General features: G+C 39.0%; 3 protein-coding genes and 1 pseudogene across 3 annotated transcripts; 3 read left to right on the top strand and 1 right to left on the bottom strand.

The window, feature by feature from the left end:
* Positions 1 to 30,101: 30,101 nt before the first annotated feature.
* On the bottom strand, positions 30,102 to 30,491 carry LOC150015195 (large ribosomal subunit protein eL30 pseudogene; annotated as a pseudogene).
* Positions 30,492 to 56,114: 25,623 nt separating this feature from the next.
* DDAH1 (dimethylarginine dimethylaminohydrolase 1) lies at positions 56,115 to 203,482 on the top strand. Its single transcript, XM_090269683.1, has 6 exons — positions 56,115 to 56,541; positions 152,359 to 152,458; positions 160,520 to 160,593; positions 161,355 to 161,474; positions 197,955 to 198,098; positions 200,198 to 203,482. Exons 1-6 carry the CDS (start codon positions 56,239 to 56,241, stop codon positions 200,312 to 200,314), a joined length of 858 nt encoding a protein of 285 aa, XP_090125809.1. The 5' UTR covers positions 56,115 to 56,238; the 3' UTR covers positions 200,315 to 203,482.
* A 36,889-nt stretch (positions 203,483 to 240,371) lies between these two features.
* BCL10 (BCL10 immune signaling adaptor) lies at positions 240,372 to 250,057 on the top strand. The gene is made up of 3 exons (XM_090271703.1): positions 240,372 to 240,706; positions 247,457 to 247,745; positions 249,506 to 250,057. Exons 1-3 carry the CDS (start codon positions 240,650 to 240,652, stop codon positions 249,856 to 249,858), a joined length of 699 nt encoding a protein of 232 aa, XP_090127829.1. The 5' UTR covers positions 240,372 to 240,649; the 3' UTR covers positions 249,859 to 250,057.
* Positions 250,058 to 262,258: 12,201 nt separating this feature from the next.
* On the top strand, positions 262,259 to 268,870 carry CUNH1orf52 (chromosome unknown C1orf52 homolog). The gene is made up of 3 exons (XM_090271702.1): positions 262,259 to 262,589; positions 263,206 to 263,404; positions 268,200 to 268,870. The coding sequence occupies exons 1-3, from the start codon at positions 262,314 to 262,316 to the stop codon at positions 268,271 to 268,273; spliced, it is 549 nt and encodes a 182-aa protein (XP_090127828.1). The 5' UTR covers positions 262,259 to 262,313; the 3' UTR covers positions 268,274 to 268,870.
* The last annotated feature ends 9,819 nt before the right edge of the window (positions 268,871 to 278,689 follow it).

Below are 278,689 nucleotides of genomic sequence, written 5' to 3'. Positions count from 1 at the left end.
CTGGAATGCCTTAGAACCCACTTTGGAACAACTGACCCAGGGCAACTGTGCATCCTCTGTCCATTTCAGTCCTTAGTTCTCCCGAAAGGCTGTTAGTGGACTGCTACCACCACTCCAGCTTTCTTCTAATCAGCAGGATTCAGCATTGGCTTGCTTCTATCAATGAGGTGGCACGTTTAAACTTTTAATAAGTTGAACTATATGGCATTGCTGATATTTGACCAGTATTGACCTACTAAAATGACAGCATCCTATGGTTCAGTCTAATAGGACAGTGACTGCAGATGCTACTTGTATCCACATGGTTCAGGTACTGCTTCCTAACAACACCTGAAGGAGGGCAATTTATGGGTAGCAACTGGATTTTCCTCTTTTGTGCCTTCATTTACCAAATACTTATGGCAAGTTTTTTGTATACCTTGGACATCACTGCCTTTAGCAGTTAATCTGTAAAACATTGCCTTCCTTTCTCTCATTTTAGCAATGAAATACTTGCAGCAAAAAGTTTTGAGGAAAATAAGGCAAAAAAAAAAAAGACATCTGAACTGTTCCCTCAGACCCTGGGTGCCACCACCTCTAATGCTTCTGGATTTTTCAATGCCCAAGTCAGCAGTTTCTACCCACACTGAGACTCCCAGGGCTGCTTCCGTGGAGCTGAAGCTGGAATCACATGCCACTGGAGGCCCCATGGAAGTGAACTCCCTGCTGGCTTTTTGGGGGATGGGTTGTGGGCCACTTGCTTGAACAGTGTCTGGCACTTGTTTCATCCTGGGCGAAGGCATGTGGAGATTGCTGACTCTCCAAGGGCATTACAAGTTAAAGTGGGTAATTAATTTAAAATTCATTCACTCATCTATTCTTTCCCTTAGCACATCACTATGGAGTGCCCCCTAAATGTGCCCAGTTCACTGTGCTAGTTTGGGAATGCAGTAGTCGACAAGCTAGACACCCTGCCTTCCTGCCCTCTGCAATTTAGAGTCTAGAGAGGAAGGCACAAGTCAGTGGGCACTGAGGTTGGGTGCGGTGAACACCATGGTGGGTGAGTCAGGGGAGTCTGTGTGAAGAAAGCCAGGTGGGGGCAGGGAACAGAAGGACATGCTGAGAGTTGTGTAGTCAAGTTTCCTGCTCTGTGTGGAAAGAAGAGTGTGCAGTGTTTCCACCCCACCTGCCAAAGGAGGGGTCCAGTCCCATAAGACAATTTTCGAAGGGTCACTCTTATCAGAAGAGTCTGTCTTGCCATCCAGAGAATCCACATTGTGGTATTTAGCATTTTAAAAGACCTCTCTCAGTGCCAATTTGTCAGCTCTGTGGGCAGCATCAAGAAAAAGTCCAAGTAGGGCCCATTTTAATTTACTAACATGCAAAAATCTAAATTTACAAACCAGATATGTTAAGATGGAAAACACAGTCTGTTTCTTTTCTTTTTTTTATTTACTCTTTATTTTATTTTTTTCCCATTACTATTTAGTCCCCTTATACACAGTCTATTTCAAATTTAGTCTTTTCAATGTGTTCAAATTTATCAAGTAGAAGACCTCTGTGTTAAGGGATCATTATTCACACTACAGAATGATTCTCCATTTTCACAGTTGGAGTCGCCATGAAGTTTCTTTAATAATTACCTTTTTTGGTAATTGGTGTCTGATCTTGTCTTCAAAAGCTAAATTCATCTGTCAGTTCTAAGGAATGGAGTGTCCAGAGCCTGACTCTGTACTTATCCTCATGCTGCACACGGTCCTTTTCATAATTCCAAGGGAGCTAGAAGAGTCTGTTCTGGAAAAACCCAGACTTTTCCTCTTAATTTTGTATTGTAATAAGCATTATTATCTTTTGAAAAAATTGGGGATGGAGAATGGGAAGCCTAAAGAAAGGAGGCAGGTTAATTTTTAAGTTTGCAAGATTGTGCAAAATGTTATTTAAAAAGATGAAAGGGGTGTTATGTACTATGTATTCTCATTTTAAAAATATTAATATTCTCCAGACTAAGATAACACAATTATGATCATAATTTATCTTAGGAAAACATACAGTGCCCTTTTATTAGCATTCATTTATTTTTTGGAATAATTTCAAATGAGTACCCATATTATTGCATTCTAATATTTTATTTTTTTTAAATAGGATTATGAAGTTACTTAAAGGGCCAGGTAGAATAGTGTTTCTCAAACTCCATCTCAAAACCCATTAGTGAGTAGGGAAGTTATCATGATTGATATTTTATACAAATGAAAAAACCAGAATAGAAAAGCCAGAGTGTATCACTTTGTAAGGGTAGATTTTGTTTTATGAAATTTTGTGTCATATATATGTATATGCATACACACACTTGTTTCATATACATCCACACATACTTATATATGTATATAAATAACATATAAACATATACATGTAAGCATACTGAATAAACATTTAAACGTATTTTTACTGTAAAATACAGGCAAAGAGTTTGAGAAATCCTAAGATGGAGAATATTCAAAATAAAAGATAAAAAGTAAACTGACCATGTCACCCTACTCGCTAACAATGATTTTAAATACTAAATATATTTATTGAAGCACTGGCTTCAGCCTCAGCAAATTTACAGTTATAATAAACAAAAGAGGCATTCAGGCAAAATGGATTCATATACGTGTATATATATGGGCATACAGACACCTACCTATAAATAGAATTTTAGAAACCTTTAAATATATTTAAAGCCTTTAAAATATAATTAGAAATAGAATTTCCTGATTCCATGAATAACCGTTGTTAATAATGTAAAATCAAAGGGGCAATTATGCTGATATTTTAAAGGTGTTCACTCATTCATATACTAAGCTAAAGAGAAAAATTGCAGGTAGTTGCTACTTGCTTAGTTTGAAGCCTATTTAGCACCTACCCTCTCATTAGCCTGGGGTGATAGTCAATGGTCTGTGAGATGCAGTTGGAATCCCAAAGAAATTCTGAACTGCATTTAATGGTTGAGAAGAGACAATCTTCTCCCTCATCTTAATGATTTGGTCCCCTGAGCTCTCTCTGATCTGAATTGGTCTTGCTGAACTTTGTAATACTGCTTTGCCCATTCTTCATCATGGGCCATTAAGGATCCCCCGGGAACTCTCAGGACTAAAAACATTCCAGACATTCCTTAACACAATGTTCCTCAAAAGGTTGGTTTCTTAGGATCCTGCAGGAGTGCTGCTGCGTGGTTCACAGAGACCATTGCACAGGCCTTTCATTAGCAGATGGGCCAGACAGCGGCAGCTGCCTCCTGCTCTGAAAGACCTGCTTTACTCAATCGGGAGTCCATCAGACTTGCTTTTAGAGGGCTAAATGAGGACACTGGGATTTTTGGTAAAGAAGAATCAACCCATGGGGCCGAGTTTCCAGCAGCACAGCAAAGCCACACGGAGATTGTATATCTTGGTGTGATGTGTATTTTCTTTGGAAAGAGGCATTTAAATGGAGTTCTCTATAGCAAAGTTTTGTGTCCCCCCCCCCACCAAATCTAAGAGTCTCAAAGTTAACTTTTAACAAATTCAAAAGAAATAGAAATTCTGCACTAGAACTCTTATTTGCTGCCCTTTTGTATAAAAATAATTACAGGACAATCAATTTCCCTCTTGTTTCCTATTACTAGTTCCACTTCTGTTTCTTGCCTCCCTCCTTCTCTCTCCCCTTTGTTTCTCATGTACTTAAGTTCTCTTCTCTCCTTAGACCAAGAAATATTGATATCAAACATTCTGGGGTTGTAGGTTTTCAAGAAGACAAAAATGAAACATACTTTTGCCCTGGCCAGGTGGCTCAGTTCACTGGGGCATCATCCCATACACCAAAAGTTTGCAGGTTTGATTCCTGGTCAGGGCACATACCTAGGTTGGGGGTTCCATCCCTAGTTGGAGTGTATAGGAGAGGCAACCAATCAATGTCTCTCTCACATCATTGTTTCTCTCCTCTATCCCCTTTCCCCTCTCTCTAAAATCAATAAACATAATGTTGCATGAGGATTAAAAAAAAAAACAACTTTTTTTCACGTATGACTGCATCCCTTCACATTCTTTCCGGCTGATGGGTGATTCATTGACAACCTCAGTGAATTCTCCTGATCCCCTGTTCCTTACTCAGCCCATCCTCTTGGTTTCCACATTCCTTGAGAAATACAACCAAACCCAACATCTTTCTCAGAAACACAAAACCCTGGTGCAAGGTTTGATACACAATTCTCACTCCATGAAATATGAGTTCTTGACCAAGTGGTATCGGCTGTGGTAACACACCTGAATCTGGGCAATCTGACCAGTGGGGTCAGGCCCTATTTTTTCTTGGTGACCCATGAAATACTGAACAAATTAGAGGTGCTCTATATTCAGCATGTGATTGCCAATGAAATGTGACTCAGAGCTCAGGGATGCCTCACAGAATGAGGAGATGATTAAGAAACTGAGGGGTCATCTCACACCCCAAATGTACTGTATGTAGCTGGGGGGGAATGCTATCAGCTTCAGGGATAAGCATTGTTCTCTCCTCATCTCTCCCTCCATGCGGCTGTGGGCTATGTATGGCTCACTGCAAATGTTGCCAAAATGCGAGTAAGGAGCACCTACAACAGTGCATGATCCACGAATATTTGCCGAGTATACAGAGTAATCAGTACCAATCCCTTTAGAACTTACAAGAAAATCCCCTTGGACTGGCTCTTTGGGGACACTGTTTTAGAGTATCTGAAGTCACAGCTGTAATCCAGGGGCACCAGCAACAGCACCCAGACTCCAAGATTTCAAGGTGAAGACACGTCACTCAACAGTGGATAGCATCTCCTGAGATACTGAACGCTTCTCAACTGCGCTTCCCATCCCTGCTCATCTCATCAATACCTGCCAGTGAACTATGTGGGTGGACAAAAATTATTTTGATGTGAAGTGTTTATTAGATAATAGCCTCTGTTTTCCACAAACAGCCCAGAAGAGAAGGAAACAGTGAACTGGAGGAGTTACTTTTACTCTAAAAAAATGAGAGTAAGGTGGGCAGCACTTTTTCCTACAGCATGGATAGGACACTTACATGTCCACGACCCTTATTGCCATATTTGTCAGTCACTTTCCTTGTTCATTTAACCAGAAAGCCTTCTGACTTTGGCATCTGTGGTAGAATTTTCAAATGCCAGTTCTGAAACAGAGAAACTCACCTCATCCAGTCCTATAAGACGTCATCACCTAAAAATACTCCTAGTGGATTATTGGGAGCAGGAAATGAAGCTGAGATAGCAAGTTCACGCTGAGTTTTCAAAGAGTCACTATGGAGCATTTACAAGGATCCCACAGATGACTAAAATTAGTTTATTCTGTGCAGCATTATCCAATGCTGACTCAAGATGGTGAGATAAGCAGTGTTCAGCTGTGAGCTCACCAGGAGGCTCATTCCCTAAAGTCATTCTCTGGCAGGGGAAGACCCCTAGTTCACATCAGCAGATGGAAGATCCGGTATAAATAGCAACTCATTATGCCATTACTCAGAAGCTGTGTTCCGCTTGTTTCTAGTTCTCTGTTTCTTGCAGATACAAGGGCCTCCTAATCAGTCTATTATTTCTCAGTGCTCAAGAGTATGGAGTGTGTGTGTGTGTGTGTGTGTGTGTGTGTGTGTGTGATTTTGTTGTGCAGGTATCATAATTAGAAAACATAGAAGCTAAGTGATCTAATAAGGATCACTGAGCAACTTGCTGACACTCAAAATTGAGTTTGTGGTCGCATAATTTTCAAACATACTGAGCCTTTGCTCTTTCTCCCACGAGGCGACCTAAGTGTAGGGGTCAACTAATTAGAAACATGTGCACATAGGTGTAGGCAGAGAAGCATGTGTAGACACATGTGTTGTTGAGGTAGTTTCTCTGTTATAAAAAAAAAAAAAGGTTTTCTGTATATATAAAGGCAAGTTTATCAGAATAAAGCCAAATCTAAACTCTACTAAAAGTTGTTGTTTGGGTTGGTTTACTCAAGTGTTAAATTCAATAAATAAAAAAGTCATACAAATCAACTATTTAACTAAATTGGCTAATTAATAAAAGAAGGGGGGCTGATGGGGGGTTCCAGCATTTCTGTATTAGCCCATAACCTCTTGTTATCTCTTCATGGCTGATTTTATATTCCTTTTCATACAGATTTTTGTAACATACATTTCAGAACACAAATCGATATTCATGTATGCTAGAGTCATTTTTATTTGAAATAATTTGATTTCTCTGTAGGTGCCCATTCTCTGCCACTGATAACTTTGCCCCATCTGCTTAATCCATTTTCTGGTTTATTAAGTCCTGGGATTAGTTCTTCAGTGACAAAGCCTTTAAACTATGCACCACTGATTTTCTATTTTTGAAGCCCCTGAATTTTCCTTATTAGGACACCGACTATTGCATTTCTAATTAGACTTTCCTTCTTACTCATATTTGGCTTTGCTTTATCAATAAATTACACAACCAATAATTGGGAACAGGATTGCAGAGTGTGCTGCAAACATGTTCCCAGTGACACGTGGGGAAAAAAAGGAGTATTGAGAGCGAAATGGAATTCGAACTGCGATGCAGACAAGATGACAATCAGCCTTGTTAATGTAATGGGAAGTTGTTAATATTTTCTAAATTTTTTAAAACCTCACCTGAGGATAATATCTTTATTGATTATTTTGGAGGAGGGGGAGAGAGCGAGAGCAAGAGACAGACACACACACACACACACACACACATACACAGAGAGAGAGAGAGAGAGAGAGAGAAAGAAATCTCAGTGTGAGAGAGAAACATCAGTCGGTTGCCTCCCATACACACCCCAACTGGAAATCAAACCCAGAACCTATGTATGTGCCCTGGTCAGTAGTAGTTCTATTTTGCCATCACATGAAAGTTTTTAGCAGAAACTATCCCATTTTATAGGGCATTTTGTTTAAAAAACCTTTGTACCAAGAAGCATCTTTAGAAAAAGCCATTGGACCCATTAGGTTATAAAACCAGGGTTGAGTATAATGCTCCAGAAATCAGGTATTTTCTAAGATATGGTTTTAATGGCCCCACCTCCATGAAGCTTTCTCGATCACCCCGGCTGGAACCATGTCTCCATCCTCTCAATTCTCACTGCACTTGGAGATAATCCAGGTAAGCCACTGAGTACAGCATTCAGCAAGTATTCCATGTTATTGTCCCTGCCTCTTTGCAGCTTATACCACCTTCTGCTGGAAGGTCTAGTGCATCATTTTTTCCTCAGCATTTACTTGCACTTTCTCAGCACTCGCTAAGCTTGTATTGAATAAATAATAGATTTTCAGTCCTATTCAGGTATCTTTGTAGCCTCAGGCCTGACATTCAGTAGACACTCAATAAATGTGGGGATAATGAGCATTTGATGAAAGGATGTAAACAAAAAATTCCATTGTAACTCTTTTGAAAGGCTATCAGATTGTAGCCTTTGTATTCACAGGGTTAACTTTCTTAATCTCCTGTTAGTGTCAAAGACATTAAACAACAGCACTTTTCTCCTGAGCCCAGTTCCTATAAATGATGTGCTGTTAATTTAAATAACTGGCCAGCTAGCTTCATTGATCTTTCTATGTGTGGAGTAAAATAACAATGGTTAATATTTATGGAGCATTTGCTTTGTGCCAGTCTCTGTTCTGAGCACTTGATATGCCATCACTTATTTAATTCTCTCTGCAATCTGTTCTAAAGATGAGGCTCTGTGGCACAATGAGGTTCAGTCCCTGGCCCCAGGTCAGCCTCCTGCCAGATACTGAAATACATGCAGCCAGAGCTGGGCTGGAGTTGCAGGCGAGTTATAGTTTGATGGTGCATTCTTTCTGCTTCATGCAAAATGCAAAAAGGAGAGCAAATGCCAGAATCAGTCCAGCTAAGATGCTGCTGCACAGAGGCTTAATGAGTCTCTTAAATATACTTGAACTCTCAGCTTTTCTCTTTACTGTAGTTGTCCCTGGTAGAGAGGGGAAGGAGAGCTGGAGAAGCTGTTGCTGGGCTTCTGAGCACAGAAAAGTCTTACTTAGAGACTTAGATTCCATATCTTTGTAAATATCTTCTCTGCTCCATCAATAAGCATCGCCCTGCCTCATCTGCTCCCATTTCCCTCTCATACTCTGATCTCTCCAAGCTCTTTCCTCATCTCTGAATTTTTCACTTTCCTACCCTTCTTCGGGACCCTATACATCATTAAAGATGTAGCTTAGTGCTTCTTCCTGGAAGCCTTCCTTGACTACCCCAGACAGGTGTCAGATCCCTACAATTCCCTATGTATCCTTCTGTCATTGTAATTGTTGGTTTAACGGTCTCTGCTACTAGACTGTGAACCCGTGAAGGGAGGGTACACTGTCTTGTTCACTGGTATCCTGAGATATACCAGCACAATTCTGGGCACATAAATGTCACTTGAATGAACAAATGAATGAATAAATGAATTTGTTCCCTCACAGTCCATCACTCTAAAAGTACTACATAAATCACCATGAGGGACCATGAATCTCCACATTTAGATGCTCAAGATGAGCTGAAAGGACATATATTAATATATAACAGGTTTAAGGATGTTATTTCTTTGTCCCTACATATGAGAGAAAAAATATCCCACTGCTATCCATCCCAAGACCATAGGAGCAAATAATTTTCAATGAGGAAAAAAAAAAGTAAACCCAAAGAATTTGTGGCTGGAAAAAGTTTCAAACAGCATTTTATTTTTCCCCCCTCTGTGGGCTTGTTATATAAATTATGTGTGAGATGAATATGTGATAGAGAGATTCAGTGTAATTACTTGCTCTCAAATGTTTGGTTAACCATGCCTCTTAATCCCACACACAGTAGCTTAGCACAGAGTTAAGTTCTGCCCTTTAGGCAGGATTAGCATTTAGAGTTTCTTGTTTCTGTAGTTTAAATATTTTTATCCCAATATTTGTACTTTTCCATTTAGAATAAATGCACTGAGTGTGTGTGGGGAAATATAAATAGCATGGAATTTTTATGATTCAACTCATCGTCCTTATTGGTTTGTGGTCAATTTTTATGGATACTAATTTTCTTTAATTACTCATCTGTAATTAGTTACAGGAACACAGAAAAATGGCTGGACCACTCTCTCCTCTAGTGAATCTAGTATCCTCTCTGTGCCAATAATCAAGGTCTTTTCATTTTATAAAGGAAAATAATTTCCATCAGCCTCTACTCTCAAAATGCAGAGACTTCATGGGGCTGCATTAGGTGGCATAATTAGAGGGAAAGGTTTTTCTCTTCTGCCACATATAACAGGAATTGGGGGGGGGGGGATAATTGATCTAATTAACTGAACAATCTCTTTACCCTAAGTGGTAGCACTAATTTATTCATTCAACATCCATTAACGTTCACTGTGTACCTAGAATGTACCAGAAGCTGCTATTTACTGGCAATATAAAAAGAATTAAGACATGGCCTCTGTCCTTGAGGAACTTACAATAGAGTGGGAGACAGTTCTATAAACAATTGCAAACAAACAAGACAAGTCCTGTTTGGAAATCTATACAAAGTGCAACAAGTCTGTAGGAGAATAATTTGCGCTGGCTGAGGAAGTCAGGACTGTGGGTTCACAGAGGAGAGAGCATCTGAGCGGAGACATGCAGGAGCCAGAGTTTGCCAGTGACTGACATATGGGGGGACTGCTCTGGCAGTTGGTACGGCGGGGCAACCATGGGGGGGGGGCTCTGCCTCAGTGTTCAGGCAAAGGGACATGAGGCCAGATCTGGAGCAACAGAGATGGGAGTCAGGATGTGAGCAGTGATGAGGAGGCAGAGGCAGCAGGACATGGTGACTGATCAGGCTGCCCTGTGCTGTAAACCACAAATCTGGGCTGACTCAGATTTCCAATTGGTGCTCATGGCTGCCTTATGTCCCCTCGAAAAAAATTAGATTGAGCCTTTTGCTCAAATTAATTTGAAAGCAAAAAGGTGAATTTAGCCAAATGTTAGAATATTTTGATGACATTAAGTGGGATATTTTCAAAATAGATTGTCCTTTCAGGGAAGGATACTTATTTGTGTTAATCTATTAAATTATACTCTAACCCTAGAGAGGTAATTCTAACACTTCCAACAGAAAATGAACTGAGACTCACTCGTGGTCCTTCATCAGTATGCCCCTTTATTCTGTCAAAACATTTCATTAATCCCTAAGGGGACTGTCAAACTCAATGTAAATCTGTGATGTCAGATTTATTTTCCTGGTAGAGCTAATTTTTCTATTTAATTGTATATCATCATTTTTCTGTGCTTATGTTCCTGTAAATACCTATGTCTGTTTTCATAGCTTTTTAGAATTTCAAGAAGGAAATGTGCTCTAACCACTTTAATCTACTATTTCCCCTGCTTTCTGCTTATGAAGTCTCTTCTTGGTGCCTCAGCACAGACCTTTTTCTATCTGAATTGTTCTCTCTTAGAAACCCATGAGCTTCTTCTCCTTCTGAATGTAGCTCAAAATTAAATTTCTCTGAGAAATTAAACCACTATTCCAACTTCTCCTTTGTTTCTTGACAACATTTAAAGAATTTACCAAATTTGCATACATGTTTCTGTTCAAGTCTTCTTAAACATTTTCATGTACATATTTTGGGCATTTTCAAACAGTATCATCCTTGACCTAGTTTGAGTGTTCAATAGATGGGTAACCTTAACTGATGAACAGAAAGTGGAAATACATTTTTGTCTGCCCTAATTTCATGTTTACCTTTAAGATTTTAGAATTTTTTCTAGAATCCCAAATACATGTACCATCAGGACATCACCCCTATTTCTAACTTCTCAGTACAGTTCTTTAAAAAAAAATTTAAAGATATTTTATATACACAGAAAAGTAGAAAATGTAACAAACCAGGGTTTTAAAGGGCAAATATCCTGCCATATATGTTTTAGATACTTTATTTTTGTTAGAAAGAAGGAAAATACTACAGAGATAGTTGATATCCCTTTTGTAACCCTCTCTCACACTGTTTTTCTTCTTCTCTTCCTAGAAGCAACCACAATCCTTAAAGTGGTACTTTACTTCCCATCTCTGTTCCAATACTTTTACTAAATGCGTATCTGTTTATAATCAATATATTTATGAATATCTGTGCTTTAAATTTTACCTGAATAGTATCTTTACAATCTAGATTTTATTTTCTCCAATTTGAAAATCTCTGTATTTTAATAAACAGATATAATCTATTTATATTTATTGTGATTATTGACATGTTTGGGATTATTTCTAGCATCTTACTTAGAATTTTTTATTTACCAACATTTTTCAATGCTTTTTTTCTTCTTTGTAGTCATTTTGTGAGTAATCATATTTTTATTTCCATTTGTTTACACAGTGATTTGGACAATAAACACTAGTTATCTTCCTAATGCTATTACCATTTTAGATTTTAAAATACACACTATTAAAAAAAATTCCATGTCTGTACTCACATTTCCAATTTCAATCCCTTTGTATCCATCCAAATATTTTTTTCCCTATGGAAATACAAATACCTGTTTTTCCCCATTTCCTTCTTTTACAACAAAAAATTGTTGTACTATACACACTCTTCTATAGCTTACTTTTCTCAAATATGTTTTTTAAACATCTCTCTATGTCAGTAATGGTGCTCTGTCTCAATTTTTAATGCATACACAGCAATGATGATATCTCACATTTGCAGTGATTACTGCGTGCCAAGAGCTTATCTCATCTATAGTTTATGGGAACCACATGAGGAATAAAACCCCATTTTGGAGATGAGGAACCTGAGGCATAAAGAGGTGTTCTAGGTGAAATTATGACCCCCAAAGATGTCCATGTCCAAATCCCTGGAACTGGTGAATGTGTTACCTTACATGACAAAAGAGACTTTGGAGATGGGATTAAATTAAGACCTTGAGATGGGGAGGTTATCCTGGACTATCTAATCCCTTGATTCCTTAAAAGTGAAACATTTTCCTGCTGGACTAGAGAGAGAGTGATGGTGAAAGCAGGGTAAGAGAGATGGCAGGGTGAGAAGGATTCAGTGCCCCCTTGCTGGTCTTGAAATACAGCATTCTATGTACAAGAACTAGGAGCTAAGGGCAGCCCTCAGCTAACAGCCAGCAAGGAAAGAGAAACCTCAGTTCTACAACCACACAGAACTGGGTTCTGCCAACACCTGAATGACCAAGGAAAGAGAGTCTACCCTAAACTCTGTAAGAAGGACCGCAAGCCTGTGAACACATTGATGTTAGCCCAGTGAGCCTCACTTTGGACCTCCAACCTACTGAACTGTAAGATAATAAATTTGTGTTGTTTTATAGCTCTAAACTTGTGGTAATTTGTATGGCAGTAATGAAAAGCAATAAATGCATCTATATAAATACGGTTCTGTTTCTATAGTATTAAGGTATTTTCAAATGTAACAACAAGCCAGAATTTTTCAATGATACAAAATCTTCCCTTATTACAAATAAAGTTCAATCTCTATTAAAGCTTAATATCTTTAGAGCTAGGGTATTCTTTGAAAGATACCCTACCTACTACCATAGTTTTTAAAAAATTGTATGTGTATGTATCTGTGTCAGAGAAGGAAAACTCTGACTCCAAAAAACCTCCGCTGCCTTGCGGCATACCTCTTCAGGGGAAAGGCTAAGGGAGTAAACCCCGACAGAAAATCCGGAGCCGGAGTCCCTAAGGCGGTTTGACGTTGTAGTCAACACCGGCAACTCCTGCGGCGCACCTGAAGCCAAGCTGTATTGACTCCGTCTTTCCCTTGGACCCTTCAGCTGCGAAGAGAGGGGGGGTCTGCTGCATGGGCAACAGCAGACCCTCCATATCACCCTGCCCAGGCTCTGTAGCTTCAGCTTCACTGGAGAGGACACTCCAGCGTCATCGCAAGATGTCGATTCAACACGGGAGGAGACAGATACCGTGTCACTCCCGAGTCGGACTGCACAGCCATTCTCGGCGGTGCAGATAGACTCTTAAGAAGCTACACCATCGTCTCTCGAGACGGACGGCTGCCGACGACGACGACGACGAATGAAAAGCAACTATAAGCGTCCACAATTAGTAAGTTGCAGTGAAATGGGAAAACATTAGGTGGACTGACTCCAGGCTGGGTGTATGGCTAAATCATGATTTATTTAACCAGTTCATTTTGATGAACGTGTAGATTGTTTTCAATTTACAGTATTTCAGACCATGGGATTTTTCTTCCATCTATATCTTCAAACACTTTGATAGAATGTCTATAAGAAAATTTCCTAAAGGTATAATTATTGGGTCAAGGAATAATCACATTAGCCATGGTCTCTGTGGCGCAGTTGCTTGAAGTGTTCTCCTATAACTGAAGGGTTGCAGGTTCAATTTCCGGTTTGGGCACATGCCTGAGTTGCAGGTTCAGTCCCTCGTCTGGTTGCATACATCTCCCAATCTGGGCATGTATGATCCCCAGTACGGGTGTGTACAGAAGGCAACCAACTGATGCTTCTCTCTTGCATCAGTGTTTCTCTTTCTCCTTTCTTCTCTCTCTAAAAAACAATAAAAAGTGTTCTTGGGTGAGGGTAAAAAAGAAAAATTTTTTTTAAGTATAATCACATTAAACATTTTTGGTTTTGGTCTACAAGACCTATCTATTGACGTTAATGAGGTGATATAATCTCCTACTATAACTGTATGACTCTCAATATCTCCCTTTATGTTCATCAAGATTTGCTTTACATATTTAGGTGCTCCTATGTTGGGAGCATAAATGTTTACCAGAGTTATATCTTCTTGTTGGATTGCTCCCTTTATCATTATGTAGTGTCCATCTTTGTCTCTTAGTGTATAGCCTTTGTTTTAAAGTCCATTTTGTCAGATACAGGTATTGCTACTCCAGCTTTTTTTTCCGTTTCCATTTGCATGAAATATCTTTTTCTATACCTTTACGTTTTGTCTGTGTTTATCCTTTGTTCTGAGGTGAGTCTCTTGTAAACAGCATATATATATGAGTCTTGCTTTATAAATACTTCCTAAATGCAGCATATATATGGGTCTTGCTTTATAAATACTGCCAGAGTGCCTTGCAAAATGCTCCCAATGCAGCTCTTAGACAAGAATTCAGATCAACAGGAAAAGCATAAGCAAAAAGTATGGCTGGATCTGGTTCATTGGTGACCATTTTAGCAAAGTAAAGAAGTGAATCTTTCTCCTTCATTTCAACTGGAAAAACTGCAGACCTGTGTTCCGAAGAGTTGCTCTCATTCTATTTTCTCTATACCCTTTGTGGGTGAGTTCAGTTTGTGCTTTTACTTTTGGGTCTTGCTTTTTGGCCTTTGAGGCAATAAAGATTGACAAAAAATAGCCTTTTTAGTAAGTATCCCTTACTACACATGCATTCTAAAATGCTCTATTACTTCAACTGAAGCTAAAGTTTCCCATGTGCACAATGAGATACTTTAAAATGCTAATAACATTTCATTAATTTTGAATGATAAGCTTAACAGCAGGGCCCTGGAACCCACCTCTTGGAAGAAATGACTGATTTTAAAAAGTTAGCATAGCAACCATCTCAAGTGTATGGGCTCTGTGACTACCTGGCGTTTTATGGCAGTCAGCAAAGCAGGCCCCTTCAGGATTTAATGACCAGTTCCTTGTATGGCTCTATATCAGAACAAACCTCTTCACATTAAGGGATCCCAGGCTCTGAAAGACAAGGAGTCTTTCTTGCTGGAAGTAATTTTCTTTTCTTTAGGTATCTTAAGTCCATTCTTTTACTTGGGAAGTAGTCTCTTTCACTGCTGGCGCACACCAATGCTTTCGTTGAGCTTGCAGATCTGATAGTATATTTTCTTTTTTCCCAGGCTCATTCTTTTGTTTCAAACTTCTTTTCCACTTACTCTGTCTACAGCCTCAGAGATTTTGGTTTTCTCCTGAGACTGCGTTTTTCTATCTTTAGAGTTGCGAAACCTTTTATTTTCTTTTCAGTTTTTGTACTTGTTTTTTTGCCCCGGTGCTCCACTGCTAGGTCTGAACATTGTTACAAACATTCTTTTATCTGTGAAATGGAGAGATGTCTCACTAATGAGGTTTGTTTGTTTACTTATTTACTTTTACTTCATTTTACCTAGGAATTCAGAAAGGAAAATTTGCATTCTGATAAACTTTGGGGTATTATACTTGAATATTAACATGAATATTTACTTTTTTCATTTTTAACTTAAAGTTCTCAGGGCCATTCTGTGAGGTAGGTGCCATTATTATCCCCATTCCACTGTTGAGGAAATCAAGGCCTTAAGACATTAGACAACCTGTTCAAGACTATGTAGTAGTAAGTGATAGAACAGGTTCAAATACAGGCTTGTTTGATCAGCCTGTACTCTTAACCACTATACCAGAATGTTCTTTGTTACGCAACCATTCATAAGCAATACTTCCAAGAATGTTTTAAATAGAAAAAATTAAACCCAGAGCTACTTAGTCGTGGTGAAGTAGAAAGAACACTGGATAAGAATCAAAAGAGGGAGCCCTTGCTGTGCTCCTAACTAGCTGAACAAGTCCCCAAGTCCCCCACAAGTCAGTTCACCAACCCCACCCTTGGCCTTTGTTCTTCCCATCTGTAAAAGTGCCAAGCTTCTAGCATCCTTAAAAAAAAACTTGATTTCCTCTTCTTTAATTTTTTCTATACTAAGATAGATGAAACCTGCCACTCCCATATCATTTGTGACAGTTAAGGCTGGTATCAGATGAGTCAGTTGGCACAGGGCTACTTGTCCTGAAAGAAAAAGGAAAAAGCAATGATTAAAATGCCAACCCCCTGGCAGAAAGCAAGCTAAGCATAATGATTCAAGTTCAAAGCCTAGAAAATCTTGGCAGAAACAGAGTGGATATATTTTTCTGTCTCTAATTTTCTCTGTGTATACTCATCATTGACCATGGAAATGTGGATAAATGTGTGGCTGATCATTTAATCATCTCTAACTTCCTCAAGTCATTATGGACCAATAATGCTACTGAACTGTCTTTGTCCAGTCATAAATGCGACCCAGCCATTGAGAAGAGTCGTTAACTTTCTCAAGCACGTATCTCCATTCTATCACATAGCTTTTTAAAAATCCTGTGTGTTATGTGCTGAATTGTGTCCTCCTCAAATTTATATGTTGAAGTCCTAAACTCTAGTACCTCAGAATGCGACTATATTTGGAGATAAGGCCTTTAAAAAGGTAATTAAGATAAAATGAGGTCACATTGATGGGCCCTAATACAGTCTGACTGGTGTCCTTATAAGAAGAGATTAGAACACAGAAGCATAGATGGAGGGATGACCATGTGGAGACACAAGGAGAAGGCAGCCATCAGCAAGCCAAGGAGAGAGGCCTCAGAAGAAAACAAACTTTTTAACACCTTAACCTTAGACTGCTAGCCTCCAGAGTTGTGAGAAAATACATTTCTGTTTTTTAAGGCACCCAATCTGTGGTAGTTTGTTGTGACAGTGAACTGCTGTACCATGTTCTAAATCCCAGATTGTTGTAAGGTTTCTCCTTTATTTCCCAAAAGATCTTCACCTTCATTTTTTCTTTTCTCCTTTGCTTGAGCTACATATCCTTTCCCTAATAAGTCATACTTAAGTATCAAGCTTCATCCACTTATTGGGGTAAAGCGATTTCATTATTAGTGTCTATAGGGTACCCAAATGTTAGATGAATCTTAATGGATACTTGAATATAGCTTGCATTTCTACACCTATTTAAAATCTTTGTCTTGTCACTGACTCATCTTTCAGTTATTAAGTAGGTCATTTAATTTTATAAGTAATAAAACTATGAACTATATATATAATTGACTTCTCACTCCTGACCCCCAACCCAATATTTTTTCTCCTATTTCTTCCTTCCTATCTTGACAAAATGGCAGCAATAGAAGCAGCCATTCAGGATCAGGTTCTCAGATGGGAACTTAGGGAGTCATCCTTGATTTTTCTTTTCCTTGCCAACATCCTACTCATTACTCACTTTTGTTCATTCTTCCTTTAAAATATCTAATGATAAAAGACTTCTAATATTAAACTATAATATTAAATTTGAATTGGAAATATTGACATGGATTCATGAATAAAAATAGATACAAGTATGTCTATCTTTATTTATCTATCTATTCATCTATTCTAGCCCTGTCCACTGAAAGAACAAAAAAGCTATGATACCCTCTAACGATAAACATATCTTGAAGCCAGATTTTGGTTTCTACTCACCATTACTAAAAAGAACAATGATCTTTAGAAAAATAGCTGATTCTAGTTATTGAGCAGGAAAACTACAAGGTGAGTTTAGGATATCTTTTTGTGCCAGAAACCAAGGAAGTGTTTGATGATTTAGGGGAGCATGTTAAAAAGACCCAGGAACTAGTTTAAAAAGACTACCATTAGACAAATTTGGGCAATTTGAAGATGACTATAATTGACTGTACAACACTGAATACCCCAAAGAATGAAGATAAAAAGAAAAACTCATTTGTATCAATAGAGGTGACAGTTCAAGAAATCTTTACTTTGAAATTGGTAGTAAAAGAAAAATAACTAAACACTTACCTAGCTTTTCTAGGAGGAACTGTATATTATCTCAGTTGATGAGAGAAAAATTCATCTTTAGAAAAGAATGCCAAAGAAGGAGTAATAGTATTTGAAAGTCACTATTTTCTAACCCCCAATGAAATAATTGATTCAGGCAAGGGTTATCCATGGTAAAGGTTATTGCAGAATTGGATATTGACATGGTGACAAAGCATCACACCATGGGTTACTTACTAACTGCAAAGGGCACAAAGGAGAAATCTGGCAGTCACCACTTTGACCAAGTAATTGATCTTAGCATTAATAATATGAGGTTCTTGCATTATGTTCCTTCTGATGTGATGCAGATAAAATTTACAGAATCATTTAAGAACTATTCTTGCCAGCAAATTTAACCTGAATCTAATTAGGCCTTTAGACCTAAAACATAGGAATTACAGGAAATCAAAGAATAATCAAATTATAAGAAAACCTACAGAGGAACCCCAAATGTGAAATATTCTGTAAGATAACTTTTTTGGATTTTTCCAAAGGTCATTATCAGTGAGAAAAAGAGTAGGGGTAACTTTTCTAGATAAAAAGAGACTGAAGACTAGAACAACCAAATAAAATATATGAACTTTGACTGGGCCTCAGCTTGATAAAAATAGTTAAAAAAAAAAAAAAACCCAACATTTTGGAGACAACTGAAGAGAATTTGAATATGAGCTTGTATATTAAGTGCTATAATATTACATGATATTAAGAAACTAATATTAGTTTTCTTAAGTGTGATAATAACATTGTGGTGATATAGAAAAGATTCTCATTTTAGGAGATGGGTATTGGGGCATGAATATTTAGGTGTGAATAGTCATGATTTCTATAACTTTCAAAACACACACATACACCTTTTAATAAGGTAGTCACAGAACATCATTCCCATTTGAAATCTCTCAATGCTTTCCACTATATTTAGAAACAAATCCAAACTCCTTGCCATAGCTTTGTAAGCTGATGGTCTGGGGTGGTCTCTTTGACACCATCTTAGGTCATTCACTTTCTGAATTATTACATTCTTATAACTTTGCTGTCCCCCTAGGTATTCATGTTATTCAACCCAGATATCACCTTGTCAGAGATTTTTTCTTCACCTCCCATCCAATACTTTTCCCCAATTAGATTCTATTCCACTTTGAATTCTTCTGATCACTTAGCACTGTCGATATTTCATTTATCAGTAATTGATATTAGCTTTTCTGTTTATTGAAAACTCCATGAGAGCGGACATCTTGTCTACTTTGTATTCCAAGTATATAGAACAGAACCTTGTACATTTCATTTGCTCAGTATATATTTGTCAAATTGATGAATGAACTTTATAGATAGACTAAAGAACACCTACAGACTCCAGTAGATTTCAACTTTTTAAAAACAGATGACTCTTTTATCAAAAATAATATTTAGTTTTAAATTATTAGTTTGCATATTTGTTTGCTTCTTTTTCCTTATTTCTTGACAATTAATAGGATTCTATATACATAAAAATTCTTAGCAAATACTGAGCTATTTAATCAGTCTTTGTTCAACATGAGCTACCACCAGGGGGAAATCTATCCTTTGACCATTGGCTGTGGACAGTGAGAAAATCTGGCTGGAGGAGAAGTGGACCTAACCACAAGGGACAATGGCAGATGAGAGGTGCTGAGTGTTCTGGCAGCACAGCTCCTCTGGGGCTTCCCTGCAAGTCTGCAGAGAAAGATAGTAGGAAGCAGAAGAGGCAGGACCATTATCTGGAGCACCCAGAGTAGAAGCAGAAGAAGAAGGCTCTTTAATACCAGTTTAGGCTACAGCAAGAATCTGCCTGGCCTGTAGTAGCCCTGGGCCAGTGGCTACAGCACTACAGAAAGGATGGCAGTGGTGGTGGTGGTAGCAATGGTGTTGCCATAAGAACACCTCAGGGAGGTACTGACATGTGAAACGGCCTCCTTACCATGTTCAAGCCATAGGGACTTAGGAAGGAGGCAGTAATTGCAGTGGTAAGCAAGTGGTAGAGAGGAAGGTATTTAACCCCTCACACTGTCCAGGCGACATGAAGTGACTCAGGGACCTGGAATTTCAGCAGTTGAGTGTGTGTGATCTCAACCCGAGTTATCAATTTTGTTGTTATTTGGGTTTTATTTATCTTTCAGTATCATTTTCAAGAATTAAATATACCTAGAAATGACAGAGATGTTAGAATTAGCAAGCAAGAACTTTGTAACAGCTCTTACAATTGTGTTTAAAGATTTTTTTTTCCAGGATGGCTCAAATATAGACTTCATTTAATTTTTTTAAAAGACAATTGACTAAAGCAATAATAGTAACAACTTATTGTGAGGCTTTTAACATTTGTAGAAATATGTTGTATAAAAACAATAGTGCAAAGGGCAAGTTGGGGAACAGAAAGTGTACTTTTTAATACTACACATGCAGTGGTACAATATGAAATCACAGTAGACTGCTAGATTAAGGATGTATGTTGCAGTCCTTAAGTCAGCCATTAAAAAATAAAACAAAAAGGTATAAATTTTTAGCTAATGGAGGACACAGAATAGAATTCTTAAAAATTCTCAACAAATCCAAAAGAAGGAAGGAAAGAAGAAACAAAGTAACAAAAAATACAGATGGAATAAAACAAATAGCAAGATGTTACGTAGACTAAACATTAAAAATTGTATTAAATGTAATTAAAATGCAGATTATAAAACTGAACAAAAAACAAGAACCAATTCTGTACAATTTATAAGAGAGATTCTTTAATTATCAAGTATAAGCATAAAGACACAATAGATGAAAAGCAAAAGGGGATAGAAAGATATATTTCTATTTTATTCCATTGTTCTAGTTGTCTATCCTTTTACCAATACCACAAGGACTTTATCATTATAGTTGAATTTAACAAGATCCTCACATGATTCATATGCACATTAAATTTGAGAAACAGTGAGTATATAGTCCTTTTGAGTTGTTTAGCAGTGATAAAAGGAAACACTTATTAAATATGTACCAGTGAGGGAGGTTATGAAGCATTAATATCTACCAAAAACTCAGCTCTATAATTAAGAGGAAAAAAGTAACTTCTCTTTACCCACATATTTACCATTTCTAGTACTCTTCATTTTTCAAGACCACTGTCCTTTGGTCTGTGTTTCCATATGATATCATTTCCTTCAGCTTACAGAACTTCCTAAAACATTTCTTATACTACTGGTTTATTGTTGACACATTCTCTGGACTTTTGCCTATTTGGCAATGTTTCTCCTCTCTCTCTTTCTCTCTCTCCTTCATTTTTGAAGGATCTGTTCACTAGGTTTCTAATTCTAGATTAATAGGTTTTGGTTTTTTTCCATCACTTTAAAGATGCTATTTTATTGTCTTCTGGCTTGTCGAGAAGTCAGTATTATTACTCCCCTATTTTGGGGGCAGAATGCATCTTTTTTTCTGTGGAGGCTATTGAGATTTTTCTCTTTGATTCTTGGTTTTCAGAAATTTGACTATGATGTGCTTGCTATGTTTTTGTTTGTTTGTTTTAATGTAGTATATGGAGTCCTTTACAGCCTCTACCTGCTGGGTTGGGTGAAGCAGTTCTTCAGTGAAGTAACAACTGCTGTTCCAATGGCTATTCCTCAGTATCACTTCAAACTTCACACTAGAAAAAGAAGAGAATAGGATGCTCAGAGAGGACAAAAACTAGCAAGGGGATAAGGAAAATGAAATGCTTTTAAGTCTGTGTTTTAAAATCTCATTACACTTCACTTTTTATGAAACATAATTTGAAAAAGTTTTATTTACTTATAGGAACAAGTCATAAGGCACTTATGGGTTAGTTCACTTTTGGGGGTGCTGATAATTATACTTGAATTGCCAGTAATTGTAATTCTAGCTCCAGAAAGCAAAATGCAAGTACTAAAGAATGAGTCTTTACTTGAAATCTCTGGGCAAAGAAAGACCTTTGCTGTTTCCTGGGCCATCTGGTGTGGAAATACAGGTGTTTGAAGAAAGGAGATCATTGATGATTTTTTAAAAAATATATTTGATATGAGAGATTATGTTTTTGTAATCTTAAGGGTTTTTTTGTTTGCTTGTTTTTACATAGAAAACTGAGCTTGCCTTGAATCTACAAGTGATATATTTGGATTAAAATTGCATTCAACAACATAACATACACTTCCTAATCATCTAAATGTTTGCTATCACCATGTATCTCCATTAAAATATATGTTTATATTATACTTCAATGTGTATTTTGGGAAGACATTCCCATCTTTTATAAGAATAGAAAGCTTCTCTCAGGCTTCTCACTAATGGGAATGGAAACCTTGCAAACATCCGAATCATGTTCATCGTTAAAAATAAAATTGGGGTCATTTCAACACTCAGTACTGTTTCTTAGCATAGAATGATAGAGTACTGATGTGAAAAGGATTGCTTTTTAAAAAATACTCAGTGTTACTAAATACCATAGTCCTTCATCTTTGGAAATATTGTGGCTTTTGGGGTCACTGGCTATGTGTCATATGCCAGCAGAGAGCGCAATTCATCAGCTGTGGACAGTCTTTGAATTCTTAGTGTTATTCACGGCTATTCTTTTACCTCATGGGCTGCATGACACCTTTCATTTCACAAAGCCCTTGTGTTTGTGATTCCTGTGCATTGTTGCTGGGTCTGTTGGTGGCCTTTCAGCTGTCCACCAGCCTGAGCTCATGGGAGAGTGGCCACAGTTGTCAGTGTCATGGTGCTGTTTTATTAGGTTAAATTAAAAAAAAAAAAAACTGGTGATATCCAAGAAACTTCTGGTATAAAAATTATTTTTGTCTGTTTTGAATTAACAAAGCAGAAACACAAGCTATGAATAATGTTTATAAATAGCCTTGGATCTTCTATGAGGACTGTCCTCAATGTTAGCACCTGAAAGAAGATACCATGTGTCATATTAGTTTTATAATAGTAATGTTTATCTCGAATGATGGCAGGAAGACAAATTGGATTTTGTTTCTTGTTGATTATTATTGATTGATGATAATCCTGTGAGAGCTTATGATAAACCATTTGAAATTGCTATTTTTGTAGGCAATTTTATATGGCTCTAGGAGATAAGATATGTTTTAATTAGTTCTCTCTACATCATTGTGAGCTTGCCACAAATATTTTCAGGTAATACATGTACTTCAAAAATTGGAACTTGAAGACAAGGTTTTTTTGTTCTCATTCTTGCTCTGTTTTTACTCTTTGTTATTGCTCCTTTACTCCCAAGGAAATGAAGACTCTATAATCAAGACATCTCACATTTGCCATTCTGTAGTTTCTTTGAGGTAAACAAGTAAAAACACAAATATTACGTACTCCCTTGTGTGTTAAAGTCATCTTTAGGTCAGTCTAACAATAATTTAAACTTGCAGCTGTTCCTTTATGAATTTTTATGAATTCTTTTGTCTATAGTGAAGACAATCCCATCATAGGACTATATTAGAAGTATTGAAATGCTTTTCCCCTCCCCCTTTGTCATATTTCTCCAGTTGTAATTTCATCTGTACAGAAAAGGAGCTCTGGTAGCTTCTGCTAAGACTTTTCAGTAGGAAGTGCCTTTAAAAGAGCAATAGCTATTCTGAAGACCAACTTTCTAAAATTTTAATTAGGTAGGTTAAATTTTAGATGTCATCCCTTACAGCTAAAAGTAAACATTTGATATAATCATGTTGATCAAAATGTATTTGCATTCAAGTGTTCTTACATATCAGCACTTCTGGATAGATTTAAATTATATTGACAGAAAACATCCATTTCCTCACATTATCAAATACCAAGTGGATTTTAGAACCTAGTCTACAGCATGGTTATTTCTTTGAATGTAATTCAGCCAAGGCTGATTTTGTTTTTCCTTTATTCTTTAAGCCAGAAGCAATTACTTTTCATTTCAGGATTAAGTGGCTACACCATTGCCATTCGTTGCTGAGGCTCCTGGTTTCAGCACGTCTCCTTGGTTCCCAGCCAGGCCTGGGTGTGCAGGTAGCAGCTGTGCCTGGGAGTGCCTCTCCAGTCCGCATTCCTTGGCTATGAATTTTGCAGCCCTGTTTATCTGATGAAGACTTCCCCATAGTGAGTTTCTCATGACATTGTCACACAGACCCTAATGAATGACATGGAAAGATACTGAGTACTTTTCCTCCTGGAATGCCAACCAATCCTGACGTACCAGTCCCTTCACTTGGGCTGATTACCACAAAGGACTGGTACTGAGACCCAAGGAGACCTGTTCTACATAAACCAAACTCTGTCAGGAAGCCCATGATTTCTTTCCATGAGGCTGTCACCCAAGTCTGTTCAGAAATTGTCAGCAATTACATTTGCTCAAACATTGACTCTCATTTCTCTGCACTAATTATTTATTTTAATGTATACTTTTTTATTGTTAATAATATTGTATACTTTTAATTTATATGTGCTATCACCAATTTCAGCACACAGAGACCTCTTTTCTGTCTCTTGAAACCCATGACCTTCCTTGGGGGTGGCTTGGGATGATGGCTTTTGAACATACATTTTCCACTATTTCATGTGTCTTCATTTTGCTTTCCCAAACCAAACTCTAAATTCCTTGAGAAAAGAGACCCTGAAAACTGATATCACCTTATATAGACACATAGACAGAAATAAAATTTGGACAGAGAGAACTTTGTTGCTCTTAGTAACCCAGAAAATTTGCCTTGACATGTTCAGAAGACTCTAGATCATCTGCTGAAATGTATAACCCCTCTCCTTTCCCCTGCCTGCCCTCTGCTGGAACTGCTAATGAGCAAAAAGATGGTCAAAGCAGAGCATCGTAGGGGGAAAGTGGGAAAACAAGAGGCTTGTCTTACTGAAAAGTTAGGTGAATAACTGTGTTTTCTGAGTCCACAATATGGATGTTTGAAGCTCCTCATTATGTGCCTTGGATAACTAGCAGCCTCAACACAAGACCCCTTATTGTTTCAACTGTGCATGGGGATGTGATTCTGCCTACCGACATGCAATTGGCTAAATGACCTTGTGCATCCTCCTCTTCCTCTAGGCTTATTTCATCTCCAGAACTGTCCAATAGATGGCAGCTAGCTGAGCCAGGCAGGTAGTACCTCCTCCCACATACAAATGCCTTCCCTGTTCACCAGCCTCCCAAACCTTTACCACCTTCATATATAACAGGCATTTATAAGGATCTGTCAAGACAGCAAGTTTGGTAATGCAATGCAGGAGGAAAGTTTGAAACCTTAGACCGGTTTCCTGTTTCGAAGGGCAGCAGGATGTGACAGCTGCTGAGGCAGCCCAATTGCCCTTGGAGAGAAGCAAGAGTGTGATCACTAGATGACCTCTCCCTCTTGCTAGCTCAGGGGTGCTATGGGCAGTCCTCCTCCTACTCTTGGTGAGGGGTCTGGCTGTTATGAAAAAGAGGGCAAAAGAGGGAGAAGACATGTTTTGTTTTGTTTTGCCTTTTTTATTATTAAAAGAGGGCACTCTCTGGGGAGGCAGAATCCATTAGCTGAATCCATTTCAGTATCTATAGTTAATTAATTTAGGCAGCTTTAACAAGATTTTATTTGTAGTCTTTAAGAGATGTTCTGGTAACTCTTCATCCCATAAATGCTAGAACTACTTTATATGTAGAATATCCTTTTTGGAAGGGTGAATCTGAATTATTAACCAGATATTAAATCACACACAACTCTGTCCACACAATGCAAAAATGCTTCCTCATAGTTTGGACACTGCTCAATACATTTTGAACTGGGAAAAAAACTGCTTAAATATGACACACTGCATTTTAACTCAGTAGATAAATCAGTCTGGTTGCCTCTAAAGCATAATTTTGAAAATAAGTTTTACCATACTATGGATGGAATAATGGATATCCTCATTTCATTCTATAAGTTAAACACTAGATTTTGAATTACTAGAAGAAATAACACAGTTAGCCAACAAAACCTTTCATATAAAATGATGGCATTTTAATTTATTATATGCTTTACCATTTACTTATGCCTTAGATTTCATCAATCAATTTCCATTTAAAAAAGATGTTTTGGGGGGAAAAAAAAACAGTGGAGAAATGTTGAGTTCCAAAAGCAATGTTGTGAAAGGCAGCAGGTCTAGCATATGGGCACATGTTTAACTAAATTATGGTCAATAACTATGTGGCTCCAGGTATAAACCCACATTTTTTTTTACACATCTATCTTATGAATTGACTCTCTTGGAATGTCAGAGTTTTAAAGAGAAAATATTTAAATTTCACTATTTAAGAGGTGTGCTGTATTTGTTCAAAATTACAGCAACCACTGAAATTATTTCAAAATATATATTTTGCCACTTTGACAGGCTTAGGTTTTAATTTTGTTTATAGTGGTACATTTCAATAGTTGGCTGCAGATTAAGTGAGTATTAATACTTTGTGATGATTTTATTAATTAGTTGCTTTTGAAAAGTATGTTAAAATAAAAGTTACTTCAAATTTAAAGCTCTAAGAATCACTACTACCAGATAAATGTTAATTTTAAGTCATCTATTTAATTCATTCAACAAAATTGTATTTAACACATATTAGGACTGACTTATCCATAGGCAAGATAATGTAGCACCTGGAGCCCACAATACAGTTAGGGCCTGTGCAAATATTTTAATGTTTTTTAATCAGAAAAAAATATGAGATTTTAGGTCAAAGAAAATGCTAAATATATAATATATCCACAAAATTACAATTTATAATATTTTTATGGAGGAAGAGATCTATGAAGACTAAAGTTTCCAAGACCCATGAAAATTGCATGCAACTTATGTGAAATTTCACTATACTAGATTTTACAGATAAAATAATGATAAGACACAATTTCTAGGTCCAAAGCACTCAGTCTAATGAAGAAAATAGACATAAAACAGTTCCTAATGTGGTTTCCTTAAAGTTGTTTGAAATAGTGATTATAGCTTGAAGAAATGTAGTGAAGGTTTTATCCTTTCAGTTAAACTTATACAAAAACAGGGGTTGCATGTATTTTAATGATATATAGCATGACTATATATCTGTTCATTTCAAATACTGCTGATATTGCCATCCAAATCTGTGAGTCAAATGTTTATCTTTTAGAAACACATCTCCCCAACACAGCCACAAAGGATATGGCAGGCCCTAGGGACTGATGGTCCAATGAGGAAACTGAGAACTGAGGTTTCATTTTCCCTACCTTAGCAAAGCTTACTTATGTCCCTGAGTTTTACTGAGGTTTCAAAAATGAAACAGAATCTTGGCTGCTCTTTCTGTCTTCATAAAATTTCTCATTTATGTGAGATTCAGCATTTATATATTTATATATTGCTGTTTCTAATGCCACAATTGGTGTAGTCAGAATATTCTTCATAACCTAAACCTTCCTTGTTAATGTTTGGGTCCACTTCCATATTTTTTGGTTGTCAGTATAAGAATTATTTTTGATCATCTTTATTTTTTGTGCAACTTTACCTGCCATCATCTTATTATACACACAGAAGCTTTTTGAATAAGACAGTGGGCTCAGAGGCTCAGACAAACCTGGGTATAAATCCAAATTCTGTCACTCAAGCGGTGTGACCTTGGTCAATTCATTTAGCCTCATTTCATCTCAGCTTCCTCATCTATAAAATGAGGGTTATTATGCATGTGTTACAAAGTTGCTGTAGAAAATGGAATAATGTGTGTTATTCTCCTGGAATATAGTAGATGCTATTATTATTTTTGATATTTTACAAATTAGTAAACTGAAACACAAATATATTAAATGACCTTGGCCAGTAACAAGGTGCTATGGCACTTAATTATTACTGAAAAATTACAGCCTAACTTCTGATCAAGCCTTATTGAGAATGAGGTTGTAGGACACGAAGTATAGAAGCAAAAGGTACAGAAAAAGCACTGACATAAAAGCAACCTCATAATCAATATATATGTAATGAACACCTTGTAAATATAAGGTATTGTGTGCACAGTTGGGCCACTTTGGGTTACAAGTGACAGAATCTCAACTTGCCCATATGAAAAGGAAAATTCGTTGGGTGCTATAACCCAAACACAGGATGCAGGGAACTGGTCCTGGGGATGTCTGTGTTCAGTTGCAGAAACACATTTAGGGCTCACATTCTCTGTGTCTGAGCAGTGTTTCTGGTTCTTATTGCAGATGGCTTTCTCCATGCCATGGAGAACATGGCTCCTAGCAATCTTGTTCTTTCATCTCACCCTAGCAGCAATTCTACCAGCAATGAAAGAGGATTTCTTCCTCTTTGGCTCCAGCTGGAAAACAGTCCAGAGTTACCTGCATTGGATCATCTTAGGTCACTACTTCTCCCCAAACCAATGACCAAGCCAGGAAGATGAGATAATATGATAGGTCTAATCAAGACGCCATGTCCACCCTTGTCCTTAGAATATTGGTTTGTTTTTTTGTTTGTTTGTTTGTTTTATGGAGAGAGGTGAATTGAGAAAACAAAGATAGTAACTTTTACCTTCTATGAGATGTAATAAAGAAATCAATATTTTCGTGGTGGGATTGATTGAAAGATTTAATCAAAAGGCTAGAATCTCCAGGTCTGGTTAAGGTACTACCAGGTCCCAGAGGACATGTCCTGTAGATTTTTCGGCCAAGAAGGGAAGCCTATCATAATTTTGTCTCCTCATAGAATACAAATGTAAATTTATTTTTTAATATGTATATGTTTCAATGGAAAAAATTAGAAACACTTGGGTACTATCCCAGAAAAAGCAGAGTTTTCTACAGAAGGTGATTGGAGGCTGGACCACAGACTGACATCCCTGTTGTTTGAAAAACTGCAGGATGTTTTGTCCTATGGGAATGCATTATTTTAACAGCTTGCTTAATGATTTTCCTTCCTGTGGAGTGGGCTCAGGGTGGGAGCTCTCAGCAGCCTTATAAATTGATTTATATAATAAATGAACTCTTTTTTTAAAAATTTTATTTATTTGTTTGTTTATTTATTTTTAGAGAGAGGGGAAAGGAGAAAGAGAGGGAGAGAAACATCACTGTGTGGTTGCCTCTCACTGGCGCCCCCAACTTGGGACCTGACGTGCAACCTAGTTATGTGCCCTGACTAAGAATCAAACCAGCGACACTTGGCTCGCAGGCCGATGCTCAATCCGCTGAGCCACAACAGCCAGGGCCATAAATGAACTTCTCTTAAAGTCCTTGCTGGGGTTGTTTAAGACATTGAACTGTTCGCTTTTGGCTCCAGTACTTTTGTGTCTACTCACCATTACATTAATGAGAGAACTATTGTATTAGAGATCCGGAGAACGGGTGACAGGGTGAAGAGTCAGTGTTTTAACTTTTTTGCCAACATAATCATTTCTCCACTCGTTTCACATTTCTACTGCCAGCTGGGCCCTCAACTCAAGGTTACGTTGATTATGTTCAGGTCATAATCTTTTTAAACTATTACTTACCTCAAAATGTTCATGTCTTTCCAAAGTGTTCGCCTCTGACCCCAATATTTCCAGTTCCCACCTGGCACCATACATAGTTATTTCAATATTATTGACTAGATTTCCTGTGCTGTACTTTGCATCTCTGTGACTGTTTTGTAAAGTATATGATTGTCTAACCACTGTGTTGTACACCTGCAACTAATATAATTAATATTGAACATAAACTATATTTGAAAAATAAAATTTTGAAAAAAAAATTTTAAGTTTGTGTTTTCACCAACTCAATTTTTCTTCTTTCTGTCTGAAAACTAGAGGTATCCCTCCTCTTTCCCAACACTAAATTCTTCCCTTTTTCACTTAGGAAAATAATTCCACCTATTACTTTACCTACCTGCGTCTTCAATTATCCCTCTCCCCTGCATCTTTCTGCACTTACCTACCTATAACTCTATACTCTTGTGGTATTATCAAAAGAGATAACATAGATGGAAGTACTCTGTTCCTCAAAAGTGGAATATAACTATGGAACAGCATTGTTATCCTGTCTTCTTAACCCCACAATCATCTCAGAAAATTGTGACTATGAAATATATATATATATATATATATATATGCAATATACAGATCATGCATCAGAAATATACACTTGAAACCTATGTGATCCTATTAACCAATGTAGATTCAAGGAAAGGGCAGTAGACAATAAGAACTGTCTACATTGTATGGGGATTATTGAAGAACTGACTGAGAAAGCAATTTAATATACTGCTCATACTCCTTCATCTTCTTCAAATTGTGCCTGCACAAATTTCAACTTATGCTGTAATTATTCTGTTACTCAGCAGTCTTCTTTGAATATAACCAATTTTTTCAATATAATCCTGTTTTCCAAATAAATTTTTTTTTTTTTAATTTGTCCTTGGTTGGGTAGCTCAGTTGGTTAGAGCATCATCCCAACACACCAAAGTTCAATCCCTAGTTAGGGCACATGCAGGAGTCAATCAAGGGATACATAAAGAAGTGGAACAATAAATTAATGTTTCTCTCCCTCTCTCTCTAAAATCAACAAATAAACATTTTTAAGTTTTTATTTATTTAATTTTTTTTTTAAACCAAGCTCTGGACAGTTTTATTAAAGAAAAATTTTGCATGATTTACTTTTCACCAGTCTGTTCTGGCATGCTTCTAATATCAGAATCACCTGGACCAATGATAACCAGTGTGCATACTCTGCAGTATTTTCCACACACTGTGCCCAATTCAATATTATTGCCACAGTAGTGATGGACACCAGTCTTGGCCAACATGGCATAGTACTCAATTTCAGATTTCCCCAAGGCTGGACAGTTGTTGGTGAGGATGACCAGTTTGGCTTTGCCTTGCCTGATCATCTTCTGAGTCTGCTTGTACCCCAGTAGGTACTTCCCACTTTTCATAACAAGTTGGAGCCTAGAATTGATCGACTCCAGCGACTTTTTTGTCTGCTTTGCGGCCGCCATTTTCCTACTCTAGATGCGGGACGGACACCTACCAAGCGCAGCTGCCAAGATGGCCAGGGAGTCAGAAAGGCTATTTATTTAATTTCTTGAAGTGGTAGCACATTCACATAGTTCAAGCACCAAAAAGTGTAAGAAGATATACGGCAATACCTTCTTTCCACTTCTGTCTTCAATCTGCCAAATTCCTATCCCCCCAAAACAGGTAGCCAACATTATCAGTTTTTCATTTACTTCCCTTTTTCACTCTCTAATATCAATAAATATATCCTCAGGTGAGGATTAAAAAATAATAAAGTCCTCAGGTAGTATGATATATAATATTCCTAAAACAAGTGGATATTTAATTGAACAAAGTAAATTGTTTAAAAAGTTATTTTTGCCCACAGAAGAGGCGCTGACCTCTTTCAAGTGAATGACTACGTCTTTTTCTTAGCAGTTGCTGTCCTTGAATATAGGGCCACCAACTGAGGAAAGTTGAAGGAGAAGGCATTACTCTCAGAGACCATATTGATATTACTGAGAGAGCACTTGTGAACCTGTGGCCTTTACCTTTCATTCAAATGCATGTCATGTGGTGTGCTTCAGCTCTGAAAGTTAAGAGTCATTGAACTAAGAAAGTAAAGAATAAATATGAATGATATTTTAAAAAATAATTTTTAATAAAAAATAAATAATAAAGTATTTCTTGATTTTTACTTTCTCACTACTCAACTCATTATACAATGTATTAAAATCTGTCTTCTAACATACTGTTTTGGGGTCTATATTTTTGTTTATCTTTTATATGCTTGTTCTTTCCCATCAGATTCAAGAAGTTCAGGGGCCAGAGCATATTTATTTTGCATCCCCAAGGCTGGCATCTTGTAGGCACTTGATGGTTGAATGAGTGAATAAATATACAGTCTGGTTGGTATGTTAAAGACCAAAATATCATAGTGCCCTGAAAGAAAAATCCTAACCAATGCTTACAGAAAATGCTTCACAGGAGGTGTCTAACTCTCTGAGTTGCAAGTGTGTTATTCAGCTTCTGACTGACTTGAAAGAGCTGAATTCTGTCAGAGCAATTCTCCCTGAGCCTTTTGATTCTTTGGAAAGGTTTCCATTTTGTATATTTTTTGTGTGAGTGGTTTGAAAACTCTGCTGGACATTCCCATACGAAGGCATCTCTTTGATGATCTTTACTGTTTAAGTGCATTTTATTTCTTACATAGATGACGGCTCTCAATCCAGTGAATTTTAATCCTTATTTACAGAAAACCACATTTCTTATGCTTTGTGGTAAAGTTACATATCTACAGAAATCACCCTGTGGAAGTGAACCTTCAGCTAGAACCTCAGTTCCACCTTTGCTTGCCCTCTTGAGAGCAAGAGTGACATCAGGGTAATCTCTACCACTTTATAGTTAGATGTCTTCCTCATGTGTCTATCTGAAACACATTCTTTTAAAATGTGAAATTAGCAGAAAACAAATCATTAATATTTTCTAGCTGAAAGAATTCACTTTCCAAATGAAAGGGGCTAATTTTTGAGGGTTTGAGCTGTGTCAATAAGGCACTAGTGAGACAGATTTTTAAATTAGGACCATTATCTTTTGTCATTTTATTTTACCCTGAACAAAATAGATAAAATAAATGCTTTAACTCCAGCTATTCAGACATGCTTATATAAATATGGCCTCATCATAATTTGTTTTCATTGTTCATTGGCTTTGATTGTCCAACTGATGCTGTTGAACTGTTACCCGTCCTACTGATGCTGTTGAAATCTGTCTGTTGATATGTTAGTATTCTTTTACTATAGTATCTTGAGATCTAATGTACAGTAGGATGAATGTACTTAAAAATACTCTATTGCATACTAGAAATTTGCTAAGAGAGATTTCAGGTGTTCTTGCCACAAAAATAAAACAGCGACTGTGTCAGGAGATGCATATGTTAATTAACTTGATTGTGGGAATAATTTCACTATGTATATGGATATCAAAACATGTTTTACTCCTTAAATATACACAATTGTGATTTAAAAAACAAGATTTGCAATAGAATTAAGGCAGAAGGAGATGTGAGAATCTAGCTGTCCTTTACTTTGCAAAAATATAAAACAATACCACTAGGTACAGGGGTGTTTGGTTTTTGGTTTTGGGGGGGCGGGGGGTTATGGTTATTTTTTCATTAAAAATGTGTTATTTGTGTTCACCTTAATGAGTATTGTCACAAGCCTGAGTTCAGTGCACAGCCCTGACACTTTTCTCAATATAAATTTCACATTTGCTCTTTGTGACATGTGGCTGAAGGCAAAACTTAAACCCAACAGAATTTGCTGGACCTCAGTTCTGATGCCATTTCTTGCAAGGTTTAGAGATAAAAATAATAGAAGTCCTGAAATATTTCTCCCACCCCAGAACTTTAGTTATTTTGCAGTCGCCAAATCTGTAAAATTTCTGATATTCCCTCCTGCAGAAAAGTGTCTTAGTTAAATAATTAATTAAGCCCTTTTAAAAACCAGCTGTGCCCTGTGGGTTGCTTCTATAATGATCTCTTCACTCATCAACTAAAGATCTACCTAAGTTAACTGTCTTATTTCTCAATGTAATTTTTTACTTATTTAATTCATGCAATTGTTTTCTGTATAGCTTATGTGTCTCTGTTCTGTGTTACCATCTGTTCAAAATTGTAAGTACCGGAAGACAAGACCTGAGTATCCTTAATTTATTTTCTATGGAGCCTACACAGCATTATATAATACTAAATAGGTAATTATTTTTAATGTGACGATGGTAAAGACAGTAATCTATAGTAGGCTGGTTGGATGTGAACTTACCATGAAAAAAGAACTTATTGAAGCTCTGATTGTCGTATTAGTTGCTGAATTTAGTATTATGTGAAAGCAGTGATAAAAAGTATTCAAAATAGCCAACTCCCAATGATTCATAAGGTACACATATGTGTCCTTAAAGGTGCTCACCTGCTTTAGGACCACGTTTCTGCTTCAGAGAGGCTGAAAAGGCACACAGGAGGTCAAATCAAAACATTTTCTAAATACTTACAGTTCTGATAATAAGGTAACTCAAAGAAAAGCTGGCAATGATTATTAAATCATTATTTTGAGAGCTTATTGTGGAATTTAAATCTTGATGGTCAATTTGCATTAACAAATCAACATTCATTGAATGCATGGTTTGTAGAACCATGGAGAAATTTCTTTTTCTGTCAAAAGCTCAGTATAGTATGCCTGACTGCATCCACAGGAAATAATTAAATAGTTCATCTCAATGGACTGGCAAAACTTGGAGGAAACAGCCTTAAAGACAAAGCAGTTTCCTATAACTGAAGAATTTAACTTTTCTTCTAGTCCTCCCTTCTCTTAGCCTTGTCATCAGGAAAACTGTCAAGGTTAATTTCAAATGAACCACCATGGGCATTTTTCCCCCTAAAATCACTTATCCATCGCTTTATGAAAATTGCTACTGCTCCTCAGTGGTATGCAATATTAGCTCAGACATTGAACACCACAGAAATTGAAAAATACCACATTTTATACACACACACACACACATGCATATAAATATATGCTAAACAAATAAAATTTCTCCTAAACTGACTGTGTATCAATAAACTCAGCAGTTTTATAGTTAAGATATGAAACCACAGCCTTTGGTCACTTAGCTGCTAGTGTTCTTCCAAGAGAGATTAGGAAATGTTTGGCGTAGAGACAACCTTTAAAAAGTATGGAGAAATACGTTTTGCCAAGTCTATTAATATTACTCCTACTTATAAGACCCACATATTTCTTGATGTTTTTAAAATATTTGTAAAGTGTGTTTATGATAACATTTCTTTCCCTTAAGTACTCGTGTCTTCAAGATAGAATTAGAGCATTTCTACTCCTGGAGTGAATATCTATGATCAAATGGGATCACACACTCTAATGTGAATCAAAGTCAGTTTTATGGCTCCTACAATCAGAGCCAAGTGTTAGGCTTAATGACCAGGAGCTGAGCAATAGATAAGAAATGACACCTTGTGCAGGCTCTGGTACTGAGTCCCCACATTTCTTATCCAAGTGTACAATTCTTTATCTGTAATTCAGAAATCCGAAGGGCTCTGGAAAGCAGAGCTTTTAGTAACAAATTTGGTGGCCTAAACTGAGAAAAGTTTGTAATTCTTATTCTACTAGTCCCATCTCACTAAATGGGAATATTAATATATTGGATTATGAGTTGTTGCCCCAGACCCTCTGCGGGGTTGTTGTGTAAACACATATACTCACCATATTACCTTTCTAAAATCCAGAAAGTCTAACTTTCAAAACACATATGGCACCAAAGAGTTTAGATAGGAAATTGTGAACTGTACCTTCCCTTATAATACTGAAGACTTTTACAAAATTATTGGAAGCAGTAGCATATTAAATCTTACATCACCTAGATGGGGCAATTAGGTGTTCTCATAACACATTGGTCAAACTATATTATAATCCTTACCATAAAATACTGATAGTTTGTTTTCAAACTAGCATCTTCTGGACTAGATTGACAACTCTTCCAGGGAAAAATTGTCTTTAGAAATAATGTTTATGCTCCCTGAAAAAAATAGGAAAGTATAAAAAAGTTAAAAGAAAACAAAAATTATATCTAATCCCACTACTTAAAAATAACCAAAGTTACTATAATATTTTATTGTCTCTTTTTCTATGCACAATTTTAAAATACAACTAGTATCATAAATATTAAAGCTTTATTGTCTTTTTCCTCTGGTTTCATTGGTATAATTGACATACTATACTATATTAAGTTTAAGGTGTACAGCATAATAACTTGACATATATTATATATATACTGTGAAATGATTACTGCAATAAGTTTAGTTAATATCTATTAAGGCTGGAAGCATTATTTTCAAAAGCATTCTTTTTAGTGGCTTCAGAGTGTCCCATAGGTATAGATGTACCATGATTTATTTAACTATTTTCTTATTGTAAGGCTTCCTAATTGTTTCCAATTTATTAAATAGAGAAACTGTTTCTTAAGCAGATTGTTAACCACAGTGCCAAGCATACTTAGTCACTTAATAAAAAAAAGAATTTAATTAAAATTATTTTCATCAACTAAGACTCTAGCACAAATTGGTTTATTATGTTTTCAGTCTATTTTACTGATTATGCTGTTACATTTGTACCACTTTTCCCTCTTTTCCCCCCTCCACCTGGAACCCCCCCCTTTCCCTCCAGCAGTCCCTCCTTAGTTCATACCTATCAGTCCTGGGTGTAAGTTCTTTGGCGTCTCCCTTTCCTATACTATTCTTAACATCCCCGTCTATTTTGTTCCTGCCAATTATGCTTCTTAATCCCTGCACCATTTCCCCAATTCCCCCCTTCCCCCTCCCAGAAGATAATCCTCTAAATGATCTCCATACCTATTATTCTATTCTTATTCTGGTTGTTTGCTTAGTTTGTTTTTGTTTTTTAGATTCTGTTGATGATCATTGTGAGTTTGTTGTCATTTTAATGTTCATAGTATTGATCTTTTTCTTAAGTAAGTCCCTTTGACATTTCATATAATAATGGCTTGGTAATGATAAACTCCTTTAGCTTTACCTTGTCTGGGAAGCACTTTATCTGCCCTTCTATTCAAATGATAGCTTTGCTGGATAGAGTGATCTTGGTTGTAGGACCTTGCTTTTCATCACTTTGAATCCTCGCGAGTCCCTTCTTGCCTGCAAAGTTCCTTTTGAGACATCAGCTGATAGTCTAATGGGAACTCCTTTGTAGGTAACTCTGTTCTTTTCTCTTGCTGCTTTTAAGATTGTCTCTTTATCTTGAACCTTTGGCATATTAATGATGATGTGTCTTGGTGTGGTCCTCTTTGGGTCTAGCTTTTGGGGACTCTGTGCTTCCTGGACTCGTATGTCTATTTTTTGCCATATTAGGGAAGTTTTATTCTATTATTTTTTCAAATAAGTTTCCAATTTCTTGCTCTTCTTCTCTTTCAGGCACCCTTGATTTGGATGTTAGTATGTTTAAAGTTTTCCCAGAGGTACCTAAGCCTCTCCTCAATTTTTTTTTCTTTTTTGGGGTGTGTGTGTGTGTGTTTTTTTGTTTTGTTTTTTGTTTTTTTGCATTCTTGTTTCTTCTTTCTCTTATGGCTGAATATTTATTTCTTGCTTTTGTTCCATACAGTTGATTTTAATTCTGGATCCCGTCCCTTCACTGTTGGTTTCCAATATATATATATTTTTTTTATTTTACTTTGTGAAACTTTCATTTCTTCCTTTATTTTTTCTTTATTATTATTATTATTATTTTTTTCTGTACTTTATGGGTTCTCTGAGCATTTTTATCACCAGTGTTTTGAACTCTGCATATGATAGGTTGGCTATCTCCATTTTGTTTAGTTCTTTTTCTGAGGTTTTGTTCTGCTTTTTTTATTTGGGCCATTTTTCTTTGCCTCTTCAGTTTGGCAGCCTCGCTGTGTTTGTTTTTGTGTATTAGGTAGTACTGCTTTTACTCCCTGTCTTAGTAGTGTGGCCTATGTAGCAAAGGCACTTGCAAATTGTGTGGGGAGAAGCCTTAGGTAATTGCTAGGTCAGGGTAACCTGCTTCACTGCTTTGTGGCTCTGTTTGCGGGGGGGGGGGCGGAGGGGGCTCGGAGAGGGGACAGTGACACTGCCTGGCTTCTGGTGATTTGCCCAGCACTTGTCCCATTTTCAGTCACTTCACTCACTTCCTTTATGTGATTGGCACTCTTCCATTTGCTGCCCTGGGATTTGTGTACGTGCTAAAACTATGTGGGCCCTTTAAGCAGTGAAAATCTGGCAGTTTCTTCCTCTACCCCAACCCCCACTGGTTTTTACAGATAAAGGTAATGGCAATTTATCTTCCTGGTGCTGGCCTGGGGCTGGGATCACTCGGTCCCAGGTTATCCCTCCTGATTTTTATCCACCACATGTGAATGTGGCACCGTTGTTCTGTTGCTGCTGCCACTGCCACCACCACTTGTCTGAGCCACACTGTCTCTCTGCCCCATCTCTGTGACTCCATCCCTCCTTCCTGTCTGGACGAATGTAACTTCTTTAAATCCTGGTTTGTTGAACTTCCATATAGCTCAATTTTCTGATGGTTCTGGTTATTTGTTTTTGAGATCTGGTCATAATTCTTTTTTATGGTTGTGCAAGGAGGTGAAATGTATCTACCTACACCTCCATCTTGACCAGAAGTTGGTTTATTATGTTTAATTAGACACTTAGAAGGGATCTTAAAGAATGAATTCCAGAATAGTACATCTTGATTATGGAAGGGAGCAGTTTATTGCTGAAAGGGGCAATTCAGGAATAGGAGTTGCTAACCAGTATGTGGGTTAGGAGGGGAGCATTGAAGAACTAAGATGAATTTTGACTATGCCACAGTTTGGCGTACTTAAGAAATTTTGAACTGTTTACAATGGTTTCATGCTCCCACTCTTAGGAAGAAGTAGCTATTTTGTCACATGTTCTGTTTTCTCTTTTAATCGTTCACAGTTGTTCCTATGAGAGCAGACATGTGCTCTTTGAATTTAATTGAATGTATGCTTTAGAACAATGTGACAAAGAAACACTATCTTCTTAGATTCCAGTATGTCTTAAGAAGAGTATACTCATTTCTGGAAATTCCCAAATCAGATCTATATGAATTCTTCCAGGAAATGTGATTAGGCCAACACGACAACTCTCCTCAAGCAGATGGAAGCTGGAAGCACATTTTCACCCTAAAGGTATTAAGACATGGCTCAGCAAACTGAACGAGCAATATTTAATTGTCTGGCATTTTGCGGATGCTCACATGGGCTCTACCTCCAGAATGTCTGTTTTGATTTGTGGCCAGCACTACTCTACTTTTAAACTGTGTGAACATTGTCATGACTCTCAAAAAAACAATTAGTGGAGCAAACACTGGTCATGATAATATTAGTATTCAGCTAAGTTAATTTAATCAAGCATTTAATTTCCTTCTGGTGCTTTTTTAATAAAAGAGGAACAAGAGGGAGGGAAATTAATCTCAGGCTTTTAATTAACTGCCTTAAATTTTTTAATTACTACCTCTTGGGCTATAGCAAACCATGGATTTTTTAAAAGCAAAATGCGAATTAAAGTAAAACAGAAATTATGTTTAAACTTTCAAAAAACAAAGAAAATATAACTCCTTTTAGAGGGTATATTAGTTTCACCATATCACGTAGAATTAATATTACAAAATAATATAAAATTATATAGAATAAAATATTATATAGTAATATAAGGTCCTGAGGACTATTCCCCAAAATGTTAACAGCCCATTCTTTATCAATAGACATTGATCAGTCTTTCCTGAAAATGCCAAGCTTCTTCCCCTGATGTCTACCTTCCCAGACAATGACAATTTCTGATGAGAATCAGAATAATATTACAATAAAGCAGATATTACAATACTGTAAAGCTCAAGAAATATTAACTATAAGTCACAAAAGTAAGGCTACAACTGAAAGGGTAATCCCTAATTTTAGTTAGGCTGTCAGAAAAAGTCCTTGGCAAAAAGCAAATTAAAGTTGAAACCTCTTTCCTTTCTTCTTAAAAATGCATTGTACAGACTTCCGATCAAGATGGAGGCCTAGATAGACATGCTGCATCTTCCTCCACAACTAAGAAGGAATACAACTATCTCAAAACTAGAGACTACCAGAAGTTCCAGAAAATCGAGCTGCATGGAAGTCCAACAAACAAAGATGTAAAGAAGAAATACTCATCTAGACAGGCAGGAGGGGTAGAGCTGGAGCAGAGAGGAAGCAGTGCGGCAGCAGCAGGCCAGTGGAAAGTACAGTCACACATTTTAAGAAGTAGAGAGGGACACCTGGGGAGCTCTGCCAGCACCAGACCAGACACCTAAGCTCATGCTCCAGTGCCAGGGAAAATAAAGCCTCATTGCTTCTGCTGTGAAAACCAGTGGGGGTTGGGGCAGAGGAATAAACTGCCAGTCTCTCAGCAGAATTTTCTTGTTTTGAGGTCCCCATGGTCCTAGAACATTGCAAACCCACCCACACTGGGAACAACAGCCAGGGCAACAGCTATAGAGGCTCCAGTCCCATACAGGAAGTGGGAGAAGTGACTGGAACAGGGGTGAGTGCTGAGAAAGTGGCAATGTTCCCTCTCATACTCCTCCCCCACATACAGCACCACAATGTGGTGAAACAGGTCGCCCTGTACTGACAAATACTTAAGGCTCTGCCACTCACAACATAACAGGTGTGACAGCTCTGCCTAAGACACAGAGGCAAACAAACACAGGAGCCTGTCAAGATGAGAAGACAGAGAAATATGGCCCAAAAGAGGGAACGGATCAAGGTTCCAGTGGGAGAACTAAGCCAAAAGGAGACAGCCAACCTAACAGATGTAGAGTTCAAAACACTGGTGATAAAGATGCTCACAGACTTGACAGATATGCTTAAGTACGGCAAATGCATAAGGGAAGAAGTGAAGGCTATACTAAATGAAACAAAGGAAAGTCCACACAAAACCAGTGGTGAAGGGAAGGACACTGGGGTTCAAATCAATGATTTGGAACATAAGGAAGAAATAAACAGTCAACCAGTGCAGAATGAGGAAACAAGAATTCAAAAAAATGAAAGGCTTAGGAACCTCTGGGATAACTTTAAACATACCAACATCCAAATCATAGGGATACCAGAAGGAGAAGAGGAAGAGCAAGAAATTGAAAACTTAAGTGAAAAAATAATGAAGAAAAGCTTCCCAAATTTGGTGAAGGAAATAGATATATACAAGTCCAGGAAGCACAGAGAGTCCCAAACAAGCTAAACCCAAAGAAGAGCACACCAAGACACACCATCATTAAAATGCCAAAGGTTCAAGATAAAGAGAGAATCTTAAAAGCATCAAGAGAAAAGCAGAGAGCTGCCTACAAAAAGGGGTGCCTATAAGACTGATTTCTCAAAAGAAACTTTTCAGGCAAGAAGGGATTGGCAAGACGTATTCAATATGATGAAAAGCAAGGACCTACAACCAAGATCATGCTATCCAGCAAAGCTATCATTTGAACAGAAGGGCAGATAAAGTGCTTTCAATACAAGGTAAAGCTAAAGGAGTTCATAATTACCAAGCCATTATTATAGAAATGTCAAAGGGACTTACTTAAGAAAAAGGAGATAAAAATTATGAACATTAAAATGACAACAGACTCACAATGATCAACAACTGAATCTAAATTAAAAAAAAAAAAAAAAAATCCAACCAAGCAAACCGGAATAGGAACAGAATCATAGGTATGGGAATCATGTGGAAGGTTATCTTCAGGGAGGGGGAAGTGGGAAAAATGGGGAAATGGTGTAGGGATTAAGAAGCATAACTGGTTGGTACAAAATAGACAGGGGGGAGTTAAGAATAATATAGGAAAGGGTGAAGCCAAAGAATTTATATGCATGACCCATGGACATGAACTAATGGGGGTGGGATTGCTGGAGGGGAGGGGGGTACTGGACAGAGGGGAGCAAATATAAAAGAAATTGGGACAACTGTAGCAACATAATCAATAAAATATACTTTAAAAAAAATACATTGTATGGCCTTTTGGGAAGCTCATGGGTTTTCCATAAAAGTGAAATTCTGATTTTTCTATATAGTAGCCCCTCTTTACATGTGGGGATACATTCTAAATCCCCCAGTGGATGCATGAAATTGTTGATAATACTGAACCCTATATATACTCTTTTTTCCTATACATAACATACTTATGAAAATGTTTAATTTACAAATTAGGCACAGTAAGAGATTAACAACAATAATAAAACAATAATGAAATTATTACAGCAATATACTGTAATTAGAGTTATATGAATGTGCTCTCTCTCTCTCTCTCTCTCTCTCTCCCTCCTTGATAACTGATCTAATAATCAAGATGGCTGCTAAGTGACTAAGGGGAGGGCAGCTGTTATACAGTGTGATTACGCTGGGCAAAGGGGTGATTCACATCCTGGGCAGGACATAGCTGGATGGTATAAAATTTCACCACACTGTTCAGAATGGCTCACAATTTAAAACTTATGATTTTTTTCTTTATTTCTGGAACTTCCATTTAATTTTTTGGATGGTCGTTGACTTCTGGTAACTAAAACTGCAGAATGTGAAACTGCATATATGGGTGGGGGACCAGTTTATAATATTCATGTCATCTTTCCCCCTACAGTGATGTACCTTTCACAGCATTCCCACAATAAGAACATTTATTTTCCAAGACAATCATCTTGCTTTTTGTCTTTCTATATATTTTTTTAATTAATTATTTGTTTATTTATTTTTAGAGAGAGGGGAAAGGAGAAAGAGAGGGAGAGAAACATCACTGTGTTGTTGCCTCTCACTTGAGCCCCCAGCTGGGGACCTGACGTGCAACCTAGTCATGTGCCCTGACTAAGTAAGAATCTAACCAGCGACACTTGGCTTGCAGGCCGATGCTCAATCCGCTGAGCCACAGCAGCCAGGGCTTTGTCTTTCTATATATTTTTAAAAGTCTTTCTTTAAAGGCCTTTAATTTTTTTCCACTTTTGAGTTGACAGATGGCATAGCTAATCAACTTTTTCAATTATACTAAATACATTAAAAATAACTTAAGAACTGAACAGAAAACTGAAGTCCATATATGACTAGAGTATAAATGCATAAAATATCCTATACCAATGAATCATAGATCATCTGTGCGGTATTTAACATTATTGCAGATACTAATTTGATGAAGTGTTTAAATAAATTCTGGAAAATTTAGTAAGTAGCTACATATGTGAGCTATATGAACACAAATTACCATTTTCCTCTAGCTGTCACATAAAAGTTGAAATATATATCATGCAGTTAGTAGTGTGAATCATATATCATTTTTAAAGAGTTAGATAATCTTGGCATGAGTTGGTCTTGATTTACATTTAAATTTCACTTTCATCTGCAATATGTAGAATGTATTCTATATATTTTACGCAGATAATGTTTTCTTAGGGTGATTTCTCTGAGTCTTGATGACTCTCACATCATTAGGTTTGTAGCGGACACTCTTCTAGTTGTAAAAACCCACGGAAGAGGCCAGGGTACAGGTTGCTCATTAGCAAACTCCCCATCATTGGGGAAACATGCTTGGTGGAGTTTTTACCTTGTATCAGTCTCTCAGCTAGGCACTGACCCTCAGTTTCCTCACTTTTAAAATGAAGTTAATGACATCACTCACATTCCAGTTGTAACATATGGATTTTTCTTTTATTTCCTCATATACATTAAGCTCCCTCTCACCTTGTACCTTTGCTCATATGTTCCCTTAGTTTGGAATGTTCTCTCCAATTTTAGTTAATACCTACTTATACATCAAGTCTCAGCTCAAAAGTCACCTCCTCAGGGAAGCCTTCCTTGATCTCCCAAATAGATGGAATTTCTGTTATACATGCTCAGGGCACCCTATTCTTTTTCTTTATAGAACTTAGTTTATAGGTATTTCATTTTATGACTGTTTGTTTTATAGCTCTCTTCCCTACTAAACAGTGCTGGTGCCTAGCACTAGTCAGTAAATAGTGATAGTTGTGTAAATAAATCTGTATAAATGGACCCTGCTTTAACTCAGAAAAGGTTAGCAAAACCTCAGGAAATGGGAGGCAAGTTCTCTGAAAGAGTTCTATAACTACTATACTGGAATAATAACAGAACTTGGAGAGTAAGAATGTGGCTGATTAATGATGTACGTACACTCCTTTCATCAAGAGGTGTTGTCTGCAGTGTGGTCATTACCAGAGGGAAATGGGAGGAGAGTAAAGAGAGTTAGAGGAGGGTAAAGGGAGGATAACTAGTGACAGAAGGAGACTAGACTTGGGCTGGTGAACACACAATACAATATACAGGTGATGTACTATAGAATGCTATCCCTGAAACCGGTATAATTTTTTTCACCAATGTCACCCTAATAAATTCAAATTTAATAAAAGGAGTGTTGTCTGTTTCCTCTCTCTTTGAGGCTGGACAGGCCTGTGACTGCTTTTGCTGATACAGAATGGCAACAATGATGCCAGGCTAGTTCCATGCAGCCCTTAAATGGCCTGGCAGCATCCCCATCTCATTTCTAAGACACCAACCACCAATTATAAAGTGAGACTACTCTGAGACTACCGTGTTATGAAAAGTCCAAGCCACATGCAGAGGCCCTGGAGGAAGAGACTCATGTGGAGAGAGGGGGGGGGGGGCAAGGAACACTGAGGCACAAGAGATGTGAGTGACAAAGCCATTGTGGAAGTGAATCCTCCAGTTTCAGCAGCTCCACCAATTTCTTGTGGGTCAGAGATGAAGCCTCTAGACAAGCCCTCCCGAAATTCCTAATCCACAAATCATTGGCAAAATTAAATGATTGTTTTAAACCATCAAGTTTCAGGGCAGTTTATTATGCAGCAATAGATAACTGGAACAAAGAGTAAGAAGAGCAAATTCATAATGAGGAGGAGCTGAGGAAAGACAATTCAGTGGAGAAAATAAGTAAAATGGGGTAATGCGTAACAACCACTTCAGCCATGAGAATTCATAAAATGAGGAGAGTGAGGCTTTCTCCATAAAGCCACTAGAAACTTGTAAATTCCCTACTTATTCACGTTGCAGGCCCTAATTTATAAGACAGCTATGATTGGGTTGTCCAGAAAGTCATCTGTTTTTCTTCCATAAGAAGGCTCTAGTGGTGCTTAGTTTTCTTTAACCTCATTTGAAACAATTTTGTTAGATTGTATTGTGACAGCTGTCATGTCAGCAGGCATTTTAAGTATCAAAATTGGTAAGTTTTTGTGTAGCCATTTTAATGTTGAAGATGGAAGAAAATATGCAACACTTTCGGCATCTTATGTTTTATTATTTCAATAAAGGTAAAAACGCAACTGAAATGCAAACAAAGATTTGTGCGGTGTGTGGAGAAGGTGCTGTGACTGATCAAGTTAGTCAAAAGTGGCTTGCAAAACTTTGTGCTGAAGATCTCTCACTGGATGATGCTCCATGGTCAGATAGACCAGTTGACATTGATAGTGATCAAATCAAGACATTAATTGAGAACAACGAATATTATACCTCACCAGAGATAGCCAACATACTCAAATATCCAAATCAATAAAGTATTGATGAAAATGAAAAATGTGTCTTTTATTTTATGGATAAAACTAAATGGATATTTTGGCCAACCCAATATAATTTTGTAATGGTGCTGGCAAGAAAAAAAATGTGGGGAAATAATGTGACACTCTTTTTTATATGACCTGTATTTCTAAGAGTGTGCCTCCACTTTGTCAAGCATATGAAATATAAGTAACCTAATTTTTTTTAATGCAGTAAATTTTCACTAATATTCAGTACAAGAAAGTTCCCATTTATCAGAGGACATTGGGCAACAATTTTATTGCAATGGGATTTGACACTAAAATGGATAAATAAAGCTTTATACAACCATGAATGAAATGGGAAAGAGGAAAAAGAATATTGCCTGACTTAGCATATTTTCTTCCTCTTCTCCTTTTCTTTCTTGTTCTTGTCCATCATCAATAACAAAGAAGCCAGTAACATTTGCTGAGTGCTTATTCTATCTATATGCTGCAAACCTTTACATGGATCATCTGATTCATCTTTTTAAAACAACATAAGGTAGATGTCGTCTTATTTTACAAATGAAGAAAATCAAAGCTCTCTGTATAAAACATAAAACTGATTGACTAGGATTATACAGAAGTAAGTGGTGGAGCCAGAATTTGAGCAAAAGCCTGTCTGAACAGTGACTATCTTAACCAGTGGGAAGGATAGAGAAATAATGTTTCATATGTTGTTTAATTTTAGTTTTATTGTATCCTCTTCATATCCATCTAAGATTGGGATTACTGTTCCCATTTTACATACAAAGGTCCGAGGCTCAGAAAGGTTAAGCAAATTGTGCATGATCACACAGCTGTAATAGAGCCAGGATCCAAATCCACACTGAACTCTACTTCCCCAGCACAATTAACAGGCATTTGGAGCAATAGAATCATAGACTCCTGGGGCTGGAAGGAGACTGGGTATAATCCTCTTATTTTGTAAGAACTGAAACCCATTCTTAGGAAGGTGGGCTGATGAAAATAGGGAGAGGTGAATGCCATTCATTGCTTTAAGCCATTCTCTAAATACCTGAATTGAGGATTCAGCAATAAAAAGATGTGCTCCTCAGATTAGCAAATAATACAGTACTGTGAGATGGGAGCGTAATCAGGGACACAGGTGTGTTACATCCATGCTGTTAGGCCTGAGGAAGGCTTCTTGGAAGGAGTGATGCCTTGACTGTGTCTTAAAGAGGGATTAGGAGTTACCAAAGCAGGGATGGCTCAACCACATCTCAGGTTATAGAACAGCCTGTGCAGAGGCCCATGTGAGAGAAAGAATGGGAAAGTGACCAGACTGAGGATGGGGAAGGGTCTTGTGGGCCATGGTAACACGTTTGGACTTCATTATGAGGGTACTGAGAAACCACTGGAGGATTTAGCAAGAGAGTGACATGGTCCTATTTGCAGTTTAGGAAGACCACTCTGGATAGGAGAGTTGTTGCAATAATCCAGGAGACCAATAATTATATTCCAGACTAGGTGGTGGCAGAGTGGGTGAAGTCATGGAGGGATTTGAGTCATCTTAAAGAGAGTAATCTGTCAGAACGTGAAGATTGATTAAATGTGGATGCAAAGGAAAACTGAAGTTAAGGATAACACTCAGATTACTGGTTTGAGCAATTCTCTGTGTGAATAGAAGAGAGAATGGAAGGGGAGAAGGAGCAATTCTGGGCAGAACACCATGATTTCAGCTTTGCACATGTTGACTTTGAAGTTCCTGTGGGGCAGCCAAGCAGGGGTGTATTCTAGTCTATTCTGAAACTCAAAAAAAGCAAAGGACCAGACATGAAGATTTAGGTGCTGTTAGGGTGGATGCGGTATCTGAAGTCACAGGCCTAGATTAGTTCACCCACAGGAGGGAGCATGTACTTCTGGAGGAAGGGAGAGTGAGGAAGGCAGGAGAGAGGAGAGTCACTGATGCAAAAGAGGAAAGCAGGAGGCAGGATGCCTGGGACATGGGACATGTGTGTTCAATGCTATGTTAACACAGTTGTGGGTTGATGCCACAGGAGCAAACTTGGCAATTCCCTGGTATTTAAAAAGTGACATTTTATTGTTTTTTATAAGGAAAAGAAACAACTTTATTTCATAAGGAAATGATGAATGCTAATCAGAGCCCTGCAGGAATGCATGTATTGTGTGTGTGCACACACACATAGAACAATTTCAAATGTAAAGAATGTTTTTCTTTTCTTCATTTAGACTAGTTAAAATTTGAAAGGGTTTTCCCCTTAATCTGTTTCCTCCCCCTCAATCATACATTTGGGTAAGAAAAAAGTCATTAAAAGTACTTCTGGAAAGATAATGCTGCAAAAAGCTCTGAGAAATGAAAAAGAATTATAAAAGTTCAGGGCTACACTAACCTCTGGATATCATCATCATCCATCACAAACTTGTTGTTCAAATTCAATCCATTTACACAGTACTTCATACTTTCCAGTATACTTGGATAACCTCATTAGCCCCTAATGGGGTTGTAATGAAATAGATGGCTCTGGCATCAATGGGTTATTGCACTGCTAAGAGAAAGTAATAAACAGCATAAGACAGGAATACAGGAAGTGTTACAGAAATTCGGAAAAGATAAATATTGCTTACATGGGAGGGCATGGAAAAAAGAAAAGGCTGAGCTTTGAAGAGCTCAGTGCATTTATTGAGTGTTTTCAATGTGCCCGTTACTGAGGTAGGCACTTTATGTGTTATCTCATTTGAGGAACTTGGGTATAGTTTTGAGTGACAGAAGTGGACATTTTACACAGAGGGAGGTGGAAACTTTGGTATTCATCCTAGTGCCTGGCACTAAATGCACAATAGCTACTTACTGATGCCAGTGCAATGCAAAGACCTTTTGTACATGCTTCCATATTTCAGCCTCAGAACAACTCAGAGAGCAAGGTATTGTAACTCTTACACATAAATTCAAGTGGGTCACCCAAGTAAGGCCCCTGGTATAACACAAATGGCATTCTCACTAAAAATTTCAAAGAGAGTGTTTAATAAAGGATATGAGGGGGAACCCCCAGAAAAGCCAGAATTATCTTCTGGAGGGCAGGCCTCTTGTTGTATAGGCTTCCCCCACTAGGTGAGTGTTCTAGGAATCCACCTGTATCAGTGTACCAACTGGTGTTGTTGTGAGAGGCTGCGCTTAGCTTCAGTGCATTTTTTTAAAGAGACTCTTTCAACACATTTGCTCATTTCATGAAGGGGTGACTTATGAGCACACCTGCCCACACTGCTCTGAGTGTGCAGCAGTTTTGGACCCAAAATGGCATGAACCCCATGCCCTACTCTCCCTATTCACCCAATCTCACCCACAAGAGATTTTTTTCTTTGTTTCACCAGATGAAAAAAATCCACAAAGGGAAAAGTTTTGCCAATGTGGAAGAGGTAAAACAAAAAATGGCAGAAGCACTAAAAGGCAACAAAATCAAAAAGTTCAAAAACTGTTTTGAGCAGTGGAAAAAACATCTCAATAGGTGTATTGCATCAAATGGAGAGTACTGTAAAGATAACTAAAGTTCAAACATGTACGAATAAATACACAAGGAGACTTCCAGCCAAGATGGAGGCCTAGACTGACATGCTCCATCTCCCTCCACAATTAAGAAGGAATACAACTACCGCAAAACCAGAAATAACCAGAAGTTCCAGAAAATAAATGGAAGTCCAATATATGAAGTTATAAAGAAATGGTGTTGTCCAGACAGGTAGGAGAGGCGAAGCCGGGGAGGAGAATTCAAGCTGTGCTGTCTGCAGCAGCAGCAGCAGCGATGGAGGCAGGACAGCGGTGAGCACAGACACCCGTATTTAGTGGGAGGTGAGAAGTGCCTGGGGAGCACCCCCGGCTGCAGACCACACCCGTCAGCTTGCGATTTCAAAGCCGGGGAAGGCAGACCTCCGTTGCCTTGGACTGTGAGGCCCAGAGAGGGTGGCGATGGAGGAGGAGGCTCCTGGTCTCTGTGCAGAGAGTGAATGGCAGGAATCCATCTTGGACCCCCACCCCCGAAGAAAACACCACAGCGTGGTGAGACGGTTGTGATGAGTGCACAGGGCTCTGCCCCCTATAGCGTAGGAGGTATGAGAGCCCTGCCCAGGAAGCAAAAGTAAACACAAAACAGTCAGGATGGCACAGATCATGATAGAGATCCCAGTGACACAGCTGACCAGACAGCAAATATCTAATCAAATGGCTCAGAAGATAGGAAACCTTTCTGAGGCTCAGGTCAGAGCTTTGGTTATAAAAATGCTTAAAGACCTAACAGCAGATCTTAAACAAGGTGGGGAAGGAATGAAGGCTAGTCCTGCTGAAATGAACAAAAACACACACAAAACTAGTGGTGAGGGCAAGAAAACCAGGGATCAAATCAACAAATCGGAACATAGGGGAGGAACAAATAGTCAACCAGTGCAGAAAGAGGAAACAAGAAGTGAGGAAAGTGAGGAGAGGCTCAGAAACTTATCGGACAGCTATGAGCAGGCCAACATCTGAGTCATAGGGCTGTCAGAGGGTGAAGAAGAAGAGCTGGAGATTGAAAAATTATGTGAAGAGGTGATGAGGCAGAACTTCCCTAACTTGGGGAAGGAAATAGACTTATAGGTCCAGGAAGCACAGAGAATTTCAAGGCACATTATAATCAAAATGTCGAAAGTTAGGGATAGAGAGAGAATCTTGGAAGCAGCAGGAGAGAGGAGAGTTACATACAAAGGGGTCCCAACAGGACTGTTGGCTGATTTCTCAGAAGAGGCTCTGCAGGCAGGAGGGGACTGGCAAGAAATATTCAAAGTAATGAAAAGCAAAAACCCACAACCACAATGACTCTATCCAGCGAAGCTGTCATTCAGAATAGAAGGGCAGAGAACATGCTTCCAAGACAAAGTAAAAGTGAAGGAGTTCATCAGATCCAAACCACTGTTATATGAAATGTTAAAGGGACTTGTTTAGGAGAAGGAGAATCAAAACTGTGAACATTAAAATGAAAACTGTATCACAATAACGAACAGAAGCTAGGGAATTGAAACAAAGGCAGACTAAGCAGGCAACGAGAGTGGGAAAAGAATTATAGGTATGGGGGACATTTTGGGGGGAGGTCAGTGGGAAGGGGGGAAAGGGAGGGAGATGGTACAGGATTTAAGAAGCATAGTAGGAGAGAGTGGAGTAGACAGGAAGATGTTGAGAAGAACTATATTCACAACCAATGGGCGTGGACTAAGTGGGGGGACAACTGGAGGGAGGAGGTCAGTGGGTGGAGGGGAACAAAGGGAAAAGAGATTGGGACAACTGTAATAGCATAAACAATAAAGCATATTTAAAAAATAAAAAGAATAAATATCAATGTTTTGTAAATAAATTCTGGTTTTTTGGGGGGTCACCCCTCATTTTTAGAAGTATTGACAAGGTAAATAAAACCAATAAGGGATGTTGGGGCACTAAGGGACTAGAAAAAACAGGGGGCCATTACCACCCCTAGATGTAGATAATCCAAGGAACATCATCAAACAGTTCAATCTGAAGTGTAGCAAATTGGCACTTCTTTCTAGATCATAAAATTAGGGATTCTAACTTCACTGCTTTCATCGACATCTGTACATTAAACACGTACTGGATGGTTGTTATGTCAGATCTGTAGATCGCTTCTGCTGCTACTCTGGTCAACATCCGGAATGCCGGCATTTGCAATACCAGGAAACACCATGAAGAGCTGAAGGTAGTGGATGGCCCTAAACACGGCCTCCTTGTGCACTAAATATTGCCACACACTCTTTCTAAAAATGCTGGGTTTCCTTTTTTCACATATTTTTAGGAATATTCATAATACTGTGTGCTAAAAGTGGGCTTTGAAATATGTGCTACTGATTTCCATGTAGGTGATTGCACGGTGTTATTAGAACCCAGCTAGGAGCTGGAATCACCAGATAGGGGCCACCAGACAGAAGCTGTGATTATAGGAGGATGCAGCTGTTGCTAGAACCATGAAAAAGCAGGAATGGAGTGAGAGGTATTCACATGCTGACTTTTCTCTCCTCTTGCACTCTAATCTCCATTAAGTGTCTCCCATTGACCAAAGCCAACAATAATTCTTTAAATTAGAAATGTTCTCCAGAATGTGAGGAAGAAGGTTACTACCTGAGATTATTTTGTAGTTACAACCTGGTTTTTAAAGGGCTCAGAGCAAAACAGCAATGGTGGAGCATGGGTCTGGGGCACACCAAGTTTACAAAACCAGAATACAGGAAGACCAGGAGTCAGAGTCAGGTACATGATGCCTTAGTCACTGCTTTCACATATTCCTCAACCATACACATTGTACGTAATTGATAATTATTTGTTTAATGAATGAATTCCCAAATGGAAGTTGAAGAAACTGAGGTTAGGAGGCTACATATCTTGACTTTAGGAACAAGAGTCCTGGCTGCCATGAAACCAACCATCTCCTGGTCTGTAACTCAATGCTTGCCCATTCCACCAATCGATGTCAAAGGGACTCTGCCACAGTGGGTTTCTGTTACAGTAAAGGTTTATGTGTCAAAGTTAATGACTCTCATGTGGGAACACTTAGGACTTGGTGTCAGATTGCAGACTTATGGTGTTTACTTGATCCAGTACTTCTAGCACTTGGGGTGGTTGAGTACACCCTAGAGTCCTCATTCTCTTTCAGGATTCCCACCCCAAACACCCATCACCAGTAAAAGTAAATCTTGTATTTACTAGAACGGAATAAGAGCAATAAGACAAAAATGTCTCTTAAATCCTGAAATAATTATCTAATATTGACTTCAAATGCAGGTACCAACAATATTATCAATGAAAAAGAAAAATTGCTCATCAGTCAGTGTTGAGCCAGGAAAATAGAACAGCTCTCGGTATTTCAAATAGTGGAGATTTAAACAGGGAATTAATCACAAAGGTTTTTGAAATGTGTGGAAGAGCAAAAGGAGCAATTTGACCATAAGCCCCACATTATCATTCACAATTACATGCAGTGTCTAGCACAGTACATTGTATGTAGTCGTCGGCAGCCGTCCGTCTCGAGAGACGATGGTGTAGCTTCTTAAGAGTCTATCTGCACCGCCGAGAATGGCTGTGCAGTCCGACTCGGGAGTGACATCGTATCTGTCTCCTCCCGTGTTGAATCGACATCTTGCGATGACGCTGAAGCTACAGAGCCTGGGCAGGGTGATATGGAGGGTCTGCTGTTGCCCATGCAGCAGACCCCCCCTCTCTTCGCAGCTGAAGGGTCCAAGGGAAAGACGGAGTCAATACAGCTTGGCTTCAGGTGCGCCGCAGGAGTTGCCGGTGTTGACTACAACGTCAAACCGCCTTAGGGACTCCGGCTCCGGATTTTCTGTCGGGGTTTACTCCCTTAGCCTTTCCCCTGAAGAGGTATGCCGCAAGGCAGCGGAGGTTTTTTGGAGTCAGAGTTTTCCTTCTCTGATGTACCCTGACTGGAAGATCGAACCAGCGACACTTAGCTCGCAGGCCGACGCTCAATCCACTGAGCTAAACCAGCCAGGGCCAATTGTATGTAGTAAGGGTTCAATAAATATATATTGAATCTATTGGTCAACCTAGGGAGACCATGGATTCTGTTGAAAGCATCAGGATGCCTGCATGACTCTGATCATTCAATAGATGTGGATATGTGATTTGGCCTTTGGTAAGAAATTGTGTTCCAAGCCTTCTGTTTAAACCTGTCAAAGGATAATACTTATTGAATACATACTAGGTGCTAGGTACTATTATAAGCATTTTTCTAAGCACTTTGAATTATTAATTTAGCCTTTATAATAACCCTATGATAATGGATTCGTTGTTTCCCATTTTACAGATGAGGATGAGCAAAGAGCTTTTAAATAACATGTCTAAGATCATATAATAATAAAAATAGGAGAGCCAAGCTTCTATCCACAAAATCTGGCTCCAGAAGCTATGGTCATTCTCCATACCATATGCCTCTCCACTGCTCAAGTGATGAAAGCTTAAGCCCACCTATCTACCTTTACTTTCCACTTCCCCCGTTGTACTCTGGGGGAAGAAACCAGCTAGATATTTCCCCAGCCTGTTTCATCTTCCTCCTGGGCCCACAGAGGCTATATTTTCAAGACCTTCTCTGTGACTATTGTAGCTATGTCACTGAGTTCTAGCCAGAGGAATATGAGCAGGGGTGATGTGCATTAAATCTCTCACACAAAAAGCTGCCTGTTCTTTCCTGTTCTTTCAGATTGAGGAAAGTGAGCATAATGAACTTGATGCCAAATTTTGAAGAGTTACAGCCACAAAATGGAAGAAGGCTGGATCTCTGAATGCTGTGTGAAGAAGAGTCAGGAACCAATCAGGAACATGTGTGTTAGACTTTAAGTGAATAAGAGATACATTTCCATCAACATTGTGCCATTATATATGTGCTGGGATTGTTTTTGTTATAGCAGCTAGAGTTACTTTAACTGAAACACATATGAATTGAGCTGACCTATCTATTGTTCTTTGAGCATGTGTCTGGCTTTAGCACACACTTTTCATTAGAATTCTCAATTATTCACATCCTAAAAATTATTCAATGCCTAAATAGAGTCCAGTTGTCTTTAAGCAGTTTTCTTCCATTCCCATCACCCACAGTGATATCTTGTTCCCTCAACTCCTTATAGCATTTTGCTGCCTCTACCTCTTATGTGCCCTATCATATATCCAATTTTTGGATGTCTTGTTTTTCCAGTGAGGATGTGAGCTCTTCAAGGTCAAGGATCATGTTTTTATGCTTTTTGTATGACTCAGAAGTGCATATTATGCCTTGGGAATCTTCAATAAATATTTGTGGGGAAAATGAATTTATAAGTGTATTAGGCTCAATAAAATCCATTTTCCTAAAAACAATACTTCATCACTCAAGCAGGGAGGCATGTAACTTATTATGTACTGCAGTTGGTATTTTTATTATTCTCTTCACCAATATACACATTCTAACACTTTTTGACAACTGCTTGGAGGAGACAGAAGGCATGCTTATCAAATTTCAGATGACACGAAGCGAGAGGTAATAAATAATACACGAGATGGCAGAATCAAAACTAGACAAGTTGGAATGAGCCAGATAACATTTAATAGGGATAAGTATAAATTAAGACTTTAAACACCAGCAGCCCAATTTAATACGGTCAACATCAATGTTTAGGAAAAAAAACTTTCAGGTTTTAATTAGCTGCAAGGCTGACATGAGCCCAAGGTGGTATACAGGACTCTGTTCATAGTTAGGCTGAGGGCACTGAGTGTCATGATCTAACAAGGTATAGGCATGAATTAAGGTTGTTAGGTAAAGGCCAACTGGAGGTGGATGGAGACCCAGTTTTGGGTAAAGGGGTGAACAAAGTTCCATATTTTAACCTGGGCAAGCTCAGCACTTGGGTCAACTCTCACCAGTAGCATTGGTTAGAATGCACTGTCTGATGATACCTACCATTTAGTGATTTCAGACACTAAGCTGGTGCTATTGGGGCAGCTTGGGTCCCCTTAAGTTTTGCCTCAGAAGTAGAACCTAGTAAGAAGGTTTGTTATTGTCCTTTTGGTCCCATTCCCCAGTGTCAGAGTCAGAGCTGTCCTTCACTTAAGACCCCTAATTTTTGAATGTGAGAAATGCCACATCATCTGGGTAAATTTAAGTTTTACCTTTGGGAGTAGGGAGAGAAAGCAGACCACATCTTCTCTGGGCTCAACTGTTGGCACAACTGTTCCATTGTCTTTAGATAGATCTCCTCCCAGAAACCCCTATTTCCAAAAAAACTAGGATCAGAGTTCTGGCAAGAATGCTGTGATCTGATCCTTGACACCAGACAACCAGAATACAGTTCTGCTATCCTGCTATCCTGCAAATCAATATTTGTCAGTGTTATTAGAAGCCTAGCATCTGAAACAAAGATTCTGCTGTAGTCTGTGTGGCATTAGACCACACAGGAAAAATTGTTTCTTTTCAGAATACCATGATTTAAAAGGATTACTGGGTGTGTCAAAAGGAAGATGACCACAATGTTGAAGGGACTTAGAAACCAAGTCTCTAGTTACTTTCTGGTGGTTCAGGCTCAAGGCCTGGAAGGTGTCAGGATGGTGAGTGGGAGGAGAGTGTAAGGCAGGATAGCAGAACTGTCCAGACACATGAATGATGTTGGTGAAGGAACACTAGCATGTTAGGTAATGCCAGGAGGCAGAACCCGAGCCAGCGGGGTATAAACCCAAAATGAAGACGTTTTTAACTACATTGCTCTTCAAAAGTGGAATACACTTTCTAAGTAAGTGAGGTTTAAAATGTTCAAGTAAAGGTCCAATGACCGCCATAGATGTTTTTGCTGTAATTCAAGAACATTGAGTAGGAGGTTAGACGAGAGGGTTTCCAGGGTCCCATTCCAATCTAATATTCTATGACCGAATCGATCTTTAAAGTAGAAATGTTTTACAGAATGTGAGGAAAGAAGATTATTACCTAAGATTATTTTGTAGTTATAACCTGGTTTTTAAAATGGGTTACCCTCCTCCCCCAAAACGTACAGAACCCGTGGGTTATTTAATCTGCAACATATAAGAGGGGAAAAACAGAAGTTTAGTACCATTAAGAAGGGTAAGACCCTTCCTGAGAAGAGTGCTAAAAGGAACGTTCAACAGATGCCACGAGATTCCCACAGAGTTGTGCAGGTGTGAGAAGAAGGTCAGGGAGGAAATTAAAAACCCTCTCACTCAATGTCGAGGAATTGTGAATGTACACGTCCGACACCGTACAAGGTGAGCACATGTCTATTGTGAGGAAAGCACATTTGGTCTTTGCCTCCCTCCCGCTGTGGGCCCTGCAGACAAACATGCCAGAACCACATTGTTCGTGAGAGGTGATTGTCCTTGAAATACTGTTGAGTTTCTCCATCTCTTTTTCTCTTTGTTTGTGCTTCTTGGACTCTTCCTCTTTCTCAAAGACGGGAATACAATCTTTTTATAATCTTGCATCTCCTGTAGGGTAAGGGGCCATCTGCAAAGAAAGTCAAGGAAGTCCGGACTTGGGTGAGAAGAGCTGGGGATGGGAGGTACCACGTGCCGGGCAACCTGAGAACAGGAGAGTAGGCAGAGAGGTCAAAGTATTTACCCACGAAAGGATAATTCTATCGTTTGCCGCCTGATCACCAAGAAGCTCTCCAGCTGCCATCTCCAAGTTCGCCTAGGAGGGGATGTGAGGTGTGCACCTGCGCCGGAATACAGCCAGCGTCAGGTCGGGGTCGGTGACTGTTCTCCGAACTGGTCCCCCCACCTGCGCCCACCTCTCACACTTACTGCGTCCACAGTTGCCTCCTCCAGCCCCGCTCCTCGTGCGGTGCTCGTCGCTACCACTCCCCCTCGGCTGCAGCAAAACCCCGGAGTGTCGGGTGGGCGCGCGGGCTGCGCGCGGGACAGCGCCCGGGGCTCTGGGCATGCTCAGTCGCGCGGGCAGGGCTCCGGGCGCGAGCGGGCTCCTTTAGCACCACGATCGCCGGCTGCCAAGGGGAGCCGCCGGGCGCTCGCAGGCTAGGCGCGCACTGCTCGCGGAGGACCCGCAGCTGCCCCAAGCCGTCGCCTCGCCGCTGCCCGGAGCCATGGCCTCGCTTGGCCATCCCGCCGCCTTCGGCCGAGCCACCTACGCCGTGGTGCGGGCGCTGCCCGAGTCCCTCTGCCAGCACGCTCTGAGGAGCGCCAAGGGCGATGAGGTGGATTTCGCCCGCGCCGAGCGGCAGCACCAGCTCTACGTGGGCGTTTTGGGTAGTAAATTGGGGCTTCAGGTGGTGACGCTGCCGGCCGACGAGAGCCTCCCGGACTGCGTGTTCGTGGAGGACGTGGCCGTGGTGTGCGAGGAGACAGCCCTCATCACCCGACCCGGGGCGCCGAGCCGAAGGAAGGAGGTAATTGCCCGCCCGGCGACGCGAGGGGCGCGGCCGAGGACGCGCGCGGGGCCCTCCCCTGCCGCCCAAGCCGGAGTTGCTCGGGGAATCGCGGAATTGGCCCCCGGGCTAGTTCAAAACTTCCCATTTGGGGGCGAGGGTGTGTGTAAGCGAGTCAGACAGAAAGAGAAGCTCCTTGTTCACGCCTCCCTGCTGTTGGCGTAGCAGGGGTGCCTTGGCGAGGACCCGATTGCGTGTGGTTGTGCAAACTCGGGCAGGTGGGTGGGGTGGGGAATCCATCTTACCAGCATTTTTATTTGTAAAGATCACAAAGCAGCAAAGACTGTACAACTCAGAGTGTTTCCCAGGGAAGAGTGCTGCTCCAAGCGGGTGGGTGGAGGCTGGGGGAGGACTCCTGGGGGCAGTGCCAGCTGGTGAACCTGGTCCCCCCGAGTCCTGCCTGGAACTGGGAGTAGGGGGGGGGCGATGAATTAACGGGGTGTTGGTGCCCACAGACATAGGACGTCTTAAGTTACTTTTCTGGTGGAGAGTGAGTCCACAGAAAGGGATTGGCAAGTGAATGAATGCAAGGAGAGTGGTTCGCTGGTGAGCTGGGGTCAAATGTGAGCGTGAAATAAGCTAAGTTGAAAAGCTGTACTCGGCCTTCGGAGTGTCTATGTGAGTGTGTGTGTTTACTTAGAAATGGTGGTTTCACAAATTCCATAGTTTTTATTGTTAATGTTTTTGAATTCATAACAATTAGATCTTTTTGTGTTCTCAAGGGATAGAGACTACTTTAAAATATTGCAGCTGTGAACGCGGCTGCGATTGCTTTAAACACAAGGTGGGCTTGTGGGAAGAGACAAATAGAGTGAGATTGGATTTTAAAATGCCATATGGCCTGGGATTTCTTTCATTGCCCTCTGAGAGCCCAGGCTCAAGACTCTGTGTTGCCAGAGGCATGAAGTGGCATTGCAGAGGGCTGGTGGTTCCTTTCATATCTGGAGGGTTAGGTTTTGTTTTGTTTTGTTTTTCCTATTTTATCTTTATTCAATTCATATTGCAAATACTTCAAAGAGCATATTCTACACATGCTTCACTGCTTGATTGATAGAACCTTACATGAGAGAATAAGCATATTCCATTTATTTCTCAATGAGATAATTAGCTTTTTTTCCCACCCTACCTTAGCAGAAAACCAAAAGAGTAACAGGTTTGATTCTCTTGGCTCTTTTACCTCCTTTGCCACACCTCTCCATCTCTGAGTCCGTGAGATGAGCCACTCTATTTTAAAGTGATAAGCATGGAACTCCATTTGAATACTTCCTCCTGTGTCCTAGGTCATATAGCAGATCTGTGGTTTGTACTTAAAAGAGTAAAATAGATTTCAAAATGGTATTCATTTAATGAGCATAGTCATTCAATTTCCTGTTAGGAAACTGTCACCTATTTAATCATCCATTTCATTTTACTCCTATAATAAAACCTTCTAAATTTTAGCCTTCCTGATACTAAAGTGGGCAGTAATCTTTCTTCCCTGTCAAATTTTTTAAGCATAATTTTAAATTGAGTTTACTCTTATATCAGCCTGGTAGTCCACTGCCAGAGGTCACATAATGTAGTAGTTAAGAACATCAGATGGTGTCTAATTCTGTGACGTTGGGGAGTGACTTCTGCCTCAATTTTCTCACCAGTAAAGTGGACATATAGCTACTTCATAAAATTGTTGTAATGAATTTATTTATCCACCTGAAGTTTATAGGACAGGACATTTTATGAACATTGGTTATTGTTCACTTAACAATGGGTCATGGAAGATTTACTCTTTCTTGAGCAGTAAGAAGTCTAATGTACACTGATGTAATTAAGGTTACATTTTCCCTTCCTAGGGTTAATGCCTTAGGTTCCATCCTAATCTATGTAGCACTGTTCCCACATTGAGTTTCCTGCTGGTCTGTGGTCTCTCCCATTGCATATGGTCTAGATCACCAGAGTAACAGACCTTCCAGCCAAGTCATATGGGAATGCGGTGCTTCTGGAAAGCAGGCCAGGCAGAGTAACTGGCTCTCTTTGGACTCTTTCAGAGCACCCGTTCTCTGTCCTAGTTGGTGTTAATAAATGCTTGTTGGGTGAGTGCATACATGAATTAATGAAATGCTAATTAGTTAATACCAACAAGCTGATAATAATTACTTTAAGGCCCTTGTTGGACCTTAAATGTGACACCTGCCTCCCTACCTGTGAAATTCCACAACCAAGGCATTATTTTAAAATTATTATCACTGATCCCCTTGCCTACTATCTCCTCACTCTCCATTCCATTCTCCACACTTTGGCCAAGCTGGTTTTCCTAACACTCAAATCTGATCCTATCCCACCTATGATTAAAAGTTTTGAGGGGCCTTTAATGAACTTGACAAACCCATTGAGTTTAGCTCTGTTTGCCTTTCCAGCTTCAACTGCACCCTCTGATCCCACCCCTGGTGCCTCCAGTTCACCAATGTTGCTTTGCTGGGTATGCATTTCTCCTCTACCTGGGACACACTTCCTCCTTCTTTTCCTCCATTTTACCTCATTGTACTCATGCTTCAGTTCTTAGTTTACTATCCCCATTAATATTATTAGCAAAGCTTCATTGGGTGCTTGCCATTTGCCAGACATTCTGCCAGATTAATGACATGCATTTCAATGCATGCTCATATCAGCCCTTTAAACTCAATATAGCATTATTCCTATTTTAAAGTTGATGAAATGGAGGCTTCGAGAAATAAAGTAAATTGGCCAAGGTTATAGATTGAAACAGTGAAATCAGGATTTGAACTCAGGTTTGCAGGACTCTAAAGCTCTAGTCCAAATCAGTGTAATATTAGACATCACCTTCACAAACATAGGATTCATTCTCCTTTTATGAGCCCCTATAACCAGCCCTCTGGACTCCCTTTTATGGTACTTACCATACCACAAGGTAATTGCTTCTTTACCTTTCTGTATCTCCCACTATTATGAAAATTGTGAGGGCAGGGATCATGTCTGCATTGTTCAATATTTTATCCAAGGCGTTGCACATAGTAGCCAAGCAACAAATATATTTTTGAACAAATGTGTCAATGATTTTAGATCAACCTACTTTTCCTTCGTTATGATATATCTGGTGCTTTGTAAGCATTTCCAATCAGTAGAGTCCCAAAAGCTTTGTTACAAGTATAGGTTTTTCTCTTTCTCTCCCTTTTCTTGTTGTTTTGTTTGTTTTAATAAAATTACTGAGAATTTCCTTCTTAATTGAAACATCATGTTATATTTAATGACTTTTCTTCCTTGGAAGAAAGGACTGAGGATGGAACTTAAGAAAGTAATTTTTCTGTAAAAGCTCTGTGTTGACCACAGCGTGGCCTCCAAAAATTAACAAAACAAGGCCCTGTCTGCAGGAAGCTTAAGTCTTAGTGAAGAAACTGTCTATATAGAAAGTCAGAAAAGGTTAATTATCTAATAACTCTGTACCTCCAGGAGTATGAATATTTTAATATGTTTAATACTTTAGAAACAAATACATTAGCCTTGATAAGCCAATCATATCTTAATTGAATCCAACTTACTTTTTAAATGAAAATGGTCCGTTTCTGAATGTCAAAGTCTTATAACAAAATATCTAAATGCTGAAGTAAGATAAGTGACAGGGTGTAAAGATTGTTTTGTTTTTATTTCTTAAACTAAAAATTTGGGATAGATTATACATGCCTGAAGTACCAAATTCAAAAGGCACAAGAGGACATACATTGAAAGTATACCTCGCTCTCCACACCCCACTTTTGTACATGACTATTCAGTTCCCTTCCACAGAGGCAACTACCAAAAGGTTTTTAGCGCCTAATGCATGATTATCTGACAAAGTTTACTCAGGTAAAATTGTGAAATATATCCTGTGCCCTTTCACCCTTCTTTCACAGTTCTTTTATCCTTTCCCAGATACCAAGTACTAGTATGTCAGATAGTCCAACTAGGAGAAAGAACACACAAACTCATCCACACAAAGTGATAATGGCTTTAATTATCCTTGCCTGAGCACTAACATCGTTAGGGACCTCATTAGAAAGAAGGTTGTGCTTAGCACAAGGTAATAAATCCCCAAAGTAGAATTAGACATGGGATGAGGTATTGAGGCATAGGGGTATAAATGGAAGGGATGAGCAATACGTATTTGGATAGAAATCCCCCTTCCATTGGGCCACGTAACTATTCAGACCTACATATTTTGGTACTGGGTTTGTTCTTTGGTTAGGGAAAAGCATAATTATGCTGATCCCAGAGGCAAGGTGAGCATCAAGATGATGTCTAATGACTAGTTAACATGTGCCAAGTTATGTGTGTGTGTCTGTGCATCCCAAAAGGTGGTATTTATTATTATTAGCTATTTAAAAGACGAGGAAACTGAGACTCAGGTAACCAAGGTTAAGTAACTTATCCAAAGTCACACATAGCTAATAAGTGACAGAACTGAAGTTTTCATGAAAATATGGTCATTTTTGTTTGAAGTGCTTGTTCCCAGTTGTGGTTAATCATTACAGGACATTAAATCAATATATTAAAGTAGAATAACTAACATTTTACACATTAACAATATATGATCTAACTTGCATATTAACTAAGTGAGGTATTTTGCTTCTCTTCTCTCATAAATTATAGTAGGTTGTTTTCATTTTAGTTAAAAATAATAATTTAGTCATTTACATGAAACCCCAAAATTGCCCAGGCACAGTTGTACATAGTTGTGTCTTACCAGAAGACTGGATGACTGCTTTTTTAAATATGCACATTTCCTTAAACTTCTGTGTAACTTCAGGTGAGAAAACTACCATAAACCATAATTAGAAATTACTTTCTCACCAGGATGGAAAGTGAACCTGCTGGAGGCTCCTCACATGGCAGCAGATTAAAGTTTCTTGATAAATTGTCACCTCCAACTTGTTAGAACAACGGCTGCCTTTCAGTTTCTTTTTCAGCTCTTGTACATGGCCTTGGCAGTAAGCATTTGGAAATTGATGTGTTAGAAACTGGGATGCATCCAATAATGTAATCTATTCCCATGCAGTTGATCTTGAGAGCCTTGAAATAAAGAACATGATGAGTAGGGAGTAACTTCTATTAGATACTATTAGCGAAAATGAGCTTTCTGCAGAGATTCCTAGAATCATTAGAGAATCATTATAAGACTAAGAAGGCAGGGATGGATCTCTTATAATTCAGATATGATGGAAAATTGCTTTTGCATGTTTTTGATTTCTTAATGTGCTCAGATTTTTTCAAAATTAATTTTATTATAGGTAGACATCCATCAGTTAATATAAACCACAACACACAAAAATCCACTTAAGATTTTTGAACAAATAGATTTACTTTCCACTGCCTTTCATCATAACTAAATTATTCATGGCCTCTTATGAACCTCAGTATAAATTTGGAGATGCATATTTAAAAAGTGAGTGCTAGTTGTTATTTATTTTATGGTATTTGTTATTAAAATCTGTAGCCACTTCAGAAAGTCCAGTGTTCTGAATGGAGATCTGGACATATGTTAGAGTTTATTCCCCCAGTCAAGACTATCGTAATTAAAGATAAAAGAACTGAAATCTAATGAGAGAGAGAAATGTTTCATTTATATCTTAAACAGAAAATGTGTTGATTGTTCACCCCACGTAGTCAATAAACATTTATTTACCATAACTAAATCCCTGGTGTTTCATCAGAATGTTCCCCTGATCTTTGAGGATGGCTTTCATTGCTTTCCCTAAGCTAATACTAGGTATTAAGTCCATCAGAGTCCTTAAGCTCATTTAATAAACAGGCACTTTTCATTCAAATGGACCGGCAGGAGTGATCTCAAACAAATTCCATTTTTAAAAATGTGTGCATGTAATATCATCTTAGTTCACTTTATCATTGTCAAATAACTTAATATTTGAAAATATATATTGTCTTCCTGAAGCTGAGTGCTGAGGGAGCAGTAGCATCACATGGAAAGGAATAAATCACCACACTTCCTTCCTTCCTTTCTTTCTTTCTTTCTTTCTTTCTTTCTTTCTTTCTTTCTTTCTTTCTTTCTTTCTTTCTTTCTTTCTTTCAATTCATGTTTTTTTTTAACTCATATACAATTACTTGTCTTCTGGCTTGTTGAAGCAGTAGGTCAGACAACATTTGCCACAATAATGTCTGTTGAAGTGGCTGGTCATAAAAACTCCAGCACCACATTCATCTGAAGGGCCCTCCCAATGAGGGCAACTGATTTTGCCATTTTTATCCGTCGGCAGCCGTCCGTCTCGAGAGACGATGGTGTAGCTTCTTAAGTGTCTATCTGCACCGCCGAGAATGGTTGTGCAGTCCGACTCGGGAGTGACACGGTATCTGTCTCCTCCCGTGTTGAATCAACATCTTACGATGATGCTGGAGTGTCCTCTCCAGTGAAGCTGAAGCTACAGAGCCTCGAGAGATGCTGGTGTAGCTTCTTAAGAGTCTATCTGCACCACTGACAATGGCTGTGCAGTCCAACTCGGGAGTGACATGGTATCTGTCTCCTCCCGTGCTGAATCGACATCTTATGATGACGCTGGAGTGTCCTCTCCAGTGAAGCTGAAGCTACAGAGCCTGGGCAGGGTGACATGGAGGGTCTGCTGTTGCCCATGCAGCAGACCCCCCCTCTCTTCGCAGCTGAAGGGTCCAAGGGAAAGACGGAGTCAATACAGCTTGGCTTCAGGTGCGCCGCAGGAGTTGCCGGTGTTGACTACAACGTCAAACCGCCTTAGGGACTCCGGCTCCGGATTTTCTGTCGGGGTTTACTCCCTTAGCCTTTCCCCTAAAGAGGTATGCCGCAAGGCAGCGGAGGTTTTTTGGAGTCAGAGTTTTCCTTCTCTGATTTTTATCGACTTTGTAGTATTTCAGGACAGCCAGCTTCACCTTCTATCTCTTAGGCTTATTCTTCCTGGGAGTGGTGTAAGAGTTTTTCCTTTTCTTAGCATCACCACAAAGTTTCAACACAAAATGAAGAGTGGACTTCTTTTGAATGTTGTAGTCAGACAAAGTGTATCTATCTTGCAGTTGCTTGCCAGCAAAGATCAATCTTTACTGATTAGGAGGAATTCCTTCCTTATCCTGGATCTTGGCCTTTACATTTCCTATTTTATCTGAGGGTTCAACCTCGAGAGTGATAGTCTCCCCCATAAGGTTTTCATGAAAATCTACGTCTTGGTGGCGATTCCACTGAAGATGACAGATCAGAAAAGAAGATAAATTACCAGACTTTAGACTTCTGTTTCTAAATTTCTAGATCATCCAGGCAAATATGTCCAGAGAAATCAGCATAGCAGAGAATGAAGATAGAAGTACAAATTATTACAGGGTTGGTTTAATTTTGCCCAACAAATTAATGTGGGCAAATGTGACTTAGTTTAGATTAGTAAATTAAAGGGAGTACAACTTTTAAGCACACCCCATTTTGCAGCTGGATGGGCATATAGTGGTAAGTTGTCATTCAGTGAAGGTGAATACATCAATATTTTGCTTGATTTGAATATGCATAAGTAAATAGACCTTTGATTTCATTTTAAAATTTTTTCTTGATTCCTTGTTCTTATTTTGTTTAAGAAATATTATGATTTACTGATTTACTCGTGGCATGAGTGCCATGATTGCATTAAAAATGACTGTACTTTTTGAAGATGAAGGGATAATAGTTGCATCACTCATACATGTTCACGCATTCAGCAACTGTCTACTACTTGCCAGAACCAATATTTGGTGCTGGGGAGTTGTAAATGAATTCGATCTGACTGTGGCCCACAAGGACCACACAGGCAGGGAGGCAGACCAGTGGCAGACACACACAGAGCAAGAGGACTGGTTTTATGACAGAGCTCTGTCTGGTGCTATGGAAACTGCAGTAGGTGTGTCTGACCCACACCAGGACTTCTCAGAAGATGCAATTTTTGAGCTAGAAGGAACCAGGGGAAGGCAGAGAGGGGCCTCATTCAGAGAGAGAGAGCATTATGAGATAGGATGTGGGTGACAGTACAGTAAGAATTCATTTCATTAGTGTTAGGAAGGATGCAGGACTGAAAAAAGCCCTCCTGTGTCCTCTCAGATCTCTGAGAATTTTGGATCCCCAGGTCCCAGTTCACGAAGAGAACCACATCCTTAACTATATTTCCTGTTTGGCCTAGAAGGATTTGGGGCCTAGCATACCCCATTTCCAAGCTGTACTCCCTTCTTTTCTCCTTTCATCTGCTCCATAAGGGTCTGGCACCCCTTCCAGGATTCTTCAGTAGCACAGTCTGGGACAGTGTAACCAACCCTAGGGTGGACTCTGACTTTGAGACTCATTTCTTGAGGTTGTAGAATGTCATTTGACTGAGCGCAGTATTTTTCTCTTTGATCAAAATTCGCCACATTAGGCTGTGTCAGGCAAATCTGTCACCTGTAATATATAGGTATACAGTTGACCTTTCAACAACATGGGGGTTAGAGAGGCTAACCCCTGAGTAGTCAAAAAACCCATTTATAACTTTTGACTCTCCTAAAACTCAGTCATCCCTCAGAATCTGCAGGGGATTGGTTCCAGGACACCATGGATGCCAAAATCCACAGATGCTTCAGTCCCTTTTATAAAATGACATAGAGAAATGCATATAGTCTGCCCTCCATATCTGCAGATTCCCAACCATGGGTGGAAAATACTGATCTGTTGTTGGTTGAATCCGCAGATGCAAAACCTGGGGATACAGAGGGCCAACTGTATATTTATTGAAAAAAAAATCCACACATGAGTAGGCCCATGCAGTTCAAACCTGTGTTCTTCAAGGGTCAATGGCAGGTAAGGGAAAACTTTTCTATTTGATGTTGCACTGTGTCTTTATTCACAAATCTTCATCTTGGCAGTAGACACCACTGAATCTCACACTAATATAAATCAAGTGCAGCCTAAAGTAACCATGAGTCTGTAATTATGGGTTGTATTTTGTACTTGTTACAGAGGGCAGCATAGTAAGGCTATAACACTGGTCTAGGGATTAGGGAACCCTAGTCTGGGTTTTTTAGTGATATTATATAATATTCTTTCCAGCTTGGAAAGGCTGTACTTTCCTTTGGGAACTCAAGGTGTGTTTGGGGTGGACATGGAAGGTGAGAAGAAAAAAAGGAGTTGAGGGAAAATGGAAGGAGAAATTATGATAACTTACATTCATGATGTGGGATTATGGTGTGATGAATTAAAAATATTGAATTTTCTTCAACCTAAGGCTTGTTCTACTTAATTAGCCAGTCATATAAACTCATGCCTTACTAATGATAATCCATTATGAAATGAAGTTGAATTTGCTAACTCTATTTCAAAAGGTCTGCTTACTCAACCAATTATAACACATTTGATAAATATTCTTTCCTATAGAAAACTTTAAATAAAAGCCATCGAAAGAACATGAGTCCTAGACCCACATAATTTCTACTGTCAACCATCACTTTCATCTGTGTATCCTATTTTATGTTTCTGTGGTAAATTTGAATCAATGGCTTGAAGGGATGAAGAGCAAATGAGCTATAAGTTGTGCTTTTCTATTATAACTAAAAGTTTCAACTTGCCCAGGGCAGTGCTTTCTTATGAATCCTTCAAACACGTGCTAATTTCCATTCCCAGTGCTAAAATTGAGCTTCATTTTCAAAAGTCAAAAACTTTGACTTTGGTCTTCAAAACTGTATAAAGTTATATTTCTTCATAAACACAAAAAAGCAAAAGATACCTATTTAAATGTAACCTTTCTATAGTAAGCTATGCACAAATTAAAACTGTGAACACAGATTTTGATGTAATTTTTTAAAAATTTTGCAGATGTGCTTGTGGTAAACACAGACATTTTTAGCTTTAAATGATTGAGAAAACCTGGAATTAATTAAATAATTGTGGTGCAGTTATAAGATAATAATAGAAAAAAATCCATTTTGTTCTCTTAATTATTATTATTTTAGTCATAAAGGAACCATCATTTTATGAAGAAAGAATAATATAACTACAGTTTGACATTGGGTCATATTTTAGTCCATTTGTGATATAAACGTGTTTTCCAATTCAAGAGGTTTATGTGGAGAAATTTAAATCTGGTGCTTTATTCTGAGGTACTCAAACCATTTTTGCTCTTGCTTTTGGTGTTCTTCTAACTTTCAGAATGTGATCTGAGCCCTCCTCCAGGGCCCTGACCTTCCAGCTCCCCTTTCTCTGAGAAAATAGTGGGAGGGAGAGGGACCCTAGTCCAAAAGGGCACTGATTGCTTAAGTTTTTGCCACATTAGTCTCAAATTAAATCTCTCTGAGGTTTTGGGCCTCCCCTAATCTCCAAGCTTCCCAAGTCAGCCCAAGCACTTTAACTCTGAATAGACCACTGCTTTCAAACCAGACTTTTTGTATGGTTGTGTGTCTTCAGATTACTGCTTTCCACCCACTACAGTGGGGTCATGAAATCAATTTAGTGCATCAGGACCAGCTCATTTATTTTTGTTATAATAGCACCAATAGAAAATGTCATAGTTGGCTCAGTATTGTTTTATAAAACCCTTTTCATTTAGACCTTTAGGCAGTGGTCTGAGAAGGAAATAAACATTATAATTGTTTTAGCACATTATGTGTTTTGACACATTTGGGGATTCTTTGAACAACAATGAAACAGCATGTTCTGAGCTCCCATTCCCCATTCCAAGAGTGCCCACAACCAAACCCTGACCTTGACCCTGGGGCTGCTGGCAGGAAGATGTAAGAGTGCGACTCCTCCTGAAGCAAGGAGTCACAGGGGGTGCTGCCTCCCTTGCACCTATTCTGCAAAAAATGAAAAAGAGGCAAGTTCAGATGGAAACTCTGCTTTCCTGTCTCAATCAATGTAACCTTCCCTTAATTGGTATAGAACGTCACTAAAGGAGAGTTAGAATCAGCTTCTAGCAAATGGTGATAACCACCCTCTTACTATTAATCTTTTTTTTTGCTGGACGGACAGGGGTCCAAACAGCGAGGACATCATCACTGTAAGGAATGAACCTAGGCAAGTGGAAATCAAGAATGACTTGATATGCATAAAGAAACATTTGCAGTTTTGAGCATGATTCCCAGAACACGGTGGCACGCTGGGAAACAGGCATGCCCTCTAGAACTTCTACGAAGAGGCTGAGTGGTGCAACGTGTTTGTAAAGCTTTTCACAGTTTTTTCTTAACCATGACCCAGAGTAACAAATATATTTTATATGCCTCACCAGTATATATACAAACACATTTGTATACAAAGAAGGGACCTTGAAAAACTCTTTTTATCATTTTTTAAGATTTTGATAAGAGACTTTAATGATAGAGGCAAACAAGGTAGGGCTGTGGCTGGAGAAATTGTGTTTGTAGGAAAAGGGCTTGGGATTGTGTGTCTTGGAGCTATAATTGCATGAGGAAAAAACGGGTAGTACGATTGTCATGTCTGTGTCTGCATCTTTCTCTGTGAGCACTGAGCTGGATAACTGAACCCTCTGAGTGGTTTGCAAGAAAAGTGAAGATTAATATTGCTTCTGAACAGGACCCCAGAGAGAAGCTTCTTAGGGAGGGAGAGGAGTGACAGGGATTTAAGTTAGAACATTTTCTTGAAAGTAAATGCAGAAAAACATACAAGATACATCTCACTGGCCTGAGCACAGCTGAGGGCTCCATTATGATTCGGTACTTGCTCCCTGAAACACTTGCCTGCCCAGAGGTCAGCCTAATGACTGGAAATTATGCAAATGTAATAGCTGCCACCCCTTGGCCTGTTTTAAACACACACACACACACACTTTATAGTCATTCTAAGTAAGGTTTGGATAGTCAGCTTTCTCACAGTATCTTCCTTTTGAATAATGCTTGGTAGTAATGTGGGGCATCAAAAATTATTAGCGGGATTCTCAAGTTACATTATTTTGAGGGACCAGTAGGCAGAAGAAATATATTTTTAAATAAATTCTCCTTTTTCATTGGTCTCTTTCAGCCTGTGGTCACCCCCATGTTGCCCTCCCTTCCTATGCATTTCACCCTTTTCTGGAGTTGTCAGTGGAGGAGAAAGAGTGCAGGCAGTTCCCAGGGCTTCCCTACCCTTCTTCATTCACCTTTTATTTGGGTGTTCCTGTAACACTGTGTATTTGTCCTCATATTCTGGGTCTGGATTGTGATTGTCAAATTACAACTTCCAACTCATAAGTAGATCATGAAGTCCACCTACTGGGTCACTCCACTTTTTGTTTGTTTGTTTTTGTAGATGAACTAGAATCAAATCGAAAATATTGCAGTACCAGAGTGCGTGCATTACCCATAAGACAGCCAGGTTTTCTTATGTGTATCCTTTGTCTTATTTATACATAAATGCATATATATGTTCCCTTGTGTGTTGTGGATTTTGGTGCAAAATGTATTTCTTACTGTGGGTCGCTGTCATTGAAATCTATTTATCTGGAAGCCCAAGACAGAACTTAGATAAATCCTATCATTTTAGCTTCTGTTGACCGTTGTTGCTGATTGCAGCAATAGTTGAAGTTTGGTGTGTGTCCGCGTCAGATACACCAGACTTTCACTGAGCAAATGGGCAGTTTGGTGTCAGACACGCCTTCCATTACTAGTAGGATGTAAAGCCACCCATCTAAATGCAGCAAAATGTAGGAAATGGAGAGGAAGAGAAGAAAAGGGAACAGTGCAAACACGGTGAAAAATAGGTGGAAAGTCTGGGGCTTTGCTCCAGTGATAAGCCATTTTCAGATATGAAGGACTCCCTTGCGTAAATGCTATAGAGTATTTACATATACTTAGAAATGATATGTCCATTTGTAAACCAAAGTATGATGTGCTATTACAGCCCAGGATGGCAGCTGTTCAGAAAGCACACCTCTTATGAAAAGGGCCATATTAGAGCCCAGTACATTTTCATCTTTTGTGTACCCCAGCCTCATTTCTACTGACCTGCTTACCCCTGCCCCCCATGATCTGCCCGCCTGCATCTGATTCAGCTTGCTCCATTCCCCAAATGCAATGCATAGTCCCTTGAGATGTCACATTATCTCAGGTACTTCAAGCATCGTCATCCCCAGCATGTGTGCCTCTCTCACAGAGCCTGGTATCTAGAGACACGTGCTTTTAAAGCTGGCTTAGGAGGCAGACTAACTCCTGCACAGACACTCCTTGAGCCGTGCTTTCTCCTCCTTTCCCTGTATGTACCCTGAGGGGTGGAAGAGAACAGCTGTGAATTCAAATTGTGCTTCCACTGCTTATTAGCTGTGTGGTCTTGAGTAAGTTGAGTGTCAGTTCACCACCTGTAAAAATTGACATGGTTTTGACTACCCTATACCTTCCTTAGTTATGATGATTAGAAGCATTAAATAAGTTTAAGCGCCTAGCAGTACCACTCAAAAGTAGCTCTTCCATCAGTGATCAACCCTCCTCTTTCTGCTGTTATCCTCTTTGTCTTTCTAGAGAGCAGTCATTCAAATCCCTATGAATTGAGGCTGTGCTTTTTTCTTGCTAATTTCTCTCCCTGGAAACTGGAGACCTCTATCCCTTTGTCTGTGTGACCTTGCTGCCTGTGGCCTGCTCAGGCCTCGAGACTGCCTAGCAGTTGGGATTCGTGGCTCTTATATTCTGGACTCCTATGCTAACTCTACCTGAAACATGCCAGGAGGTTGGGAAGACCATTGAAAGCATCTGCTTGAGCCTCAGCGGACAGCTGGGACAGTCCCCCAGCAACTGTACTACCCTTATAGCAGACCTAATGTGGGCAGTGGCCTTCTCTCCACCTCACCTTTTTAGGAGTAAGTCATCCTAGTCAGCTGAATCACCCTTTCTATTATTTCTCAACATACTTCCAATCTTCTGAGTGAATGAATACTTATAGAATGTCTACCTTTTAACTTATCATTTTGTGGTGAACTGGTTGTATATGGGTGCTTAGATTTGAATCCACATTTCCAACTTTACTCATTTAATTCATTTTCCATTTTTAAGAACTTTAAAAAATTCTTCTTGCATTGCAAGGTGAAATTCCACCTGGACTTGAGTCTTGGTTCCACTTCTCAGTTACATCACCTTGGGCAATTTACAAGTTTCAGTTTTCTGTAAAATATCTTTCTGCCTCTTCCTAAGGATATTGAATGTCAAAGTGTTCTGAATACTCTGATGCCCTATATAAATGTGATTACACCAGTCGTCGTCGTCGTCGGCAGCCGTCCGTCTCGAGAGACGATGGTGTAGCTTCTTACGAGTCTATCTGCACCGCCGAGAATGGTTGTGCAGTCCGACCCGGGAGTGACGCGGTATCTGTCTTCTCCCGTGTTGAATCGACATCTTACGATGACGCTGGAGTGTCCTCTCCAGTGAAGCTGAAGCTACAGAGCCTGGGCAGGGTGATATGGAGGGTCTGCTGTTGCCCATGCAGCAGACCCCCCCTCTCTTCGCAGCTGAAGGGTCCAAGTGATAGATTGTATGTAATGGCAATAGTAACATTATTATTTATGGACTGGAGACATCCAGCTTATTCTTGATGTTTCTGACTGACTAGATTTGACCAGTGTCCCTTTCACTATTATTGCTAAGCTCTGAAAACCCTTTGAGAGGGACCCTGACAGAAAGAGACTATTCTTGGAAAGTTCAGTTAACTCTAAAGGCCCAGATCTACTACTTATTAGCAAGGTGAAATTGGGCAAATAACCTTTGGGTACAGTTTTTTTCATCTATAAGAAAGGATAACATGACTTTTATTCATCCAACAAGCAATTATTGTTGAGTGCCTGCTATATATAAAACTAATAAACAAATATAACACCTGCCCTGATGGACCCTACATTGTAATTATAGAGAGAAACAAAAATAAATAATCACAAATGTATGTGTACTTAAAAACAGCACTAAGTGCCACAAAAGAAAAAGATGACTGACTTGCCTCAGAAGGTTGTAAAAAGTTCATAAGAGACCTTAGCTAGAAAGGTCCTGAGTATCAGTTCTTAAGACTCGTATTGAAGAATAAGCAATACAGGGTAAATGTTTGTTGATCACATGAAAAATAACTGGCCTAATATGGTGTTACCAGAGACCCTCTCTCAGACGATAAAGAGGTAGGTTGACACTGAGCAGGACCTGAACTAGAAGTCTTAAAACTCTATTTAAAAGCAGTGTAGTTGAGTGCTAGCAGGTTATTGCTGTGGACTTCAGGATTCCCATCTGTAAACTGAGGATAATGCTGCTCTTATTTAGCCTCTGTTGTGCTGATGTTTAAATAAAGAAATGAATGTGAAAGCACCCTGCAAGGATCATGGTTGTGGGTATTATGTTGTGGCTGCTTCTGACAGCTAAACTCGATCCCCATAGGAATTGGGCCACAGACCACCTGCCATGACACCTAAAGATGGGTCCCTGGACCCAGAATCCTTTGCAGAAGCCTTAAAACCAGCCCTTGGCACCCCCCAGCCTGCCTTACATGGCTCTCAGAACTCTAATAGCAGACTCTACAGAAGTGGCACAGAGTATACCTGGCTTTTTTTCCATGTTAAGGGACTAGATAGTTTATAGGACTCTTAGGGAAGAGGCCTGTAGCTGTGAGAGACTTGGGAAACTAACTGTATCAGAATATGCATGCTGTAAGTAGAGTCTGGGAGCTAGGTAGACTCCAAGGACACACATGATTACCACTTACTATGTGCTCTGTGTGCTGCTTTGTTTACCCTACTTCATCTCACCCGTTCACTCCATCCCATTTTACCAAAGGGACCACTGAGAAGAGGTTACATGATTTACCTAAGGTCAAATAGTTATAATACTAAGTGGTGAAGCTGAGATGGGGAACCAGGTCTTTCTGATTACCAAGCCCAGGCATTTGACCACTATATCACAGAGGACAAACTGGCATGCTAATCATTAGAGAATTTGAGACCATACTGGTACAAATACCACAGCCACAGGCTTGATGCCATCAAGGGAGAGCTGTCCCATCTATTGGTGAGGGCACCAAGAAGAATGAGAAACAAAGGCTTTTCTTTCTGAAGATAAAGTTTCAGCTCAGCAACTACTTATCCCTGTAGTCCTTATCCATGAGTCTAGTCCAGAAACCTTCCCTACCCAGGAGACTCACAGAGGGGCTAGCCAGTAACTCCAGCCATGCACTTAGTCTGCTCTTGACATTTGGTGGCAGGGTTATTTGCCAAATAATGAAAAAACTCATGGAGAACTTTGACCTTAACTGGTACACACTGGAGGACATACTGAGTAAGTCTGAACAGCAATCCTGGGAATGGCCCCAGCTCAAGGTGCACCCTAGCTCTTTGGAGTAGAAAACAAGTGTTAATCCTATCTATATACCTACATTAAGTTTTTCTCAGTCTCCCCAGAGTGTCAGCAAGGGAAAATTACATGAAAAGTACATGAGATATAGGCACAGATCATCACTATTCTTGAAATAGGTTTCAGCCTAATTCTGTGTGTGTCTCAGTTGGTAACACAGACCCCCAAATCAAAAAGACAAACAATAACATAATCCACAATACTAGAAATAACACAAGCAAGCTGTGACTTGTCCAATTTCTGTCCACCTGCATTTTCGTTGAGAGAGTGGGGATGCACAGAGTATGCCTAGATGTTGTTCTCCCCGTATCTTAGAGCAGGAAGGTAGGATAGCATGCCTGGCTTTCATTTCCAGCATCCCTTAATCGCGCAACTAAGACAGTTAACTTTTGTAATGACTTGGATAAGCCCTTAGCTTCTTACCCCTACTCTCTCTACACTCTTGCTCTGGGGGCCAATGTTACCCATACTTAAGAGAAATTAGTGTACTACCCATGCCATTGCTCCTGTTTGCACAGTTTTTATTTTGTTCATATGAATATTCCCTCTCCCCTCTGTAGAAAACTAGAGTCTTGCCCCATGGGGACCTGCCTCTGGATAACTTTGATTTCTGGAGCCTGCCACAGCTGCTTGGAATTCCACCCACCCAACATGTTTCTCTGTGTGCGTAGGTCTAATTTTCAGGTTCCCTTCAGGACCCCATACAGTGTGTGAACCACCTCTCAGTTAATCCTTTCACCACAATAAATAACAGCAAAAATAATATCATTTATCATGTATTTATTGTGCATTAGCACTTTAAATCTATCATTCTCAACAGCTGTCTTGATCCTGTTCCAAGCTATTGTAGCACTCTGGCTATTAGCAGAGGAAATTAAAGGACCCCCTGATCATTAAGGTCAGTGGGTTAGCCTGACCATTTCTACTGTTGACCTTGCTCTGATATGACCCTTGCTCATTTCAGTTGTGCCCCCAGTTCCATTAACTGGTTTATATCTTGACCCCCTTTGCTGATTTGTTTGTCTGGATCCCCCCACAAAACACCTCAAGGGTGACCTCTAATCCTTGTGTAAGAGAATCACTGAAACTACTGCCAAGCCATCTGGGGCCATGTCATGCCAGGCCATTAATATCTCTGCCTGGGAATATATCAGGCCAAACACTAGCCTGCCTTATGCTGTGGTGAACTCATCAGTCTGGTTCCTTTCACTGGGGCCTTTGATGTTGCTGTCATTCTGACTCTTCTTCCTTCTGCCCACACTTGGAACTATCTCTGGTCATTGGCCTTGCCCTGGGGGACCATTCTTCTGGCTGGAACTCAGATCCAATACATGCTCATATGTTTTAAAGTATTTATTAGGTTCAACCTATTAGGAAGTGTGGGGTAAGGCGATGTGACTACATACCCTTAATTTTCCTTCTCCTTCTCCAACTTCTATAATAATTAACTGTCAATTAAATGCTACTTTTCCAGCTCAGTTTAATAAACTTGTTCTTGAAATTCTAACTAAAGCGACTTTAATACAGTGTAATAAATTTGCTTTTGCTGGTAGAAAAGTAATCATACTGTGTTTAATTAAACAGATTAAAAAGCAATTGTCTCAATTGTCAAAACTGTTTGTATAGATTTCCTGCATTTTGTGCTGTTTTATGTAGAAGACAAATTATTCACATTTCACATTATTGTAATTCCAAATAGTTCAAAACTGGAACAAAGGAAGTGATGCAAATCCTTTAGCAGAAGGGTCATTTGAGTCATCAGAGTATCCTGAACCATCGTGGGGGCTTAGAGCTGCTACTGATGCACAGCACGTTTCTTCAGATTATGACACCACTCATTTATGTAGACGTTTTTCATGTGAATATTTGCACTGAAGGAGAGCAATGGAGAAACATTCACTTATAAACAAAGGCCAGGGGTGTGAGAAGGAAATGAATCCTTCATAGAACTCTAAAATAAACAGGATTCTCAGAACCTCTCACTCAATTCCTGCCATTCTTTATCTTTTAGAACAAAGGTGATTGATAGAATCAAAGGGCAGAATTAGCAATAATAAACATGAATTCTGATAGGTGTTTCAAGGATAACAACTTCAAACTATTAGACCTTGATGTTCTCACAAAAAAGGATGATGAAGATTCTGGCTCCTGATCATAATTGGTTGATATTTACTGCTGAACATGTAGCACCATACAAGGTCTCCATGACTTCCTCAGGTTGATTACAAGCGATGACTACGGGGGCACTGCTGGCTTGTTGTAACAATTGAATGTGAAGGAAGAAGATAGTGTTGCAGAGGAGAAATCTTTCCAGTGTTTCCATTGAAAACTAGCCTATTGATGAAGAGCTTCAGAGAGCGAAGGCCAATATAACTTTTGGTTAATATTTTGCATAATTCAGACTGACTAAACCTACAGTTCCTAGTCACTTGATTTGAATCTTTGGCAAGCTTTGGAACTAACTTGATAGGGAGTTATCAGATCTACCTCCAGGCTAAGACTAGCAATTGTTTTACTGGGTCAATGATTTATATTCTGGTCAGTTTTTTTTTAGGATTGTAGCAATCAACAGAGATCTATCCACATTTACTGTAAGAAAAAGGAGGAAAAATGCAAGGATATACTCAAATTGAAACCACAGAATCATTAGGAACATGGATTGTCTCTTCTTCCTCATGCTTTCTCTCCTCTCTGTGGCTCTGCTTCATTCTCTTGTTCCCTCATAACTTCAGCTTCTTTACAATCCAGAATTTACCTCATATCCCTTTAACTTAGTTGCCATATCAATCTGTCTCAGACTTATAGTTCCTTAATTTCAGATTCTCAAATCAGAGTCTCATGGACCCACACTGATTTTTTTGATCCAGACAAGCAAGTCATAGGTAGCTGTCCAGCCTAAGAAAAAACTGGATTGGATTAGAAGCCAATATTCACTCAGCTGTGCTTCAGAATCAAGGGCCAGAGTAAGTTTGCTTAGAGCAGCTGAGTCAGTGGACAGGGCAGATTCCTGCATATGAATGAACAGGCAATGGTTGTGTTTCATGTGTAGCTCACTTCCTTCTGCTCTTAAGTGAACCTGAACACTGAACCCTGGTGAAAGAAAAAATGCTCTGGGTACTACAGTCTTGTCTTTCTACCCTTCGAGTTTTGAAATTCAATGATGATGTCCTTCTTTTCTCCCCTGTTGAAAGGTGGCCTGCCGGTCCTATATCCCTTTAGTGAGAACACTTCTCTCCTGCTCCCAGGTAAAAATTAAGACATAATACAAAAGGCTTCAAGGAGAGTGGAGACTGAGAAGAAAAAAAGATAAATAGAGAGAGAGAAGGAGAAGAATGGGGGTGAACTGGCTGAAAACAAGATCCTCAATTTCCACCCAGAAACCTGGTGCATCTCCATGATGCTAAGTCATAAATTACATGACTGGGGTGGTGATAGGAGGTTTCAAGGAGAGAAAGGTGGGGGAGGTGAGGCTAAAACAAGTGGGAAAAGAACATGAAGGAGAGGATTTGGGATAGTGGGCCTCAGAAGGTGGGACTTCCACCTTCATGCCTTTGAAATAGCATTGCCAAAGGATAGGAGAAAAGGTGGACTTAAAATGGAGATGAACAACTGAGCTGGTCTGGTTTTCAACTTTCCCTCTTCCTGAAAGCACTCTGTAGACAAGTTCATGAGCAGTCTCTGGAGCAATACAGTTCAGCGTAAGTGTCTCAACTTCTAACCAGCCCCAATTAGAGATACACCAGAAAACAAAGCATTTGGGTGTTTCAGACATCTGTTTTGGTTTGCCATTTTAACAAATGGTCAAAGTTGCAGATGACATTTCACTGTTGGGATGAGTTTATCTGGCTTTAAAACATAACATGATATTTTCATTGAGCAATACCCTTTAGGAAGAAGAGATGGATTGCTAAATTTATTCTTTTGTGTATCTTTACTTGCTTCTAACATTAACCATTTCTTCTGATTTGATGTCCATGGTCTGGTCTGCAAAGCAACATATGTCAAGTTCCTAAATATTTGGTCTTGGGCACAGTGCTTAAGTTGTACAAATCCCTAATCTTTCACCCTTCTTTTCTGGTAATTAAAACAATCTGCTCGCTAAACTCCTGAATTCACCCTAGCTTAGACGTGCCTCCTCCTTGAAGCTTTCACAGACTCCTAGACTTACTGCATCCCCTGTGCTTTGGTGAGCACATACCACCCCATATTGCAGCTCCTTATCTGCATGAGGGTCTCCCTCAGTACTCCATGAACTTCTTCCCTGCCCCACCTGTGACTTTTTCACTTCTGAGCCTCCAACACTGAGCACAGTGTATGCTACACAGTCAGTAATCGATGAATGTTAGTTGAATTGAGTGCACTAGGTATGTTCAGTATGATTTGGCACTCACAGTACTCTCAGGGCCTGCTCTCACAGGTGGCAACTTCGGTGTAGTGGGAAGAGCACAGGAGTTAGAGTCAGAACACCCGTGTTCCAGCCCCTGGCCTTTTTCCTCACGAATGTGTGTTTTTAGTCATAGTCTCCCTCAGCTTTAGTTTTCTCATATTTAAAATAGGGATAATGATTCCTGTTGCTTAAGGCTTTTGTGAAGATGAAATGAAAAAAAATGTGAAAAATCTTTATAATGTTAAAGTGCTATATGTAAGCAGGATATCATCAAAAATCATCCTTTTTGGAATTTCAGAAAATAATCCTCCTTAGATGTGCAATCCAAGAGAGACTTCCTTTTGCCGAATCCTGCTCCATAGCAAACATGTCATAGAGTTGAAAGCTGTGCTGTTGTGAGAACAATAAATAGAAATATATCAGTATAGTGCCTGGCATATTGTAGGCACTCCTTGAATGATAGCTGCCACTGCTGTTATTACTACTATTATTAGGATAATGTAGCATTTTCCCGGCTCACTCCAAAGAGAGCCATTGGGTTGTCTGAAAAGAGTAGCAAATCTTTATCCTTACATAGTTCTGTAAACTTCTTTCCCTGAACAAGTAGCTGGTTTCTTGTTTCCTTCCTCCCAATTCTGATCCTCACTCTGTATGCTATGAGGATGACTTCATGCACAGAGAAGAGGAGCTGTGAAGATCCATGTGAGCGTTACTATTTTCTTGAGAATGCACTTAATTCTTTTATTATCTGTGTCTGTAAGACAGTGGAGCCTTTACTGAGAATGGCGAGGCTATAAAAATGTCTACATTTATCTGCAAGGCTGATGAGGTACTTTATTTGGAAGTTAAGGTGAAGATGGAAACCTTTCAAGTACTTGATGCCATTGAGCCTTGTTAATTTGTGAAAGGGTTTTGTACTTGCCCTTTCTTTCTATTTTTTCTAACCATTCTTAATTTTCCAATCCTGCTTTTTCTTGGCTTCAAATGTGCTCACCAGAGTCCTGCCAGCTTTCGTTGGAAGGAATATATTTCCGAGTTTAGCTGGACATCAGTTATTTTTGGGCCATGCCCAGACTTTTGACAGAGACGGCAGTGTAAAGGGGGTTGATGGTGTCTAGACAGTAAAATCAGAAACTGTGTAATTTATGTTGTATTACAGACATCCACTTCCCGGATTGGAAAACGGAAACTGGTTTTTATCTAAGGAAGTTACATTAAAAACCAAAACCCCTGGGCATTTCTGACCTATGAAAAGTTGGAGCTTGAAAAGTTTTACGTAACATTCTCCAGCCCCTTCAAAGACAAGAGTTATTGGAGTGTTACTGTGTAGAGCCAGAGATGAGAAATAAACATCCATGTTTCAGAAGATAATTTATAGAACTATATATAGTGATCCTTCCTGGCTACTCACCACTGATTAGTCCCCTGTAAAATCACAGTGCAATTTTGGTATTACACATTGGTTTCAGAGGAATATTGGAAAGTTGGAGAGGAGAGAGGCTAATAATGAAAGAAAATGGAGTTGCGGTTGTTTGGAACTGCAGAGAAGACTGAAGATTTGACTCGGGATTTAAAAAAAAAAAAACAGTCCTTGCCCCAGGTGACTCAGTTGGTTGGAACATTGTCCCATACACCAAAAAAGGTTGCAGGTTCAATTCCCAGTCAGGGCATATACCAAGGTTGTGGATCTGATCCCCAGATTGATGTTTCTTACATGGATTTCTCTCTCTCTCTCTCTCTCTCTCTCTCTCTCTCTCTCTCTCTCTCTCTCTCTCTCTCTCTATCTCTCTCTCTCTCTCTAATAAAAAATGAAAAACACCCTCCCTCTGACTTGTGTGGCTCAGCTTGCTGGGCGTCTTCCCACAAAGTGGAAGGTTGCAGGTTGTGTTCCAGACAGGGCACACACTTAGGTTGTGGGTTCATCCTGGTCCAGGTGTATACAAGAGGTAACCAGTCGATGTTTCTCTTTCACATCGATGTTTCTCTCCTTCTCTTTCTCCTTCCCTTTTCCTCTTTCTAAAAATAAATAAAGTTTAAAAATATGTATGCTAGTGTGAAGATTTAAAAATAAAATTTTTTAAACCAGATTTTGACTTAAAGAAAAGAACATGCTCTTGTAAACAATTTTAAATGCCCCAATTATACCACAATATTTTGTGCTTCTTTTTAGATTAGTGCTCATAAACATCAGAAAGTCAATAATCATTGTGGACAAAAATGGAAAAACAAAAATCTTCATAAGCTAGGCAAAATTTATGTGGATCTAAAGGTTTTTAAAGCTCATGGTAGCTTTTGTTTCATTTTGACTTGGTTAATTATCCAAGTGATCAATTAAAACTCAGTGTTTCTTTCAGAAAATTATAAATTCCTCTGTGCAGAGCTATGAGATATCATATGAAAGGCTGCTATCTGAGCTGTTTGCTAACACATGCATTTAAAATGCTGTGGTTGCTCTGGATGGTGTGGCTCAGTTGATAGAAGTGTCACCCCATAACTGAAGGGTTGCAGGTTCAACTCCAGGTCCAGGTGCATAGGATCCCCAGTCTGGGTGCATCAGGAGACGACCAATCGATGTTTCTCTCACACATTCACATTTCTCTCTCTCTCTCCCTTCCTCTCTCTTTAAAAAAGCAGTGAAAAAAATGTTCTTGGGTGAGGATAAAAATAATAAATAAGTAAATAAATAAATAAATAAATAAAATGCTATGGTCTTATTAGTATTATGAATTAAACTTTGCTTTTCTATTATTTTTAAAATATCTTTTATTAATATAAGAAAGTTAATCATCCAACTTTATTTATTATCAAGGAATTGTTTTGTTGTCATTATCAGATACAAGGTTACTCTATGGGACTTATACTTCAGTTTAATAGTTTGTTTGATTTTTTTAAATAATTCTTACCCAAGGCCATTTTTTCATTGCTTTTAGAGAGAGGGGAAGAGAGAGAGAGAGAGAGAGAGAGAGAGAGAGAGAGAGAGAGAGAGAGAGAGAGAGAGAGAGAAACATTGATTGGTTGCCTTCTCGTATACACCCTGACCAGGGATCAAACCCAAAATCTGGGTCTGAGCCCTGAACGAGAATCAAACCTGTGAGCTTTTTGTATACAGGACAGGACTCCAACCAGCTGAGCCACAGTGGCTGGGGATCAGCTTAATAGTTTTCACTAATTACACCTGGGTGTTAATAGGCATTCAAGTGTTAGTTAAACTGTATGTTGAGTTGCTTCTATGTCTTACATGGAAAGCAATTTCTTTTTCTTTTTTCTTTTAAGAAAGGTCCTTGGAACTTAGGAGGGAGAGAGAAAGAGAGAGAGGAGAGAAAGAGGTGGGGGAAGAGAGAGCCCTCTGGGGTGCCTAGAGAAAGAAGTGGGTGGGTAGAGGCGTGGGCATAGGAGAGAGAGAGAGAGAGAGAGAGCCAAAAAGCACTTTTTAATGTGTAGTAGCCAATCAATTAAAATTTGTTTTAAAAACCAGATAGTTTCAGAAATATTGATATTAGATATTAATATTAGGTATTAGAAAATAGAGAAAAGCATAATGTATACTGTACTGATTGCTAAATACTCATGATATGTATAATATGCAGAACTCTGGAGCTGGCAAGGATTGTGGTGAAAGCCTTTTCCCACAGTGCTGTGGCCCTTAGGCAGGAAGACTGGGAGATGAGAATTACATCAGACCCTTGGGAAACTGAATTCACTTGCTCAACAATTCACCTCAGTTTGGGATGTTTGCATTGCCATCTTCCCAGGGTGACAATCTACATTACATTCTTCTGTAGTTTCCGTGGTTTTAGCACAATGCCCAGAATGTAGAGGATGCAGTGGCAGATTTTTGATTCATTGGTGAGTTGTCTGCATAAAAGAATGCTTTGGTCACCAGCATGAACTGAAACATTAATATTCCACCACTGCTAATTATGGTAGGATGCAATGCTGGGAAAACTGAAAATAACAATAATAAGTCACCATTAATTAATAGTAATAACAGTCATTAATTAAGCACTTACTATCAGCTCACTTAATCTTTCCAACAACTCTATGAATTGAATATTATGATCACAGTTTTCCAGATATGCAAATTGAAGTTCAGAGAAGTAACTTCACTAAGATCACAAACTTAGTAAACACTGAAGTTATTTAGGTTCAAGTTGGTCTGTCTTGGGTCCAAAACTCATCCTTTTAATTATCCTGTTAACAGAACATTTTACTCACCTTCTCCACTAGTTTCTCATAAGAAGTTATATTTTGGCCTACCCTAGTGTGCTCAACAGAGCTCTCCAGGTATCCATATATCATATCTCAAAAGCTAAGGACCCTTTGAAAATAGATCTTCCCCCATCATCATCTTGATTCTTGTTCTGGTTATTTAATGCTGCATAACAAATTGTCATAAAACTAGTGGCTTAAAGCAATGGCAGAATTTAATTTGCTCATAAATCTGCAATTTGGGAAGGATTTAGTAGGGATAGTTTGTTTCTGCTTTGCTTGGTGTCAGCAGGGGTAGCTCAAAGAGGAAGAGAATAATTATTTATATTTCTAGTAGTTGATACTTGAAAGACTCAAAACAGCTGGAGGCTGGCAGAGCTGAGACTCCACCAGCCTCTCTCTGTCTCTGTGTGGATTTTCCACTTGTTCTCTCCAGCATGGTAGCATCAGAGTTGCTGGGCTTCCTACATGTGGGCTCAGGGCACCCAAGGGACAGAGTCAGGGTAGAGAAAGTCAGGTGGGCACTGGATATTGCCTAGTCTTGGAAGTTATTCACCATCACAGTTCTTTTTCATTAGAAGCAAGCCATGAAGCCAGCCCATGTTCAAGGGAAAGGGAATTAGCCTTTACATTTTGCTGGAAGAATGTCAAAGAACTTGTGAAATTGTTTTAAAACTATTGTGGTACCATGAAGCTTGCTTGAGTTGCTCCTGCCCTGTCTCAAGTTTGGGTGGCAGGGCTGACTGTTGGAAGAAATATGGAAGAAGTATGTGTTGTCAGACACATCCATCACTCCACAATATGGCCTTCACTTCCTTTTGGAATCTCTTCCCACCAGTAATGGCCCTGTGTGGCCATAGAGCTTCTATGCTCTCCCAAGCTCAGACCTTTCCAGTTCAGTTACCCCACACCCCTCCTCGTCTCCACCCAGGACAGTGAAGCCCAGAGAGATGCTGGGCACCATCACCAATGCAATCAGCAGAGCTCCTGCAGCATCAGCATCACTGGGTGCCTGAGCCACCACTGACCATAGCTCACAGTGTGCTATCTCCATAGCACATGATACATTTATTGCTTTCTCTTCACTTGTATTAAGGATATGGCACAGCTTCCCAAGAATATTTCTACCACAAACTTCCTTGTCCACTTTAGCACACTACATTCTCATGTTTCCTGAAATACTAAATCAACATGATCGGCATTAATAGAAGATATTAGCTCTGGTCTGGCAAACACCTGTTCAGTGGCATAGAAAAGAGGTAGGTTAGCCTTTCTCGGAAGAATAAGGTGGTTGCCGGGACAAAGCAGGATTTCTTTTCTTTGGCTCTGTCAATTATTTCAGTGTGCTGGGAGATAAAATATAGCACCTCAGTATTTTCAAAAATCTTGCTGCATATTTTTCTCAAGTTTGCAAAAATTCATTTTTAGAAAATAAAATGTAAGTATTAAACCATCTTAGAGCTTTGAGAAATAATAGGAAATACTGTTTCATGTGATACTAAAGCAAATTATAATAGTTTTGTTTGTATTGTCTAGAATGTCCTCTGCCTTATTTCCCAAATATATTTTCACTGTATTCTTGAAGCTGAAGTAATCTTCAGGATTTTGGGTGTGAGGGCCAATGACTACACCTGGGTTTGAATCGTGTTATACATTGTGTAGTGGTCTATGAAGGCACCAGCCAAGTACATTTTCTGATATTAAAATATGGCCCTTGGTATGGGGAGTGTAGACATGGCCCTTAATTCCTAATTTGTAATTACTTTATCATACATGAGCGGTGGGGCCTAATGCTACTTAATCTTACTTCCATAATCAGCTGCCTCCAATCTTTGCTCTCCAGGAGGATGCAGTCACCTGTACTGGGATCCTTGTACGTCACCACAATGCCAGGTAACAAGGCCGAGTTCAGACACAACTGACTATGGCCATCACTAGTGGCTACTTAGTGATTATTGTGTCAGTGACTTGAAATATTTTATCTCATTTAAGCTTCCGAGATAGGTGTTCATATCCTTATTTTACAAGCAGCAAAACCAAGGCCTTGAGAGATTAAATAATTTTCTCAAGATTGCCAACAAGTTCACAGTGAAAACTTGATTCTAAACTGGGCTTTTTAACTCCCCACTCTTTGGTTTAAACCTAATATTCTATTGTAAAATAACCATTATTAAAGTAATTACTAATTCTTTGTCCTTTTACCTCCCTTGCACTACCTTATAATGCAAAATGCACTTTCTTTGCACTGGTATTGCTATGAGATAAATTCTCTCTGGTGCACTGTGAGGTCACATGTATAGTAAGAGAACCCAAACAGAGTCTCAGAGTTGCAGAGTTTCTATTTATATGAGGGCCAAATAACCCTCAGAGGGCTCAGTGATATTGTGCGGCCATGTAACAAATGTTTCTATAATTGAATTGAACTCATGGGAAGCATTGGAATTGATAGTTAGCCGTGCATTGAGACTGTGGACGGGAGAGGAAGGACCCAGGCTGCTCCCCACTGCACTGTGTTAATGGGACAGTTTTATGAGCAAGCCTGTGAGGGACTTGTGCAGAGTTCAGTGAGATGAGAAACTGAAAGAGTAACTCCAGTAAAAGGAATAACACTAAACAAAAAATGCCTTTAAAAATTAAAAACCTGGCGGGTGAAGGATGCTTCTTCCACCTCTCCCAAAGGTTGCTAAGGAAAGAAAGGAGAGAGCAGAGACTCCCAGATTGGTACCCACATGGAAGTAGTGAAGATCAGAATTCAAAGCCTTGTCAGCTAACTAACAGCACTGGCAACAAGATGAGTTTGCTCCATGAAAGTTCTGATGGCAGTTCCCTGTGGACTTTGTCTTTGGTGCCATCCCACCAGCTCTCGTGATAGAACGCCTACATGAGTTCAGTGTGCTAGTCACTAAACCATAGTCTACTGGGGTTGGAGTAAGAAGAAGCAGCCAACTATAAAAGGTTTCTATAGGTGATCTTTATCAAGTTGAAGAAATTCTCCTCTATTATTACATTTCTTATGTTTTTGAGTGTTTTTACCAGGAGTGGCTATTGAATCTTTAAATGCTTTCCTGCATCTATTGATATGGTCATATGATTTTTCCTCTTTAATTTGTTAATATGGTAGGTTATGTTGATTTATTCTTAGAATATTGGATCAGCCAATTTGGTTATGGTATATAATTCTTTTTATATATTTCTGAATTCATCTGCCAATATTTCATTATGGAATTTTATATATATGATTATGAGGGGTATTGGTCTGTAGTGTGTATGTGTGTGAGTGTGTGAGGATGTGTGTGTATGCTGTCTGGTTTTTGGTATTAAAAGAATACTAGCTCTATAAAATGTATTGGGAAATGTTCCATTTTTTAGTTCCTGGAAGAAATTGTATATATTTGGTGTAAAATCTTTATATATTTGGCAGAACTCTTCAGTGAAATCAGCTGGGCCAGGAGAGGTTTTTTGAAATTTTAAAATTATCAGTTAAATTTCTCTAATGGTATAGGACTATCCAAATGATTGATTTCATCTTGACTGAGTTGTGATAGTTCATGTTTTTCAAGATTGGTTCATTTCATCTAAGTTGTTGAATTTATGAGTATAGAGTTCTTTGTAGTATTCTCTTATTTTTCTTTGTCTTCAAAATCTGTAGTAATGTCCCCTACTTCATTTTTTATTTAGTTTTTACTGAATTTATTGGGGTGACCTTGGTTAAGAAAATTATATAGGTTTCAGGTGTATAAGTCTATAATACATCCTTTGTATACTGTATGGTGTGTTCACCACCCCAAGTCAAGTCTCCTTCCATCACCATTTATCCCTGCTCTTCTACCTCTTCCCACCCCTCTTTCCCCCTGGTAATATTGATGTTGGTCATTTGTATCTTCTCTCCTTTTTAATTTGTCAGTCTTGCTAGAGGATTGTCAATTTTAATGATATATCCCCAAAGAACCAGCTTTTTTTGAAAGTTAGACTTAAAAAAAATTTTTTTTTGCTATTGCTGTTGTCCCAATTTTTCCCCTTGACCCACCTCCCCCGCCTGCCCCCCCCCCCGCGCCCATTCCCATAGTCAATCCCCACACTGTTGTTCATGTCCATGGGTCATGCACATTAAAAGAACCAGCTTTTTATATCAGTGTTTTCTCTATTGTTTTTGATTCCTGTTACTGTGTTTATTATTTTTCTCCTTATGCTTGCTTTAATCACAGAGGGTCTTTGCTACTCTTATTCTATCTTCTTGGGGTTAAAGCTTAGATCATTGATTAGAGACTTTTCCTCTTTTCCGATCTAAGTCTTTAGTTCTATAATTTCCCTTCTTAACATTGCTTTAGCTCTCTCCCACAAATTTTGATATTTTATATTTTCGTTGTCCCTCATTTCAATGTATTTCTCAATTTTCCCTAAGACTTCCTTTTTAACCCATTGACTATTTAGAAATGTGTTGTTTAGTCTCAAGTATTTGAATCTTTTCCTGTTATTAATTTCAAGTTTGATTCCATTGTGGTTAGAGATCACACTCTATAATTTCAGTTCCTTTCAGTTTGATGAGGTTTGTTTTACAGCCCAGGATATACTAAGTTAAACATATCTTGAAAAGAATGTGTATTCTGCTGTTGTTTGGTGGTGTTCTATAAATGTCTATTAGATTCTGTCAGTTGCCGCTGCTGAGTTCTTTGTATCCTTCCTGAGTTTATGTTTGGTTGTTACATTAATTGATGAGAGAGGGGTGTTGAAGTCTCTAACTATAATTGCCGATTTGTCAGTTTCCATTTTCTGTTCTATCAGTTTTACCTCACACATTTTGCATCTCCATGGTTTGTTGCATAGCCATTTAGAATTGCTATGTCTTCCTGATGGATTGATCCCTTTTAGCATTCTATAATGTCTTTCTTTGTCTCTGGTAGTTTTTCTTTGCTCTGAAATCTACCTTATCTGCCATGAGTATAGCTACTCCTGTTATCTTTTGACTAAAGTCTGCATGATAAATCTTTTTCTCATTCTTTATTTTCAACATTCCTATATCATTACGTTCTAAGTGAGTTTGTACGGACAGATAGTTGTGTTAGGTTTTTTAATCCATTTTGTCAATCTCTGACTTTTAATTGGTACATTTAGACCATTTGCAGTTAATATAATTATTGCTATTTTAGAGCTAAGTCATCCATTTTATTTTTTGTTTTCTCTTCTTTTTTTTAATATCTCTGCGTTTTTACTGCCTTATGTGGATTAAACCATTTTCAAAACTTCCTATTTACTTATCTATAGTGTTTCTGAGCGTATCTTTTTCTATAGCTTTTTTAGTGATTGCTCCAAGTATTATATTACAATATGTAACTTACCACAGTCTACTGGTTTTGACATTTTATCAGTTTGAATAAAGTATCAACACCTATCCCTCCTTTACTTCCTTTTTCCTTCCCTCATTTATAATATAGTTGCCTTAACCATTTCTTCTACATACATTTGGAATCACATCAGATGGTATTACAATTTTTTTCTTCAAATGTCAAGTATTATTTAGGAAACCCAAGAGGAAAATGGTATATGAATTTACTCATATTTTTTTATTTTTCTAATGCTATTTCTTCTTCCCTAATGTTCCAATATTTCTTCTTTTATTATTTCCTTTCTGTTTACAGAACTTCCTTTAACCATTTTATTTTATTTTTTTAGGTTAGGATGCTGGTGATAAATTCTCTTAGTTTTATTTTATCTGAGAATGTCTTGATTTTCCTTCATTGCTAAAGGACATTTCATGTATATGGGATATTGGAATGATTTAGTACTTGAAAATGTGTCATTTTCTTCCAGCCTCCATAGTTTCTAATGAAAAATTTACTTTATTTGAATTGTGTTTCCTCTGTAGGTAAGTTGTCATTTCTCCCTTGCTGCTTCCAAGATTTATTTATTTATTTATTTTTGCCTTTAGTTTTCAGAAGTTTGACTATGACATGTCTTGACGAAGTTTTTTTTGTTTGTTTGTTTTCTGTTTGTTTGTTTGTTTTTAATTTAACCTGTTTGGAATTTGTCTGGCTTTTTGAATCTGTAGGTTTGTCTTTTGCCAACTTTGGGAAGCTTTCAGCCATTACATCTTTGGGTACTTTTTCAGCCTTACCTTCTTTTGCCTCTCCATCTGGGATTCTGATGACATTAATGTTGGAATTTGTGGTATAGACCCACAAGTTCATTTGGTTCTTCTTTCTATCTTCTATTTCTTTGCTTCAACTTTCTTGTGTGTGTTTTTGTTTGTTTGTTTTGTTTGGTTGGTTGGTTGGGTTTTTTTCCATTTGTTCCAAGAATGTCTGTAATTGCTCGTTGAAGCATTTTTTATGATGGCTGCTTTAAAAGATTTGTCATATAATTCTAACACTTCTGTCACCTCAGTGTTAGTATCTGTTGTGGTTTTTTTTTAATTCAGATTGTGGTTTTCCTTGTTCTTCAGATGATGCATTATTTTCCATTGAAACCTGAACATTTTAGGTATTATATTATGAGATGCTGGATCTTCTCTAACCCTTTTGTTTTAGCTGGCTTCCTCTGACACTGCTCTGGCAAGGGAAGAATGAAGGCACTGCCTCATTCTAACAGCTGAGGGGTTTTTGTATCTGGCTTCTTTTTCTCAGCATAACCTTCTGCAATTCCTTCATGTCATTGTTCATTTTTTGTTTCTGAGTAAAAATCCATTACATGCATAGTATTCCTGAGGACCTATGAAAAAATTCCACAGTTATTTTCTTTCACCTTTTACCTATGTGTTTACTATTATATTGAATCTGTAGATCAATTTTGAGAGAAATTACATCTTAACTATTGAATCATACAAAGAAGACTCAAATATTTATTTAGGTTGTATTTACTGTGCCCTTGCAATGTTTTGTACTTTTGTAGTTTCCTTATCTAATTGATATTTTTGATGCTGTTATAAATTTTATTATTTTTAAATTAATTTTCTTCTCCAGTTGTTTTTTTCCGGTATATAGAAATATAATCGATTAAATTGTATATAGTGCCCCGACCAGTGTGGCTCAGTTGATTGGAGTGTCATCCCATAAACTGAGGGGTCTTGGGTTCAATTCCCAGTCAGTACATATGCCTGGGTTGTGGGTTTGGTCCCAAGTCAGGACATGTGCAAGAGGCAACCAATCGATGTTTCTCTCTCACATCGATGTTTTTCTCGCTTTCTCTCTTTCTCCCTCCCTTCTCTTCTCTCTAAAATCAATGGGCATATCTTTATGTGAGAATTAAAAAAATTAGAAAAACAAAATTGGGTATAGTGACCTTGTATCTGCAACCTTGCTAAATTCATTTATTAGTTCTAGTATTTTACTTTTTGTGGACTTCGCAAGATTTTCTATATACATGATCGCGTCATATAAAAACAAAACAAAAACATCAGTTTTACTTCTTCATCTCTGAACACTATGCCTTTTCTCCTTCCTTTTGTTTCTTCCTTTCTTTTTTCCTTCCCTCCTTCCTCCTTCTTCTTCTTGTCTTCCTCCTCCTCCTTTTTCTTCCTCTCTCTCTCTCTCTCTGACTTATTTCTCTCACCAGGACCTTTAATACAACATTGAAAGAAGCTGTGAGAGTAAACATCCTAACCTATTTCCACATTGAGAGGGGATACATTCAGTTTTTCACCATTAAATATGTTAGTTGTAAGTTTTTCACAGATGCTCTTTGTCAGATTGAGAAAGATTCCTTCTATACCTAGTTTATTACGAGTTTTTATGATTTCATGGATAGGTAGGTATTAAATGTTTTTATATGGCTTTTCTACAGCCATTGAGCTATCATATGGGCTTTTTTATTCTCTTAATATGGAGAATTGACATAATTTTTGAAATATGATAAATAACTATTTAAATCTATTATCAACATAAAAATAGAAATGTTTCCATTAAAAATTACCACAAGTTTAGGAGACTTATTTTTACTTTTATTTAATATTGTTCTTAAGTTTCTAGCCAATCCAATAGAATATAAAACAAAATTAAAGAGGCCCAGCACAATCAGATGTGTCATTATTTCACTTACTTTTATGTCTTGTATTCACTCCCATCTGGCCACTGCCCAGAGCACTTCCTCCTCAGAGTTTTTACTACTTGTTCTGTCTGCCTTGAATACTTCTCTCTCAGATGTATGTATAGCTCACAACCTCTCTTCATCAAGCTACTCAGGGAGGTCTGCTCAGACCATCTTATTTAAAATTGCAAAACTTTTCACCTCCCACATGTCTTGTCTCCCTTACCCTGCACAATTTTTCCAGAAAAAAATTATCATCTTCTCACATACTATAGTCATTTATTGTGTTTATTTATTGGTTTTATCCCCCACTAGAATGTAAGCCTACTGGATCAGAGCTTTTTATATGTATTACCCACACAGGTATTCCCATTATCTAGTGCCATGCCTAGTATAGTAGATACTCAATAAATATGTATTGAATGAATAGATAATTATTGGAAAGGAAGAAACCAAAATCATGATTATTTATTTTTCTAAATTGTTTAATTAGATATCCCAAGGCAATCAAGTAGAGAACTACTAAAACTCATAGGCAAATCAGGTGGAAAGGTCAATTGTTATTCATATAATATCAATAAAATATTAGTAAATATTTTTAAATATAAAATGCCTGGGAAAAACTTTTATTAAAAAATTATAGGATACACATGAGGAAAATTGTAAAATTTTGCTTAAAAACATAAGATAAGAACAAGATAAAAGGATATGTTTCTGGATGGTTACTTAATATCACTATACATTGTGAGGGTTCCTATTTTTCTAAATTAATTTTTATATTTTAGTTTTTAATGTTTATGTTATTTAATATGATATATCTAATATTATTCTAATCAAATCTCAACAGAATTTTCCTGCCTTCACAGATGAGTTAAAGTTTAAAAGTCTAAATTAAAAAATAAGTGGGTAAAATAGCCAAGAACACTTTTAAGAAGGGAAGATTCTGTTTGATTAGAGAATTTCCCTTATTATAAGATATTAAAGAATAATATTATACAGTAATTCTTCAAGTGATACTGGTGCAACAATAGACATAAAAATTAATGAAACATAATAATCTAGGACCAGACTCAAGTATACATAAGAATTTAATAAATGTGATTGATAAGAGCATCACAAATTAGTGGACTAGGCAACTGATTAATCATTTTTTTTTCTTTCTTTTTTTTTTTTTATTTTGGTTTTTCAATTACAGTTGTCCCCTTTTCCCCTAATTTCTCTCCCCCACCCAACCCACCCCCTCTCCCGCAATCATATCCCTCCCCGTTGTCCATGTCCATGAGTTTTTTATACAGGCTCTTTAATTAAACCCTTCCCTTACTTATCCCCCTTCTCTCCCTCTCCCCTCCCCCCTATTGACTGCTATTCTGCTCTTTGTTCTATTTAGTTCCTTTGTTTGTGTTGTTCTTTAGTTTCCTGTATTAGGTGATATCATATGGTATTTTTCTTTCTTTGCCTGGCTTATTTCACTAAGCATAATTCTCTCTAGTTCCATCCAAGTTGTTGCAAATGGCAGGAGTTCCTTCTTTCTTTCTGCTACATAGTATTCCATTGTGTAAATGTACCACAGTTTTTTGATCCACTCATCTACAGATGGGCACTTAGGTTGTTTCCAGCACTTACCTCTTGTAAACAGTGCTGCAATGAACATAGGAGTGCATAAGTTCTTTTGAATTGGTGTTTCAAGATTCTAATCATTTTTTTAATTGGATATTGTGTAACACATCAAAATAAATTCTAGATGGTTCAAAATGTTAAATGTCAACTAAAAAGTAGTCCCCTGAGGAAAAAGAAACAAATTATTTTTTATGTGTTGTCAGGATAGAGAATAGGGAGAACATAGCAAGCATGAAACAGGGAAAGGTATCACAATGGGAAAAACAATCACTTTGATACATTTTATACCTTAATAGCATCCCTTAAGTTGATTTTTAACTAATAAAAATATGGCATACAAAAATGTTGAATTGTTACATTTTAGCCCTACATTTGCTCTAAATAACTGAAATGATTACCTGAGGTCTATGTGTGTTCATTTTCTACAAAACAAAATATCAAGAACATCTACCATATTATACATGGATTTTGAATTAAATAAATCATAAATAATAAAATATTTTGTTTTATCCTAGTTTCAAGTTTCCCTAGTATCTCCTTTCATAATTAACATAGATTTGGCTACAAATAACACACCTAGATTGCACTGCATAGTTGTTAGCTTGTTGATATTGTTGTTTTCATGAAAGAACATGAATAATTTTATGATATTTTTTTGAAAGTATGGTATTAAATATGGTAGCATGAGATTTTTTAAAACTTACTTATTTTTTCCAGTAAGAATTCAGTACAAATTTTATGTATATTACATTGTTGCCTAGTTGTCGGATTACCAATAATATCTCTGAAATTCCTTATAATGTTGTGTATTAATTAGCCTTCTCCAGAAAATTCCAGTGATGTTCTGAGACTGTGTGCTAGAGGTATATTATTGCACTTGTTTCATTGTTGTTCAAAATTAAGGACAGGAATCTCTACAGTTGTCAACAAAATATTTGGTGTATTTTCCAGAAATCACTGAGGGGAGGTAGATTTTTGTAAGCAGAGGTGAAAAAGAAAGTCCTCCTCACCTCCTCCCCAGCCAAGTTTAAGCCACACTACTTTCCTGCTGCTTCCTTTTCTGGGTCTGCTAGCTTGAGTCCCTTGCCAGGTCCTTGATGTTTTACCTCCTAATTACAACTCTTCTTGGCACCTCAGCCTTTCTGTGAAAAATCACTAAGTGCCACTTATAAGGCCTTAAAAAAATGAATACTATGTATGTGTATAGCCTTGCCCAAAACCAGCTTTTTTGTTGTCATTGTTGTATTGTCCTACTTTTCCCCTGTTGCTCTCCCGAGCCCCGCCCATCCCCCCCTCTCTCCCACAGTCAATCCCCACCCTGTTGTCCATGTTCATGGGTCATTTATATAGTTCCTTGACTAGACCTTTCCCCTTCTCTCTCCCCTTTTTCCCTTCCTCCCTCCCTTCTGGTCACTGGCAGCTTATACCTTGTTTCCATGCTTCTGGTTCTATTTTGCTCTTTTGTTTGTTGTGTTCATTAGGTTCCTGTATTAGGTGAGATCATATGGTATTTGTCTTTTGCCATCTAGCTTATTTCACTAAGCATAATACCCTCCAGTTCCATCCATGTTGTCGCAAAAGGTAGGAGTTCTTTCTTTCTGCTGCATAGTATTCCATTGTGTAAATGTACCACAGTTTTTTATCCACTCATCCACTGATGGGCATTTAGGCTGTTTCCAGCATTTGGCTATCATAAATAGTGCTGCTATGAACATAGAGGTTCATAGGTTCTTCTGAATTGGTATTTCAGGATTCTTCAGGTATAATCCCAGTAGTGGAATTGCTGGATCAAAAGGCAGACCTAGAACAAATACTGCAAAAATGTATATGGTACCAAAAAAGATCCAGAATAGCCTTGGCAATCTTGAGAAAGAAGAACAAAGTAGGAGGAATCACAATACCTGATATCAAACTATATTACAAGGCCACAGTAATCAAAATAGTCTGGTACTGGCAGAAGAACAGACATATAGATTAATGAAACAGATAGAGATCCCAGAAATAAACCCAGCTCTCTATGGTCAATTAATATTTGACAAAGGGAGAAGGAGCATAAAATGGAGTGAAAATAGCCTCTTCAACGAATGGTGTTGGGAGAACTGGACAGGGGCATGCAAAAAAATTAAACTAGACCACCAACTTATACCGTATACCAGAATAAACTCAAGATGGATAAAAGACTTAAAAGTAAGCATGACACCATAAAGGTTATAGAAGAAAACATAGACAGGAAAATTTCAGATATCCCACACAGCAATATTTTCAAGGATACATCTCCTAAGGCAAGGGAAATAAAGGAAAGAATAAACAAATAGGACTACATCAAACTAAAAAGTTTCTGCTCTTCTAAAGAAAACATCAGCAAAATGAAAAGGAAACCAACCATATGGGAAAACATATTTGCCAATGATACCTCGGACAAGGGTTTGATCTCCAAAATATATAAAGAATTTATACGACTTAACACCAAGAAGACAGATAATCCAATTTAAAAGTGGGCAAAACACCTGAACAGACACTTCTCCAAGGAGAACATACAGAGGGCCCATAGGCATATGAAAAAATGCTCAACATCACTAGTCATCAGAGAGATGCAAATTAAAACCACAATGAGACACCACCTCACAGTGGTTGGAATGGTGCAGCCCATATGGAAAACAGTATGGAATTTCCTCAAAAAACTAAAAATGGAATTGCCTTTTGAAAACCAGCTTTTTACATGGATTGGTATAACCTAGTATAAATATCCTTGTCATAAGTGGATTCCATGGTTTGGAGTCATCTTCTCTGAACCAATAAGTATAAGCCAAACCCAAATGGAGAATTATAAGGTCTGGAATATTGTTATGTTTTATTGGTTTGGGTTTTTAAGAGTCACTCCAAGTTTTGATTAGCTCATGCCCCTAATTTGCTTTCACCACACCATGCTTCAAGATACTAAAATGCCAGATTTAAAAGTGAGAAATTCTGTTAGTTTTGTACATGCCTTAAATACTAATCACTTGAATTAACTAATAGAAGGTGGAGTAGATAAACTGAATCATCAAGTAAACTAAAATTCATTTATACTTGTTTCTGGAGTATGTCATGTGGTATTTTCCTGGGAAGAGCCACATTCTTAATTATGTTTGGTTTATAATAATATTAAAATAACCATATTTCCTGAGTACAATTCAATTGTGACATTAAGGGATGTGGTGTTCTTTCATCATTCTGGGCAGAGTGGAATCCACTGGGAACAAAAATTGGCCATGAATAATCCACACAAAAATTAAATACTTGACTATATTTAGAAGCATCTGTAACAAAAGAATTTACATGATCTCTGTTGTAGCGTTGCTTAGACATCTCAGAATCACAATCTTGGGAAGGATAGTGGAGAATCTTCTCACTGACTTAGCATAGGTTAGCTGAGTGTCTTCTTTATACCATGTATTGTGTCAGCCTATAGCAGTGGTTCTCAACCTTCCTAATGCCGCAACCCTTAAATACAGTTCCTCATGTTGTGGTGACCCCCAACTGTAACTAAAGCTTAGTGATTAATCACAAAAACAATATGTAATTATATATGTGTTTTCTGATGGTCTTAGGTGACCCCTCTGAAAGGGTCGTTAGACCCCCAAAAGGGTCATGATCCACAGGTTGAGAACCGCTGGCCTATAGGGAAAGGAACAAGGACGATGGAGAGGCCATGCCCTCAAGGAGTCCCTGTTTGATGGTTTTCAATCTAACTTTCTTGAGCCTTTGTTCATTCACTTACATCGCAGGACTACCAAACAGAGTTAGTCTAGGAGAGGTTGCAAAGGGCATGCAACTAAACCATGAGTCTAACTCTGCGAAGTCACCTCACATTTCCTGAGGCTCTCTCAGAACCACCTTTTATTGTACTTAAAGATGAACAAAATATTGAACCATAAAGCTTACAACGTTTGTGTTACCATAGATAGTACCCACTGGGGATATTAGCATAGATTAAGTGCCTGAGATTGTGGGAAAGTAAATCATCCTCTGAGTGCCCTGCCTCTTGTATCGATTCCAAAAGCAACCTCATGTGTGAGAAATGGAGGGGTACTTTGAGACCATTCACCTCACCTATTTTGACTTTTCTGCTCCTTTTATAAGGCTATAAATGAATTATGTAAGGAAGATTGCTTACGCCTCCACAATTCAGCTTTGTCTGGATGGAGATGCTCCTCACCCAGTAACAGATAAGAAATGTCTGATAGGGTAATATGTATTATTGTACAAGGGAAGATGTATGGAAGTGTTTTTAAACACTATCATAGCACTTTGCTTAACAAAAGAAGGAGGGAGGAAGGAAAGTTTTCCTGGTTAGTAGACACAGGAGGAGGATTCTAGCTTAAGGAGTAACCTAGTCCAGTTCAGTCTCTGGAACTCTGTCTTCTCGCTTTCACATGAGGAGGGTGAGGGATTTGCCCAGAGCCTTGCTCTGCAGACCTATCCTAGTTATCCTCAGCAGGATTCAGAAACTTTCTGTCCCGAAGCCCTCCCCAGTTTCCCAGCCCTCTTGTCTATGGCTCTGGACTTCAGCAGTTGCCTTCTTTGCCTATTTCACTTCACGTTGCCATCTCTGGCCATGTGGCCACAGATTCTCATCCTTTATCACACATACTCAAGAGGAGAAGCTTTCACTAGAAAACTGTAGTCCAGCAGTGCCCTGGCCCTCTGGGGCTAAAATGCTTGATCATCCTGAATAAAGAACTGCTTTCTTCACTGTCCAGGCAAGCAGGAATAAACAGGCAGGCTGCCGGCTGTTTGTGTGTCTGGAGTTACTTGTCTCGAGTCTGCTGCAGGACGGTGGTGGGAAACAGGCCATTCCCACCGCCTTCTCAGATATCTGTTCACTGACCTTGCAATGGTGTTACCCTTGTTGTATAGCATTTGTCTCCAAGCAAACCACTGCACAGGAAATAAAACAGCCTTGATTCTAAGAAGTCTGGAAAGGCAGATGGATAACTTGAAGAATCTTGGGTGACACAAGCTACTTGGGTTCTTATTATGGGTAAACAACTTCATGGCAGTTAGCTGGGACTCTGACTGCCACAGCAGTCTGGAACATTCTATAACCATTTAAGACTGGGATATGGGTTGGTGCCATGAATGGAAGAGTTGGGCCTCAGTACCTCAGATTATACTTATCCTATTCATGTTCAGATCTCAATGTTGGAGGAGACCTTGGACACCTGAAGGACCAGAGCCTTTCCTACACCCTCCCTCACCTAGAATATTTGGGGCACAGTGCATTAGGAAACAAATCATGTGAAATGGGAAGAGTGCAAAAAGAAAAATAAACATGCTGAAATATCAGGGGCCCCTGGTGTGACCTTTTCTACCTCTTCTACTATTTTTCTCTTACTTCTGTCCTAATATTTATACCATGTTTACTTGTTTATTTTCCAAGAGCAGTTGACAACAGTCACGTAAACACACCCAGTTTAACAATGATGTAAGAAGACAGATGACTATTCCGGTCTGTCTGTTTGAGTTGGCCCTACATGAACTGGCAAGACACAAGCATTTTGCACATGCCGTTTCTACATAGAGATCTTGCAGCTGTAAAAGTCTTGCTTAAATCCAAGTTACCATATGAACCAGCTGAAATAAAAAACCCTAAACAAAATTTCATAACTAGGTTGTTTCTTCTGAGTAGACTCCTTGACTGCTAGAAATCTGAAGCTTTACATTAATAAATTTCAGAAGATGGCCCTGGCCAGGTGACTCAATTGGTTGGAGCATCGTCCTGTAAACCAAAATGTTGTAGGTTCAATCCCCAGTCAGAGCATGTACAGGAGGCAACCGATCAATGTTTCTCTCTCTCTCCCTTCCTCTCTCTTTAAAATCAATAAACATATCCTCAGATGAGGATTTCAGAAAAAATTTTTAGAAACTGAACAGATTTTCTGACATACCATATATGGACTGCTCTTCTCTGGTTAATTTTCCATTGTCTCTTCTACTTCTTTTGGAAAAAAAAAAAAGAAAGAAAACACAGAACCATAAGAATAATCAGCTGTTTACACACTGAGTAGGGTTTGAGTGAGAATTTGAGAACTGTATTCTTTTTATATGTGAATGTACCAAGTACGTACTTATCTTCAGTCAAATATAAAATGGAAACTGTCACTGACTAGCTAAGATCCTGAGGAAGTTACTTAACTTCTCTGAGCCTTATTTGCCTCAACTGTTTATAAGGAACCTGAACTAAGAGCATCCTGAAGATAATGAGGTATAGAAGCTTTAGCCCAAGCGGGTATGCAAAGGAAATGTAATGATTTTTCAACACATTTAAGATCTCAGGTAATTTATTGATAGCAAATATTGAATTAGCAAAAGTTGTTTGAGTAATCTGGTAGCTAGTTATGTACTTATGAGATGGTATCTTGGGTCTCAAGTATTGCTTGAACAGTGGCTATGCAATTGCTTAGGCAGTAAATAAACATTTAATTCAGTAGACATGTATTGAGGAACTTCTGAGTGCAAGGATTTATGGCAGGGTCTGCATAATGACATCTTTAATATGTATAGCACTTCATAGTTTATAAAGCATTTTCGTATGAATTACAGGAGGCTTACAGATGTTTGTATGGGGAAAAAAATGCCTTTTGTGGTTATTACAATAGCTTTATTAACTCAAAAGAATATCACAATGCAACTCTAAACCTACTTTGCCCACCCTGTGTCATTTGATTTTCATACTAGTGCTGTGGAGTGGAGAGGGCAGATAATATCACCATTTCACAGATGAAGAAACTGAGACTCAGTGATGCACATGGAACACTAATTTCAATCCATTATTTCTGGGTCCCAAGGAGACAAGGAATGGGGGGAATATGAAAGAAAAACTAATAAAAATTAAACACCCTCTGATGAAGAAGAAGAAGATGATGATGATGGCAGCTAATATTTCATGAGTTCTCACTGTGTGCAAGGCACTGTTCTAAGAGTTTCATGTGCATTAACTAATGTAATTCTCACAACAATCCTATGAGGGGCATACTGAAATTATCCTTACTAGGGATGAATGTAGTGTAAGCACCACAGCAGTCTTGTTCACTGCTCTATCCCCAGCAGTTTGAATAGTGCCTAACATGAAATGGGCACTTTATAAATACTTTCTGACTGAACAAATCTATTATTCATACAGAAACGAAGGTGCAGGATAATTAAGTTACCATTCTTGCCCAAGATCACTCAGCTAATACAAGATGGATACAAGATTTGAACTTAAGACAGCTTAATCCAGAATTCTTTAAGACCATTAACGATCCTAGTATTAAAACAAACTAGCCACCAACCAAACTAAGTGTGTGGTTTTATAAAAGTTTTAAACTATCTTGTAAAAACATAATAACTTTTTTATTTTGGATTTAGGTTCTCGCAAAGAAACATTTAATTGATATAAAATTCTAGACTTGGTATATAATCCTTATGTATTGATAGTAATCAGGCTTGGAAAACAGTTGTTTAACAGAGTATTCTGGTACTTCTGCTTAAAATGTATGCTCTAATTAAGAATGTGATGCTTTTTGTTTATGTTGATTGAGGTTTTCATTACAAACTAGAAAAGTCTAGCCTTAATTTCTCCGACATAGAAATATAAATGTCTAAGAGTTGGTGTGACCAGCCATAGAAGCTTGAGGGGGAGGGGGAGGGGAGGAATGCAAATTCTGGTCTGTCAAAATAAAATACTTAAGAAAAACTGAGTCATCTGAAAATTGCTAGTTTGCAAAGATGAACCAGTGAAAATCTAGAAAGAAAAATAAAACAAGAAAGGAAGTGATGGATTGCCTTTGAAAAGTACAAATCTAAAACATACAATTTCAAAGTGAGATTTTGGTTTCAATATAAAAGAATATTGTGAAATGTAGCACCTAACTTCAGCCAGTAGTTAATGTGACATGACAGCTCACCTGGAAATGAACTGTAAAGGAATGCTTAATTTAAAAATGATATTGCATAATCTCAATAATTGAAACACTGGAGGCTTCTTAGCAAAGCATAAGTAAATGCTTCAGTAAAAAAGTATATTCTCTCTGACAAACAACCAGCAGTCTGTGACAATAGACAATAGGACTGTGATAATTTGCATTGTTGTTTATATAACTAATGCAATTCTTACTTATTTCCTGTATGTTTTTATTTCTTGTTTTACATTGATAAACTAGAAAGGAAAACCACAGATAGAGTTCTATTTATTTATTTATTACTAATTATAAAACTAATAAACACATGCTCAGAGAATATATGGAAAACGCAGAAAAATGTAAAAAGGATTATATTTCAAAGAGTTTAGAAATTTTCTTTAGAAAGGTGGTATATATGTTTATGTTAAGTCCTTTAGGAATTAAACAACTGACTGGTATTTTCTAATTATACACCCATGTGGACTAAAGAGGAGGGAGATAATGCTACCCATTTTTACATTTGAGACTATAAAGATGCTGGCTAAGGAAAGAAAAAAAATGGATTAAAAAAATCATGCTTATTAAGATCTTTTCTGTACTTATATGTGTACTTAATGTGTTCACAGATAACATCTTAGTTCATATTTATGCAGAAAAACATGGACATGTCCAGTTGCATAATCTATTCTATACCCTAATCTCACTAGTATCGTAGTCCCTTTACCATCTTGATCCCAATGTAATTAATAACCTTCAAAAGAAAAGGGAAAGAAAAGCACCAGGCCCAGTTGGTTTCATCGATGCATTCTCTCCAACATTTAAGGAAGGAATGACACCAGTTCTCCATACTCTCTTCCAGAAACTCATTCCTAACTTCCTAATTCATTCTATGAAGCCAATATTACCCTAAAACTAAAACCAGATGAAGATACTGCAAGAAAGGAAAACTGAAGGCCATTATCTCTCGTGGATGTAGAGTCAAAAATTCTTGACAAAATAGTAGCAAATTGAATTCAACAATGTATAAAAAGAATTATATACCATGATCAAGTGGTATTTATTTTAGGTGTGCAAGGCTGATTCATCATTGGAAAGTTACACAATGTAATCTACCACATTAGCAGGCTAAAGAGGGAAAATCATGTGATCATATCAATAGATACAAAAGCAAACATTCGATGAAATCCAACACTAATTTATTTTTTAAAAACAAAGCTAAGCAAACTAGGAATACAGAGGGACTTTCTCCACTTAATAAAGAACATCTACAAAATACCTACAGCTAGCACTTACTTAATGGTGACAAACTAGATATTTTTCACCTAAGTTTGGGAGCAAGGCAAAGGTGTTCTCTCACCACTGCAATTCAATGTGTACTGAAAGTCCTACCTGGTGCAATAAGATGAGAAAAGGAACTAAAGATATACAAATTAGAAAGGAAAAAATAAAACTGTTCTTTGTTCACAGATGTCATAATTCTCTACACAGGAAAATTCCAAAGAACTGAACAAAGACAGACAAAACAAAACAGAACTAATAAGGAAGTATAGCAAAGTTTCAGAGCACAATGTTAATACACAAAAGTTAATTGCTTGCCCTGACCGGCATGGCTCTCAGTTGGGCTGAGCATTGTCCCACAAAGTTAAAGGCTGCCAGTTCAATTCCTGGTCAGGGCACATGCCTGGGTTGCTGGTCCGCTCCCTGGTTGGGGTGGTCCCTGGTTGTAGTGCATGCAAGAGGCAACCTGTTGAAGTTTATCTCCCTCTCTTTCTCCCTCCCTTCCCCTCTCTCTAAAAATAAATAAACAAAATCTTTTTTTAGGTTAATTGCTTGCCCGTATACCAGTAATGAACAATTTGAACTTGAAATATTTTTAAGAGTACTATTTGTAATAACATCAAAAAAGAAAGAAAGCCTGCGAGCCAAGTGTCGCTGGTTCGATTCCCAGTCAGGGCACATGACTCGGTTGCACAACAGGTCCCCAATTGGGGGTGTGAGTGAGAGGCAACCACACAGTGATGTTTCTCTCCCTCTCTTTCTCCTTTCCCCTCTCTCTAAAAATAAATAAATAAACAAAACAACAAATAACTAAATAAATAAATTATTTTAAAAAAAGAAAAAGAAAAATGGAAGGAAAGAAAGAAGAAGGGAAAACAAAACTTGATATAAATCTAAGAAAATATGTACAGGGTTTATATGTAGAAAACTACAAAATTCTGGTGAAAGAAATTTAAAAAGACCTAAATGAGAGAGGCTGTGTTCATGTACTGGAACACTTAATAAAGGTTAACTATTAAACCTTTTATTAAAAGGTTAATTATTCTCTACTTGACCTGTATATTTGATGCATTTCCTGATCAAAATCCCAGAAAACTATTTTGATATAAAAAACCTAATTTTATGGAATATATGGAAAGGCGAGAAACCTAAAATAGCCAATACGCTACTGAATAAGATAACAAAGTTGGAGGACTCAACTCCTGATTTGAAAACTTAATATAATACTACAATAATCTACACAGCATGGAACAAAGACCTAAATATGAAATGCAAAACTATAAAACTTCTTGAAGAGAACATAGGAGAAAATATAGGTGACCTCAAAGTTGGCAACAAGTCTTTAGATGCAACACTAGATGCATGATCCATGAAAAAAATGTGATAAATGCACTTTATTAAAATTAAAAGCTCCTTCTCTGTGAAGGAAACTGTTAAGAGAATGTAAGGCAAGCACAGATGGGAGAAAATATTTATAAAACACATATCTGGTAAAGAATGTTCAAAAATGCAAAGAACTCTTAAAACTCAACAATTAGAAAACAACCTAATTAAAAAGTGGGGAAAAAGTCAGAACAGACTTTTCACCAAAGAAGTAGATAATACAGTTGGTAAATAAACATATGAAAAGATGTTAAATATCATTTGCTAAAGAATTACAGTTCAAAATGCGATAATAATGCCCACCTATTAGAATGGTGAAAATCAAAAAAAAAACTGACAGTATCAATTGCTGGCAAGGATATGGAAATCAGAAATTCTCATTCATTGCTAACAGGAGTGAGAAATGGCAGAGCCATTTTGGCACTTTCTTTCAAACCTAAACATAACAACCCAGCAGTCATGCCCAAAAGGTACCTACCCAACTGACTTGAAAACTATACCACACAAAACCCTGAATATGACTCCAGCAGCTTTATTCATAATTACCAAAACTGGAAGCATCAAAGGTGTTCTTCTATAGGTGAATGGACCCTTTATATGGTACATCCATATACTTAATCAACAATAAGAAAAATGAGCAATAAAGCCATGAAAAGACATGGATAAATCTTCAATGCATATTGGTAAATGAAAGAAGCCAATCTGAAAAGGCTACATACTGTATTATTCCAATTATAGACATTCTGGAGAAAGCAAAACCCTAGTGATAATGAAAAGATTATTGGTGGCCCAGGGGTCAGGGAGAGAAGAATATTGAACACATGAAGCACAGAGGATCTTGTGGGACAGTGAAACTATTCTGTATGGTGCTGTAATTATAGATACTTGACACCATGCATTTGTCAAAACACAAAAAGTAAACTTTAATGTGTGTAGGCTTTAAAAAAAATCACTTAGAATGGGGGAAAGATGGGACAACTGTAACAGGACAACAATAAAAATGGGAAAAACTAAAATAAAGATGAAATTTTAAAAAATCATTTAGGAAGTTGAAAGTCCCAGAGTGGAAAGAAGAATTAATTTTTTTAAAAAATCTTACTACTACAAGGTATGAAACAACCTCACTGAAGACGGTCAGGGAGAGAGCTGCTGACCTAAGTAACTTTGGAAGTAATTGGAATCTGTAAGATTAAAAGCAAAATAAAAAGTACATAAGCACTATAGTCAACAAAATTGTTGCCATTGGAGATATAGGTCAGCAATTCTAATATTGCAACACATATATACTGTAATTAAAGAAAGGGATGGCAGATGGTGGAAGCTGTTAGAGTATGAGTTTACAAATAAGAAGAAAAGCTGTGCTAATAGATTAGAGCCAGAGATATCAGTATGAATTCATGTTTAGCTTAATGTAAATACAGATGGTTACATAGGGGAATATTTGTAGATATGTGCATCTACATGAGTTAATATATGCAAATATATTTCTTGTTCTATTAGCTGATAGAATCACCCAGCAGCAATGATCATACCTAGGACCCAGATCTTGATTTCTAATACCATTCTCCAATAAAGTGAACCAGGACTCCATAGAGAAATAGCTGATGCTAGGACTAGATCAGGAAATATACAAGATGAGCCTAGAGCATCTTCTCATGCCAGAAAGTTTGGAAGTACTTTTAAAAACACACACAGTGAGTGAGGGAGTATGTCAGAGGGACACAGGAGCCAATTGAGAGAGCTCCTAATGGCTGCAGATGGAACGATCTGAGCAACAAAGTAAATCAAGTGCTATTGGATTATAACCCAAAGTAAAAAGTAAATATACTGGAGTCCATACTGGTATAAATAAAGGACTAAATAAATAAATACATGTAGGAGTAAAGACATTTGTCATGCAAGGGGATACCAAATAATTTATGTAGACACTCTTCCCTCAAAGCAATAGGGCAAAAACTCTCCAAAGCTTAACTGTGATCTGCACATAGTGACTTTCTCCCAAAGGTATAAAATAGAAAAAGGCAGAAAAGGTAACCTTACAGAGCAGAAGCCTGATAAACACTGTCATAACCAGGTGATCAAGTTCAAAATAATGAGAAGTCATGTTGACAGTATGTTCTCTTAATATAATATGATGGAAGTGGCACTTTACTTCTGTGGTCTCTGTCCCCCAAAACCATAAACCCAGTCTAATCATGAAGAAAACACCAGGCAAGTCCAAATTGAGGGACGTTCTACAAAATACCTGACCAGCAGTCCTCAAAATTAGCAAAGTCATCAAAAATAAGGACCCTCTAAAAAAATGTCACAGCCAAGAGGAGCCTGAAAGACATGATGACTAAATGCAATGTAGTATCCTGGATGGGATCCTGAAACAGATAAAGGACATTCGGTTAAAATGTAGGCAATGTGAATAAAGTATGCACTTCAGTTAATAAAACTATATCAGTTCATTTACAATGCATTGTATATGGTAACAGATGTACCATGCTAATGTATGATGTTAATTACAAAGGAAACTGGTTGCAGGGACATATGGGAACTGTGTATTAGCTTCATAGTTTTTCTGTAAATCTAAAACTGACCTTCAAACAAAGTTTATTTTTTTTTAAATGTTATCCAGATTTTCCCATTTCTGCTGTCCCAGGGGTCACTGCCCTTACACATCTCCAGGAAACACGATTCTTATAAAATGCAGTGTGAATGGGCTGTCCTGGAGTTGTGAAAGGCTGCTATGCTTCTCCAAATTCAGTCGCTTTTCCCTAAGAACAATGATGATCTTTGCCACATGTCAATTTATATTTTCCCTGTGTAACTTTTCATGGATTGATTTAGATCCTACTTCACTGGTTTCCTCAGGAGAGGATGGCTGGCTGGATCCGTGACCAACTTTTTTCAGTAAGAGATAGGAAGATCATCGCTCGCCCTCTTGTTAAAGGGTCATCATCAACCCAACTACATATGTGCAGAGACTGAAGATGGAGCCAAGTTAGGAAGATCTGGCTGGCTTCTCCCATCCTGGCCTGTGACCTGTAGTCCAGACCTGTCCCCACCCCTGACCTCAGTTATGAGGTGGAAACCACAGGATGGCACAAACGACAGTCCTGGTGCTTCAAACTTCTGAACCAATTCAAATGGGCCAAGAAAGCCCAAGGAATAGGGGGACTGCGGTGAAAATGTCAGTGGCGACATTTCTGAACACCAAGAAGAACTTTTCTGACATCGGAGAAACACTTTGTTTCCCAGCCAAATCGAGTGAGAACTGAAAGATAAAAACTTTTGTTGACTACTCTAAAAACTTGGGCATTTAACTGAAATATTAAATGAAGTATTAAATCCCCATGAAATATGAGACCTTTTTCTAGTATTTGGTCTACACATTGTGTTCCAGTAGATTTGAGATCATCAAGTTCCCCCATTCCAGACCAAAGTAATGCTCTTTCACTTTTTGTTCCTATAAATTATAAACCCCAGATGTGTCAAATTATGTAATGAAAACCATATAAAAAGAAATTTGATTTTAAGGAACTTCATAAAATTTTTGTTTTACTGAAGCTTATTCATTTTATTTTAATAGAACAGAAGAAAATTTAAACCTTTCATGTTTTTACTTTTTTTCACACTGAAGGAAGACCCTGAATTGTTAGAGCTAAAAGGAAAAATGCTTTTCTCAGGCCAATTTTTTGCTTTTAACAGAGTAGGTCCAGTTGCTAAGATAAGCCTCTTGCTGAATCAAATGTATGTTTTTGTATTTGGTCTTGGATCTTATCTGTCTGCAGCAGCAGCAAGCTTAATAACAAATGAAGTTCAAAGAGATGAAGCTGCTGTTTTAGCCTCTTACCCTAGTGTTTTCAAAGAGCGCTGCAGATTCAGTCATTCTGCCCATCCTAATCAAACTCTTTGAAGGCTTATCTTGTGCCACCATTTCCTACAGTCTTTCCGCAAAACACCCATAATTTGTAATCATTAGTGGAATGGTATGTGGTGTGTAAATATACTTCATAGTTATATTACTAAGATATTGCTTAAGACCATCTTTTAAAGAATCCCAGGTTGACATGAGGCTTTCATTTTTAGTTTTTATATAGGAGATTTTTGCAATTATTTTGCACACATTGCAGTTGACTTCCTAACTTTCCTCTCTGGTTTAAGAGCAATACGGCTTTAATAGTGCAGATAAATTAAATAGATGCCATTTGGGGGTATAGATGATGGTAGAGATGGTTTTATTTCATGTGTGTAAGATAATGCTGCAGGAAGATGCTACCATTTATAGGAGAATTATGTATATGAAGGCTGATAAAAGAGGAATATTTCTAAGGCTTTAAGATTTCCCTGGAATGCAGTAGAATTCAGTCTAACCTTGGTTTTCTTCAGAGGACCCTCACTGTTTGCTTAAATTATCAGAAAATATTATTGGATTTTTCAGTTAACTAAGTTGTAAGAGTGGTCAGGGGCCCAACCCTGAAGAGGGGGTCTGTCCACACTAGGAGGGTCAGGGGTGGTGAGATTGGGAATGAGACTGCCATGATCGGAGGGATGGAGACTAAAATTCCTAGAACGCAAGCATCTTGAACCCACTTCCCTCTCTGTGAATGGGGCTCTTGACCACAGGCCTGGCTTTCCTCTCCTCCCCTCCCACTTACCCAGCAGAGGACTGACCCAGCCCTGCCAGGAGAAGCTGTCCTTGGCTAGAGCCAGCTCCTGGCTGCCTGCTGTGCTCCCACAGCCTTCCAGCCCAGCAGATTTCATCTCCAAGTACTAACAGTCCCTTCACTGAAATCAGATTTTTTTCATCTGGTAATTCGATTATTTCTCATTTGGTGGGGTTCACCCACAAAAATTGTCTTCTAGAAAATAAAATGTAATCCAATGTTATCTTGCATGGTGTTACATGTCGGAATATTACCCAGTGAAGGCTACTGAGAGGACAAAGCTTGGTTAAAAACAGCAGTTCACTTGTCTGATCCACTCCACATCTGACCACACCATTCTAAATTCTTTCTTTTTTAGAAATTAGAGATAACTTTTTAAAATCAATATCATTTGGGAATATTATAAACTCTGTGAGCATAATCAAACTAATGAGATGTTATTTGTAGAAGGAAGCCAAAATCACAGTCATACAAAGACTATGGTAACATGAGTGACTTTCTTACAGTAAAAAAAAAAAAAAAAAAAGGTAGAAAGATCTATTGTTTTTTTCATATCTTGAAGTAAATTTTATGTAAATATGCCTTACCATAAGCAAACTCAAAACTTAAAAATGTAAATATCAACATAGATAAATCAGAAAATTATTTTATTTGCTTTACTAAAGCTTTCATGATATAATTTATGAAAGTAGGCAATTCCTATGATAGAACTCATGTAGAATTTGATTTATTTAAAAGTGCAGGCCACATATCATTTTTTAATTATTGAAATATGCTCAGTGAAATAAGTCAGTCAGAGAAAGACAAATACCATATGATTTCACTTATATGTGGAATCTAAAGAACAAAATAAACAAGCAAAATAGAAACAGACTCAAACACAGAGAACAGACTGATAATTGTCAGAGGGGAGGGTGTTGAGGGACTGGGTGGAAAAGGTGATAGGATTGAGAAGTAAAGCACAGGAAATATAGCTATTAGTAGTATAATAACTGTGTATGGTGCCAGGTGGGTACTGGAAATATCAGGGGGAATATTTTGTAAAGAATATGATTGTCTAACCACTATAATATATACCTGAAACTAATACAAAGTATTGTAATATTGAATGTAAACTATAATTGAAAGAAATTTTTTAAATTAAAAAAAATGTGCTGTTGAATAAAAAAAGAAAAACACATTATACATTCTGAAGAGTGTTATAACTGAACAGCTTAAAAAAATAATAAAATGAATGTGTGTATTTATCACACAGACTAAGAAATAAAAACTTAGAAGAGCCCTGTATGCCCCTTCTCAGTCACAAACCTCCCCACAGAGGTAACTACTCATCTGAATTTTATGTTAACCTAGTACCTATGCATTTTTCCTCCCAAATATGATAGTGTTTAATTTTGTCTCTTTTTGACCTTTACGTAAATAGAATCGTACTTTATATTTTTTGTTTGACTTCTTTTGCTTAACATTACTGAGTATTGTATTCCAGAATATGAATTTATTCATCCATTCTACTGCAGATTTACATTTGAGCTGTTTCCAGCTTCTTGCAATTATAAGCAATCCTGCAGTTAATAGTTTTAAACAAGTCTCCACAGCCACATATATAAGAAATTCTCTCAGGTTGATATCTAGGAGTACATCTGGGTTATAAGGTACATATACATATTTTTTCATCTATACTAAGTAATGCCAAAATGTTTTCCAAAGTGATTGTTCCTATTTATGTTCCCACAAGCAATGGATGAAAGTGCCCATCGCATGAGATCCCCTCCAACATTTGATATTATTTTATTTTAGTCGTTTCTGGTGTAGTGAATATGAAATGGTATCCCATTGTGATTTTTATTCCTCTGATTACTAGTGAGGTTAGATATCTTTTCTTATGTTTATGGACCATTTGTGTTTTCATTCATTCAACAGATACTGTTTGAGTACCTCCCATGTGCCTGGCCCTGTTTGGGTCTTTTCCACTTCTTTAATCTATACTCATTGATTGCCCATTTTTTTATTGGGTGGTTTTCCTTTTTCAAAGGAGTGCTTTATATGTTCTGGAAACACCTTTTGGTGGTTGTATGTTTTGCCTTTTTACTCTATGGTATTTTTTTAATAAACAATAGCTCTTAATCTTAATGTAGTCAGATCCCTTTTCTTATATTGTCCTTTAAAATCTTTAGAATTTTGCCTTTAAAATTTAAGGCCTAACTTCCATTTCAAATGTATTCTTATATATTGTATGAAGAAGGGATCCAATTTCTTCCTTTTTTGCCCATATGAAGAGCTAACTTTTCTGGCATCATTATTGGATGCTCTGCCCTTTCCCTGCTAATCTACAATGCTCTCCTTGCTGTGAGTCATGTCCCTGTATGTATGCAAGAGTCTGTTTCTGGGGTTCCCCTTCTATTTTATTGTACTAGTTGTCTCTCTGTGCCAGTTCCACTGGACCACAATGTATTAATTACTTATCATAAAAATGGATAATACTTATTTTAGAAGTTAAATGCACAGTGCCTGACACATGTTAAGCACTCAACAGGTGTCATTTATTATTATTTTGGTAGGGAACACATTTTAATATGTTGTTATAACTAATATCTGAAACTGTGTAGAGAATTAGTGAACATTCAGTAGAAATAACCACTCCTGTCTGCACTTGATCAGATCAGAGACTTAAGGGATACACACGCACAGTCATTGTCTTTGCCTCTTCTAAAGCATGTAGGACAAGGTGAGAGATGAACTCTACAGCTTCTTACTCATCCTCAATCTGCAGTCTCTTAGAAAGGCTAAACAAAGGGGGCTTCACTTTGGTAGTTTGTTCCTTTTTCAGAATTGATTTTTTAAAGAGAAAGTTATATGAAAAATAAAGAAGCATGTCTAGGAAAGACTTTCAGTGATAAATATCTGGAGCATCCAGTGTTCTACACCATGCTTCTATTCTGTATTTTATCATAAACCACCTCAGAATCTTTATAAATAAACCCATTTACTTGATGAAGGAGAGGGAAGTGCCACAGTTTAAGTAGGACTGAAAGAAATGTTATTTGCTTTGTTGGTCTTGGACTTCCACAAAATAGTTGATTCCAGATGTTAAATTTTTTTTTCAGAAGCTTTGTTAAAGTGCCAGAACATTAGATTTTTTTAAGGCATTTCCAAACCCCAGCTGATTATCACAACACACAGGAATCTAAACTTTCAAAGCTCAGCTTTGGCTCTGAAGTGTATCAGCAATTGCAAAAAATATGTGTTAAGGCACAGGTTCACAGGTCTGCGATCTAGTGTCCATATATGGTAAAACTCTAAGTAAATGTCATTTACTTCCTGATTATTGGAGATTTGGTTCAGTTGTTTAAAGAACACTGAATTTTCTTGATTCCATCAAAATTAATTGTAGCTTGATAATGATAATAGCCATGTACCAAGGTGATATGTAGGTTCTAAGTAATATTATAGATTGTTTAAATATTTTTAAGTTTTGTTAATTCTACCCATATGCACACAATGATTAATTTATTTTACATTTTACTCCACCTGTATATTTCAGAATACCTTAACAAAGTAAACTTTCCTCAAATTATTTTATATTAATACATATTTACCACTTGTATCTTTCTTGAGGGGGGCTTCATTATTCCCTAGGGAACCAACTTTGCACTTTCCCAAGAATGAAGAGAGTGTCTTTCCATCCACTTCCTCTCCCTCCAGCTGATGACAGAGGAATCATCAAAAGAGGCCCTCCACATAATGAAGGTGGGAAGAGGCGGGATTCAGAGAGAACCCAAGGGGGACTTCGAGCTGCATTTAGCAACTGATTGATAGCGAAGAAGAGAAGAAGACTTTTTAGGTAGAGGATGACTAAGCAAACACACAGAGGCAACAATGACTGTAGTCATAGGAAAGTGGTCTTCCTGTAAGTGAAGGGAACATTGTGGTTTGTTAAGAGGGGAAACAATTGATAGAAGATACTAAAAGGTGAAATTCAGTGTGTTCCAAACAGCAGACTATTTTTTGCCCATTTGTGTCATTTAACAAATAACATTAGAACATCTAGCATGGTACAGTGGACTTTACACTCAATAAATCCATGTTGTCAGATAGAGTTGAATTATAAAGACAGTTTACAGTAGATGAGAGACTGTTCCAGGCCTTAAAACAAAAAGTTTTAAAATTAGTTTTTAAGAAGTTCAATTTCCTACCACTAATACTATGCTTGGAATTTGATACATTAAGAAATTTTTTTAAAAAATCAGTCCAATACCTCTTTCTTTCCTAAATTCTACAAGTACATTCTACATTGGTAGGATAATTTATAAGGAAGTCCTGATGATATCAGTGCAGAAAATTCCTCCAGACCTGGGTAGAGGTTCTGATTTATTCCTTTCTAATTCCTTTTCCAGCTATAGATTTGCCTGTACATTGTAAAGCAGAAGCCAGCGTGACCAGAATACTTCTAAGGATTCCTCAGGAGCAGTCTCCCTGGGGAGCCTCAGAATGATAGTGAAACCCACCAGCTTACCCTCTAGTGGCTCAGCAATTGTCATCATGGCAGCTATCAGGAACTGCAGATGGCTTTTTCACAGTCATTACATTTTGGGCCCACTAGAATTCATTGTCTGCTGTCCTGGCATCTGCATCTAGACAAATATACAGTCATTTCGCTGAGGGCTGGGATCCAGAAATGAAAGACAGACACCATGACAGCACACTGGGATAATCAGCACAGTATCAGTCCCCCCAAGTCAAGATCAACATTGACTTTGTCAGTCAAAGGAGCATCCTACTTAAGGCAGATCCCTTATCCTTCTCATTGGTTTTCCAGCTATATGAAGTCTTCTCTTTGTCCTACTTGACCTTAATAGTTATAGTTAGTTTAAAAACTCTTACTCAAAGCTACTTATTGCAATTGTTTCAGATGTTCAATTTATAATTCTTTGTTTTAGCACCTCTAACTGCTTTGTGAAGGTAATTATTTTTAAAACCATGCAAAAACAAAAAACAAAAAAAAACCCTTCAGCCTACTTTCTTTAGGCAATAATTCTATCTGTTCTAACAAAGCTGTGTGAAAAACTTAATTAGAGCAATTTATAACAATCTATTGCTATTTCTTAGGCTCCTGCTTCTGTCAAATTCTTATTGATCTGTTTCATGGATTACAGTGGCTGAACATTTTCATATGCCCCACAGAGGTTTTTGTGATGCTGTGATTATTTGTGGGCTAGACCAAAACTGGCTGGTCTGGGTCCCCTGAAGAATATAGTTGGTTAGAATTGGGTCTTAAGCCATTATCTCAGCTCATAGATGAGCAATGCTGTCTACAACAGCCCAACCACCCTTTGGTGATGACTGTGCTAATGTGGTGTCTCCCTCCATTGTTGGTCCATATTCCCCAAGGTTCTTACATCAGAAGTAAAGGGATTTTTTTTTCTCTCATTGCTTTATTTGCTTTGATATTTCATCAAAGAAGCAAAGAATTAATTATTTGTTAGTTAAAGTTGAGTAAAATTGAGAATCAAAATATTCCTGGGACTAGGTGATGACTACAACTACAAAATTATCTTTTTTAAATGTATTCAAATTATGCATTCTAAACTAGATCATATTCAGTACCTAAACCTAAAAATATTCAATATTAATCTCATTATCCATTTTCTCAAAAGGAGACAAACATTAATTTGAAGGGATATTTTTAGATTTATCTTTTTATACTCTCTGTTGGTATATACATAAGAAAATTTTTGTGATTAATATAGGCATTGGATCTGCCCAGTTAACTTTTAATGCAATATCTCGAGTAGGGATAAAGACTAGTGGAATAATGAGTCAGTCCAATAGTTACGTTTTGATGAAAACTTTAGCATAGGACCCTCTAAATTGGTTTTAACCAATAAGTAGCATTTCCTATACACAGTGTTGAAAGCTCATATATGCATCACAAATAATGCCGAAATGGCATGCAGTGCCATCAAGGTTAGTATAAACTGATTTGGGAATGCAGAGGTAAATACCTGCTGTTGTAACTCCCACACAAAAGAGGCAGTATTTGAACTGGGTCTAGGATGGTGAGTAAGAGTTTCAGGTGGATATGTGAAGGATATTTTTGTCAGTATGTTAGAATAGCAGAAAGGTGTGACAGAATCTCTAGAATAGTAGGAAGTTTGATGTGACTAGAACTTCAAGTAACAAGGGACTAATTAAGAGTTAGACTATAATTGCCATACTGCGATGGTTAAGCTTTGTTCTGTACAAGAGATGACTCTCCAAAAAATGGAACTATCTTCTGGAGGGTGAGCCCCTTATAGTACAGGCTTCCCCCACTAGGTGAGTGTTCTAGAAACCCACCTGTGCCAGTATACCAGCTGGCATTGTTGTGAGAAGCTGTGTTCAGCATCATTCAATTTTTTTTGAAGACTCTTTCCATGCGCTTGCCCATTTCATGATGGGTGATTTATGAGCACACCTGCCCACACTGCACTGAGTGTTAAGCAGTTTTTGACCAAAAACCGGCAGGACCCTCATGCCCTACCCTACCTGTTCACCTGATCTTGCCCCCAAGTGACTTATTTTTGTTTCCCCAGATGAAATAAGTTTTCAAAGGGAAATGTTTTGCCAATGTGGAAGAGGTGAAACAAAAATGGCAAAAGCCCTAAAAGGCATCAAAATCAGTGCATTCAGAAACTGTTTTGAGCAGAGGAAAAAAAGTCTCGATAGGTATAGTGCAGCAAATGAAGAGTACTTTGAAGGCGACTGAAGTTTAAATATGTAAGAATAAATACACAATTTTTAATAAATATATTTTGGGTGTTTAGGGGTTTTCCCCTTGTATTTTAGTTTCAGGGAAAATAATGAAGGTATTTTGTTAGTCCCCAGGCATAATCATAACTTGCTCTTTCGGAATATCTCTGCTGAGGATTAGGAGATCAAAACACTAGATTCAGGAAAACCACCTAGCAGATCCTGCAATAATTTATGCTAGAAACACTGGGAGTCTGGGCTACCAGTGACTGTGGGGATGGAGAGGAGGAGATGAAGGTGGAGGGTATGTACAGTTAGGTTGTTAGCTCCATGATGTCAGGAACCACCATGGATTTATTCAGCTTTGCTCCATTAAGCTCCCTACACCTGTTGTGACCTCCCACCCCCAGTGGACATGGCCCTTTTCTTGCAAAATTCCCATCCTCTTAACTGGTTGATCCAAACTGTCCAATGTAACAAGTCTATTTATTGATTCTACTGCCTAGAATTATCATCACTGAAAGAGGTAAAGAATTAAATATCCTCAGTCTTCTATACTTTTTCATACATTTCTGTTTCATTCTGTTTGTTTATCTAGTTTATGCTGAAAGAACAGCTACATTTTTAGTGGGCGTGTGTTATTTGTCCCATTTCAGAAAATAAGTTACATATTATGAAATACCTTTAAGCATTTTTGAAGTGAAGTATATTTATATGTACAAATATGGAAAGATTTTCAAATGTTTTTGTTTAAAAAACTAATTTGTAATACAATGTGACAATGTATTAGAGAAAAAACAAAAAAAATTATATATCTAAAAAAAAGTATTTATATAATTATTTAAATGCCAAAAAAACAGCATGAAAGAGAATATTTCAAACTGATAACATGGTTACCTCTGAGAGAAAGACCAGAATGGAGAGAGGATCTTTCAATTAATCTTTATTGTTTGAATATTTCATCAAAAAACAATCCTAGAAAAAGACAGAAAGGAAGAAGGAGAGGAGGGTGAGGAGGAGGAAGAGGAGGGAAAAAAGGAGAATGAATGTCTGTTAAGAGAAAAAGAAACTATGTCTTTTTCCAACACTAGAAAAAAGGATTTGGTTTCATTGATTATTTTTAATATTGCTACGAAATTGTGATTGGTGAAGCAGTGCAATGGATCTAATTCCCAATCTTAAACTAGAAAATCTGTATTGTAAACTTGGACCTAGCTTTGATAAGTATGAGCTCAGGCAAACAATTTAAATTCCATGCGCATCGTCTTCCAGCAGGAGAAATAATACTTACCCCTAAAAAGGATGCTGGAAGAGACAAATGGCAGAACTGAACCTTTCTGAATTTTATGTAAACGTAAGATAGGATGTTCTGGTATAAATCTCTCCATGTAAGTGTAAACTAACAGACACCGGGTATCTGTTGTATAGTATTTACCAATTTTAAATGTGCAAATTATTGTCTAGGGTAATCTTGCATAATTCTTGAGTCAATATTGTAAAAATCTAACAATCAGTTCTTTCAGTTTCAGATTTCAAAAAGCCTCCTTTCAGATCTAAATTGAATGGGCAACCATTATTTTTAGTGCTTAAAAACACAGTGGCATCATCCCCTTTAAAGTCTTCAATTAGTGACATCTATTATCTAATTAGGTGAAAATGATAATCTAAGAAAGTCTGTCGGTTATTGTAAAAGCAGATATTATAATTCAAGTGTATTTCCAGATGCCAGTGAATTGCTGGAAAGCTGTGAGTTTGACTTTCCGCTCTGATAGAGTTTTAAAAGAGGTCAGGGTACGTTTTACCATAGTGTCTAGCAATGTGAGTTTATTCAGACCTTTTGGCAGACATTCCTGCACATTCAAGCTAAATCAATGAATCACCCATTGTTGGCCAGCTCCGCTCTCTGTTGCTAAGAGATTTTTCAAGCACACTGAGGCTTCATTCTTCATGATCTATGAAAAAAGGGAAAAATGTATTAAATTTTAAAACATCTCCTCTTTCCTAAATTAGTAATTAAAACTTTGCCACATCTTGAATATTGGGGCAATGGGAAAGTTGATGAGCAGCTAGAAGACTTTCTGCTTGGGAAAACACAGGGGAAAACTACCTGTTCATAACTCTTCAGAAATATGTGTGTAGAGGAAATGGAAACATTTAAAAAGTGGACACAGATACTAAAAACAAAAACTCAGCTAAGAAGGGTTAAGCGCTTAAAGAAATACAATGTGTGTTTGTTTTTATGTTTCAAATGAAGGTTTTCTTTCATTTTTATTAACTACATTCTAATTTTCATCATTTCTCTTTGAGTCATAAAGACATTCTTTGTAATTTAGCACATATTTTAAAGCTTTGATATTTATTTTTTAAGTGCAAAAATAAAAATCTACCATAAAAGGATGGAATATAATTTTTTCAGCTTATAATTTATACATGTGTAAAGTTAATTATGTTCTATGTATATATTGTTCCTGAATAGTTCAAGTTTTAAAATATATAATAGTTGTTAAAAAGTAAAATATATACTAGTTGTTTTATATTCTTTTTTGACTTGGTGACAATTTTGCATTATTGAAAATTCCATAATTTATTATAGAGGTTAATCTTTCTTTTTGATGAGAGGAAAGGGATAATTTTGACTATAAATTTTAAAAAGAAAAAGCGAGCATAATATATCTTAATGAAAAAAGTTTTTAAAAGTTATTGGATTTGGGACTATTTCGTAGTTTACCAGGATAAAATTCTATTCCATACACCATTCATAAGGATGAAGCTTTTGAGGTAGAATATAGGCTTTAAAGTTCCACAGGCCTGCGTGAGTTAACATTCTGGCTGTTCCATGTTTTAGATGGTGTAACCTCCTTGCTCACCTTCTTTGGACCCTGCCTCCACATCTGTAGCATAATAAGGCGTACACACCGGGTTGCTATGGGATTCCTATGAGGAAATATGATAGCCCTGGCACACAGTGGGTCCTGGATAAATGTCAGTCCCAGCTTCTGTAAAACTGTTGGAGACTAATATCAATATGCTCTTAAATGCCTACAACTAAACCTTTTTTGTTTTAAGTTGGCAACATGAGTGTTTGTTTTACTTCTGATTTCAACAGAAGTGTGTTTCGGTGAGTGGAGCCGATCACTCATCTCCTGTTGGGGAACTTGGGGTAAGAGCACAGGGAAGAGTCTTGCACCTTGGCCTTCTTTCTTGAAGAGAAATGAAATATTTGTGATTCTTGGCTTCTTGCCTTCTCTCTCTCAATGAAGTCTTCTCTTTCTCATTGTGGACCCCAGCTTCTTTTAAGACTTCTTTCTAGTCCAACATGCCATCTCCAGTTTACTATTTACTTCTATAAAGCAGGACTTCACTGAGGGCACTTTAATTTCAGCCAAGAAACAAGTAAGTATTCCCCAGCCAACTATGGAGCAGGGAATGAACCACACCTTAGTACCAGCCCTGTTCTGTTGATCCAGAACATTACTCTTTAAGACGTTAAAGCAAACTTACTGAAAATGAGTGAACCTGTTTATATACTTAAGCTTCCTGACACCTGTGTTTGTTTAGAGGAAATATTTCTGTTTCTGTACTAACAATTTGATGGTGTACTCCCATTATAGAAGCAAGTACATTATTTTTACAGTATGATTTTTAATGTCAGGGCAAAACAAGATCTTTTCCTCGGGTGTTTGACTATTTCCCTCTGTAATCTTAGATACAGTTTAAGCCCTGTCTCTTTTAGGTAATCTTTGTTATGCTAGATTGTAAACCAAATAGAATCAAACCCATTTGACCTGTCTATTGAATTAAACTATAGAGAATTGCCAGAATCTCTGCTCTCAAAAAAACATGAAGTGGCAGCTGCATAAAACTGATAGAGAACACAGTGGCCCCTGTATAAAAAAAGAGAGGGGCTCGTGTACCTTAACAGTGGTATCAGCAAAAGAACCTGTCTATCCTTGCCAAAAGAAGATAAAACAGGAAAAGTGACAGAGTGAAAATGTAATATCAGGCTCTCCAAGGCAAGACTGTAGAGTCAATCATTCCCTGGCAAAAAGGAAGAGAGAAAGGGAAAGAGAGAGAGAGAGAGAGAAAGGGAGAGAGAGAGAGAGAAAGAAAGAAAAGAAGGAAGAAAGAAAGAAAGAAGGAAGGAGAGGGAGGAAGAGAGGGAGGAAGGAAGGAAGGAAAAGAAAGGAAGGAACCAAAAGAAAGAAATAAAGTCTTAGTGCCTAAGGAAATGATGTTCCCCCCAAATAAAGAAAATGGTACAAACTGACTTAAATTACAGTGGTGCCATTCAATAAGAGCACTAAATGGACCAACTCGTATGGCTTTCTGTTAGAATTTCTCTGTGAAATTATAATTTTTGTATAGTTCAACTTGAGAGAGAGAAAGGGAGAGAGGAGAGAGAACTTCCCTCACTTCCTAAATCATGGCTCAGTAGTGTGTTATAAAACACCAAGAACGGAAAAGCCATTACATGGAATATAAAGAAATACTTGAGTCTACAGTATCATTGAACTCTGGGAGTCAGTTTCAACAGACATGCTCTGTATTCCCACAAGAGTCTGGAAAATCAACTTCTATTTTTTTCTGTCTGGAGTTGTAGTTAGTGTTATTATTTGCTCCATGGCTCAATCCGGGTCAGACTGTTCTGCAGTTAACACAGGTGGATGTTAAAACAGGGAATCTGTTGAAAAGATTGCGGAGGAACTGCTTCCCTAAAACAATTTTGGATGGCAGTTTGATGGCAGTCAGCTATGGTAAGGACAAATGGAGCTTAGCAGTACCTTCTAGAATGTGGTCTCGCAAGGTGTGTCACCTGCCGTCCTGCAGGTACAAGTTTCATATATAATGGGTCTTTATGTCCCAGTGGCTTCCTCTAAGAAGGGGATCCTAGAAATGGAGGGTCATTGGATTCTTAGTACTTGTGAACTGTAATGTTGCTCTGAATTTTTTATTAGCTTTATTTGTGAAATACAATATGCAGTTCTTAAAATAAAATTCCATAAACCTTTATATTTCTCTGTGGGCTTCGAAACATTCTAGAAATTTACTGTGAAACTAATATAGAATGATTTTTTTATCTTATTAAAAGTAGCAGGAGGGATATAGTTATGATTTAAGATACAGAAATTGTTTAGTATTAACTGTTTTATTGTCAGCAATTACATTGTTAAAATATAATGTGTAACTTTTACCAAGAGTACACTGTGTATCCAGTTGTAAGAAATCACACAAAGGGAACTATATTTTATGGTTTTACCCATTAAATTATTTTTCTAGTAAACAACTTGACAAAATAGACCAAAACTTTCATTTTTTTAACAACTATGTTAAATTACAGATCAATGGTCCAAAATAAAATCTGAACTGATTTAATACATAATTCAACATTAGGAGGGAAATATACCTTTTTTCCAACTGAGGAAAGACATTTTTTTTCTTTTGTTAATAACTTATTTTCCCTTTAGTAAGTTTAGGACTTGCCTGAACCACAGCCAGCCTTAAGAATCCCTTTGTTCAGAAATGTTTAAAGTTATGTTGACTAAGGAGCAACTTGGGGGTTGAAAAACAGATTAGTACTTCAGTTTCTGACTTGAGGCTGTTTTTAAAGAAAAGTGCTGAGAGTTCCAACTGAAAATTGCCAATGCTCCAGGACACTGTGCCTGGAAATAAGATTCCTGAACAGTAGAGCTTGGGGATGTGTAGGCTGCCCTTACAGCACTGAGCCTTCAAGTACATCTTAACTATAGTGTGTCTCGCACGTTTTGAATGGGTCTTCTCAGATTTTCCTTTTCTGTTTTGTTTTACTTCTTTTCTGTAATTCTGTTTGATAAACCTGGGAGTTTACATGTCCAAGGGAAAAATTCCCTTAAACTTACTATCGTTAGTCTCCAGATCAAAACCTCAGGAGCCCTAAGGGTGGGAGGGTCCCAAGCCCACTGCCCACACACAGAGATCCCTTCTTATCACTTGCAGCAGACTCTCCTCCGTGGGCACATACACAGCTCTCTTAAGAAAGCAGGTATCTGTTTAGGTTAAACTAATATTTTTGGAGCAAAAACAAGAATTCTGAGAAGATTTTTATTAGTTCATTGTGTTTTCTAGAAACAAAACTTTAGGTCACCTGTAGTTACCAGAAAATCTACAAAACATTTGGTATTTGTTATTGAAATTATAGATTCCAGAAGAAATTATCAAATTAATTTGAGTCTAAAATAATGTGGAAAATTCCTATATACTGTCTTTTTAAAATATTTTGTCTATAAAACAGTTTGGGAAGTAGTCTCGTTTGCTATTGGATAAAAGACTGATTAAGGAAAAATTTTCACATTTAGACATTGGAAGAGAGAAATATGAGGTGAACTTTCAAAAGACTAGACTTTTAGAACATTAAAAAAAGAACTAAGTAAAGAACAGTTTATAAAAATGTTTTCTTTCAAATAAAATAGTAGTAGTGCTTCTTTGATAAAATTTATATATAGCAATATCTGATAATACAGTTCAATGATGGAAATTTTAAAATAGCTCAAAAACTACTCCTCTTAGAATTCAAAGTAAAATTAAATTTTAGCCTCATCATGACCTTTTTTCCTTATGATAAATATCAACCATGCTATTCTGTACATCAACCATGCTATTCTGTACAAAAGAACTATCTTTTGTATTTCTGGTTTATCTAGCTATTCCCTTGTGCTCCCAGAAAGTGAGTAAGTCCAGGTAAAAAGGTGTCAATAATAGAAGATTTCACTTTTAATAAATTTCAAGTTTTCATATTAGTCTCCCTTCTCTCTTTTGAGTTCTAGGCTCTTAGAAAAAGGAAACATTTCTGTCATCATTTTATTATTAGACTATGTCAACACAGTATATTATCATAATTACTTTTAAGTTATGTAAATCTTGGTGCTGTGTACAAATGGCTTTTGCACACAGCACCAAAATTTACCAATGAAAGAGCATGTTAGTCTAGTGTACTCAGAAGTGTTCACTTTTCAGCCCAAATGTTCTGGCATTATATAAATAAAGCTTTAGAAACCGCAGACATTTGCCTGCCACGACATTGAAGAATGTAATCACACATACATTTTTATGTTTTTCATTTACGTATCATCATGCTACACAGATATATAACAGTTTAGAAGGTTATGTAAAATACAAAGGAGAATCAATCAAGATATGGATAAAGGAGAAAATAACAATAATTACCATCAGGTAGAGCCAGGAAGACAATTAATAATATGCATGATTTACACACTGTTACAGATAGGTCACTAAGCTTTCTAATTGTTTGCATTAAGAGGTGAGCCTAGTAGGTGTTTTAGCCTTCGAAGACCCAAAAATTTTTAAAAAGCAAATAAATGAGTCACTGAGGAGAAGTGAAAGTGTTCTTACTACTAAGCTCAGAGAGGAGTCTTTCTTGGGGACCCATGTGGGCAGTGTGTGATGATATAAACAGCATCATCTATCACATTCCTATAGTAGGTGCAACTCACTGTGACTTGAGTATTGTAGTAGGTAAATTTTTTTAAATTAAATTTATTGGGTGATATTGATTAATAAAATTATATACATTTCAGGCATACAGTTCTGTAATACATCATCTGTATATTGTATTGTGTTACCACCCAAGTCAAGTCTCCTTCGTCACCATTTATCCCCCCCTTTCCCTCTTGTAGCCCCCACACTCCCCCTTACCTCTGGTAATCACCATACTGTGGTCTGTATCTAGAAGGTGGGTTTTTTCTTTTTTTTTTTTTCTTTTTCTTTTTGGCTTAATCCTTTCACCTTTTTCACCCAGCCCCCCAAATCCCCTCCCCTCTGACAGCTGTCAGTATGTTGCTTTTTATTTGTTAGTTTATTTTGTTCATTAAATTCCACATGTAAGCGAAATCATATGATACTTACTTAATTCAAATGTACCTTTCAGAATTTCTGGATGAGCAGACTTTGTGTTCTTCAGGCAATCCTCCCTGATTGTTCTTGATAAATAGTGACAATGAGCCCAATCTTTTATTATAAAAAAGTTGCTGGGACACAGCAGAACAAGGCCAAGCTTTTTTTTCCGAAGAGGAAAAAATATATATTTGGGTCTACTCCGGCACATAGACAGAAAAAAAAAACAGCTGGGGAGGCTTTCATGACCCCACAGTCTGTTTCTTTGACAGGGACTGACACAGATGCAGTCTCGAAAATTGTAAGGTTCTATATCTGCAATCCTCATGGCCAGAATAAAATCTCAATAAAACACATATTGAATGTGCACAATATTTTTTCCTTATATTGCCTCCAAGAGGAGCTATTTGAGAATGCACTCCCAGGCAACTAAATGATTTCATTTCCCCCAGAGTATTACTTATAAGGTAAATAAACAATGAAATGGCTTTGGTTTTAGGATATTTGAATTGTAGTCCCTTGTTTTGGTTATACTTTGTTATTAGTGAGTTTGTCTTATCAGTCCATTCCTAGTTAGGGGGTAAAAAAATTCAGATCAGAATGCTTGGCTTTCTGCTATCTGCAGCAGAAGAACAAGCATCTGTTTCATCCAAAAACAATATGGGATTCTCTCTCTCCTAAGTAAAAAGTGGCATATGGAGTAGAAGAGGCAGGGGCCTTTATTTTTCTCACGTTTCCTTAAAGGAAACCATTGCAGTGAACCGTTCTGGTCCTTTGATCCATGCCAGGAAGTGGCTAATCCCCTTGATCAGCCACATTTTTTAGTGGATTGGCAGGTCATTTTGCCTCAACAGTAGGAAGCAGGTTCCACCTTTTTCTCTTTGCTCAGCAGAGCATATCCTGTGCCTCTGTTTCCTGTTTCCTTGTGGAAAAGTCTTGGGACAGGTAGGTGGGGTGGAAGATGGTTCAAATGGGTTTTTTAATCAGTCACCCTTCTGGAAGAGGCTGTTCAGTTCTCACTGGAGAGTAGAAGACCTTGCCAGTTTTCCCATTTGCTCATTACCAATGAACCCTGAATAAAGCTAATATCTGATCCCTATCTTTCCTGTGTCTTTTCCTAATTAGCCCTAGGATGGAGGCGAGGAAGGGGGTAGTGATTGACACATCTAATGAAAGGTGAATGGGGCCACTGGGGCAGGATTGGGTTTGATCTATGTGACAGTATATTCCTTTCTATTCTTTGACTTGAGGGATAAAATTGACTCTAGTTTCTTTTTTCTATGATAAGTAATAAAGGTATTTCTGGGTTTTTTTGTTAGAAATGTCAAAGTTTGATTCCACATTCTTTTACCAGTATTGCTGCACTATATTAGCATAGCTGTAATAGTAATTTTTGGTATTTTACTCATGGTGATCCCACTGCCTGGAATTCCCTCTTTATCTTCCCTGCTTCCATTCCCCTTTTAAGGCCCTAATTCCAACTCCAGTTAGAACATGTTTTCCCTGAGGTCAAAGAGATCATCTTAATCACTCTTGTATCATTCATTCATCCCTTACTCATTTATCCATTCAAAAACAAAAAAACAGAAAAAAAAAAAACCAACATCTTGTTAGCATCTCTTATCTGGTAGGCACCATGCCAGGCCCATAGTGATGCAGCTGTCAACATCAGAGCAGAGATGTTGTCCTCACAGGGCTCACAGTCTCTGGTGAAGACATCATGACAAGAGGATTTCAACTAAGTAGCTAAAGCATTGCATACAGGCCTCACACAGCGTCAGCTACTCTGCACATGTCTGTTCAGTGGATGAGTAAATCAGTAATGCCGGAAGTGACACATAGTCAGTGGTCTGAGTTTTTCATGTGGATTGTCTGGCTTCCCAGACTAAAATTTAATAGAGAGTAAGTAAATAATAATGAACATTTGCTGTGGGGAGGCAGCATGTTAAGTGCTTTATGTATACTATTTTATTCATCACAACAACCCTGTCAGGTAAAAACAGCTTTTAACATCCAGTTTACAAGTAAGGAAACTATGTCTCAAGGTATATGAGTAACTTGCCCAAACAGTGAACAACAATTAGAACAAGGATTTGATCCAAGTTGTTCAATTCCAAAGCTTGCAAGTTTAAGCACTTTGCTGTACAGCTTCTAGGAGTTGTCTATTTAAATTTCTTTTAGTGAATCCTGGGCCAGTGGAACCTTAACAAGGAAACATCTATCAGTCAGGAAACCAAACATTCTATATTGAAAGTAGATAAAAACATCATCAGGAGCACAGTGAAAATGACACTTTCTTCTTTCTATAACATTGATTATCTTAGAATGGTGCTATCTGTAGGATTTTCCTGGGTGCTACATCCAGAGAAGTTTAAGAACAGATGCCTATGGATTCTTATAATGAAATTGTCATGAATTTTTTAAATAAAGTACAATTTCATACTTTACTAAGGGACTTAATTATTCTGGACAAAACATTTATAAATGGAATGGACACGAAGGGTAGTGGCAGGGAACTGAGGCAAATGAAATTTGTTGCTTCCAGTTTCATTTCTAAAGGAAAACAATGGTTAAAATTATTTTTATGTACTTTTCATTCAATTACTCAGATTATTTCTGTAATCTCATAGTTTATAATATTTACTGTATTTCTATAACTTGGATTTACAAAGCTAATGTTCAAGATGCAGGTTTTTCTCCCTAACAATAGTAGCAATAGTAATAGTAGCTAACATTGAGTTTTCTATGTGCCAGGCACTGGACTAGGGCTTTTACATGCATCATTTCATTTAATCATCACAGCAACTCTATGAGAACAATTATAATCAACAATTATAATCTCCACTTAAAAACAAGCACCCAAAAGTTGGAGATGTTGAGAAATAGTTCCAGGTCAAGGAACCAAAAGTTGGAGAGGTAGGCTCATATTGCAAGGTCATACAACTAGGAAGTACTTGATGTTATACTTACCATGCAGTCTTGTATTGGGGTGAAGAGAATAACCCCCACAATCCTTGATTGATGGGGAAGGGAAGAGTGGATGATACAGCATTTAAGAAACATTGCATAACGATAGCAAGTTAATGGCCATGCCTCCCTGAAGGGAAGAGGGCTGCTGCCCAGGGTGAATTGTGTACATGACTGTGAAAATATTCAGTGGCTCATGACATATGGCAGAGGGGGGGAGGGCGAGAGTAGCTCATAGTGTGCCTGTGCCAGGCTGCTTGCCCACCCCAGCTATCTGTGCATCGCTAGGAACTCTTGCCCTGACTAAAGATGGCAGCCAAAAGGAGGTAAAAGATACTGGGAACTGGCAAAAATGGTGGACACTAACACAACAAAGGAAGGGCTGGATATGAGGTCACACAGGAACCTCCAGGCCAAGCATTTAAGTGAGGGTGGACTGAAAGAGAAAGTGGGAGAGGAGAGGTGTCTGCCACAAAGTCTAGGAGTGAAAGAGGAGGTTTGCTGGGAAGTCTGACTGGAGAAGATGGCAGCAGAGCTGATGGAGCTACGGTAACCCGCCTAATCACCCAAACTCGCAAGAGATGCTTGGAGCTGAACTCTCTGACCAGGAGTGCTGAGTTGCAGAGGTCTGCTTCTCTGAAGGACATATAGAGAAGCCACTCTCTTAGGACGTGCGCCTCCCTGGACTCCACCATGATCCAGTGTAACACATCACGTGTTTTCCTGAACCACTCCATGGAGGTTGAGAAAACCACACCCCAGATCCTGAAAGAGAGAGCTGCTGCGAGAGGATGGTGACTCTGAAACCTACAAGTGCACTTTCCAGAAGGGATAGAGATCTGTTTGTAGAACTGCTTTAAGGACAGATAGGCTATGGGGAACTTCTGGGCATGGTTTAGGCTTGCAGCCCTTTGGGAAGCAAGGGAGGCTCTGGGTCTGGTGAGAGAGGAGGGCTCTGAACAAGAGTGTGCTCAGCAACCCCGCCCATATTTTGAAACCCTGCAAATAAAAACCTGATTCCTTCAACAATAGTTGTTGAATAATATGTAAAGGCGCCAGGTGGCTGAACCATGGTTTGCTCAGTAACAGTCTGGCTGATTCCGATGTGCATGAGCTCAATTACCCTCCAAGACAGCCTCCATGCAGGGCTGGTCTAACTGACACTAAACTGCCATTATGTAAGGTCTTGTGGCCCAAGCATACAGGTTTCCCAGTGACAAAATGGTTTGAGGAAGAGACTGGTACATTTTCCAATTTGATAGTATTTTTTTAAATGTGTTTTGAAGTGAGATAGCTCTCCTAAAATCAAATTAATAAAGAACACAGCCATTAAGATAAAATTTTACTAATCTTCTATTCCCTTTTAAGGTGTTCCTGGTTTTCTTCACCAAGCCTAAATTGATTTCTTTTTTCCTGAGCCATTCTGAATTTGTTTTTACTTCAAGTTAAAAAAGCTCCCTGGGTGTAGCTATAGTCCATGTTTCCAGCTGCTTTGCTCTGTGCCAATGTCTTTAACTCCTTCAGCAAAGGCACTCTGGCATGTCAATGCTGTCTTATCCAGGAGCTTAGATATTGCAGAGGAGAAGAGGAAAAGAATAAGCAGCAACTGTTAACTGCACTTCTGGGTCTCTGTTAATTTTTGCACAATAGTTAAATTTGCTTATTATTCACTTTGCTACAGGTTCATCTCCCAAATACATTCCAGAGACAGACTGCTGTGTAGATACAGATGGCCTCCTTAATTAGTTTCCAGGATCTGTTAGCGTTGACAGTTACATTAGAGCAAAGCATTTTAAGTAACATTTAAATAAATACTAAAAGAGTATCACACCCTCTGCCCACTCCCTTTTAGGCCAACATCACCAATGTCATCAAGATTCACTATACAAAGTAATTTCTAGATAAATAAATATATTTATTTATTAAAGGGGAAAATATTGGTCATTATTTTAATGAGAAAAAAATCATTTGAGCTGTAAGAAATTACATAATGTTGGCACAGAAGTTGTCAAGGAAGCAAAGTAACAATATTTAAGTATACAGGTTTATACTTTCCACTTCTTTCACAAAACCTTTAGAAATTTCCTTTTTGCTGTAAACAATTAGGAACCTAGGTCAATTGGATGAAATAATGGTTTTTAGATAGGGTACAGTAGGAAGCATAGGACTGTGATCCCTGATGAGAGAAAAACAAATGAAGTGAGATCTGCAATTGTCCCAGCATAAAGTCTAAAGAGAGTTTCCAGCCACAGAGGAGGGAGGGGGAACAGAATAGAACCTGGTGGTCTTGCTGAGTTGAGAGGACAAAGATCACAATTTGGAGAGACCGATATGGTAGACCTTTCAGAACAGAGTTCTGGAAATGAGTGAGCTTCATTGAGAGAGCATTTTAGAGATCTGTAGAACTGTTCCTTCAGTCTTTGGCTGGGAATTAGTCTGTGCATACAGAAGAGAAACTACCTAAGACTGGAGAAAGAACCACGAGAAAATAGGCCAAATAACTTCCAGAACTCACACATAGATGGCAATAGTTCATATTCCGACCAGCCAGAATGGAGCAAACTCAAAATATACAGGGTACCACATAGAGCCTCAGAAGAGTAATGCCTGTGTTGTGAGGGAAAATCAATACCAGAATAAGATTGCTCTGAAGGCACCATAACAAAACCTAAAAGTAATCCTCAGGATCAAACAGATCTGAAAGTTATTTAACTATATGTCAAAACAAAAGCTGACACTGTCTAGAGAAATGTAGTAAAATCTAGCAGCCAATAATGTAAAAGTTTAAAGTGTCTATAATCTAATAAAAATTAATCATTATGCAAAGAAGCAGGCAAATATGGCCCCATATTCAAGAGAAAAAAAGCTACTCAATAGAAAGAGACTTGTAAATGATAGAGATGATAGAAGTAGTAAGCAAGAACCTGAAAACAGCTATCATAAAATCTCATAAATATGCTTAAGGATGTAAAGAAAAATTCAGCAAGACATTAAAGATATCTTTTTTAAGACTCAAATGAAATGTCTAGAATCTTAAATGGAAAACTCACTAAATGGGAATTAACAAAAGATTAGACACTGTAGAAGAAAACATCAGTGGACTTGAAGACATCACAATAGAAACTTTTCAAAATGAAACAGAAAGAAAAAAAGACTGAAGAAAGCAATGGACAGCTGGAGGTGGGGATAGGACAGCAAAAATACTTGAAGAAATAATGGCTGAACATTTTTCAAAGATGATGAATACTATAAGCCCACAGACAAAATGCTGAATGATTCTCAAGCAGAAGAAACATAAAGAAAACTACCAAGACACATTATAATCAAACTGCTAAAAACCAGTATGAGGAGAAAACCTTAAAATCAGAGATAAAAAAATGCATCACATATAGAGGAACAAAGATAAGAGTGACAACAGAATTCTCATTAGAAATAATGCAGGCCACAAGATAATGTAATAACAATCTTTAAAGTGTTAAAAAGGAAAAAAATGTCAACCTAGAATTATCTATATCCAGAGAAAATATCTTTCAGGTCCACAATTCCTTCTCTGAAACCCCTGAAGCCAGAATATGGGTGAGATAAATAAGCCTATAAATACCTTCACATCAGTTGAGGTCGGATTTTGCTACCAAATAAAAAATAAGACTCTTGGCTTTAGAATATTGGTATGTCAGAATTTTAGATAAGAATTTTTGTGATAGTCACTTTTCTAGATGTTGTACCTGTATTACCTCTAATCTTTATCAAACATATGTCACTATCCCAGTGTTACCCAAGAGGAGACTGATTAGGTAAGTGATTGAGTCACTCCCAGGCATGAAGAACCTTGCCCACTTTTTGAGGCCACTGAGGAAATCAGGAGGAGAGATCCTCTGGGCTCCTCCTATCAAAGACACCATTTGCTGCAGTCATGTAACCCAAGGGCTCCATTTGGCAAAGCCCAGAGAGGCTTCTAACCACCTAGAATCCAGATGTTGACATAGGAAGTCTTTAGTAGAGTAGTAATAGCTAACATTCTATCTTGGACATTGTGTTGCAGCAGTGTGACACATGTACTCTTGTGGCTTTGAGGTTCATACAACTGTCCCTAGCCTACTGTCCCTTCACCATGAGTAAGCAGAGAAGAAGGATGTGTGTGTGTGTCACACATACACACACACACACACAGAACAAGAGCCAGTAATGCAGAGATAGTACACACACACACACACACACACACACACAGAACAAGAGCCAGTAATGCAAAGAGATAGTACCTCTGAGACCAGAATATTTGGCTAGAGAAGGCAGCATAGATGATGTAACCAGAGACTAATGAGAGTATGACTGTATTTCAGCTGTGACAGTGCCAGTGACCAAGGACCTTGGACAATGGTGTGTTGGAGTTATACATCCTGGAAGATGCCAGCACAGGATTCTGTGTAAATGCTCAGTATACATGTCACCCAGAAAGAAAGAAGTAAGAAGGAAGTAGAAGGACCTGAATTTAACTGAGTTTAAATTTTAAATGATTGAGAAATTCCAGGATTTGACTGCATTTACCTGGATTACTTTCCATCTCTAGAAAATATATGAAGTTTTAAGAAAATAAAGTTACACTTTTATATAACAGAATTGTGGTTTTTAAAATTATCTACTACATATATGTAGTACTTGATGTCATGGGGCCGGGTTTGTCACCTTTGAAATAGGGAAAATAATACCAACTTCAGACAATTGTATAAGATTTCAAGGAGTAATATGTGAGGAATAAACATTATACGTTTACAAGAAAGTTTCAAATGTGAATGTTAGGTAAGCTTAGGTTTTTTAAAACAATGAGATTTCTGTTGTTTTAAAGAATTACTAAGTCTCACTAAAATTAGTAAATTTTGTTAGTAAATTTTATTACTCTGGCTACAGTGTGTATAACAAATTGGAGAAGGGAAGGCATTAGGAGGAGACTAGTTTCCATGAGGCTTTTTAATTGTTCAGGCAATGGAGAATGAGGCCATATTTAGGAAATGGCAGTGCACGTGGTCAAGAGCCCTGCCAGTGATAGCAATGTGGAGAAGGGTGAAGAATTCAGGAGGAGTCAAAGATGACTCTAAGGTTCCAGGCTTGGTGACTAAAATAACAGTGATGACATTAACTGCGTTGGAAATTAAGGATGCCAGCAGGTTTGTGGAAAAGATGAGTTCAGTTTAGAGCACATTAATGTAGGGGACCGAGAAGAAAAGGAAAGGTCAACAAAAGTATAATAGAGTGAAGGTGTTGTGTACCTCTGGAGGCAGGTGCTTGCAAAAGTTGCTTAACCTCTCAGTGCCCCAGTTTCCTTTTCTGTAGAATGGTGGTGAAAATGGCATATACTTCATGGATTTTTATGGAGCTTAAATATAAAGTCATCCAGATGGAGTGCATAGAAGGGCACCATCGTTGCATGTAGTGATTCAGCCATTGGTGGTGGTGGGAGGAAGTTGCTAAGGATGTGATGGGGAGAGCAGTGGTCACTGCTGTGGGGGACAGAAGATAGAGCTCTGAACTATAATATCTGGTGACTTTGAACAGGGGACCTCAGTTTGTTCAACTGTGAAAACAAAGGGTTGGATCATTCTTTATGAGGCCCTCTGTAGCTCTTATACCATGGTACGGTTGTGTTGAGGCTAAAAGAAAACTTTGCTACAGATAAGCCATAATGGAAATAATTTATTCACAGATAAAAGAGCAATCAATGACATTTAACACATTTTTAGTACCTCTGGGTCCAGCCTAAGACATATTTTTGCATTTAAAGCACAGTAAGAAATTTAGATATGGTAAAGGTAAAAAAGGTTGTTGAAATTTGCCTCTGGAGATTTTAAACTTATAATTTCAACTGTACCACATTCTAGCGGCTCTTTTGTTTACCTGCCACTATAAATTCTCTGCAGGGTTCAGATAAATGTAGGGAGACTTCTGCTATGTTTGACTTAGTGATGTCATAAAACATCTGTCTGGATGTTTACTTCATTTGCAAAAATAGGGTATTTCATTTGCTAGAAGTTCCACTTGTTAAAAAGAATTCCGGGTTCCAAAGACAAAGTACTAATTTACTGTTTTTGATAAGTTTTTGCGAGTAGAGTCCAACCCTCTTCCCATTAGGTTTCTAGAAATTTTTGTTAATAAGAACATGCTAAGCATATAAACAAATACTTATTTGTATTTAGCATGTTTAGAAAAAAATGTACGAGGAAACAGCCTTTAGGAAGAAGAGAACATACAAAAAGTACTCCTTCTTAATAGGTTACACCTACTTTATCACTTTGCCTCTAATAGGGGATTTCACTCATTAACTTCTTTTATCCCTTCTGATTATCAAAATTTGAATATTAAAATCACCCACCCACATGTATTAAACAAAATTATCTTTTACTTTTGTCCTTCTTAAGTTCCAAATATGCATAATATGGTTGAAATAATCTGATGAAATCCAGTAGGTCACCTATAAAAATCAGTCTGATTTCTTTATTACCTCATATCCATGCTGACAACTTCTTTAACATGACACGTTTTATATCCACTTTAGATACATTTCAAAATGTTCATCTCTCAGAAATTAGAAAACAAATGCAAACACTGTGTCACGGTTTATACTTTCTATTTTCCGATATTTCATGTAGGCAGGCTTCAAGTATTAAAGAAGAAGAAGAGAGGTTGTCAATTTATTTTGAGAAACCAAATCTTCAAGTCTTACCAAATGCATGTGTACATGCATGAGAGAGAGATTTTTCTTCATCAAAGAAATTCTTAAGGAAAATCTGGCACACATTGTGAATAGCTTTGATTTTTAAAAATTTTTGTCAGTTGACAGACACTTAGACCATTAACTCTGCGTTGTGTGGAAACCTCTAAAAATTTCATCAAGGAGAGTATCCTCACTCTTGTCTTCCAATGCCACGCCACATTCTTTCTGAGGCTTTTGGTTTTGTCAGGTGGGAGAAGCTTCCTTAGTTGATGCCATGAAAGGTGAAATCTCAGCCAATATGATAACTTTAAGTGAAATCTGGTCATTTGTACTTCAGTCTAAGAAGACAATTTAAATGTATATATATATATATATATATATATATATATATATATATGTATATTTAATAATATAGTCATTATTCTCAAACTTTTTTTAAGTAGAAGCAGCTATTTATTACTAGTCTTAATCATGACTTTCTGTCTCAAAAACATTTCTACTGAGCCAGCAATTTTGTTACACTTTAAGTAAGGGGATTTAGTTAGCTTTGCTTCTGCTCCCCGTGACTGGGGAGAATTGCTAAAACCTGTTGGGACTCGATCTCCTGATCAGAATGACTACTAAGATCTCTTCTGATTTTTATGTTCCTTGATTCTGTGGGTTATGTATCCTGTGTTAGCTTTTTGTATTTTTTTTTTATTAAATTCTTCAGGCCAGAAATTTACCGCATATATATCTTTGTCTATCTTTGACATCTATTAGGTATCAATAAATATTTGTTAAAATAATGGTGTGTTTTGCTGTTTCTGATGGATTGTGAAATTACTGTAATTTCCCAGCATTTTATACTGGGCTATTACTCATTTTTATTTTCGTTGAATCATATTGTTGCTTTAACATTTGCTTTTGCTCTATGATGGCTTTCTGCATGATTTAGAGTTGGTTTTTATGTGTTCTCACAAAGGTGTTTCAGAAAGGAAAAATTCTTTCACTACACCTAATCTTGGTCACTCTAAAAAGATAGACACAAATATTTTTATAATCATAAAATAATCCAGAAAATGAATTTTACTTTTATTCAGTTTGACTTGCTGGTGGAAAAAAAAAAAATTTTTTTTTTAGTGCATTGGCAGGTTATTCCAAACCAGTTGCTCTACGGAAAGAAATGCTACCCCTACTCTAGCCGTTGAAAAACTATCTGGATAGAGACACGTATTTGGTACTGTGAGCTTGTGGAAACCTGTCCTTTCTTCTAAGGCTCTTCAATGGATACACCAAATAGAGAAAATGTAGGAAAATAATTGCTTTCTGTGTGATGAAAGAATTTTAAAATTAAAACATTTTTCCTTAACTTTAACATATAATTCCCATGATACATTTTCAATTAATGGGGAATAAATTAACTAATTACTTATCAAGTAGACAGTGTATATAACATATTACTTCTTTAAAAAATGCCCGATTCTATAGGATATATATTTAGTTTTATTTATTTTCAGTATTTAATACTCTAATACAACAGTGGCTTAATATACCACTTATAATGAAGAGACAGTTATGCTAGTAAAAAGCAAGCTTTCAAGCATTTAATTTATTATATATTATTCTGAGAGACAAAGTCAAGATTTATAATGTTCAATTTTGAACCCCAAAATAAATACAGGGAAAGGAAGCCAAAACTTCCCTGGTGTTGAGGAAAAACCCTTGCTTTCTAACTTCCCATGAATGGCAGTATTGTTCACCCCATTAGTACAAGCGAACCAGGACCTTGCCATTCCATACTTAAGCTTGTTTTTATTTTTAAGGAATGTCGGAAAATTGTGGAAATTAATGTTTTTTTTTCTTTTTTTTGCCTTAGTATCTCATGGATTCTGACCTTTTCCTTGAAATTAGTTTTAGTATGTGTTTCCTTTCAAATTGGTCATTGGCCCAAAAATAAGTTTGATTTTCTTTTTCCATGATTTTCTCTAAAGAATTCCGTTAATAGCATACTAAATTCAATTACAAACTTACTGAATAAGTGCTTTGAATTCTGGGCAACCTTGGAATAAAGGGCACAGAAAGAGTATACTGTATAGAATGAAATTGAGCAAGTTGGTATAAAGGAAAGGAATGCAACTGTATGGCTGATGTGATCAACATCTTCTAGTAGGTCATTAGCAATTTAATGGAATATGGTTATTCAAGCACAATAATAGCTTCAGTTGAAATGTCTGCTCTACTCTTTTTCCCATACACTTTGGAATGAGTCGAATGTGACAGTTGAGCTTTCAACAAGCTTCATGAATTTTAAATCCTTTTTAGTCATAAAATGGGGTACATGGCATGTAGTCAGTGTGGACAAGGAGTTGGCAGCCTCGCCGGGTGTAATGGGATATCAGGTGTCTTCAAAATAATGAGGACCTGGGTTCACCAGGTGCATTCTGGGTCTGCGCTGCATATCCACAAGAACAGAGGACCTCTCTCTGTCCAACATTTAATTATCAGCCGTTTTGCAGTTGTAAGGTTACTTTCCCAGCGTTTGGTTCAATACTTAACCTTCATATCACAGAAGAAATCTTTACTGATGTCTCAGAAAAAAAAAATATTTTTGATAACTATTTCTTTTTCTCTCTCTTATCTGATTCATGAATATTCAGAGAATAAAGACTCTATGAATTATGACATGGATTTGTAGACTCAAATTTTAATATGTATCCCAGTTGATCCTAAAGTATTCCTTCAAATATTTAAATGTTTTAAAAATGTGTTCCCAAATTCTTTTACCACAATAAAAATCTGAATTTTTGTTTAGGGTTAAGTCTTGAAGTATTCTGAAATTCAATATAAGGAGCTTTACTTATTCTGTTTGGAATTACCTAACAACATAAGAATATTTTAGAAGATAAATTTTCAGGAAGTGTACTTTAAAGTAATCTCAATTTAAAGTGGAAATTTATTTTCATATTACCTTATAATAATGTCCCACATTTTATTAAGTGTGAAAAATGTGGACTTATAGTATAATTTTACAATAGTATGAGCAAAAAATGTTTTCGTAAGCATACTTAACAGAAAACTCTGGAAGTTTATGTGACAGTTTATTAATAGTGGTATCTATGCATGGTGCTGGGATTATAGGGATTTTTAATGGTTTTATTTTTACTCATCTGTACTTTCTAATCTTTCAACCTTGAATGTGTGGGATAGGATGTGAGGAGAAAGTAGTCTTTAAAGAGACCCCCTCAGAGAGTTGATATGTATTTGCTGCAGTTGGAAAACACCATGAGCAGGAGTTTAGAAGGTCTTGAGGTCAAGAAACTGAGTGACTAATTATTTAGATAAGGAGCCAAAAGAGCGCTACTGTGTTGGGCATAGCTGCACTGCCAGAGTTTGTGGAAGTGTTTGCATGGTCTAGAAAAACAGGTCATGCAGGAGCAAAAGCTGTGCTGGGTCTGTTTCAAATCCAGTGCAAGTAGAGTCCAGGGAAACAAGAGGACTCCCACACTGTGAGCGTGGATGGAGTGAAACATAGAAGGACCAGGGACCGATAGCCTGAGCAAAGAAGACTTCTTCAGTACAGCTCTAAGTGGTCTAACTTTCCTTACCCAGAGTCGCATGGATATTTGGATGTTTGGAATAATAGAAAGCATGCACTACAAGCTGTGTCCTCTGTGCATAGATCTGCCTGGGAGCCAGACTGGGCAGTAGTTACTGTTTTAGGTAGTAGATGAAGTTTTATATGTTCAGGTGTTTCTCAACTGCTTCTAGTGACACAACAACATTATCTGCCAACTAATCACAGCTCTGGTTGTTTTTGTTTGTTTGTTTGTTTGTTTTTGCACATTTCCTTTTACTTTTTATTAACAGGCATACTTTTAAAAATTGTAATTTATTCTTTGCATAGTCTTACTGCTAAATTTATCCACATTCTTCTTGTTCTTAGAGACATCTCTTAGTTTCTCCTTGGTATTTATAAGGATACTCTTCAATTCATTGCACAAATGACAATAATCACTAAAGAGATTGTATGTTAAATTGTGTTCTGAAGACCTGGAAGAATTAATCTACTTTTCAAAGTTCCTGAGTTAATATCCAGAAGAAACTGAACCAACAAGAAAATCTAGCTAACTATACAATGTCAATAAAAAAATACTATGGGAGTGCATTTGCATAATACTAAAATGCTTTTAGTTTTGACAGCATAAACATTAGTGTGTTCAATAAAAATTTATTTTAAGATTTGAGTGTCAACTTTTGTCATGTTAAATTTAATTTGGGTACATTCAAAAGCTTCCAAACTATACTCACTGTTAAACAAAGTGAGGTTTTTTTGCGAACAGATTGTGTGCTTTGCTAGACTCTAAGTTTTGTACATTTTATAATTATAAGCACATTCCTGTTGTGAAATGGAATGCATCTGATCCATCATAAATCTGGTTGAGAGACAATGGATCCCAGCCAGCTTAGCCCTGGTTCAAGGAAAGAGACAATAAATAGGGGCAATGACATTTATGAGAATCTAATTTCATCATGCTCTGCCTCATAAGAAGAGAACCTAGTGCCATTAAGGTTATTTTACTTTGAGAATTGTTCAAAATCAGATATGAAGCCCCTTCTGTGTTATATCCCTGGTAGCTATTGCTCAAATGAATGTTTTATTTAAAAATTAGTTCATACATAGTGATAATTGAAAGCAGAGATAAACTTTTCTTTTTTAAAAGAGGAAAAACCCATAAGGGCAAGAAGGTTACCATCTTTTTCTAAAGTAATTTGGGAAAAGCAAAACTCATTAGTTAGATGATAATTAGTTTTCCTTGGAAAAATGCTGGTTGAAATGCTTCTATTAGGAAAATCTGATGGAACTATTTCAGTCTCAGTCCAGCTGAGCATGCGCAGATTTGATAACAGATGAGAAATTACTCACTGTTTTTGTTACTACCATGTTAGAATATGGACAACTGCTGAAAACAACAATTTATTGAAACTAACCACTTTGTACAACAATGGCTGGAAATATGCCTTTACTTCATATCCCTAAACATACAAATATTCAGCTGGTGGTTTTTCATAACTTTTAAAAATAAGCTCAAAGAGAAGCAAATGTTTGAACATATGGCAAAGAATGAGTATTTACCAAATCACTTGCCACACTGTAGCCTGGCATCAGAAGGCAACTTCTCAGAATGAATTACTGTGTACTCTGCTAACCCTGACGGGAGCCGGGCACAGCCATCTCTAAAGAAGGCTTTAATCACGACACACACAAACCCAGGACTAGGAAGGACAAAGTAAAACCAGTATTAAAAAAAAAATCCCAGCATTCTAAAAACAGTCCTGAATATTGTGTTGAAGCACTGTACAAAGTGGTACAGTCAAAAAATCACCACCTTGCACCTTGAAACATGCACCAACTTGAAACATGAAGAAAGCATGTTTCAATTGGTAAAAAATTGATAAGTATTATATTTTTTAAAAGAAATACAGCCTTACTCATACTTAGTGCATAGAGCAGGCTTTGAGAATAGCCTAAAGAAGGGTGTCAGAGCCAGGATCTTTGGGAGCCCTACTCGAATATGGAAATAAGAAAGTGTTTTAATTAGCACAGCAAGCATTTATTCAGCCCTGTGGTACCTTGGTGCAAACGTGTTTTTTGAACTGACTGATCTAAAACATGTTTGTTGTTCTTCCTATAGCCTTACTTATTCTATTTAATTGCTTAATGAACTTCCCCTTGTCTCCTGTGCAAGTGATCACGATTTCAAAATTGATGGTTTCTGAAAGAATAAAATCTTATACTACTGTTGTTTTATAGCTTTCACAAAACTGAATTTAAAAAGAAAACGTGAGGCAGTTGGCAAGGAGTAGCACTAGAACCCTTCACATACCTGTTAAATCCGGAAAGTTTATTATAGTCCATTTATGTGTTCTTTGCAATTATAATGAATGTGGATTAAGCAGTTCTTTTCTGTCAAAGAGAGACTTTTTTCATCCATTTCTGCAAACAGCCACCACTATATCTTGCAATACTAATGGATCAGAATTGTATCTTGGAGTGTCTTTCTTAGAATACTGTTAAGAGAAATTGTCAGGAGCAGATTTTTCACATCATTTCCTGCAGGCCACAGTTTGAGAGAGTTTTATATGCTGTTCTTATATCATTGACTCCCAAATCTTATTTTCAGTTCTGACTACTCTCCAGAAGTCTAGATTAATATATTCAAACATGATGACGTCTCCATTTGAATATTTAGAAGGCTTTGTTTATTTTTTTAGAAAGCATTTTAAACTCAACGTACGCAAAACAAAACTCTTGAATTTTCTCCCCAGGCTAGCTTCTTTCCTCTGCCTTATGTACGTCAGAGACTTGTCCACCACCCATCCAGTGGCTCAAGACAAAAATCTGAGTCATTCTTGATTCCTTTCTTTCCTTCATCCCCATGTCTAATCCATCACCAAGTGCTATCAACTCTCCTTCAAAATGCATCTCAGATTGATCCACTGTTCTTTGTGTCCGCTATCAACACTCTGGTCCAAGCCACCATTATCTTCCACTTAGACTACTGCAACTGCCTCTTAACTAAGTTCTGTCTCCATTCTTGCCTTCCAATCCATTTTCACAATGTAGCTGGCCAGAATTGTTTTTGTGAATCAGATTATGTCACTCCCCTCCTTCAAAATTCCGGAGGCTTTGATAACATTTAAAATTCCAATTCTTCATGCTGGCTTACTACATTCTGTATCATTTATCTTCTTCCTGAATTCCCAGATTTATCTGGTACCTGTTAGTATCTAGACCTGTCATAACAAAGTACCACAGACTGGTGGCTTAAACAATAGAAATTTCATTTTTTCAGGATTCAGGGGTGCAGAAGTCTGAAATCAAGGTGTTGGCAGGGTTGGTTTCTTCTAAAACCTCTCTCCTTGGTTTGTACGTGACTGCCTTCTTCCTGTGTCTTCACATGGTCTTCCCTCTATCTGTGTGTGTCCTGATCTCCTCTTGCTATAAGGGCACTAGTCATATTGGATTAGGGCCCATGCTACCCACCTTATTTTTTTTATTATTCCTCACCTGAGAACATGTTCACTGATTTAGAGAGAGAGACAGACAGAGAGAGAGAAAGAGAAACACCTATTGGTTGCCTCCCATACGCGCCCAACCGAGGATCAAATACGCAATCTAGGCATGTGCCCTGACCAGGAATCGAACCTGCAACCTTTTGGTGTACGGGATGACACTTCAAACAGCTGAGCCACCTTGCCAGGGCTAGTCACCTTATTTTAACCTAATTACTTCTTTACAGGCCCTATCTTCAAATGCAGTTACATTTTGAGGTAAAGGGGGTTAGGACTTCAACATATGAATTGGGGTAGAGGATTGTTCCAGCCTGTAACACTTGCCCTCTTTATTTAAGTCCCATACTGGCTACCTTTCTGTTCCTTGAATAAGTTAAACGTATTCCCACCTTAGGACTTATTGACTGGCTCTTGTTGGAACCATCAGTTGTTCAAGTCTCAGCACAAATGTCACATTTCAGAAAGGTTGTTCCTGATTTCCCAATCCACACTGACCACTTACTCCTTTTATATCACATACCTTGAATTAAATCTCTGCATGGTACGTACCACTATCTAATATATCTAATAATGTTTCTGTTTATTATTTCTTGTCTCTCTCTCCTCCATATCCCCACTAGAATTGTATATACAGAATCTTCTCTCTTCACTGATGTATCCCCGTGGCCTAGAGTAGTGCCAAATATATTTTAAAGTTCTGAGTAGATATTTGTCAATTGAGCTGGTAAATGAATGAAATTATTGGAGAAGGTAAAGAAAAGGTGGCAGTTAGTGGTGATTGTGATGAATAGATCCAGGGTAGTTTTCTTACTTTAGAAATAAAGATGAATCTGCTCATCTTTGAAGTGCTGTAAGGGTTGTCTAGAAGAGGTCACCTCATCTGGTTACTATGCTTTGGCTAAACAAAACGATAGTTTTGACTTATACATAAGCTTATTATAACATTTCTAAAAATTATGACTAACTTGCAAAGTTGTTCAGCTCTTCATTCAATACATATAGAGAGAGTCTATTGGGACCAGAATTTTAATTAGTAAAATACCCTTGGGGACATGGGAGCATGCAGAAGGTATATCTGACCCCGCCAGGGCCTGCAGCTGGAGTGGGGACAGGGGTGTGTTGGAAGGTTTCTAAGTCAGCTTAATACCTACAATGTATTATGTACTGAACATACAAAATATTTCTCATACTTTAAGGCTGTTGCTGTTATAAATGGCAGCATGCAACTTCTCTGAGTTCACAGAAAATTATGGGCATTTCAAACTATCTGGTGCTTCTTTTGGACTACATGCACAACAAACTTTTATGCTTTTTGACTTTCAGGAAAATTAGTTTAAAATTTGTCAGTTCTCAGCATACTAAATTTTTCAGGCCTTTTGACACTTATTTTCATTTGGTATTTGGTGATAAGTCATATTTTTATTTGTCCTCTGGAGCTAGAATGTCAGTTGATCATAGACACTCAGTACGTGTTGTATCATTAACATCAACAAGGAGATGGAACACTTGAGACAGGACAATGTCCCAAGGAACTTCTATGCCTTCAGGAACCTCTCATCAAACTTCCCATCAGTGGGCAAAATTCTGTCATTTGCACCAGTCCCTAGCGATGACTGATTTAGCCTAGGAGGTACCTGAAGGTATAATCCCTACAAAATCACTTAGCACAATGCTTGGCACTTAGAAATAGCTTAATACATTTTACCTAATATTAATGATGGTAAGTTAAGTCTGTGACATTACAATTGTAAATGAGGGCCAGAGTTATGAGTTGTGTAGAGGTGGGTTCTCAGATCTTGGGGATACTTATTCTGGGTTGAGGAGATATAGAGAGATGACAAGGACCATTTGAACATAGAAGGCACCTGGAAAGCTCACCGACTGTGCTGCATTGTAGGAACAATATTCAAACCCTTAAGGAGAGCATAGAGAACCCTGCTCATAGGAAGAAACTGGGATAAATATTAGGATAAGACCCCAGTGAAAATAACCATAGTAGTATCCAGGTTTATGGTTAAAGCAGGACAACACATAAAGAATGACTTAGTACTGAATCACAGAGCATCAGCCTGGAGCTTGTTAGATCCTCTTTCTCAGGTCAAGATTGCTCCTGGGAATTGGGTAGGGATGAGCCCAGAGACTATGAACCTTCCTATACTCTATATGGATATGAGAAAGTATGCAGAGGTTAGCAATAAAGCAGGGCCTGCCATCTGTCTTCTCATGGGATAGGCATTGTGGGTGCTCTGTATAGTATAATTATTCTCACTGTTGGCAGGTAATTAGAAGCACCTTGGGTTATTCAAGAAAAAATAAAACGTAAGTATCATAAATTAGTGTTGACACTTACGCACCTTGTTTTCTAGATACAGTTTTTCTCTACTGCAGCAGAATCCTCCTCTGTTCACCTCTAAGGACTTCCATCTTTTTGGATTTTTTGATCCACTTTTAGGTTTGGCCTGTCTTCCCCCCATTCATATACCCAGCCTCATTGCTTCTGATTGAGTCTGGATAAACACCAGAATACTTCACTCATGAATAATCATCTGGGGTGTTTTCAGTAAACCCCATGGGAGGGAGATAAAATTACAGTTAGACTCACATTTATGAATGCCAGAAATTGGTTTGGGGCTACAACTCTCGGAAATCTAGAGCTGGAAATGACCTCATTTTTAAGCTCTGCCCCCTCGTCTTACAAATATGAAAACCAAGATGCTAAATATCCTGGTTAATTTTTAGAACTTGTCACTAGAAATAAACCAGTAAGTTTAGAAATCCAAGAGACCAATTGGAAAAAAATGCAATGGATATTTAATAGTCTGTGGGAAATGTTTCAAGAGCTCTTACTCATGTATTAATAACAGTTATGATTATAAAAGTTCAATAAGAGGAAAATGAGGTAGGTGGTTATAAAAACTTTCATACATGCTAACCATCCTATAAATAGCATGAATTCCCAGAATGATTACAGAATAACATTTACTTGACTCTGATAATTTTTGAAGATTTTAATGTACTAAATAATTTCCAGTTCTATTGATCATTCTAATAGAGAAGGCCTTCACTACATTTTCTAATAGACTATGGTGAGCCATTTATGATCTGAATATCATCCAGAAATCCCTTTTGGTTCTAAGGAAGAATTCCAGATGTCCCACCAGCAGGAAGAGATAACTACTATTAACATTTTGATTTCTTAGCTTAGATATTACTTCCTAAGAGTGACCTTCTTTGACCCTCTGAAACATGTACCTCTCTTATTTCCCAAAGCACATCATTGCTTTCCTTTAAAGCCCTTATCATAATGTATAACTGTATGTTGACTTGTGTGAATCTTTCATGTCTATCACCCTAAGGACAGTGTACAGCAGAGGCGTGTCTATCCTTTTTTTTATGGTCACTAACCACTGTCTAGCGTGGTGTCTAGCTCTCAACAGACACTCAATATTTACTGAATGAATGAAAATAAGAATAAAATTGGGATTATTCAAAGCACATTTTTGCTTTGTGTTACTATTTACATATACACCTTTGGCATTTAAATTTTTTAAGGATGATTTGTATTTTAATTGTTGTATTAATTTAATCATTTTTATTGTTATTCTATTACAGTTGTCCCAATTTTTCCCCCTTTGCCCTCCTCTGCCCATCCCACCCCCTGCTCCCACAGTCAATTCCCACACTGCTGTCCATGTGCATGGGTCATTCATACATGTTCTTTGTCTAGTCCTTTCCCCTTCTTTCCACCATTATCCCCCTCCCCAATCCCCTCTGGAGAATATTATGCTAAATGAAATAAGCTAGTCAGTGAAAAAAAAAATAACATATGATCTCACCTATAAGAGGAATCTAATGAACAAAATAAACTAATGAACAAAATAGAACCACAGACATGGAAACAGGGAACAGACTGTCATTTTAATTTTTATGAGCATATATTAGATTTGTAGCCAAAAACAATATTGCAACTTGTTTTCAGTATTTTAAAATATAACTGTACAATATTTTAATAAATAACAGATAAAGGAAGTTGGTAGGTCTGGCACCCAAAGTCATTTAAAACATTGTATTTTTGGTAATTTTTAGGACCGTCTTAAGAATTGTTGAGTTATATTTTGAACAAGCAACCTGGAAATGAATGTTTAGTTCAAATTATTTGCTCCTAAAAAAAGGCCTTTACAAATACTTTTTTTTTAAATCTGTATAAATTTGGGCTTTTCTTAACCATAACATAGCAACTTAAGAAAACGCCCATTTATGATTTTACAGCATAAACGGTTGTTACCTGGCCTGTGTTCTGATCTAGAACTTAGATCCTCTTCCAAGCTCATTAAAGTTGCAGACAGAATTCAGTTTTTGTGATTGTAGGACTAAGACCACTGTGAGGGGCTTTGCTGGCTATCACCTGGAAGTTACTCTCAGTTCCTGGGGCTGTCCTGTAGGCCCCTTGCCTAGGCAGTTCCAACATGGCTGCTTACATTCTCTCATACTGTAGACCATTTCTCTGACTTCCTCCACCTCTGACTGTGAAACCCTCCTTGAAAGGCTCACCTGATTAGGTCAGACCCACCCAGGATCACCTCCTTTTGATTAACTCAAGCCAACTGACAAGAAACCTTAATTACATCTGCAAAATGTCTTCCCTGTGCCGTGAAATGTAAGCTACTCATGAGTGATATATTTGCAAGTTCTTGGTACGCTCAAAGGGAAAGATTTGCACACATGTGCATCACTGGGTAGCAGTCTTGGCACCATCTCAGATTTCTGCCTGCCATACTTCCCAGTGTGACAGAAGTCCTTCCCATCTTTCCAGATTAATTGAAATGGTTTGAAGTGTGTCTACATGACCATATGCTTTTGTAATCCCACTGTAATTTAAATACATTGTTGACTGTTTAAAGATTTTTCCACAAATAACTCCTTCTCATAGTCTGATCTAGATATTGGATAGATGAAGTAGTGACTCCCAAAATTCATTACCCTTAGTTTGTGTATTCTTGGGAAAACAAATCAAGTTCAAATTGCTGCAATTTATAGGCTCTGTCCTTCATTCCTCCAGAATGTCTGGGTCCACATTTTGTTCCGACAAATAAATTAAGAGGTATTGTAGATCCTCACAGTCATTTCAACCTTTATTTTCATTTGACTGCATAGTGGATATCTAAGTTTGGTGTTGTGTTTTTTTTTTTTTTTATAGTGACAAATCGTATAGAAAAGAAGAACACAAACTTCAGAGCATAGCTCTCTAGGTTCAAATCTCACCTCTGCTGCTCTAAGACCTTGGGCAAGTAAACTGCCCTGTCTCAGTTTTCTCATCTATAAAAGAGGAATCATGTTTGTACTTGTTTCATCAGCCTATAAGGGTTAGATAAGTTACATATGAGTTCTTAGTAGAGTAGCACATAGGGAGACTATCTTTTTTTTTTTTAAGTGTATATTATTGATTATGTTGTTACAGTAGTCCCAATTTTTTCTCCTTTGTTCCCCTCTGCCCAGTACCCCCCTTCCCTCCAGCTATCCCACCCCCCTTAGTTCATGTCCATGGGTCATGCATATAAGTTCTTTGGCTTCACCCTTTCCTCCATTATTATTAACTTCCCCCTGTCTATTTTGTACCAACCAATTATGCTTCTTAATCCCAGCACCATTTCCCCATTTCTCCCCCTCCCGCCTCCCAGCTGATAACCCTCCAAATGATCCCCATACCTATGATTCTGTTCCTATTCCGGTTTGCTTAGTTGGATTTTGTTTTTATTTTTTAGATTCAGTTGTTGATAGTTATGAGTTTATTTTCATTTTAATGTTCACAATTTTGACTTTCTTTTTCCTAAATAAGTCCCTTTGGCATTTCATATAATAATGGCTTGGTGATAATGAACTCTTTTAGCTTTACCTTGTCTGGGGAGCACTTCATCTGCCCTTCCATTCTAAATGATAGCTTTGCTGGATAGAGGAATCTTGGTTGTAGTCCTTGCTTTTCATCACATTGAAGACTTCTTGCCAGTCCCTTCTTGCCTACAAAGTTTCTTTTGAGAAATCAGCTGATAGTTTTACAGGCACCCCTTTGTAGGTAACTCTCTGCTTTTCTCTTGCTGCTTTTAAGATTCTCTCTTTACCTTGAACCTTTGGCATTTTAATTATGATGTGTCTTGGTGTGGTCCTCTTTGGGCCCAACTTGTTTGGGACTCTCTTTGCTTTCTAGACTTGTATGTTTATTTCCTTTGCCAACTTTGGGGAGCTTTCCTTCATTATTTTCTCACATAAGTTTTCAATTTCTTTCTCTTCCTCTTTTCCTTTTGGCACCCCTATGGTTTGAATGTTGGCATGTTTAAAGTTGTCTCAGAGGTTCCTAAGCCTCTCCTCATTTTTTTCAATTCTTTTTTCCTCATTCTGTACTAGTTGACTAGTTTTTTCTTCCTTAAGTTCTAAATCATTGACTTGAACCCCAGTTTCCTTCCCTTCACCATTGGTTTTACGTGGATTTTCCTTTGTTTCATTTAGCACAGACTTCACTTCTTCCCTTACATATTTGCCATGCTTAAGCATATCTGTCAAGCCTGTGAGCATCTTTATCACCAGTGTTTTGAACCCTGCATCTGTTAAGTTGGCTATCTCCTCATTTGTTTGGTTGACTATCTCATTACTTAGTTCTCCCACCAGAACTTTGATCCATTCCTTCTTTTGGGCCGTACTTCTCTGTCTCTGTCATCTTGACCGGTTCCTCTGTTTGTTTGCCTCTGTGTCTTAGGTAGAGCTGTCGCTCCTGTTACGTTGTAAGGGCAGAGCCTTAGGTATTCATCAGGAGAGGGCGACCTGTTTCACCACGTTGTGGCACCGTGTGTGGGGGAGGGGTCTGCTCAGCACTCACCCCTTTTCCAGGCACTTCTCCCACTTCTGTATGGGACCAGTCCCTCTCTAGTTGTTTCCCTGGCTGTCATTCCCAGAATGGGTGAGTCTGCAGACGTTCTAAGACTGCGCGGGCCCTTTAAACAAGCGGACTTGCTGAAAGACCAGCAATTTCTTCCTCCACCCCAACCCCCACTGGTTTGCACAGTCAAAAGCAATAAGGCTTTATTTTCCTTGGCCATGGGACCATGAGATGCATGGTCTGATCTGGTGCTGGGAGTGTGCCTCCTAACTTTTTAAACGTGTGACTGAGCTTTCCGCCAACCTGCTGCTGCTGCCACCACCACCACACTGTGTCCTCTCAGCTCTGGCCCCACCCTTCCTACCTTTCTGGATAAGTATTTCTTTATATCTTTGTTTGTTGGACTTCCATGCAGCTCAGTTTTCTGGAACTTCTGGTTGTCTCTAGTTTTTAGGTAGTTTTATTCCTTCTTAGTCATGGAGGGAGACACAGCATGTCTGTCTAGGCCTCCATCTTGGCCGGAAGTATAGGAAGACTATCTTAATATTTGCTATAATATATTGCTAAATAAATTTCTCCTAAGAGCTTTGCCCTAAAATTAGATTTTAGAAAAGGATTCCAGTATGTTTTTACTTAGGAATGATTAAGACTGAGTCATTTATTATGTGAAACCTCTTTTTGATCTTTTTTTTTCGTTTTTTTTTTTTTTTTGGTAGTTTTGGTTAGTTTGAATAATTTAATCAGCACATGAGAAGAAGTTAAGGAATGAACCACTGAGCATTCCTTGAACATGAACCTAAAGCATCCCAAAGTTGAAGAGTGATAATTAATATGCAGATTGCCCTTGGTGAACATTCCTACTGTGATTTGTACATTCTGTTTATATTACTTAGCTTTTTAATCACACTGTACCTTAGTATCCGGCCCTTGGCTGGTTTGGCTCAGTGGATTGAGCGTCGGCCTGCGAGCTAAGTGTCGCTGGTTCGATCTTCCAGTCAGGGCACATCAGAGAAGGAAAACTCTGACTCCAAAAAACCTCCGCTGCCTTGCGGCATACCTCTTCAGGGGAAAGGCTAAGGGAGTAAACCCCGACAGAAAATCCGGAGCCGGAGTCCCTAAGGCGGTTTGACGTTGTAGTCAACACCGGCAACTCCTGCGGCGCACCTGAAACCAAGCTGTATTGACTCCGTCTTTCCCTTGGACCCTTCAGCTGCGAAGAGAGGGGGGGTCTGCTGCATGGGCAACAGCAGACCCTTCATATCACCCTGCCCAGGCTCTGTAGCTTCAGCTTCACTGGAGAGGACACTCCAGTGTCATCGCAAGATGTTGATTCAACACAGGAGGAGACAGATACCGTGTCACTCCCGAGTCGGACTGCACAGCCATTCTCGGCGGTGCAGATAGACTCTTAAGAAGCTACACCATCATCTCTCGAGACGGACGGCTGCCGACCTTAGTATCCTAAAACCCTCATATAGAGGAATGTCATTCTTCTCTGATAGGAAGATATCATGGAATCCAAAATTTCTTTGACATAGGACCTTGTAATACCCAGTGGGCTTGAATGTACAGAGTTGGCAAACAGAAGGCATGACCACCAATTCTGATGAGGCTGTGCTCCATGATGAGGCCTCAGGGGAATCATAATTACACAGTGCAGTGAAAATTGACATGGGCAGGGGCTCAAGTGACTTCACTCAGCAAGTCAGTCAGTCTCCCTTAGCCTCAATTCACCCATGTAAAATGGGTGTACTAACGCCTACCCTTCCCGCCTTGTGGAGTTACTGTGAGCAACACGACAACTATTTCATTTTATGGTCACTACGTAGTCATAAGGTGTATCTGCCCTACTAGATTGTTAACTTCTGAAGTGTTGATCAAATGAGAAAATGTATGTGAAAGCATGATATTGGGCATTAAGTATTATTATAAAATCAGCCAAATGTGCCAGCCTAAGTGGCCACAGGAGCAAAGATGTGCTGGTTAACAAAGAACATGAAGTTGGCATAATCAAGTGAAGTGTAGCCTTTTGAGTGTAAGTAGGACAGTGTAACTTTGATGCACCAACAAGTTCCAAGCCAGCTGTCTATTAACATTCTAGAGACATCAGTCACTTCAACTTCTTGAATGTCTTCTTCAGCATTATCTGCACATCACACTTAACACTAAAGGCAAAACAAAATTAGCAACAAGTTGAGAAAATGAAACAGCCTCCTTACCAGCAAAGCTAGGATGCTGCTATTCATCGCTTTATAACTAGATAAGAACATAATTAGGATGAGTGTGAGGTTAAAGCTCTTCTAATATAAGGGGTTCAAAGGGACCAGTGGTGATGGTGGCAACACAGCTCCCAGCACAGGCAGAGCTGCCGGCAACTGCCACACAGCAGCGGCACACAGGCCAATGCCAGGGCCTCATTTGTAGTCAAAACATCCGGCAGCTCAGTGAGAGCAAAAGCAGCAAAAGGAAAACAGGTTGGCAAACAGAGGTTGGTACAGGTTCTTAATGGAGCCTCAGCACAGACTGTTCAACAGGCCTCATGAGAACATTTCCAGCATTCAAAGTGAAGCTGTGAAACATTCAAAGTGGACAGTGTTTAAAGTATGCAGCAAAGTCAACTTTGGATAAAGCCAACTGGACAACATTGGCATCTAACTAACGTAGTAAACTAATTGTAGTAAACTAATTGTGGCACTATGGCAAGCCATTTTGAATATAGCTTCCCAGTAAAAAATGTATAAGATTTTATATTTGTTTTGGTATATATATCGTTTTGGGGGGAAATTTTGCAAGAAGAACAGAGAAATTGGGATCAAAAGATGTTAGATTTAATGCTGCAGATAGGTATGTTTTTATCTTTATTTCTTCTTGAACGTAATCCAAACCAAGCACAGAATTAATTTAGAACAAAATAATAATGATATTAACCACTACAGGTTTGTGTGAGTGTTTGCTTGTTTTTAGTAGCTACTGGTTCTGATCATAATATGCCAGGTGCTCAACTAGATGCTTTTCATGTATTAGCTTATTTGCTACCCACATAATCCCTGTTAGAGAGAAAGCATTATCTCATTTTTGAATTAGGAAACCAAGGCTCTAAGAGGTTAACTCATCCCAAGTCACATAGCTAATAAGTAATAGAAACTGTATTCAGATCCCCAGTTCTTTCTATTCACCACGAGAACCCAAAAGGAGTGAAATGAGAAGGCGGAATGATGATGTAAACATTACGGGACAAATAAGGAACAAAAATGAGAGCCATAAATAAGGTAAGAAGAGAGTAGAGCAGGGAATGTAAGAAAGGGAGAGTAGGCATTAAGAAAGGGGAGATTCTTGCCCTGGCTGGTATGGCTCAGTGGACTGAGCGCCGGCATGAGAACCAAAAGGTTACTGGTTCAATTCCCAGTCAGGGCACATGCCTGGCTTGCAGGCCAGGTCCCCAGTTGGGGGTATGCAAGAGGCAACCATTTGATGTATCTCTTGCACATTGATGTTTCTTTCCCTCTCTTTCTCTCTCCCTTCCCCTCTCTCTAAAAAGTAAATAAATAAAAATCTTAAAAAGAAAAAAAAGGGAAGGGGAAATTCTTTAGACCAAGTCCTTTAGACAGTAATGCCTTTAGTAACTATAATTATCCTATATCATCTTGGTTGACACTTGAGTCCTGCAGGATGTCTTACCAGACAGTCCCATTTCCTACCTCATGCAGTACCTCCAGGGGCTATTGCAAAGCAGAGATATACAAGAAATAGCCTGACAGCTTCCAGGAGCTGGAAGGAAATCAAATTGGAATGATTTAAATTTAAATGTGCCCTCAGTGTTTGTGCTCTAACTTTACATTGGCTTTGCAGAAAAGATTAATTTCAATTTACTGGAAAGCAGATGGGATTTGCAGGGGATGGTAAAACTTAAGAAACTTGCACAAAGATAAAGAGAAAAAGAAACTGTTTTCTCTTGTGGGTCAGTTTCATAGTACAAGGATTTGTCCCTGGGTGCACACAAGCTGGTATTCATCAAAATAAGAAACATATCCAGTATTTATTGAGTAATTACTATGTACTAAATGCTTCACATATATTTAATGGTCAGCAGGCGCCAAGGAAGTTGGTACCACTATGATTAACCACCCATTTTAATAATGAGAAAACTGAAGTTCAGAAAGCTCGACAACCTAAGGTCAGTTGGCTAGTAAGTAGCAGAGCTGGGATTTGAATCCCAGGCCCTTGATCATAACACTGCACTACACAGGCATTTTCACTGGTGGGACTTTGAGTGTGTAATCGATAACTGCATTTTTGACGTTAATGCTCCGGAAAAAATATAGGGGAGGATAGAAGAAAAGGAAAAGATAATTACCTCGAAACTAGTACCAGCTCTTGAAAAGAAAGATGTGTGAGTTGGGTGAATAGAAATAGCAGAGGTTGTCTGAAGCCACTGTGGCCAAGAAAGGAATCTGTAGCAAAGGGGGGAATGAGAAAAGATGGGACAGAAAGAGTACAGGTATAAAGTAAAAAGATGACACAAAGCATGTGAAGTAAAAAGGGAAGGAAGAGAGGTCTTGTAACTCTTTAGAATAGACTATAAAAATCACATGGCTAATTTCTTAATTAATTAAGGTCATTTCTCTAATTTACCCTTTTTATTTCTAATTTCATGAGCTAAACTGACACATTCAACTCTGCCTTTGGGATTAATACTGTTTGTTCTGACAGGTTTCCCTACTCTGAGTAATGCTGAATTCCACTCTGTAGGTGTCTCAGTGGAAGGTGGGTGTGTTGATTGGTCTTTTTTTTTTTCCTCTCTTGGGAGTTAATTAAGTCAACATTAGCCACGGCTATGTAACCACAGAATAGGCAGTTTCTTGAAGGCTCATGGTTTGGGTCTTTTCCTGCAAAAATTCCCACTGCTATACTTACATTTAGTGTTTTAACTGCCAGAGTAGCTGGCTTCCTATGGGTCCCGTGTCAGGGCAACGCTGGGCCTTGTTTGCAGCTGTCTGTCTGCTTCTCGGCACCCCTGTGCCAAGAGAATGCAGTTCTCAGTGGACAGCCTCCGTTTCAGTCTCTCTTGTTTCTTCTCCAGAAACCTCCCGGGGCATTGCTGATTTCATAGCACAAGGTCCTGCAATTCTCAAAACTGTTTACTTGACCTTTAAATTTTTGTTTTACTTGTCCATACTCTTAACTCTGAAAGTAATATAGTATCATCAGTGTTTGTGCTGTGGTCCTATCCTGATGACTGTTTATATAGAAGTGAATGAATATTTTTAAAGAAAAGTACTGCACTTGCACAAAAGCCAGTTTTTTAATGTCAGTGCAGCTGTTTTAACTTTTAAGAAACCACAAGCATTTTATCCTCTAAAACTTTAATTTGAAAGACATAGGACTTTTAAAGAAATACAATGTTTCTGAAACTGGTATATATGTTAGCCATCGTACCTCTTTCTGTTCTCTTTAAACTCTACAGAGTTGAATAAAGTTCTTGAGGTGAGATATTACTTTAAACTTTTCACACTTAAATATGTTACTGCTGGATTCCTAGTAATCTTTGAAATGTTAAGTTATAACAGAAGCAATAGCATTCTTAATAGAAACAGAAGGTAACAGTAGCTCAGTTCTCATGATCCCTCAAAGTTGAATGAATTTTCCATAGACACAGAGGTTGATGCCAGAAGGAAACAGTTGTGTGTTTTCTTGGGTTCACTGCAGCCCAGTGAATCATGGTAAATGTTGTTTTTGCTTCTTTGTTTGCTTCTTTTTAATGCTATAGCAATGATTTGCACTTCCTGATATATAGCAAAACCCATTCTGCTGTTAAAAGAAGTCACTAGATGTATTTATTGCAGCATTAAGACTATTTCATCTATGGAAATAATTTTTTATTGTTTGGAGTCACTGCGGTTTGTGGAATTTTTACATGAGTTCTAGGACAAGAATGAGATGATATATTTATTTTATTTTGTATCCTTTTTCATTTTTTTTCCTGCATTAGTGTCAGGTTTGTTGTCAAAGTATTTCCATATTTTTATTACTTTAGAGGTTTCTCTGCTATGTCTCCTAAACTCTTCACTGACAACTCACTATGTGAACTGGGCATGTATTTTGGTAAAATTACCTGCTTTTCTCAATGTCATGTGAACTCTTGTTTTTCCCATAGCCCTATTCATGTCTTCTCCATGTATGTCTTTGCCATGCTAAAAGTTATACAGACCTTAAGAAATATTTAAATTGTTTTGTTGAGCCTCTGGAAGGACTTGAATTAAACTGTGAACTTAAAATGACCTTAGTTATGTCTTAAATTGTTTTCTTGTATGAAAGTAGACCTCACTAACAGTATTCTCTAGTTTATCCCAGAATACCTCTGTGCTTGAGACTACAGCCTGGAATTACAGACAGTCCCTAAAATTCATTTTCAAGTATTCTTTGGTTTGATTGCAATTATTGTATTTGTTAATCACCTCTAGGGACCTAGGTTAAATTTAAATAACAGTTCATATTACAGAGAAGCTTTAGATGTCCTGACATTTTTAGAAAATATTTGAACACAAAATAATGACTGTCCTATGTGCTAAGATTTCAAGGTACTGGTTATTGACATTGATATTACTCTGTGTGCGTGCAATTCTTACTGACTCACTCAGTGTTTAAAATTAAATCTTGTACTTTCTGGCAACGGTAGGAGGATATAGGCTGTTCTGCCTTCCACCTTTCTTGACTCATGTGCCTAACTAACTGCTATTCCAACAGTGTCCTAACTAGTTACCCTTCCAACAGAAAAAGGGACTATAATATTGACTTGAGCGTAAACTAGAAAGGGAGAAAGTGGACAATTTCTAATAGATAATTTCTTCTCTTGCAAATGACCGTGGCTGGTCCAAACTACAAAGTCAATCTGGAAAAAGACCAGTCATAGTTAATATAACGAGAATAGTTTGTGCACCATCAATATAACCTGGCAGTCAAGCAGAGTGGACTGGATTGCATATGTGTGAACAATGACAACTTCACTGTACTAGTCAGTGGGGGCGGTAGACACCATTGAGTGAGCATGTGTACTGTGTGGCCGTCACATTCAAAATGTCTGAGTGACTACAGCAATGAATCTGCATCAAATTTTGCATTAAGCTTGAACATCCCTCCATGGAAACTATTCACCTGACTCAGAAGGCTTTTGGGGATGATGCAATAAGTGCAGCACAAATAAAAGTGTGGCACAGATGCTTCAAAGATGGTCAAGAATCTGTTAAAAGTGGTCCATGTTCTGGAAGGCCTGCAACAAGCACAACACCTGAGGATGCTGAACGTGTACGGGATGTTGAACGTGTACGGGCTGCAATCAACAAATATTGGCTGCTTGACAGTGAGAGAACTAGAAGCTGATCTGGGGACTCCAGGGGACTCCAAAAGCTACTATGCCCAAGATTTTGATGCAGGATCTTGGCATGAAATGTGTCATGCCAAAATTCATTCCGTGGCTTCTGCTACAGAGCAGAAGGAACACTGTGAGGCAGTTGGGAGAACTGTGTGAAGTCCCAAGGTGCCTATGTTGAAGGGGACCTGAGGTATCATTGTCCTATGTACAATGTTTCTTGTATCTTGTATCTTTTTCAAGAAATGTCTCTTTTTCATAGTACATGACTGGATACTTTCTGGACAGACCTCATCATTTACTACATATATTCATATATTCACAAGGATGTGTGTGTTTGCACATGGGAGAATGATTTGGTGGTCAGAAGTTATAGATGATAGGTTTTCTTTTTATAAAATGGTAAGATATTGATCTGAATCATTTTCAACAGGTTGACATGATGAAAGAAGTATTAGAAAAACTTCAGCTCAATGTAATAGAGATGAAAGATGAAAACGCAACCTTAGATGGTGGAGACGTCTTATTCACAGGTATAATTGTATTTACTTTTTCCTGTCTAAAAATATTTCTAATACCTGGCTAATAGTCACTTGTTTAATTATAGTTTTTTTTAATTACCAAAGTAAAGAATGCTAAATGCAAGAAATATAGAAGATACAGAAAAGCATAAAAGAGAAAAAAACAAAAATGAACTTTCATTCAAAGATAAATATTTCAATATTTGGGGATATGTCCTTTTAGTAAATTTATATGCATGTATTTACATATTTTTACAAAAATGTTATCAGTATGTACATATCATTTTGTAAGTTTCATCTACTATGTTCTACAACATGAGTTTGTGGGTTGCATGGTTTTGTATTGTATGACAATATATATGGTTTGTATTTTAAAGATTCTTTTTTTTTTTTAAAGATTCTTAATTCAAGATTGTCATTTACAAATAATTTTCTTCCCAGTTAAGAAGAATTTAAATAATTATCAATGCAAATTGACTTGGCTTAATGCCAAATGAATAACAGCAGAACTCAACAAAATATAAATACTTAATGTTATTACTGATCTAACTGGAATCAGTTTTTACAGTAGGTTTAGTATAGCTACTAAAGAAAGAGAAATTTTAGCATTTAACTTTCCCAACTCTTGATGATCATATGGTTTTGTAAACTCATGGACCAAACTCTGGATGCCCAGATCCATCCTGGTTATACTGATAAGCATGACAATCAATAATAATTTTTAATTTATAGTAATAGTTTATTATTCTCCATATGTCAGTGAATAAATACGTGTTTCACAGACATAGCCTTAACAGCAGAGGCTGAGCTCCAGGGATCTGAGAATGTAGCCCCAAGTGGCCCACTGAAAGCATGCAGCTTCTTGGAAGTCTAATATTTTAGCTGATGGAAGTCTTATATTGAATACCATGTATATAGACAAAATATAGCCATCTTCATTTCTATATAAAAATATCTTGCTCCTGGCAGTGTTGCCCAATTGGTTGGAGTGTTGTCCTGTAAACCACAAGGTGGAGGTTCGTTTTCCATAGCCCACACTTAGGTTGCAGGTTTGATCCCCAGTCCAGGTGTGTATGGGAGGAAACCAAACCAACTGATATTTCTCTCTCACGTTGATTTCTCTCTCCCTCTCTCTCCCCACCCCCTTCATCTTTTTCTAAAATCAATAAACATATTTTAAATTTTTTAAAATAAAAATATCTTTTAATACTTACTTTTTGACATAATTCATGTTCCTGGAGGAGGCAGCTTCTCCTGTGACATTTGGATAGCTCCTTTCTGGGCACCACATCCGGATGGGAGGGACCACTGTGTGGCCCAGCTCCAAGGGATGTCATTCTCATCATAGGTTTGTGAGCAATATCCCTGCAGCTGTGTGCTGCGCAGCTTGTGCTGCCACTGTGGTGGGCAATGCCCTGCCCCTGGGGTTTGGTGTGCATGCCTCTGAGCTATAAGGACACAGAACAGAGAGCCAAGGAGGCCTGCCCTGCATTCTCAGCTCTGGATGTGTCCAAGAAGACTCGGCATTCTTTGAATCTGCGTAGCAGGTTCCCCAAAGCGTGTTCTTTGTGTCTCCCATCCATGGCGCTTTTGTTCCTTTTGGCAGCACAGAACAACAGCCTGTTTCTTTAGAAAATCAGCTTTTGTGGAATGATAGATGTGGAAATCATACTTCCTTTCAATAAAACTCATTTATTTTTTTTTTTTACCAAAACATAGCCATATAATAAATAACTTGCAAGCGGGCACTGATAATATTTGAAGTAGGTTTAAAATAAGCTGTGTTCAGTTTATTTAGTTATCTTAACAGCTCAGCTGAAGAGATTCCCTACAAGCTCATCCGTGTTCCATGCCACAGCTTGTACCAGACACCTCTCCCTTGGTCACAGGTCTTTCCACAGACTCTCAAGCCTGATGCTTTTGCCCCAACGTCTAATTAGGTACCAAGCATTGAGGCTTGCCTTTAACACTATCTACAAACTTTTTTGCAATATTTGACACTTAAATTTATAACTTAAAACTTCTTTTATTCAACACTGAAATTGAGTTAGAATATTGACATCTTTCTGCTGGGCACCTCATTCACACCTAATACCTGGTCCTGCCTTCTATTTCCTACTTCTCCATTGTTTTTCTTTTTTAAAAATTGTGGTAAAATATATATCAATAAAATTTGCCATTTTAACCATTTTAAGTGTACAGTTCAAATGACATTAATTACTTTCACAATATTGTGCAACCATCACCACTGAAATTTGGAACTAGGCAGGTTGGGTAACAAACAAGATCTGTAGTATGTTCATGGGCTCTGTGTCCTCTTCCTTCTGTAACTCGGAGCTTCATTAACAATTGATCAGGAAATCGGCCAAAGGAAAGCAGCTCTCCAGCCTCAGTTCCACTGGGAAATCTGTCAGTCCAGTGAACTGCTGGCAGAAATTGCTTCAGTCCTACTTCCCTTAAATAGACAACATCAGTTTACCTCTACTTTTACTTATTTCTTTTTGTGAAATAATAAGCACATAAAAAGAGTTATGAAATGTTTATGTACAGTTCAAAGACCAATAATAAAATGAACACCTGGGTGCCTACCACCTTGCTTAAGACATAGAACATTGCCTGGACCACGGGGCCCCCAGTCCCAGCCTCTCTCGCTTCCTGATGTAACCACTGGCTTGGATTTTGTGTTAAGCACTACCTGTCTTTCTTTGAGTCTCACCTCAATACATGCATTTCTAAATTATACGTGTGATTTTTCTGCTTTTGAGTTAATTTAATGCATGTAGTGCATTTTTACTGTTGTGTGGTATTTTGTGGTAAGATTGGATCGTGATGTATATGTTCATTGTACTGTTGATGTACATTTGATTCTTTTGCAGTTTTTGTGTATTTTCAGTGCTGCTATGTATGTTCTTGTGTTTGTCTCCTGGAGACATGCAAAAGAGTCTCTCTAAACAGCTAGAAATAGAATTTCCAGTGAAAAACTTTTTTTTGTTTCAGTGTCATTATATGATTTTCTACTTTAATCTATTGATATGGCTAATTACATTAATTGATTTTCATATATTTGACCAGTCTTGCAACTCTGAGATGGAAACAAACTTGGTCATAATATATTTTCTTTTTACTACCATGTTGAATTTAGTTTGCTAATATTTTAAGACTTTTGTTTCTGAGGCCTATAATTTTTCTTTTTTGTTGTCCTTGTCTGGCCTTGGTAAAAGAGTTATGTTAACCTCATAAAATGGATTAAGGAATATTTCCTATGTTTCTGTTCTGTAGAGTCAGTACTATTTGAATTGTGCATTCCTTGAACTGCGATAGACTTAGGGATAAACAGGCCCTGTGGGCTGGTGCTTTCTTTCTGGGGAGGTTTTTGAACGCATGTTGTTCCTTTAATGATTGTATAATTAATGAGGTTTTTCTGAGTATGTTTTGTTGAGTTCTGTTTTCTCAGATTTTGTCCCTTTTATCTAAGTTTTTAAATGTTGGGTATAAAGTTATTCATATCTCCTATATATGCATTTTAAGCTTTACAACAACTATAGCCATGTCTCCTTTTCATTTTATAGTGTTTATTTGTGCCTTCTCTTTTTTCTTTCCAGAAATCTGTCAATTTTTAAAAATCTTTTCAAAGATCCAACTTTTTGCTTTGTTGAACCTGCTCTCATGTATGTTTCTTTTCATCATTTTTCTACCTTTATTTCCTTCCTTCAAATTTGTTTTTATCCTGTTCTTTTCTCGTACATTTCAAGTTGGAATTTTGTCTCTTTAATTTCAGACCTTTTCTTATCTTAGGGTAAACATGTAAAGCTATGTAACTTTCCCTCCAAGTGCCGTTTTAGCTAAATCATGTTTTGAGAGTACTGTTTTTGTTATCATTGCTTCTAAATTTTTTAAAAATTCTTGTTATGATTTATTCTTTGACTTCTTAGGGGATAAAAATGGGTTTTTTAAAAACATATTAGTTGTTATTTTAAATTGCTGGAAAAAAACTCAAGCATGTAGCCTATCTTTCCTTAATAAATTCTATTTCAAATAGATCATAATGGAACAATCGAGCTGACACCATCTGAACACACTGATCATTCTCGTATCACTGAAAATGTGAGTCAGCCATGTGCTTCGTAATGCAATGCAATAGAAGCATAGCACACTTCTGAAGAAGTACAATCCAAAAAAATAAAATAAAAATTGAACAAGAATCTAATGAAATATCTCCATAAAACTATTTGTTTACCAAAAATACAAAGCAGAAAGGAAGAATTTAATGGAATGTAAGATGGTGAATAGGACCAATGACCTGGTTTCTCCTATAAAAGAGTGATGTGGGGAGGGGGAGAAGAGGGTGAATTGGTTGAAGAAAATGACATAAGAAACACAATCAAAACAATTTTTTTAATATTTCAATTTTAGCACTTTTTATCAGTTCATTTTATCAGAAAGGCCATTTAGGGGATCTAGTGCACCATACTGCAAGAAGCAGAAGGGGTTAGCCAAAGAGCATGTATGGATAACTTGGAGACACAGACTACAGTGTGGTGATGGCAAGAGGGAAGCGGGGAGTGGGCTGGGTGGAGGCAGGCAAGGGAGGAGGGATGGGGACACCTTTAATAGTGTCAACAATAAAAATAAAGGAAAAAAAGAAACAAGTCTAACTTACTTTTCATTTTTTTTAATTTTTATATTTTAAGTATATTTTATTGATTATGTTATTACAGTGGTTCCATTTTTTTCCCCTTTGTTCCCCTCTGCCCAGTATCCCCCTTCCCTCCAGAAATCCCACCCCCTTAGTTCATGTCCATGGGTCGTGCATATAAGTTCTTTGGCTTCAACCTCTCCTATATTATTCTTAACTTCCCCCTGTCTAGTTTGTACCAACCAATTATGCTTCTTAGTCCCTGCACCATATCCCCATTTCTCCCCACCCCCCAGCTGATAACTCTCCAAATGATCCCCATACCCATGATGCTGTTCCTATTCTGATTTGCTTAGTTGGATTTTGTTTTTATTTTTTAGATTCAGTTGTTGATAGTTGTAAGTTTGTTGTCATTTTTAGTGTTCATAATTTTGATCTTCTTTTTCTTAAGTAAGTCCCCCTGACATTTCATATAATAATGGCTTGGTGATGATGAACTCCTTTAGCTTTACCTTGTCTAGGAAGCACTTCATCTGCCCTTCCATTCCAAATGATAGCTTTGCTGGATAGAGTAATCTTGGTTGTAGGTTGCTTTTTATCACATTGAATACTTCTGGCCAGTCCCTTCCTGCCTGCAAAGTGTCCACTGAGAAATCAGCTGATAGTCCTATAGGCATCCCCCTGTAGGCAACTCTCCACCTCTTGCTTGCTGCCCCCAGGACTCTCCCTTTATCTTTCACCTTTGGCATCTCAGTCATGATGCTTCCTGGTGTGGTCCTCTCTGGGTCCAGCTCTCCCAGGACCCTCCGTGCTTCCTGGACCTGTATGTTCATCTCCTTTGCAAAATTTGGGAAGTTTTCCTCATTTTTTTCAATCCTTGCTTCCTCATTCTGCAGTGATTGACTGTTTTTATCTTCCTTCTGTTCCAAATCATTGATTTAAACCCGGTTTCCTTCCCTTCACCATTGGTTTTGTGTGGATTTTCCTTTGTTTCATTTAGCATAACCTTCACTTCTTCCCTTATGTGTCTGCTGAACTTAAGCATATCTGTCAAGCCTGTGAGCATCTTTATCACCAGTGTTTTGAATTCTGCATCTGTTAGGTTGTCTGTCCCCTCATCTGTTAGGTTGGCTATCTCCTTATCACTTAGTTATCCCACTGGAACCTTGATCCATTTTCCCTTTTGGGCCATACTTCTCTGTCTCCTCATTCTGACAAGCTCCTGTGTTTGTTTGCCTCTGCAACCCAGGTAGGGCTGTCACTCCTGTTACGTTGTAAGGGGCAGAGCCTTAGGCATTTGTCAGTACAGGGCGACCTGTTTCACCAGGTTGTGGTGCTGTATGTGGGGGAGGGGTCTGAGGGGGAACAATGCCGCCCGCTCAGCACACGCCCCTTTTCCAGGCACCTCTCCCACTTCTGCACCAGACTGGTGTCCCTCTAGCTGCTGACCTGACCATTGTTCCCAGAGCAGGTGAGTCTGCGGACATTCTAGGACCGTGGGGGCTCTTTAAACAAGCAGACTCTGCTGAGACCAGCAGTTTCTGCCTCCACCCCAACCCCCACTGGTCTGCAGAGTCAGAAGCAATGAGGCTTGATTTTTCCCGGTGCTGGGACAGTGAACTGCGTGGGCCAGTGAGGAGCTGGGAGCACTCTCAAGGTGTGCCTCCCGACCCTTTAAAACGTGTGACTGTGCTTTCTGCCTAACTGCCACTGCTGCCGCCACCACACCACATCCTCCCTGTCCCGGCTCCACCCCTCCTACCTGTCTGGATGAGTATTTCTTTATACCTTTGTTTGCTGGACTTCCATGCAGTTTGATTTTCTGGAACTTCTGGTTGTTTCTAGTTTTGAGGCAGTTGTATTCCTTCTTAGTTGTGAAGGGAGATACAGCGTGTCTGTCTATGCCTCCGTCTTGGACAGAAGTCCGGATAATATCCCCTTAACTTACTTTTTAGAGATAAGAAATTTGTTTTTCTTTGTACTTCTCTATCTTGCCTCAGTTAGTCTTTGAAAATAGAAATAGAGTGCAAGACTTATTATAAGTGAATTTGCTTAATGCATTAATTTTTTTATTCATAAGTATAATTTAGAAATCTATTTTTATCTTAATTAAAGAAATTTAATGTTGTTTTTCATTTTAGCTAACTTTTTTAATAAACTGTCATACTTTTGTCAAATAAAAGAGCTTTCCCATACTTACGTTTTCATTTGTATGTAAGTGAATTTTCTCAAGAGACAACACAATCATACTATTACCCCCAAAACGTCAATCTGCCACCAAAGGTTCCTATGTCTGCCAACAGCACTAGTCATTTAAATTTATCATAACATCATTTGACCTATGTTATTTACTCCTTTTATAAAGACATCATGAAAATTAAAGTTGTAACACTTGTAAAATCTATCAAATAGTTTTTTCTATGTGGCTACTCTTCTTATACTTTATGCTACTGTTCTGCAGCAAAAAAAATACTGCTCTCTTTGAATATTTTTTCTCCTTTCATGTAGAATTATTTTTTCAAATAATTAAGGGAGGATAAGAATTCCCACATTTATGTATAACCTAACTCTACCTATTATAATTGGTTGTTTGCCTATAAATAGGAGACCATTTTTATTTAGTGTTTCGTTTTCAGAGAAGAAAAATTGTAGAATTTCAGAAAAGCCAAATTAAAAAAAAGTTCTATTTTCCTAAACTTTAGTATTTGTAGATAAGCACCTTTGCTGTTTTTCTTTGAAATAAATGTATGTATAGTTTTTTTAAAGACATTTCTCAGAGTCAGACCTGAAGACCAACCAGCACTAACCTCACTTTATACCCAGATGGTTTCTTCAGCCCTTATTTCATTGTCACAAGAAAAGGAACACAACTTCTTTAAGAATGTCTACAATTGTTCTTTTAGGAAAAAAAAGAGGAAGCACTGCTAACTTGCCATTGTTTTTATTTAATTTTGGATTACAGGTTATTAATGTGTTTAATTTTATTGTTTCCTAAATAAAAACTTAATTCTCTTATTGTGGTAAAATATACACAACATAAAATCTACCATTTAACTATGTTTAAGTGCACAATTCAGAGGCATTAACTACATTCACATGGTTGTGCACCCACCATCACCCATCTCCAGCACTTTTCCTTTCCCTGAATTGAAACTTCATATCCGTTGAACACTGACTCCCAAGTTCCTCTTCCCTCCATTCCCTGGTAACCGCTATTCTGCTTTCCATCTCTATGAATTTTGAATTTAAAAAAGCTTATTTCTAAGTGCAATGGTTTGATATTCAATTTGTATAAAAAGAGCAAAGGTCAGGGTAAAAGTTCACCTGCCCTCTGGGGCAGGAAAGAACCATGTGATGCTATAAGGTCATTATTCATAAAGAAATAGTGTGCTGTCATTGTGCCACCTAATCACTGTGTTCCACGACATTTATTCTAGGCAGAGAATTTTTTGTGGGTCTTTCCAAAAGGACAAATCAACGAGGTGCTGAAATCTTGGCTGATACTTTTAAGGTAAGCGAAAGATCATTTGTGCCCAGCACAGAGTAATTAATAAATATTCATAGACCCACTGGGTCTGTAGGTCACAAATAATGGTATTTATATGTCACCAGCTTTGCAAACTAATTCCTAACATTTGTAAGTGTGTTAGACATTTTAAAAACTGTCACATTCAGATTTCTCAATAAATAGACTTTATTGGACTGCTCTAGCAGCAACGAAGTTATCACCAACCTCTGTTTTCTCCCGATATATAATCATATAGCCACTAATGTTCATGGCACAATCAATGACTTAAAAAAAAAATATGGTGACTCAATTGACTTTAACCTGAAATGTGGATTTATCAGATTGGAACCAAGGATCACCTGTACTTTGTTGCCTATTATGTGCTGAAAACCGTGCTAGGTGTTGCCCATACATCCTCTCAAGTTCCGTTTACTGTGTTGATCACTAATAGGTTGGCTTAGGAAGCGGTAGAACTCCCATGAAGCTCTGTTTCCAATGAAGACATGAGGCTCTAGTTTGCAGAGGACATTTAGACTTACCCTCTCCATGAATCAATGGTCACACATTCAGAAGACAGCTCTGCACTTTCTTCTTAGAAGCAGTCTTCATTTATCTGGCAATACCAAAACCTACAGTCTCCAGTTCTCCTTCCAGATATGTAGGCCCTGGCAGCCTCCAGAGGGGCAAGCATGATTCAGGCAGGTTTGAATATATTTTAGAATGATTCTGCAATGGCAATCTGTTTGTTTCTGTTATTTGCATAGGACTATGCAGTCTCCACAGTACCGGTGGCTGATGCTTTGCATTTGAAGGGTTTCTGCAGCATGGCTGGTCCTAACCTAATCGCAATTGGATCCAGTGAATCTGCGCAGAAGGCCCTCAAGGTAAATGCAAAAACTAGATGCCTTCTAAACGCAGCAGGTAATGCCTGCCACATGGTTTTTCTGTTCTGTCTGCTGGGTGGGCAGGGAGAGAACAGGTTGGCACTTGAGCTTTCTCTGATGTACACTGTCATGACTCCTCATTCATCAGGTACCAGGATGAACCAGGTTTCCTAGAAATGCCATAATTTAGAAGAATAAACATCAAACTCATCACAGTTATTTCCTCTGGGGGAAAGGAGGGTGCCACCAGCAGAGCTCCTTGTAATGTTTCTCTGATGTCAAGTAGTTGGTACAAAAGGGGTCCTTATATTTTTCTTATCCTTTTGTGTATCTGAACTGTTTCATAACAGTCTTTTAGAGAGCCATGATTCCGAAGTACCTAAAAATCTGAACTTCTTCATATGCCTTTGGAATACTTACATTTTAGACAGGAACTTTGCTCATTTCACAGACGAGAATAGGAAAGCCCAGAAAAAAATATGACTTGCCAAGGTCACACAGCTGGATCATGAGTGGAAGCCATTGATAATGAAGAAGACCTTCCACATTACAGTGCTTTACAGTTCAAAGACACCACCCTTCTTTGTAACTAACAAGCCTGTGAGATGATCTGGATGCTGCATGAGGGCATAGACAATGTCTGTTTTGCTTACCATTTGTGGTCCTTTGTGCTTAGCCCATAGCAGGACATTAATAAATATCTGGTGAATGGATGAATGAAGGGATGAACAAATGAGTAAGGGGGGTGGTATTATCTCCATTTCACACATGAGAACTAGATCGAGTGACTCTCCAGATAACAAGGCTAATACTAAATGCTGGTTTGGGACTACCACCACTTCCTCTCAGGTGGTCCTTCACAACAATCAACATGACTTACTAAAGGACCAAAGGCAAAGAGAGGGAACCAATATGCACAATTTATTTCTTTGCCCTTTCAGGTCTTTACTCTTCTACCTCAGTGCTAGACTTGGTACAGTTTGTGTAGGAAGCAAACACTGCCTCCCAGTTGCTGTTTTTCAAACCCTCTGCATTATCTGCAATTTCTTCAGCCAGCTCACCTGGCCTTTCTCTCTTCCTGTTCTCAAATTGCACATTTGATCATATTTCTAGGATTTTTAACAAGTGTTGCTGAACCATCTAACTCAGAAATTGAATTTGATAGCTTTTTTTTTTTTTCTTCCTTGTGTTCTGCTTTATCTGGCTTTGTCCACTTTCGGCATATAAAAAAGATGATGTCTTGAAAGAGAATTTGATCAATGGTATTACTCACAGAGCTCTAGGAAGATTATTGTTCCCCTCAGGGGACTGTCTGTGGTATCTATCCATGGCAGCTGGGTTGGTCTGCACATGTCTAAAATTGATTACAAGGGAAGGAGAGGGATGAAGCTGGCTTATACTGTGCCTTCGTGTGAATTAGCAGGGAGAACCTCCTCTGGTAGACAAATTGGGAAAAGTAGCCTCAACTGCCATTCTGGGTAGACGTGGTCCCTAATTCAAATAATCTGGAGAAACTAACACATACAAATGAAGAGATAATACAGTATGGTTAACCAGCACTACATTATATAAAACAGTTCTAACTGTTATTCAGAGGAGAGAAGGGAGCTCCTTGAGAGCTAGGTATTCAGAGAAAGCCTCATGGAGAGAAATGGGGCTAGCTGTGGGTCTTAAAGGTTTGGCAAGGTGGGATTCAGTGAGATAATGTTTCAGATGGGGACATGGTATAAACAGAGACTGAGCAAAGTACATACACAAAAGGAAGGCAAACTAGTCCAAATAATAAAGAGTTTTCTGATGGGATCCTGGAAATACAGCTAGATGGGGTAGGTGAAGTCTGCAGAGGTAGGTACTTAAAAGTGTGGAAGAGGATGAATTTGCACCCATGAAGCAGGAGTCTGGGTACCCACAAGGCTCTGAAAAGTGGGGTCTGTATTGCTTCAGAGACAATGGACCATCATTTCTTCTGCAAAAAAAAAAAATATATATATATATATATATCAGAGGGAGTAGACCCTGCAATCAGAAAGGAGAACTAATAATAACCTAGGGGGAAAAAAAGCAAAGACTTTATAGTTCTCTTTCCTGTAGAGTTCATTTGAGTTAGTGTTAATGGTGATGCTCACTATACTTGAAACCTTCTGTGTCAGAAGCTATAAATAATCCTCACTGACTACAAAGGCATTCTTTGGAGACTGTATTTTCTATCAGTAAATGTGCTTCCTACACCACAGGCCTGTGGAGTTGGCAGATGTTCACCTGTCATATTCCTAGCATCAAAAAAGGCCCTCTTACCCTGTAATGAAAGCAGGAGGACAAACGGAACGGAGGACTAATGAAAGCTGTGTGAGGGCTTGTTCACAGGTCAGAAATAGCAGGTTGGTGAAATTCAGACTTAGTGAACTGAACTCCTTATTTATTTGAGAACAGTTTGGGCTCCTGTATAAGAATAATCAATGAAATTGATAGTGGGGTGAATCCTACTACTAATTGGAGAGATAAAATCTGATGTAGATAGACAAGAAGACAAATGATGGAGACAGGTACATCATTTGCAAGTAAAGAAAACATACCGGTTTTACTTTTTCCATTTCACAAGTGAAAATACTGAGATGTGATTAAATAAAGCATTTTGAATAGGATCAAATTTCCTGGGCCCTGATTCTCCTCTCCCCAACTGTCCACCCATTCTTTTCTACTCAAAACCTTTCCTGTTATGCTCCCATGGATTTGTTCTAGCTGAGATTCTGCTTTCTCCTCCCCTCTCTGCAACTATCCCCCTCATCCCTTTTTTTTTTTTTTTTTTTTTTTTTTGCTTGTATCCAGGATCTGATCTGTCTTGGTAAAGATGTTAGTTTAGTCCCAGATATCTGTTTTCCCCTTGATGTCTCAATCTTACCTCTGTGGAGAAGCCTCTGGCCACTTGGGCATCTCTTTGAAGGGCGAGGCATCTAACAGAGGTGAATTGTGCCTTCCTGCACCACACATTGAAAGCTGATTACTTCCCACATCTGTCACTGCTTGCAGAGGGCTCCCTTCCCTCAGAGTCTGAAACCACTCCTTAGATATTTATGCAAAGCTGAAAGCCCAAGTGTTTCTCATTGCCTTTAAAACACTTTGTAATGGCTTGCAATCTATTCTTGGTTAATGAAGTGGGTTCTTATGGAGACAATCATCATACTTGTCTAAGATTGTAGTAGATTTAATAGTGTGTGCATTGGATATTTCAATGAAATCATCCATCCAGGAAGACTTTAGCAACTCTCTGCTAAAAAGCCCAAAACATGTTTAATACAGGGTACATTTAATACACATTTAACACAGAATATATTTAATACAGGGAAGGAAGAAAGGGGGACATATTGTTACTGCGTTTTACTGTTGATATGGCCAAGGTCCTAGAGGTTAGATTGACACACAAATTCCTAAAGATATTTGACATCAAGTCTTACCTTAGAAATACTAGTATCTAAGCAAAATTAGTCTTTAGAGCAACATGCCCTTTCTATAGTTTTTCTCCCACTTTCCATTATTCCCTTCATGACCCTGGGCAGCTACCACCTTCATCCTTCCTCTCTGGCTATAAAAGAGAACAGTGTAAGATGAATTCATACACAGACAGTAGACATAATTGTATCTTACAGAAGGAATGTTTGCCTTCTCAAAGACAAGAGAACTCCAGTGGCTGCACAGCTGGAACACTGCTCACAAACATAATTTGAGCAAAAGAAGTAAATTTCCAAAAAAAACACATATTCTCTTATTTCATTTATTTAAACAAGAAATTAAACTATTCTATGCTGTTAGCAGTCAGAATAGTGGTTACTTCTACTTTAAGGAGAGAGGGAGTCATGGACCAAAAGGCCACTTTGTATGTTCTACTTTAATTTTTAAAGCTTAGGGGAAGAAATATGTGTATTAGACTGTTGGAAGTTGGCTATGATTAACTTACAGAAATAATTTTCCAGTAGCTAATGCCTAACTCTCAAACCTCTGCTTCACCATCTACATGATGCCTGTCTTTTCCAGAGTCACTTGTTAAAGACTGAAACTTTGTACTCCTTGACTAACATCTCCCTATTGCCCTCCCCCAGTCCTTGTACACCTTAAATATATACAATTTTTAATTGTTAATTAAACCTCAATAAAGTCGGGGAGGGAAAAATGACACAGTAAAGAGTAGATTTGCACCGCATAGCACCTGTTCTTTTTCTAGATGCATTCCAAATCGACTTCCTTTCCAGGAACCTGGATTAATTACATGCTCTCCGTCACAGGAGGACCAATTGTAACTCCTGCCCTCGGGAGAGACTCGCAGTAATGATTTTTAACTCAATCTCCTTGAAAGCATTCATTCCTCCAGTAAACGGGGGGGGGGGGGGGAGGCCGCGAGGTGGGGGGGCGGCGGGACAAAGGGCAAAGGGAGGGAGGAAAGGAAGTAAGAGAGGGGTGTGGAGTGACCCTTAGCGAAAACTTCCCTGAAACTAATCAGATGAAGAAGCTGCTCACCTACCAGGGCTCAGAGTTGAAGTTCAAGGGCCTGCGATACTGACAGGCTGGGGATCTGTGCCATCTGCTGGCCAGGCAGCACGAGGAGGATTCTCACCTTTCTAACCACATGCAGGCAGTTTTGTTCAGTGGCCTTTTACTAAGAATTATATTCTTTTGTATCACAAGGAATAATTATTTTAAAATACTTTTCATGTAAATACTAAAAGGGTGTTTTAAGAAAAGAATTATGAGATCACTGCTCCATTTTTTGTCTCTTTGTCATGTAAACGGAGCTGAAATATAGTAAGCAAAATTCCAGCAGACTTGTAATTTTAAATCAAAATGCCCATAATGCATATTGATGGAAATGTCATTTAGGGTTCTTATCTACTTCCTGAAATAACTAACTGGCATTTGTAAGATTCCTTAAATGAGGACATGGGCTGCTTTGCAACTAATTTAAATTGCATAGCCCACTGCCTATTTTTCCTGTGAATGACTACATAATAGAGGTCACTCAGACAGTGTTTCCTCTCATTTTGACTCAGCTTCAGCAGTGGTTTTATGTCCAAAAATGTCCATGTTATTTTATAGGTGGTCGTATAAAAAAGGAAAGTGGAAAAACCCTCAATGTGTTTTGATTTTGTATGTTTTTTTATTGCCTGGAATTTCCTTTAATGACAACTGGAACAGCAAAAGCAAAAACTCTCATTCCAAAAGATGGAATGAGTGTTAACTGGTATCAACAGGGCGAATGAAATGGAAAAATAAAGACTTTGAATTTTTGGCTGTTGTCACAGGGAATTATGCTGTATAGCCATGAGATTTCCCATATTGGGTCTCTGCCACAGAAGGCACACTGACAATCCCATTGTACATTTAATTTAGTCTTATTATCTGGTTGTCTGTTCCAGTTGTATTCACCAGATCCACAAAACAATGATTGAAAAAGAAACGACCAGGTCTGAATTTAAAAATTAACACAAAACTAAATAACCTTTGAGTTTGTAACAACTGTTTATGCTCCTTTTCCTGGCGGCAGTTGCTTTATCTGACACTATTCCCAGAGCTATCTGCCAGCAAGACTGAGGGGGTGAGAGGGAGGACAAAATGCTTTGGCATAATAGGACCATAAATAATCTGAAGCTGTGAGAGCAAAACAGCCATGCTGAATTTCAGCCCTGGCCTCAAGGCAGGAAGAAGGCAAAATTGGCCAAGTAGGAGAAAGGGAATAATAACGTTATTTTTTCCAAATGTCAGAGGGGAAAAAAGGATGAAATTATTTATTTTTAAAGTGCTGTTTATTTGTCCATTATGTGATGGGCCACCAAAAAGTATTCAATAGACTCTAGGGATGTTGTAGGGGGAATTCAAGCATCTGTTGGTGGTTGAGCAAATGGCCTTTCAAGGGGCCTTTTGATCTAAGACTTTTGCTTACAAAAGGAAAAGTCTCTAAATGACCTTAAGTTAGTGGTCCCTAATGAGAGGTGTGGTTTAAAATCACCTGGGGAACTACTGAAAACACACTGCCCTGGTCATCTGTCAGAAAATTCTGTTGTTCTTGGTCTGGGATGGAGCCCAAGCATCCTCATTTTTTAAAAGCTCCACTGGTGATTTTGGTGCACAGTCTAAATTGAGGGCCACTGTCTTCAAGGATTTTTACAACTTCCCAAAGCATCTGGCCCAGAACCCAGAATAATGTACCCCCAAAGAAGCCAATGACTATGTACTTACTATAGTTACATCATAAGAAACATCCAAACCTGTAGAGAATTTTTATAAGTTTATTTGAGCCAAACTTACAACAATTGCCAGGAAACAAACTCTCAACAGATTGGGAAAATGCCCCAGAGAATGGTACAGTAGTTGTTTTTTTGTTTATTTGTCTTGTTTTTTCTCAGTGATTTTTTTTTATTGATTATGTTGTTACAGTTGTCCCAATTTCTTTTCCCTTTGCCCCTCTCTTCCCAGTACGTCCCAGAAGTCCCACTCCCCTTAGTTCATGTCCATGTGTCATGAATATAAGTTCTTTGGCTTCACCCTTTCCTGTATTTTTCTTAACTTCCCCCTGTCTATTTTGTACCAACTGATTATGCTTCTTAATACCTGCAACATTTCCCCATTTCTCTTCCTTCCCCCTCCCAGCTGATAACCCTCCAAATAATTCCCATACCTATGATGTTATTCCTATTCTGATTTCTTAATTGAATTTTGTTTTTATTTTTTAGATTTAGTTGTTGATAGTTGTGAGTTTGTTGTTGTTTTAGTGTTCATAGTTTTGATCTTCTTTTTCTTAATATAATAATGGCTTAATGATGGTGAACTCCTTTAGCTTTACCTTGTCTTGGAGGCACTTCATCTGCCCTTCCATTCTAAATGATAGCTTTGCTAGATAGAGGAATCTTGGTTGTAGGTCCTTGCTTTTCATCACCTTGCATACTTCTTGCCAGCCCCCTCTTGCCTGCAAAGTGTCTTTTGATAAATCAGCTGATAGTTTTACAGGTACCCCTTTTTAGGTAACTCTGCTTTTCTCTTGCTGCTTTTAAGAGTCTCTCTTTATCTTGAACCTTTGGCATTTTAATGATGATGTGTCTTGGTGTAGTCCTTTTTGGGTCTAGCTTGTTTGGGACTCTCTGTGCTTCCTGGACTTGTATGTCTATCCCCTTTGCCATATTTGGGGAGTTTTCCTTCATTATTTTTTCACATAAGCTTTCAACTTCTTGCTCTTCCTCCTCTTCTCCTGGCACCTCTATGATTTGGATGTTGGTACATTTAAAGTTGTCTCAGAGGTTCCTAAGCCTCTCCTCATTTTTAAAAATTCTTGTTTCCTCATTCTGTACCAGTTGACTGTTTGTTTGTTTTTTTCTCCTTATGTTCCAAAACATTGATTTGAACCCTGGTTTTCTTCCCTTCACCATTGGTTTTGTGTGGATTTTCCTTCATTTCATTTAGCATAGCCTTCACTTCTTCCCTTATGCATTTGCCATACTTAAGCATATCTGTCAAGTCTGTGATCATCTTTATCACCACTGTTCTGAACTCTTCATCTGTTAGGTTGGCTATCTCCACATCACTTAGTTCTCCTACTGCAACCTTGATTCTTTCCACCTTTTGGGTCATACTTCTCTGTCTCCTCATCTTAACAGGCTCCAGTGTTTGTTTGCCTCTGTGTCTTAAGTAGAGCTGTCATACCTGTTATGTTGTAAGGAGAAGAGCCTTAGGTATTCATCAGTACAGGACGACCTGTTTTACCACATAGTGGCTCTGTGTGTAGGGGAGGGGTCTGAGAGGGTACAATGCCACTTGCTCAGCACTCGCCCCTTTTCCAGGCACTTCTCCCACTTCCATATGGGACTGGCGCCTCTCTAGCTGTTGCCCTGACCGTCGTTCCCAGAGTAGGTGGGTCTGTGGACATTCTAGGACCGAGGGGGCCCTTTAAACAAGTAGACTCTACTGAGGGACTTGTGGTTTCTTCCTCTGCCCAACCCCCACTGGTTTACACAGTCAGAAACAATGAGGCTTTATTTCCCGGGCACTGGGACTGTGAGCTGTGCGGTCTGGTCTGGTGCTGGGAACGCTCCCTGGGTGTCCCTCCGACTTTTTAGAATGTATGACTATACCTCCTGCCAGCCTGCTGCTGCCACCACCACACTGCATCCTCTCCACTCCAGCTCCTCCCCTCCTACCTGTCTGGATGAATATTTCTTCTTTATATCTTTGTTTGTTGGACTTCCGTGCAGCTTGATTATTTGGAACTTCTAGTTGACTCTAGTTTTGAGGTACAGCATTCCCTCACTTGTCCCGGGTAATAAATTCTAGAACCCCCTGCGATAGGTGAAAATCTGCAAAGTAGGAACCTTACATTTATTGTCATATTTGTATACATTTTAAGGCTCTATAAACCCCACACACTTATAAACCATTCCCAGTCCCTTATTAACCTTTCCCACTCCCTTATTAACCTTTTCCGTACTTTTAAAAACACTACTTATGTTCTTAAACATATTCTACACTCTTAAACATACATAACTTTAATATATGTATACGGTACCGCAAAATCCCGCGATATAGCAAAAACTCCATGATAAATAATTAAATATAATATTTTTAAAAATCCCATGATACAGTGAGGCCGCGATAAGTGAATCGTGATATAGTGAGGGACTACTATTGTTGTATCCTTCTTAGTTGTGGAGGGAAACGCAGCATGTCTGTCTAGGCCTCCATCCTGGCCGGAAGTCCTGAGAATGGTAGTTTTGCAGTTTATTTTATTTATTAGAAGCAAAGTAGAAGATGTAAGGGGAGATACATGAAATCCCTTGGTAGTAGATTAGGGGGTGGGAGAAAGCAAAGCAGGGAAATATCTGGGATTGGATAAAAATTAAAACAAAGAAACACATACTTCTTTTACATTGGTGGATACAGGATAGTTAATAATGAATATTTACAGCACATAGAGATGGTATGTGGGGGAACGAGATAACAATGAGGGGTTCTGTGGTCTCTGCTCTGGTGTGGTGTGTGTGCCCTGAGGGGTCTGGAAAAGAAGATGACATTTCAAAGGTATGCTATCTCCAAGATGACAGCAGACAGACTCACTTAAGGTAAAGAGTGACCTTTGTCAAGGAAGGTATGTATAGGTCTAGTTAGGAGTTTTATGTTCAGACCATCCTATGTGATTACTTTCAGTCTCTGAGTTTATAAAGTTGCCATGCAGGCCTCCCTGAGCTTGTCAGGCTTAGGATGTGGGCCTTTTTTCATCCATAGGTACAAAATAATATTTCATTTAGCAGTAGAAATAGAGAAAGGATCCAAATTAAAGCCATAGAAAGCTAGACCTTTTTGCTGCCTAGAGTTCAACATTGCATAAACTTAAAATATAATACCTAACTGAGTAACAACTTGGGTGCTATCATTCAGTAATTTGGCATGTTAATATTCCTTATTAAATATTCTGAGTTATAAAAAAATCGCTGTTATTTTTTGAGAACAGGAAATTTGCATTTCACCCAGGTTTTCATATCCTCTCCCCAACACAAATGTGCAGGGGGGTGGGAGAGAGAGAGGGAGAGAGAAAGAGAGAAATCTGACATGACCTGATCTTAATGTGCAAAGGTCTGTGCCAGAGGGGAAAATATGGTTAAACTGCATGCTATTACTGATAGTAGAGAAGAACTTTCTTTTTTAATCATATGTTGGTTCCACTAAAGAAGCACAATTGTCTAGAGGGCCAAAATGGCTAAGAGGGCAAAGCAGGGAATTTAGGATCCAAATTCATGGGCTGTCTCTCTGGCTCTGCCTCCAGCTCTCCCTGTGTGACCCCTGTCTCTTGTACTAAGTCTTGTCCTGGGAAAACAAAGTGAATCAGTCTCACTAGGGAATGAGAACTTCATTCCCATCCATTGGAAATTTCATCATATGCAGTCAAGGTGAAAAGACTTTGTCTTGAACATGAGCGTGTACAAGCACTTGGCAAAAAGTAGCAGCCTTTTAATTATAATATAAAGCACCAGCAATAAAGATAGTTCCAAAGTGGGTTCACTGTAGACTCTTGACCACTGTATAATATCGTCCTTTCAGTGGCTGAGTGTGATGGAAGACATGCTTAGCTGCATATCTTCATGCCTGTTTGAGGACAGAAAACTACAGATGGCTCCAGCCTACCTAGTTCCACTTTTCTTTAAGGAGGCTTCAGTGACATATAAAACTATTAACTTGGGTATCTAAAAGATGACATCTTTTTCTAATTCCTACATAATAATCTGATAGGAAAAAGAGGTAATGTTTCTAAAACCTTTTATTACTGTCTCTTCAGCAAAAAGACTTTAAAATGCAATTGAAAAGAGATCACTGATGAGCTTGAAGCTTGGGCTTCTTTAGCACAATACAGCAATGTTTACTGAGCAGCAACTACATGAAAGATGCTGTCCTAAGAAACAGTCTCTGTCCTTAATGCCCAGTTCACCTTAGCTGGGTAAACAGGATGGGACATTAAAAGATAAATAATATCATAGTGTAAATGATTAATAAATAGTACAGGGTCCTAGTAGAAGTGAGGGGAGTGCTCAGGACGGAGTGATCACAGGAGGTAGGAATCAAAGTCTGAACAGACCTGCATGAAAAGCAAGCTATAGACTGGCACAGAGAAGGAGTAATCATTATAAACAGGACAACTGGGAGAATATCTATTCTGTCTACTCTATAATAAAAAAACAATAGGTAGATCTGGCCAGTGTGGCTCAGTGGGTTGGACTGTTGTCCATACACCAAAAGGTTGTGGTTAGACCCCCAGTCAGGGCACATACCTAAGTTGCAGTTTCAATTCCCAGTCAGGGCATATATGGGTGGCAACAGATCAATGTTTCTCTCTCTTTCTCTCTCTCTCTCTCTCTCTCTCTCTCTCTCTCTCTCTCTCTCTCTCTCTCTCTCTCTCCCCCCTCTCTCCCTCTCTCTCTCTCTCTGTCTCTGTCTCTCTCTCCCCACCTCATTCCTCTCTCTCTAAAAAATCAATAAACATATCCTCAGGTGAGGATGACATAGATGCTAAAATCCTCAACAAAAATATTAGCAAAATAAATACAGCAATGCATCAAAAAGATCATACACCATGATCAAGTGGGATTTATTCTAGGAGTGCAAGGTTGGTACAATATTCACTAATCAATGAATGTGATTCAAAATATAAACAAAATGAGAGATAAAAACCACATGATCATATCCAATAGATGCAGAAAAGGCATTTAATACAATCTAGCACCCATTTATGAAAACTCCCAGCAAAGTGGAAGTAGAGAGATCATACCTAAACATAATAAAAGCCATATGTGACAAACCTACTGCCAACATCATCCTCAACAGGCAAAAACTACCAAGCATTCCCCTTAAGACTGGGAGCTTTCACCACTCTTATTCAACATAGTACTGGAAGTCCTCGCCATAGCAATCAGCCAAGAAGAAATAAAAGGCATCCATATTGGAAAAGAAGTAGTAAGACTGTCTTTATTTGCAGATGACATGATTCTGTACATAGAGAACCCCAAAGGTTCCACTAAGAAACTACTAGAACCAATAAATTAATTCAGCAAAGTAGCAGGATACAAAATTAATATTCAGAAATCATTTGCATTTTTATGTGCCAATGACATGCTAACAGAAAGGGAAATCAGGAAAACAATCACATTCACAATTGCTTCAAAAAGAATTTAAAAACTAGGAATGAACCTAACCAAGGATGTAAAAGGCCTGTACTCAGAAAATTGTAAGACACTGAAAAAAGAAATGCAATAAGATACAAATAAGTGGAAGCACATACTGTGTTCGTGGATAGGAAGAATTAACATCATTAAAATGTCCATACTACCCAAAGCAATCTGTAGATCCAACACAATTTCTATCAAGATTCCAATGACGTATTTCACAGAACTAGAACAAATATTTAAAAAATTTATATGGAACCACAAAAGGCTCCGCATAGCAACTATGATCCTGACAAAGAAGAACAAAGTTGGAGGAATCACACTACCTAATACCAAACTGTACTATAAGGCCATAGTAACCAAAACAGCATGGTACAGGCATAAAAGCAGACACATAGGTCAATAGAACCGAATAAGAGAGCCCAGAAATAAACCCACACCTTTAAAGTCAATTAATATTTGACAGAGGAAGGAAGCACATACAATGTGAGAAAGATAGTTTATTCAAGAAATGGTGTTGGGAAAGCTGGACAGATACATACAGAAAAATGAAACTAGACCACCTTCTTACACCACACACAAGAATAAATTTAAAATGAATCGAAGACTTAAATATTAGACCTGACACCATAAGAATCTTAGAAGAAAAAATAGGCAGAAAAATCTCAGACATTGCTCGCAGCAATTTTTTATTGGATATAACTCTCAGGCAAGGGAAATAAAAGAAAACAAATGGGACTATATCAAACTAAAAAGTTTTTGCACAGCAAAGGAAATCATCAACGAAATAAAAAGACAACCCACAGAATGGGAAAACATATTCACCAATACACTTGATAAAGAGTTGTTAATATCCAAAATTTATAAAGAACTTACAAAACTCAACACCAAAAAAACAAACAACCCAATTAAAAAATGGGCAGAGGGCCTGAATAGACTCTTCTCCAAACAGGATAAAAAGATGGCTGATAGACATGTGAAAAGATGCTCAACATCACTAATCATCAGAGAAATGCAAATTAAAACCACAATGAGATACCAACTCACACCTGTCAGAATGGCCTTCATTAACAATCAACAAATAACAAGTGCTAGCAAGAATGGAGAGAAAGAGGAACCTATTTGCCCTATTGGTGGGAATGCAGATTGGTGCAGTCACTATGGAAAAGTATGGAGATACCTCAAAAAATTAGAAATGGATCTCCCTTTTGATCCAGCAATCCCACTATTGGGAATGTATCTGAAGGAACCCAAAACACTAATTTGAAAGAATGTAAGCAACCCTATGTTCATTGCAGCATTATTTAGAATCACCAAGATATGGAAGCAGCCCAAGTGTCTATCAATAGATGAGTGGGTAAAACAACTATGGGACATTTACACAATGGAATACTACTTGACTGTAAAAAACAAGAAAATTTTACCCTTTGCAACAGTATGGATGGACGTGGAGAACATTATGCTAACTGAAGTAAGCCAGTCAGAGAAAGACAAATACTATATGATCTCACTCATATGTGGAATCTAATGAACAAACTGAACTAAAAAGGAAAATGGGTGCAGAATCATAGATGGAGAGCAGAATGACAGCTTGAGGAGGGGTGAGGTTAGGGGGTGGAGGGACTGAGCAAAAAGGAAAAAGGACTCATGGACGTGGACAACTGTGGTGATTGCCGGGGGGGCGGGTATAAGGGGACTAGAAGGTAATGTAAAAAAATACAATAAAAAATTTATAAAAGATAAACAATAGCTAGACAAGGGGTGTATGTAGGGAAAGAGAGAGATTTAAGGTCCAGATAAGTTGATCCTGGTCCAAAGGTCAAAGCATTGGCATTTTCTTATCTATGGGCTATGGGGAACCACTGTATTTAGTAGAGGTGTAAAAGCTTCAAAAAGATCTTTTGGCCTAATGCCTGTAATGATTTAATAGCAGAAGAATTATGAGTGATAAAACTAGTCAGATATCATCATGCAGTCCATAAATAAAGGCAAGAAGGATTTGGACTAGGAAGGTAGCCGTGACAATGGCAAGGGCTGTGCAAGGTGAGGTCCATTTAGAGAAGTAATGAAACATTGTGACTGATGGACTTGAGGAGGCAAGGGAGAGAAAAGGAGCAGAGCCACACTTTGACAGATATTTGTAGAACTCTTGTTGTGTACCAGGCATTGTGCTAGGTCCTGGGGGACGATGATGAACAAAATGACTTCAGAAATGGCGACCAGGTGGGATGCCTTTAGTGGAATTTTTGGAAAAGAGTTCAGACTCTCCCCGTCACCTCATCTCCACAGGGACAAACCATAGGAAATCGGTGGGCAAGAGTATGTAGCTGGATTTCACTGACCTAGATTCATATTTTGGGAATTGAGCTATACTCAGACACATCTAGATGACAGCAGCTCTGGTAGACATCTGATGTCTGAGCCTTTACGACACTAACGAGGTTGGCTTCTGTTTCAGTTTCCATTGGCAGCAGTTAGTGGCTCATCTGAATTTGGAGTCTCTGTCCTTTACCCTTTCCTCTTTATTTTTTATTGTCTTTATCTGCTCACTCTCAGGGCACACCAAAAAAAAAAAAAAAAAAAAAAAAAAATCACTTTAACATTTGCATGCATTTCATTCCCAGCAGTGTCCCATTGTTTCTTGGCTGAATTGAGTTGGCAAAAGAATGCCAAAAAAAAAAAAAAAAAAGCCAGGATGATTTCTGCCTGCTGGACTGAAATTGTACATCATAGAATGACCTGTGTGATCTTCTCAGCCCTGCCAACAGCAGCACCCATGATGCTGAAGGGATTAGGAAATGTGTCAGTTGAGCTGGAGGGAGGATGGTTGAGTTTTGGGTTACTGTTTGTCCACACAAATGAAATGTATTCAGTACCTTAGTTGTTGATGAATATCCTACTGCTTGGCTGAAGGTTGATAAAGCATATGGTAAAATGTAGACACCAAATTAGAAGTGATATTTTAACTGAATTATTCTCCAGCTCCTCGGGAACACATCTGCACTATTTGATACAATATAGTACTCCCTCACTTATCACGGGTATTACGTTCCAGACCAACCCACCCCGTGAAGTAGGAACCTTATGTTTATTCTACACTGTTAAACCTACGTAACTTTAACAACATACGTAAACAGTACCACAAAGTCCCATGATATAGCGAAAAATCCATGATAAATAATTAAATATAATATTTTTTAAAATCCCGCAATACAGTGAGGCTGCAGTAAGTGAACCACAATATAGTGAGAAACTACTGTACTGGGATTTGGGCCCTCCTTAGAAATAATGACATGCAAGAGAAACAAAGGTGAGCTTGCCACTACTTCCCTGCAAAACCATTCCACTGGTGTTGTCATGCTCTTAATAACCACTTTCTGTTTTTCCTAGTTTTCATCTTTCAAAATGTCATATGGATCCAGCAACCTTTAAGAATATTTCCTAATCTATTTTTTGTGTGTGGTCACTGGATGCTGTGTTTGGGGCCCAGTGTTACTCAAACATCTGTCTAAAAATGTAAAACTCAGCTTTGGAGTTAGGTTAAAACAGCCTTTATCTCTTTCTGAAATGAGACCAAGTTCAAAGCTGTGGCCACATATCCAGAGATGACTCATGGTACACAGTTTAAAAAAAAAAAAAATTAGAAGTTAGATGAAAGGTGTTAAATCCATTATTACATTTTGTGCATTTTCTAGTCAGTCATTTCTTTTTCATCCACACCTCGGCAACTGATAGAGCTTGATATAGGTTAACTATCGTAGTTCTCATATCAGTAGCAGTAATAATACCTTTGAGGTGTGAAAATCATCTTTATTTAACTTGAAAAGTCTTTTAGTGGTTTTCAAACTTGAGTGTACCCAGGAAAGACATGGAGTACACATTTGAAATGCACACCATGTTCCTGGGGTTCATCATGAAAAATTCTGATTCAGCAAGACTGGGATGGAGCCCAGACCACTGCATGATTTGGAAGCAGGTGATCCACAGACCACTCTGAGAAACACCGGCTCTGTTCCTATCTTGGCATAGGGGTGGGGGAATCAAATTCATTTCCAAAAGTAAATTATGTCCTTGAAAGAAAATGCCACCTAATATCATTCAGAATAATATTTATTTTATTGAGTAAAATAACTGGCACTTCAAAGAAATTGCTCTCATGTGAAAGAAATCATGTAGGACTCTACTAGATTATTGAAATACAAATACTTATGAAAAGCTAATTATTCTTTAAAATGTTGTACTTGTTAGGGAAATGCTTACAGAATAAGAGTTATTTATCATGTGTTCCATCTAATATCTTTCTCTCTGTTGATAACCTTTGTATATTAAAATATAGTGTTTCTGCAGTGAGTGTATTGCTCCAATTCTCATTAGGCACATAGGCCCTCGGACTTGAATAGGAAAGTCTGCACTCCTGCCCTGGCTAGGTGGCTCAGTTGGTTAGAATGTCAACCTTTACACCGAAAGGTTGTGGATTTGATTCCTGGTCAGCACACAAACCTAGGTTGCGGGTTTGGGCCCCAGTCAAGGCACATACAGGAGGCAACCAATTGATGTTTCTCTCTCTCTTTCTCTCTTTCTCTCTCTCCCTTTCTCACTCTCTTCCTCCCTCCCTTCCTTCCTTTCTATCTCTCTTTCTCCCTTCCTCTGGCTCTCTATAAAAAGAATATCAATAAAAACATACCCCCAGGTGAGGATTTTTTTTAAAAGTCTGTGCTCCTTTCTAACTCTCAAGTCCTGTGGCTTGAAAACAAACATGGTACTAAGTTCTTCAAGTAGGAATGAATAGTGGAAGGAGGGAAGAAACCCACGTCTCTCTTTTGATTTGAAGTTTGTCTGGTCCCACCCCTGAGCTTATCAGAGAATTTGAAAAGAGCCTCTTGAGAGCAACCAAAGCTGATGAAAGTCGAAAATTAAGTGACCGATATTGATGGCACAGAGGGACATGGGACATGTGCTGATTGGCAGCTCTTCTTTGCTCTTCACTGAAGGTTGAGCTCTGAGTGAGTGTGTCTTATAGGAAATTGTACCGGGAGATTTGAGGAGGATGTAAGGAGTTATTGAAATGCAGAAATGCACTGCTGAGAGATTACTCCTTCGTTTAACATTCAACAGAAATGTATTGAGTATTGAGCACCTACCACAGGTCAGGCACCACTCCAAAGCGCTGCACGAAGGGCCAGCGATGGGACTGTGCCTCCCTGGGAGCTTTTTAACAATCAGCCATCCTTCTGGGGTGACTTGGATACCTTGACTCAACTGAATTCAAACAGTATGACAATTGGCTAAAGCGACAAAGGTCAAACTATGCACTATAGTGGTGATGTAAAAAATATATATACGCTCTCTGAATCAATTGATGTCAGTGAGCTAGTTGCCTTCTCCAACTTCCATTCCACCTTTCCTTCATTTTGAATTGAACTTTCAGTTTCAAATGAGCACACTGCCATTTGGAATAAAGTCCACATTTCTCAGCTTTCTTTGTGTTGGGTATGACAATGAGAGCAAATATTGCTCAATGAGGTGAAAGTAAAAGCACTTGGTATGAAATCCAGGAAGCGTGGAATGGAAAGGGAGTTGTGCCTTCTCCCCTTCCTGAATCATGCTGCTTGAAAAAAATTCGTGTTCGTTGGAGCACCAACAGCTATTTTATATCATGAGGACAAGGGCTACATCCCAGGTATAGCGGAGCAAAAAGCTAGAAGGACCTTGGACTCCTGATGACCGTCAAGTCACTGCACTACACTGGGTCCTCAAAACTCCTTTCACATGAGAGCAAAACAAACTTTTGAAAGTTACTTTGGGGTGCAGGTAGTTCTGTAACAGCCAAATTTTGTCTTAATTGATAAAGGCTGTTTGTCTTCACTAGCCATTAACAGAAAACCCAATTCAAGCTAACTGAAACAATGAAGGAGATTTATCGGTCCACATAGTTCTGAAGTAATGCACTTTAGGTTTGATCCATCTGCTCAGTAATGCCATCAAAGGACCAGATCCCTTTTCACTCTTCCTCCACAGATGAGCTTCATTATAAAGCTGGCTCCTGTTCAGGGGAGTACAGTGACTGCCAGCAGCTTCTGACTACATGCTTCCTCACCCACATGCAGGGAGGGGACAGCAGTCCTTCAGAAAAGTAAGAAAGTTTCCTTCTGATCTTATCCATTCTTACTAGTCTGATTCAGTCATCCGCCCATTCCCGACTCTCTGACTCCAACCCAGGGTGGATGCCGCTGGAGCTCCTGTCCGCTGACCACACTGAGGCATCATAGCAAACTCCCAGAGCCACTATGGCATATTTTAAATGTTCAAAAAGAACAGATATACCTGTCAGGTGCAACACACAATTCTGCTGTTAAGTTGTTTGAACCAAACTGCTTAATAAATAAAAGTGTTAGGTTGGGGGGGGGGGGGTTGGGGGAGTTTATTTTGTTTGTTTGGTTTGTTTTGGGATTTCTTCTGGCCTAGAGGCACCATGATTAGATTACTGAGACACTATGGGCACTGTGAACAAAGAAAGGGACCTCTGGCCTAGGGCCTTAGTCCTGGAGTCTGGGGTGGAATTAGTTTCTCCCCAATTATGTGGGCTTCACAGGGAGCAGTGGGTATACAAATGAAAGTTGGGGCAGTTACTGAGAAAGTGGGGAATTGATGTGGGGGAAGCAGCTTATAACGTCCATTAGACCCAGAGGCGGATTTAATGGTGGGCGCACTAGGCACACTGGGCGCACCGGGCGCACACCCCCTGGGCCCCGACTTCTAAAAGGCCCCGTGAGTTTACAACTTGTACGTAATTAAAATTGCACATATGAAACCAAACTTGGTGTCATTAGAAAAAAGTGTAAAGCTGGGGTTTTGCGGGGCCTTCAGAAGTCGGGGCCCAGGCCACGCGCCCGGTGCACCCGCCGTTAAATCTGCCTCTGCTAGACCCTTGGAAGAACTAAACTCTCAATTCCTCTTAAGCAGAGAATTGTCTTTGTTTAGGAAAAGACAAGTTCATTGGGGTGAAAGTGAGACCTTTGAAGGCTTGGGATCAGCAGGAGACAAGACAGCAAAAGAGAAAGCGAAAACACCCTCTGTTAGAAGCAGTAGAGTGTGGAGGTAGGGAAAGGAGAGAGGAAAGGGAGTGGGGAGACGTCTGAACCACGAAGCAGGGTTGTCGAGTCTTTGAATACACCAGCGTTTAGGATTTCATGTCCCTATAACTGCAGTTCTCCAACTGCCAAACTTGAGAAAAGTCTGTTATCCTATGGGAATAGGATGTTTCGGGGGGTTTTTTGTTTGTTTGTTTTTCTTTTGGCAGGGGGAGTGTGGCAATCAAGGAATGACTGAGGTTTCTGCTTATGTCATCATGGTTTAAAAGAGACGGCACCTGAAAAGTAGTTGTCTCCAAATGAATCTAATTCAATGGGAGACAGGGCCAAAGATAACGTGAGAATATAAGCTTTTTCTTTCCTCCTCTAACTTCTATCCCCCAAAAGTGGTAAAAATTATGAAGAGGACACAGAATAGTGGTTCTCAATCTTATCTACACATTAGAGTCTTCTGGGTCAGGGGAGATTTAAAAAAGAAATATCAGTGTTTTGCCCCACTCTGGACCAAGTAAATTAAAAAAAAAAAAAATACTCTGTGGTTGGGGCTCAGAAGTGTGTAGTTTTCTTTTTGAAAGCTCCCCAGATTATTCTAATTTATAGCCAGGGCTAAGAGCCTAGGACATCCCATAACTTAAGGAATAGAGGTGCAAGACAGTCTTATTTTATCTTTAGGAGATGAGAGACCCCTTAACTTGGGAGTGAAAGAGGGGGCTAGGGGAAAGCTGACATTGTTCCTCCATGTTCCACTTAAATTCTCTCCACCAAACCAAGACCAATAGAAAAGACCTGGACTGAATCATGAGACCCAGGATTAGTCCTCACTATACAGTTCCACTACCTTTTTGTGATTTTAGATAAGTCACTTAATCTCTCTGATCTTCTGTAAAAGAGAAGTGGGCATGATAATTTCTAAATTCCTGCCTAGTTCTCAAACGTATAATTCTTAGTTTTCTATAAAATGACATCACTTTCCTGGTGCTCAGAGCACTTGATCAGCGTTTCACCGTAGGACCTAACAAAGGCTATATCCAGACAGAAACCAAGATTTCTCTTCCCCATTTCAGAAATGTAAAACTTGAAACTCAGAGAGCCCCAGTAACTGCCCACATAAGAGTAGGCAAGGTGGGGATTGCTGCTTTCCTCATTAGCTATAGTTTAGTTGTGGTCATTTACAGGGGCTTTTGGTTTCTTGTACAAGGTATGTAGGGACAACAGCTGTTTTTCTTAAACACCAGTCTATTTCTTTCCAGGAATATTACTAATTCAGAGGAAGAATAGAAGAGTAAATAGTATCTTGATTGGGAAGTTTGATTTCTTTCACTTTCTTTTTCTGTTTTTCTTCCTATTTCCCATAGCTATCTACTCTTCTCCTAAAATTGAATACATTTTGTGGCTCTCTCCTGAAGACAGTGGTTCTTAACAAGAGGCAACTTTGTCCCCCATGGGTATTTGGCAAGTATTTCTAGTCACAACATGAGAGATGGGGGTATGGATGCTACTGGCATGTAGTAGATACAGACCAGGGATGCTGGTCTCTATCTACAAAACATGGGACAGCCCCCAAAACAACATCTTATCCAGCTCCAAATGTCAATAGTGCTGAGGGTAAGGAACCCCACCCTGAAATAGAAAGGAGATCTGTCAACGCTGTTTCACAGAAATTTCCATTTCTGAGCATATCAGAGAAAGGTGCTCTCCCTGATACATCTAGGGACAACAATGGCTCTTGAAAATCACATAGCCCATGCCAGCAAGAGTGTTTTTCAATAGCAGGGAATTAAATAGGTCTATACAGTCCCAATATTTACTGGATTTTTGTGTAACATTATTTTCAGGCATTGGAACTATTTAATATACATGGGCAAAATTTTCATGAATGTGAAATGATCACAGAAATTGAGTAACAAAGCCACGTGGAACTACTACTGCTTTCATGGGTACAAGGCCTCCGGAAGCTTTCATTTCCAGCCTGTGAGAGAAGTGAGGTTTGGGAACTCTGAACTGGGATGTTGATGTTCAGGCTTCTTCATTAACCCATTCAGTGGAGGAGTAAACAAGTTTTGGTTGAGTGTGTAAGTGTATAAAAAAAGATATGAAAGACCCATATCAAACTTGCTTTCCCTATGGTTAGCCACAGGAAAAGGGAGAAGAGATAAGAGAAACATGGAACAGGGTGGGAAAGAAAGAGAACTTTCACTTTTTTAATTAGCTTTATTGAAATATAATTTTTATACAATAAAATTTACAAATTTTAAAAGTACAGTTCAATTAATTTTGACAAAGGTACTCAGTTGCATTAAGTCCAGCAAGAACTTTAACTTTCCGTATTTGAATCTTTTACATGAAGCTTATAATTTTGTTTATAATATGTATTTTGTTTCTAGTTTAAAAACATGTTTTTAGAAAATCTGTTAGAAATTATATAATCATACCTCACCTCTTTTTATAATAGTGGCTTACAAAGAATCATAAAGTATAGCAAAATAACACTGAGAAATGAAAGGAAAAGACGTTGTAAAGGGGAAAGCAATGACAGAATTGCTCATTTCCTTGTTTACCCATAGGACCATCAGACTTTAAGCTTCCAATCAGTCCATGTGAAGGGTAAAACCCATCATCATCTCTTATATGTTTGAGGTCTTAGATGAATTTAGGCTACTATTTAGCAAATCCAATTGCCATCATTCCTTCCTAGACTTCATTGATACCTTGTACCATCAGTGTATTTCATAAACTCGTTGAAGGTTAATCCTCAAATATTGTCTGCCTATAAGGAAGCAAAAGTTACAAGAGCCAAATTTTAAAGCTAAAGTTCTCCATGACATTAATAGAGTGTGAAGGACAGCTTAAAGTAATTTCCTATGTAAGGCAAACTTACACTGAACTCCAGGAACCAAGTATTGTAAAACCATGAAATCTGCATAGGGCAGTGGTTTGCTAACGTCAGCTTCTACCAGCTTTAAAGGGCCAATTTCTAAATTTTCAGGAATTTTTCCAGCTGGTTGTTAAATATAGCCATTATTAAAAATTAAATGATGTAAACTTACAATTCAATAAATTATACTAAACACAAAGGTAACAAACATTTAAAACTCATTATTTCCTAAGTATGTTATATTTTACCATTAGCTGTGCTCTTACTTAAGGTTATTCACATCTATTGTGTATGTATAATGACAGTATCATGTAATGCTGTACCGTTGCGCATCTCTTCCCAACTCCATACTCAATAAGGTCATGTTGGTAACTTGAAATTGGCCATGGTGGGACTATTTCATCACAGAAATCAGCAAATGCTACAGGACTTGATTTATCATTTTATTGATTGTCTAGGCATAAGAAAGTGATGGAGAAAATTTTAATCCTGCAGATTAAACTTAAAATTGAGTGATGTGTGTAGCCATTACATGGAGGAAACAAACGAAGAAATATTCTTCCAATATTTAAAAACTATTATACTGCAAAGCATTCAGTCATATCATTGCCAAACAAGCGAAGTTCAAATATATGTCTTCATTGTTTCACTTGTCTCATTAGTGTAAAAAATATCAATCAACAGCTATGTTGGAACTACACTGACTTGTCGGTTGCAACAATAGGTTGGCTTCACATACACGAGCTCTGAGAAAACAAACACACACACAAAAAGCATTCTGTGAGAATCAACTGGCAATATGAAATTCATAGTCAAGGTTATTGAACATTATATTATTATTTATAAATTGTATGCTACCCATCCTTTCTATTAGTAAGATTTGTAATAAACTTATGTGGGTATATTATTCATATATTTTTCTCCCACATTTACCATCCCTGGAACTGAAAATCTGAGGGCATTGAACATGTGCTGAAGACTTTTTTTTTTAGCCTCCTACTCCAGCAGTGCAGTTAGGTAGAGTGATGTAATTGGAGGTCTCAATGATGATTTTCTTCATCCTGTTCCAGAAAAAGAAAAAAGAAAAAGAAAGAAAGAATGGTCTTAACATGGGCACAGACTGTTCCCTAACCCTTTCACAATGGCCAAGCAGACTGAGTGGAGGATTTTGAATGACTCGATACAAAGCAATCACAATTATTGCAAAAAAAAAAAAATTAATGCATGCCCTACTGATGAACTAACCAAGAAATCATTTGTTCATACAGAGAATAAGCATTCATCCACCAGCAATTGTCTCAGAGTGAACAGGGCTGGTCCTGGACATCACGGTAAAGGTGTATGTGTTTGGCCATTTCTCATCTCTCACCTTGAAGCCTGCCCCTTTGCTGCTTGAGAAACAATAATGCACTGTCACCCACTGTCTCTTTCTATTCCCACAGAATTGGCTCCTCTTTCATCTACTTAAAGAACATAATGGCTAGCTTTGAGGAAACTAGCCCATGAAGTCCAGTAACAAACTCAGGTGGCTTCGGGGGCCAGATTTTCTCTAAAATTAAATGCAAACTTTAGGCCATAGCCAGATAGCTCAGTTGGTTAGAGCATTGTGCCAACATGCCAAGGTTGCAGGTTTAATCCCTAGTCAGGGCACATACAGGAATCAGCTACTGAATACATAAATAAGTGGAACAACAAACCTATGTCTGTCTGTCTGTCTATCTGTCTGTCTCTCTTATTAATTAATTAAATGCAAAGTTAAAAAAATATATGCATGTTAAATAAATTGTATGTATAGAAAAAATTAGCCTGCAGGGTGCCAGTTCGTGAACCCAGAGTAGTCTCTCAAGGGATATTAGCAACGTGGTAGTCTGATGTGACAAGAAAAGGTAGGCATTTAGAGGCTGACGTACCTGGATATCTAATTCTGGATTTATTGCATTGACATGTGATCTTGAACAAATAACTTAATTTCTCTGAACCTGGGTTTTCTCATCCATAAAAATTAGATTGTTATGAGAAATGAATGAATAGGCAAACCATAAATAAATAGAAAATAGCTCAATAAATGCTCCAGTTGCTTCTTACTATCACATGACCCCAGGAAACCTGAAAGATCACCAATCCCCCAATGCCCAGAATTAATGTTTGATGATGATATTTAGTGTGCTAAATTTGGGATGCAGTTATCTGGTGAAGCATGACCTGGGCATGACTTCAATAGCTTTTTACTGTACTTACATGCAAAACATAAGAATAAAGCTGTGGGTGACTTGCTTCTGCCAGATGCTATCTTAGTGAATACATGGGCAGGGGTTTGAAGGGAGGGTAGGATCCCAGATTTTGCATTTTGGAAGGATTGCTTTGGTCTGAATTTCTTTCTCCACCCCAGAGAGCCCCTTCTGTTCATCCTGCCCAAGCCCTGCTCCCCAGAATGCTCAGAGTAGTTCTCTAACAGTGTGGGAAGTTCTCCCAGCCTTCCACAGAAACCATTGTGTTTGAGGGGCCCTTCTAGAAATAGTTTGTGTGAATTCTTTTTTTTTTTTTCAACAATAGCTTCTTTTATTTATTTTTTTAAGTATATTTTACTGATTATATTGTTACAATAGTTCCAATTTTTTCCTCTTTGCTCCCCTCCGCCCAGCACCCCTCTTCCCCGACAATCCCCTCCCCAAGTCCATGCCCATGGCTCACCCTTTCATATATTCTTCTTTTTTTTTTTAAATAATTAATTAATTAGTTAAATATTTTAACAATAAAAAATAACAATCCCTCCCTCTCAGACTTAAGACCCTTTACAATCTTATAAAGGACAATGGACGAAGGTCTCGAGCTCCTCTAGCTGCTTCAAGCTGGACATGGTCGTCGTCCTACCTACCCTTGGGTCAAGAAATCCCTAATAAGAGTGGGGATGTGGAGGGGAGGGTGGCCTTCCTACAAGGGGAAGGATCGTGCAGACTCCAGGTTGGTTGGCTGTCTCTGGACAACGGCATGCTTGGTTTAACAGGCTGGCATCCTTGTTGTATTCTGGGGGCAACAGGGTTAAAGGACATCATTCAATCCGTAACCACTAGATGACAAAAGACAGGTATTAATTTTTCAATGTCCCACATTAGGGAAAAGAAGGGCTTCTTTGGAGGAAGGTATGCCAGGTACATCTCACCTGTCCAAAACCCTTTTGCCCATTATACTTAGTTTGGATCGAGGGAAATATTTTAGGTTTCCCCCCTCTCAGGCCTCTGGGCTCTTCCTGTCCAAGCCATTAGGATAGAAAAGAGAAACCAGTTTTAAAGTGAAGCCCACAGACCACCCCGTTCTTCACCAACGCAGCCACTTAGTTCAGCCAAACCATTGAGTCTCAGGAGGCAGCAATGCAGACAGGATTAAGTGAGGCCTATACGTACAAACAATCACTCAGGTAATGAGATCGTAGGCTTATGCACTTTGAAAACAGAAAACACATGTTAATTTATGTAACATAACCCACACACAAGTTTATAGATCTGTAGGACTGTCTTATCGGAAAGACATCCAGTTGCAAGGCATTTGACATTCTTCTTGCCTGTAAATTAAACATCTTTGATAATGCCACAGACATAGTTTAACTTTCAAATGAAAACAAATTTTAAATGAAAAGAAACTTTAAAGATGGTTAGCTGCCACTGGGCATTGTGATCTTCCTTGAATCTTGATTTTTCTCCCTAAGATTACCCTCCTTGTCATTAAAGGGACTGCATTAAGTTCATTTTTAATTTATCCTGTTCATTTGCATAAACACAACAAGAGCAGCAAATGATCACTTATGATCTTTAGTTCTGCTATGCTGGAACTTACCCAAGGAACATTTAGGGTGACCTTCAGTCTGCCCTTCAGGGCACAGAAGCTGAGCCACATACCTGGCATTCAGCCTTGCCTGTAAACACCTGTCTTTTCCAGGTCCTCCTGGTTTTCCATTGTGCCTTAAGGTCCCTTCTAGCCATCTTTCAGGAAAACAACCTTCGTTCCTTCCCTGGAAAGATTGCTATGGACCGCTCATCCATCCAAGGTACCAGGCCTTTTATCTCGTGGACTTTTATTACCTTTGAAAGTCGGTCCCAGTTGCTCAGGGCTTTTTGGTAACAACCAAAGCCCAAGCATGTCTCCTTTACGCATGACATTCCAGTCAAAGTCTTAGTCAAAAAAATCGTTATTAACAACTGGTCTTATTAGTTTTATGCAAAGAAACTTAGGTTATTACTTCTTTAGAATGCCAAATTCTGGAGGGATCAGATAGGGAGAAAATATATACAGTGTGAAGGAAAAACCTTGTCCTTCTAATATTCACTGAACTTGCATTTCTATTCTTTATATTTCCCCCCCCACTAAAAATTTTTCTGTTTGTTTGTTTTTCCATTACAGTTGTCTCACTTTTTTCCCCCTCTTGCTTCTCTGCACCCTGTCCCTCCCTTCTCCCACATTCAGTCCCCACCCAGTTGTCCATGTCCATGGGTCATTTATACATGTTCTTTGACTAGACCCTTCCCCTTCTTACCACTTCTCTCCCTCCCATCTCCCCCTTTGTTACTGTTAGTTTATTCCTTGTTTACATACCTCTGGTTCAATCTTGCTCATTTGTTTGTGTTGTTCATTAGTTTCCTGTAACAGGTGATAGCATAAGGTAATTTTCTTTTGTTGCCTGGCTTATTTCGCTAAGCATAATTCTCTCTAGTTCCAATCATGTTGTTGCAAATGGTAGAAGTTCCTTCTTTCTTTCAGTACTTATTCATTGTCATTTTCCCCCTTTGTACTCGTGTTCCTTTCTGTCTCTCTCTGTTTCTTCATCTTCTTAAAGCAGACCCTTTAGCATCTCTTGCAATACTGGTTTGGTGGAGATGTATTCTTTTAACCTTCTTTTGTCTTGGAAATTCCTTATTTCACCTTCCATTTTGAATGAGAGCCTTGCTGGGTAGAGTATTCTTGGTTGTAGGCCTTTGTTTTTCATTACTTGGAATATATTTTGCCATTCCCTTCTGGCTTGTAGTGTTTCTGCTGAGAAATCTGATGATAGCCTTATTGGAGCTCCCTTGTATGTTATTAGTTGTTTCTCTCTTGCTGCTTTTAGGATTCTCTCTTTGTCTTTGAATGTTGGCATTTTAATTATGATGTGTCTTGAAGTGGGCCTGTTGGGGTTCATCTTCATTGGGACCCTCTGTGCTTCCTGGACTTGCATGATTCTTTCTCTCTTCATGTTAGGGAAGTTTTCTGTAATTAGTTTTTCAAAGAGGTTTTCTATCCCTTGCTCTTCTTCTTCTCCTTCTGGAATCCCTATGATACGGATATTATTACGTTTCATGTTGTCCTGCAGCTGTCTTAGAGCCTCTTCAGTCTTGTTCAGCCTTTTTTCATTTTGTTGCACTGTCTGTAAGTTTTTGTCTACGTTGTCCTCCACCTCGCTGATCCGACTTTCTGCTTCCTCTAGCCTGTTTTTAATTCCTTCTACTGTGTTCTTCAATTCAGTGATCGTATTCTTCATTTCCTCCTGGCTCTTATTGATAGCTTCCAAGTCCTTTTTGATGCTGGTATAATTCTCAGTAAGTTCCTTATAGTTCTTCTGGAGTTCACTGTAGTTTTTCTGGAGTTCTTTGTAGTTTCCGCTGAGCTCATTGAGCTTCTCCATAATCCATGCTTTCAATTCCATATCTGATAGTTGGCTCCCCTCTATTTCATTTAGCACTCTTTCTGGGGACTCTACCTTTCCTTTCGATGGGGTGTTGTTTCTCTGTCTCCCCATTTTTGTGACTCCTATTGTTTGTTGGTGCTTCTTAGAATGATCTGCACTTCCTGGATCTGCCCCTGGTGGTGTCAGATCCTGTACCAGTCTGGGCCTAGGCAGCCTGTTGGAGACTTCCAGGGATCTACAGCCTTTGTCAGTCTTCTTCAGTTGTTAATCTATTCAATCTGTGATTAGCCGTCAGGCTTAAGGACCGTGGGTGTGGCAGCTTAATTCCTGTAGGCAGGGCCTTTGCTTCCCCTCAGGCTGATGCCACTTGGCCGGGAATGGTCTGCCTGCAGTGTGGGGATGAGTCAGCACTGGGACCCAGCCGGCCGCTTCCCCAGCTCTCCCCTCAAAGCCACCACACCAAACTCTCCCCAAGCATCTCCAGTCCTCTCTGCCTTCCCTGTGCTTGAGCCCGGGGTAAGTGGGGGCCAAAATATTTTTGTATGTGATCCGCTTAAGAGCTCTTTTTCTCCAACTGTTTCTCTCCGGCTAGCAAGAAACCCTGTGGCTTTTCGCTTTTCTCAGCTGGATACTATTTTACTTTCCACTCTGTTGCTGTAGGCTGGGAAGTCCAGCTGGGGGTTTAGACCCTGCCCTTCTCAGGGGGAATCCCCGGCTGCTGAGCTGTTTCTCAGTCCCTTCAGCTGCCACCCGTGTGAGCCCAGCCAGCCCTTCCGCGTCTCCGCACTCCCTACCGGTCACGTTGTGATGTAGCGGCCTTTTTTGTCTCTCCGTGGTTATAAGACTTCTCTCCAGCTGGTGTTCGGTTGGTTATTCCAGATGATTTCTCCAAAATTACATTGTAAATCCAGACTAGTTCTGGGAGGAAGTTAGTGTAGCTTCCACTTACTCCTCCGCCATCTTGTTTCTCCTCGTGTGAATTCTTGTTGTAGTTTAAATGACAGAAATCTTTCCTCCACATGTTCAGTTGATCATATGTCTGAGCAAAAGCAGCAGTTCCAAATATGAGAGAGAACTTGTGGAGGAGAGGGCAGTTATGATTTGAAGGGAATACCTGCTGTTGAAAGAATGCCAGACTTAACCAAAAAGAATTAAGTAATGTCACTCTTAGAATCTGTACAGCCCATCAATTCAGACAGAATGTTTAAAATACAGCCTCTCTCAAATTCTACTCATTTTGACCTCATTCGCAGGACAAGGAAAAATGAAAACATGATATCAATTCTAAAATTTTATCCATAGCTATATTGACTCAGCCTTGAAAGGACTGCCCAGGCTTGATGCCTACTATATTGTCAGGCTCTCAATAAACTCTTGGTGGATGAATAAATAAATGAATGAATAACTTTAGATATCCAGTAGCAATGAAAAGTGTGCCTGAGCATCATATATATATCAATAGAATCTATGGTCAGCTGTTTTTAATATTGGCTCAGTTTTGATATGTTGAGATGGGTACATTATTTATATTTCATAGAAAGATCAATCATGAGTAGCCAAAAATGTGCTCTGAATATTTCCTAAATTTCTCTAAGTACCTTCTACAGTATACACCTTTGCTTCAGTATTTGACCAGTAAGTCCTAAATTGTTCTGTGAAACAACATAGTCCAAGATTTTTTAAAAATAATTCATGTAATACAAAGAAACCATGAGTAACAAACAAGTGGGAGAATTAAGCTGCCTTCCAGTCCTTTGGATGAGAAAATTCCGAGAAATGTTGCGAACTGCCGGAAATGCCTGGTTGTTAATGCAACTAGCCATGTAAATTCTCTTGGGCTGAAAGCCAGGCATTTCCCACTCTGCTTTGTGACAGCTCCACTCTGGGGAGCAAGGCCAGTTCCTCCAAACCAGCAGCTGTATAACAGACCACAGCGTGGCCAAGATGATACTCAGAGCCATTTCCTCTCTATTGCATACCTTCTTTGTTACGGAGGTGCCTGTGATACAAGTGAGGTTTGCTTTCTTTTTCCTGCTAACATACCCTTCACATGCTTGTCCTGTCTTAAAATACAAATTATTACCTCCTGAAGGCAGAGCCTGTGACTATATTGCCTTTCCCATCTTCCACTGGCACAGTGCATATCCCAAAGGGAAACCTCCATAAAGGACTGTTGAATTGAACCAAATAATAATTATATCCAATTGCAACAATAATAATTACATGGAATAATTCCTTGGGGAAATGGCAAAAGTCAGAAAGGGCATTTTAAGCAGCATCTAGTCCTGGCCAGGTAGCTTGATTGATTGGAGCATCATCCTAAAACACCAGGTTGCAGGTTTGATCCTCAATCAGGGCACATGGAAGAGTCAGCCAATGAATGCATGAATGAGTGGAGCAAGAAATTAACATTCCTCTTGACTTCTCAGATCCTCCCCAAAGCCCTATAGACTGTATGTATTATCCACAGTCTGGGGCCTCTGGGGAATTTGTATGGCTGTGGAGAATTTGAGGCTTTCTCCTTTTGGTTCTGTCTTGGGGTGCGATGTGAATCCTAACGTACAGTCCCAATGGTTAAAAATACACTTTATGTAGAGGTCTGGGGCAATACAACTCCTTCACCCTTTTTTAGGAAAAAATGCTGGAACGTGAAGCTAAACAGCCCAACAGCACATTCTCAGGATATTTGAAATGGTGCTTGTCTTTTAACAAAGACTTCTGTGCATCCACAGAGCAGAAATAAGGCCTGTTCCTCCGCCTCGCCCTGGTTCTTCTTGGGGAGCCCAACCTCTTTGGGGTGATGCCCGGCCAGGCAGGCCATGTGAGTGCATCTTCCCAGTGCCCCTTTTAGCACAACAGGATAAAGTGTTAGAGATGTGCAGTCTCCTGAATCTTTTTCCTGTGCCTTCATTCCCCCTGGAATGGCAAGCACTCTGCGTTGTGCAGATACATACATTTTTTGCACCCAGCTATAAATAAGTGGCAAGCTGTCTTATTCAGACAATAACATATAAGAGAAAGGAAAATAATCACTCTGACAGGAAAAGAGAAACCTATTCCTTGTTCCAAGAGCTAGAAACTCTGTGTTTTAAAATAAACACCTTTAAATAGTGATGGAAGGAGACTTAACTTGGTGTAGTCAACACACAATACAATATGCAAATGATGTATTATAGAATATGTACACCTGAAACTGATATGATTTTATCAACCAATGTCACCCCAATAAATTCAATAAAAAACATAAATAAATAAAATAAACACCTTTAACTTTTTCATGAAAGACAGCACTTTTTTGTTTATTATCTATAGTTACCACTTCCTAAATCCTTTTTGCTTAGAAAAGCTATGCCTGACAGAGCTTTTATACTTTTTTTCTTTCCACAGTTAAGCAAAACCACTCACTGTTCCAAATGGGGTCTGTTCTATTATTAAAAGTCATTTCTTTTGCCACATTTTCTAGCCTGTCTTAAAATGATAACCCTGGGGCCTTGGTAAATTAATTGAAAAACTTCTAAGGTAGCTTTAGTGGTTTTGTTAAGACATTTATTTTAAGAGTAACTCTCAGTAGAATTTATCAGTGAATTACTTTATGTATTCCCAGCACTAAATTATTTTCCCCACAAAGGATATTATAATTCTTCACAGTAATGAAAAAAATTAAACTATCTTGAAACAATACCAAGTCAAACATGTGTGTGTGTGTGTGTGTGTGTGTGTGTTATGTGCAGTTGAGTCTCTGACTCCTGGCAACCCCATGAATCAATGAGTGATGTCCACAATGGTCTGTCCTCAACAGCCCTGCTCAGCTGCTTGGACTCACGCCTATGGCTTCTTTTATGGAGTCAATCCATCTCATATTTAGTCTTCCTCTTTTCCTGCTGCCTTCTGTTGTTCCTAGCATTATAGTCTTGTCCAAGGAATCCTGCCTTCTTATGATGTGCCTGAAGTAGGACAGATTCAGTTTTGTCATTTTTGCCTCCAGCGATATTTTAGGCTTGATTTGCTCTAGGACCCACTTTTTCATCTTTCTTGTGGTCCAGGGTATCCATAGAGCTTTCCTTGTGTCAGTAATGTTAGGAATGCTCCCACTAGAAGCTATAAATTATAACTTTAAAGCCCAGAAAATAGAGAAACACTAAAGAGTAATGAAAAGTAGCAATTAGAATGTCAAATAAATGCCCTTAACTGAAGAACAGAGCAAACACATAGGAACTGGGGGAGGGAGGGTGGCCCTGGCCCAGTGACTCAGTTGGTTGGAGCATGATTCCATGCACTAAAAGGTTGTGGGCTCCATCCCCTGTCAGGGCATGTACCTAGGTTGTGGGTTCAATCCCTGGTTGGGGCACATGTGGGAGGCAACTGGTTGATGTTTCCCTCTCACATCCATATATATATCTCTCTCTCTCTCTCTCCCCCTTCTTCCTTCTCCCCCTCCCTCTCTAAATAAGTAAAAAACATCCTTGAGTGAGTATTAAAAAAATAAAAGGAGGTGAGGGTGAGTGATGGGAGGATGCATGGGGAGAACCAGAGCCTGAGTAAGTAAAGCACGCCAGGGAAAGGAAGCATACAGTCTCCGTTACTCCCGAAAAACTGGGCGCTTTCTGAGGTGAGCACAACTGTGGAATTTTAGTTAGTTCCCTCGCTGATAAACAAGACAATCAGCCCCGATAACAATCTCTGGTAACACTTCCTCTGGAATGTACAACATTCCATGTTTCTGCTTCATAGTCCCCACCGGACATGCATGAGTCAGACAAAGAGGTGGGAATTTTGCCCAGGCTGTATATGGGACCACTGAAGGTATAGTCTGCCTGTGAGGTGTGGTCTTGCCATGGTTCTTTCTCTTTCAACTTATCTTGTACATAGGTGATTTCTTTATCTATGACAAAAGAGTGCCATGAATTAACCTGAAAACCAACTGGCAACTACCCAGTGCTTATGAATGGTGGGAGCAACAAACCTGAATGTGATAGACCAAAATATACTACCCACAATTTTCTCAATTGCTTAGAAGCATAAGTCAATGGAAATAGGACATTTTGGAGGTTTTATTTTATCTGTGTCTACACTTGACCAGGTAATGGCTATACATACCATGTTTTAAGGATCTCTGTGAGGCCCTTGGATCACTGGGGTTCAACTTAGTAGATCTCTGGCCCAGGGGACTGTCTCCTTACTGGTCTGGAAGAAATCCTGAACTCCTGGGGTAAATCAGGTCCAATCCCCGTGAGAGATGACAGTCTGGTTTTGACTGCAAACATGAGCAGGCTGACCATCTTGGCCCGCCTCTGACAGGACACAACAAGCAGAGATTCAGACATAGCATAGTCCTACTCCCTGTACTGGGAAAGAAGCGTGCTGGTCAGATGGACCAAGAGTAACTGCTGAAGCCACACAAATCCTAACTTCTATCTTGCATTTAGAAACAACCCCATTTATATCTTGAATAAACTAATCTATTCTTTGGCTTTCTCTATCATTTTTCTAAGAAGGCGTATATATTTAGTTTGCCACACACAATTTTTTTTTTCTTTCCTTACTTTGTTTTAATGCTTTTAGGTGCTGTGCACTCATCCCAGGTCCACCATTCCTTATTGTCTTACATACTAAGTCATTTGGGTTGGGACCACAGAGTATAATGTCCTTCTGTATGGCATAAAGAAAAAGACAAAGCTTGGCCTCATTGATTGTAGCCTGGTGTACTTAAGTAATGAATTGCATTTATATTTCTGCACGTAGACCATACCCTGTTTTTCTGAGGGTGTGCAATTTTTCAACTATGTGATGGATACATAGTCCATCCCAGTGTGCTCCTGAAGTTCCCTATATTCTTTGAAAGGAATGAAGAAACTAATCAATTAGTTATAAACATATTTCAATTACCTGCTATATGCCAGGTGAATTGTAAGAAACAAAGAAGGAAGAATGCTCACATTTATTACACACTTAATATGTGCTAGAAACTTGTGCTAAGCACTTTATACACATGATCTGTTTTGTTCTGTTTTAAAAAGTAATCTTCAGTGTTGCCCTATTTTAAAGCTGAGGGAATTGAGGCTCAGAGAGCTTAAGCAACTTGCTCAAGGTCACAGAGTTAGTGTGTTACAGAGGTAGGCTTCAGGCCCAGACCTTTCTGACTCTAAAGCTCATGCTTTGTTCACTGCTCTGTGTCTAACCTTGCATTTAAGGAGATAGCAGTCTATTTGAAAAGAAATAGAAACTTTGTGTAAAAAAAAACAAAACAAAAAAACTCATTAAAATTTGTCTCAATTTTGAAAAATCTGGGAATTTTCTAGCAATTATCTCTAGGTGGTCGGGCAGAAGGGATGCTAAACCTGCAAGACCATTGAATTACCTGTTAAATAGTGTAGGCCTTAGAAATAACCATAGGAATACGATGGGTATAGTGTTATGTGGTTTTAAGTATAAAGATAAACCTCCAAAACAAGCTATTTTAAGAGTGAAGTTAAAGGTTACAGCTTGCCGGAAGAGTAGATGGGATTGCAGACTGGAAACTTGAGCTTTGTCTAGTCTTACTGTCATAAAATACTAGTGGCTTATTAAGGGCTTGTTACTGTGTCTTATTATATACATTATGTCCATTTAACTGTCACAGTGAGCATAGAAGACTATTATTATCCCAATTTTATAGGTGAGGAACCCAAGAAGTCAAAAGAAAGCTTACATTTACATAGCTCATAAAGGTCAGAGCTGAGACCAAAACCCAGGCCTTACTCCAGAGTTGATGGCCTTAATGTGCCCCCTCCCACACAATAATAAATGGAAACTACTATTACTGTGTTTTGAAGGAGCCAGAAAGGAAATCTGCATTAAATAGCAATTCATAATAGAACAGACCTATTTGGGTCTGGATTGTTTTCTTTTATATCAGCCTCTTCATATTATTTTTGAGCACATCCATTTTATAAAGAGGGCTAAATTGAATATGTTGTTTATTTGCTTAGAATAGTTAGTCTTTAGGAGTGTCATTAACTTCTTCATTGTCCACATATTCAAACAGATCTAAGATTTCTCTATCAGGGCTCTGAAGAAGCTGCCCTACAGCTGATCTACTCTGTGGACCTGCCCTTTCAGAGAACAATTTCAATTAGAAAGTGCAAGAGAGATGTTTAGTCAAATCCTACAGCTACACCAAACTATATCGTGCCCTAATAGGATTACAAATGAAAAAAGAATTCATGGTACTACAAGAGAATAAATAAAATGATAAGTACTAAACATATGAAAAAAAGTACATGTTACTGGTAGTTTGGAGAGAGCAATCGCTGCAGCTCTGGAGTCCAAGAAAGGGGGAAAAGTGAGATGATTAATAAAGAAGGTTTTCAGTTGCACAGATCTGGGCTTGAATTCACCTCTATGGCCTTCAGTGAGTTATCTGACCTTTCTAAATCCAGTTTCTTCATCTATAAAATAGAAATTTTGATATTAGATAATCAACTAAAATATTTAGCACAGTGCCCTGCTTGTTCTTACTGTAACGTAATCATCAATTTGTCAGCCTCCTCTATTAGACCATGACCTCTTTAAAAACTGGATCTAGGTTCTGGCCAGGTAGCTCAGTGGATTAGAGCATCATCCCAATATGTGAAGGTTGCAGGTTCCGTCTCAGGTAAGTGTACCTACAGGAAGCAACCAATGAATGCATGAATAAGAGAAACAACAAATCTCAATCTCTCTCTCTCTCTCTCTCTCTATCTATCTATCTATCTATCTCTCTATCTTTAGCTCTCAAATAAATTCAAAAATATTGGATCTGTGTCCTGCTTATCTTTGTGTCTCTCTGCCTTGGATGTAGTACATAGGCTCAAACATTCCTGATGTTTCCTTCTCTGTGAAGGATATTCCATAATCAGATTACTTCTAGCCTCTCCTGGCCCCTGACATATTTCACTAGGAGAAGTGAATGGTTGGCCTGATTGGTGAGTCAGGATGGGCTTACTACATGCCACTCTTCACATGCTCTTGGGAGCATGCAGTTTCTTCCACACTTCCATGCCGTAAACCTTACCATCCAATGCCGCTATGACCAGGTAGGCAAGTCTAGTAATATGAAACATTTTCACACAAATACAGTATTGAAGGATAAAGGGACATCTGTCTGGAAAGGAATATTAGAACCAGCTTGTGGAAAAGGCTTTTTAATACTTTCATTACATGACATTTAGATAGATTCCTTAAAAGAAACATATGGGTGTTGATAAAGAATGAAAAAAGTCTGAATGACTAAGCCCAAAATAGACTCGCTTTGCTTTGATGTTTGGACATTTTTGTTGTGTGTGTGGTTTGGGGAGAAGGTTGCTTTGGTGGTTTCGTTTTGATTGCTTTGAGGGAGTGAGGATGAGATCAATATTTTAAGTGTCGTACAGACTTCATTTTGTGTTATTTTTAAAGTTATTTATACTAAGATACTAAAAACCCATCATTTAATAAAGAGACCTGCTAAATCAGTTTTTAGCCCAAGGTGGTCCAGGGGTCTACCTCAGAATTACCTGGAGGGCTTTCAGAATGCAAATTTTTATGCCTCACCTCAAATCTGTGAAAGCAGAATCAGGTGGCAGGAGGGGTTGGGAGAGAATGAAGCCTAAGAACATGAGTTTCATATTCTCCCCAAGTGGTTTTTATGCTAATTATACTAAGTGTGTGCCTGCTACCAGGTGTATTCAATTTAAACATTCATAGAAGAGGAAATTTGTGTGTGTATGTGTGTGTGGTTATTGCTAAATCAGATTATTGACCATTCTGATTATGGTTACAGTCTTTTTTTCCTACAGACCTGGTCAGCCCTACTTTCTCAGTCAAGGATATCAAAATCCTGGCTGGGCCTTTTATATATATGGCTATGTTGTGTCTTACTGATAGGTCTTATGAACAAAAACTAGAAAAATTATAAACAGTTTTAAAACCTTTTTAAAATTAGAGATCAAACACTTTAAAGAGATCAACAACCAAAAGAACCCTTACAATTCTGCCAAAAAGTCACAGCTTCATCAAGTTTTCCTCTTCTGTCTCTAAGTGACTGAAGGGAACTTCAACACAGAGCAATGTGTCTAGGCATTGGTTGGAAGGTTATATCCCATAATAATGCCTTCCTTGTGTTAGAAAGTGTGGGGAATGCTATGTTCAAGCCTATAATGTTTCTCTTTATAGATCATGCAGCAGATGAGTGACCACCGCTATGACAAACTCACTGTGCCTGATGACGTGGCTGCAAACTGTATATATCTAAATATCCCCAGCAAAGGCCACGTCTTGCTGCACCGAACCCCAGAAGAGTATCCAGAAAGTGCAAAGGTAAAAAACCGTCTTTTCTGGCCACTGCAGCTCCATAGGCTTCCTTGATAATCTTTCTATCAGGGGATTTTTTCATGATGGAATGACAGCCGGGGTTTCTGTTTCCTCTATACATATCAAATTCTTAGGAAAGCAGAAGATAATATAATTTAGGTCACAGGGAAAGTGTATGTAACTCACTCTTCTCATTCATGTTATTGGTCACTAACGCATTCACACTAATTGAGATGACCTTGCCTGGTATTCAGAGCTTTTGTAATAAGTACTTGTGCTCCAGCGCTGATTAAATGTACTTCCCCACACTCAGATACTCATTAAGCATAGAGACGTACAATTAGATGGTCAACTGTGTCATTGCTTTCTGACAACTCCAAGCTGCCCCTCATCAGAGGGTCGTTTGTTTCTCAAGGCAGAAGCATATGAATGACCCAAAGAGATGGGTGCTTATTGTCAGGGTCTTAGAAAGAAGGGGCTGCACACCCTACATAGCATAATGAGCATTAAAATACTCTGTCGATAAGATAGAGCAGGAAGAAATAGAGAACACTTGGAAACAACCAACTGGTCCCTCTAAGAGTCTCTGCATTTGTGTTCCAACAAGGGAATTGTTCCTAGATGTGCTATTCTTTCCTGGTCTAACAAAATCTTCTCTGTCTTTAGGGCATTCTGCCAGTCTTATCTGTATACTTTAGCAGATAAAACACTGCTCATCCACAGATATTTCAAGTATCTCTATTTTTTAGGCATTTAGCATCTTTGTCTCTGCCCAGAGGAACAAGTTACTTATACTAAACATTACAGAAGAGCCTTAAGTAACCATTGATCTCATTTTTTTTCACACCCTAAGCTTTAAAGTTTTTAGATAATAGTTTATGCCACCTTTTAAATATGCAATACTGTTTAATTTCTAGGCTTGTCCTCATAATCTGTCTCCCTCCTAACAGATAGAAGGGTGGGGGATGCATAGACAATTTTTCTCTATGTCCATGACTGAAAGTGTGAACCTGAGAAAAACACAGGACTCCTGGTTCCAGACCAGGCTTAACCAGCTTTAATGTGCATCAGGGCTGTTAAACATACAGGTGCCTAGACCTCCGCCCTACAATATGCAATGTCGGCAAGCACTCGTATCACAGAATTCACCTGGAGCTTCACAGCTCTGGATCCTTCGTGCCTTTTCAGCCACATTGATCATCTGACAACCAGATGATCATTAACTGCTTCTGAATTTAGCCTTTGTCATCCTGAAAAAGATACCATCCATGTCTTCTGAGGGCTTGCCTGTGCCACCCATTGTGCCAAGCATGCCACATGCATTACCTTATAGCCCCGCAAGGGCATTATTCTTACTCCAGTCTTTCAGGGAAGTAATCCAAGGCTCAGAGGGATGTCACCTGACTGAAGTCACACTTTAGGTAGTAAATTGACAGAACGGGATTTGGAACCCAACTCTGTCCAACTCCAGCCCTCCTTTAACCACTGTATGAACTTTAAGGAATGAAGTGCTTCCTAAAGAAGCACAGTAGATTGTTTTTAGGTAGTGCATTTACAAGTGATTTTTTTTTCATATGCTTTGTTTGATCATCAGACAAAAATTTATGGACTGTTCATTTGAAGTTGTGACATGCTTTCTATGAGTGTCAAAAAATGCTGTAAAATTCTCTTCTGTAATTAAAAAAGCAGTTTGACCTAAAATCCTTCACTTAAATTATATTTCCTCCAGTTTTTCTGAGTGGTGTTGATAAGAAAAGAAACATTAAAATATAGTTAAGAAGGTTTTAAAAGTGTGGAGAGAGAGTGATACTCAGGCTGAAAACATGGCCACCCATTCTTATGCCATTGAATCTAGCAATGACAGCATCTCTAGTACCAACCACATTGACACATTCCGACTTTGAGGTTAAAGGCACAGAGCTAGTGGTTAACCAGTGTTCTTAGCCCTATGAGTATGGCTGTGGGCATGTGTGTGGTCTCGATTTCATGCACATCTGGGGGTTAGATGGGTAAAAGGCCCTAAATTCACACTCACATTAATTCTCTACACCAAGTGGAGAGCAGAAACATAATTCTTCTCTCTCTTTCCTTGATTCCTGCTGTAGGTTTATGAAAAGCTGAAGGACCACATGTTGATCCCCGTGAGCATGTCTGAACTGGAAAAGGTGGACGGGCAGCTCACCTGCTGCTCAATTTTAATTAACAAGAAGGTGGACTCCTGAGTGGCAGTTCCTGCCTGCAGCCGGCAGTACTGCACTCACAAGGCCAACAACTGTCCCCACTCCTGTCGATTTCACTGACAATCTGCTGTGCCACTGTGCAACTAACTCTGATTTACAAAAGTTTAATTTTAAGTTTAATTGCTTCATTCTGCACCTTCTCCTCCCTCGCCTCACAGTGGTACCTAAACTGGATTTGCTAAATGAATTAAGCAACCTAGAAAATATAGAGCGAATGAATTATTGAAATGTGATTAATGATTGTAAGGAAACACTCAGTTAGCATTTGTATTGTCAGTGTGGAAATCATTTAGCTGCCAACATATGCTGAAGAATGTCTTGATGAGTCAGATAAGCTGGGGTTTTTTCTTTATGTCATTAATCATCTTTGCTTCCTGTGAAATGCACTGGTCCATGGATTCTCCCTCTTTTCCTCTTTTTTTCTTCTTTCCTCGCAAACTCTGAAAACTTTTTTCCAGTTACTTTCTTTTGATTTTCTCATCTCTAACACAGTCACCTTGACCTTGGGTAAAATCAGGGGTCTTGCCATCTGGATACCTTCCTGCAAGTTTGCCCTGTATGCCGTCAGTCTCCTCTGCCTCGTGGCTACATCTCCTGGCACCCCCTACTCTCCCTCAGAAGGGCACATGGGTCCCTCAACAGAACTGTGATCAAAACCAGAGCAGCTGTTTGGAGGAGAGTTCATTGCACAGACGCACATCCTGACAGGGTTTTCCAGAGATCTAAATTCCAGAAGAAGTAGGGCGCCACACCTAGGAAGGTAAATTTAGCACCAGATGGTTGCTAGGGTATCGTAGATCAAGAAGCTTTGAAATGCCCCATGAGTACAATGTCTTAGAAAGTCTTTAAGTCATATTCCATGAATTTTTGCTTCGTTACTGACCATATACAGACCTTGGATAATGGTCTGATTTTTTGATTCAGCTCAATTCTATTTCCCCCCATAGTGACTCACTCTATTACCAGCCTTCTTCCCCTGGCAATTATCCTGGCCTAGCAAAGTTATATTTTTCAAAAGAGACTTCACATATAAAAATGATTTTTGGCCCTGGCCAGGTAATTCAATTGATTAGAGCATCGTACCAACACACCAAGGTTGTGGGTTCAATCTCAGGTCAGGGCACATACAAGAAACAATCAATGAATGCATAAATAAGTAGAACAACAAATTGATATCTCTCTCTCCCTGCCTCCCTCCCTCCCTCTTCCTCTCTCTCTAAAAATCAATCAATCAATAAATCAATAAATAAAATTTTAAATGATTATTAATGGTCTAGTGTGAGCCAGATAAAGTATGCTCAGGAAGTCATAAGCGTGGTTCTTGAAACCAGCTGCTGACAATGGACTATTCTTTGAAATATCCATGAGTATTTACTATGGAATTCAATGAAAACTTCTTTCCTCTCTAGCCTTTAAGTTACACAACCTTAAATTGACATGGAGCTCTTACATAAAAAAAAAATGGCACAGTGAAGGGAGAGATCATTGTCTTTTACTTAAGCCTGAAAGAATCACGCTTTTAGCAGGCCAGGGAAAGGGTGCTTTCCAAGGAATGGTGACTGATCCAGGCATGTTGTTGAATTTTCTAGTCATCTCCACCTTTCCTATATTGCCCGTGGCTTGTTTTTTAAGAGTATGAATCAGGGAGATTAAGAAATATTACTCCAAATCTCACTCTGCTCACCTGTGTGTTTGTTATCCAACGTTCTTTATGTTTAATGATTGAGAGAGCATTGCCTTCATTCATTTCATCTCCCCATTAGTAAATAGAAGGAATAAACCTCTGAGAGAACTGACATATCCTTAGCCACTCTCTGTTTTTTATTGATTTGATAATTTTTTTGCCAAAATTAGAAGAAATTCCTTCTCCTCCTCCTCCTTCTTGTTGCTTAACTTTAAAATTTATTTCACATGCAAATATCTAATTATATACATCCTATGAATAAACAGTCAATGTCATGTTTCCAACTGCCTTGTCATGGGTGAGTAATATGTTTTTACCGGAGACAGAATGGATGTTCCCCACATGCCCAAGTTAAGAAAGAAAAGTTATCCTCAGCAGTTATGGTTGCGCTAGGGGCTTAAATATGGCCTTTTGCTGGCAAAAGCAGAAATCCCTCTGGGAAAGTTCAACACCTCAAAACAACCATGGAAAAACTAACTCAACAAGCTGGTTTAGGCACATAATTTTCAAAGTCTTTATTTGTATTGTCCCAAATTAAAGAACTATATTATGTTTTTTCAGCTGCAAGCGAATAGATTTTTCTCTTGAACAATTTGTCCTACAGAGGCTGTTTTCACTTTTCCTCTCCTTTGCTCCTTTCCCTCTTCCCTTCACTTTGTCCCAAGAAATCATGTAGAATCTGTGTGCCTCTTCCACAGAATCTAATTCCACACAGCTATGTCACCACCTAGGCTGGCTTCTTTGGACTACCTGTATGATATGATGATGTGAAAGTCTAAAATATGTGCAGCGTAGTTGTGGTACTTCTTTCATGTTCTTATCAGCGTCATGTTATCTTTGCAGAAGAAAGATACCCTGTGGCATAGGTCCCCCTCCCGTCCATTGTGATTTATAAGGATAGGTAAGCTAACAAACTGCTCTTTGACGTTATAAAGACATTAGTAATTGTATTTAAGTGAGTAAGAGTTGAATTACTTGGTCAGTAAGATTCAACTTAATGAGGACAATATAGAGAAAGTACATTATTTAGCATTATTTCTTCAACTGTGATTGATTGCTATAGAAATCAGGCAGATCTTGCTAATGTGTATTGATCGCTCTTTTAAACTACTGTGAACATATAGATTGCTGAGGCCATCTCTTCGTCTCTAAGGGGAGAAAATAGCCTATAGATGAATACCGTGACTTCTCTAGAGATGCATGTTAGTCTTTGTAATTATTTACTCTTCACATTCTACAGAACTCAGACATGATTTCCACATGGTGTTAGGTTTGTGCATTTTATTTTACTGACCACCTTGTTCCAGCCAGTGCACGGTTACCCACTCTGTGTGCCAAAACCAGTAATGCCTTTCACAGCCCATTAGTCCAGAGAAGTTCTGCACTGACTTAGTCTCTTGCTGTCCTGATCCTACAAGCATACCAGTCACAATGGAATAAAGTGTCAGTTGTACTGTGATCAACAACGTATGTGTCTCTCTTTATTTTTTAACAGAAACTGCTATGGTGAATTAAGTCATCGTGTCTTTGCTATCAGAGCTGGGAAGTTTTCTCTCTTCTCTTATAAGCTACATAATTAGAAATACTGTGCCGGTAAATCAACTGCCACTCACAGCTTCAATTAAAAGTGATAGTTGAAGAGATACTTCATACTTCAGGCACTTAAAAAGGATGCATATTCTCCATGCTAGGTCAGGAGAGCTTGATTTCACACATTCTCCTCCTCAAAAAGGCCTTCGTCGTTCACCTTGCTCCTAACTGTAGTCAGTATATTACATGGCTCAGTTATGGAGGCAGTTAAACAATTATTCTCTTCTCTCATACAAGAGTTTGGGGGGGTGTTGTTTTTGTTTGAGTTACAGTAAGCATCTTTTAGGAAATTTGAAGGTATTTTTAATGTAAATTTTATTTTTTCAATTACATTTTACATTCAACATTATTTTAAATTAGTTTCAGATGTACAGCATAGTGGTTAGATAATCATATACTTTACAAAGTGTTTCCCCCAATATTTCCAGTACCCACCTGGCACCATACATACTCATTACAATATTTTGACTATATTTCCTGCACTGTATTCTACATTCTCATGACTATTCTGTAACTACCAATCTCTACTTCTTAATCTCTTCACTTTTTTCACCCAGTCCCCCAACACCCCTCCCTTCTGGCAGCCATCAGTCTGTTCTCTGTATCTAGAAGTCTATATTTCATTTGTTCATTTATTTTGTTCTTAAGATTCCACATATAAGTGAAATCATGGTATGACAAAGGAGGCAAGAACATACATGGGGTAAAGACAGTCTATTAATAAGTGGTGTTGGGAAAATCGGACAAATACATGCAAAAATAAAAATAGACCACCTTCTTACAGCACACACAAGGATAAATTCAAAATGGATCAAAGACTTAAATGTAAGACTCAAAACCATAAAACTCCTAGCAGAAAACACAAGAAGTAAAATCTCTGACATTTGTCTTAGCAAAATTTTCTCTGTTATACCTCCTCAGACAAGAGAAAAGAAAAATAAGTGGGTTACATCAAAAGGAAATGTGAAGACTTTTAATGAGGCTTTTTTATTTTCAACAATTTTTTCTAGCTAAAAGTAGCATTGTTTTCTCTTACTGATCATAGGAATAACCGCCCACTATAAAATAAAATTCAAACAATACAAAAGAAACTATAAAAACAAAAGGAAAGGAAAATTACCCAAAATTTTATCATGTAGAGATAGCTACTATTAGCATTTTGGAAACTATCCATACATCTATGAATTGATATAGATATAAATATGAAATAATTTTACATCACTATGCTGTTTATAGCCTGCTTCCTTGTCTTACCAATATATTGTGGGCATCTTTCTATGTCAATAAATATAGATCCACATCATCGATTTTAATAGCCCTGAATATTCCATGTTATGGTTGTTGAAGCAGCTCTCTGTAATTTACATGGAGAGTTATACCACAGATGTTTGGAATGCCCAAATTGCTAGTAGCTGGAGGGTAGGTGGCCTCTTCAAGCTGCCAAAAAATATGTTGCTTATAAGGTTTCACACATACCCTGAGTCAGTTCAGTCTGGTGTCTTGTTATGGTGACTGAATGGTACATGCCAATGCTCACCAGAAGCACAGGCCAGCGCTGAAGTTCCTTGGGGAAGTCTTTGATTTAATCACATCTCCTCAGCTGAGGTTGCACTGATTCGTTCTCCCATATTTAGGTTGGTAATGACATGGGCAACGAAACTAAAAGATGCCAACAGCTACCCCTGCAAACTTGCTCTGGGAAATGCAACCCTCCACCCAAGTGCCAGAGTGCTCCTCGAAGAGAAGAGAGATCCTTTGTAAGGGAAGAGTTGGCAGGGTTTCCCTGGCTGACCTTCCTGCCAGCCTTCCAGAAGAATGGAGGAAGATAAGCATGAGAAAAATTCCCTTTCGTGATGAGCTGCAGCCTCTGGAAATGGGGATTTTTCTGAATGAAGGACGCTGGCCAGCAATAGTTTCAGACAAGTGAAAACACGTCTAACATGCTCACACTGTGCCAGGCTCCAGGCACAGCTACCGCCGTTCAAGAGCTGACAGTTCGGGAGGGGCGGGGAAGGAAAGCTACACACGTGCGCAAACGAATACAACACAGCCGAAGGGAAGGTAAAAACTGAAAAGAACAGTGGTGTGGTGGTTCCCAAGGAGGGGCCGGGTTTGATCGGAGCTTGACGGACAGCCCTGGCTTCAACAGGCAGAGCGGGGAGGGCCGGCGTCGGAGGCTGAGGGAACAGCATGAGCAACGGCATGGAGGTGGGTGTGCACTTCAGAAGCACCTACTGTGTGCCAGTGAAGTCTGCTGGGCCCTGGGAACACAATGGTGACAGTCCCTGCTTTCCTGGAATTTACATCCAAACAGGAAGACACATAAGAAACAAGTTATCTGCAAGTGTGATGAACATCATGAAAGGAGACTGGGGTGCTCAGAGCAGATAGGAAAAAGCAAACTGCCTTCTAAGATCTGTGTTAATTCACCCAAGCTTGCCCTTTCTATTCTTAGCCAAATGACTAACCTTCTGATTATAAATAGAGGGGGCTTCCCAAGATCTAGGGACCCAACATGTCACAAGCTAGTCCAGGTGGATTTGTTTGGCTGAAACATGAGACCGTGTAAGAACATGGTGAGATCATGTAGGTTGGAATGTCCCGGGCCATGCCTGCTAAGGTAGACTGAGTCTGGCAGTCTGTGAGAACCCCCGAATACTTTTGGCTCAGGGAGGGATATTACTTGGACCTTGGTATGGCAGCACTGTATTGGATGAATGGGAATTGAGACTGGTGTTTCTCTTAAGATTAATTTCTCCACATTTAATGTGTCCTTTAAGCATCTTTTCTCACCAGAATGGAACCTGAAAGCTGGGCAATTAACTCTCTCTCTATTTGCACTCCTGAAAAACAGATTCATAGCACCTTCCCCTCCTCCAAAGGGACATTTTCAACTCAAATTAAATAAAAGCACCGAGAGGGTCTTGGGAAGAAAGATATAATATAAATATCATTACCATCATCATTATCCTCATTAACTTCTGTCACATCGAGCCTGGATCCCATCAAACTGTCATCTTCTATTTGCAACATCAATCATCTGCTCCAGGAATAACTCAGGATTTTCATCCTTGATGCTTCGAAGCTGACCTGCAACTTCCATGGAGAACTCTCAGGTTTCCTCAGTAGCAGACAGGACTGCTCCGGGGATGCACTTCCATTAGGACACTGTGGGCAGATCGCAATGTTCCCCCTCTCCCTTCCAACTCCAAACACTCATTTCTAACTCAGTGAAAACCGCGCCACTTACAGCGTGAGATAACTGGGGTCATCAGGCTTTCAGGAGAAAGTATAAGTGCCAGATAAATTACTGTCGCTATAAATAAATAAAAGGGTCAAACCAGTATGCCAGTGAACCACTTGGTAAAAATACAGCCTGGACTAGCTTGTGACATGATGGGTCCCTAGGTCTCGGGAAGCCCCCTCTATTTATAAACAGAAGGTTAGTCATGAGGTTAAAAATACAAAGGGCCAGTTTGGGCAGTGTACTTTTTCCTATGCTTAAACTTTAAAAAAATAATAATACTTTAAATTCTTGCTCAGGAATAAGAAAACATATTGATTAGCTCAGATTTGGGGACAGAATTCCGAGGAAAACTCATAAAAATTAAACGAAGATACTAAGTGCTGTGTTGAAATTTCCCACCAGTCCATAATGATACAAAGACTCTGCATAATTTGAACCAGTGATTCCACTGCTAGGATTATACCCGAAAAATCCTAAAACACTAATTCAAAAAAACCTATGCACCCCTATGTTCATAGCAACACTCTTTACAATAGCTAAGTGCTGGAAACAGCCTAAGTGCCCATCTGTAGATGAGTGGATCAAAAAACTGTGGTACATTTACACAATGGAATACTATGTAGCAGAAAGAAAGAAGGAACTCCTGCCATTTGCGACAACATGGATGGAACTAGAGAGAATTATGCTTAGTGAAATAAGCCAGGCAATGAAAGAAAGATACCATATGATATCACCTAATACAGGAGACTAAGGAACAACACAAACAAATGAACAACACTGAACAAGGAACAGAACAACAGTTATCAGGGGGGGAGGGGGGAGGGAGAGAAGGGGGATAAGTAAGGGAAGGGTCTAGTCAAGGAACGTGTATGAATGACTCATGGACATGGACAACGGGGAGGGATATAATTGTGGGAGAAGAGATGGGCTGGGAGAGGGGAGCAATGGGGGAAAAATGGGACAACTGTAATTGAATAACCAAAAAATGAAATTAAAAAAAAAAAACAAAGACTCTGCATAGTTCACATGACGCAGGCAAAACAAAAGCTGATTCCAAGTAGAACTGTTATCTCTTCTATCTCCAGAAGAAGTTTGTGGAATAAGCAGACTCATACATTCAACAGAGGCTTGAAATTCCAGGGTGGGATTTGAACAAAGTCATCACTTTTGATTCCTGGGACCCAGAAGAGCAAATGAGGTCCCCTAGAGTCAGTACCAGGACAGCAACATGGGGCTTGCTTCCCTTCCCCATTGGAGAGATGGAATGAATATTGTTACCATGGCAAGGTGGTAACAAGGAACTTGTCAGATAGGAAATAGAAGTCACCCCCACTTAAATCAAATGAAGAGATTTCAGTAAAGGTCTCTTTCAAAGGCATGGGTGTTAAGAGTACAAACTAAGAGATGGTGAGACACCCAAAAACCAGCTGCCCACAGTACTCCTAGGCCCTACAGGACAAGGACAAAAAATTGTGCTACTGGATTTGGGACAGGGTAGAGGCCACAGTTCCAGCCAGAGATCAGGTTCCAGAGCCAGGAAGCGGTACCTCAGCCTGTCTCTTCTTACTCTCTGATCTGCTGGTGCTACCCATGAACTGACCACCACTACAAGATGATGTCCCCTGCTGGGTTCAGCCTCCAGGGACCAAGAGCTAGCAGAGAAGGGCAGAGAAAGGATCTGGAATGAGTAGAGGCTCATCAGCACAATGCCACCATGAAAACAAGCTCTCAGCCCATCAGAGAGTGGCCATCACCAACTGTCTCTCAAGGTTGGCATTTAAATCATATTTCTTGACCAATCCCACAGGCATATGCCAGTTCTGTGGTCTGACTCTCCCTCTCTCAGTATCAGAGAATGATTGGAGCAGAATGAACAACAGGACATGAGCCTGAGGGTGAAAGAACATCACATTCCAGGCCCATGAGTCCTGGGCCCTTTAGCAAGCACTATGTTAATTCTAAAATTAGAGCAGTCTCTAGGGCACCTGGTGTCCCAAAACAGCTAGTTGCCTTTTTACAGCATGCCCATGACCTGCTGGTGACATAGGGTTGCTTAGGATTCCAAAGAACCTATTTTCTCTGGTTCCCTTTTGTTTGTACATGCAGCAGACTTTACTAGGTACATGCCGTTTGGGTTTTACATAGTTATGTTGCTCATGGGGATCACATTTAGTTTAAACTAATAGTATTGAGCTCCTTATTCCTGAAGGTGTTCAAGTAGAGACTGAAGGACCACATCTAAGAGTGATTGTGGGGAAATTGCTCTATCCAATAAAATCTGACAGAAAAGATCTAGCATCCTTTACCACCTTGAAATTCTATGATCAGGCATTTGTGCTCTTCTGATCCTGGGTGACTATGCTTTCTCCAATGCTACACCCAGTCTCCCAAATACAGGAACATTGTTCTCATCTATTACATAATAGTAATAAGAGTCCCATGACAGCATGAGAAGATATGTGAACTGGGTCCCAACAAAATTGATGAAGATTACTTTTAAAAAACATTTAAAATCTCTGGAAACTGGTCATCAGAATTGAAAATGTTTATCCTTCAAAGGGAACTTTCCAAAAAGTTTATAGACATCCAACTAAATGGGAGAAAATATTAGCAAATCATATATCCGATAAGGCATTATATCTTGAATAAAGAACTCTAATAACTCAATAATGAAAAAGACAAATAATCCACTTTTAAAATAGGCAAAGGCTCTGAAGAGACATTTGTCTATATACCCAAAGAAGATAGGCACATGGTTGATAAACACATGAGTCGATGTTTGACCTGATTAAGAATGTGCAAATCAAAATCACACCATTTCACACCCAGTAGAATGGCTAGAATGAAAAAGTCAGATGACAACAGCATTGGCAAGGAAATGGAAAAATCAGAACCCTCCTCCACTGCTGATGGAAATGTGAAATGCAGCCACTTTGAAAAAGAGTCCGGGAGTCCTTCAAATACTGAGTTACCACATGACCTAGCAATTCCACTCCTAGGTACATACACAGGAGAAATGAAAGCATGTATCAACACACACACACACACACACACACACACACACACACACAAAACTTGTGCATTAATGTTTACAGAAGTATTATTCAAAACAAACAAAAGGTGGTAACGACCTAAAAGGGCTATCTCCACACACTGGACTGTCATTCAGCCATAAAAAGGAGTGGAGAACTGATACAGGCTACTACATGATCAAACCTTGAAAACATTATGCTAAGTGAAAGAAGCCCGTCACAAAAGACCATATAGTACATGAAATATCCAGAAGAGGCAAATCTGTAGAGACAGAAAGTGGATTAATGGATGCTTAGGGCCAGAGGTAAGGAGAGAAAGGAACAGGGAGAAGACAGAGGAAGTGGCAGCTAACAGATAAGGGGTTTCTTTCTGATGTGATGAAAATGTTCTAAAACGGATTGTGGCAATGGTTGCATATATCTGCGCATATGCTTAAAACCATTGAATTGTACATTTTAAATGGTGGGCTGTTTGCTATATGAATTGTATCTCAATAAAGCCGTTTTTCTTAATGACGGTAATAATACTTTGTCCTCTTCATATCGCAAAGGGTGATTGAGAACACTGAATGAGGGAGTTTATATAAAAGTACTTGGAACCTATGCAGCACTATAGAAATGCAGCCCATTATATTCTTGAATGGGATTAATCAGCTTTTCACCAGCACCTGTCAGTACAAAACTCATAAGTTGCCATTCCTACAACTACCTTGGCCCCCGATTAGATTTCTTTTTCTTTAGTGGTTAAAACTCATTGACAGAGCCCAACCCTTAAAATAGTGCGGCATAATAATTGCTGACAGAATGCTTCTTGCCATCATAGCCTTTTTAAAAGAGAAAATAATGTTCCTTTTATACGTTTTTCTAAAACTCAACTCAAGTGTACATAATTACCACACTTACCAAGTTCCTTGTTATATCAACCCTGGAGTCCACATGGCCTGTATAATTTGCTAACTGGTAATTGTTCCTTTTCTCTCAAGTTCCACAGTCCATGTTATATATTGGTCATCATCACTTTGCCCTTCTAGCTGGAGCAAACAGCAGTCTGAATAAGCAAAAGGGGATGAGGATGGAAATTTGCTCAAGGTGACAGGTTGAGAGTAATACTGAAAGAAGCTGGTTCTTGGCCCGGCAAGCCTATGAATGCAGCACCGAGGCAGAATTTTATGCGGGAGGAGGGAGAAATACCCCTTCTGGTGGCTTTTTCTTCGCTTGGGCTGACCTGGCCAATCCCTCTGTCTACATACTCCTTTCATTTTCATCCAGTTGTACAGCTCTGAACCCCAGCTCAGCCTCCGTTTGGTTGGCAAGCAGCTGATGCCTTCTTGGTCTCTTTTTCATTTCAGTAAGTAGAACTTAATGATAACGGAGTTGGGTTCTTTTTCAGCTCTGTGCACCTGGCATGGTGCCAGGAAGTGATCCGTGCCTCTGTCCCTCAACCTTCATCAGTGCCCTCTGAAGCAGATGACAAAGCTGAAGCCCAGAGAGACTCACGAAATCACTGGACAAGCCACCCATCTAGTGGGTGTGCTACTGGGGCTCCAACCCTGATTTTGTTTGGGCAGCGTGGCCGGTGCTCTTCAACTTTACTCAATGCTGCACAATGAAGCAGGTGTCCTATTAAAATTTCAAAATTTTTACATGTCAAGATATTTTCAGAATATATAGTTTTCCTACCTCTGCTTTTCCATATCAATGAATATCTGGGAGTATGTGTTGCTCCTCTTTCCCAGAGGCATCCTTTGGCTGAGCCCCCAAAGTAAAGGAATTCTCAACACTGTTAGCTGACTGCAGTTTTTACAGAAAAATTGTGGAGTAACAGCGCCCTCCGGTGGTCATTTATGTTTTCTCATGAGGCCTTTTGGCGGGAGAAGTGGGGATCAGAGCGATCTACAATGCTGCGGCTGCTGATGCGGTGGCCTTTATCGTATACGTGACCCCTGGGTAAACTGAGCTTTCTTAGGACCCGGCTGTTGACCTGACCTAGGCAGACTCTATGGCCTAGCCTCTCTTTCTATGGCTGAAACCAGAAATGGAGTCAAAGTCCCTGCAAGGGTATCTAAGATCCATACACACTGGAATTAGGAAGATCTGAGGCTTCATAGCCAGGAAACTAACCCCCTGCCACTCATTCCCTGGCCCACGTCCGTGTTTTCTCCCAATGGAGCATCAGCTCTTTAAGGATTTGTTTTTGCTGGAAAAACAAATCATCAACCCTGGGGTAGGGGGTAGCAACACTTTAATTCTTATTAATTATTCACATCTTTATGTGAAATATGTACATCTGGCCCTAACTTGTAACCTGTGTTTTAAGATAAAGACAAAGATCTAAAAATAAAGAGCCAGAAGTAGTTGGGGAATTCAACAAACAGAAAAAGGGACAGGAATGGAAGATAGGAGACAAGAGGGAGAAAAAGGGGAAGAGAGAGGTGGAAGAGGAGGGGAGGGGAGGTCCAGAGAAGAAAGGGGACGGGAGAGAACAGAGGAAGGGAGGGCAGCAGAGGAGCTAGCCCAGACCATTCTGCAGTATCAGTCAGTCCTCAGTGTCCCGGGCTCCCAAAGCATGAAGAACCTGCAAGGAGACTTGGCTCACTGCACCAAACATCCCACTCCTTGGGCAGGAGACCAGGTCAGGGAAAGCCAAACCTCCAGTTAGTTATGTCTCTGCCAACTCCCAGAGGTTGTATGAGGTAGTGGTGAAGATAGGAGCTCTCAAGTCAGGGCAGCTCTCAAGTCCCAGCTCTGTCATTCCCTAGCTTGGGCCACTACAGCGGTGGCACCAAAAGGTAACTTGGAAGAACTTTAGCCACCCATGATCTACCTCAGACCTCTAGCTATTCCAGATGATGATAGTCATCATCATTGTAATGAACAATTGAAATAGTCTCTATCTTATACATAGTATGACTATAACCATACTAGAAAATTTGGGTATTCTTGTTATGCACAGCTAAGTTAACATGGTGTGCTTTTTGTGCAGACACAGCTCCAAGACAAGTCCCCTAGCAGTCCCAAACTCCCCTAACCAGATCACCACCCTACGCCCCTCCTCTGTGTAAATTCTGGAGCCAACGTTAGCAAAGCCCTTGTCTCCTGTTAAACAAAGCCCTTTGTTTGTCCCTCTGTTAAAACAAAAGAAGCTAATATAGTTATTGAGTACTTTGTGCTTTCCAGGCACTGAGCTAGATGTTCTCCTCTGAATTGTGTCATTTAATCTTTATGACAAGAGTATAAAGTTGGTTCTTATCTCTCTGTGCTTCCATTTTTCAAGTTGTAAGGTAGAAATAATAACGCCTGCCTCTTGGGGTTGGAGCGGAGGTTAAAAGAGATGGTGCGTGTAGAATGCCTGGCACTGGTGGTGCGCAATGAAGGGTAGGTGGAGGAGGAGAAGGAAGATGAAATCATGGCTACTGGTGGGCAGTCTCTAGCTTAGACTTGAACCCTCCCTCAAGTGCTCATTCCTAGCTGCTTTGTCTCCTACCTGTAAGCCCCGAAATGTATCAGCAATACCTCCATACATGTTTTATCCCTGGAAGCTCTCTAAGCTGATGTACAGAAGGGGCCTGCGACATCTGTAAAATAAGTGGATCTGAAAAAGTAAAAATAATAGAATAGAATAGGTGGATCTGGCCTTGGAAGGCCCAATCCTGTCTCATGGCGATATCCTCTTCCATCAGAAGGCCCGCCATTCCAACCATGTTCCTAATGGGGACTTAAGGGAAGAGCAAAAAGAACCAACCTGGAGCAGGCTAGGTCCAGGGGTCCAGAGAGAACCACAGGGTTAGGGGACATGGGAATGAGGTTTGAAGGTTGATAATGTGATGATTCAGGAACAATCCTGGCAGTGGAGAAAAGGACTACAGGGGTGTGTGATAGAGACTGGTAACTGTCCAGCTGTATCCATTCCCTCCCTTTTCCTTTTACCAACAGACCCTGGAAATTTCACCTGGCACATGATCCTTCAGCTGAAGACTACTTGCCCAACCTCCCGTAAAGCTGATTATAGCCATGGGAGTACGTTCTGGCCAATGGGACATGAATGGAAGTGATGTGAACAATGTATAGGTTATGTGCCTTCCTCTTTCTTTGCTACCTTCCTGTGGGCTAAAACTCAGGCCTGGTCCAGGTGAGGCAACTTCAGCCATGATGACAAAGGCAATGCCCTAGAATTGGCAATGCAACAAGACAGAAGGAACCTGGCTTCCTAGATGACCTCACCCTGGGCCACTCACTTATCTTTGGATTTTTCCTTGAGAATTCTATAAGCTTCCAATTAACTGGTTGGGTCTCTGGTTATAGCATCATAGCTTATACCCATTTGCCAATTGTCCAAAATGAGCCCAAGTTCCAGATCCAAGAATGGGATTACTTCAGCCAGAATCCTAGCCAGCAGACCACCCAACCCAAAGAAATTTTGATTGATGCTCTAGACTTCTCTGAGGGATTGGTCTTCGGGGTTTCAAAGGAAAGAGCATGGGTTTCTGAGGCTCAGGATGAAAATGGCTGGGGTGCAAAGAGAAGTGGACTGCTCCCATCAGAGAGAACAGAGAGGGCCCGTCTCCAGGCCTCTGGGACCAGGTTCAAGCTGATGCAGATGGTGTTTCCCAGTGATCACAGAACAGCGATGATCTGTAGAATAGCTCATTCCTGGAGAAAAAGAGGACCTGGCTTTTCCCACCATTGCACCCCCTGGTCTTGGCCTGGCACACAGAAGGAGCTCAGTAAGTATTGATTTGAATATTGCTTGAATGAGTAATGAAGCTTGTAAATTTTGAACTCTCCAAAATAGGAACAGTTCTGGCAGCAAAGACCAAGAATTGGACACCCCAAAGGAAAAGCAGCAGTTGGCTCTGCTTGGCCAGTGTCTTCACGGGACGGTGTTCCGGAAAGCAAGGGACTGCAAAGGCTCTTTGAAGAGCAGGCTCCTCCTTTTGCACCCCTGGGCCACTTCCTAAACTTTAGAAAACAGGGATTTGGAGGACTTCAAAAAGCCTTTCGTTTTAGGAAGATCTGGGGAGACCGCCACTGGGCTGCTGAAGATCCAAGCTGAAAAAGTTGCTAAGGAAATGACAGTGAATGGAGCAGCCTTCCTTCGCCATTTGTTCCTTCTTTCTACCCAATTTTACTGAGGTTCTATTTTACTGAGGTTCTACTAGATGCCAGGACTCAACCAAGTTCTGGTTTTACAAAGATTACAGAATACAACACTGTCTCTGTCCTCAGTGAGTTTATGTGGTGCCCCACACCCTTCTTGTACTTACAGCCCCTACAACCCCCAGATCCGCAGACTGACTGTGGGGAGAACAGCACCCTGCTGAGGAGAGGTGTGAGAATGGAAGCAGAGAATCAGCAATACTACCAGCCAGGAGGAGAACGGAAATGTCAAAACCAGCCTCACCCACGAGACAGCCCTGCCCTTTGGACCTCCTTTCCCCTCCCTCCCACCTGCTGAAAGATGGGATGGGCAGGGCTGCCCTTATTACAAGGTAATAAGTCCAGCCTGCTGGGAACTCCTGCGAGTGTAGGTACAGAAATCATATCACAAGGCTTCTCCTGTCAGAACCCGGAAACTGCTTCCATGGCCCACTGTCATTGGAAGTGTGGTGGTCATTGTCTCCCGAAGCCTTCTTGACCTTGGCCACATTGGAAGCGGGGAGCAGCCTGGTTCACTTGAGAGGGGGACAGACTGGAGAGTATTGCCCCAGGCCTGGGGTTTGGGGGAGGAGTGGTAGAATTGGTAGGAGTGGGAAGTAGAACACACAGGAAACTGTTAGAGAATGAGGTCTGAAAGCTTTTTATCAGAAAGCCTGTGCCAAAGGTGATGGTGACCATGAGCAGGATGTGGAACAGCTCATGATATCAGGGGAAGGGGACCATGCTCTGTGCCACCCACACATTGGGAGAGCCAGCAAAGGGGAAAAGCCAGCTAAAACCCTGGCTGGTTGTTGAAACATAATACTGACTTGCCTCAACCTACAGGAGCTGTTGACCGCTTTGGATGATTTCATAGTTGCAGAAACCAACATGCACATTAAAAATATATATCAGCAGGGGGAAAATGGGACAACTGTAACAGAACAACAATATTTTTAAAAAAGAAAAAAAAGAATGTCAGACTTCTTTTTATAACTTTTTATTTTGAAGTAGTTTTAGACTTGCAGGAAAGTGGCACAAATAGTACAAAAAATTATCTTGTATCTCTTCCCCCAACCCCCTTACATGATTTCAGTATAATTATCAAAAATGGAACATTAACACTGGTACAATATTGTTACCTAAACTACAGACCTTATTTGAATGTCACCATTTTTTCCATTAATGTTCTTTTTGTGTTACAGCAAGCTATCCAGAATCCCACACTGTGTTTAGTTGGCATGTCTTCTTACCTCCTGCAGCCTGTAATGCTTTCTCAGTCTTTCATGGACTTGACACTTTCGAAGAGTCCTGGTCAGTTATTCTGTAAAATTTGAGTTTGCCCAATATTTCTGGAATCATGTTACATATATTTTTATATTGTGTTCTTCTTGTCACATCAAGGGGTTCATAATGTTGAACTATTTTATTATTGGAATGTTTTTATTGATCACTTTGTTGGCGTCTGCTGTATTTCTCCTCCCTAACGCTATCTTTCCATTTGTAGTTGATGTGTAGCTTGGATACAATACTTTGACTTTTTTCTAAAAATATTTCATTCTAAATTAATTACAACTCTTACACTCTTCACATGTTTGATTTGCTGGTGTGGTATTGTGGTTAGCTTGGCTATAGAACCCTGACCCTAGACATTGGTGTTAGTGATGCTCACTAAGTATTCAGTGGATACAGGTGAAAAATTCCGCGGGGAGGCAGGACCACCAAATGCAGTGTGTGGGCTTTTTGCACTCTTGATTCAAACAAATCAATTAGAGAAAAAAAATTTATAAGACAATTCAGCAAATTTCAACATAGGTTGGATATTGAATAGTATTAAGAAATTAAGAGTAATACTAAGAAATGACTGTTAGTTTTGTTAGGTGTGATAATAGCATTGTAATTGAATTAAAATACCTTTTTTCATAGAAAAGCATACTGAAGTATTTACAGGTAAAGTAATATGATGACAAAGATTCATTTAAAACACTCTAGAAAAAAATGTATGGCAAGTTAGATGACCCTGGAATGGCAAATATTGATCGTTATTGAAACCAGTGATGGGCATATAGGCTTCCACGATACTTTTTAAATTCTGTATATTTATTATTCCCAAAATAAAAAGCAAAACTTATTTTTAAAAAACTGCTTGCTTATCTCAGTTAATCTGCCTCACAAAATACCCCATTCCCATATTACTGTAATTTCATGCTGCATTCTATGAAAACTGGTAATTTCCCACATCATGACATCCAGATCAACAATTTATTCCATTCACTATATCTGGGTGGTTGCTGCCTTTGGGCTCCCAGTCCATGTGGAACTCAGCTCAGAGGCTTTTTCTCAAGAACAGTTCCCTCTTGAGCAGCTTTCTTCTCAGGCAGACTCTTCACTGAATTGCTGCAAACTCAGTCAGTCACACGGTTTCGTTCCTTGTATTTCAAAATATAGTGTCATATTTCATGTATCGGCACCTTTCTCTCTACGTATTCTACCTCTGTCTTCAGCAAGTACTCTCCTTTTGCTAAGTCCTGTCATTAATCTGAATGATTGACCAGTTCCTTCTAGACATTTCAGAAGCCATTGGGGGCCAGAATTGGATTGGATAAGTCGGCTAGACTCTGTGAGTCTCACATGCTTCATTCACAGGGGTGGGCAAAGTAGGTTTTCCGATGTATGGAAAAAGACATGCAGGTGATGATTATAATAATAATACAAGAATAAACTCTGTTTTGTGTATTCACAACTGTAAACCTACTTTTGCCAACCCCTGTAGGAAATTGCATATTCCTACCACATAGGTCATTATGAGTGTTTTAGAAGATAATGTACATGTTTCTACTCTGTTGGAGGTGCTCAATAAATGAAACTTTTCTTCTACCCTGACCACACCTGTCCCAGAAAGCTCCATAGGGGCAGATATGGAAAAAATATAGTTCTGATGTACAAGCCCAGACAAGGAGAGAAGCCCCGGTACTACCACAGCAAGACCTTCAGCGCCCTGTGGGTGAAACCTGGGCATCATCACCTGCTGAGTGGGAGAGTCGTTGCTTCACTTGGTAGCATAACTTATTTCTGGAATATAATGTGGTTAGTGGTATAAAAGACAATAACATCACAATTCTGCTATCTTTCTATCTAATCTGGCTGATGTCTTTAAGACCACCATATATGATTGTGCAGTACACAGCCAACTACAACTACATGTGGGGGTCCCAGGCATACCCCCCCAATCTGGTATGACTCGCTTCCTGCGTCCCTCTCTCTAGCTCCCCTCTATTCTTTTCCATCTTTCTTCTTCTTTTCATCCTTTCATGTAAATGGAGATAATCGTAATTCTATCTGACGAGGCTAAGTAGGTCAAAGTAGGTGTGTCTGAACTGCTTTGTGAACTGTGAAGTATATATAGAACTTATATTTTATTGTTTTATTTTTCATTACAAGAACTAGCTTCCTATATGTGTCATATACCATATAGGACCAGTTAGTGCTGGTTTCATTTCTTTTGGGTTTTGTTTTGTTTTGTTTTGTTTTGGGATGAGTTTTGGGTTTGTTTGTTTGTTTGTTTGCTGTTGGTCTTGTTTCTGTGCCATTCCAGGCTATAAGGGAATTAGTGGTATTTTAAACACCTCGCTGGCCTCCCAGCAGGACTGAATCTCCTGAGTTTCCTGAGAGCTCATTCTTACCCTGCAACATGGCTACCTAGACTTACTCAGGTGAGAAGTGGCTCAACTACAAATTCACACCTGACACTCAGAGTGTCTGTCCGTGTGACTGCAGAATAGTATCAGAAATCACAGAGTGTTTCCTTTGTGCCAACATGTAAGACCTGTCTCTCCAGAGGGGCAGGTGCATGGGCCTCTGACTGAATCCCAAATCCCTGTCAATGCAGGATTCTACTGGAGTCTCAGACATGCATGATGTTTTGCTTCCCAGCTTGAGTTCTAAACCTGTTAAGAAATAAGACAAAAGACTAAGTAGTTAGAGGCCAAAATATTGCATTTATTACTGATAAAGCTTAGGTTGGAAGATCTAAATTGTATCTATTGCTGGACCACAGCAAGCCTTCCCCTGCAGGGAAAGAGCCTGCCCCTGAGTTGCTGAGCAGAACCTATGCTCACAGCGGATCAGCTTGCTCCCAAGAGGGAAAAACGAAGCACTGAGCCAAGCTCCCAGTTTTTCTTAACAAACTGACCAAGTAGAAGGAACTCTGCCATAAATCAGACCTAGCCAAGTCTTTCCCCTTAAAGTCTTCTGGAGGCAAATGTTTATAGAATGACAATTTCCTTTAAGAGGGACATCTAGTTACCCTACAATCAATTCTGTCCTGACAGAGTAATTGAAACGCCTCTATTCCACGCCCCTTCTGGTGTTTACCGCAAACCCAAGTTGCGTTCTGGCATTCACACCTCCCACCACCACCACAGTCACTTCTTCCGTTTACCTAATACCTAGCACCTACTCACCACCAGCTGTAGTCTGAGGACAGACAGAACACAGTGGCCTGAGTTAGCATTTCCTCTTCAACTACTTAAATGTTACAACTGTCCCTCTTTTGTCCTTCCATAGACACATTCTGTTGGCGGTTTCCATATTTTTGGACTTCAATGTCATTGAGTATCATATGAACCCACAACAACAATAAATGGAAAACCTCATCATTGTGGATTTTTTTAAAGCCTGTTCCATTTAAATGAGTCATAACATGAAATAAATACATAGTTTCCTTTAAACCCTTAGTCGGTTATATAACTATCAAAGAGTTCACTCTGACCCTGTGTTATGTTAAGGTTTTTTTCCTTGTTCTGCAGAACTTTTGTTCTTGGATTAGCACTGTCAGGGATGACTGCCAGCTCCTCCCTTCACCTTCAGTACTTCTCTGAGTCCTGTGTGTATGTGTGTGTTTTAAATGTCAGCATCCTAGTCTTGCAAATAAATGTCGCCTTTCTTGTTTTCTCAGCAACTCGGATCAATCCCAATTTTCTACTGAGTTTCCCTGTTAGTGTTTGGCGTGGTGTGCTTTGTTGGGTTGTTCCAATAAGCTTCTCACTCTGTTTCAAAGGCATCTAAGGGAGACAGCATTACTAAGCAACTTTCTGGTCCTTCAGAGGCTCAGCCGTCTCCTTTGAGGACCCAGCTGCTGGCAGATGTTTAAGAGAAACTTGCAGATAGTTTCAGACTCCTGCATGCTCCCATCGTCTTTCCAGTAACACTTCATACTTCCTTCTGTTCTGGATGCAACCCTTGTGTTTTAATGACTTGCTTCTCTTTCTTCTTATCTATTCCGTGAATTCCTTCAAAGCAAAACTCTGTCCTATTCTTCTTTCCATCTGTTCCAGCTAGCTCCTGACTCCTCCTAGTGGGAGCTCATTTAATATTGGAGGAAAGGAAAGGAGTGGGGGAGTCCAGAGGGGACGGACTGGGTCCCAGCACTCTGGAATGTACTAGGACGCCTCTCTAGAAAGCTGTTCTCACACGTATTTCCATGACCAGTTCCTTCCCTCTCTGCTAGTCCCATGTCCATCCAACGTGACACCTCAAAGTGCCCTTTCCTGACTTCCTTCCTCACGGAGCCACCACACTGGCACACATGTATACGTGCACACAGTCACTATTTATCTTCCTTCCCTGTTTTATCTACTTCGCGGCTCTTCACTCTCTGGAATTAATTTAGTTGTATATTTATTTATTGCCTGTCTCTGTCCGCTATAATGTATGATCCAGGAGGTCCGGTAGCTTTAGTATCTTTAATAGTGCCTGGCACGCGGTTAGTGCCTCAGGTTTCATTTGAATGAGTAAATGGAGAAAGAGAGGCAGGAAGGATGTGTTTTCCCTCTCCTTTTTGCCCCATTTAATCAACTTTAAAATGCAGAGCGGTGGGAACCGACGCCGAGGAAAGGGAAGCCCTTTGCTGCCCCCTGGCGCTTCCATGTGGACTGCAGGGTCCAGAAGGCATCTGTAGTGGGAGAACCGGCGGGGAAAGTGAGAAATGTCTCAAGCTCACTATCCGTCAAGATGTACTGTAAAGGAAGAATGCTGTAAGGAATGTGGCAATCCAGAGATGTGGAGCCTTCCTAGAGATACTTGCAGCCACGTTACTTGCAAGCAGTAGGAACAGGCCGAGCTTTGGTTGGGATAATGGGAGCACAGCTGGCACAGACCCTCACAAGCATTTAAGCAGAAGGGAGGGTTTATTTTAGATACACACCACTTTATGAGCAGGTGGCACAATGAAGACTCTGGAGGACCTGGAGCCAGGCCTGGAAAGCCAGGAGCTCACGGGCCACGTTGTCCTCACCTCTCCTTGGCTTTGAGCAGCTCCTGCCTTCTTCACTCTCACAGCAAACCTGTGCACAGGAGCCAAATGTGGCTGCCCAAGAGGCTCAGAGTTCCCATTTTTCAATTCCACAGGGGGAAATCGGATGGGTCCAGCATGGGTCAAGTGTCCACACCTGTTCCAATCAGCAATGAGGATAGGGTCACATTGTATGGGTGCGGCAGCTGCTGCAGAGAAGGGGGCATGTTCATGGGATCACCCCCCCAGAAAAAATTTTTTGTCATTTTTACTTAATCAGCAGATGCTGTACTGGGAAACTATCTGAGGAGCAGTGTATGATCACTTCCTTTCAAACATCCAGATATTTTTCCATTTGTCTTCTCGGTCATTAGCCCACAATCACCTAGCACTGGAAGCAGAAAATATATTCAAAAGGCTGCCCTCTGAAATATTTGCTGGGTCACTAGGGCATTGAACACCTGTTTCCAGCATTAGTGGATCAAAAGCAGCAATCGTGAGTCAATGATAGAGAAAAGTATCCTGCCCCAGCTCAGCCTGAGGAAGCCAAACAGTGCAAAGCCCTGTGGGAGACTTCCCACCTTCCTTTCATCAATCTTGGGGTGTGAAAAAACAACTCCTGGAATGTACCCACTGAGTTCAACCACCTCAACAAAATAAAACAAGGTATCCTGAATCCTCCCAAAAGTCACCTTTTCACAGGTAATTATGAGGCCAGCTCACATAGCCTTATGCCTCTCTCACTGACTATTTCTGACGCATTCAGATGGTTTTCCGGCTATGCAGTCCAGGTGTATGTGATGCAAGATGACACTACGTGAGCTCATACCTTCAGTTTTTTGAATACTTGGTATTTTTCCTTTGAGCAGACTTCTTCTCTGCTGTGGGAAGTCTATTTAACAGATTGGGGTGCAGCAGAGAATAAGGGTTAAAACAAGATGGCTTCGAGGAGAAAAGCTGCTCTGCACATTAATGTAAGATTTGTCCTAACTGTGAGCAGAGATGTGTTTCCAATGAGGACGCATTCCCTTTGGAAATATTCGTGCTCTAGGAAATGTAACATGGGTGTGTGTCCACCACTGTCCTGGTCTGTTGAGGGGTTTAGGCTCAGTTCTGTTTGGTATTATTTGCCCAGGTACTACTTTATGAAGACCCGCTAGGCGACCAACATTTTGATTTTGGGATTTTTGAGTGTCCTGGGTCGTTGGAAGAGGGCTTTCTTCATGGTATAGGTGGGGCAGAGAGCTAAACAAAATTCTGGGGCACAGGTGGATGTCTGCAGACCTAGGTAACCATCACAGGCAATTCTCATCCTTGGTGACCAGGACATCTAATTTAGGTGTTTGGGATAGGTGGAAGTGTCCAGGGGTGTGAGCTGACAGTCCATGTGCCAGTGAAGTACAGCTGTCGCTCTGTCCTTGATGTTCTTCTTCTCTCCCCATCCCCCAGCCTGTGGAATCTTTAGCCTGGAGGGCAGAGCTCACTTTATAATTATGCAGTTGTGCATCCGGCTCTTTCTGTTCTGTACCTGCACAGTGACTTTGTTTTAAACACTGCAGATCTGCCTTCTTTATTCTCTGGTTCAAGAATGACAACCTTCCCCTACAGCAGTGGATGACTCATATCTAGTTTTCTGGGCTGGGAGGAAGATCCCCAGGGTGCAACTGCAGAGAATCAGAAAGCACAGAGTTGGAAGGGTTGTGCAGGTTTGTGGGTGAGCAAGAACATAGAAATAATTCCTTAAAATATTATCCCACTCCATATGGATTTAGGCAATTGTGCCCATAATAGAGGACTTGTTATTGTGGAGTTGTGTGTTCTTGTTCACATGGGTTCTTGCAGGGCTGCAGGACAGGCATGTGGACCTGACATGGATGAGAAAGCTGGAAAAGTAGCTGGACTCGGATTGGCCCAGCACACTATGGGCTGAACTGTGATGTCCTGCTGCAGCATTTACTGTGTCAGGTGTTGTCACTGGAAGGAGAGTCTGGAGACCAGGTGTAAGGTGTAAGAAGTCTTGAGCAGGTGGAGATTGGGTGAAAGGGAATCTACTGTTGGACCACCTTGGCGGACTGCAAGAGTAGGGGATGATGAGGACTCCTGGACCTCCTCGAGGGCCCATAGGTTCCCACCTGGCCTCTGCTGAGATTCATCTTTTAAGCCCGCAAACTACGATAGCCGCAGCTCCAGAGGTTCTGGGAAAGTTCTTGATAAGGGAGCTGTATCCACCATGTTTGTTATCTTGGTCAAGGGGTCAGCCATTTTTCATTCTGGCTGCCTCTAGTTTGACATTAATTCATGACACTAAGGAGCCTAGATCTTGGGAAATTATTGATAATAGATTTTGCATTCTTTTGTCTTCTGAAGACCACTATGCCAGATCTCACTTCCAGCAGGAAGGTGTGCTTTTCTCTTAAAAGGATGGCCCTGTCTGTCATTCCTTAAGGAAGCTGCCCTAGAGCTGAGTGAAGGGAAAGAAATAAGCCAGTACCTTCTCACACTCCCTGGGGTTAGTCAGGCTTAGATTCTTAGATTAAGCATGAGTGGAAACCCTCCTGTTTGGGTAGGGGAGGTTTGTTCATTAGGATGGCCTTTGCTATGGAAGATAAGAATCAAAGCATATACCAGGCACTATTTGTGCCCTCCTCCCCCCAAAATGCCTTGACACCCACTGCTTCTTACTGACACTCTGCCCAGGGCTCTCTCTAGTTCAGAAGCATACTCTGCTTTGCATATGGCCACCAGAAATACCAGGGAAGTAACACCCCCAAAGAACAGTGTTTGGTCAGTGATGTTTGGAGCAAGTGGGTAAATCCAACCAGTTTCTTTAATTCTCAGGTAAGATGATTCTGAGGCATGTTCACACCAGCGCTGTTCAATAGAAATATAATGTGTGTCACATAGGTAATTTTATATTTTCTAGTAATCACATTATAAAAAGTAAAATGAAACAAATGAAATGAATTTTAATAACAGATTTGTTTAACCCTATATATCTAAAATATCATCACAACAATACATAATCAATATAAGAGCTATCCGTGAGATTTCTTTTTTGTATCAAGTGTTAGAAATCCAATGCATATCTTGCATTTAGAGCACATCTCATTTCTGATTAGCCACATTTCAAATGCTCAGCAGTCACATGTAGCTAATGGTCACCATATTGGTCAGAGCAGTTCTATACTGTGTCTCAAAGGTTCCCAATGGGATTGAGCACCAATTGCCCACAATGGCAATCTTATTTATGCATGCTATCTAGACTTCCTTTCTGAATGACCTCTGCACTTGCTTACCGATGCTTCCTGGGATTACCTGCCAAATGAACCACTTGCTCATGCTCCTGAGTCAGCTTCTGGGGACACAACCTAAGACATGATGGAGTTAAGCCTGTAAGCTCTTAAGGGTAATCACCTCTCATATTAGTTATTCTCCATTTTGAGCTTTCCTCCTGCTGTTTTTACATTGAGTAAATACATGCTAAAAGTTACAGCAAGGTGTGTTCTAGGCTGTGACAACCTAGGGGAAGCGCCTGTCCAATCGCAAGCCTAAATAGCAGAGGACAGAGCCATGCCCCCTTCCCTAGAGCCAAAATTTTGATAGCAGTAGCAGTGCCTATGGAGACAGCTGTGCTTAGCAGATGGGACAATTTCATGAGGGTCATCATCAGCCACTTGGCTGAATGACAAGAATGTTGAGCACAAGAGATCCACTCACTTTCACACTAGAAGGCCCTCAGACCAGCCAGAGGACAGTTTCCAGCCACCAAACCAGAAGGAGGGTATACAAACTACCATATTTGCATATTTAAAAGAAATTTTTAATTTATAGGCATGGATGGTAAAGTCAGGACACCTGGCTGGCATGCAAATTAAGCCTCAGTATGTTTCAGCCAGGATGACTTCAGAGAATCCTCCAGCTGGATTTCTGAGAGCACCTAAGAAAATCAATGCATGGTTTATTATTTTTAATTTAATTAATTTTTTTAGAGAGAGAGGGGAAGGGAGAAAGAAAGAGAGGGAGAGAAATATCAACGTGAAAGAGAAACATTGACTGGTTGCCTGTTGCATACACCCTGACCAGGACCAAAATGGCAACCCAGGCATGTGCCCCGACCTGGAATCGAACCAGTGACCTTTTGCTTTGCAGGTCTATGTCCAGCAAAGTCACACCAGTCAAGGCTGGCCAGTTTAGATGCAGACTGACTCTGGCCCTTTTCTTAAATCCACCCAGAAGAGGTGCATGCTTCTAAGAATTGGAGCATGACTTACAATGATGTCAAACAACATTTACCACATAAAACAGCGCTATCAAGGTGTGGGGCAAAGATGAGAGAACAATTTTGTGTGAATGAGCACTAAAATATCTCTAAAAAATCCTGACCCCAAAATATCTATAACCAAGCAAACCAGGGCTTGACCACATGGCACCTTGACCCAACAATTAGTGTTGAAGGAAACAAGTTTTTATTAACAAGGTTCCAACCTCAGGGGGGCTGGGAGCTCTCCTGCTCAGAGCCCTCCTCTCCCCCAAGATCCAGCACTTCCTTTGCTCCTCAAAAGGCTACAAGCCAAAACCATACCCAGAAGTTCCCCATAGCCTATCTGTCCTTAAGCCAGTTCTGCAAACGATCTCCATCCCCTCTGGAAAGTGCACCTGTGGGTTTCAGAGTCACCATCCTCTCGCAGCAGCTCTCTCCTTCAGGATCTGGGGTGTGTTTTTCTCAACCTCCATGGAGTGGTTCAGGAAAACATGTGACATGTTACACTGGATCATGGTGGAGTCCAGGGAGGCGCACATCCCAAGAGGGTAGCTTCTCCATATGTCCTTCAGAGAAGCAGAAGTAGCTCCTCTCTCACTACAGACCACATGTCTTCTCCTCTTCTCTTTCAGCCCACCCTCATTTAAATGCTCAGCTGGAACTTCCTGCGTGACCCCATATGGCCCCTCCTATAATGTGCCATTTTTGCCAATTCTCCGTATCTTTACCTTCTTTTGGCTGACATCTTTAGTCAGGGCAAGAGTTCCCAGTGACTCAGGGCCATCTGGGATGGGCATCTGCCTCCCCTGGCTATGTCACGAGTCACTATATGCTCTTAAAGTCACATACACCTTTCGCCCTGGGCAGCAGTCATCTACCCTTCAAGAAAGGCACCGTTATTAACTTGCCATTGTTATGCAAAGTACCTTAAACCTTATCATCCACTTCCCTTTTTCCCCCATCCAAGAATTATGGGGTGTTCTCCTAGTTTCAGGGGACCCTCACTCTACACCCCATTACATATCCACATATATTGATAAAATCTTTTGTCCTGTATTTTTTAATTTTTACTTATTTATTTGTTTCTTTCTTTATTTTATTTTATTTTATTTCATTAGAGAGAGAGGAAAGGAGAAAGAGAGGGAGAGAAACATCACTGTGTGGTTGCCTCTCACTTGTGCCCCCAACTGGGGACCTGACATGCAACCTAGTCATGTGCCCTGACAGAATTGAACCAGCAACACTTGGCTCCACAGGCCGATGCTCAATCCACTGAGCCACAGCAGCCAGGGCTGTTGTGTATTTACTTGATTAAAATGGGAAATCCCTTTGTGCTTTTTGTACTCTGTCTTCAATCCTCTTAGGCAAAGTGGAACAGTCCTTTGAGAGAGAATGTAGCTCTATATTTCCAGGCACATTTTATTTCAAGTCATCCCCACCAGATAAAGGTCAGTATATTTCAACTTCCCTGAGCCACACATAATAAATGAATAAAATATCATACAGATGACTAGTCTAACCTTACAACTTTATTTCCTTTCTTCACAAAACCATGTACCTCATTATCTTTTTCAAAAATCATTTTTAAAATAACATTTCATTTTTCCTTCCACAACATACTCTACTGAAATGTCTCTCTTTATGGTCCCCAATGACCTACTGTCCTAAAACCAGAGGCGCTCTCTCTGTTGGCATTCTATTTGAATTTTCTGCAGCATTCAACATAGTAAACAACCTTTTCTCTGTTCATTCTACTTCAAAAAATATTTATTAATACCTGCTATAAAGCAAGTAGTGTTATAAGCACCTCGGGTACATCAGGAAATAAAACAAAGACCTCTGCCTTGCCCTGAGCCATGTGGCTCAGTTGATTGGCATCTTCCCATAAATCAAAAGGGCGCCCATTTGATTTCCGGTCAGGACACGTGCCTGGGTTCGGTCCCAGTCGGGGTGCATACCAGAGGCAACCGATGGATGTTTCTCTCTCACATCAATGTTTCTCTCCCTTTCTTTCTCCCTCCCTCCCACTCTCTCTAAAAATAAATAAATAAAATCTTTTTTTTTTAAGTATCTGTCTTTATAGAGCTTACATGATACCAGGGGAGACATCATAAACCATAAGCCTCGGTACACGAAGTTGGAGACCAAGTCGCCCTTTCTGGGCAGCAAAGAAAAGACTTGGACTTTGGAGGCATGAGAGTGTGCGTCAGAGACTCGAAGACGACAGCTATCAGGGAACGAAGTATCTTCTGTCAGTAAATTTCTAAGCATCACAAGATGTCAAGCGTAATTGGATTTTTTATGAAAAACACAGCTGGGGTGTTGCTTCACATTTGGGTCTGGCAAGTTTCGTTGATTGTCTCAACTCCACACCCTCTGTCTCTCACTACTGCCACCACTTTGTGAGTTCCAGGTCTCACACTTGAAGCTGCACCCCCTCCTGAGCTCCAGTCTTACTCTTTTCTACCCCACCCACCCCCATGTTACTGCCTGAGAAATATTTCCCTAAAATAAAAATCAAATCCTCTCACTGCCTTTTTCCTAAAGTACAGATCCTGAAATTAGTCATATGCTTCAAAAGGTCCCCTGAAAATATATACACTGAGAGACACAGGTTCAGTTCTCAATAGAATCATACCTAGGAAAAGCACAGAAGGATCTTTTTTTTTGCCTCAGAACAAGGGCAAAATTTCTACTCCAGTTTGAAAAGGTGAACACATTTCTCACTGCTGTTGGAACTACCTGTAATTGCAATAAACAGCAAAGATTCTATGAAATTGTCAGTGGCTGAGAGAGCAAAACTAATTTTGACCACAACCCACATTATCAAAAGTAGTTGGTTTTTTGGTTTTTGGAGCTGGCACCAAAGCAGTTCAAAGCCCGTGAAGCTAGCTCAACTAAGTGCACAATGCCCAAGCAGAAACACAGCACCAACCACTGACACAGAGGGCTGATCGGATCACTGCGGAGGAGTCAGGGGTAGGGAGGGGCTGTTGGAGGAGGTTGTCTGAGGCAATGGTAAACAGCCTAGGACGGGATTGGCTGAGAAGCTGAATGCCTCCAAAATGCATGGAATTATGGGCCAGAAGATTTAAAATAAAAGAAGACTCTCTTCTCCCTCAAAGATGCCTGGATGATTGTGCTGCAGCTGCCTGCGTTTCCCAACAGATGGTATTTTGTATGGGAAGGAACTCTGGGCACAGCCTAGGATCAGGCTGGCCTGGAAGAAGGTGGCAGGGTTATTCTTTGGGTGTTCTAGAGGGGATGGGTTCTGAGGCAGAAGGCTGTCATTATTCCAAAATTGTGTAGCTTTTGTATCTTATGTTGTTTTAGTTTGTAAACTAACCCTATAAAAAGATAATTAAAAACAGGGGGAATGATAGGAGAGTTTGGCCTTAATTGATAGGTTTAAGTGACTAATGCAAGAGGAAAGCTGTTACTTCAAAACTGTGTAACTTTTGATAAAAACTCCTTTCCTTAATCACCAAATCTTGCCTCTGAAATTTTGCCTAATGGGTGGCGGCAGGCAGCAGCAAGCCACTTGCTGTTCGGTAACACTACTACTCCTTAACAGTAGAGATTTGTCTCTGCTCTGAATGTAAGTCAGGGTGTGGGTGCTGCCCATAGGGAACCAGAATCTCAGGGAGGTTCCTGGGGGCTGTTTCCTCAAGGCAGCATAGTTGAGGGGAGAAAATGCATTGTGGCCAAGGAAAATCAAGGTCATCATTGAGAAGGTGTTGACAAGCATCAGCTCTTAAGGATAAGTTAATAAAGATAATAAGCCTCAAGAATAATAAAAGTGACAAATGTTAACATTTACTGCCTGTGTGGCATATGCAAGAAACCAAGCACTTTACATGCTATTCAATCAATCTATGGGATAAGATGTCGCTATTTCTGATTCTTTATATATTGTATTTTCCAACATTCTACGTTTACTCCTCATCTCTTCACATATTTAAAGCTTTTTTTCTTGGGTGGATAGTAATCTGGGGCACAGAGCAGTTAGCAAACTTGCCTGAACTTGAACAGTAAGTATAAAAGACTAACTCAAGTCCAGATGAAGCTGAAAACCAGAGAACGAGGTGTGAGTCAGAGACCACAAAGATGGAGGTGAGGATGGAGGATAGGCAAGGGATGGGTTGGGGCAAGTGGATTAGAGCTGAGGCCAGAAGAGTTACAGAACATTGCATCCTGATGTGTCATGAAAGTAAAAATGGCTGCTGAGAGAAACCATGAAGGACTGCGTGGCGGTAACGGGAAAAGAAATTAAAAATAGTATTTTATTCTATTTTACTGTGGTAAGAACAGTCAACATGAGCTCTACCCTCTTAATAAATATCTAGGTATACAATACGGTATTAACTATAGGCACAATGTTGTTCAGAAGATCTCTAGAACATACTCATCTTGCATAACTAAAACTTTATACCCAACAAATAGCTTTTATTTAGTCGATCAGTCATTCTACATGTATTTATTGTATACCTACTGTCATAGTCCACCCGGGCTGCTATGACAAATTACCACAGACTGGGTGGCTTATAAGCAACAAAATTTTATTTCTCACGGTCTAGACGCTGTGTAAGTCTAAAATCAAGGCGCCAGCCTGGTATGGTTCTGGTGAGGGCCATCGTCCTGGTGGCAGACTGCTGACGCCGTTATATATGTACATCTTCATATGGTGGAAAAGGAAGAGAGCTCTCTGCATCCCCATTTATAAGGGCACTCATCTTATTCAGGGGGGCTTGGTGCTCTTGACTTGATCACCTCCCAAAGGTCTCACCTCCTAATACCATCACATTAAGGGGTAGAATTTCATCATAGGAATTTTGGGGAGACACAAACATTCAGTTAATAACACCTGCTATATGTGAGACACTCCCCTAGGCACACTACTGAAAAAGAGCAGGTAAAATGCTGGTCTTTTGAAAGTTACAATCTAGTTGATAGATTAAGTATGAAATAATAAAAACAGTAGATCTGATATGCCTTGTGATCATTACCAGTTCTTTTCAGGGCAAAACCCCAGTGGAGCTGGGTTAGGAAAATCAAGAGAAAGATAAAGAAGAACAACTTCCTATCCTGCAGGCCAAGCTCCTTCCCCTGTCTAGCAGAGATCCTTAAGATACAGGTAGCTCTGGCATATGAACATGGTCTTTCAAAGCCTTAAGGCTGTGGCCACTGTCAAAATCATGAGGCCAGCTACCTCGTTTTCTGTTGTTTTAATCCTTTTCTATGACTTCTCTATAGAAAGAGTTGTCTGGGATATGCTCGAATACCTTGCAGGAAAGAAAGCATCATACTTCTCAATATAACTTTCTGGAGAGGTTCAGTTTGGGTTTAGGTTTGTTTACCTTATACCGATCTTTGTTAGAGTTCATCTTGACCCTGAGTCTGTCACTAAAACTATTTTATGTTCTGTTTTGGGTTATCCACAAACTAATTTTTAAAATGTTTTCTGGACTACAGGTTTTCAAACAAGGCTCAGTAAAGCCCTGAGTATTGTGAAGTAGGGCTCAGAGCAGTGGGGCAGGTGGGGGGCGGGCTGCTAAGGGCCCAGCAGGCAGGGCCTTGAGAACCCGCCCTCTTCTCAGTGGTCCCTAAGGCAGCTCCACTTGTATCTGTTTTATCTTTTAAGCTTCCACAGAGGATTTCATTGGAAGAAAGAATTGCACAGTTAGAAAATTATTGTTTAAAAATTCTTGTTCCAAATATTCATACCATAAAGTCATTAGTATAAATGTTGACTCAAACAGAATTAATAGCAGGGCCCTAAGGCATGTTTCCCTGCATGTTGACAGCAATCACTAGTATCTTGGGGGCAACTGGGAAACCACCTATGAGCCAAACTCACTGTTCCACAGGGATCCCCAAGGGTTATGAAATGTCTCCCATGAAGTTGCCAGAATTCCTCTGTGTTTCACCATTTTGGAAATGTCACTAGTTCTCAGTGATCTCATTAGAATGAACTGGGAAGTTTTCAAAACTATTTCACCTCAAAAGCTTAAACATAGAGTTACCACATAACCCAGCAATTCCACTCCTAGATGTAGCCCCAGGAGGAATGAAAACACATGTCCACACAATAACTTGTACACAAATGTTCATAAAGACAGCATTATTCTTAGTAGCTAAAGAGTGAACATAATTCAAATGTCCACAGTTTATGAATACATAAACAAATGTAGTATATCCATACAACAGGATATTGTTCCTCCACAAAAGGAATAAATTCCTGCTACAACATGTATGAACCTTGAAAACATTATGCTGGTGAATGAAGTCAGGAACAAAGGTCACATATGTTAAATGTCCAGAACTGGCAAATCTATAAAGACAGAAAGTAAATGAATGGTTGCCTAGGGATAGGAAAGATGGGAGGTGTGAGGGTGAAGGCTGAATGGTACAGTTTTTCTTAGAAGTAATGAAATATTGGACAACTGTAAATTTTTACACTTTAAATAGGTGAATTGTATGATAAGTGAATTATATCTCAATAAAACTGGTATCAAAAAAAACCTACAAATGCTCAGGCCTCCAGAGATTCTTAAAAATTGTTCTGCAGTGGGACATGGACATCAGCACCCAAGTGATTCTGATAAGGAGCCCAGACTGAGAACCACTGATTCTAACCATGGCTAATGGGGAGGGAAATTACTGATTTTGAAGGAAGCCAAGCTGTATCTCTATGAGCACCCCACCCTTCCTAGAGAAGCACTCATGGGCTATTCCTTTGATATTCCTTCCCAGAATTATGACTTTGATGGAGCCCAACCTGGAATTTGCAAGTACCACCTTCTTCCTCCTTGTGCAACTTGTATTATTTAACCATTCCTGGTTTTCAGCACCCCTCAGTGCCTCAGGAATCTTCAACAGGAGTGGGCATTCTCATGTACAAGGTTCCTTCTATATTTCAAGGAGCCATCTGACAGTATCACAAACCTCTGAACTCATGGGAAGCTGTTCTGTTACCACCTCTTCATTCACCAAAGGAGAATTCGCTTGCAAAATCTCACTAGAGACTAAAGTCCTTTTACTAAGTTCCAGAGCTCAGCTTTAGCTTAATTATGTTGATGCTACTTTTGGGGGTCCTGCTCTATCACTTGCATCTCTAGGCCTGGAGCAGGGGGTCCACTCGTTGGCCTCCTCCATCTTGGCAGATGCTCTTACAAAGCTGCAGTTCAAGGTCCATCAAGAGCCTGAGAGCTCCCTTTCCTGAAATCTTGGGGTCTTCTCTTTTGAATTTAGGGAGCTGGAAAGTCCTGTAAGTTTCTTGACTTTGCTTTTTCCTAATTCAGGGACAGAGAACAGACTTGATTGTCTTATACCTCTTGCCTTGCCCCAGGGAATGTTCAAGAAAACTCCTCTGAATTACTATTCCCTGAAGCAGTTAGCTCAGTCTGCAACTAGTAATTAAGAACACTGACCTTGTTATTAAACAGAGGTGAGATGGAATCCTGATTCTGCTACTTGGTAGGGGAGTGGCATTGGGCAAATGATATTTTCTAAATCTCATATTTCTCATCTGTGAAATAAGGATAATAAAGCCCACCTGGAAGGGCTGTCATAGGGATTAAATTGTAATAGCCAATGTAATGTGCTTGGTTCAGAGTGGGCATAATATAAATTGCTAGTGATTATTTCTCCCAGGTAGTTGTAAGACTGGGAGATCTAGCCCCTCCCTCAAGATTTCCCTCCTGATATACAGGATATTGCCTTCCCTCAATTATATTCAAAGTACTCTGTCCCATACAGAGAAGGAAAACTCTGATTCCAAAAAACCTCCGCTGCCTTGCGGCATATCTCTTCAGGGGAAAGGCTAAGGGAGTAAACCCCGACAGAAAATCCGGAGCCGGAGTCCCTAAGGCGGTTTGACGTTGTAGTCAACACCGGCAACTCCTGCGGCGCACCTGAAGCCAAGCTGTATTGACTCCGTCTTTCCCTTGGATCCTTCAGCTGCGAAGAGAGGGGGGGTCTGCTGCATGGGCAACAGCAGACCCTCCATATCACCCTGCCCAGGCTCTGTAGCTTCAGCTTCACTGGAGAGGACACTCCAGTGTCATCGCAAGATGTCGATTCAACATGGGAGGAGACAGATACCGTGTCACTCCCGAGTCGGACTGCACAGCCATTCTCGGCGGTGCAGATAGACTCTTAAGAAGCTACACCATCGTCTCTCGAGACGGACGGCTGCTGACTCTGTCCCATAAATATGCAAGCCTCTATCTAATACCAAATTCCTGTGCAACCTCTCCTAACCAACAGTCTTCTAGAGGAAAGGGAAAGGGAATGGTCCCTTTCCTCTAGGTCCCTCTTCAGCTCCAACAATGTCCTAGTCTTAGAGTGCACTGCAAATGTCCTCAGAGCATTTGCTAAGTCCACCACTCACCACCCCACACCCTCCTGGGAGCCACTCCTGGGGGCAGGACCACCTCAAGTCTTCACAGAGTCCCTAAGCTGAACTGTCTGAATTCTACCACATGTCGTCTTGTCATTAAAGTCCAGGAGTGTTTGCCTCAGAACTGACCACTTTTTCCCTCCAGCTATATACTGGAAATTTATAACTCACACTCAGTTGCAATAGAATTGACTTCAATACAACACCTGGTATCTAGCAAGAAGTTTTAGAATAAATCATTAAACAGAAGTTAAATCTCCACCTATTAAAGTCCTCTGGCCCAATTTAAACACACCTCTTCCATGTCGTGTTATCAGTCAGAAATGGTTTCCTCTTCCCTTCTTCTGCATTCTTTTAATAGCTGTCTTTATTGAAAGCATATTAGTTGTTCCCAGGTCATACAGTCAATAATTGGCAACTCTAGACTGCAACTGTACTGAGTTAAACAGTGTCTTCCCAAAATTCATGTCTACTGAACCTCAGACTGTAACTTTATTTGAAAATAGTCTTTAAGTCAAGGTAAGATAAAGTCATACTGGATTAGAGTGGGCCCTAAATCCAATGATTATTGTCCTTATGAGAAGAAAACTTGGAATCAGAGACATAGGAGGGACACAGGAAAGAAGGCCATGTTGAACACAGTAGCAGAGATTGGAGGTAGGCTGCCACCACAAAAGAATACCAAGGGTTGCTGGCAACCACCAGAAGCTAGCAAAGGCCAGAAGATTCTTCCCTAGAGCCTTCAGAGGAGCAAGGCCCTGCCAATACTGGACTTCCAGCCTCCAGATATGTGAGAGGGTAAACTTCTATTGTGGTAAGCCTACCCGGGTTGTGGGAATTTGTTATAGCAGCCCTAGAAAGCTATGATACCAGCCTAGGCCTGTCAAGTGCCAAACATCCTCATTCTTAACCACTATGATATGCTGTTCTATGTTTGCAGCACCGAAGCTGTGTCCTTCAATGTATATTAATCAGATGCCTCGTATTTCACAGTAGGAAGCAGATGGTACACTTAGAAGTTGGAGGCAAGGAGTGGAGGGGTTGGGGAAGAAGTAGAATTATTGTAAGGAAGAGAATGGGAAGGGCTGTTTTCTTGAAAACATGCTCAACTTTCATTATAATCTGAACATGTGATTTAGCAGAGATGGGGAAATGAGTTTGCTTATGAAGGAAGTATGATACACCAGAAGAAAAGTAGGAGCCATGAACTAGCTCTGTAAAAGGCAGATGACTTTCAGATATAGCTGCTTTGGCACAATTCAACTTGGGAATATTGAGACAAGGCCTCAAAAACAAACTATTAAACTTTCAGCTGTTAAAAATTCTTAAGCTCCTTACTCAGCTGCACCTCATTCCATAACTCCCATCATGCTACATAGCAGACACAACTTCTTAGTTGAATAAATGAATAGAGAAATGAATACCAAAGATGGAAGAAAGTTAGAGGTGTCAGAAATGAAATGGTGGTCAACAATTGGGAAATTCAGATGTAATGTAAGCATCATTAAAGAAAGCTCAAAAATCAGAGATGTTTGCCACTAACATTTGTTAGTCAAAAACTGTAACAGAAGCAAATGTGGCAACATATCAATATTTGTTAAATCTTTGTAATGAACACAGGGTGTACATAACATTCTTTTTTATAGCTTGGTGTGTTTGGAATGTTTCATTTAAAAAGGAAGACCAGTAGAGGTTTTTTTGACCAAGACGTTGACTGGAATGTCATGCCTAAAGGAGACATGCTTGGGCTCTTGTTGTTACCAAAAAGCCCTGAGGAATTGGGAATGACTTTCAAAGGTAATAAAAGTCCACAAGATAAAAGGCCTGGTACCGTGGTTGGTTGTGCGGTCCACGGCAATCTTTCCAGGGAAGGAATGAAGGTTGTTTTCCTGAAAGATGGCTAAAAGGGACCTTAAGGCACAATGGAAAACCAGAAAGACTTGGAAAAGACAGGTGTTTACAGGCAAGGCTGAATGCCAGGTATGTGGCTCAGCTTCTGTGCCCTGAAGGGCAGACTGAAGGTCACCCTAAATGTTGCTTGCATAAGTTCCAGCAAAGCAGAACTGAAGATCATAAGTGATCATTTTCTGCTCTTGTTGTGTTTATGCAAATGAACAGGATAAATTAAAAATGGACTTAACGCAGTCCCTTTAATGACAAGAAGGGTAATCTTAGGGAGAAAAATCATTATTCAAGGAAAACCACAATGATCAGTGGCAGACTATAAAGTAGTGCAGCTAACCGTCTTTAAAGTTTCTTTCCATTTAAAATTTGTTTTCATCTGAAAGTTAAACTATGTCTGTGGTATTATCAAAGATGATTAATTTACAGGCAAGAAGAATGTCAAGTGCCTTGCAACTGGATGTCTTTCCAATAAGACAGTCTTACAGATTTAGAGACTTGTTTGTGGGTTATGTTACATAAATTAACATGTGTTTTCTGTTTTCACAGGGCATAAGCCTATGACCGCATTACCTGAGTGATTGTCTGTACGTATAGGCCTCACTTAATCCTGTCTGCAGTGCTGCCTCCTGAGACTCAACAGTTTGGCTGAACTAAGTGGCTGGGTTGGTGAAGTATGGGTGGTCTGTGGGCATCACTTTACAAAACCGGTTTCTCTTTTTTATCCTAATGGCTTAGACAGAAAGGGCCCAGAGGTCTGAGAGGGAGGAAACCTAAAATATTTCCCTCAGACCAAACTAAGTATAATGGGCAAAAGGGTTTTGAACAGGTGAGATGTGCCTGGCACACCTTCCTCCAAAGAAGCCCTTTTTTTCCCTAATGTGAGACATTGAAAAATTAATTCCTGCCTTTTGTCATCTAGTGGTTATGGATTGAATGATGTCTTTTAAACCTGTTGCCAATTCTGTTGCCCCCAGAATACAAGGATGCCAGCCTGTTAAACCAAGCAAACCATCGTCCGGGGACAGCCAACTGACCTGGAGTCTGCACGATCCTTCCCCATGTGGGAAGGCTACCCTCCCCTTCACATCCCCACTCTTATTAGGGATTTCTGGACCCAAGGGTAGGTAGGACAACGACCATGTCCAGCTTGAAGCAGCTAGAGGAGCTCGAGACCTTCACCCATTGTCCTTTATAAGATTATAAAGGGTCTTAAGTCTGAGAAGGGAGGGAGGGACTGTTATTTTTTTATTGTTAAAATAATTAATTAATCATTTATTTTTTAAAAAAGAGAAGAATATATGAAAGGGTGAAGCAGGAGAGCTTGTCTGTATGACCCATGGGCATGGACTTGGGGGGGTATTGCTGGGGAAGGGGGGATGCTGGGTGGAGGGGAGCAAAGGGGAAAAAATTGGACCTATTGTAACAATATAATCAACAACATATACTTAAAAAATAAAAAATAAAAATAAAAAGGAACAACAGTTGATCAGCAGCACCACAATGGTGAGACCAAAGTGGGTGTGTCAAATTGACATTATTGAAATTACTTTGCTTTGATGGGTTTTGAATCCCTGCCTTCATCAGCAGAGCTCGTATAGTTATAGCAAACGCAGTTCATTGCTACATGGCCCACATGTGTGGGCCAATACTTCAGAGGGAACCTACAGAAATATATATATGAAAGTGTTACAGAGTGGGGTCCCCAAAATTCACCAGAGCCTGCCGAACAGCTCTCACAATGCCTTTGCATGTCTATGGCTGGTAGCTAGTGTCTAGTTATACAAATGGCTTTGGTTCTTCTGAGGCCCCAAGGAGATGGGAGGGGTTTTGGCCATAGAATGGTGAGGAAAAATCATGCAGAACCTGTGCAAGGTTCTGCGAATGGTCAGAACTGGTTGACTTGCCCACTGTGTCACAGGCCACAGTCAGGGATTTAAAAATAAGGGAGCAGCCATTTGCAGGGAAAACACCATGTGGTTTTAGAAGGAAAGAGAGATCCATGCGGCTTTGAAAGGGCGGAGGGAGATCCATGTGGTTTTGAAAGGGAAAAGAGAACCATGCATGATCCAGTGCAAAACCGCACATGTTTTGCTGGACTGTTATACAGAGGCTGGTGGCATCATATTGCAGATCCTGAAGGAGAGAGCTAACAGATAAGGGATGGGGAACTTCTGGGCATGTTTTGGCTTATAGCCTTTTGGGGAGCAAGGGAAATGCTGGGTCCCGTGGGAGAACAGGGCTCTCAGCTGAAGCACTCACTGCGACGTTGGAATATTGTAAATAAAGACCTGTTTTCCTCAACACTAATTGTTGGGTCTTCCAGCAAGGTACCATGTGAAAGAACCCCCTTTCTCTCGGTAAGAAAAGGATTTAAAAAACTATCATTTTCTTGGGAAAGTTTATGCAAAGAAAATGACAATTCAAAAGAAAAAAGGATGGGGAATAGGTGAAATTTTGAGAGACACGTTTCATAACAATGAAAAATTGGGAATAACAAGGTAACCATGGAGGAGTGTTCACCACCGCTTGCACTGGAGTCACAACACCCTTGCCTTTGCCTGGTTCCCTGTAGGAGCCTCCAGCTGGGCTGTTTCCGCCCTTACACCTACAATCTACTCAGCAGCCAGAGTGATCTTTTTGAAAGGAAATGAAATCACTTCCCCACTTCCCCACTTCTCACCACCCTCACAGCTATCAACCCAGTTCTGAGCCACCAAAGCCTGGGGACTAAATTGTGAAAATAGCTCCCTAACTGGTCTTCCCCCTTCGAAGCGTCCTTCTTCCTTCAAGGCAACAGTGGAATTCCTCCTTTTCAAATCATAAATCCGATCCTGTCACTCCTCTGGTCTGAATCCTCCAGTGGCTTCCCGTCTGACTCAGAGTGAATTCATATGACTCAGAACAATGTCAGAGTATACTTTTATGTTGGCAAACCAGAACCTCATACCTTCCCAGTCACACCGAACCCTTTTCATTGACTGTTCTCTCTACTCATATGTTCTTTTTCTGTATGTCCACATGGGTCATTCCCTTACTTCTTTTAAGTGGTAACTCAAATCTCTCCTTTTCAGGAAGGTCTTCATTAACCACCTTATTTTAAATTTTACCACTCCATAAAACCTCATCCTACTTCCCTGTTTTATAGTTTATCTTCATATTTATCATATTCTAACAAAATAAATAATTTCCATGACGTTTTTCAAATTTCCTTCTGCCCTGCCCCAAACACACATACACTAGAATTTAAGCTCCAAAAGGAAAGGAAAATACTGTATATCTATTTTGTTCACAGCTGTTTCCTCAAGTACCTAGAACAATGTCTGGCACTTACTTAGTTGACATTTAATAGATATGCATATTTGTGAAATGAAAGAACAAATAACTATTGGGTAATACCAAGATGACAGAAGATTAAGCAATCAGAAGAAATAGTGTAAGAATATGGAAAAAGCCATATAGCATGATGTTTTGTGATCAAAACTACTCTGGTGTGTCTTTGGCAACATTTTTCTTTTTTGGTTCCTTTGCTTTCTCTTTCCTTAAATGTTGGGGTTCCTAAGTTTGTCTTTCATTTTCTTGTCATTTTTATCTATCCTTGTAGCTTCAAATACCTTCTAGTTTATTTCTAGTTTATTTAGTATACTGTCCAAACAAGGTTGGCCCAAGGATCTGTTTTGAGACTCACGCACATTACTCTTTACTTTGTATGCACCTCTGTTAGAATAACATTCTGGGAATAGCTGTCTCTTCTTCAGTATCTCCAAGTAAAATGCAGGATAAGATGCCTAATACATATTAGTAATAAATGTCTGAGTACTACAAGATAATAAATAATAAAGTAGGTGCACACTGTGTGCCAAGTACCTCTAAGAATCTTAACACTTAATCATATTTAATTTTCACCGCAGCCCGAGGTGGACATAGCTTCATTTACACCGATGAAAAAGGAAAGACATTTATAATAAACAGTAACCAAAAAGTATGCAGCCGTTAAATTAGATGTTAAAGTGGCCGGATGTTAAATCAAATGTTAAAGTGGTTTTCTCTTCCAAAAAATGGCTTTGGTATTGTGGTTACACTGTGTGTGTGTGTGTGCGTGCGTGCGCGTGTGTGTGTGTGTACACGAGTGTCAGCGTGCGATCAAATAATTCAAAAACTTGAACTGGCAAACCCAGCGACAGGAAATTGTAGGGCAGGGTCTGGGAAAAGGGGAGAAGTCCAAAGGCCCAGATCAGCCTAGACCAGACTCCACTGCTGAGCAGTCTGCGAAGGAGGGGAGTACCCGCGGGCGTAGCAGCTACGGGTCCCACCCACGGAAACGATTCCTTTCCGGGAGGCCCACCCGGGGCCGCACGCAAAAGACCTGAGGCTTTAGGCGGAGCTACGCCTGAAAGGCTCCAGCCGCGGGGGGAGGGGGGAGCCGGGGACAGGATTGGCCCGCGAGCTGGCACTGATTGGTTGCCTCTGCCTGGCCCCGCCTCGCTGAGGGAAGGCACCTGCGCCGGAGTCTGTAGCGTAGGGAAGGAGTGGGGTTCCGAGGGCCGCGTCGGAACGCGTAGGTCTGCATCGTGGTCGCTTAGAGGCAGGGCCGGAAGCACTACGGCTTGACGCCCACGCCCCTCTGTTTTCGAAGGGGTAACGCTCTTCCTCTGGACCTGCTCCGCCTCAGCTTCTCGCCCCTCCTCTCGAGGTCTCAGCACCCCGTTTAGGTGGGGCGGCGCAGCCTGAGCTCCCGGACCCGGAAGAAGCGTCGTCGCCTACCTCCGCTAATGGAGCCCACCGCGCCGTCCCTCACCGAGGAGGACCTGACTGAAGTGAAGAAGGATGTGAGTAGCACTATCTTGCCCAGGCGCCCCGCGGGCTAGGGGCGGGCGGGGGACGCGGAAACCCGGAGTCCGAGTCGGGATCGGAGGAGGAGCCTGGGGGTGGGAGGAGCGGACGGGACTGCCGAGAGTCCTATGTCCGAGGGGCCTTAGTGGAAGTGGTCCCCGGCGACGTGTTAATCCACATGTTAAATCGCTAAAAGCAGGGCTTGGGTGACTGAGACTTTCTTCGGTGGTGGAGCATTTCTTCGCAGTCCTTTCCTTGCCCACTCCTCACCTGTCCCCTGGTGATTAAGCCCCTCGGCACCCCCCCCCCCAGGTGCTTTGGAGCCGCGTGGTTAGGGCTGGACGGCTCGCGTCCACCCTGGGGTCAGACTCCCCAGCCCGCTGGTTTAACCTGGAGCAAAGGCTGGACCAGATAAAGGATCCCAAGCGGTGGAGCAGAGATGTGAAACTCCTTTGCAAAGGGGGTTGGGGGAAGCTCAGCCGCTGAAAGCACAACCTGGAATTCCCCTCGTAAGCAAACGCCCACATATTTAAATTGAATACCTGTAGCTAGGAATTACTTTACAAGCACACGTTGAAAATATTAAGTAGTTAAATTTTGTTCTTCTGTTTGGATGCTACAGAAAAGCTTAACACTGCTTCATAAAGTGACTGTTGAGATAAGACTTGTTTCTCTTTTTCCTATGCCTTGAGTTGTTTTGCCGTTTGAGACCTATATGAGTGCCTGCCACTAAAATAGTTTACATCCACTCGAATTAAAAACAAATTCAACATGAAGTGTGCTCTGGCTTAACAACACAAAACTTACAAAATCATCTTGTGAACTGGACAGGACGACAGCTTTTCAAATGTTCATCTACTTCAAACTTCCTTTTTCTCTCCCCTTTAAAGTTTATTACATTGTACTCATGATTACAGTTGGATGCATTAGCAGAAAGAAACTGAACATAATTGGGACTTGTGCCTTAGTTTGCTCATTTGGCAGATATTTATGGAACACTTGCTGTATGGAAAGGACTGTCCTTTGGCCTGGATTGGACAGATACAAAAAATAGCGATCAGGCCCCTGCTTTATAGCAGTCCAGTTGAGAAAACACTGGAACATTGATAATTAATATAAAATAAGTGAATGCTGTCTTATGTAAAATGCGTGCCAATAAAACCATGAACTCCAAGGACTAGGCTTGCTGTATTCCAGATGCTGTGTCACACAGTTTACAGTGTTCCCACGTAATCTTTACAGCAGCCTCTAAGATCATTGTCATTCCCATTTTACAGCTGATAAAACAGGCAATGCGAGGTTAACAAGTGAGAGGATATAAAACCTGTACACATATGCTCTGGTTTCTTTTCAAAACGAATAAATCTTTCACCTTTTACTAAAAAAAAAAAAAAAAAAAAAAAAAAATGTACACAAACATGATGTGAAGAGTGGCTTCCAGGCCTTATTTTTTCCTATAAGTTGGTTGATACTATTATTCATCTCCATGATGTCATTTTATAGCCATATCAGAAATTCATAACCTTGGGGAATCACAGATGAGTTTCAGGAAGTCTGTGAAAAAAAAAGATGTGCAGTGCCCTGGCTGGCGTTCACTGGATTGAGCACCAGCCTGCAAACCAAAAGGTCTCGGGTTCGATTTCCAATCAGGGCACATACCTGGGTTGCGGGCCAGGTCCCAATTAGGGGCCTGTGAGAGGCAACCACATATTGATGTTTCTTTCTCTCTCTCTCATTCCCTTCCCCTCTTTCTAAAAATAAATGAACCTTTTTTAAAGTCCTACTCCTAATTAAAAGAAAGGTATGTGCACATATACTTAGAAATTTTTGTCATATTTTCAAAATGGTTTATGACCTTAGAAGGTTTTAAATTATCACCTACTTATTTGAATTCCCTTTTTTCTCAGTTATAGGCACTTATTCCCAAATATCTGCTGAAAATTCACTATTCTTTATCCTGCAGATTCCTCCCTTGATTAAATTAAACTTTTTATCATCCCTCCCCCCAAAGCTGCTTGCTATTCCTGCTGTGTTCTTTGTCTTGATGAACAGTATACTATCAACCATCCTCCTTCACTATACTCCTCCTTCCCCTCTGCCCCATGTAGTTGTTTGCTTCATTGTTTTGATTGAATTTAGTTCAGTTTTATTAATATGGATTTCATGCTGCTATGAGTTAGATACTGTAGTTGAATCTCACAGTTCAAAAATTTAAAACTTGAGACACAATCCTAGTTTGAAAAGACTTTGCTTTCTTAAGAGGAGAGAGATAGATATAAAATGGTAATTACAAGTTGCAAAACACTATCGACTTAGCACTCTGCTAAGTTCAAGATATTCACAGTTGAACAAAACATACCTGGTTCTTGCCTACTTCAAACATGTAGATCATTAGGTTTGAAAACAAATAAAGGTATAATTACTAATTACAGTAAGTACTATTAAGGAGACAAACAAATGTTGAGACCATAACAGGGTAGGATGGTCAGGGAAGGTTACATTTAAAGTGGTTCCGCCCTGGCTGGTGGCTCAGTTAGTTGGAGCATTGTTTCATACACCAAAAGGCTGCAGGTTCAGTCCAGTCAGGGTACATACCCAGGTTGCAGTTTGATCCCCAGTCAAGGCACATATGGAATGCAACCAATCGATGTTTTTCTCTCATTTCGATGTTTCTGTCTCTCTCTCCCTCTCCCTCTGTCCTTCTTCCTTCCTCTCTCTAAAAATAAACATACCCTAAGCAATAATTTTTTAAAAGGTAAAAAAATAAATAAAGTGGTTCCTGAAGGATTTAACAGGACTAGGGGAAGAGCATACTAGGCAGAATAAAATTTGTGAAGGACCTAAAACAGGCAAGACTTTGGTGACTTGGGAAAATTGGAAGAAGGCAGTTGGTGCCCTGAGGTGAAGTTAGGAAGGTAGGCTAGAGCCTGATTATGAAGGGTCTTACAGATTGTAGCAAAGAGTTTGGATTTTTTTTCCCAAGTGTAGTAGGGACCCATTGAAAAACTAATGTTATATTTTTAAAAGCTGCCTCTGCCTATTGTATGGACTGAGGAGAGCAAAAGTGAAAAGAGGGAAACCAGTGAAGAGTGTCTTAAAATTTATATAGTTGAGAGATGATGTGATTTTTATCATGGTGAAGGCAGTGGAAGTGGCTAGAGCAGAATTCCAGATGCATTTTTTATACAGAAATTATAGGCCTTGGTGATGGATTGGATGTAGGAGTTGAAGAAGTGAATGGAATGAGATTGGTAAATGGAAATGTCAAATCAGCAACTTCGCCAACAACTCAGAAGATCAGAAGAGAGATCTGACAGCTGCAGGGGATGGCGCTCGTTAAGGGGGTGAAAGGGTTGGGGAGAAAAGGAGAAAAGACTCATGGACATGGACAACAGTGTGGTGATTGTAGAGGGGAGGGAATATAAGAGGGACAAATGGTAGTGGAAAAAATACAATAAGAAATAAATTATTAAAAAGAAGAAGAGAGATCTGAACTGGAAATACAAGTGTAAGGCTGAATGAGCACCTAGGAAGTTGGGAGCTAGAAGGGAAGAGGAAGATCATAGAAGAGTTTTGAAAAGTGAGAAGTTAAAGCCACAGAAGTGGGAAGAAAGCCAGAAGATGCATATAAGACAAGAAAAGAGTATTTCAAGGAAGCAGTGGTCAACTGTGTCCATGCTGCTAAGAAGTAAGATGACTTAAAATTACCAGATTTAGCACGAAGAGGTCATTGGTGACATTGAGAAGAGTGGTGGGACAGAATGGAAATGTCTGAGAATGAATTGGGATATAAAAGGTGGAGTCCTGCTATATTGAAATGTGGAGTGTATATACACAGGGTACTACACAGACAAAGGGGAGGGGTGCCTAACTTATTCTGGGGAGTTTAGGTAAACCTTCCTGAAGGAGATGACCCCTGTCCTGAATCTTAAGGGATAAATAGTGACTTGGAGGGTAGAGAAGAGAAAACAAGACAAAGGTAACAACATAAAGAAATGTAGAGTGACAGCAGTTTGAGGTACAACATAAAGTACCGGGACCAATAGAGGTAGTGATAGGTTAAACTAGAGAGGTAGGTAGGATCCATACTATGAAGTGCCCTGTCTGCTATTATCAAATACTATTTTTTGAGCACTTACTGTGTATCAGACTGTGTCAAGCCTTTATATATACTGTTCCATTTAGTTGTAGAAGTCCTCCAAAGTAAGTATTATTATTTTATCAATAGGGAACAGGAAGTTTAGAGAGATAAGTAACTTGCCTCGGCTCTTGCAGAAGTATATGGCAGATTCAAGATTTGAGCTGAGATTGGTCCGAGACCAGAGCCATGCTCTTGACTTCTCTACTCTTCTGCTTTTGTTGAGGAAATTTATCCTTTTAAGTCAAGGGTGGAACACTTTTAAATTTTTTAAAAATTAACTGATGGCTTTTCAATATTAGACTTTATATAACACTCCAGATTTCCATTTTCTTTTGAAAAATTGGAAGCTCTGATAGAGGTATAATGGAGAAATTTGAGGGGGAGGCGAGAAATAGGAAGTATAGCTAGGTATTTGTTATTAACAGTCCATGCAACATATCTCAAGGGCCTGAACTAGAGTAATGCTAGTAATAGAGATGAAGTGAAGGGGCAGATTAAATATAAGGGGTAGAGTGGCAGATCTTGGTGAGTGGGTAATCAGATGTGGAAAGTAAGTACACAAGAAAAAGGGATCTGTTGTAGGTTTATAGCATTATTGGATGCTATTGGATGGTGGTACTCCCAAATGAGTGGAGAACATCAGAGGAAAAAAATAGGGGGAGATAAATTTGGTTTTGGACATGCTGAATTTGAAGTACCTTTGGGATGTCTAGGTGGAGAAAGTCTTAGTCACACACACAAATTTGGGAATCATCAGCATGTAGGTGGTAGAAATGACAACAGATGAGGTTTTTCAAGGATTTTTTTCTTTGAGTCTATTTCTGTCCTCACAACATATCTTATATAAAATATTGCAGCAATCTTCTAAGTGGTCTCCTTGGACCCCAGATTTTGTTCCCCCCAATTCTCTGCAAAAGTTTTCTTATTGCTTCTTATTTATAAACCTTGGATGATTCTTTTGGCTACAGGTAAATGTGTGTTCCTCAATATAATTTAAAAATTCTCCCATGATTCCACCCCAATTTTCCTTCCTAACTACATTCCTCACCACCCTGTCATATGCAACCTGTGTTCCAACTACCCCATAATACTCAGTACTTCCCCACTGTGCACCTTCATGTCTCTAGCAAAAGTGTAGCCTCTATAAATTTCCCAGGTCCCGGAAGTAGAGTTAATTGCTCACTCTGTGCTTTCCTGGTACGTGACTGATAAAAAAACTTTTAATTAATCTTATAATTATTACTTTACATGTAATATGTACTCTCCAACTATACCATGTGCCTTTTGCATGGAGGATTCAGGTCTTATTGATCTTTGCGTGCTCAGCACTTGGTATATTAGGTATTTAGATATATGAAATGTTTGTTGTGTGAATAGATAAATGAATGTGGGGGTTCAGTAGACTGTGAACTATAGGAACCCTTCACCTAGCCTACTTTTCTGCCACCATATACTAGGGTATTTCTGAGATTTTCTGTTGCCTTTTGTTCATAATGATAAATGTGAGTCATTATTTATCATTGTCACTATCACTAACATTTATTGATCACTTACTGTGTACCAGGCACTTTTCTAAGAACTTTACATGAATTTATTCCCCATAACACTTAGATGAGGAAACTGAGGCATGGAGAAGTTATTTACCCATAATCACATATGTAGTAAATGGAGGAGCTGGGATACAGTCTTTGACATCAGACTATTAATGCCATTTATGGGGACACATGTCATCTTTCCGCTAAGTAAGCCCCCTTAGCTACTCCTCAGATGTAGGCCTGTTTTATGTGATTTGCATATTCTTCGTTTAATTTCTTCCAACATTTCACCATTCCTTTAGGTTTCTTTCCCCCCACATCTTTCCACCTTCTACCAACTGGCTTACTGAGTTATAGTCTTTCCAACCAACTCCAAAGATAGACACATAATGGGCTCTTTTACTTTAGTGGGGTTTTTTTAGTGGTTTTGTTCTAGGAAGATGGAAGATTAACAAACATGAGACTTATAAGCTATGAGATCTCTTATTAAGTTATCGTCTCTGGTCCTGACTAATCCTGAATGTCTTGATACATGGTAATGAAAATGAATGGAAGCCTCTGCTCTTAACTGTATCCTCAAAGGTGACCCTCCGCAGACCTTCCTATTTCCACGGACCCAGGCCCTCTAGATTAGAATGGCCCCTCTTCACAATAGCCTGGTCTTGGTTTATAGGTGTGAAAATGAGATCAGAGCAGGACAGAAGCTGAGAGGAATGTTTAATATAGGCCTTTTTTTTTTAATCCTCATGCAAAGACATGCTTAATGATCTTAAAAGGGGATGGAGAGGGAGAGAGAGAGAGAGAGAGAAAGAGAAATGTCACATGACAGAGAAACATTGATCAGTTGCCTCTCCTACAGGATAACGCTCCAACCAACTGGGCCACACAGCCCAGGGCTAATCCAGGGTTTACCTTTGTCTACTTGGACCTTTAATAGCATGCGTTTTTAGCAGCTGAGCTTCCTGACTTCAGGATGTTTTTCCCACCAAGTAAGATTCCTAATCAGTCACCTACATGATTTCCTGAGGTGTTAAAAAAAGTAACATTGAAGCACATTTTATGTCTTTCAGGCTTTAGAAAATTTGCGTGTATATCTGTGTGAAAAAATCATAGCCGAGAGACATTTTGATCATTTACGCGCAAAAAAAATACTCAGTAGAGAAGACACTGAAGAAATTTCTTGCCGAACATCAAGTAGAAAAAGGGCTGGAAAATTGTTAGACTACTTACAAGAAAACCCCAGAGGACTAGATACCCTTGTTGAATCTATTCGGCGAGAAAAAACACAGAACTTCCTGATACAGAAGATTACAGATGAAGTGCTGAAACTTCGAAATATAAAACTAGAACATCTAAAAGGTAAGTATCTTAGGTATACAAGAGTTCATTAAATGTAACAATGCCTTTAAAAAGTAAAATTTAAAAATAAATAAAATTCAAAAATGATCATTTTGCTTTTATATTCAAAAACTTAAACTTCACAATTACATTCTTTTGCATTTTTAACATTATAGGGTGTCATTACATTGGAAAAGTAGGATATCACTTAATGTTCTGTATTTATATTCATTTAATAACACCATTTCTAGAAAATTCAACTATGATAAACTCCCAGTCTACTCTGGTTTGTTTCTAACATCAGCAGAATGTCAGAACCTATTTAAAAGAACCCCTGAAAATGCACATAACACATAAAAAATAGTATATAGGCAAAGTATTTTTAGTAAGTCCAGCTCTGAAAGTTTTTCTCTTTTATCAGTTGATCCAAGATGAAGTAGCTGGCTGTGTTGATAAGAATCGTGTTATATAAATTATACATAACTAAACACTAGAATCACACTCTGTCTGGCAAAAGGTGAGAGGTATGGGTACTGGGACTGATGAAGGGAATAGCAAATTCACCCCTCCTGTTTCATCCTCACCCCAGAGCACACATTCACTGATTGGAATGGTATGTAGAATTGCCTGTACAATTTAAATCCCCTTCTCCCCCAAATTTCCATCTCACACTGTCTTTCTCTCCAGAGCACTTAAGTTTAATGTGAATGTGGCATAGCTCTACTCCCAAATGTTCTAGGCTCTGAGGTTACAGAAATGAGTGATTTAGGGCTCTGCCCTTAAGAACATCACAATTTCTGAGTCCATGCTAAAACACTTGGGACGTTTCCCCATCTGAGCCATATTTAAGGAAACAGTTTCTATAGCATGGAACAGAAATGCTGAATGTATTGTGAAGTTGAAAAACTATTGGGAAAAAAATGACATAAATGTGCTTCATAGACTTCGCAGGTTTTACGCAAAATTTCCCAACTCAAAAGGTTTTGTGCCTGTAGATACTTAGGGGCTGAATATTTGCTAAGCCAAACAGAAAGATAAATTGTGTTTATGTTTATTCTTTTTACACGGAGGTTAATTGTTAGCTATACTCTTTGGATATGGTAAAATTCTTTAATCAACAACCACCATCATTTAAGTAAATTGTTTGGTTGAGAACCAGGACATTATTTAACGTGAAGAGGAGACCTGGGATCTAGTTCTCCCTTTCCCGAGAAGTAGTCCTGGAATGCTGGGCATGACTGAACTGTTCTGGGCCTCTGTTTTCTCATATCTAATAGTGAGAGACAGTCCCAGGTGACCTGTAAAATTCCTTCCACTTCGAACATCCTATGATTCAAGATTCAGTAATTGGCATTAATCAATGCATAAGTTTTAGCATATGCCCTGTTTAAATTTTGTTTTTACTGTGTAATTTTTTGTGTGCACAACTAAAGAATATTAGTTGTGAAAGCCACTCCTTATTTTATGAAAAATTTTAGAGGCTACTCTATTTTCCCAAGTCCTTTAATGGCTAAGTATATAAGAATGCACATTGAGTTTATAGCATGTCATTTAGCTTCCTTGAGACTGTTTCCTTATCTAGAAAATGTAAATAATAGTATACACTTCAGAGTCATAGGGAGAAGCAAATGAAGTGTGAAATGGATTATAACAATTTATAAATTGCTATTTAAATTTTGTTTGTGTGGTAAATAGCTTTTAATCTTTAAAAAGTTACAAGATGGGCATGGACTCAATTTTTTGTTATTTTTTTTATTGACATCTGAATAATTTCATTGTAGGACTAAAATGTAGCAACTGTGAGCCTTTTCCAGATGGAGCCACAAATAGCTTCTCTCGATCAAATTCACATGAGAGTAACTTCTCTGAAAAACGGAGAGCATCCACTATCATGTACCATCCAGAAGGAGAATCCAGCACAGCGCCCTTTTTTTCTACTCATTCGTCTCTGAATTTGCCTGTTTTAGAAGTAGGCAAAACTGAAAACCCTACCTTCTCTTCAACCACGCTTCCCAGACCTGGGGACCCTGGGGCTCCTCCTTTGCCCCCAGAGCTGCAGTTAGAAGAAGGAACTTGTGGAAACTCAAGTGAGATGTTTCTTCCCCTAAGATCACGTGCTCTTTCACGGCAATGACAGTTCACAGCCTTTTAATTTTTTTAATAATGACTAATATTAGAAAAGATATGAATCTTTTTATAAAACCATCATAATGACTTATTAATACCCAATACATGTCTTTAAAATGCAATGTAAGCACACTTTGTAAATAGACTTTTGGGGGTGGGGTAAAGAAGCATACTTTTAGATAGCTAAAGTAAATGTGGATCATATACTTTTGAGAATTTTGTATTTTTTTTAATAGTTTATTTTTTATTGTATTCTTTTCCATTACCATTTATCCCCCTTACACCTTCTTTGAGGTATTTAGTCTTTTCACATTTTTTATGTTTTAAGACCAGTTTTAATAGGGAACATTTCTCTATTTTAATAATGGAGTCTTAAGCTGGGAATGATGTTTCTTAGTACATTTGTGCTAGAAATTTTCAAAATCGAATAGTCCTTTCCAACCATCCAGCAGTCAATTTTCAGGATCAAGCTGTTTCTAATTGGAAATAAAGTCAGTTGTTGATGGGAAAAACTGCCAGTGAACTGAAAAAAAATTTTTTTTCCTACTCAGTTTGGCTTACAGACACTTAGCCTTTAGGTATTTTTAGAGAGGGGGTAGGAAGGCAGAAAGGGAGGGAGAGAAACGTTGACGTGTGAAAGAAACATCAACCAGTTGCCTCTCACATGCACCACTACCCAGGTATGTGCCCTGACCAGGAATCAAACCAGCGACCTTATGGTTGGTGGGACAGTGCTCAACCAGTTGCGTGTGTGTGGAATTACATTGAAAGAAATCTTTTTTAAAAGCAGGAACAGGCTTTTCATTTTATTAATTTAAATAAAATTTGATATGCAATTATTTTTAATTTAAGTAGGATCTACTCAGAATTGAAGATCATAATGTAGATAGGCTGTAAAACCTATATTTATAGATTTAACACTGATTTTAATTTCAGACTTTTGAATATAGACAATAAAATTAAAGTTTTAACAAATTAAGGCTTTTGGGTTTTCTGAATCCTATGAAGTTTTTTTTTTTTCCTTTAAATACTGAAAACCCGTCATTACCAACAAATGTTTAACTTTGACATGATACATTGCTACTGGTTACTAGGTTGATTAACACAGCAGTGAAAAGGTTGCTTTTCACAGATACCATATTATCAATCAGTGGAAAACATCTTGAAGCTCACTTTTTTGCTTTTTTGAAAAATGAATAGACTTTTTATTTTTTAAAGCAATTTTAGGTTTACAGGAAACTTAAGCAGAAAGTACAGAGTTCCTATGTAGTCCCTCTCCTCCTGTTTAGTGTGATATATTTGTTAGAACTGATGAACCAGTCTTGGTAACATTGTTATTAACTAAAGTGAATATGTTAGGGTTCACATGTTGTACAGTTCTGTAAGTTTTGACAAATGTATAATGTCATGTATTCACTATTATGAAATAGCATACAGAACAGTTTCACTGCTCTAAAAATCCCATATTCCCCTTACTCATTCCTTCCTCCTTCCTTCCCCTGCCTGTGCTGGCAACCACTGATTTTTTTTTTTTAATTGTTTCTAGTTTTACTGTTTCCAAAATGTCATGTAGTTGGAATCATACCGTATATAGTCTTTTCAGATTGGCTTCTTTTATTTAGCACTACGCATTTAAAGTTCCTCCGTGTCTTTTTATGGTGAGCTTTTTCAAGAGGTAATTTCATTTTTGTCAGTGTATTAATCGTAATGCAAAGTCAAACACTGGCAAATTAGGGGCAAGCTAGGATAATGGAATTCTTTTTTTCAATTTTTTATTGTTTTGTGTTTTCTGGTTTTATTTTGGAGTTTTTTGGTTTATTTAAGTCCAATGGTTCTCTTATGGTTAATGATTTTTATCTCCTGTTTTAAGAAATTTTTATTCTAATGTCATGATGAAACTTTTCTTTTGGAAACTTAGTTGTTTTAATTTCACAATTAGCTCTATGATCCATTACAAAGTAATTTTTGTGTATAGTATAAGGTAAAAGTCAAGTCTTATAGCTACTGTCTTTTTACCTAAGCAGTGTAAAAGGGAGCAGGAAGTTTTAGGCTATGGCCTTACCTTGTGTCATTGGATAAATATGTACACTGTTGACTGGAAAAAAGCACACCAAGAAGCAAATCAATCCATAGTTGTTAAATGTAATCTGAGGGGGGCTTTCTTAAAGGAGAGCTGAATTTAAGCACAAAAAAATACATAGATAACTTCAGTACTCCTAAAATCCTTACTCTGAATTTGTCATATTATTTATCAGACAGTTGTTCTTCGTTGCAGTGGTTCCTAAACTTTGCTGCCCATTTTAGAATTACCTGGAGGGCTTTTAAAGATCCCAATACCCAGGCTGTACTCCATACCTATTAAAATGTTTAGGTATGGACACTAGACATCAGAAGTTTATAAAGATTTCTAGGTGATTCCAGTGTGCGACAATATTTGGAAACCACAGCCATATTGGGTGCCAAATAACTTTAGTGTTTCCACGTGTCATCTTGTTTATACTTTTAATAACAACCCTGCAAGGTAGGTTTTATTTTCAGCTTTTTTAGCAGGTGAGAAACAAACACAGGATAAAATAAATGACTCAAAATCACATAGCTCTTCAGCATTAAAATTCAGGGCTGTTTAACTCTCAGATTAATGTTCTTTCCACAACTACATGCTTTCTTATTAGCATTTCTTAAATGGCAGAAAGGTAAGTGGAGAGGATGTATATTTGACTAATAAATTCAATAGTTATTGAGTACCTATTATTCTAGGTGCTGGAGATACAGTGATAAACAAAACAAAGTCTATGTTTGTGTGGAACTCATATTTATAAAAATAAACAAGGAAAGCCAGATCATTCTAGTTGCACAAAACAGTGCATGTATGAGCTAAAAAGTAACTTGGAAAGAGTGTTGATAGCATTGTGAAGGAAGTCCTCTCAAACAGGTAACATTTGAGCTAAGAACTAAATAATAAGAAAAAAAGAGGCAGTTACATGAAGTTCTGGGTGTTCAGGCAGAAGTAACACCCAATGCAAAAGCCACCAGGCAGGAATGAGTTACTGAGAAAACAGGCCTGTGTGGCCGGAACGTAAGTGTGAGGGGTGACTGTGGGGAATTTAAGAGCCTAGATTGGCGTGAGGTTTCACAAAGAGCAAGGATCAAATATGGAAGGGCTTACAGACAGTTGTAAGAAGTTTGGATTTTCTTTACAAAGTGGGAAGCAATTGGAGGGGTTTAAACAAGGGAGTGATATGATCTGGTTTGCATTTTAAAAGTTCAGTGTGGCTTAGTTTGTTGGGCATTGTCCCACACACTGAAAGGTTGTGGGTTCGATTCCCGAACAGGGCACAGGCCTGGGTTGCAGGTTAAGTCCCCAGTCAGATGGGAAGGGAAGGCAACCAATTAATGTTTCTCTTCCTCTCTCCCTTCCCCTCTCTATTTAAAAAAAGAAAAAAGTTCAGTGTGGCTGCTTTATGGAAAACGGATTGGAGAAGGGCAGGATGGGAGGAGAGAAACTTTATCTTCCTGTCCTTTCCTCTAACCTTTCTTTTTCTTCTCTATACTTCTAACAACTCAATCCACAAGCCATTATCTGGAGTCAAACAAATTATAGAGAAGTATCTGCACTAGTAGGGCTTAGGGTAAGTAGTAGGAGTCCATATTGGAGTGTAGGATGCTGAACAGAATCAGGATGGCATGGGGGTAGAGGGGATAGACCAGGAATTTTTAACCTTTTTCACCACATGGCACACAGATTAAATACTAAAATTTTGTGGCACACCAAAAAAGACATGTTTTCCAATCTGACAAAATAGGTATAATTTTGATTTGTTCACACAGGATGATTGTGTGTTAGCTGTTATTTTATTTGACATTCTAAGGGAAAAGAGGTCAGTGCCTCTTACTAGTCAGGTATTACATGTTTTAAAAATTCTCATGGCACACTGGTTGAAAATCAGTGGTATAGAGTATTGGGGCTCAAATAAAATGAGTATCAGTACAGATGGGTAGCCTGGTGTGAGCTCTCAGAGCCTGAGTTCAGTAAGAGAGGTGTAGACATGGCTTAGCATAGTGTCAAGGCCCAGAATAAGGTGTCCACTCAAAGGTGTCAGAGCCTGAGCTGGTGAAGAAGGTATCTGTAGGGATGTCCAACATTGGAGCCTGAAGTAGAAGGTAGGAACAGGGTGAGGAGAGCATCTGTAGAAGGGCAATCTAAGGCAGTATGTTGATCCAAAGTAGGGTAAGCAGGGCATTCACATGAGGGTAGGGCCAGTAGCAATGATGGAAGGTTGGCTGCATACTTGGAATTGATCAAATAAAAACATTTAGTCTAATGGCAGCCAGATTTCTTGCTGGAAAATGGAGTTACATATACTGTATGGAAAATGAAAAGTAATCCTCTAGTAGTGGATTAAAATTAGAGGTATCTGTGTGAACTTCAGGTTTTCAATAGATACAGAAATAAATATATTCTCTTGACCAAGTTAGGGAAGTTTTTTGTCATCATTTTTTTCAGATAGGTTTTCAACTTCTTGTTCTCTCTCTTCTTCCAGCACCCCCATGATGCGAGTGTTGGTATGCTTGAAGTTGCCCCACAAGCTCCTTATATTATCCTCCCTTTTTTTTTTGGATTGTTTCTTCTTGCTGTTGATTTGGTGTGTGTGTGTGTGTGTGTGTGTGTGTGTGTGTGTGTGTGTGTGTGTGTGTGTGTGTGTGTTCCTTATATTCCAAATCACTAATTTCAGTCTCTGCTTCATCCACTCTACTGTTGATTCCCTGTAAATTGTTCATTTCAGTTACTGTATCCTTTATTCTGACTGGTTCGTTTTTTATGAATTCCGTGTCTTTTTTTTTTAATATGCTTTATTGATTATGCTGTTACAATTGTCCCAACTTCTTTTCCCTTTGTTCCCCTCCACCCAGTGACATCCCTCCCTCCAGTTGTCCCCCCGCTTAGTCCATGTCCATTGGTTGTGCATATAGTTCTTCTCAACATCTTCCTATCTACTCCACTCCCTCCTACTATGCTTCTTAATTCCTGTACCATCTCTCTCCCTTTCCCCCTTCCCCCTCCCCACTGACCTCCCTCCAAAATGTTCCCCATACCTATAATTCTTTTCCCACTCTCATTGCCTACTTAGTCTGCCTTTGTTTTGATTCCCTAGCTTCTGTTGTTGGTTGTTGTGATACAGTTTTCATTTTAATGTTCATAGTTTTGATCCTCCTCCTAAACAAGTTCCTTTAACATATCATATAACAGTGGTTTGGATCTGATGAACTCCTTCAGTTTTACTTTGTCCTGGAAGCACTTTCTCTGCCCTTCTAATCTGAATGACAGCTTTGCTGAATAGAGTAATCATGATTGTAGGTTTTTGCTTTTCATTACTTTGAATATTTCTTGCCAGTCCCTTCTTGCCTGCAGAGTTTCTTTAGAGAAATCAGCTGACAGTTTTATTGGGACCCCTTTGTACGTAATTCTCTTCTTCTCTCTTGCTGCTTTTAAGATTCTCTCTTTATCTTTAATTTTTGACATTTTGATTATAATATTTCTTGGTGTGGTTCTCCCTGGGTCCAGTTTTTTTGAAACTCTCTGTGCTTCCTGGATCTGTAAGTATTTCCTTCCCCGAGTTAGGGAAGTTCTTCATTTTTTTACACATAAATTTTCAATTTCTAGTTCTTCACTTTCTGGCAACCCTATGATTCAGATGTTGGCCCACTATAGGTGTCCCATAGGTTTCTGAGCCTCTCCTCATTTTCCTCACTTCTTGTTTCCTCTTTCTGCACTGGTTGACTGTTTGTTCCTTTCCTATGTTCCGATTTGTTGATTTGATCCCTGGTTTTCTCGCCCTCACCACTAGTTTCATATGTATTTTTGTTCACTTCAGCAGGACTAGCTTTCATTCCTTCCTCATCTTGTTTAAGGTCTGCCGTTAGGTCTGTAAGCATTTTTATAACCAAAGCTCTGAACTGAGCCTCAGAAAGATTATCTATCTGCTGGTTCGTTAGATTAGATATTTGCTTTCGGTCAGCTACATGATTGGGATCTTTATCATGATCTGTGCCATCCTGATCGTTTTGTGTTTACCTTTGATTCCTAGGCAGGGCTGTCACACCTCCTACGCTATAGGGGGTGGAGGCACATGCACTCGTCACAACCCGGTGACCCGTCTACGCTGTGCTGTTTTCTTCGGGGGTGGGGGTCCAAGATGAATTCCTGCCATCACTCTCCGCTGAGAGACCGGAGCCTCCTCCTCCATCCCCACCCTCTCCGGGCCTCACAGTCCAAGGAAATGGGGGTCTGCCTTCCCTGGCTTTGGAATCGCAAGCTGACAGGTCTGGTCTGCAGCTGGGGGTGCTCCCCAGGCGCTTCTCGCCTCCCCTTAAATATGGATGTCTGTGCTTACCACTGTCCTGACACCGTCACTGCTGCTGCCGTGGACAGCACAGCTTGACCTCTCCTCCCCGGCTTCACCCCTCCTACCTGTCTGGATGAGCACCACTTCTTTATGACTTCATACGTTGGCCTTCCATTTATTTTCTGGAACTTCTGGTTATTTATGGTTTTGCAGTAGTTGTATTCCTTCTTAGTTGTGGAGGGAGATGGAACGTGTCAGTCTAGGCCTCCATCTTGGCCAGAAGTCCCTGTGTCCTTTTTAATGATGTTGACATTCTCTCTGAATTCGTCTGCTCTTTCGTAAGTTCATTCAGCATCCTTATAACCAGTGTTTTGAACTCTGCATCTAGTAGCTTGCTTCTCTCCTTTTTGTTTAGTTCTTCTTCTGGAGTTCTTTCATTTGGGTTGTGTTTCTTTGTCTCCTCATTTTGGCAGCCTTTCCGTGTTTGTTTCTGTGTATTAGGTAGACTCCCTGGAGGATAATAGACATACAAGTCCAAGAAGCACAGAGAATCCCAAACATAATGGACATGAAGAGGTCCATACTAAGACATATCATAATTAAAATGCCACAGGTTAAAGATAAAGAGAGAATCTTAAAAGCACCAAGAGAAAAGTAGTTAGTTACTTATAAGGGAGCTCATGTAAGATTGGCAGCTGATTTCTCAAAAGAAACTTTGCAGGCTAGAAGGGATTGGCAAGATATTCAAAGTGATGAAAAGAAAGGACCTACAACCAAGAATACCCAGCAATACTATCATTTATAATCAAGGGACAGCTAAAGAGCGTCCCTGACAAGAAAAAAGCTAAAGGAGTTGACTATCACCAAACCAGTATTATATGAAATGTTAAAGGGTCTTCTTTAAGAAGGAGGAGAAGAAAATATGTAGAATAAAATGTCAATAAATACAAATCTATCAATAATTGAATCTAAACAAAATAAATGAACAAGCAGAACAGAAACAATCATAGAGAACGCATTGATAGTTGCCAGATTGGAGTCGGGGTCAGGGTGATGGACAAAGAAAGGTGAAGGAATTAAGAATTACAAATTGGTTGTTACAAAATAATCATGATATAAAGGACAGCATAGGGAATATAGTTGCCATAGAATAAATATATATGCATGACCCATGGACATGGACAACAGTGTGGCAATTGCCTGAGGGAGTGGGGAGGGTCTGGGTGTAGGGGGCAAAGGGGAAAAAATTGGGACAGTAAAACATTGAACAATAAAACATAATTTAAAAAAATTAAACACATTTTCTAACTTTGTCTACCGAGAGAACCTGGAACAATAACACCTCATTTGCAATGAATATACAAAGCACCTGAATCTAGATCGTGGCTCTCACAAGAGGAGACCCCACACACACACACACAAAAAAAACAACAATCCCAGAATTTATTTAAAATTGTGTATTCTTACATGTTTAAACTTCAGTCGCCTTCAAAATACTCTCCATTTGATGTAATTCACCTATCGAGACATTTTTTTCCACTGCTCAAAAACAGTTTTTGAACTCATGGATTTTTATGCCTTTCAGTGCTTCTGCCAGTTTTTATTTCACCTCTTCCACACTGGCAGAACATTTCCCTTTGAGGACTTTTTTCATATGAAGGAAACAAATTTTAAAAAGTCACTTGGGGTAACAGTGAATAGGGAGGGTGGCACATGGGAGTTATACCATTTTTGGTAAAAAACTTGAATACTTAGGGCACTGTGGCAGGTGCGCTTGTAAATCACCCATTATTAAATGGGCAAACAAAGATGTTCAAAGTCTTTAAAAAAAATTACTGGAGCCAGTCACAGCCTCTCACAATAATGCCAGCTGGTATACTGACACAGATGGATTCCTAGAACACTCACCTAGTGGGGAAGCCTGTACTACAAGCGGTCTGCCCTCCAGAAGATAACTCCATTAAAAAGAATCAGAATTCTTTGGCAAAATGCCTACCCCTGTAAATCTCATGCCAGAAAGCAGTCAAGAGTTCAAAGGATGGTAGGACACATGCAAAGGGCACAGATGCCAACTTGAACGGGCTCCCACAGGCTGAATGTGGGACACTTCCAACATCAAAATAGTGATACTAGTGGATTGCAACTCATTGGATAAAATAGGAAACGGTGAGTCAATTTTAATATGAACAAATAATTTGATGAAGAATGTGATATTGACATAGTTTCAAAGTACCTCCCCACAAAATACTAAGAAATTACAAAGGAAGAAAATTAACTTTATAGTAAAGAAGCCTGGCAGATACCACCTTAAACAAAAAAATCAAAGTTAAATTTATCAGTACCAGAGAAAATTGAAATCCCATGTTTCCTGGTGGAATACAATGAAAAAGAATACAATGTCACCTCCATGATATTCCTGCCAAAGATTCATAGCCTGAATCTAATCAGTAGGAATCATAAGACAAATGCAAATTGAGGAATCTTCTACAAAACAACTGGCCTAAAACCTTCAAAATATCAAGGATCAGAGGCGGGTTTAACAGCAAGCGCAGCAGGCACACTGGGTGCGTGCCCTGGGCCCCAACTTCTGAAGGGCCCCGCAAAAACCCAGCTTTACACATTTTTCTAATGACATCAAGTTTGGTTTCATATGTGCAATTTTAATTATATACAAGTTGTAAACTTGTGGGGCCCTTCAGAAATTGGGGTCCAGGGCACACACCCCATGTGCCCGCCATTATATCTGCCTCTGTCAGGGATATGAAAGTTAAAGGCTGAGAAATTCTAGGATGAAGGAGACTAAGAGACGTCTAAGGCTACTAAATGTAATGCATGAATCTTAATCAATTTAAAGGTTATTAAATGTTAAGAAAAGTTAGCAATAAAGAAAGACTACTGCAGTTGTTCAGGCAAAAGAAGAGGGTAGTAGAGGTAGAACTGGTAAAGTATTTGGGTTTGGAATCTATTTTAAAATTAAAATAGCAAGACTTCCTGTTTTTTTGTCCTGAGCACCTAAATAATGTTGCAGCTTGAAGAGTTAGGGAAGACTGTGGGAAGTGTAGGGAATAAAGAGTTCTGTTTTAGACATATTTTTTCAGTTATCTCTTGCTGCATAACACACCACCCCAAAATTTAGTGGCTTAAGATAACAATCATTTATTTGTTCATGAGTCTGCAAATTGGGCTGGATTTGGCTTTACGGTTTTTCTAATGGTCCACCCTGGATCATTCTGGAAACTCCTTAAACCTCAGCTGAGACTGGATGATTCCAGATGTCTTCACTCACGTGTCTGGAGCCTTATCTTAGCATAACTGAGAACTGGCCAGGCTTCTTTATGGTTATCTCCAGTAGGGCAGCTGGGCATCTTTACATGGTGGCTCTGGGTTCCCAAGAGAGCAAAAGTGGAAGCATTCTGTTCATCAAAGCAAGTGACAAAGCCACCCCAGCTTGAAAGACAGAGGAAATTATTCACCTCTTGATGGAAGGAGTGGCACACATGCACAGGGTACATAATCTTCGTAGATAATCGACCACAAATATGTTATATTTGAGGGACTTATTAGTAATGTTGGAAATTGGATGCAGGAGTTTGGTGGTCAGAGAAGACTTCTGGACTGGTTATATAAATGTGGGAGTTATTAGCAAAAAAATATTTAAAACAATGGGACTTCATAAAATCACTTTGAAATGAAAGGTGGATAGAAAAGAGGGGAAGGTCCAGGGCTGAGGCTGAAGTACTGTCCATTTAAATGTAAGACAATAGGAAGGCAACAGAGGAAACTGAAAGGACCCTGTGAAATAGGAAGAGAGCTAAAGTGTATGATCTATTGAAAGGCAAGGGGGAAAAAGTGTTCCAAGAAGAAGGCCTATCTTGTTCAAAGGTCAAGTAAGAAGCGGCTCTTGGGCCCTGACCAGTGTGGCTCATTTGGTTGAGTGTCATCCCCAAAGCAAAGGTCACCGTTTTAATTTCTGGTCAGGACACATGCCTGGGGTCTGTGTTCAGTCCCCAGTCAGGGCATGTGCAAGAGGCAACCAGTTGATGTCTCTCTCCTTCTCTTTTTCCCCTCACTTCCGTTCTCTCTAAAAATAAATTTAAAAAAAATTTTAAGTGGCTCTTGGACTTGGTTGCATGGAGGCTGTTGGTGACTGATAACAGGGACTTATGCTACTCAGAATGGATACCCTAACCCCAGAAACACTCAACAGTGGGCCAGTTTTAAAATCCACAGAATAAATGTGGTCTACTACAATAAAAGAGCTGCATTAGGGACTAATATATAACAGTTGCATACATTTTCAAGATCCTATACTATATTCCAAAAAATGTTATGCTAATGGCGTTTTGGGCCACACTGTGTAAGCATGACCTCTGGAGGGGCTGGAGAATGAGGTCAGCCACATGGGAATTAACTATGTGTATATGACCCAGCCCCAATAAAAACTCTGAACATCAAGGCTCAAGTGAGCCTCCTTGGCTGGCAATGCTCCATGCATACTGTCACATAATTTTGCTGCAAGAAATTAGTACTGTCTATAATTCCACTGGGAGAAGCCGACTGGTGGCTCTGAATGTGGAAGTCTCTAGGACTCTGCCCCATGTACCTCTTCTCTCTATGAATTTTAATCTGTATTCTTTTACTATAATAAACTATAGCCATGAGTAAAATAGCTTTCAGTGAGTTCTGTGAATACTTCTACCAAATTATCAAATCTGAGGTTGGTTTGAGGGACCCACAAACTTGCAATTTGGGTCAGAAATGAGGATGGACTCCCAAACTTTGCACTTTCGGACCATAATCTTTCTCTATCAACATATATATGCGGATGAAAAAATCTGAGAAACATTCATTTGTACCTAAACCCTCATAAATTATAATCCACAATATTTATTGATCACCTACTCAGTGGCAGGCATATATATATAAATGAACGAAGCATAATTCAACTCTTCTCAAGGAGCGAGCTCAGACACTGCAAAAGGGAAGTGAATGAGACATTCTCTGCCCCATGGAGATGAATGTGTTGTGTAAACGAGCAGGCATCCGGAAGTGGGGTCTGTGAATGTGTACACTAATACCAACTTTGTCATTTTCACTTGGGTATCATTCCCTCTTAATTCACCAGTAGTCAAGGATTTTTAGTTTCCCCAGTGAGTAGGCACATAACCAGTTATGTCATTTACTAAGAGGAAACACAAATGCGGAAGCACGTTATATGGAAAGACAAGTTACTCATCCTATAAGTGGGAGTTTGAGACCCCAGCAGGATGTCCATATGTCAAGTTTAAGAGTCATGTGGAGGTTCCGTCTAGAGCTTGGACGGGAAAGATTGGGGCTGGAAGCCCACATTTGGGAGTCACAAGGGTAATGTAGTTAATGCCATAAAACGGGATGGGCTGGCGTGCACCTTTTAACACCCCGTAAAAAATATATAAGTATTGCTGAAAAATGGTATACTATGTAAGGAAACATCAACATTTAAGGGCCATACAGAGCAAAGCAGGCAGGAAAGGAGTCTGACAATGAGAAACCAGTTTGGAGGACACCCTAGAGTGGTGGGATACAATCAGGAGGAGTTAGATCTAAAAGAGGTTGTTCAGAGTGTGCTGGAATGAGGTCAATCCGGAAAGGGCTTAGTCTGTGACTTGATGAGTCCCCTACCTATAGCGGTCTTCTAAGATGATTGAGGAAAGCACACTGATTTTTTTTTTTTTTTTTTTTTTTTTTTCCTATTCTTAAGATCAGATGCAGCAGGATCGGGAAGAAATCCTGATTTTCTCTGGGCAAGAGCTAAAGTGAGGTGGCGTAAAAAGACAAAATTCTTAATTTTTCGGTGCCTTTAATAAATGCTTACTGAATGCCAAGGTTTACTTGGGACCACTGACAGAGGACCGGTCTCAGTGCACCTCAGACAGGAAGGAGCAAAAGAAACCCCTGCCTCAATATGCGCGGCTTCTTCAGCATCAGTCCTTCCACAGGGGGCAGTAGCGCAGCACAGCCGCCAGAGGACGCCGTCCCCGAGATTATTTGCGTGATGCGGGGCGGGGCCAGCCACGGGGCAGGATCTGAAACAGTTTCCGGTTTCCGGCGGAGCCGTCGGTCTTCGCGCATCGCAGTCATGGCAGCCGAAGAGAAGGACCCGCTGAGCTATTTCGCAGCTTACGGGAGCAGCAGCTCAGGCTCCTCTGACGAAGAGGATAACAGCGAACCAGAGGAGACGAGTCGCAGAGCCCAGGACCCAGCGAAGTTGGCGGGCGGATGTGGGAACAAGATGGAGAAGCGGCTACCTGGACCAGAGGAGCTGTTCCGGAGCGTGACTCGGCCGGCCTTTCTCTACAATCCGCTCAACAAACAGATAGACTGGGAGAGGCACGTCGTCAAGGCACCTGAGGAGGTGAGGTCCCCGACCCCTGTTCTCAATCTTGGTCCCGGCCTTCGCCCCCTTTCTCCTGAACCGCGTCCTGGGGACCGGAAGTCTGTTCCCCCACACGCAGTCACCCCCTTCGGGATGCCGCGCCAGCCCCTCCCACCTCCAGCCCTGGGAATCCCGGGCCCCCGCCCCCAGCCCCCGCCCACTCGTGAGGAGACCCAAACCTCCGCGCTCGGTGCCCCGACCTGCGTGGCCAGGACTAACGGTGGTGACTCACCCGCCCCCCCCCCCCCCCCCCCCCGCTGCAGCTTCTCCCCGAGACCCCTTCCCTTTGACGCCGAAGTGCCTGCGGTGCTGCCTCCAAGACAGTGTCTGCTGCAGCCTCCTGAAGGGGTCAGCCTTGGCGTAGTATCTCTGAGACTGGATTCTTCTTTGGTAACTAAAAGTTATGAGCTTTATTCATATAGGGAACCCTTTGGCTTTTCACTTAACAGTGTTGTGATTTTGATGGAAAAAAATGTATCTTTAAACTTAAAAGAAAAGTCATCCTGAACGCTAATCGGCAGGGAGGTGCATGTGCCCATACCGATGATAGGAACCCCGGATCGTCACAGTGCTTCTTAATGTGTTTGCTTAACAGCCTCCGAAGGAATTCAAAATATGGAAGTCAAACTATGTTCCACCTCCAGAGACCTACACTACTGAGAAGAAACCTCCTCCTCCAGAGCTGGATATGGCAATAAAATGGTCTAACATATATGAGGACAATGGTGATGATGCCCCACCGCACGTTAAGAAAGCTAGGCTTCTCCCAGAAGGGGAGGAGACGGTGGAATCAGGTAAGGAGAGTCAGGTGCGGTTGGTAACACCTTTCGGTCCCTGTGATGAGTGTAAGAAGATAGCGATGATCAATGAATGCAATTTAGCGAGTTAGCAAATTGATTATGATGGTCCTTGAATACTTTTTTACTGTGTTTTTGAAAAACACAGTAAAAGCTTTGAAGCTCTTATATCTCAGCCAGCAATATTTGCTGTGTTTTAGAGAAAGATCATACATTGTTCAGGCTTTAAAGTGAAATCTGATATCGCAAGCAGTAGTAATGTGATTTATAATGCCTTACTAGAACAGTACAAGTTAATTTATGGATTATTTTCTTGTGATTGCAGCTGTAAAGGCTTCATTAAAGCAGTTGTGCTTTAGAGCCAAGATTAGCGCGACAAAACGAATTTATTACTATGTAGTAATTAAAAATAGTACTGGGAAGATAATGACTTAGTTGTCTTGCCTTCGTTTGTAATATTGTAATTTTCTCTCTTAGATGGACCAGATGTAATCACAGTAATCTCTGCTTCCACACTTTCATCCCCCAATTCCATCCTTCACACCTCAGCTCATGTTCACTTTCTAAAAATCACACATGATTATGTAACTCCTCTGCCCTTAATCAGCAGCATAGAGTCAGAGCCTTCTGTGACAGGCTCTGCCTTTCTCTTCACCCTCATTTCATATGGCCTTCTTTCTAGCACTTTACGATCTTAACATTCAAAACTGAACAGACCTTGCTATTTTATAGTTCCATGCCTTTCAGTATACATTGCACCTTAGTCTGGAATGTTCTTCCCTTCCTCTTTGGCTGGTAAACTCACCCTTCAAAATCCAACTTGAAGAAAATCTCAGATATCACCTCCCTCTAATTATTTGCTCCTCTGCACCTTGTGTGTTCTAATGCTGTTCATTGTACTTATTACCTTTTATGATTAGTAGTTCAAAGTCTGTCTCCTTTTGAAAATGAGTTCCTTAAACAGCAGAGTCTAGGTCTTATTTATGTTTGTATCATAGTTTATAGTATACGCGTGCATTGTAAGTATTCAGTGAACAGTTGTTGAATTGGACTAAATATTTTAGACTATCATTTTAATGAAAGGGTGTACCGTTTTTGTTAAACAGATTTTTGATCTTCCCATAATAGAAGGGCAACTTACTTAGCTTCTTTTACAACCATGCAGAGAGTTGTATTTGTTTAGATAAAGGGTAACTGGTAGTTCTTATTCCAGTTTTTATTCTATTTGGCTTTTTCATTTCTTTCACTGATTTCCCAATGTGAATTAGAAGTCACCAATTAAGGCACATCTTCAGTAAATGGCATCTTTTTGGAAGTGCCAAACAAAGAGGGCATTTAAAATACCTCATATTGTATAGTATTTTATATAACTAATTAAAAAAAAACTTTAGCATAATTACTCTTTAATCCTTACAACACCGTGTGAAATCAGAGAAATGTGGACATGAGAACTTGTGTGGCTTGTCCAGTATCACAGGACTAGAAAATGGCAAGCTCTAAGATAGGTACCCTCATAAATTCAGGTCTTTTAAATGGAAATGATGCATTATTAAACTGAAATTTAGTCTCTTGATGTTTTTCAAGCTAGAGTGCTTGAGAAATATTCTGTAGGAAGAATGGCACTAAGGCCGCCAGAGTTGATATTCTAACTAGGGTGCCTTAGGCAGCTGCAGTCCTTCCTTTCTCTGTGGAAAAGGCGAGGATTATATATCCAGGACAAACAAGTGGAAAGAATTACCTCTTTTTTCCCCCAGCTTGCCTGTTGAGTTCAGTTAGAAGGAATTCCAAATATGTGGCAAACAGTACTGCTATTGCTGTAGATAATTTCTGACCTTTTGATCATGACTCCTCCACCAGAAGGTAAATGTTGGCAGTATCAAAAAGCAAAAGGACCAATTTAAAGCTGGATCACAAGATTAAAAGATAATTCTGAAATCTTCCAATTTTGACTTTAATGTTGGGCATTGAATATAACTATCTTCTTTTTGTATTAAATACCTTCCTTTTTTTAACTGATCTTTTTTCTTGCCATCTCAGATTCTTATGTCACTATAAAACCTATTGTCCTGACATCATTTTTACCTGTTTCTTTAAATTCATAAAATATCTTGTATTAGAAACTCCAAACTCTTAAATTATCTTAAGTTTTTAGATGATCAAATTACCTTTCCATTTTTCTATCCTTTTGCCCTTTTTGCCAGTTAACTTTTTCCAGATATTTTAAAAGAGGAGGCGGGAAGATTCAAAGCTGGTCATTGAGTCTTGCTCCTTATTAGCACTTCTTTAGTGGTTGTAGAATGTAGATCAGTGAGCCTGACTTGAATTGTAGCTTTATTAACATATAATTAATCATGAAAGCTTAGCTAAAGTAGTGAATGCTCTTTTTTAATTTAGAAAATTAGTTTGTATTTTGACGTGAAGTCCATAGTAGAAGAAGTACCTTCTTACTAGTGTATCTGTAGTATGTCACACAGAGTAGTCAAGTGGATGAATGCACATTTCAGGGTTTTGGAGTTGTTTTTTTCTTGTTCTGGTGTTTAAGGCAATGCCTTGTCGTGTCACTAGATGGCATTAGCCCTTCTGTTCAAATCACTTGATAGGAACTTGTTTTTCCAACCTCAGTAATTTGTTTTTGTTGTTCAGTAAATGTACTTGTAGCAAGTGGTAGATTAAAAGTGGAAGTATCTTAAGATCACCTTTTTAATGTTAACAGATTTTCTAGAAGTTAGAAAGTAATTTTTTATTGATTTAATCTTTATTTTTTTCCATTACCATTTAGTCTTATACTCCCTTCCCCCCAGCAATCACCATACTGTTGACCATGTCCACGAGTCCTTTTTCCTTTTTGCTCAGTCCCTTCACCCTCTGAAGTCCCCCCACCAATAGCTCTCATCCTGCTCTCCATCTATTAGTCTGTCCCCATTTTCCTTGTTAGTTCAATTTGTTCATTAGATTCCACATATAAATGAAATCATATAGTATTTGTCTTTCTTTGACTGGCTTGTTTCACTTACCATAGTGTTCTCCAGGTCCATCCATACTGTTGCAAAGGGTAAATGTCCCATAGTTGTTTTATCCACTCATCTGCTGATAGACTCGTGGGCTGCATCCATATCTTAGCGATTGTAAAAATCACTACAATGAACATAGAGGTGCTTATGTTCTCTCAAATTAGTGTTTTGGGTTCCTTCAAATATATTCCCATAAGTGGGATCGCTGAGTCAAAAGGCAGTTCTGTTTTTAATTTTTTTAGGTATCTCTATACTGCTTTCCACACTGGCTGCACCAGTCTGCATTAAAAGTAATTTTAGTCTTTATATGTCTGAAAATAATCTCCAAACTCAAGCATGATAATAATTAAACTCCAGTTAAGTAGCAAAGGCTTTGGTTTTTTTGAGCTGTTTGTTTTATTTATAGAGCAGGTATTTTTGTGTATACATAATAAACTACTGATTAAAACTTTGGTTTGTAAATTCTTGTGATGATCTGATCTGAATTGTATTTTATCTGTTTATATAAATCCATAGTGCTTTATGAAATGCTGTGTTTGAAGATGATGAAGATGAATCACCTGCTCTTGATACTAATTATTGTCCATATCAACAAAGGAGATACAGTTAACAGAAGGAAATTGAAGTGTTAGGGTTTTAAATATATTTCCTCCAAAGTTTATGATCTTATATCAGTGGTTTCCCAAATTTTTTAATAGGAATTCTTTCAATATCAAAATAGTTTATAGACCACTATGTGATAGTTGAACTATGAGTACCTGTTGATTGAGAAAATAAAGTCAAAAGTACAACAAATTAGGTCATCTGCTTAAAATAAATTTTTATTTTATAAATCATAACATCTTCTACATGTTATTTATTCCATCTCTGTGGAGTTCTAAAAATAAAGCCACACATTTATTTAGAGAAATTGGAAATTAGCAGCTGGTCTCTGCTACACTCTGTTTTATTAAAACATGTACTTGGATATTTTAAATTGAATGAAAGGGTCCACTTTTTCGTTTTTAACATTTGTATTAGTTAGAAATGTTCTGTGGCTACAGACATTAATAACATTTTTGAAATTTATAAAGGGCATAGTTTTAATGTAAGGTTCTTCTCCAGCCCCCCTCTTCAAAATTCTTCACTCTATGATATAAAGGGAAGATGCCTGTTTTTCTGTTACCATTGGAATATTCTCACCCTCCTAGGAATGGGAGTGAAGGTAGGGGGAATAGAACTAACTATATAGGAGGAAATTGAAAATACAGTTTCAGTAAAACATCTACCTGTGAGTGATTTTTTTTTTAAACAGCAAAATACAAGGGGCCAGAGGATAAGGAGGGTAGTTGTTTGGTGTAGAGAAAAAGCAGATTGGAAGAAAAAGAACAGCTGATAACCACTTAAATAACATGGTTAAACATTTTCTTATATACATATTTTATATATATATATGTGTGTATATATATATATAGTTGTGTGTTTAAAATAGACAATGTGTTACATTTGTACAAAGTGTAGATTATACATTTAAATATACCTAATGTGTATGCTGTAGGGTACATGGGAATAGCTTTTTCACAACAAACTTAATTTTCGTATTTTAAGCTACCTTAATGTAGCACTAAAGGGTCTATGAATTTTGTATTACACAGTTGAAAAAAATCCTTATTTTTACTTGCACTTTAAAATCAGTTCTAAAAGTTAATTTTTGGGTTTTATTGGGAAACTTTGAAAGATACATTAGTATTTTAATACTTTTTGAAAATTACTGATTGAAACTCTTCCTTTTCTGTTTAAAGATGAAGAAAAAGATGAGCATACTTCTAAAAAGCGCAGAGTAGAACCAGGAGAACCAACAAAGAAGAAAAAGTAGAAAACAACAAATAAGAAATTTTGGACTCCATACTTAATGAAATTTTTTTTTGGCAGATAAGTTGCTATTGTAAATTATTATGGAACATCATCTTCATGAAAGTACCTGAATTAATAAGTATTGCTGCAGGAACTTTCCACTGTAGAATTCACTTTGTATTTAAAATTTGTATGTATTTAAAACTCAAATGATGACTTGTGATTGTGAAGTTGACAACACTTGGAAGCATTCTTGCAATCACAGAATTGGTGACATGCTTTGAGAGTTCTGTCCACATGTTGACATGCCAATGTTCTATGAACCTTTTATAAAGGAATATATTTTTAAAGTAAATGTATTGTAACATACTGTGAACTTGTAGGGTGCTTTTCAACAGTGTACAGTGTAAATAGATCATGGAAATAGAAGTACTTATTCAATATTACTATCATTGCATAACATTAACATTTGAATATTTGTGACAAATACCCTCTTTGCGATGTGATGTTAATAGTAGGTATTAACCATTTAGGGAGTGTCTCCTGTATTCCAGGTGCTTTGTGTATATATTATCTGTGATCCTCAGACGGCCTAATAAAGTATGTATTAGTAGCCTCATTTTATAATCAAGAGTGGTTAACTTATTCAAAGTTTTACGGCTAGTGAGCAGTGAATTTGGGATTCAACTCTAAAATTGTCAAACTAAACCACACATCCACCAATCAAAATTTAGGGACTGCAGTTGTCATCTCTTCCAGGTACTTTTTTTGTGGTAGTGAGTGTATTCTTTGTATTACTGTACTTATATATATACATATTATGAAAATTTGTCAATTTTCCTGTTAAATAGTAAATTTGCTGAAGATAAGAATCTTCTACAAAGAGTTGCCAGATGTCTCAAATAAAAATACAGGACACACAGTTAAGTTTGAGTTTTAGATAAACATCAAATTTTTTAGTATATGTAATATTTAGGACCTATTTATACTAAAAAATTATCAGAAATTCAAATTTAACAGGGCACCTTGTATTTTTATCTGCCAACCCTACTTCTTACATGTTTTCTCTACCCAGCTCCTATTTTAATGCCGTGTCTATAGTAATAGTCAAGAAAGTCAACAAGGTTGTAGTCAGGAAGATAATCTTTTATTTGACTAATACAGTCCAAAATACAGGGCTGCTATTTGTGACAGTGAGCAATAAAAAGATAAACTATGTCTTTCCATGATTTTTATGCCTTTAAGAGACAAGTGTTAATTACAAGACACTGCATTTAGTACATAAGAAAAAGACTAGTTTTTGAGTTTAAAAAAAATCCCCAGTCCAATTGTTTCCCCTATACTGGAAAACAACATTTGAAAAACTAAAATTTGACTTCCAGCCAAGATGTAAGGGCAGGTAGGCATGCTTCGCCTGCTTCTACAACCATAAGAAGGATTATATCTAGCTCAAAACAAAAAAACAACCAGAACTACCAGAAAATCAAACTGCATGCATGTCCAACAAACGGATACAGAGGAAGTAACACTCACCCAGATATGTAGGAGGCGCAGAGAGCACATGGGGTGGTGCAGAGGAGGCAGCAGCAAGGCAGTGGCTGTGGCCGGCTGGAGGAAAGAGTAGTCACACACTATAAAAGCCTAGAGGGACACTTGGGAAGCGATCCCAGTCCCAGGCCAGACCGCGCAGCTCACACTTCCAGAGCCAGGGAAAATAAAGCCTTATTTCTTCTGGCTGTGAAAACCAGTGGGGGTTGGGGCGGCGGAAGAAACTGCTAGTCTCTCAGCAGAGTTGTTTAGAAAGTCCCCGCGGTCCTAGAACATCCACTAGGAACCATAACCAAGGCAACAGCTAGAGGGGTGCCAGTCACATACAGGAAGCAAGTGAAATGACTTGAAAAGGGGCAGTGCTGAGCAAGGGATGTTGTTCCCTCTCTGACCCCTCCCCCACATACAGTGCCACAAGGTGGTGAAACAGGTTGCCCAGCACTGACAAATACCTAAGGCTCCCCCCCTTACAACATAACAGGTGTGACAGCTCTACCTAAGATACAGGCAAACACATGAGGTGGTCAAGTTGAGGGGGCAGAGAAGTATGGCCCAGAAAAGGGAGCAGATTAAGGCTCCAGAGGGAGAACTAAGAGACAAGGAGATAGCCAATCTAACAGACACAGAGTTCAAAACACTGGTGATAATGAAACAATGCTCAGACATGGTTGAGTATGGCAAACGCATAAAGGAAGAAATGAAGGCTATTCTAAGTGAAATGAAGAAAAATCCACACAAAATTAATGGTTAAGGGAAGGAAGCCGGGATTCAAGTCAACAATTTGAAACATAAGGAAGTAATAAACAGTCAACCAGCACAAAATGAAAAAACAAGAATTGAAAAAAATGAGTGACATAGGAATCTCTGGGACTTTAAATGTACCAACATCCAAGTCATAGGGGTGCCAGCAGAAGAGGAAGAGCAAGAAATCAAAAACTTATTTGAAAAAATAAGGGAAACTTCCCAAATTTGGTGAAGGAAATAGACATACGGGTCCAGGAAGCATGGAGAGTCCAAACAAGCTAGACCCAAAGAGGACCACACCAAGACACATCATAATTAAAATGCCCAAGGTTAAAGATAAACAGAATCTTAAAAGCAACAAGAGAAAAGCAGTTCATACTGGGGACTTCTCATAAGACTCAGCTGATTTCTCAAAAGAAACTGCAGGCAAAAAGATACTGGCAAGAAGTATTGCAGGTGATGAAAAGCAAGGACCTACAACCAAAATTGCTCTATCCAGCAAAGCTATCATCTAGAATGGAAGAACAGATAAAGTGCTTCCAGACAAGGTGAAGCTAAAGGAGTTTATCATCATGAAGCCCTTGTATGAAATGTTAAAGGGACTTATTTAAGAAAAAGGAGATCAAAACTATGAACATTAAGATGACAACAAACAACTATCAACATGAATCTAAAAAAATAAACTAAGCAGACAACTAGAACAGGAACAGAAGTACAGGTATAGAGATCATATGGAGGGCTGTCAGTGGGGTACAAAATAAATGGAGGGATGTTAAGAATAGTATAGGAAATGGAGAAGCCAAAGAACTTATATGCATGACTCAAGGACATGACTAAGGGAAGGGAGGGATTGCTGGAGGGAGGAGGATACTGGGCAGAGGAGGGCAAGGGGGGAAAAACTGGGACAAAATTGGGAGAACTGTAATAGCATAATCAATAAAATACTTTTAAGAAAGAAAAACTATAAAATATGTTCAGTTGGGAAAATGATCAAGTAGATTAAAATTTGTAAGTCATTAAAAATACACCAGCCATGGTGTTTTGTGGAATAAGCAAGGAATACAAAAATATGATTGCTAGTATATATCTAAGAATTACAAAAAGCAATTCTACAGCTGCTTATCCTCTAGATTTACAAATGTATGAATCCCACACTTGAAGTAATTAATAAAGCAAGAAACTTTAAGGTTGAAGTCTTTGTATATGAGTAATTTTGAGAGCTATTCCTTCATATAAGGAGTAGCATCAACTGGTAAAGCATGACCCCAGTGTAACAATTAATTAGCAGATGGAATAATTATGAGACGAAATCTATAGTCTGGATGCATGTATTGATGGAGCAGATATCTCAGAAGTTACTGAACTATCGTAAGGTGAGGAAATTAGCAAGAAAGCAAATCTCAACTCCACAAGAAAAAAAGTCCAGCAAGAGCCACTGCCTAGAAATCTTTTTAAGCGCTTGTTCAACTCCCACCTTACACCAATAAGACAGAGAACAAAGGGTCACTACATCAATCCTCAGTGGTGCTTTGAGCTTCCTTTCTGGAAGGTAACTGAATGGAGGGGAAACAAATACACTTTTTTGGAGAGGTTGTATGTTTTGATATTTTTTTAGACAGGACAGGTAGTGGCTACACTTGTGAGATTATTAAGCAACTGCCAGAAGATGTGTACCTATGAAATACAGGTCAAGCTAGTTTTAATTTGGGAGGGGTCCCTGGCTGGTGTGGTTCAGTGGATTGAGTCCACCCTGTGAACCGAAGGGTTGCAGGTTTGATTCCCAGTCAGGGCACATGCCTGGGTTGTGGGCCAGGTCCCCAGGTGGGGGAGTGTGAAAGGTAACATCCATGTATCTCTCACACATCGGCACATAGATATTTCTCTCCCTCTCTCTAAAAGATAAGTAAAATCTTTTTTAAAAATAAATATGTGGGGGTGGGGGCAGTTTAAGGAAGGAGGCTAAATATTTTGGAGCAGTCTCAGCCATTTGTATCTTGAATTTCTTTTCAAAATATGGCCAATTAATGGAAAGAGAAATGAACTTGTTTTGGATTGCTTCACCTTCCACAGAAACATCTCTGGTTGGAAAGTGGACTTTCATGTCACTTTCTACATCTGTCACCAGATTAGAGAATGAATTCTTTGCCCTTCAGAAGTGTCTTGGGAACATGCTTGTTTAGGTGTCCATGTGGGTACTGAAGTAAGGAACACTTTGGTTCAGCTAGTGAAAATCCAGTGAGAATCTTGTAAAACTCAGTTATAGATAAGGAAAATCCTCTATCCAAATTGCTTGTTAGCGAATCAAATCACTTAATATTTCTGGTTGTTTCCTCATCTATAGGATAAGGAAGTTATGTCAGTCATGAAGGACTATTTTGTACAAGAATAACATTTGAGAAAAGAAAAAAAAATGGAGAAAATAAGCATTTGTGGGCCATATTTTAAAATTTAAACTGTAAATAGCTTTACAGGGTTTTATGGAAAACATTCTAATTGGAATCAAAGAGCATTACTGAGAAAATTGACTCTTCTTTTTAGCCGTTAAAATACTAATATCAACATATTTGCAAACGTACAACTTTCTGATCTTCTTAATGATGTATGGTGCTTTTGAGTTCACAGAGTCAAATCACATAGTATTTTATTTTTCAATAACCAAATGAGGTAGGTTTTATCATTTCCAAATGAGAGAATGGATAAATAAAATCTGAATGGACTAACACAGGTTTAGACATGACCTACATATAAAATATGTTGCCACATGATTAAATTAGATACAAAGCCCTACCAGAGATATTTGAAAAATGTGATTATTTTTACAGGTATCTGAATGAACTTAGCAACTCAATTCAATAAGTCAAAACTGACCAATTTAAATCCACAATTGGACTTTAAAATATATCATCATTGGTGGTGTTTTGGATTTTAGAGTCTTGTATCCGTACAGAACTGCTCCCCTGTTTTATCCTCCATGATCACTTAGTACAGAAGTTCCAAATGTTTCTACAAAAAGGTGTTAAATTCAGGGCGGGGGAGATACCAAGAAGCATTTATATGTATGGCCCCTGGAGGTGAGAGAGAGAGAGAGAGAGAGAGAGAGAGAGAGAGAGAGAGAGAGAGAGAGAGAGAGAAACATTGATCTGTTGTTCCATTTTATGCATTCATTGGTTGATTCCTATATGTGCCCTCGTGGAAGATTGAACCCACAACCTTGGCATGTTGGGATGATGCTCTAACCAGCTGAGCTACCCAGCCAGGGCCACACTGGTTCTTGATTCCAGCCAAGTTTCTGCTCCAGATATACATGTCCAATCACATATTTTCCCTTGGGTCTCAAAGGCCCCTCCCATTATGGATGTCCAAAACCAAGCACATTGTGTCAAAACCCGTATACCTCCCATATTTCATTTCCGGTTTATGGCATCACCACCAACCTAGAAATTTGCCCTCTGCCTCATTTCCCATCACATAGGTTTGATCAATAAACCATGAAGCTTCTCTCTTATTCTCACAAACCTCTTAATCCAGCTCTAATGAATTGTTTACAATTCCCCAGACATGCGATCAGTTCTGTGCCTTCTCTTGTACAGTTTGCTTGGCCTAACCCTTCATCTTCTTAGTGAACCCCACCTCTTATCCTCCAAGAAGCAGTTCAAACATTCCTTCCTTTATGTACTTTGTTCTGTTATCTCTGGATCCAAACCTGTACATTTCTTCCCTCCAAGTTCAGTACTAAATGAATAGCCAATATTTACTGAGTACTTACCATGTGCCAGGTTTGTTCTTGGTGCTGTACATGTATTAACTCATTTAATTCAATGTGGTATGTGCTTTTACTAGCCCTACTTTTCAGGGAGAAAACTAAGGTGCAGAGAAGGTAAGTGATTTGCTCAAGGTGCTAGAGCTGGGAAAGACAGGCACTCTGGGCTTCCTCACTACACTGGAGGGGAGGAAGGAGCCCCAAATGAGCCAGTAGATTGATTTACTAATTCCTGTTTCATGCAAAGAATGACTTACCCCTAGAAGGTGCTCAGAATACAAATATTTGAATAATTAATGAATCTAAAACCAGTTTAGATATGTAGCACTAAAAAACATAGTACAATGCAATCAGTATAATGGTTACCTTTCAAAACAAAGGACGGCATGGTAATAGGGAGGGACACCGGCGGTACTTCTGGGGTGCTGTTCATATTCTATAACTTGATACATAGCTCACATTTACACAACTGCAATTACTTTGTAATTATTCATTGAGAAATACATTCATAACCAGTACACGTTTTGAAATTTGTATGGTGCTATAATTAAGAAAAATAATGGTACTTCCAGGTTTACTTTTAATATGTAAAGATCTTGGAAGTCATCACTCCCAACTTTAAAGACGAAAAAGCTGTATATCCTAAAAATAAATGTTTTACTTGGCTTTTTAGAATATTGAGGTTGCAGGGCAAACCACTCTCTCAAAATCTGGCTTTCTAGAATTAGAGCGTTTAGAGAAGCACTTCCAAGATCTCATTACTTAGAGTAAAATTTGTTGGAACCAAAATGATATAGGGACTCTTACATGGTAATTTTGATGAATTCATGGATAATGAACTAGCTTGGAAATGAGAATCTCCTGACTGTATTAGTCAGGATTCTCCAGGGAAATAGAATCAACAGGACATACGTATAGAAAAAAACATTTATTATAAATAACTGGCTCATGCAATAGAGAGGCTGAGAAGATCTACAATCTGCCATCTGTAAGCTGAAGACCCAGGAAAGACAGTGTGTAATTCAGTCTAAGACTGAAGGCTTGAGGATGAGAACTGGAAGCACCAAGAGCAAATCAATTTCCCTGCTCAAACAATCAGGCAGGGGAGAAAAGAATACAAATTCCTCTTTGTGCATGTGTGTTCGTGTTTCTATTGCATTAACTACAGCTGCATTCTCAACAAACTCCACATATTTCATCTGCTCCTGACTAAGGTGATTTAGAGAATGAAATTATTAACTTTGAGGTATGAAATGATGTAAAGGAGAATTTTAGGACTTTGATGCTGCAATGAATGAATGTCTTGGAAAACTTGGGAGTGGGTGGACGTATTTTGCATCTGTACAGACACAGGGTGAGGATCTATTAAGCAGAATTCTAAGAAGACCTCCAAGATGATACACATTTGCTCAGTGAAAACATTCTGCATTATCTCCAGGACACCGAATGTGATGAATTTTACTGTCGTGGTTTGGTTATGTTACATGACCTAGTTCATTTTGTGATATGCAAATTATCTGGGGAGGTATGAAGTAATTATGTGAACCTTTTAACAGTTTATTTTTTCTGATCAAAGAAGTCAGATATTTGAGCTACTAGATGAATTCTGAGCAATGGTTCTTGCTTAAAGATGGAGGGGACCACATCTTTAGGTTAGCATTATATCAGTAGACACAGTAAAGTAGACTGTCCTCTGAAATATATATTTAGAGGGGGCACAATTCCTTTATTATCACATTCAGCCCACCACACGCACCAAAGGAATAAGGAAGGCTTCAAGCAGTTGAGGGCACCACCAGTACCAGGTAACAAGGAAATGGGGACCTCACTCACACAATCACAAGGAAATAAAATTTTAACTTCAGCAAAAAGAGAAAACAGCTATTTGTTGCAGGGGTCATCTTATAAAACATTTTGATTTAGATGGCTTAATTTATTCTTTTGACTTAATAGTTGATAATGCCATTGATCAGAATGGGCATGAAGGAAGATTTTCCTCTAAAGCCTCAGAACAAGAATTCAGCTGAGCCAATATATTTGTTAATCTTGTTATACTCTTAAGAAGAGAATCCAGCCATTCAACGCCAGACTTCTGATTATTGCAACTGTGTGCTAGGAAACGGGTACCTTTTTAACAGAAGTTTGGGGTAGTTCATTATGAACCATTAACAAACCAATACAATTAATTCTTGAGAGCTAGGGAGAAGAGCTCTCAACATACACTTTTATGTTTAACATCTTTCTGTAATGTTTTTAATTATAAGGATATGCCTATACTTCATTATTATTATTATTATTTTAAAACCCATTGTTATTATGATTATTATGATTACTATTATAAAGCCTTATAAAAAGCCATTTGGGTGAAAGGATGAAATTATAAGTGAACATCTTACTTGAGATACAACTAAAAATCAAAACATGTATAATCTGAAAAACAATAATTTTACTTATATATTTTTCTCTAGAAGTTCTCAAAATGCCCAAATAAAATTTTTTCTTTATTACCCAAAGTTATGATTCTCTGATTATTAGGAAAATTAGTAGTCTTTTTGTATAAAGTATTTCCTGAATTATATTTATTGACATGTGCTTACCAGATCATGTTAAACTAAAAGGAAAAAATATATACCTGTTTTTTACTATATATAGGTCATGATGATGTAGAGGGCAAGCCTGCCACATAATTTTAAAAGGCAAGTACACAACCCATTAAAAATCAAAGGAGTAAAAATTATATGTATATAAATATATTTATTTCTACTGCAGCAAAAGGAAGAAAGATATCTGCTTTGTGCACATAGAACCTCTTCTAAAACATTCTGATTTAGGTTGGTTTGTTTTTTGAACAGTTATTAGATTATTTAAGAGAAATGTATAGAAATAACTCCCACTGGTTAGATGCCCAAATAGCTATCTTACTGTTTTCAAAATAACTAAACAGTGAAAATGTAAGGCTATTAAAGTGATCCAGAATAGGCTTGGTGATTTTAGATAATCTACCAAAACTTCTATGCAGCAGTATATTTCTGATTTCACAATCTTAATGTATAATATTTTAACTCATGTTACAAATTTTACCAAAAATATGTTATGCAAATTGAAATGTAAAACTTACACCAAAATTATTAGAAAAATTACAAGTATTTGTCCACATGTTTCAAGGGTTTAATTTTAAAGAATATTGTATTTAAGACCTCAAATGATTTTTTCTTGATATATTGTCCAGAGTAAAATTCTTTAGTATTTTTCAGAAGACAGGAAAAATAAATAAATATGGGATTAAATACACCAAAAATTAGAATATGTTTTTGTACAAAATCCAAACCCAATGATCACATATAATGAGTTACTCTTCTTTGTTCTCTAAAAAGATGTCAATTCAGCAGCAAAAATAGTATGCAAATACACTTTATTTTTACAACAAAAATAAGAATGTGATTTATGTTAAAAATTGTAAGGTTTTTGATATGCTAAGCAGATTCTAAATTAAGCCAAATAAAATATATTTTAAGGACATTCTAAATAATCAAGTGAATAATAATTTATTCATTTTTATTCAAGTATGAAGCAGAAAAATTCAAGAGCATTAAGGATGGCATGCAAAGCCAAATTTATTAATACCTTTAAATGTTAAATTTGTGTCAATCTTTAGTTATTTTTTAAGAAGCATTTAGAAGAACACCCTCAGATTAATCTATAATTCATATCTTTTTATACACGATGTGATGGTGATAGTGGTGATTCATGATGATATGCTGATAAGAATAGTTCTGGTAATGAGGATGAGTGATACTGACATTGTTAATAAAAAATAAATAAAAAAAGTGAAGCCCCTCTATAGAAAATCAGATTGTTTTTGCAATAATGGGTCTAACTCCATTATGTTTGTCTTCTAACATCTTTGAAACCCCAACACCCCCATTTCTTTCTGCCATATCTGATTAAGCTGATAAGGAAGCTCAGTGCTCCTTCCCTTGCTTATGGGGGAGGTTTAAAGCTTGCAATTCTCAGCCAGAATGAAGGAACAGTCACCTCCCACCTGCTCTCTAACCACAGTAAAACTCTGGGTTAGTTTCTTTTCCCTGCTCTGAAGCCACTTTCAGACCTTCTTGCAAGCCTTTTCTGCTCTCCCCCAAAGTCTCATAGAGTGAGTAGTTTTTCCAACCCTCTTCATTTGTTCATATGGTGTTATCAGTTCCAACATCTCAACCAATTTGTGGTGGAGGCATCCATGCCATGTCTACGGGGCAACCACAACAGTTCCTAAAGTGCCTAGTTTTTAAGACCCAGATTATCTGTCCTCATGTTTGCAGTTCAAAGTATATTTGAGTATTATTACTGCCATTTTAAGGTCTTTGAGGGAAGAATTCATCATCTGTCATA

This window comes from Furipterus horrens, unplaced genomic scaffold (genome assembly GCF_987537825.1).
Source record: "Furipterus horrens unplaced genomic scaffold, mFurHor1.1.pri manual_scaffold_3, whole genome shotgun sequence".
NCBI lineage: Eukaryota > Metazoa > Chordata > Mammalia > Chiroptera > Furipteridae > Furipterus > Furipterus horrens.
This window is presented reverse-complemented; position numbering and strand designations above follow the sequence as displayed.

What these genes read in the sequence shown, in the direction of transcription:
- BCL10 (XM_090271703.1), top strand. Translation starts at nt 240,650, where the DNA reads ATGGAGCCCACCGCGCCGTCCCTCACCGAGGAGGACCTGACTGAAGTG. An exon ending in TGACTGAAGTGAAGAAGGAT is followed by an intron (nt 240,707 to 247,456) that starts GTGAGTAGCACT and finishes TATGTCTTTCAG; the next exon opens with GCTTTAGAAAATTTGCGTGT. An exon ending in AAAACTAGAACATCTAAAAG is followed by an intron (nt 247,746 to 249,505) that starts GTAAGTATCTTA and finishes ATTTCATTGTAG; the next exon opens with GACTAAAATGTAGCAACTGT.
- DDAH1 (XM_090269683.1), top strand. Translation starts at nt 56,239, where the DNA reads ATGGCCTCGCTTGGCCATCCCGCCGCCTTCGGCCGAGCCACCTACGCC. An exon ending in CGCCGAGCCGAAGGAAGGAG is followed by an intron (nt 56,542 to 152,358) that starts GTAATTGCCCGC and finishes CATTTTCAACAG; the next exon opens with GTTGACATGATGAAAGAAGT. An exon ending in TCTTGGCTGATACTTTTAAG is followed by an intron (nt 160,594 to 161,354) that starts GTAAGCGAAAGA and finishes TTATTTGCATAG; the next exon opens with GACTATGCAGTCTCCACAGT.
- CUNH1orf52 (XM_090271702.1), top strand. Translation starts at nt 262,314, where the DNA reads ATGGCAGCCGAAGAGAAGGACCCGCTGAGCTATTTCGCAGCTTACGGG. An exon ending in TCGTCAAGGCACCTGAGGAG is followed by an intron (nt 262,590 to 263,205) that starts GTGAGGTCCCCG and finishes TTTGCTTAACAG; the next exon opens with CCTCCGAAGGAATTCAAAAT. An exon ending in GGAGGAGACGGTGGAATCAG is followed by an intron (nt 263,405 to 268,199) that starts GTAAGGAGAGTC and finishes TTCTGTTTAAAG; the next exon opens with ATGAAGAAAAAGATGAGCAT.